General features: G+C 41.1%; 3 protein-coding genes across 6 annotated transcripts in view; 2 read left to right on the forward strand and 1 right to left on the reverse strand.

The window, feature by feature from the left end:
• Window positions 1-64,726: 64,726 nt before the first annotated feature.
• SGPP2 (sphingosine-1-phosphate phosphatase 2) lies at window positions 64,727-187,561 on the forward strand. Of its 2 annotated transcripts, XM_070619950.1 has the most exons (5): window positions 64,727-65,575; window positions 112,885-113,043; window positions 151,634-151,813; window positions 154,260-154,349; window positions 183,946-187,561. In XM_070619950.1, the coding sequence occupies exons 1-5, from the start codon at window positions 65,381-65,383 to the stop codon at window positions 184,495-184,497; spliced, it is 1,176 nt and encodes a 391-aa protein (XP_070476051.1). In that variant the 5' UTR covers window positions 64,727-65,380; the 3' UTR covers window positions 184,498-187,561. The 2 variants fall into 2 exon arrangements, with proteins under 2 accessions (XP_070476051.1, XP_070476052.1); XM_070619951.1 differs by lacking the exon at window positions 112,885-113,043 and having other exon boundaries at window positions 64,750-65,575.
• Window positions 187,562-195,896: 8,335 nt separating this feature from the next.
• Window positions 195,897-270,058, reverse strand: FARSB (phenylalanyl-tRNA synthetase subunit beta). 2 transcript variants are annotated; one of them, XM_008514379.2, is made up of 17 exons: window positions 269,687-270,058; window positions 263,111-263,166; window positions 260,047-260,201; window positions 258,237-258,306; window positions 257,527-257,642; window positions 254,812-254,962; window positions 253,716-253,824; window positions 252,491-252,561; window positions 250,739-250,800; window positions 249,334-249,385; window positions 246,071-246,132; window positions 245,583-245,790; window positions 245,003-245,083; window positions 240,386-240,478; window positions 236,664-236,781; window positions 224,587-224,742; window positions 195,897-196,177 (listed from the first exon to the last, which is right to left on the reverse strand). In XM_008514379.2, the coding sequence occupies exons 1-17, from the start codon at window positions 269,742-269,744 to the stop codon at window positions 196,026-196,028; spliced, it is 1,770 nt and encodes a 589-aa protein (XP_008512601.1). In that variant the 5' UTR covers window positions 269,745-270,058; the 3' UTR covers window positions 195,897-196,025. The 2 variants fall into 2 exon arrangements, with proteins under 2 accessions (XP_008512601.1, XP_070476050.1); XM_070619949.1 differs by lacking the exon at window positions 224,587-224,742 and having other exon boundaries at window positions 269,687-269,830.
• Window positions 270,059-287,104: 17,046 nt separating this feature from the next.
• Window positions 287,105-288,358, forward strand: part of MOGAT1 (monoacylglycerol O-acyltransferase 1) — a 21,008-nt gene continuing 19,754 nt past the window's right edge. Inside the window, exon 1 of one of the 2 annotated variants that reach the window (XM_008514378.2) lies at window positions 287,105-287,426. In XM_008514378.2, coding sequence (XP_008512600.1) covers window positions 287,333-287,426 — 94 coding nt within the window. In that variant the 5' untranslated portion in view covers window positions 287,105-287,332. The remainder of the gene's footprint in view (window positions 287,427-288,358) is intronic. The other variant, XR_543911.2, reaches the window with a different exon arrangement.

Raw genomic sequence — 288,358 nt, forward strand, 5'->3', positions numbered from 1 at the left:
TTATAAGGACCCTGTGATTACATTGGGCCCACCAGACAGTCCAGGATCCTCTCCTCATCTCAGGATCTGTAACTTAAACACATCTGCAGAGTCCTTTTTGCAGGTCCCCTGATGTGTGCCCTAACAACAGGCACGTGTTCTGAGAAAGGCATCGTTAGGCGATTTCATCGTTGTGCGAACATCATAGAGTGTACTTCCAAAAACCTAGATGGTAGAGCCTACTACACTCCTAGGCTATATGGTACTAATCTCATGGGACCACCGTCGTATATGCGGTCTGTCGTTGACCAAAACATCCTTATGTGACACGTGACTGTGTGTAAAGTAATAGGTTCTTGGGATAATTCATAGGTTCTTAAGATTAGGATGTGGACATCTTCAGGGGCCATTTTTCTCTTGATCATACGAGCTCTGCAGCCCCAAGAAGGCTGCTCTCAGTTGGTGACTGGTTGCAGCTGCCCCAGTTCCCACTTAGCTGCAAAAGGACAGAGGGGATCAGTATCTCCAATCCTTTACGGCCCACCAGTGGGCTGCGCTACACCAGTTGGGAAACTTTGCCATAAAATGTATAATAGTGGAAAAGCAGATTTCTGGTCACAGGAACTGCCAGCACCCACATTTATTTTTCTGAGAACTTTCTCCCGCAGCCAAAGTCTCCTTTGCTGCCTGGCAAGCTGAGGAGCCAACACCCCCAGGAGCAGCCCTGCCCCGGTGACTATGGGAGCAAGTGTGCACCCCAGCTCCCTCACCCCTCAGGTGAGTGAATTCTGGGGTGCCTGTTCTCTCCTTGCTCCCTGTTTCCCCAGCAGAATTCAGCTCCAAATGCTCACAGTGGTAGCTGCCTTGACAGGGCACCCTTTTGTGGTTGTCTTCCCTTCTTAGCTTTTGTTCCTACTCCCCTATTGGTGTTTCCTTGGGATTACCTTTTGTCTCAGGGCCTGCTTCTGGGGGAACCCAAGTTAAGATGTGGAAAAAAGCTTTGAAAGGAAGGGAGAGCAGAAGAAGAATGTTCAGACACATTTGCAGAAGCTTTTCTTGTTGAACCCCTCTTGAAGTAAAGACCGGAAGGGGAGATAGTAACCCATACATATATTTTAGGGGATTCCAGAGCATGAAGATTTGTATCTTGCTTACAGAGTGTATACTGGGGAGATTCCAAGCCCCACAGGCCCAGAGGACGGGGTAACAATGGAGGTAGGGCAGATCCATGCCGAGAGAAGCGGGCACAGCTCCTTCCACCACCCAGTCTCAAGTCTTCTCATGCTCCCAAGCGCTCCAGGAGAGCACGCAAAACTTCCTGAGCCCTGAGTGGGGAGCAGAAGTGTCTGAGGGAGCCCAGAGGGAGGCCATGGTTAGGAAAGGGAGGAGGAAGGGAAGCTGAGAGCGGAAGTCATGGCTGCACAGCGTGAGGTGAGACAAAGGTGGATGACAGGCACCCGAGCAGAGGCCAGCAAAGACCACTCGCTGCTCCCCACCACCCGCCTCTACCTTCCCTGAGCCCGGATGCCATCCAGAGTGAAAGGAAGCGGGAGAGGAAGAGGGCCACCATCCCGAACTGACTGAGCGGTTACCTCGAAAAAAGGTGAGTTTTAAGCTGGAAGAGAAGTGACTGAGTTGTTGGCAAAATTAACTTGGTTCTTTTGCTGTTATTCAAGAAAAATGGGGGAGGGGGCTTATAGATCAGGGGCGTAAAATACTGCACCTGCCATTAGAGAAGGTATTTTGTTTCACATTATTTGTTTAACTGTGGGCCACCATTGATGTGGCACCATGAAAATAGCCCTTGGGAACAATAGGTTAATTGGATAATGTGGAATAACAAACATGTTAAACCAAAACCAATGTAGTTTTCAATCTTCACACTAGAGTGCATGCACATGATTGCTTGTATGAGAGCACACTCACACACACTCACACACGCAGACACCATGTTCCCGCTGAGCTGCTAGGCTCTTTTATCGCTAAGGAAGTGGAAGGGTGAGTACGACTTTGGAAAAGAGAAGGGCTCATCCGGAGCTCAGGTAAAGCTGGCCCCAGCCAGGATGGGTATGCAGAAAGGAGGGAGCCTGGAGAGTAAGGAGCCAGACAGGTGTGTCCTGGCTCCCTCCTTTGGGCCAATAAACCCAGACAGGTCAGGGGGAGCCCCAGACTTGTTATTAGACGATCTGAAGGAATTGTTGCTGATCTTATTTGTTATAATAACAGCAGTGGGGTTATAAAAAAAGTTCTTATCTGCTATAAATATATAACAGGAGAGAGAATGTGATATCTTGAATTTGCTTTGATATATTCTGGCAAAAATAAATATATAGATAAATAAATACACTTAAAAAGTGGGGGGGATTACAATGTATGAAAATTGTCACAATGTATGAAAATTGTTGAAGCTGGATGATAGGAATTCAGGTGTTATACTACTTTCTTACTTTTGTGATATTTGAAAATAGTCATAGCAGTCATAAATTTTAGAGACAGACACAATTGGCATTGTTCTTATAAAAATTGCACTGCTGATGGTTACATTTTTAAATGTCTCACTAAGCACTTTAGGTTTGTTTTTTTTTAAAGATTGGCACCTGAGCTAACATCTGTGGCCAATTTTCTTTTTTTTCCCCCTTCTTCTCACCAGAGCCCTCACAGTACATAGTTGTGTATTCTAGTTGCAGGTCCTTCCGGTTGTGCTATGTGGGATGCCGCGTCAACATGGCCTGATGAGCAGTGCCGTGTCCGTGCCCAGGATTTGAACCAGTGACACCCTGGGCCACCGAAGTGGAGTGTCGAACTTAACCACTGGGCCGCAGGGCCAGCCCCCAGCACTTTAGTTTTGAGGGGTGGAGAAAATGATCTTGAATTCAGCTCTTCTGTTTGTTATTTTTTCTTTGCTCTTTTCTTCTTCTCAGCTTTAAGAAATCAAAGAAGGGCTAAGAGAGCCGGGGAACCCAGGCGTAACCGGTAGAAACAGGAGGAAAATCAAGCCTTTCAGAGCACACCGCCCAGTCCTAGGAGTCCTTCTCTCCTCTGTCCTTTCGCCCCAGGCCTTGCTCAGGTGTCAGAGCCCAGAGCCCTCCCCTTATCACTCCAGACATCTGTGAGTCATTGCTCCAAAACCCAGAATGAGTGGATCAAGGAGATGAAGAGGATATAAAGGAGATTATCAATTAATGCTACAGGAGCACAATGCAAAAACAGGACCTTCCTCTGCAGTGTGATTTAAATATAGTACCTGCTTCACTTCCATACTTGGTCTGTGAAACATTTTGTTACTCAGATCTTTTCAAATTTTCAAAGAGATGGAGGTCTTGGAGGCGGAGCCTCTCCTCACCTGGGAAAGTCTATGGGGCTAAAATTGCCATACCTTAACCTTCAGGAGCCATTCAAGAGATTCTGCCTTATGTACTTGAGCTGCAGGCTCAAGTCTAAGACAGCTTCTTCCCCTCCTATCATTTGGTACCCTTTGTATGGCAAAGGCAAGGTTAACTGGACACGCATGCAATGTGCTTTTCTCCAAAAGGTGATTAAATGCTATAAAAAATACTTAATTGGGTAGCAAATATGTTTTAAAGTTAGAAAAACTCTTTCTCTTTGAGCTGTGAATCTTCTCTTTGAGGGACTAAAGTAAGGTGCGGTACTTTCAATAAAAAGAAACGCAGCTTCTTGCGTGCCACAGATAGGAGGGAATGAACTGCAATCGTATTGCGTTTCTTACTATTGTTTGTTCTGATGCTTCTATCACAGCAATGAATCCCAAAACTCTAAAGGCTGCCGGATGTTGCAAAACATTAAAGGCACTTGAGTTCCCAATCTAACACCAGATTGTCTTGACCTCTGGGGAGAATAAAGGCCAAAGATGGTATGAACCTATACACACAATATTTAACCATACCTTGGACTGAAAGAAGAGGTATTGCAGATACTCGTGGACCATGGGCCATGAGGAGATGGCCCAGCCTCCGAGACCCTAGTCTCTTGGGTGCTTTGCAAAGATCTGAGTAACAAAAGGCTTCCCAGACCCTATATGGCCGACCAAGTCCTTGATGTGTTTAATCACCAATTGCAAAGTTTGAAAGGAGCAGGAATTTCAAATGAAAATATTTCAGACCCATTGCAAAATTCTCACTCTTTAGCTCTCTGTTTTATACACATATAGAGTCTATTTATAATCTCTTAAGTATTCTGGCTCCAAGAGGAATTTTTTAAAAGAACTTATACATTTGATGAGAACAAAGGTCAACAGAAAGAGAAGCATTAGAAGGTCTAGATGTAAATGACCTCAACTCACGTTTGAGTAGCTGCAGGACAGTCACTGTTCTTTGTGTGTGTGTGTGTGTGTGTGTGTGTGTGTGGTAAAAAATAACTAACATGAAATTTACCATCTTAACCATTTTTAAGGGTACGATTCAGTAGTGTTAAGTATAATTACATTGTTGCAAAACAGATTTCCAGAACATTTTCATCTTGCAAAACTGAAACCCTATACCCATTAAACAACTCCCCTTTCCCCCTGCCCGCATCCCCCGATAACCACCATTCTACTTTTGGTTCCTATGAATTTAACTACTCTAGATACCTCATAAGTGGAATCAGACAGTATTTGTCTTTTGGTGACTGGTCTATTTCACTTAGCATAGTGTCCTCGGGGTTCATCCATGTTGTAGCGTGTGTCAGGATTTCCTTGCTTTTAAGGTTGAATAATATTCCATTGTATGTATAGACCACATTTTGTATATTTACTTATCTGTCAATAACATTTGGGTTGCTTCCACATCTTGGCTATTGTGAATAGTGCTGCTATGAACCTGGGTGTGCAAAGATCTTTTCAAGACCCTACTTTCAATTCTTTTGGACATAAACTCAGAAGTGGGATTACTGGATCATATGGTAGTTCTATTTTTAATTTTTGAGGAAACTTTATCTGTGTTCTATAGTGGTTGCACCATTTTACAATCCCACCAGCAGTGGACAGGGGTTCCAGTTTCTCCACATCTTCACCAACACTTGTTATTTTCCATTTTTTGTTTTTTGTGGGGAGTGGTAGCCATCCTAATGGTTGTGAGGTGACACTTATTGCGATTTGACTTGCATTTCTCTGGCCATTAGCAACGTTGAGCATCTTTTCATATGCTTGTTAATCATTTGTATATCATCTTTGGAGAAATGCCTATTCAAGTCTTTTGCCTATTTTTTAATTGGGTTATTTGATTTTTCTTGTTGAGTTATAGGAGTTCTTTACGTATTCTGGATATTAACCCCTTTTCAGATATATGATTTGGTAAACATTTTCTCCTCTTCTGTAGACTGCCTTTTCCCTCAGTTGATTAAGTCCTTTGGGGAAGAGCAGACTCCATTGACCAAGGACCCCCCCCCCTCTTTTTTGGTGAGGAATATTGGCCCTGAACTAACATCTGTGCCAATCTTTCTCTATTTTGTATGTGGGATTCCACCACAGTGTGGCTTGATGAGCAGCGTGTAGGTCCGTGCCCAGGATTCGAACCTGAAACTCCAGGCTGCTGAAGTGGAGCACATGAACTTAGCTGCCATGCCACTGGGCCAGCCCTGATTATGTCCTTTGATCCACAAAAGTTTTTAGGTTTGATGTAGTCATGTTTGTCTATTTTGCTTTTGTTGCCTGTGCTTTTGATGTCATATCCAAGAAATCATTGCCAAGTCTGATGTCATGAAGCTTTCCTCGTCCTTTTTTTCTGGGAGTTTTATAGTTTTAGGTCTTATGTTTAGGGCTTTAATCCATTTTGATTTAATTTTTGCGTATGTTGCAAGATAAGGGTCCAACTTCATTCTCTTGTATGTGCATATCCAGTTTCCCCAGCACCATTTGTTGAAGAGACTGTCTTTTCCCCACTGAGTGGTCTTGGCACCCTTGTCAAAGATCATTTGACCATATATGTGAAGATTTATTTCTGGGCTCCCCATTCTATTCCATTGGTCTATTTGTCTATCTTTATGCCAGTACCACACTGTTTTGATTACTGTATCTTTATAATATGTTTTGACATCAGGGAGCATGAGTTTTCCAAATTTGTTCTTTTTTTTGAAAAGTGTTTTGGCTATTCAGGGTCCCTTAAGATTTCATATGAGTTTTAGGATGAATTTTTCTATTTTTTTCAAAAAATTCCCATTGGGATTTTGATAGGGATTGTATTGACAGTCACTGTTCTTTTTTATTTTTGAGGAAGATTAGCCTTGAGCTAACTACTGCCAATCCTCCTCTTTTTTTCTGAGAAAGACTGGCCCTGAGCTAACATCGTGCCCATCTTCCTCTACTTTTTTATACGTGGGATGCCTACCACAGCGTGGCTTGCCAAGTGGTGCCGTGTCTGCACCCAGGATCCAAACCGTCGAACCCCAGGCCACCAAAGCGGAACGTGCGCACCTAACTGCTGCACCACCGGGCGGGCCCCCGCAGTCACTGTTCTTTAATAAATGCAATGGAGCATCTCAAAAGAGTGGTAAAGGCTACTGAGGGAACAGGCAGAAGTTTGACAGCTAAAAGCTTGTATACTTTTTCTCAATCTCTTTGTAAAATAAAATTATCACAGCAGAAAATTATGCAAGTAAACACATATGTCTTAGTTTGTCTTTTTTCCAAATCTTTTCAGTTAGTTTAAATGGTTCCTAGGAAAAGGAATGAAAGAAACACTTGATTCTTTTGAATCAATTATTATTATTATTAATGATATTATTATGATATTGATATTATGATATGATATTATTAATGATAGTTATATCATAGTATCATATAATTTGCTTAGTTATTTTATTTTATTGAGGTCACATTGGTTTATAACATTATAATTTGTTTAGTTTTTATGTTACATAAAGAATTTACATTCCACGACCTAATTTTATTTTAGCCTAAAGCAGCATTTCCCAAAATTATGGTCCCTTGAATATTAGCTCCTCAAGAAAGATTTTTGTGACCAAATAATTGGGAAAGCATTGCAAACTACGTTTTACACCCTGCACTTGAAGATTCATTATTAAAAGCTCTGAGCAGTCTTTCTGCAAGTATGCAAAAAGATCAGTTCATTGTTGCATCAACCAGCATTTACCAAACTTTTACAGCCGCAAATATTTTCTTTTAGTAAACCTGTTAATGTCCCATGGATATAAGTTCTCAATAAAGGCACTCGGAGTAGAGAATTGAAACAAACGACTTTTAAACGCTGTGTTGTAAATGTTGAGATTGTTCCAAGTGGTGCAGGAAATAGAATGCAGAGGACAAGGGAGCACATGTGTCAATATAGGAATTGGTTTCTCCCTTAATGCCTGTAAGGGGCTAAAGCTGAGAGTGAGATTCGGCACTCGCGGAGACCCTGGTGTATTTAAAATAAAGAAACCAGGCAATTTCTTCCATATGCTATTTGCATCATCTGCATGAAACCATGTACCATCCTATTTGCAGCAATGCCCTTGCTGAAGAGAAACAAATGGATTCTGAGGTTATATTGAGCCAAGCCAGACCGGCTCTGTTAGACAAGATCTGCTTAATTGCCTCTTCACATAACAATGATTTTGTTGTATTTCCTACAGAGGGAAATGAAAGATAAATCACCTTTCATCTAGCATGGTTAATGATAATTGGTTGTTTATATGTTTTTCTCCCTGGCTGTGATATTTCCTCCTTCTTAGTTTCTTTTAAAGAACGGCTTCTTCCAAAACACTGAGTTCAAAAACCTTTAAATGATGTATTATTTATCTGTCTGGCCACACAGATTCCTTCAGAGTCATTACTGACTCATTCCTACAGAGTCATTAAACCCAGCGATGGCGCATTGTCTGACTTAATAATAAGCAGATTTGGTTTTAGGAGACTGAGGCAGCTGTAAAGGGCAGATCCATTAGGTTTGAACACATCCCCTACCAGCATGCAGGGCGAGGTGCTCCCTTCAAACCAGGGGCAAATCTATGGGCCTGAAGCTCACACAGTTTTGGAGGCCCTTTTTAAGAAAAAATAATTCAAATTATTAGATAAGAACCTAAATATGCATTTAGAATTATAATATAAACCACCACCATAACAACAAAGCATTTAAAGCTGACACACTCTGGACAGATCTCAAAATCTGGAAAATAACATTTTTTAATAATTAACTATCAGATACACCACACAACAAAATTATTGTCTGCATACATTTGATTGCCTATTCTTGCCACAATGATTTTGCTATACTTTCTACTGAGAGAATAGAAGGAGAAATGAGGCTTTCCTCTAGCATGGTGGATCAAATGATGTTTTTTATTATTGACAGTGTGGCAGGGTTTCTTTTGGCTTCACTACTTACTATGGGTATTGGCATGTCCATTTTTAGGATTGTTATCAATTTTAGGGAAACTTCTCTCAAGCATCTTTCATATAAGATGCTGTAAGATTTAAAGGCATTTCAGAGGTTTGTTTGTTGCCAGAACTAATCTTAAATACTTTTCTTTTTTTTTTTTTGAGCAAGATTAGCCCTGAGCTAACTACTGCCAATCCTCCTCTTTTTGCTGAGGAAGACTGGCCCTGAGCTAACATCCATGCCCATCTTCCTCTACTTTATATGTGGGATGCCTGCCACAGCATGGTGTGCCAAGTGGTGCCATGTCTGCACCCGGGATCCGAACCGGCGAACCCCGGGCCTCCGAGAAGCAGAACTTAACCGCTGCACCACCGGGCTGGCCTAAATACTTTTCGAACCGACAACACTCACTAACCAGCTTGTCTTCGGTGTCCTTAATGTGCCATAGTATGAGCATCATATCAGGCCCCACACTTTCATTTCATAAGATGGAATGTGCCAGTGTGGCAGGTAGTAGGACCATTCCTAAAAATTATTCTTGCACAGGAGCAGCCAGCAGTAACTAAACTATACATGGGAGAGGCTGGGAACCACATAAATAGCCCACTAAACCAGGCTATATGTAACTCCAACCACTTCCTTAGTCATGGTCCAAAAATGCCCATGGCTACTCCCATGCCACCCAGCACAAGGGAAAATATGACTGAGAAGAAGTTGGAGTGGAAAGAGACAGTGTTCTCAACCATTTGCAGTTAAAATATTGTACTCCTATAAATGTTCCAAGAACATACGGTCATGGAAGCACTTATAGGTTCAAGTGAGAGGCCCTGAAACTTAAGCTTCATTAGTTTTGCGGTAAATCCACTTCTAGTTTAAACTCAAATTTTCTTCTACTGGAGCTACTGTTGTTTTTTTAGGAAGTCTGTACGTTTGTTTCTTGAACTTAAGGACAAGCTCTGTAGAAAACACAATGCAAATACATAGGAGACACATACATGACTGTATGTATTCCAGCCGGCCGATTTACTAAATTTAATAGAACAATTATTTGACATTATGTGGATCAGTGGCTCTTAAATCTGGCAGTAGGTTAAAACTGTCTACATAGCTTTAAAAAAATTACACATTCCTTGGCCACAGACCCAGAAATTCTGATACTGTAGACCCAGAGTGAGGCTCAGGGTCTCCAATTTTCAAGTTCCCTTGTTGATTCTGATGTGCTGCCAAGTTTGAGAACCACTGATGTAGGCAAAATATTTGGATGAATGCCCATGGCAGCTCCACAGCGCAGAATAAAGGGGGAACTTAGAAAGAGAGACCTTGAGATCTGGGGTAAGCAAGAGCGGGGAGTTTCCCATCAGATCAACTGGACCACTTAGTAAGGAGGGTGTGAGAGGACTTATGTTACCCAGACTCTTTTGGTGCCAATAGAAAAACCCATTTCAAATTAGTTTAGGCATAGAAAGGAACTTGCAGGCTCCTGTGGCTGACATGCCCATTTCAGGCATGGCTGAAGGAGAACATTTTCCGAGAACAGAAAGTACCCCTTTCAGTAATTTCTGACAGAAGTCTTGGAGTGGTTTTATCACCCTGGCTGGGTCAAGTGTCCATTTCTGGTCCAATCCGTACATCCAGATTGGCTGAATTGCCAGACCTGGGCCACAGGACCACCTCAGGCACACAGGGATTGGGTCAGCCTCATTGACCATGTGGCCTGAGAAAGGGGTGGTTGTTCCCCTTAGGAAAAGCATGGTTGCAGGCAGCAGCTGATGAATGGGTGGTTGGCTCCATGGCCTCTGGAGCCACTTCCACCTGAGGGCAGACTTGCTTTGTCCTTGCTGAATTCTCTGACTTACTCAGCCTCTGGCATCATGCATGTCTGACACCCCACCCCTGACGACTGGGGCCACGGGGAGGGGTGCTATGGAACACGTCTGATGATTTGCAGCTTTCCTCCTACTGTTTGGGTGACTCCTGCAAGCAGTGTCATAACAGTCCAAAATCCAGTCGTGAATCAGATGAGGCTAAGCAGACAGGTAGAGTCAAGATCCGAAGTCAAAAAAGGCAGAGTCAACAGAAGTTGACAAGGGGACGTTTCCAAGCTCATGGAGCGGTGGATCCTAAAATAATTTTTGAGCAGAAGCAAGGATGGCTGAAACAACCTGCAAAGCCATGGCCAGCAGCCGCTGCGGGGCACAGCACAGCTAACCACATGCTCAAACGTATTTCTCCATAATGAGATAGATAGGTGCTTTTAAGTAGACACAGAGATGTGCCACGGAGATCCCCCTTCAAGGAAGGCTTCTTGCTCAGCTGTGGGGAAGGTGATCAGTACACAGTTATCAGTTGATGGCTCTCTCATGGTCTGCCTGGGCTGCAAAGAGCAGCTGGGGCTGAGATCATGCCTGTCCTGGGGCAGCCTGCATCTAGAGATGGAGTATAAAGGGCCAGCCATTCCAGTCCAATGAGGGGCAACTTTATTAGGCATTGCTTGCTCTAGAGCTCCCCACTGGTCCAGTTCTTCCCATACGCTTTCCCAGCTCTTTATCCCTAATAAACATCTTGCACTCCAAACTGTCTCAGCATCTACTTCTGGAAAACCCAGCCTGTGATAACTATCATTAGGTTACATTATAATTGGCCCCTTAGAAGTAAAAAGAAACATTAAACATGCAGACTATTTTTTAATTAGTAAAAACAACATAAGCCTTTCTGGATTCCTTTTCTTTTCCTTGAAAAATAAATTTGATATCAAATTTAAAAATCTAAACAATTTTATGCACACTAATCAAATATAACGTAGAGTGGTTGGTTCTAAGTTGATAGTTTTTACATAAAAATGTTTTCAAAGTGCAGATTTTCCCCCTCAATTCTTTTTATTAGCTTCTCTTGAGAATCGAAGTGGAACATTTTCTTCAATTTTGCCAAAATTTGAGGGACATGTGAATTCATAAGATGTTGTGCAGAGAAAAAGATCTTCTAGTTTAATTAAATATTAGGGTAGTAAAGAGTCATTGTCTTCATCATATGTTTTCAATCAAAACTTTAAAAATTAAAATAAAATTAAACCGAACACTGAAACTTTTTGAAACACAGTATAATTTTTCATTAACAAAGGCATATCGATATCTCCAAATCAGGATGATGATTTTGAACCTTAGTTTTATTTTATTACAGCTGTGGAGAGTAGCCAATTAGTGGAGGTCTGGAGTTTTTAGAGTCTCTGTTAAATTATTTTCTGTAAATGGAGTAAAATATCATAACTTAGATTTCTAAATTTTTGATACTTTTTAAATCCAAGCAATAAAGAATACAGTTAAAAAAAAACAGTTCAGGAAAACCTATAATGAGATAGGACAAGCCCCCACATCATTGCTCTTTACTTCCAGCCCGTCTCTCTAGAAGCAGCCATTGTTAATGATTCATGCTGTAAATTCTGTTAGTGGTACCTAATGCATCTCTAAATTATATACGTAGACTACCACTTCTTGATCTGTCAACTTTGGATATTAAATATGGATTTTCTGCTATTATGAGTGAGGATTTAGCTCCCTTATTGTCCCAAGTCGTATTTTCATATTGCTATTTTTAGTTTCTTTATAACTGTAAATAGTATACTAAAAACTACTTCGCATTCCATTGGCTTTCAAAAGTGTCTGTTGATTACTCATCTTTTATGATGGGGATATTAACACTGCTACCCTTTCTTGCACCTCTGTTCTCTCCCTTGCTTCCCAATCTCTGTTAGCTGTTCTTTAACCTTTATATCGTCAATGTTGATAAGTTTCCATTCTGTTTTGCAATCATGATTAGGTCTCCTGTGCTCTGTCTCTAGGTTGATCCTGTGTGTTGAAACAGAAAAGACAGTGTTTACTCTTTTATGAGTCATGACTCTGGTTTACCACGGAGCTGTGTAACGTGCTATAAACACACTCTTCTCTGGTTTCACTGTGATGAACCTTGAACCTCTCAAAGGGAAATGTTCTAGGCATCAAGGTCAAAAGTCTTCTCCTTTCTTACACTCGATCAGTTGTTCGAAACCACCCTCTAATTTAGCTACTATGTATTTGAATTGTGATTTTTTCATTGATTATTTCCTAGTTTCTGATTGCGTTTCTACTATTACTGCTGGTGAATGAAAAATTATATCCTTATTCACTGTATTCTGAATATCTTGTTTATTCTGTTGACTGGAATTTCTTCTTTTCCTTCTTCTCCTTCTCCTTCTTGGAGAGTGTCTCCTTGGAGTGCTGTGATTTTGCATTCTAATTCGGACTGATTTTTTTCAGAATAGCTGCTCAACTGTCACCTTGAAATTTGTTTCATTAGATTCCTGGTTAGTGACATGGTTTCTTGTACCCCATATCATCCTCCTTCTTGGCATTTGTTTTCAAGTAAATTCTTCAGAAATAGTTCAAAGTAAACTCTGTAAGTTCTTGCATGTCAAAAAAGGAAAATGACCATTTCCCATTCAAAATTGATAGCTTTGGCATGGCACTCGGCTCAAAATTATTTTTCCTCAGAAATTTGCTGCTGAGAAGGCTAATTCAGTTGAGTTTCATTTCTGTGGGTGACTTGTTGTTTCCTTCTGGAAGATTTGGAACATTCTTTTATTCTTCGTGCTCTGAAATTTCACAATGATATAGCTGAGTCTAGGTCTTTAAAAATGATTTTACTAAGAAATATTTAAAACATATGAAAGGGCATAAAGGATAATACAACATAAATAAAACACTGGATATAAGTCTTCTTCGTTTAGTCTCCTTGGCTCCTAAAGGCTCCTCATCAGAATTTTTTTAGTTGAATGGATTGGTCCTCTCTGTCTCTTTTTTTCCTCCTATGGTCTAATTCTTTGGGGTTTTGTTGTTGTTATTGTTATTGTCTCTTGGAGGAAATTCCTTGAATTTATCTTCCAACCATTGCATTGATTTAAAAATTATTACCGAATTTTCTTATTTCAAAGAGCTAATTTTCTTCTTTTTTTATTAATTGAGATGTAGTTGACATATAACATTGTATTAGTTTGAGGTGTAAAACATAATGATTTGCTATATGTATACATTGCAAAAAGATTACCGCAAGTTTAGTTAACATCCATCACCACACATAGTTACAAGTTTTTTTCTTGTGATGAAAAACTTTAAAATTTACTCTGTTAGCAACTTTCCAATGTACAAGATATTATTGTTAACTATAATCATCATGCTGTGTATTATATCCCCAGGACTTATTTATCTTATAACTGGAAGTTTCGTTCCTGTGTTCTGAGGGCCCCTTCATATATGCGTTTTTTATGAGTGCTACGTCTTATAGACTCTCTTAAGGTACTAATAGAGATTTTTGAAAGTTCTCCTATATTACCTGAATTATATCTATTTTCTCCAAGATCAGCTCTCCAGTCTAATGAGAGATGTGAGTATGTATGTGGAGCTTGTTGACTGAAAGGATGTGGTCTAGAAGATGGTTTTTCCCTGGGGACCCACCAAATGACAAAATGTGGAACACCTCTGCTTGTGGTCCTGGTTCTCAGCTGAGAGTTCATTCCGTTTCTTTCGAGGACAACCCTTGGGTTTTTCCGCTAGGGATAAATGCTAGGTGGCCTGTCTACTATGTATGGGGAGGGGAGGGATGGATAAGGAGTTTTGCTTTGTACTCAACTTTCAGTTTATCCCTATATTTCCAGCTCCTTCCCACCCCCTTCATACCTGTCTATCATAGCTGACTCCAGAACGCTGGAGCCTGGTTGAAAAGATTGGTTTCCTTCTCCACTGCAGCCACCTCCTGGAAGACTGTAGACTGCAGCCTCCTCAGCCATTTTTTTTTTTTTTTTGAAGAAGAAGAAGATTAGCCCTGAGCTAACATCTGCTGCCAATCCTCCTCTTTTTTTTTTTTTTTTTTTTTTTGCTGAGGAAGACTGGCCTGGAGCTAACATCCATGCCCATCTTCCTCTGACTCCTCAGCCATTTAAAAGAAAAATGATCAACTGCTCCCCACTGATGTCTTCCAGAAATTTGTTTAAATCTCTCATCTGCAAAAGTCACCATCTAAATAGCTTTGCTTTTGTTTCTGCACTATTATTTTAATAGGATTTCCAGAGAGAAGGCAGTCAAAAATGTGTGCTCAGCCTGTGGATGCCATCCTGAATCAAAGAAAGTAAGGATTTTCCATCTTGCCCTTGGTTTAAAAACTTATACAGATTCATTGTAGAAAATCTGGAAAGTTTATGATAGTTTTCTCCCAAAGGATCATAGAAGGATAAAATTCTATGTCCTTTAAATATAAAATAATCAAGATATCAAACCAGGTTGAATCCAGGTGCCCAAAGAGAAAAGAATAGTTCTCATTTATTGAATGCCTTTTTGTACCTGGTGCTTGATAGACTGAATACCCCTTATTGAGTACCCATTTTACAGATGAAGAAACTGAGGTTCAGTCAAGTGATTTACAAAAGGTCACACAGCAAGTCAGTGGCAATTCAGTTTCAAAACCTGGTTCCATCTGATTACTGCACTATGCATGTTGCCTCTGAGGGGGCAAAAGCTGGCTCAAAGTATGCATCATGCCAACAGAGGCAACTTTTGACCATAAAATAAAAACCTAAGTGTCTTTGTTTATGAAGATATTTTACATTAAATACGTTCATTTGGTTGTAGCCATAGTCCATTTGTACAAGAAGGGTGAGCAGGAAGTGATTTGTGAGGAGAAGGGACTCTTGACAGTTCTGTCTCCCAAGACCGAACTTTTCAAGGGAGCTGGTCTAATTGGCCCACAAATCCTGTGTTGTAAGTGGGCTGCTGTCTTCTATTTCACTTCTGCTCTTGAGAAGCTCTGCGCAACTCTGTCCTCAGCAAATGCACTATAATCAGATTGGCATTTCAGTTCCAGAGAAAAGAAATCATTAACTAAAATGTGCGTTAGTGAACACATCCAGTACATGCAGGAGTCTAGGATGGGAATGGTAGTAAATGGACAACTTATTAATCAATTATTGCTTCAAATCCAAACCATCCTGACAAATAATGTTAGTTACGTGATTTTCTTTTAAAAAGATGGAACTGCTTTTCTTACACTAACCTCATGTTTCCTTTCTTCGGTTTGCAGTTTTCAGAGACTGACATTTTCTGTGGGTTAATGAAATTGAATATTTATTACTATTCTCAAAACCTGATTTCATCACAATGAATCTTATAGATGCAGATGAAAAAAAATGAGGGCTGTAGGTCTCCAGATGGAAGCTCTTCAGAACAGACGCCATCATCTAGATGTGTGCTCTGGAGGAAGAGAATTAATCAAAACAAGGGATTACAGTGTAGTTCTTAATGGTTATGGCTGGTTGCTAATTTACAAGATAACTGACGTCCGTGGGGGAGTCAGAGCACAGTTAGGAAGAAGCAAGGAGCCTCTGCTCCATATAGTACAATTCCCAAGGGAGTGACGAACAAGGGCTGCATCCTGTCTTGTTATTTTAATTATTGTTTTAATTAATGGCTGGGAGTGAAATTGCTGTCTCTAGAATCCTTGATAAAGGCATGGCAGTAAGGAAATATAGCGACCTTACAAAGAGCTCAGAATACCAGTCTTACATTCCCAATTTTTTCTCCTCTGCAGCTAACCTAAGGAAAATTTTATCAGCTAATATTATTGTCCTCAATATATCTTTTTCATTAAGTGAATACATCTTTTTTTTTTCTAATAGATGGTCTTTTGGGGTTTTCTTGGGTGAGGAAGATTGGCCCTGAGCTAACATCTGTTGCCAATCTACCTCTTTTTTCTTCTTCTTCCCAAAGCCCCAGTACGTAGTTGTGCATCCCAGTTGTAGGTCATTTGAGGTCTTCTATGTGGAATGCTGCCACAGCACGGCCTGATGAGCAGTGTGTAGGTCCATGCCCAGGATCCAAACCAGCGAACTCCAGGTCAAAGAAGCAGAGCATGTGAACTTAACCACTATGCCACCGGGCCAGCCTCTGGGCCAATAAATCTTTAAGAAGTTTTCTCTTTTGGCACTTCATAGATTGAGAATTGGTATTTTGCCAATGCTATTCAAAGGAAGGAAGGAAAATTCCTGGCAAAATAGAATATTTTTGTTACAGTAGGGTTAGAAGGGAAAGACTTGAATGATGAATTCGCATGAATTCTACCCATATTCTGCCAATTTTTTTTAAAGAAAAATCAGGCATACATTTGCTAAAATGTCTGCCCTACACTCAAATATTAAAGCCACGTTTGCCTTTGACTTCTCTCTGAATAACTCTATAAGCTCGAAGTATGCTTGAAATTTATGCAAGGTCAGTAAAAGAATGTATAAGCCTGGGGAAGGTGAAGGAGGCAGATCCGTGACAGATGATATGAGCCAGTGAAATCATCATTATGAGAGAGAAGAAAACCTCAGCGATGTAAGATATCGTGATGATACGAGACGCTGCTCCTGAGCCTAGCAGAGCAGAAAAAAAAGGAACTAAACTGTGGTTTACCAGAACCAGCCAAGTGCCTCTGTGCCGAAGTCAGAACTCAGCTCACTCAAGAAACATGCAACGTGGAATTACGGATGAGGTAGTGCAGTTTCAGACCAACATTCGTACCCAAAGGGAAGTGGAGAATTGAGGCCATTATGTAGCTAGTGAAGACATATCTTTCTTTATTGGAGATTTAGAGGACTAGAAAGATGGTCTTTAGACTGGGATGGATAAAAGTTCCATATGGAGACAAGAGCATGCATTAAAGGACAGCAACTATGATCTCATGTAACAAGGCCAAGGGAGTGATATTTTATAGTAAAATAGAAATGGATATGCAGTGACACAGTAGTTCATTGGTGATAACAGCAGAGTAATGTACTCAAGAACATCAAAATAGGTAATAATCACAAACAGTCCACAGGAAGTACACATTTAAAATTATATATTGGATTTTTCTTTTTAAATTATGTGAATTTATGCAGTACGTTTTAAAGTAGTGGCTAATGATTTTTGAATGATACAGCAATTAGAGTTGGAATTTAAAAATGGTATTTTAAGCCTTGCAAGTCAGGAACAATTCCACAGATCACCTTCACAATGAAACAGGAAGATCCTAACTTCACCAATTGCCCTATTAACACTGTGGCTGCTCAGTATTGGGGCCGATATGAACATCTTGCAAAATGCAGAGTTCTGAATCCACTGCAAGTGTTAAAAAAAAATCTAAAGTGCTTAAAAGAAACTTAAAAGATGACAAACATCGTCTCTTCATTCTGCCAACTCTACCATATTTTCAAGTTCACTGCTAACTAGTCACAAGGTTTAACTGAGTGCTAAAACTTTAGCAAAACATTTATATTAAGGAAATTTATATAACACAGGGCATTTCACTGAGCAGTACAAAGTAGCCTATATGTAGGGCAGTGGCTGAGCACATGAACTGTAGTCAGAGAAAGCCTGCGGGAATCCTACTTCCACTGTGACATTGTGAAAATGACTTTGAAACCCTGTGTGCCTAAATTCTTCATTCACAGGTCTAATAATGGTACCTATTCGTTAGGTGTTGTAAAGATTAAATGAAATAATAAGTACTTAAGAAGAGCCTGACCTAGAAGATACAAGATTTTGTTTTGTTTTTTGTTTTGTTTTGTTACAATTTAATGGGCATTATTTCAATGTGACACTAATTTAGTAGATATAGTTGGGGAGAAAAAATACAAGGGACTTTAAATAGAACCTTCAAAATGTTACATAGTTAAACATTACGTAACAAGATATTACACAAAAATTACATAAAAATATTACATAAGATAGCGTCGTGATGAAATAGATGGCTCAATATACTTACCCATAGTCATCTTTGCAAATTTCTACCAGTGGATGTTGTGGGGAAATAAGTGATTTCGATAGATTGTTTATCTTCAGTGAACAAATAAATGTTGAGTCATGCTGAATTTATTCCTTTAATTAATTAATTAATTAATTTTTTTAAAGATTGGCACCTGGGCTAACAACTGTTGCCAATCTTTTTTTTTTTTTTCTGCTTTATCTCCCCAAACCCCACTGTACACAGTTGTATATCTTAGTTGCAGGTCCTTCTAGTTGTGGGATGTGGGATGCCGCCTCAACGTGCCTGACGAGCGGTGCCATGTCCGCGCCCAGGATCCCAACCCTGGGCCGCCGCAGTGGAGCACGCGAACTTAACCACTCGGCCACGGAGCCGGCCCCTATTCACTTATTGATTGATTCATTTACGCATATATTTATCCATGGATTCAACGATCACATTCTCTCCTTCTAGAATCTGAACTAAGAGACCCAGAGGAAAATTTTAATCTGTGGGAGGCTGAAAAGTCATCTAGATCAAGGCTGAGATGGCTAAATTGGGCCAAGGAGGAGATGAGGCAGCAGAAGCTGGGAGGAGAGGGCAGGAGAGAGTAAGAGCCACTGCAAATGAGAAGCAGATGGAGGTGCATGCTGATGGCAGAGATGGTGAGCAAGGCCTGACGGATGGGAACCAGGCCGTGGTTAGGACTGTTTCTCATCCTAGACTCATGCTCTGTGAGGACCCTTAGGTTCTGGGAGATTTCCCTGATGCCCTACATTATCCCCACCTGCCTCCCCATTTGACCCACCCTAGGTTGAATGGGTTTCTCCGCCTTAAAACCGAAAGCACTTGGCACCTAGTGGAGGCTGAAAAGAACGTGTCCTTTGAATCTGATGACTTTACTGGGTTCTCTTTTGACTCTGGTGAAAACTCTTTCTTGGAGGCTGGCCGGAGTCAAGACATCATACTAATATCAGCATCTCTTGTTCTGGTGAGTTAGAGGATCAAAAAATACATGAATAAGGGAACACTTTTGGGGGAGATACTGGTATGAGTCTTGATCCATCATTACCTCACCCATCTCTTTATTGCCAGAGTTTGCTGATTGGCAAACGGACATGGTGAGGATAGCACCAACATTCAAGTAGGTACAGGAGGGAGGAATCAGAAGTAGGAATATTCTTTACCGACATGTCATTATTTCTCCAAATAAAATGATCATTTAGAGACATGATATCTGTTTATGGTTTGGGGGACAAAGGCCCTGAGATGTCCAGTAAAATGGGTCCAATAAGATTGCATGAGACAAAGCCCTGTTTTTCCCCTGACTTTCTTTCGGTATTGAATTAGTTATATGGTAGTTACTTAGCCTCTCTGCTATGACGTACCATGGTGGAGTGTGCTGTGCTGGATTAACACAATCGTGCTTCCTTATTAACTATTAATGTGACTTTCCCAAAAGTCCTGGACACTGTAAACAGAAACTGCTCTAAGCTAACGCACAGGAATGTCAGCGCAGAGCTGCAGGATTAGTTATGGAGACCGAAATTCCCCGCTGCTAATGAAGCATAATATTTAAGAGTTGAAGCAAATTTTCTCTAAGGTTTCAGCATTGAGCTCTAGGAAATAAATATTTTGTACAGTTACAAGGTATGATTACCTATCCAAATATTACTTACTGCCTTACAATATTTAGCTCTTTGTTTATCTCTCAATAATAACTATTATTCATTAAATAATTATTACTATTATTAAGGGGTAAAGTACTATATGTAACAATAGCTCTTATAAGTAAAGTCATTATTTGTACATATCCTATAGAACTTTATTATATGATAATTCAAATCTTAACTCTCCAAATTTTGTATATACTATTCATTGTCTTACAATATATAACACTTTATCCCTATATAAGTCCTAGTATTTAGTAGGATTAATATTTTGTACTAGTAATACTTGCAATTAGTAATCACTTACTAAATAATAATTAGTATAACAAGTATAAACATGCTACATGTAATAATGCATAAATGAAGTCATTATTTATACGTATTATGTAGTACTTTATCATTATAAATAATAGTGTAGCACGGCATTCATTCCTTAATAATAAGATCTCTAAATTTACGTAAATAAAGCTCTAATACATTTATAAAAATAAAGTGCTATATAATAATAACAATTATTTCAGAATATTTGGAAAATACAAAAAATAGAAAAAAAAGATAAAAATCCCATATTACGCAGCTCCCAAAGATAAGCACTTGTTGACATTTTATTCTATTTCCTTTTGGTCTTTTTTCTATACAAAGTTGTATTATTGTTGCTGTCATTTTCCTGGGTTGTGATCATAAGCATATAAAATTTTGCATCCTGCTTTTAGAAGGTAATATTATATCCCTAGCATCTTCCAGGTTTTAATAAAATCTTCATAAATATCATTTTTAATCATAACACAATGTTTCATTGTATGGTGGTAGTACATTAACTTTATCGTTTCTAAGTGGAAATTCAAGTTCTTTTCAAATAATTTTAATGCTTATTCTTTGAATATTTTAGGGTAAGTTTGCACAAAATGTAGGAGTATCTTCCTATTATCTATATTTTACTTGTTTAAATCTGCTTCGTTGTTTTAAATAGTCACTCACCAGAAATCTTTTTAATTCACAGGAAATTTAGATCTTTACACTTAAGATGCAGTGGAAACTACTAAAAGATGCTAAAGAGTAACTACTCTGAGTCTTTCTAGCTCTGTTTTTACAGTTCAGAAATTCCTAGAGTCTCTGTGATCACGTTCTTGGGGACCCAGTCACTAGTGCTGATGGCATTTTGGTTTCTGGAGGCCATCCTCCTAGAACTGTCTGGACAAAGTGATTCAGTGCTAATATTTGGAATATTGTCCCTATTGGCATTTTGTTTAAACTTTATTAGATTTTTTAAATAACAAAAGTGGCAGGTTTTAACAAGTCAAACAATATGGAAACATTTCAGACAATTTAATAATCTGCCTCTACTCCTGCCCCCCGAGGATAAATCATGACAGTTTGCCGTGCAACCTTCTATATCTTTATGCTCTTGTTAAATACATATGGATATAAACACATAGGATGAGTTTGTTTTATTTTTAAAGGTAGCATTACACCAAGCACATTATTCTACAGTGTCCCTTTTCATTTAGTAATATATTATGGATATCTCCAGAACAATAATGTGCACCTAACATCCTTAATAATAGCTGCACAATTGTACATGATGTGGGTATGTCATAATTTATTCAACTGTTCTTTACGGTGAACATTCAGATTATTTAGAGGTGAATTTTTTTACATTATAATTAATTCCATGATAAAAATTCATAAACATATATTCTTATATACTGTTTTATTTCTTTGGCTATATTCTTCTAAGTAGGATCCTTAAAGCATATGGATATTTTAATTTTCAGTAGATATTTCCAGATTAATTTCATAAAAGATTGTAGCAATTGACATTCTCATCAGCTACATTTGAGATTACCAGTTTCAGCTCCACCCTCAACAATATTAGATTCTGTTGCTTTTAATAATTGACAATCTGAAATTGAAAAATTGTCTTACTTAACTTGAATTTTCATACTACTAATGGGGTTATGCATTTTTCAAATGTCTGCTAATGATCACCTTTTCTCATCTGTGAATTCTCTGTTCATATCTTTGTGCATCTTTTATTGGGTTGTTTGTCTTTTTCTTATGAATTACTATGAGCAATTTGTATATTAGGGGAAAGGACACTTGTCCTGTCACATGTGGTGCAATTATTTTGCTCCAATCTACCATTTGCTTTTCAACTTTGTTTATATCTTTTCCCACATAATTAAAAAAATAATTATGAAATTTTATTGTTTGGGGTGTACTTCAGGTGGGAAATAAATTATGCCAATACCATTTTTTCAAGTAATCATGCATTACCTGGAACTGATATGCCAACTTGTTACGTATCAAGCTACCATATATCTTTGGGTTTGTTCCTATCACTTCTATTTTATCACATTGCTCTATCAACATCTCTATTGTGGTAGATCATGGTAGTGTTCTATATTGGAGTAAAATAAATAATTAAAATAATCACATTAACTTGTTGACTGTGAACACAGTGTTCTTAAATTCTTTCAGTATTGCCCCACAGACACTAAAATGTAAATATGTTTTGGGCTAATGTATAAGGATACCATTTTATCACAGTAGCTTTGCAATAAATTTTAATATTTGGCAAGCCAAGATACCCATGCCCTGTACATGTGTGCATGTGCATCTACCGTGCACCCATACATATTTTCCTCTAAAATTATTGGATATTCTCAAATATTTACCCCTCCATATAAACTTTATATTCATTTTGCCTAATTTTGAAATGTTGGTATTACGATTGGATTTGCATTACATTGTTGTATCCATTTGGAAATAGTTGACATTTTTAATATTAAGACTTCCCACGCACGACCAGGAAACGTCTCTCTATTAGTTAAGCTTTGTTTTACACCCCTCAACAAAAATTATGGTTTTCCGAATATAGGTCCTGTGCTCATCTTGGGTTGTGGGTTTTTGTTGGTTTGCTTTTGGTTTGGCTAATAACAATAGAATTTTTTTTTTTCCATTTCTACTCCTAACTAGTTATTGCTATTATAAATAAAATTATTCTGGGTTTTTTTTGTACATTTACCTTCTACCTAATCATGTTACCAATGTGATTACAGCACTTTTGTTTAGTTTGTTTGGTTACAGCACTTTTGTTTAGTGGGCTGGTGCCGGTAAGAATCCTCTATCTCAGGTTATAGTTCTGGTTTCTGCTAAGATTATTGACTTGTTCAGGTTCTCTCCTCTTCTTAGTAGTATACAATTCATTTTTCATATAGGTTAAAATTTGCTGCCATACACTTACATATTTTTTATAATTTAATGACTTTATCTTATTTCTCATTCCTAAGGTTAAACAGTTTTTCTTAATCACTTTTACAAGGGGTTACATTTGTCCTTTTAATCAATCAGCTTTTGGTTTTCCAAAAACCTTCTTTCATTTCATTAATTTCATGGATTTTAAATTGATCCCCATCTCCTGCTTTCTTTTGATTAACCTTTATTATTTTGGGGATTTCTTATTTTAAATACTTAATTGAATTATTTTCAGTCTTTTAAACAGTTATAGGAACTTTAAACTTTTAGAAATCATAATTTTCGTTACAATGAACATTTTTAATATAGCTTTTTAAATATTTAGGATTATTCCCTTTGTGTTAATTCCCAGACATCAGATGAGTTAAAGAAGAAAATATTTGTAAGGACCTTTGTAACATTTTAGAAACTTTACATAGTTTCTAAAATCTCATCTTATGGAAGGCCGTATATAAGAGAGAGCTTGAAGAGTAGCACACTTAAAAAATAAATTGTTTCAACAAACACATAGATAACAGAGAACAAACTGGTGGCTACCGGAGGGGAAGGAGGTGGTGGGAGGGCAAAAAGGCTAAAGGGGCACATGTGTACAGTGATGGATGGCAACTAGACTTTTGGTGATGAACACAATATAGTCTATACAGAAGTTGAAATATAATGATGTATACCTGAAATTTACATAATGTTATAAACCAATGTTACCTCAATAAATAAATATGTAGATAAATAGTTTGGACAGATTTTGGTCCTCTCTTCTATTTGTTTTCTATATCTAGCAGAAAAAAATTGGTATTGTGTTTCCTTCTTAAGAAATGCTTCAAGTGTACTTAGGCTAGTGCCAAGGAATTTATTAACTTGTTCCAAAATCTACATTGAAACTTATAGATTGAAAAGGGATTAAGTGTATCCATGAGTGGAAATTTCCTTTTTTAATTAAACACACGGTAAAGAAGAGTAGATTGTAGGTATCATAATAGTATGACTCTGTAAATGAGGTTGAGTGAGAAAATTGTGGCTTCTATTTGAAACAAACAGACAAGATGACATTTGCTGTCAGTATTGGATTTTTGTATTTCATCACAGTTTTTGAGTTACTTTAATTAGTAAGTATTTAACAAAGCTCAGAAAATTTGCACTTCTCCATCGCATTCAGCTCTGCCCAGGTATCATTGGTTCACATATCAAAGGAAAACAGATGCGACACTGTGTGATAATATAACACCTATGATATAATTAATGAGTCTACCATGTATTTGTGCTCTACTGTCTCTATGTCTAGTCATGGGTCAAACCTGTAATGGCAGAAATATTTTCAGTAGCAGACTTATTTTCCATTTCTAAGAGAAAAAAAAACATGTCCAGGAAATTCTGTTTAAAATATGGCATACAATCTGAGATATTATTAGCCTCAAATATAAAAATATGATGAAGATGTCTCTTGGCTTTCCTCCTTCTGCCTCTTATTCAGAGGACCAGAGCCTCTGTAATCATAAACTCAGAGGAGTATGGCAGCTGAGTAAAGCCAGGAGCCATAAATGGTAACAACAATTGATTCAAAAAAATTGTAAAAATTAAACAATATTTGACTTTTCACTTTTTGAAGTAGACTCCACAAGAATGAGCTTAAGCATAGATAATGGAGAAGATCACCTTCGGGGTAAGGTTTTAGGGCACTAGAAAGAGCTGGATGCTTTATGAATCCTGCCCCAGTTACTGAAAAATGCCTAAAATTCCACTGTTAAGAGTTTTATTCCTTTAGCAGAGTTTCTTACCTTTTTAGGTTTTGGTACCATTTTGAGAAACCAAAGGAAGCAATGCTATGCATCCCAGGAAAAAGTACATAAACTTAGACCCACAATGTTTTACACCATTTGCAACAAAGGAAATTCATTTTTTACATTTATGCAGAATGTAAAAACACTCTTTATGCTTATGCTTAACTCTTATTTTTCAGGCGAAAATTAATAGCCATTTCCTGAAAAATATGCAAATTGCTGCAAACATATGCAAACGTGAAATTTTCCATACAAACAAATAAGATACGCTTTAATCTGCTTAAAAGTGAATTTCACAGCGAAGCTGCTGTCGTTTAGCATGAATGAGAGGATGAAATTGTGAAGTGCTATTTGATAAAATGCAAATGTCATCTTTGACATTCAAAGGATTCCATCTTTTGATTTGGCTGACAAGTGATGAAAACTCTTGTTCACAAGCATAGTTCACAAATGTAGTAATGGAATCAGAACTCCCATCGCACGCTTTGCGAGACAAGAGCAGGCTTGAGTCAAGGAACGCCAGATTTTTCCAACTCTTTTGGGTAAATCTATGTAGCATCCACTCTTTTGTGAGGTCATTTTTGGCAGAGTCTGCATGCTTGATGTCACCAAGTTAAGGGTCATGAACACACGCTTAATTTCAAGATCACTGGAGCAGAAATAACCATCAAAAGAATTCTGCAGGGTTCCAGGTGTCTACAGATTTTTGCCTACAGAAAAATTGGAAAAAAAAAATTACTCTCTACTTCAGCCCAAAGAAACATTTTTTCTAGCACTGAAAAGCTAATACAATTGCCTTCTCTCATCTCCTTTTCAAAAGCAGGAGTGTGGATAGCAGAGGGGCTCCATAGCTTTCCTAGTGGTGTGTAAGGCTTTGTATGGAAAGAATGACCTCATTGATTTGATCAAAAGTGTCCGCCAATAAGTCAAATCGTGAATAAACTCATCCATGTCCAATTGTCGTGAGTAAATGTTCCTTTACTCTCAACATTCCCTGTTCTTCCTCTGTACTTTTTTTCCCTGAAGTTCATTTAAGTGTTCAAGACCTGTCTTCTAGAAAGCCAGGACATTGCTGTCTCTAGGAAAAGTACATTATTTTCTACTGCCCTTTCTTGTTTAAAACAAACAAACCAAAGCCTTGAAAAAGTGATGATTTGAGGTCCTGAGTTGGATGATGCTGATGTCTTTCATGAAAATGGACCAGCAGATTTATTGCAGGAAGATTGGCAGCTTCCTTTGCCATCAAAGTATGCTTAGGTAGAGAGCCATAAAGCACATACATTCTTCTCCAAAACTGCAAGGGTAGATGTTCTGTCAAGAAGCACTGGGTGCCATTTCTACAGAGAATATTAAGATTGTTCTTCTAGTGGAAGTTTTAATTTGCAAATTCCATTGTAAAGTTATCAATGGTCTTTACATGTCCAAAAGGGGATTACAAACAGGGATCCTTTCGTGGTGTCAGTGCAACAAATGGGTGGAAAACCAAAAAGTGATTCCACTAGTAGGTCGTATTGAAGACAGAGTGATAATCCCTCTATAGTCTTTGTCAAGATATTAAAAGAAACAGCAGTAATTCTGGCGTGGGTGGTGTCGTTTCACTAAGGCACCACTTCAATTTTCTTCCTCGGCTTCAAGCCACAAGACTGCTTTCCATTTCGAGGGTCCATGGCTTCACAAGACCTCTGCAATTATGTGCGGGCAATTTTCTTTTCACTTGAGCGTGTGGTAAACAAGCTTGAAGAGAAAAGATTTTGTGCTGGAACAAATACAAATTTTGATAGAGTTTTAGTCCTTATTAAATTATCATCAATTTTCTCCAAAACGTATTTTGTTGCTTTTTTTTTTTAAGTAGAATCCAATAAACATTCACACATGGCATCTGTTATTCCTCACCAATTTTTCCCCCATGTATTGACTTTTTGAAGAGACTAGGAAAATCATCTTGCAGAATATCCTACACTGTGGATTTGTCTGATTATTTCAGGAGGCCTTATTTAACTTCTCTCCCTGGTATTTTCTGTACACTTGAAGTCAGGTTCAAAGATTGATAAGATTCAGGTTAAACCTTTTGTGTAAAAATAGGTGATGCTGTGAACTTACTGAATTACGTCGGGAGGCACTTAATGCCAGTTTGTCTGACAATTAGTGATATGATTAATTGGTTACCATGGCAGCAACCAGATATCTGTTTTGTTGGTTCATTTTTCCCCTTTCGATTAGCAATTAATCTGTAGGGTAATACTTTAGTAGCATAAAACATCCTATCAATTTTGAAAACAGCTTTATTGACATATAATTGCCGTATAATTAACTGCACATATTTCAAGTATAGAATTTGGTATATTTTGAAATGTGTACACAACTGTGAAATCATCAACGCAATAAAGGTAACGAATATACCCATTACCCTTCACGAAGGTTCCCCCTTCCCCATCCTCCCCTCCCCCAGTCATTAAGCCAACCACAGATCTGCTTTCTGTCAATACAGATTAATTTGCATTTTCTAGAATTTCATATAAATGGAATCCCACAGCATGTACTCTTTTTTGTCTGGCTTCTTTCACTCAGCATAATTATTCTGAGATACACCCACGTTGTGTGTGAATCAATAGTTCATTCCTTTTTTATTGTTGAATAGATTCCATTGTATGGATATTGCACTATTTCTTTATCCATTCACATGTTAATAGATATTTAGAATATTTTTCAGTTTTGGCTATTACAAATACAACTGTTATGAATACTCACGGACAAGGTTTTGTACAGACATGTGCTTTCGTATCTCTTGTATAAACACGTAGCTGAATTATATACCAGGTATATGATTAACTTTTTAAGAAACTCTCGAACTGTTGTTCAAAGTGGTTGTACCATTTTATATTCTCACCAGCAGTGATGAGAGTCCTCATTCCTCTGCATCCCTGTCAGCACCTGATGTGGTCAATCTTTTAAAATTTTTGCTGTTCCGATTGGTGCGTAGTTGTATCTCCTTATGGTTTTAATTTGCATTTCCCTAATTACTAATGATGTTGAGCATCTTTTCATGTACTTATGTGCCATCTGTATATCTTATTTTGTAAATCATCTGTTCATATATTTGCCCCTTTTTGTTTAAAATTATCTTTACTATTGAGTTTTGAGAGTTCTTTATATATTCTAGGTACAAGACCATTATCACATATGTGAATTGCAAATGTTTTCTGCCTGTCTGTGGCTTGTCTTTTAATTTTTTTAACAGCTTGTTGCAATAAGCTGAAGTTCTCAACTTTAATTATAATGCAATTTGTCAATTTTTTTGATTTTATCAATCATGCTTTTCTTTTTATATCACAGAAATATTTGCCTGATCCAATGTCATGAAGTTTTTCTCTTGTGTTCTTCTAAAAATTTTATAGTTTTAGGTTTTACCTTTTGATCTGTGCTCCATTTTGAGTTAATTTTTGCATATTGGGTGAGGTATGGCTCATAATTTATTTTTTTATGTGCCTATCACCTTGTTCTAGCGTCACTTATTGAAAAAATTATTCTTTCTCAACTCAATTGCCTTGGCATCTTTGTTGAAAATCATTTGACTTTATACATGTAGGCCTACTTCTGGACTTTTCATTGTGTTTATTGATCTATTTGTCTATCTTGATATCGATACTACGCTCCTGATTACTGCAGCTTATAATAAGTGCTGAAGTTAGGCAGTATAAGTCCTATAACTTGGTTCTTCTTTTGCAAAGCTGTTTTTGCTATTCTGAGTCCTTTGTTTTTTCATATGAATTTTAGAATCAACTTGTCAATTTCTATAAAAAAGCCTGCTGGGATTTTACTTGAGACAGCAATGAATCTATAGACTAATATTGGGAGAATTGCTATCTTAACAAAACTGTATCTTCTGATCCATGAACACAATGCATCTCTCCATTTATTTAGTTCTTCTTTTATTTCTCTCAGGAACATTTTATAGTTTCAATTATACAGGCCTTACACAGTTTTGTAGTATGTATCCCTAAGTATTTAATATTTTGATGCTATCATAAATGATAGTTTTTTAGTTTTAATTTTTGATTGTTTGTTTCTAGTATTTAAGAAAGTCGGCTGATTTTTGTATGTTGAACTAGCATTCTACAACCTTGCTTAACTCACTTATTAGTTCTAGTTGCTTTTTTGCAGATTATTTAGGATTTTCTATGCAAATAACTATGTTATCTGAGACTAAAGACAGTTTTATATCTTCCTTCCCAATCTGTACATCTTTTGTTGCTTTTTCTTGCCTTATTGCACTGGCCACAACTTCCAGTGCAGTATTGAATAGAAGCAGTGAGAAATTGTTCCTGGAAGGGAAGCATTCAGTCTTTTACTATTAAATATGATGCTTATTTTTCTTGGTTGCCCTTTATCAGGCTGAGAAGGTCCCCTTCTTGCTGGTTTTTCTTTTTTAGAAACATTGGTTGATTTCATAATACTAAGCTAACTTTGCTTTCCTGGGATAAACCCCACTTGGTCATGATGTACTATCCTTTTTATGTACTGTTGGATTCAATTTGCTAAACTTTTGTTTAGAATTTTTGCATATATGTTCATAAAGGATATTGGTCTGTAGTTTTCTTTTTTTATAAAGTCTTTGTCTGTTTTTGGCATCAGAGAAATGCTGGCTTCATGGAATGTGCTAGAAAGTATTCCCTCCTCTAATTTTTTAGAGGACTTTCTATAAAATTGGTCTTATTTCACCAATGAAGCTATCTGGGCCAAGAGTTTTCTTTGTTTGAAGGTTTTTTTAAAACTACAAATTCCGTTTCTTAAATATTAATCTTATTGAACTAAATTAAAAATTAAATATAAATCTTTGCTCTAGTTTCTTGAGCATATGCACCACAGTGATAATGAAGGTTTTAATGTCCTTTTCCTACCATCTGTGTCGTATGTGAGTCACCTTCAGTTGATTGGTTTTCCTCCTCATTATGGGTTGTATTTTTCTGCTTCATAGTGTTCACCTTTGGCATCCAATCAAATTGTTTCATATGTTTTGTCTGGTGTTTTAGTTGTGTCAAGTGGAAGGATATATCTTATCCACGTTACACCCTCCTTAACAAAAGCAGAAGTACCATTAACTTTTTACCCAATAGTTCTCATATCCACTCATGATTGCTGCATTAATCAATTATTACAATGGAATTTGGTGATTAAAAAAAAACTCTATCATTTTTTTCTTTATAGGTAGCATATCTATCTGTAAAGAAGAACTTTTCTCCATCAGCTGCAGATAAGCTTTCATTCCTTCTATAAGGGCAGAGTTACTATCTAGCTCTTTCTCTCTTTTCAGAATAAAGAGTTGTTATTAATAGTCATTCCAAGAGTGGCAAATGAGTTTCTTATTTTTTCCTCTCTCTCCTGTCTTTTTGTTTAATTTTGAGTGTCATTATGGATGGGGGATTTTTATGTATTTATTGTGTTACAATATTTTTATAGTCATTATTTCTTCTGATGTTCAAATTGTCCCAAATTTAGCCAATGGGAGTTCCTTCATTCTGGCTTCTGAGTCCTTTTGAAACATCCCCATTAGACTTTGGGCACTTTCCTCAAGCAAAAAGAGGAAGATTGGCAACAGATGTTAGCTCGGGGCCAATCTTCCTCACAAAAAAAAAAAGAGAGAGAGAGAGAAAGAACCCTTTAAAGACTTTTCAGAGACCTCCAAGAAGTGCATGGACTTGTCCTTAGGTTAGGATAGTTGTTCTTACCTGGCTGCACGCTGATGTCACCTGGGACGCTTTTGAAAAACGCTGATACCAAGGTCCTACCTCAGAACATATTGAATCAGAATGTTTGGAGGTATGTCCCAGCATCATTAACTTTGTTTGGTATTTTGTTTTGTTTAAATCTTCTCAGGTGATGTGAATGTGCTGCTAGGGTTGAGAACCGCTCTCTTAGTATCTTGATGCCTTTAAAAATGCAAACATCCATTAAGACTAGTCACACCCGAAGATGTGACTGCTTCTTTTTACATCTGCTTGATGCCAGGGAGAGGAGAAATAGCCAGGACACTTGGGTGTCTGGGCAATTGATGGAAAAAACAAAAGAAAAGAAAAAAGACAGGCAATGTATACAAAATGAACCACTTTTTTGCTTGGATCAAATCCAACGATCAAGACCTCTAAATTGTTTACTAAAGAAGCAATAAAGCTTATCTGAAAATATTTGTTTGAGCTGTTGGCAGACAAACAGACTTAATGCACCATTTGGATAATTCCAGCATTGATGTATCCTATCCACGTCACTGTTTCCCAAAGTTTGCCAACTGCCATGGCTGCTGTTTTGAAATAACGTGGAGCTAGAACTCAAGGCAGTTGCCGCATTGTCCTTTTATTCTGTTGCACAAAATAATTTTCCAAATCAATCATGTCACTAAGCATCTTTCTAGATTTAATGGCCTGAAATCTGAAACAGTGGAACTGCTAGTATTGCGAGAAGTGCTAGTGTAATGAGAAATGGCTTTCTCATTTAATTTGTCAAACTTCCAACGACTCATCTATTCTCTAAACAAAGTTGCAGCCAACACTCTATATTTCAGAATTCAATTATAATTGATTGAAAATATTTTCTTAAGATCCACTTGACTAAAGATGTCCTAGAAGGTTTTGTCCTTCCAACTTTTTAATACATAAATTTTCAAGCATGCAGAAAAGTTGAAAAAAATAGCACAATGAGCATCTGTATATCCCGCACTTAGATTTAACAATTAACAGCATTTTGTCACGTGTATTAGTTCGCTAGGGCCGCCATAACAAAGTACCACAGGCTGGGTGGTTGAAACAACAGAATTTATTTTCTCACAGTTCTGGAGGCTAGGAGTCCAAGATCAAGGTGTGGGTAGGGTTGGTTTCCTCTGAGGCCTCCCTCCTTGGCTTGTAGATGGCCACCTTCTCCCAATGTTTTCACACCATCTTCCCTCTGTTTGTGTCTGTGTCCTAATCTCTTGTTATAAGGATACTTGTCAGATTAGATTAGGGCCCACCCTAATAGCCTCGTTTTAACTTAATCACCTCTTTAAAGGTCCTGTCTACCAATACAATCACATTGAAAGGTACTGCGTGTTAGGACATAAACATATGAGTTTAGGGGGTGGTCATAATTCAACTTATAACACCATGTCTCCTTTCTTTCCTTCTTTGATCATATATTGTCATATAGATGTATTGATATGATGACCCACCTGCAAATATGTGACGGACATTGTGACAACTCACTCCTGAATATGTCACCTTACATCTCTTGAGAATAAGGATATTTTCCTATATAATCTTAATGTCATATTCACATTTAAGAAAATTTAAAATATTCTGCATATTTAATCCATATTTAGTTGTTCCCAATTGCCCAAAGAAATTTTTATGGCTGCTTTTGTTTTCCTGAATAATGAATCAATAAGGTTCGTACTTGAATTTGGCTATGTCTTTTTAGTCTTTTAAAATCTAGAATAGTCTTCCCTCTCTACCCATCATGTCTTTTTTTTTTCCTGATAACATTGACTTTTTGAAAACCCTAGACAGGTTATCTATAGATTTGACTAATTATTTCCTTATCATATCATTTAACTTGTTCTTCTCCATACTGTGTTTCTATAAATTTGAAGTTAAATGTTGTGGTTAGACTGCAAAACTGACAGTATTTTTCCTATTAAGTAGTGGAGTCTATTTCTCCTCCCCTTGAATCTGGGCACAGTCACGTGACTTGCCTTGGCCAGTGAGACATTAGCAAATGTGTACAGAGTTTGGACTGTGCTTGTGCGCTAGAGTTTGCCCATCTTTGCTGCTCTTGGGGGCCCTGTGACTGGGCCAGTCTGCTGGCTAAGGAGCACTGTGTGGCCACATCTCCATCCTCCATCGCCTTGGCTGATGTCAAGAGTGGAGCCATCCTCAACCGTCCAGCTGGTTCAGGCCAAAAGAATGATCTCTGTGATCCCCAGAATAACATGAAGTAATAAATGGTTACTGTTCTAAACCACTAAGTTTTGGGGTGATCCGTTCTGCAACCAAAGCAACTGATGCAGATATAGAGGCCTGACTAAATTCAAGTTAAATGTTTTGGCAGGAATACTTCCTAGATGATGCTCTGTACTTCCATCACAACGTCAGAAGGCTCTTAACATCAGTAGAAGGCTGACTTTTGAACCTAGTTAAATGTGGATTAAGAAGACAGATACCTACTTATGTCATGCCTCAAGTCAGCATCTCCCCTGAATTTTAGTATCAGGTCACCCTTCAGCCATCAGGGTTTATAGGACACTAATGGTGACGAGTGGTGGTACCCTCCCTCGTGTTCTGATTGACCAACACCCATGGGTAGCACCAGCATTTGTCTCAGGGAGGAAATTATCTCATCAGGTTATAGCCACTTACGGCACTGTCCTAAAGTAATGGTGATGGCTATATTTCTCAGGACTTTGCTTCACTTAGTTTTGGAGTTGTATAGGTACCCTTCTATATAGACAGAATCAAGATAATATCTTCCTTAAGTTGGCCAAATGGGTAACTATTCTATTCTTGCATGTTTAAAATAAGCAGGTAGTTATTTACCACAAGAATAAAAAGAGAGCTTCCACTCAGTGCCGCCAGAAAGGCAAAGAAATTATTTAATTATGACATTGTTTTGATCAGTAGCTGAAATTGAATAAAGAAAAGTTAAAGAGAGGGAAAGGAAGAAGAAGAAAAAAGAAAGTATTTTTATCAAACATCTACAATGTTCTGGGCCCCTTGTTGGAAACTGGAAACTGGGAAAATTGCTACAGTGGGGGGCCACGAGGATCCAACATTTGGGATTCTTATCAAACTCCAACCGTTGGTTTGTTGTTGAATAGAACCCACTCTGGATTCTTTATACAAGTATATATAGTAATACAAAAGAAGACTAGAAGGAATTTGTGATTATTTCTTCGGGTGATCTCTTTTGTTTCTCCTCAAATTATCTACATATGATTTCATGTGACTTTCATCTTCTCTTTGCTCTTTGTTGTGTTCTTTAGGGTTTTTTTTTTAAATTTTTTTTAAATTTTATTTTTTCCTTTTTCCCCCCAAAGCCCCCCAGTACATGGTTGTATATTTCAGTTGTGGGTCCTTCTAGTTGTGGCATGTGGGACCCTGCCTCAGTGTGGCCTGATGAGCGGTGCCATGTCTGCAACAGGATCAGAATGGGTGAAACCCTGGGCCGCGGAAGCAGAGTGCGCAAACTTAACCACTTGGCCCTGGGGCTGGCCCCTACGTTGGTTTGTTTGCTTTTTATATCCAGTACATACTACTTCTGTAATTAGAAACAAAATAGTGAATGAAGTTAATAAGAACATTTAGAAGTTGGAAAAAAAGTAGTGTCCTTATAAACCTTTTTCCATGTAATGTTTCAAAATTAGATTGAATTTTGTATTGTATTAAATAAATTTCCAAAAAGTACTCAAAGAGAGAGAATATCACAAACTCTCATGAATTCATCACAGGACTTCAGCAGCCATCATCAATTTGCCACACTAATTTCCCCTGTCGTTCCTCTTTTTCTTTCTCTTTCTCTCCCCTTCCTCTAAGTTTTCAAAGCAAATTCCAGACATCATGTTCTTTTAGCCCTAAATACTGTAGCATGAATCTCAAAAAAGGAAGAGCACGTTTTCTTACCTAATCACATTGCATAGTCACACATAATAAAACTAGCAATAATTCCTAACGCCATCTAATACCCAGACCATAATAAAATTTCCCCTATTTGATAAAAAAAATATCTTTTTAAGAATTGGTTTCTGCACATCAAGATCCAAACAAGGTCCACTCATTGTATTTGGCTGTTCATAATCTTATATCTCTCCTTACTCTTAACCTGGAACATTCTTTCCCCACTTCTATTTGTTTGTTCTGGGCCATTGACTTCTCAAGGAAACCTGGTCAAATGTCGTGCAGAATGACTCACATTGTGGATTTTGCTGGATACATATTTTTTTTAAAAAAGCATTACAGTTGTGATTCTATAATATTTACCTGTCTAAACATCTCCAAAACATTAAACCCCCTTCAACGGTAGCTATGAGCAAAAATCTATAACAAGATTGTTTGGAAAAAGATTGATTTAATGAACAGCAGTCTAAATGAATATAATACATTTCATTCTCTTTTCTGAATAAGTGTTGTTTGTAATGAAAAACAAATTAAATTTAAAGAGTATTTGGCTTTTTGAAGAACATTTGAAATAGTGCTTTAAGGAATGTAACTAAGAAAAATATTCTCCACTGTGTACCTTGTAAGTGAATATCATTGTGTGAATTGAAAACTGACTGTAGAGAAGTCAGCAAAGAATTAAAGTAGTCTTTGAAACTTGAGAATATGGGCGCTTTGACTCTATTTCCATTTATGTGATGAGGTTGGATTGCCAGAAAAAATACAAGATGCCTAGCTAAATTTAAACCTCAGATAAACCGAGAATAAGTTTTTCAGTGTAGATCTATCCCATGCAATATTTGGGACACACTTACACTAAGTATTATTTGTTGTTTATCTGAAATTCACATTTAGCTGAGCATCCTGTATTTTTATTTGCTAAATCTGGCAACGTGTAGACAAACTCTCTACTGTGGTAGGATGGGGATGACCCAAGGAGGAGCTATACTACTGAAGAAGCATGTCATATGAGGACACTGTCACCCTCTTGACCCTACGTCTGCAATGTGGGAACAGCCCCAAGTCTGTGGCGCTCTCCAGCTAGTTGCTCAGGAAGCCTGGTTTCCTATTTCTGCACATAAGCTCCCCACCCCAGCTGGACCAAGTCCTGACTCTTGTAATTGAATATGGGAAATGGCTGCAGTTTACACTGACAAAGAAACAGAATGTGATGCGGGCTCTTTTTTTTAAAAATGTATTTCTTTTGCATTCAATTCAAATACATACAGAATTTTTCAGTCTTGATATAGCTGGTCCTCCTAAGACCAGGAAATGATCAAAATGATCTTTTAATGATACATCTTGCCAGTTAAAACTTACAAGAACGTCCGTGTTCCTATTATTGTCTAAAAGACTACATCCTGTGCTTCTTAGGTTTAGAGCCAAACCTGAGGATAATGTGAGAATATTCCTACTCTGCCCTTTCTCTCTGAGAAACAGGAGTTACTAAGCCAGAATCACAAGAGATTTTGGAACGAAAATAGGGACCAGGATCCCACTGCAAGTTCCTCTTGCACCAGGGTTACAATAAGACTGAACATATTATAAAATATGAGACAGGAGACAAAGGTGAAAATAAGAGGAGTAGAAAAATTATGTTCAAAGATCCTGGCCTAAGAAGTCCCATCAGTGGGTTATAAATCTTAACTCTGAAATTCCCAGCAACAAGGCAGAGAAGAAATCTACTGGGTTACAGAAATTTTGTGGCTAGGCCAGCCATAGAAAGTCTCTTAATTCATGTAGAAGCAAATGATTTTACCAGCCCTTACTTCTGAAGGAAATTTGTCCTGGGGATCATACATGCTAAGGATTTATGAGAATGGTATAGTAGCAGCTATTTCTTCAAAGCAAAACAAAAACAAAACTCTTTTCCTCAGAAATTTCAGGACCTCTACTGCCTGTGGGTGTTGGAATCTTTTAATGGCCATTTGATACAGATTATGTCCTGTGTGCCCTTAAATATGCAAAGGTTTTGCATCAAGGTTCTTCCAAACATGCAATTCCTGGGGCAGGGTAAAATGCCTCATGGCTGTCTATACTCCATGTAGACTCCTTCTAGACTTTTCTCTTTCTTTGACCCCTCCTTATACAGACACATCTCAGTTTTGTCCTTGATCTCTTGTTTGACCCACTGATTCGGACGTAGACTTCCAGGTTTTTAATTTGGCAACCTTGGACTTCGCTTTCACTGCCCTCCTCCTCACATCCCCAGCCGTCAGCAGCACAAGAATGTGGCCCTTGCTCTGGCCTCCCAAGCTGTTGTGCCCTAGTTATATCTGGGAAAGGCTTTTAGGTCAACTGCATTCATAGCCTCAGTTTTTCCTGCCTCCCTGTAGCTGCGTCCTTTGGTAACGCCCTCCCATACTGCCTCTGGGCCCAGACAAGTGACTTCCTTTAGCCAAAGGGACAAGAGCTATTTTGACAAAGCAGAGGGTTGAAGAGTGTGTGCATGCTTCTGTTTGCCCTCTTGCCCAATTGGGCCCTCTTTCACAGACTTGGGCCACCACCTCAAGAACGTGCCTGAGCTGTATAATTCCAGAATAAATTCCTGCTGCAGGAATGTGAGTGACATGAGCAGGGGAACTGTCATCAGCGGAGGCCGTTCTAGACCAGACAGCCCTTGAGTCAACCAACCAGCTGACCACAGACACATGAGCAAGCCCAGCCCAGAGCAGCAGAGCCACCCAGCCAACCTACAGACTCAAGAAAAATAATAAATGGTTGCTGTTTTAAGCCATTAACTTTTGGAATTGTTTATTGCACAAGCAAGAGGTGACTGATATGATGGAGAAGATGAATCTCACACCTAAATTAATAGAGGACCATCCTATTTCTGCATAAAAGTGAGCTCCACAAACTTATAAGTTGGATGAAGGCATTTTATTTTTCCAGAAAATATAATTCTGAATCTTCTTATGTTTGAGTGAGTATTCCCTTAAGACTCCCCAGTTCTACCCCTTTAAGGATAAAAGTCAGTGATGACAGTCATTGACCTGGAAAATTCTAAGCAAAACTTTAATATGACTCCTCAGTCATCAGATATGAGTAAAATTACTTCAAGGCCAATGGAGTTGGCATTCGGGTCAGAAGATTCTGGTATCTCTTAAACAGTACAGATTGATACCATTATTTTGTGAACCATGAAATTGGTAGCTCCTCACTGATATTTTTGATCTAGCATTTAAAGCTGACTTCACTATTTCAATTCAAGCGTGAATACTTCCATGATTAGAAAAAGAGACACTGGAGGAAAAAAAAACCCACAGAAGAATAAATTTCACTCAGAAAAGAAGATTAAGTCAGTAAAAAGTGTGGAGATGAGAGCAAAGAGTCCTCGGGTTCCTTGGAAACCACACCTGGTAGCGAGGACAGAGGAGGCTTCAGAGCCAAGATCAGAGGACCACTCCAGCAAACATATGGCAGCGAATTAAATTATCTTTTAAATGAAAAAATAAAATATTCCTGGAGTCAATTAGAGCTGGACCAAGTCCTAACTCTTGTAATTGAATATGGGGAATGGCTGCAGTTTACATTGACGAAGAAACAGAACGTGATGCAGGCTCTTTTTTTAAAAAAATGAAGTTCTTTTGCATGTAATTCAAATGAAAACAGAATTTTTCAGTCTTGATATAGTAGGTCCTCCTAAGACCAGGAAATGATCAAAATGATCTTTTAATGATAAATTTTGCCAGTTAAAACTTACAAGAACATCCATTTTCCTATTATTGTCTGAAAGACCAAATCCTGTGCTTCACTGGTTTAGAGTTTGGAACTGAGTTATTTTCTAGCCCTCCAACGGTGAGGTGGGAAATTGTGTCAAGTCCCCTGATTACAGTGACAAATTGTTGATGTTGAAAAGACTGTGGCGGGTATTCATGGAAAGATTTGAGAGGCCTACGTACAGTCCTCATCTTCCCACCATAGAAGCACTGTTTCTTATTTTTCTTTCGATGGGCACATGTCTGAGGTAGAGGGATAAAATAGATAGAAACACTCAGTAGAGAACTTCAGATATCACCTCAGTTCTTCTCGGCCAACGTCACAGCCTGTTGGGGATAGACTCCATTTCTAGAAGTCCCTTTTGGTTTTGGGGTGTCCTTCTACCAAGGCTTCCTGTACCGGAACAGAGCACTGGGCAGCTGGGAGACATGACACAACTTTTGTCAACTTGGCCTGTTCCTAAGCAGAGCTCTGTTATACATAAACATGAGCCAGAATTCCTTTGTTGAAAATGATCTTCTGTTAAAGCCAGAACTGTCAACTGTAACCTTGATACCAAAGACTTTGCAATAGAAGCCACTGTGGGGCTGGGAGAGGGAGAGAGAACCCCAATTAGATACGGAAGGGGTGCAAAATGTCTGGACAATTTAGAGAGAAACAGAATAAAAGCAGAAGTAATCGAAAGTGAAACATTTACCAACATGATGTAATCCAAGTAAAACATCACTCACGTAAGCATGCTGGGAAGCATGCTTTCAAGGACCAGCAATCTGCCTTCCGATTCTAAGGAACCACTGCTCCTGGGTACCGAAATAACTTGTTTTTTATATTGTCGTTTGTTTCCACTGATTTTATTATCATTGGCTCAATTTTATAAAAGCAATAAGAAAGGAGGGAGAAGCAAATTACTGAGAGGACTTTGGAACGTGAAAGGTTGTATCAAGATGACATTTGAGGGGCTGGCCCCGTGGCCGAGTGGTTAAGTTCGCGCGCTCCGCTGCAGGCGGCCCAGTGTTTCGTTGGTTCGAATCCTGGGCGCGGACATGGCACTGCTCATCAGACCACGCTGAGGCAGCGTCCCGCATGCCACAACTAGAAGGACCCACAACGAAGAATATATAACTATGTACCGGGGGGCTTTGGGGAGAAAAAGGAAAAAATAAAATCTTTAAAAAAAAAAAAAAAAGATGACATTTGAAACACTGGCCCAAGTTTCCCTTTGAATTGCACAGTTAAGATCACAGAACAATGTGGGAAATGAGCCAGATTACACGGTACGTTAAAATAAACAGAGTTATTTCCTCACCCCCACAAAGTAGGCAATGCCACGGACCACTGCCTTTCCATGAGATGCAGAAATCCTTTCCATCTTTTGGAGAGGTTCTATTTTAGCCCGTAGAAAGTATATTTGGATTTTTAAATTTTATTTTCAGTATGTTTCTCTCCTTGGTTAACATATTTTGTATAGCATAGGGCCTAACCCTCTTCCCTTTTGGCTGGTAATATTGTGAGTTGGAGCAACATACTATTTCAGGTTTTTCAATGTTTATCAATGATTAGAGTGTTTTCCTGTATAAAAGAGTTAAGTGGCATATTCCAAAAGTTTCTTTGCAAGGATAATTAGTTTTATTTTTCTTATGATGAGAAGCAGCCTAGTGGCTCTTACCAGTCTGAATAATCAGGTTTCTTTATGTCCAATTGTATTATAAACATGAACCACTTCAAATTAATTGAGCGCCTTTTATTTAGGTTGGCTTTTGAGGTCCATGCTAATAACTAAAAGAAAGCCAACTGATGTAAGACCCGGATGCCAAAAATTGTATTTAAAATTAGAGTTTTCTTGCTTGCTTCTCTCTGACAGAACTTGCGGATGTCTCTTTCTGCAGAACATTTTTCAGCAGTCATTTTAAAGCTCCTTTAAAATCATTCAGCCTAAGGTCATCACTGAAAATGGACAGACCTCTCGTCAGTTCAGATGGTCCTACAGTCAGCTTCGCGGAGTTTAAGGGAGTATTCATTCCTACAAGCAAGGGTCACATCTTAACCGAGTAAACGAAAGATGGCAGGAGACCAGCGTTTCACTGAAACCTGAAAATTATGTGATCTAATAAATAAATGAATAGCTTTGTAATTGAAAATAACAGAATATTAATGAAATGGCTTTGTGTACTTTGGTAAACATATCTCACACATTGCACTATGGAGAAAAAATACAGGGATTTTCAAAACAAGATAAAGTATATTTTATTACTATATTATTGAAATTGAGAACTTTGATTTGCAGAGGTTATGATGCAGAATGCAATGTATCTAGAATGTAATATATCTATTCTAGTTAATGCTGAAAGTGTTTCTCTGCCTTCAAAGTTGTACTGATGTCTTGTTTTCGTTTTTTTAAACACTGTTACAACTTGGGTATTGCCCCCGTGTTCCGAAAAGCGACTCTACCCTCAGGGCTCACTGCTCTGCATTCAGTCACCCTTCCTTTTTCATGAAGGGTAACACATGTTTGCAGCTTAGTATCAGAAATCAGCCAATTTCCTGCCTGTAGAATTTGAGAAGTGTGACAGCCTTCTTTTCTTTTGTCCTCTCTCTCTGTCCCTTTCAGTCCATGTTGGTGTTGTTTCTGACGGTAGAAAACCTTCTCAACAACGTTCTGGGTCTCTTTTGTCTGTCACAGAGATTCCCTCTGTTAGACAAGAAATTCCTCCTCAGATCCTTCCTGGATAATCCCAAATCTATTCCTGGCTCTGCTGAGATGGCCAAGGGGTTCCCTGAGTCGTATGCCTGGTCTCTTCAAAGAGCCCTCTGTGTGATTGAATACACTGATCTTTTGGTCCTTCCCAGGCACTAGCAAAAGGTCACGTATTTTTCGCAAATTACTAATAAAGAAACTGAAACTTGGAGATGCTATTAACTAGCCTAAATCTCTCTCAATCCGCCATAGCCACACTGCGCTTCTTGCTATTCCTCTAATAACCGGGCCTCCTTCATCTCAAGGTCATTGCTGTTACCTTTGCCTAGAATGCTCTTCCTCCAGATGTCCATTGAACTGAAGAGTTTCCTGGGATAAACTTTTAGTGCTAAAACTTGGAAAGTCCAGGCAAAGCGGAGGAGTTGGTTACCCAGCTAGAATATATGCTCTCAAAGACAGGAGTCTTGTTTGCTTACTGGTGTTTCTACTGTGGCTAGAAGAGGGCCTGGCATATGGTAGATGTGCAGTAAATGTTTCTTGCATGAATAAATGAATACTATGCAGAGTCCATTCTGGCAATAGGAGGCAGAAGGGACAGCCATACAGTTTCCAGAGGCCACATCTGGTATCAGAGTGGTTAGTGTTGGAGGCATAAGATGCAGTGTCTAGAGTCTAGTGGTGAGGTGACGGTTCATTTTATGTGTCAGCTTGACTGGGTGAAGGGATGCCCAGATAGCTGGTAAAACATTATTTCTGGATGTGTCTGTGAGGGTGTTTCTGGAAGAGATTAATACTTGAATCACAAACGCGAAGAGTGGAGGAGCATGAGATAGAACAGAGCATCTGAGAGCTGTTGGTAATATCATATAGCTTAACGTATATAAAATTTGATTCCCAGAAATAGGGAACAGACAGAATGGGGGCAAAAAAAAAAAAAAATGTGTGAAGAGATAATGTCAAGAACATTCCAAAATGATGAACGATATCAATTTACAGATCCTAAATTCAACTAACCCAAATCAGGATAAATACAAAGAAATCCACACCTAGGTACATCATAATTTAACCAAAGATGAAGGCAAATTTTAAAGGCAGCCAGAGAAAAAGACACATTATATTCAATGGACACGTACAAATGATGGATGACATCACCAGAAACAGTGGAGGCCAGAAGACAATAAAATGACGTCTTTAAGGTGTTGAAAGGTAACTGCAAGGTTTTATCTTGACTGCCAAAATAGTGTTGTCATCCACAGACACTCAGTCTCACCAGTATCATCGCTAGGTGCTTAGAGCTGGAGATGGGATGAGCTCTCAGAAGCAGAGAAACTAATGGCTTCAATAATACTCACAATAATTTGGTGAGAGGAGAAAACTAATAAAGGAAAAGAAGAAGGCAAGTAGAGGTACGATGGATTGCAGTGTTTCCCAAAAAGAGCGCTACTGGCATGTGGGGCCAAGCAGTTCCCCACTGTGTGAAACCGTAGTGCACTGCAGGAGGTTTTGCATCCTTAGCTCCCAGGATAAATGCTGGATGGCTCTCCACAGGCATTCAATCATTGTAACCCCCAAAATGATGCCCATTGCTCCTCACACTTTCAAATGCCCCTGAAGGCACCATACCACTGGGTTTGGCAGGGTCTCCCATCCTCGGCAATATCGACCTTTTTGGTCTGTAGGATTCTTTGCTGTAGAGGGCTATCCTGTGCATTGCAGGATGTTTAGCAGTGTCCTTGGCCTTTAACTGGTCAAGGTCAGGAGCACCCCTCTCCCAGATGTAATAACCAAAAATATCTCCAGACATTGCCAAATGTCCCCTGGGGGCAAAACTCCCATCTTCCCCTTCTCCTTCCTGTTGAGAACCACTTAGGTATGAGATTGCCAAAAAGCGAATCTTAAAAAGAAGGAATGAAGCATGATATCAGAAACAAAAGAGAGGGAAAGAAGAATGTTTAGGGGGAAAAAGGAAAACACTTTCAATACAGCATGGATAGGAAGTTAGATTGCAAGTATTAAGGAGACAATGGGTTGAGTCAAAAAGGCAGCAATAAATGTGGACACTGATTTAAGAAATCAGACAATGAGGGACCGGCCGGTGGCGCAGCAGTTAAGTGTGCACATTCCGCTTTTGTGGCCTGGGGTTTGCTGGTTCAGATCCCGGGTGTAGTCATGGCACTGCTTGGCAAAAGCCACGCTGTGGTAGGCGTCCCACATATAAAGAAGAGGAAGATGTGCATGGGTGTCAGGTCAGGGCCAGTCTTCCTCAGCAAAAAGAGGAGGATTGGCAGCAGTTAGCTCAGAGCTAATCTTGCTCCAAAAAAAAAAAAGAAAAGAAAAGAAAAAGAAATTAGACAATGAAAGAAATTGGGAACATATTCAGAGAGGCAGCAGGGTCACAAAATGTCCTGTTTTGTCTTGTTTTCTCAAGAGAATGGAGAACTCTGAAACCTTAAGGACAGAAGGAAAGAAGTAGGTAGGAAAAGGGAGACTAAGGATGTTGCTGAAATGGAAGAGAACATAAAAACCAGCTTTACTCAGACCATATGAATGAAGTCGAAACTTGGTTAAGCAAGTAGGTAGATATTGTGAGGTAGGTCTTACAGAAAGCAATGTTTCCTCTGAAATTCATCCATTCTCTCGTAAACATAAAGTTCTTATCACTCCTCTGTTTAAGACTGAGACAAATTAAATCAATGGCTCAGAGCTTTACGGTAGTCCCCCTTTTTCCACGGTTTCACTTACCTGCCGTCAAACTCCGTCAGAAAATGTTAAATGGAAAATTCCAGAAATAAGAATTCATGAGTTTTTAACTGCATGCCATTCTGAGTAGCATGATGAAACCTCGAGTGGTCCGGAGTCACCCCACTCCATCCCTCCAGGGCTGTGAATCATCTCTTTGTCCAGCGGATCCACTCTGTATCTGCTACCCACCCGTTAGTTACTTAGTAGGTGTCTGGGTTATTAGATTGACAGTCGCGGTCTGGCAGTGCTTGTATTCAAGTCACCCTTATTTTACTTAACAATGGCCCCAGGGTGCAAGAGTAGTGATGTTGGCAATTTGGATATGCCAAAGAGCTGTAAAGTGCTTCCTTTAAGTGAAGAGGTAAAAGTTCTCAACTTTATAAGGAAAGAAAGAAAATCATACGCTGAGGTTGCTAAGATCTATGATAACTTATTACAACGTTGTTATCATTGTTCTATTTTATTACTAGTTATTGCCGTTGAGCTCTTACTGTGCCTAATTTATAGATTAAACTTTATTAGGTATGTGTGTATAGGAAAAAACTATATATAGGGTTCAGTATCGTCCGTGGTTTTAGGCATCCACTGGGGGTCTTGGAACATATCCCCCACAGATAAAGAGAGACTACTGTACTTTTGGGATTCTTTTTGGTGAGGAAGATTTGCCCTGAGCTAACACCATTGTCCATCTTACTCTTTTTTTCTTTTGCTTGAGGAAGATGGTCCCTGAGCTAACATCCGTGCCAATCTTCCTCAATTTTGTATGTGGGATGCCTCCACAGCATGGCTGATGAGTGGAGGAGGTCCACGCCTGGGATCCGAACCTGTGAACCCGGGCCACCAAAGCAGAGCTGGAAGAATTTAACGACTCGGCCTCAGCCCGGGTGGCCTCTATTGCACTTTGTTTTTAATCTACCTACGACCTCCTCCCCCAGACCTGGTAGTCTCTCAAGGGTGAAGCACTCCCTTCAATCCCACTCCAGTCGGAGAATCATTGATTAGCAGCAAAAGGCAAAATCAGTTCTCATTAACAGACGATGACTAATGTGATAAAGAAGAGGAGGAAGGGGGGGGAGGGAAAGGAGAAAGAGAAGGGAGAGGAGATGCTTAAGGAGAAGTTGAACACATTCCTTTAATTGCAATGTGGTGGTCTCAGCTTCCACCCTTAAGTAGCTAATGTATAGGAACCACCCCACTCTCGACAGATAACAAGAAATAAAGATGTAAATTGTCCAAATTGGGCCAGGGGAGCTAAATACTTACCTCGTTCCCTACACTGAAATAAACTCCAGGTGGATGGGTGTTAAACTTAAAATTGAAATAATAAAAGTATTGGGAGAAAATATGGGTGGGGTTTTTTAAAAAAAATAATATGGGCATTTAGAAGATTTTTTTAAAGTATATTGCAAAATCCAAATTAATTCTATGAAGGAAGAAGTGGCTAAACACTACTATATCAAAATTTTAAATTCTACATGGCAAAAATGACATCATCAAACTAAAAAGATAAATGACAACTGGAAAAAAGTTGCCATACATACCACAGACAAAAGAGCCATATTTGTGAGTACACAAAGAATCCATAAAGAAATGAGAAAAAATATATGGAAAAAAATGAGCAAAGGAAAGTGATTAGGTAGTTCATAGCAAAGGAGATACCATAGGGCAATAAACTTTTATAATTCTAAAGAAGGAAATTAAAGTAACAGGGTGCCTTTTTTGCCTACCAAACAGGCAAATATTGAAAATATTACTAATGCTCAACATCAGCAATCAGGTAGGAAATGAGTTTCATATCCTCTTAGAGAGGCTTGAAATCGGTGACCTCTCTCTGCAGAGTAGTTTTGGATTATCTCTCAAGACTGAAAACACTCAACCCTTTGACCCTGCAGATCCACTCCCAGGAGCTTCTCCAGGAGACACTAGGAGAAGCTCCACCCAAAGACGAACGCAGCTGAATGCTCACGGCAGCCTTGTTTCTGAGAGCAAGTGCTGGAAACAACCCTAAGAGTCCAGCAGCTGTGGGCTAGTTGTATAAATTACGGAATTTTTTTTTCCTATGTGCATGAATTACTAAGAGGAAAAACCTAGCTTTAAAAAATGGGTTATTACCTTTACAAATGAAAAAATTCAGGCGCTCAGGTGAATCAGCATCTGATGAAGCCAGCAGCTGCAGATTGGGATAGGCTGCAGGAACTGGAGGGTTTGCAAGCCCAGCTGCTGGGAGATTGGCCACCAGAACCCAAAGTGCAATTAATGTGAAATGATCTCTCTCTCTCTCTTTTTTTTTTTTTTTTTGCTGAGGAAGATTCACTCTGAGCTAACATCTGTTGCCGATCATCCTCTACTTTGTATATGGGTCATGCCACAGCGTGGCCTGACAAGTGGTGTAGGTCTGCGCCCAGAACCCAGGTACTGCTGAAGCAGAGCGTGCAAAACTTTAACCATTCGGCCACCGGGCCAGACCCTGAAATGGTCTCTTAAGGGTGTATGTGAACCAACAGCAAAACTGAGTCAATACTGATGCTGATTCCTCTCTTGGAGGCCAGGATTTGGCCTAGAGAGTAAGGCAGGACTTAGCCCAGCAGAGAGAAGCCAAATGATGCTGTTAGCAGGTGGCCGAGGTGGAAAATCAGTAAGACCTACACCACCCAAGGCTTATGCTTAGCTATTTTAATAAAGAGGTCTATTTTTACAAAACTATTTAAAAAGGCATCATGGGGTAGAAATGCATGCTAGCATTACTCTTATACTACATTGTTAGTAATCATAGGGGCTCAGATAGTCAGAACAAAATCCATCTGGTTGGGGCTGGCCTGGTGGCATAGCGGTTAAGTTCACACACTCTGCTTTGCTGGCTCAGGGTTCGGCAGTTCAGATCCTGGGCATGGACCTACACATTGTGCATCAAGCCACGCCGCGGCAGCGTCCCACATACAAAATAGAGGAAGATTGACACAGATGTTAGCTCAGAGCCAATCTTCCTCACCAAAAAAAAAAAATCCAGCTGGTTAATGGATGCTAGCGTGAAACTGGTTATTATGCTTACTGAATTAATGTCTCTAATATGAATAAGCTTAAGTGTCATATTCCATGTCATCAAATTATGGCTTGGAAAAAATTATTATTTCCATAAAAACATTTCACAAGAATTAAGTTGGTGAACCAAATGCTAAATATTTGAAAAAGATATATATGTATCCAAAGTACTTTAAAGTGGCTGGGGCACATTCAAATGGGTGGAGCATCTGAGAATCTTGTGTTGATTACATTAAAACGCAGTGTTACCATTCCCACAAAATAGAGACAGACTGTAACACCTCATTTGGAAAGTATTGCATATGTGTGTTTTCATCACTTTTGCATTTTAAATGAGAGCTACAGCTCTTGCCCAGATTTAGTTCAAGGTATTGATCAATACTTAGCTCAATAGTTCTTAGAAGTTTACTCTGAATATATTTTCTACCAATTAAAGCATTTTCTCCTTTTTAGAAGCACAAATCAATATATGCTTTCTTAGGGCCTGTTATTGCTGTTTTCTGTGATTCCCCTAATGTATCTATGGTAAGGAGTACATTATGGCCAGTACAGAAGCAGAGACTTTTCATTTTGCACTTAAAGCAATTCTCATTGTAAGCATTGTTTGCATGCCTATGTCCTTCTCTTTCCACCAACAGACACACACACACATGTGCATGCATGCACATACACACACAGTTTTGTAAACCTTGGGCCATGCCCTAATAGATGCTCATTAAATTTTTGTTGACTAGATGATGACAGGCCCTTCCCAACCATGGGAATCACCATCTGTTGCCTGCTCAATATCCATTCTTACCTCTGCCCCTCCCATGAAGAAAACCTTGATTTGTTCAGGCAATAGTAACCTTGTTCCTCTTGGCCAGTATAGCTCTAAGGCTGGCCATGTAATCCAGTTCTGGTCATTGAGATATAAGTGAGTCTTCTGAGTGAGGCTTGCAGAAAACAATTTTATTTCTCAATACAAAAGATCAGACACAGCTGGCAAAACCCTTAGCCCATCCCTTTCTTCCTGACTAGAAAGCAAGAGATGCCTGGAACCACAGCAGCCATCTTACAACCATGACACATGAGGACAAGAAGCCAACAAATTAAAAATGGAATTCAGAAAGATAGAAAAGATTTATGCCAACATCACTGAGTAGCCACACTAGCTCTGAGAGAAAAATTGCTTGTGCTACTCAATACTCAGTACTAATAGTTGAGTATTCCACTACTTGCAGTCAAAAACATTCCTTACTTGGGGCTGGCCCCGTGGCCGAGTGGTTAAGTTCGTGCGCTCCGCTGCAGGCGGCCCAGTGTTTCGTTGGTTCGAATCCTGGGCGCGGACATGACACTGCTCATCAAACCACGCTGAGGCAGCGTCCCACATGCCACAACTAGAAGGACCCACAACAAAGAATATACAACTATGTACCAGGGGGCTTTGGGGAGAAAAAGGAAAAAATAAAATCTTTAAAAAAAAAAAATTCCTTACTGATATCACCCTTAAATGTATATAATTAAAGGAAACACAACTACTTTGCAAAAGGGAAGAACATCTCTGGCTTTTCCTACTCTCTCATTCTGTATTTTCCATTACTTTTGCTGACTTGGCTGATTTTCTTTCCATAATGCCTTACCCAAGTCTCCTTCTGGATTAGTTTCCTATCACTGCGTAAAAACTTTTACAAACTTAGCAGTTCAAAACAACATTAATTTGTTATTTCACAGTTCCCGTGAATCAGGAGTCGGAGCACGGCTGCGCTGAGTTCTCTACTTAGGGTTTCACAAGGTTGAAATCAAGATGCTGGCTAGGTTGCATTCCTTTCTGGACTTCAGCATCCTCTTTCAAGCTCATTTGGTTGTAGCAGAATTCAGTTCCTTGTGGTTGTAGGACTGAGGTCCTCATTCCTTGTTGGTCATAACCTAGAGGTTACTTTCAACTTCCACGGCCACCCACATTCCTTGCCCCCTTCATCTTCAAGCCAGCAGTGGGGAAGTTCTTAAACACAAAATCCTTTCGGTGCCTCAAATCTCTGCCTTCCTCTGTGCCGCTCCTCTAGACCCTGATTTAAAGGATTCACAAGATTAGGTCAGGCCAACCAGGATAACCTCCTTATTTTAAGGTCAACTGATTTGCAACCTTAATTACATCTGCAAAAGCCCCTTGCAGGAGTACCTAGATTAGCATTTGATTGAATAATTGGGAGAAGGTATGTCTACATCAGAGGCTGAATCCTGGGGGTTATCTTGGAATTCTGTTTACCACACCTTCTTGAGGGCAGAGACTAGACTTCATACATATTTTTTAACTCCCTGTCTTTTCTACCACAAGGTCCTTGTGAAGTTTTTACGCTGCCATCAGAAGTTCTATTCATATTTGTATATTTCAGCTATTTCAGATTTATGTTGAAAGCTTCATAAGGCACATGTATGTTTATGGGCCACCTTTGTAGAGTGTTAGTCAATAATTTATCCCCAGTGGATCTGATTTAGCAAGTCCAAGGTGAAGCTAGGAATTTGCATTTTCAAATAGTACCATGAGAGGGTTACAAGGTGGGTGGTCCATGGACTCCTGGAGAGAAACAATAAGAGGCCATTCCTTCCAGGGCTGCTATGAGGCATTGATGACACAAAGTGTATAAATCACCTGGCACATTGTGGGAAATGCAATGAATGTTGGTCCTTTTGTTTCTCCAATATCTAGCACAATACCTGCCATATAGTATGAATTAAATAAATATGAGTTGAATGAAAAATTAAAGTGTATTTGCTAAGAATACTTTTGAATGCGAGACAGAAAATCTAACTAATCGTGGTTTTTAAAAACCAAGATTATTTTTTCCCCACAAACAAGCTGTTTGTAGGTACACTGTCGCTGACACTGGTTCAGTAGATTCAAGACAAAAAGCATGAGCACAGTTTCTGCCAGCCTCTCTGTTTTATCTTATTTTCATTCTATTTCCACAGCATCCAATGATTTTATTAACTCCATTTTATAGATGAGAAAACTAAGTCACAGAAAAATGAAGGAGATTCTTGCTCTAGGTAATACAGCTACTAAGATATCTAGACTCAAAATCTAGTGCTTTTTATACTGAATTATAGAAGCAATCTGGTGAATCCAGTCTTAGCATATTAAAACAAATGGTCCCTGTTACAAAGAACTATTTTGAGGATAGAAATTGGTGATATACATATAAACTCATTTGCTTTACTTGATTTTCAGATCTCACATTTCCATGAGCTTTTTCTTCCACTGCCATATTGATGATTTTTCATACGTTCTTCAAATGGGGGAACACTTGGTCTGACAACCAAGATAGAGGGGTTTATTATTACAACTGTGACCCAGGGCACTTTGTCACAGCCATTTTGCAAGGTGTTCTTAGCTTCATGCATTTGGTACCGTGCCAACCCATTTGTTATCTAAGAGCCAAACACTGATGTATATTTTTAGAAACAAGATAATGAGCTTCCTTAATTTGCAGAGGCCGATCTCTTTGCCAGTTATAGGACCCGTTAGTTGAGCAGCTGCCATATGAGCTCTGCTCCTATCACCAGACACGTTTTTCTTCCTTATGATCATTTTTAGAGGTGCTTTCCTCTCCTGAAGCAACACAGTTTTACCAAATAATCTACTTGAAGTAGATGAGTGACTTATATAATCTTCGTTAACCTAAGCTGGAACAATGAAGATTCTTCCTTCATTTATATTTTGAAATGAACATATTCAGATCCAACCATCTGGAAAAAAATGGATCCTGATTGACTTTAACGATAAGTGTCATTTGAACCAAGGACATCATTATTTGTATTAAAATAAAAATACCCCATTTATGTGACCAACATCCAGTATACTGGCTTCTTCACATAATGGAATTCTCTTTCTTTAAAGTATTTAATCAGTACATGGAGACCTACCCTAGCTGTTAAGATGATGTTTTTTAAACCAACACACGTAGTTTAATGAGTGTGCTAGGACTGAATAGTTATAAATTTTTTTAATAAATACTTAGCAAAATTTCATCAGTCTGACTTCATAACTAAATTTACTAATCATAAAACTCTTTGGACTATTGGCTGGAATAAAACCGTTGGTTATTTTAACTTCATCCACATCTAGCCTGCCGATGGCCTCCTTTGCAGATCTTGCTCGGGCCACTTTGTCGTCATATCTTCCCTCAATCTCTGACATAACTTTTCCCCTTCACATCACTCCCTGACTTCAACCCACACCGTTCTCTGTTTCTACTTTTCTTCATGCTATGCTTGCTGTCTTTTGTCTGTTGTATCTTCTTTGATCTCTATTTGCCAGAGTCTTTCCCACCATGTTTGAGTCTTCTCAAATCCTACCTTCTCTGTGATGCTCTCTTTGCTCTCACAGTTGTAATTCATTTCTACCTTCCTTCTTCCTCCATTGCCCAATCTTAGAACACAGTTTGGCTAATATAGTCATTATCATATCTACCTATATCCACCCACACACTATTCACGGAGGACAAAGACTATGTTGATTTCTCTTTTCAACTTTCTATCCTGAAAGCATTAAAACAGAGCTTTTCATTTAACTGGTGCCGAGCAATTCAGCATTGAATCAAATGCTGTTTTTTTTCTTTATCTGCTCTCACTAACAAGGATTCAGAATTCCGTCATATGGTTTTTGTAGACCTTGGAATTAAAATGGCCTTTGAACAACAACGTTAGGAGAAGGTGTTAACAGACCAGGAGCAGGATTACTAACTGTGCAGAGAGCCCCACATCCTGGAGGGAGGTGGAGGTAGACCTTCCAGACTGACATCCTTTCAGATGGGACTAGTTCAATCCTGCCTTCCTCACGCTGTACTAAAATTATCTATCAGTCCAGCACATAATATTGGTCTTCCCAATAATTCCGTAGGTGACTGCCGGGTAAGGGGATTAAATGGGACTCTCCCCAACAGCAGCTTAGTGGAAGAAAAGCTGTTCTTTGTCCTAAAGTACATGATTGTTCTTCACTGGTGAGGCCATTAGTGAGCTGATAATGCTAGTTAACAATGGATTAAAGTCATAGTTTATAGCAAGTGATTTAAGCTTTCCGAATCTGTGTTCTCATCTATCAAATGAGATGATGGGAACTTTTCCAAATTTTCAGTTGCTGTGATGATTAGAGGTCATGTTTGTAAAGTGCCAACTTACACCATCGGCTCTCCTGGTTCTTAGGCCTTCAGACTCAGACTGGAACCACACCACTGCCTCTCCTGGGTCTCCAGCTTGTCACTCACTCTGCAGATCTTGGGACTTGCCAGCCTCCATAATTGCATGAGCCGATTCCTTATAAGAAATCTAGGGTGATATCTATCTATATCAACTATATATATATTTGAACAACACCGGTCGTTCCTGTTGGTTCTGTTTCCTTGAAGAATCCTGACAATTATGCTACTCTGGGTTCCGAAGTGGAAAGAGATTAGAAGCCCATTACCCATTGGAAAGAATGGGGGAACATAGTTAGGAATCTACCACTGGCATTTGGGTAATCAGGAAATAAAGGAATCACAGGATCCTGCAGTGAGTCACAGGAAGTGGGTAATTTATAGCAAGATGCCCAGAAGCTGCTGGTCAAACCCATGGAAGCTTCCACACTAGGCTGCCTGTGATACAGGAGCAAAATGGCTTCTGCTTTGCTCTCATGGGAGGAATCTAAAGTGGAACTCTGCCAGTAAGAGTGAGTTTGGGGGGAAATGTGGTTTTTAGACCTCCAGCCCCTGAGACAAAGAGAGAGCTTAGAAGTACTGTAACAACAACAACAAAAAATCAGAGAAAAGAAATGAACCTGTAAGGTGAAATCCTATTGACTTGAAATAACAACAACAAAAATTATCCTCCTCCGCCCCCAGAATTTTGGCTGTGATGGCACTAGTAGGTGGCGTGGGGACTCCTGCCTGTTGACTCTCTGAAGAGTCCGTAATTCCAGGGACCCAGTACGTTGATGCAGTGGCAAAGCCACTTTTTCCTGGAAGTCCTTAAGATGTGAGTGTTTACTGTTGATAGGTCAGTGACATTGGAACAGACCAGCTATGCTATTCTCCTGATATTAACTACAAAAGTAAAGGTTAACCAAGTGTAGGAAAAGAAGTTAAAAATTTAAGCCAGGCTGGAGAGAAGATGTTGCATTCACTAAAAAAGGGGACAAATTCCTGGCTCTTATGAATTAAAAGCTTACTTGTGTGGAAGCGATCTACAAAACAACTGAAAGAATGTTCCAGCCTTGTTTCTGGTGTTCAACAAATCCACAGATACCACTGACTTCATTTATACAAATGGTATTTACCATGATTAGTGAAGTCAGTTCAGACTAGAATGTGCATTTATAAGGCTCCACGAGTTAACTAATACGCTGATATTTTAATGAGGTATAATATCAACAATAAAAAACACTGTAAATGCTGTAGTGTTTAAGACCCTCAAACTTAGAGGTAACATAGGCAGTTCCAAAATCAAAGCGTGTTTGATCGCCCTCTTTGCCTCCTGTCACCACTTCAGCTGATCTTCAAGAAAGCTGTTTTCTGCTGCACACCGACCACAAATATTAGCATTCCGCAGTTTTATGGTATTCAAACAAAGCTTTTTAGCTCACCTCAGAGTGACTTAGCCAAATAATATAGGTTAAGCTGTGTCAACAATGAGACAAATACAAAAAAACTGAGGGATCTGGAGAAAATTCTACAACAGTTAAAGTAGGAAAGAAAGAAGCATCTCATTAATTTCATGAAATGACTCTTCAAGAAAAGTAGGGTATGAAGTGATATTATCCCAATTATACAGATCGTTAAACTTGGGCTCAAAGAATTGCCAAAGAGCTAAGAGACCTAGATTTGAACCTGAGTGTGCCTGACTGAAATTCACACGACCAGATCATTCCAGCTCCAGCATTATTGGTAAAGAAAGAGCATTATTAGCTATAAAGAAGGCTATTAGCAATGAGAAAGCACCATGAGCGAAATTATAAATTAGCATTCTGTTAATTATTCTTCTGGAGAGGTAAGTATTTGTTATTTAAGCAAGACAACGTGTCCTTACGAAAATTGCCCGTGTGTAAACATACCCGAGAGAGAGCTGCTGCAGATGTCAAGATGGGTGAAATTAAAACACATTCAAGGAAATTCAAATACAAGATCATTTACTGACAGTCACTAACTATGGTAAGGAAGGCAAGAAGATTTTAGGGCCAAATTTATGACTAGATTTAATGATACAGGTGCCTGTCCTGTCTCTCCCACTGCATTCCTGATTCCTTTAGGTGAAGGACCGTGATTTCTTTTGGATCTAACATTGGGAGATGGAATTCCAATGGACAACATTGCTAACGAACAGCATTGACCTTCCTTGTTTTATTTTTTATTTTTAATATTATTTTTTTGCTGAGGAAGATTAGCCCTGAGATAACATCTGTTGCCAATCCTCCTCTTCTTGCCTGAGGAAGATTCACCCTGAGCTAACATCTGTGACAATTTTTCTCTATTTTATATGTGGGTCTCTGCCACAGCATGGCCGCCAACAAGTGGTACAGGTCTGCTCCCAGGAAGCAAACCGAGGCCACCAAAGCAGGGCAGGCCAAACTTAACCACTAGGCCACAGGGCCCACCCTTCCTTGTTTTAAATGCAGTGAATGTAAACCCAAATGCTTCAGGAGCCAAGATGGCAATGAAATGTGCGATGGAGGAAGGATGTAAAATGATACAGAATGAGGAGAACTGTAGAAAACCCTAGAAGGATGCCTCGCTCAGAGAGAGCAGCAGATATTCAGCTTGGGTAAGTGTTGCTACAATGAATCTTGGCCCAGTGATATCAGAGTATCCAGCTTTCTAAGAGAGGCTGAAAATGTAAATTTTACATAAAATCATCTGATTTTTAAAGGTTGGCAATTAATTCTGTTTTTAAGATCGTGGCATGGTGTCAGTTTCTGTGTGTCAGTAGCTCTGACTTTTGTCTGCAGACTGTGCTCAGGGAGCTTCTCCTCTGAAGGAATGCTGGTGGCTCAGCTGAAGCCATGGTGTAGCACTGGTTCTGAGAACCTACATCAGTAGGCCTGATTGTCAGGCCTTTTGTACAGAGTGGGTGCTGGTCCCATGTGCCCAGACCCGTTACAATTGGTCATCTACTCATTGTAGACAGCAGTCAGAGTTACAGATGCTTCAGTGGAAAGGACCTTTATTAACCTGCCCTCAACAACGAGGAACACTGAGACCTTGAGGGGTTCCAGCACTTGTCCAGCATCCTCCACACTGCATCTCTCACCGCCCACAGTCCTTCTCACCACCACACAATGACTTATCAGATCACCGAACTGGAAAATTAAAAGGCCCTAGGCCATGTGTTTTAAAAAAATTTTATCGTCTCTCAGGTGAGTTTGACAGAGGTATTGTTAATTTTGTGAAAAAGACCCATTTATAATAAATACCTTTGGATGATTGTCATCTCTTGGTATAACTACTCACAATAATCTCTTTTACATAAGCGCTTCTTAAAAACCTGTTTGTCTCACTAACCAAGGCTGACCAGTTAGAAGAGTTTTAAAAGAACAATAAATCTTTTTAAATTACAAAAGTAGTACATGTCTGTGAAAAGTTCAAACAATTTCCAAGTACATGGAGTAAAACCTGAAGTTCCCCTGGGCTCCTATCCCATGCCACGAGGTGGCTACTGTTAGCAAATGGGTATTTTTCTCCCAAATCTTATTCTATTCTTTTGCATGTTCACACACACACACACACAAATGTGTATTTTAATATCTTAAACGTAAATAGCAACATGCTGTACCTATTGCCCCATATTATTCTGGAACTTGCTTTGTTTATTAGGCAATGAGTGTTGCAGGTGAATATCTGTGAAGTTTCACAACCGACTTTTAGCTTCTAGATAATTCATGAATTTGAATATATTCATGAAGCATAACCAAAAATGCTTTGCTTAGATTTGGAAGCTTATTCAGAGGTAGCTGAGGTTTTAAAATTAAGCTGAGATGAGGTTTTAAATTTTTGATAACTAAAGGGGACAGCTCTACTCAGACCTATGTAACAAACGCAGTCTTGGACAGTGTTATGTTAATGGAATTTGTAAATTGAATCATATTATAAAAGTGTCCAGGAAACTGATGATTAGAAAGAATTCAGTGATGAGTGATATTAATAGGGAATATTCTTTAGGAATAAAAATGACCATCCCTAATATACCACTTGTGAACAGTCAAATACATTTTCTTTGTCTTAAATTGGGCCACTCTGTACATGAGCTTGACCAACACCAATGCAAGTCCGATGGAACTGGAATAAATCACTCCCTTTTCTCTATTAGATGTTTTATCAAAGCATAAGCCAAACAAAGAGAAGGACTGACTTTTAAAAGTTGGTTGGTATGAGAACTATCTTCCTTCCCCCAAGCTCTTTAATTAGGTACAGCATGTGAAACTCTAAAGTGTTCCTCACAAAGTGATCAAAACACATTGGAGAAAACTATTTTGTCTCATATGGTTTGATTCAACTGGATTCCAACCAAGAAGTTTTGACTGAAGTCAAACTCTTAACCAATATTCATGGTCGTTGGGGCATGCAAACTGGACCATTCCTTCAACAGTGGCTGCGGGGGAAATGTAAGACTCCTAGTCTTTCTTCTTATTGCTTCCCTTCTTTTTGCCCCCCTGTTTGTGGGAATATCACCTGTAACTGTTTTCTTTTAAAGCAAGGTTTTAAGCTAAAATTTTCCCCAGCCTGAAACAGGTTTTTTTGCCCCTAAGAAGAGAATTTATGTTTGATGACTTAACGAAAATGCCCAAATAGAAAATTGGTTTTCATTAGTTAGAGAGAAGAAAGGGGTTGCACTCTGAACAACACAAGATGAGTTCTACGCTTTACATTTCAAAATGTCAGTGAACTGGGTTGTCCATGGAGCTTAGGGCTTTGATCGATTTGTCAACTAATGATAGGTCTCTAATCTGCCATTGATCTTCCAGTACTTTACATAACATACATGCAAAGTATAAATTAGAGTTTTCAAAACACTGCCAGGAACTGAGTTCACATACAGGAGTTTGCAAATTCTGAAAGGGTTTGCTGGATCTCAGAATGCATTACCCATATAAAGTCACCAGATTGCCAGCAAAGCACAGTAAGCAATTTAATTCACCAAGAGGTGAGATATTATCAATAGATTTTCTGAGTTCCAGAATCTCTTAGGAAGGCGAGACTCTATAGCCCTTTCCAACGCCCCAAGGGGCTGAGGGGTTGATAGGAATTGGTGGTTCCCTTGGCAGCAAGAAGAAACCTCCACAGCAAGAGGTGGCTGGGGATTTGGTGACCCCGTGATGGTGACATAAAGTTGGGAAGCTTCTCAGGTTTGAGTTCTAGAGCCTCAGTTTCCATGTTCTGCCAGTGCCTGGTTGTCTGAGTTGGGCCTCTGCAGTAACAGACATGGGGAATTTGTTACTGAGGATTCAGGGGTAACTCAGGAACCTGAGGCAGGAAGAACCTCATAGTGACCGGAAGCAGGCACTGTAGAGCTGTCTCCAGGGTTGTTTGCTTGCCTTGCATGACTTATCTGTGTGTCTGCATTTATTTCTCCATTGCTAGCACATGGCAGAGGTGCCTGCCCCGGAGTGTAGTCTCCAGTTTTTAAATTCTTTTCTCCTTAGTTCAACAGATACTGTCTGAGGTCTATGAATCCAAATAATTCCCAAAGAGGAAGCATTCGATGAGCCCAAATTTGGTCAAGTGTCCAGCCCAGGGCCAATTAGCTCTGGCCAGGGGATGCGGTCCTATGCTCAAGCATGGCGCCAACCTCCTCTCCCATTCTTCCCAATCCCATGGGTAGACAGTGGGTGGCGGAGGAAGGAAATTCTCCCAGAAGAGCAGTGTGAGATGGCAGACCTCATAAAAATTATCTAAGACACTTTGTAATTAGTGCTTTGGGAAAAAGCACTTCAAATCTCTGAGCCTGTTTTCTCCTCCATAAATGGAGATAAAACCACTCGTCTTTCAGGGTTGTAGAATTTGCATGCAACTATTTGAAAACGAGTCATAAATTCTAAGAGCTTTAAAAACTGTAAGGTTTTACTCTTTGTCTAGAACAACATTCACCGAATAAGTATTTACTGAACACTTACTAAACAGTGGGAATACTTGTCAACGTAAAAGTAAAGAGTAAAGATAAATTCCAGGAATGGAATGTAATTTAGTAGCAGAGAGAATAAGTTTTGGAGCCGCATAGACCTGGCTTGAGTCCTCCTTCTGCCACTGCATTGAGTGGCTTTGGGCTCATTTGCTACGTTTGAGCCTCAGTTTTCTCCTCTGTGAAGGAGGAGTATGACTCCTTAGTACAGCCTACATGGACCTCCTTGATGGAGCCTCTGCCTACCTCTCCAAGTCAATTCCTGCCCTCAAACTTCTCCAGCAGGCTGGCTCCCCAGTGGTTCCTCCAACAGGCTCAACTTGGGTTTGCCTCCAGGCCTTCACAACTGCGGTTCCCTCTGTCTGAAATGCTCTTTCTCCCGATCTTGATGGGGCAGGCTCCTGCTTTTCTTCCAGGTCTCTGCACAAATATCCCTTTCTCAGAGGCAACCATCTTACCTAAATATGTCTTCCCCCTACCCACCCACCTTGCACCTCTCCATAGTTCTTATCACTCCTTGAAAGTACATATTCATTTGATTTCTTATTAGCTATCTCCCCTACTAAAATATAAGTTCTACGAGCCAATGGCTCTTCTTTTTTGAACTGATGCAACCCGAGTTCTGGAAGAGCGCCTGACACTAATAAATGTACATATTCTCTCATAGGGAGAACACCATGTGACAACAGAGGAAGAGATTGGGGTGATACCATCACAAGCCAAGGATCACCAAGGATTGCCAGCAACCACCAGAAACTGGGAGAGAGACCTCTGAGCCCCCAAGAAGGAAGGCACACTGACCATACCTTGACTTTGGACTTTTGGTGTTCAGAACTACGAGAGAATAAATTTCTGTTGTTTTAAGCCAGCTGGTTAATGGTAATTTGTTACAGCAGCCCTAGAAAGCTAATACAGTACTTGATCAATTGATGACGATTACTATTATTTCTATTAATAATTTAGCTCTTGCTGCAATAACCTGGTGGACAAGGCAGTCACTGTGTCACTGCCTCTATCGGGAGGATTCTCTACAGCTTTGAGAACAGACTCGCTCAGCTAGACTTGGGTTGGGCAGGTTTTCCAGAGCAGATTTGGTCCCTCTCCCAGCTCCTAAGGTAGTCCTGTGGCTTCCAAAGATGCTCCAGGACCAGAAACAGCAATGTCTGGCACCTCAGTGAACCGTGAACCAGAGCTTCCTGGCATATAGGGTGAGCATGCATTCAAGTCAAGAAAAGCCTTGTTTAGAAGCAACCCAAATGTTCACCAATAGATGACTGGTAAAATAAATTATAGCACAGAGAACGGAATACTGTGCACCTGTAAGAATATAATGAACAATACCTTCTTACACTGATATGAACAATCTCTAATTAAACCATAAGTGAGAAAAGCAAGATAGAGAACATTATGTAAAGAGTGCTATCAATTTGTATTTTAAAAAGCCAGCAAATTCGCATTTGTTTGCATACGCAACTAAGTAAAATTCCACTTGAAAAAGCTTTGTTTTAAAGAAAATCTGAATTATTGAAATCGTCTTGTAATGCATCCCCACATCCTTACAGCTTCTCCCTGCCTCTAGGTACTATTCATCCAATAGCCAACCTCCTGATTAATTTTCTGGAAGCCTTGCTTTCCTCACATCCTTTATTGGCTTTTCAATGACTTCTCATGACCTCAAACATATACCACAAACTTCATAACCTGGCATTCAGAGCCTGCTGCTGGGAAGACACAATTGATCTGTCCTACATTATTCCACTACTCAAATACAAGAACTCTCCACTGCAACCAAAAACGACTGCTCATTGACACCAGACACACCAGCCATTCCTATTTTGTTGAGGACTTTTGACAAGAATGAGTGTTGAATTTTGCCATATGACTTTTCTACATGTATCAAAAAGAGCATGTATTCATTTCCTCAGGCTGCCGTAACAAAGTACACAAACTGGGTGGCTTCAAATAATAGAAATTTGTTGTCTCTCACTTCTGGAGGCTAGAAGTCCGAAATAAAAGTCTCAGAGGACCATGCTCCTTCTGAAACCTGTTGGGGAATCCTTCTTTGCCTCTTAGTTTCTGGTAGTGTGCTGGCCACCTTTAGCATCTCTTGCACCTGCATAACTCCAATCTCTGCCTTTGTTGTCAAACCGGGTTCTCCCTGTATGTCTCTGCCTTCACATGGCGGTCTTCTTATACACACGCGCCATATTGGATTAGGGACCCATGCTGCTCCAGTACAACCTCATCTTAACTGACTACATCTGCAGTCACCCAATTTCCAAATAAGGTCACATTCTGAGATATTGGGTGGTAGGATTTCAACATATCTTTTTGGGGGGACACGATTCAACCCCTAACAGATTGTACGACTTTTCTCCTCAGCTCTATTAATACGATGGATACTACTGATGGATTTTCTATTATTTAACTACCCCTGCATGACTGGAATAAATTGCACTTAGCCACAATATATTGTTTTTTAAATGAACTGTTGCATTTTGACTGTTGATATTTTGTTTTTTTGGTCAGAGAGATCGTCCCTAAGCTAACATCCGTTGCCAATCTTCCTTCCTCTTTTTGCTAGAGGAAGATTGTCCCTGAGATAACGTCTATGCCAATCTTCCTCTATTTTGTATATGGGCCACTGCCACAGCATGGCTTAACGAGTGGTATGTAGGTCCTCACCCAGGATCTGAACCCGTGAACTCTGGGCCACAGAAGTGGAGCACATGAACTTAATGACTACGCCACTGGCCTGGCCCCTGATATTTTAAGATTTTCACTCCTATTCACAAGTGGCAACATTCTGTTCTTTTCCTTTTGGTACTCTTTCAGGTTTTGAGATCAATATCATAATTGCTTTATAAAAATTGTTTGAAAAATTCTTTCTTCTGGAATAGGTTAAGTAGCATTGAAGTTATTCATTCTTTGACATTTGGGTAGAATTTCCCTGTGAAACTATCCAGGCTTGATGCTTTTTATAGGGGAGAATTTTAACTCTTTTTCTAGTTCTTATGATAATTGGTCTGTTAGGCTTTCTTTACTGGGGTCAGTTTTAGTAAGTTGTATTTCCCTAAAAAATTATCTATTTTGTCTACATTTTCAGATTTGTTCACATAGGGGTATGTGAAGTACCGTGAGGACTTTAAAAATTTCCTCTGCTTTTGATGATTATTTTTCCCTTAGCATTTCTAATTTTGTGCTTTTGTGGTTTTTCCTTTCATTGTTTCTTTGTTAGGTGAGTTAACGGTTTCTCTATTTTATTGATTTTTTTCAAAGAACCAATTTTTGGATTTATTAGTTTTATTGTTTTTCTCTTTTCTAACAATAATTTCTGCTTTTGTTTGTCTTAAGCTGTCTGTAACTTTGGCAGATTTGTAGGTACTTCTGATCCCAGATTTGAGAATTATAGCTGTGGTTCATGTAGCTTTTCACTGGAAATTAGTCTTCTGATGCCGTGTGTCTTCCATTAAACCATTGTTTTCATATTATTACCCATTTTTTTCTGTGTGTGAGCATCGTATTTCTGCAACAGAAGGAAGCTCTTTGAGGCCAAAGTATATTTCATATTTCTTTGAGATGCTAAATTTTGATATTGTAGATGAAGTTAGAAAATTAATGTAACTGTGAAGAACCTTAGTAGGCAGCTTCTGAAAGGGCTCTGATGACACCTACAGCCTAGTATTCATGTTCTGGTCTCATCCTCTCCCCCTTGAGTATGGGCTGGACCTAGTGACTTGCTTCTAACAGGGAGAATATGACTTTCCAGAAGAAAGTATTGGGATGTTACCTCTAAGATCAGGTTATAAAAGATAGCTATTATGTCTTGCTCTGATTCTCTCTATGTCTCTGGTTCTTGTTTGTTTTGATGAAGGAAACTGCCATGTTGTGAGCTGTCCAATGGAGAGGCCCATGTGGCAAGGAAGGGAGGGCGGCCTCTGGCTAATAGCCCGCAAAGAATGGAAATCTACCAGCCACCACTCAAGTGGTCTTGGAAGCTGATCTACCTCCAGTGGAGCCTTGAGATGACTGCAACCTTGTGGGAAATCCAGAGCCAGAGGACTCAGGTAAGATGCACCTGGATTCCTGACCCACAGAAACTGCAAGACAACAGATGCTGTTGTTTTACACCACTATTTGTGGGATAATTTATGCAGCAAGAGATAATCAATACAGTGTCCAAACCCTGGATATCTGTCTTGATCCAGGAAACAGTGCCAAGTTGAAAACTAAATGGTTTAGTTATAATTTGGAAATGACCTGCGCTGTAGAGCGACAACTCTAGACCAGAATTTAAAATGCGATAATGCAATGAGTACCAAAGTTCCTCATTTAGAAGGTATTTTAACATCATTTTTTTTAATTCCTTCATTTTGATTCATTAAAGGTATGACAGTTTTCCCCTTGAATTTACTTAGTTTTAGTGCTTTCTTTAAAAAAAATTGCATCTGTACATGAGTATTTAGAATGTGCCAAATTAAAGACATATTGCCCACATAAAATTGGGCAGATCATGGGTTGAATTATAACATAGATTTATATTTTACGACATTTAAACCAACATTGGTTTATTTCCATACTTGGTGGAGACTGCTGATTGTCCACCAGAATGAGCCCTCCCTTCTTCCTCGGTAATATGCGTTTACGCTGGACACAGGCTGCCCTGCTAGAGGTGACATTTCCAAGCCTTTCTCGAGGCTGTGTGACTACAGTCTCACTGATGGATGTCAGAGAAAGCGATGTGTGAACTTCCGGCTCATTGAGAAAGAAATCACTGCTCAGGACACTCACTAGACTTCAGACGTGCCCATCACCCAGCTTCAACCATGCAGAAAGGGACAACGTCCTAGGGCTTGGTTCCAAGGGATGGTGGAGCAATAAGATGAAAAGAACCTGAGTCACTGTGTAGAGTCAGGGAGCAGAGCCTCCCATTAACCCAAACTGCCGGCCGGCCCGGTGGCGTAGAGGTTAAGTTCCTGTGCTCTGCTTCGGTGGCCCACGGTTCACAGGTTTGGATCCTGGGCACAGACCTAGCACCACTCGTCAAGCCACACTTTGGTGGCATCCCACATAAAATAGAGGAAGATGGGCACAGATGTTAGCTCAGGACCAATCTTCCTCACACACACACACACACACACACACACACACAAACCTCCAAACTTCTCACCTTGGAACTATTAAATGAAAGGGAAATAAATGGCTGTGTTCTTTAAGCCACTGGATTTTGGGGGTCTTTTTGTTACAGCAGCTTAACCTCTAATACATACATCACTGGTTCCTTTAAAATACGTCATTTAGCAATTGGCATGTATACACATTCGAGCAAAGTACAAATAACTGGATTACTACCCTGAAAAAAAAAATTTCTCCTAGGCATGACTAGTGTTAAACTGTCAAAAAACTACAGGTTTGCATCAAATTTGTGTGTTTATTTATTTACGTAACTTCAGGCGAACATTTAACATCTCCGTGAGACATTATGCTAGTCTTTGAGCCTCCCCCTTCCCAAAGACATTGATTTTTGTTAGATTGGTTGGGACATTTATGTTCAGAACAACAGCCTGTGCCTTAGGAGAAAGGATCTGGGGAAGCGCGTTGATTGCTGCCAGAAAGAACCAGCTTTTCGGTCTCACTCAGGATGTTCAGAGCCAAGCTCCGCTGAGGATGCCTTCCTAAATTGAACGGCTGCAGCCCAACACACACTGTTGTGGCTAAGTCACCAGGTGCCTCATAGAGTTTATTGAAAGCTTTTCCACTACAGCTTTACAGGAAGGACAAGAGAAAAAGATTATCGTTTTATCACAGAAACAAACTGAGGCACACGCTCACTTCACAAGTCACTGGAAGCTGGAGTCAGACCTGGTCCTCCAAGGAAACAAAGTACATTGTATAAACGTACAGTTCTTTGGGCTTATGACACATGTGTCATGTTTTGCTTTGCCTCTTTTTCCTAACTGGGAGAAAGGAAAATCGAAGCATCGAATTTGGGAGATACATTACCCGAGTGTCTTCGTGGGAGAACATATTTCTTTAACACATGAAAACATCAGGTCCTGAACTACAACAACTCTGGCTTTTGAGACTAAACCACAGGGTTTGGTCCCAGTGGCTGTAAATGACAGCAATGTTGGGGAGAGGAGCCTTCTGCTTCTGTGTGTGTGACACAGCTGGATTGTGACAGCCCCTCTGTGCTTCCTCTGTAAGTTAGCAGCAAATGGGATCGCTCAAGAGTTTCACTGTTCTCAGTCATTTCTTGTTCTCTAGACAGGACTGGGAAGGACAGCGGAAACTAACGCAGGAGGCGGACCAATCATCCTTGAAACCTACATCCCAAAGACTTCCCGGTCTAAAAGGAGAACTGGATCACAAGGTAGCGCCAGGTGTTCATTCATAGGCATTTGTGCATCCAAATACTTGGCAGGTTTTGCATGGGTGGCCAGGAAACGTGTGGCCTTCTGCTGCAAACTGCAGACAGAAGGATTGAATTACATTTTTGCTGCAGGCTGATCAGCTGGGCCTAATTTGCCTGTTGCCTCCCACTCCCTGTGAGGAAGTGCAGAGACCCTCACTCGGGATCTCAGCGCCCCTGGAAAGAGATTCAGGAGGGAGGAGGGAAAACGCAGGCCGACCTGCAGGATGTTCTCTTTTCTGCTCTCCTGCTGAGCTGGAGAGCAGGCTCAGGTGCGACAGATGTCAAACCCTCCTAGTCTTTCACCGTGTTCTCTTCGGGTCTAAAGGTCCCGAACGATCTTGTTCCGCCTTCCCAGTGCCATTGCGTAAAGAGAGGCAGAGCGGAAAAAAGAAGTAGGAGGGAGGTGCAAGCATCATCTTTCTCAATGCAGAAAACCGAGAAGGAATCGCGTTTCCTCCCCACAGGTCTAAAACTGTTGCCCAATCCCAAGGGCAGAAGCAGGGATGCGGAGGATGACTCAGGGTCCACTTTGAAACTCCTGGGCTCTTGAGCAAGGTCGAGGAAGTTCGGGCTTTTGGGGAGACGTTGCATCACGGAGTTTGGAAAGAACTTGGGAATCTTTCCTGGGGCGGGGGGGGGGGGGGGGGGTGGCGTCACTCTACTGGCAGAAAGCGGGCAAAGGCAGGAGTGGAGGTCTGGCTGCAGGGGGCTAGAGAGGAAATCCGACTTCACCCTGGGGTCAAGAGGGAAAGGAAGGGCAATACGGGATCAGCCCGCGCATGGCAGGATGGACTCAAGCAGGTCCACACCTGCTCGGCCGCTCCCCATTAGGTGGCACGCCTGCGCCAGCCTGGAAGGGGTGGGGGCGCGATGGTGCAGAGAGCGGCGCGGTGTAGACACCTGTACTCCTCACTCCAGTTCCGAGCGGGCCTGACGCCGGGACGGCCCCAGCCTGCGGGGAAGGCAAGGCGGGCTGACGTGCTGGGCGCAAGGCGGAGGCGGACACCTGGGCGCCCGCGCGTAGGGGCGGGCGCTAGGACCCGAGTGGCGCACCTGTTGGCTGGCGCCCCGGGCCCCGCCCGCCCTGCGCCCTTATTGCCCAGCCCGGCGAGGGTGACGGCGGGAGGGACAGTGTGAGCCCAGGGCACCCGCGTGGCGGCGGCGGCGCGCGACCTCGGGCGCACCATGGCCGAGCTGCTGCGGAGCCTGCAGGATTCCCAGCTCGTCGCCCGCTTCCAGCGCCGCTGCGGGCTCTTCCCCGCGCCGGATGAAGGCCCCTGTGAGGACGGCGCGGCGCCCGGGCTCGGGCATCTCCCGGAGGCCACCGGCAAGGGCCGCGGGGGGCCGGCCCATGGGCTGCGGAGAGTCACGGCCTCGCAGGTAACCGCGGGCCAGGTGTTCGCCGGGGTGGGGGGAGGGGCCGCCTCTCTGCAGCCTGCGGGCTAGCTGATCCAGACGACTCCGCGACGCGGGGACAGGCAGGCGGCTATCCTGCCCGGCCGAGAGGGCTCCATTCCCGGCGGCGACCCGGCTCCCGCCGCTGTGTGTGCAGGGGAGTGGGGCTAGGGAGTCCAGTCTCGAGGATGCCACCCTCTAACGCTGCCAGGTGGCCACTAGGTCTGTTCAGATTTCAAATCCACCCAGAGCGTCAAATGCGATTTATTTAGAGACTTCCTACCTTAATAAGTAGTTAAATTTATGTTCCTGTCCATTCTTCCAAATGTGTAAGAGTTACGTAACTGGGAAGAGGACCGGAGATGTCCTTGGCGTTTTCATGAGAGGCTTGCCTGGGGAGAAATTCTGAGAAGTCCCCCAGGATTCCTGAGTTTCCGCCCCCTCCCCCTTTCTCTGCCCCTCACTCTTGGGGTGTATGGCCAGGCTCAGCGTGCGCTTCACTGTCCTGCATCGCCAGCTCTAAGGACAGAACTTGGGGCTTAAAAATTGCTCCTGGAGAGATTGACCAACCCCACCCCCCACCGCCAGTGATGAAGTCCCAACAGCGCTTCGCTCCTTCCCTCCCCCCAGGATCTCGGGGTCCCTCCAGCCTCCAGCCTGGTGGGTCTTTTATTAACTGGCACCGGTGACTTTGAACAGATGCTGTCAGGAGGGAAGCTCACCATCCTCCGCTCTAGGCGTTCAGAGTGTGGTTACACAACCCACTGCGGCTTTGGGGAAGCCAGCGTGTGTGTTGGCGTCGCAGTGCTCAGGGACTCTAGGGGGCAGGGACCAGACAGGCTGCAGATGCTAACGTGCCAGGGCTGCTGTCTGCCAGGGTGGGCTCTCTGCAGCACTGAGATACTGGGAGCATCCACAGAAGCTGCCCTTTCTCTAGAGGAGGTGAAAACTGTGGCACATGAGGACAGAAGCAGTGTATTAACAATTCCAACTCCTTTTGTGGGGTGTGAGGAAAGCCACATTTTTTCCTTCCTAGAAGTTTTGGGGGCAGGAAGGTGGCATTTATTTATGTGTAGATTTCTAGGTGTAGTGACTGAGGAGCTGTGAAGCACCTGGCTTCCATGTGGAATGGAATATTGTGGGCATTGAATTATACAATTTATTTGAGAGGGTGGGGGTAGTTTGTATGTTCTTCTCCAGAGAAATCCATCTCTTTGATATTTCTTTTCTCCTTTTATTGTTCTCTCTCTATCCCACATGACATCCTAGTAACTTTTAGATGAGTTTGAGACACCCTTCCGCCCTTTTCCTCTTGCCTTATCTTAAAAATGGGGCGGAGTGAGGGGATAAGAACCAGTCATGTGCCTGGAGTGTGGCACAGCATTTCTTCTCTCCCCAAAGCGCCAGTACATAGTTGTATATCCTGTGTTCTTCTATGTGGGATGCCGCCATGGCATGGCCGGATGAGCACTGTGTAGGTCTGCGCCAGGATCTGAACTGGTGCATCCTGGGCCACCGAAGTGGAGCATGCAGACTAACCAGTAGGCCACAGGCCAGCCCCATGGTACAGCATTTTCTGTGCACACACACTGTGTACACCCACAGGTAAATGCACAGGCTGCTTTCTGTTGCCCTCTGCTCAAGCTTCTAGTCTGTTTCCCTCATCCAGGAAGCCAAAGAAGAGTGCATTTTTCCTCTAGTGCTTTTCAGACTTGTTTTAAACATTAGCCTTGCTAAGATAACTTTAAATTCTGGAAAAGGATCCTTTTGCCCTTGAGAAGCAAGATAAGCAGATTTCTTGCAGAAGTGTCTTCTTGCTTCTCGAAGAACCTGAGCATTCAGTGAGCCCCTTTCCATCCAACATACGACCTCACTCACTGTAGATCATGAAATAGTGAGAGCTAAAAATTTGCAATAAGAAACCACTGTGTTGGTGTGTGATGGGAAAAAACGCCATGAGAGCATTTGATAAATGAGAGGTTAATGAATGGTCTTAAAGGTGTGTTCGTCTCAAGTGACTTGGAAAGATTAATATTTTGCAAATACAGGTGGAGTCCCCAAAAGAAAATGATTGCATTCCTGCCCCGGATAATTAACAGGACTCCAAGGAAACAGTTGAGAAAATTTCTCTCCTGTGGCTGGACTTCCCTCGGCCTCTGGCCTTTGCCCTGCCTGATCCATATGGCCTTCTTTCTCTAAATAACCTGCTCCTCGTCATTCAGTTTCTCAGAGACACTTTCGCTCACCTTCCAGAATGGCTGCCCCTTTTATAGGTTCTCTTTGCTTCTGGAGTTTCTTTCTTGTGGCACTTATCACAGTGTGTAAATATGCCTTAGTGTGGAGATCTGATTACTGCTGCTCTCTTCCACTGGATGAGAAGCTCAAACAATGCAGCAAACTTGTCCAGTGTGCTCATTATTTTCTTCCCGCGGCCTGGAACCTGGGAGCTCAGTGAATTTTGTGAATAAATGAGTGCAGATGGCAATATAAAATCTCCCTTATGAAAGCGAGATAAGCAGATTTCTTGCAGAGAGCTGTGTTCTGGCTGCTGGAAGAGCCTGAGCGTTCAGTGAGCCAAATGGTTCCCCCTTCTCATCCAACGCACGACTTCACTCACTATAGATTGGCAAAAAGTGAGAGCTAAAAATTCAAGATAAAAAATTAAGATTTTTTTAAAATTGCGGAGTAAATATGAAAATCAGCTTCTTCCACATAGCGCAGACGTCAGGGAGCATTACGACGTTAAGACCCTTTAAACAACAGATAAGTTATTGTCTTCACTTGAGTAATTTTATATTGCAATAAGTTCATTTTTCCCACCTCCTACCTTTTCTCTATTTATTTTGATCCTTAAAACAGGACAAAGGTGGAAATAATTGAGTAAATGCTTCCTCTACATTCTCCTAACATCATACACTGCTAGCTTAAAGGTTAACTAAGTCTTTAGCAAACCAGGGCTGGGCTTGGCTTGCACAAGGCTGTCCTTTTACAAGTCAGACTGGACCTTAGAGATTTTCTAGTAGTCAGGAATTTCACAGATAGAAGGTCTGAGTCCTGAAGAGTTCAGTGCTTTGTTGAGGACTTCCCAGATATCCACGCAATCAGATCTTTTGGCTTTCAACTCTAAACTTCTTTCTACTGGCTACCTTCCAGGGAAAAATTCCAGGGCTTCACCCTATCTGTCTCGCTGAGAATGTATGAGGTGTTGGGGCTGGTTGCAAGCAGGGTGGAGATTGGGTGGAAGGAGGAGGTATTGCGTTGAGTTTGCAAGGATAATCATCGGAGGGCATTCTTGGCATTTACCAAGAGCAAGAGTCAGGGATCCTAGGACTGAGGTAGGAGGGCACAGTACTGGTCAGAACTGTGTTTATTTGTTTTGAGGTAAAGCCAGCCTTGGATATGATGGTGTTTTTGTTTCTATCATCTTTGCTTACTCAACTCAGTTGCATTGTTCAACTTTGCAATGCTTTCCCCCATTATTACATTAGACCGAGATAGTTGTGCTCTGCTCAGTAAATATTTTGATAACTATTTGCTCAGACATAGTTCTAAAGTTGGGTGGGGGAGAGGATCAAAGCTAGGTTATTTTTAGAAGTCTTTGCACTCTTTGTTTCTCTCTTGAAACATTTGGGGCCCTCCAGATCTGTCAGTCTACAAAACCGCACCCTTGACTTTATTGCTAAAGTGCAAAGAGCCGTCATAGGAAATGGGAGACGTGGATCTGGCTGTGCCTCAGGGTCATTGTGGACTTCTCTGGGCCGCAGTTGTCTCAACTGCAAAATGAGCAGAGTGGAATAGAACCACGAGTTTCCACCTGTGGCTGGACATTATAGTCATTAGAGGAGCTTTAAAAATGAAACAAACAAAACACCAGTGTCCAGGAGCCAGGTCAGAAGTGGGGCCCGGAGAAGCTGGCAAACGTCGGGGAAGTTCTGAATGCTCTTCTCCTGGGACTCACCCACCCTTCGTGTGTTTAGGACAAGGGTGGTGATGGCTGGAGACAGCAGTCTTGGCAGCTGTGATCTTTGGCTGGATTATGACTAACCTGACCAACAGTTTGGACTTCAAGTTTTGATTATCTTTATGTGGACGTGCAGGTTTGAAAAGGTAAAATTAGCCACTTTGAAAAGGTACATTTGATCATTTTTTTTCTAGTTACAGATATTGTTCAGATGAGACAACTTGAAAAAATACAAAGAAAAAGTTAAATCCATGCCCATTATACCGTTGCCCAAAGATAATCTCTCAGTAAATGTTCAATTTTTTTTTATTTTTAATGGCTGTGTATTACTCCGTAGCATGGATATACTATAATTTAGTTTGCCTGTTAATTGAGCTGTTAGATTATTTCCACTTTTTGCATTAAAAATAATGTCTTCGTACAAGTATCTTTCCATGTATCTTGATTGTCTTTTTTATTGAGGTGTAATTGAAATATAACATTGTATTAGTTTCAGGTACAACATAATGATTTGATATTTGTATATATTGTGAAATGAGTACCACAGTAAGTCTGGTTAACATTCATCACCACACATAGTTACAATTTTTTTCCTTGTGATGAGAACTTTTAAGACCTAGCAACTTTCAAATATATAATACAGTATTATTAACTATAGTTATCATGTTGTACATTACATCCTCAGGACTCATGTATTTTATAACTGGAAGTTTGTATCTTTTGACCACCTGCACCTATTTTGCCCACCTCACACCCCTTACCTCTAGCAACCACCGATCTGTTCTCTGTATCTATGAGTTCTTTTTTTTAATTCCACATATAGGTGAAATCATACAGCATTTTTCTTTCTCTATCTGACTTATATCACTTAGCATAATGCCCTCAGGGTCCATCCGTGTTGTCATGAGTGGAAGATTTCTTTCTTTTTTATGGCTGAATAATATTCTACTCTATATATGTAGCACATTTTCTTTATCCGTTCATCCCTCAGTGGACACTGAGGTGGCTTCCGTGTCTTGGCCATTGTAAATGATGCTGCAGTGAACACAGGGGTGCATGTATCTTTTCAAGTGAGTGTTTTCATTTTCTTCAGAAAAACACCCAGAAGTGGAATTGCATGATCATATGGTAGTTCTAGTTTTAATCTTTTGAGGAAGCTCTATGCTATTTTCCATGGTGGCTGCACTAATTTATATTACCACCAACTGTGCACAAGGGTTCCCTTTTCTCCACATCCTCTCCAACACTTGTTATTTCTTGTCTTTTTGATAATAGCCGTCCTAACAGGTGTGAGGTGATATCTTATTGTGATTTTGCTTTGCCTTTCCCTGATGATTAGTGATGCTGAGCACCTTTTCATGTATGTGTTGGCCTCTGTATGTTTTCTTTGGAAAAGTGTCTGTTTAGATCATTGCCCATTTTTTAGTCACATTTTTTTTTTTTTGCTATAGAGATGTGTGAATTCTTTATATATTTTGGATATTAGCCCTTTATCAAATATATGATTTGCAGATATTTGCTCTGATTTGGGAGCTTGCCTCTTCATGTTGTTGATGGTTTCCTTTGCTGTGCTGAAGCTTTTTAGTCTGATGTGGTCCCACTTGTTTATTTTTGCTTTTGTTGCTTTTGCTTTTGGTGTCAGATTCAAAAAATCATCACCAAGACTGATGTCAATCTTTGATTGTCTTCTTAATTTAAATTTCCAGACTCAGAATGGCTGGGTAGAAATATGCACGTATTATGGCTTTTAGTAAGTATTACCAAGTTGCTCCACAGAAAGGCTGTGCTAAGATCTATAACTGAGTTTAGGTTTCCCACACCCTCACCAATATTAGGTATTAACACTCTCTTTAATCTTTGGAGAAAACAGGCCATTTCTGCTTCTATCTCATCTTTGTTTCTGACCAACATCTTTTGATCAACTACTGTGTTTCTGGAACAGTCCTCAGCCTTAAAGATAAATAAGATTTAGTTCCTGCCCTGAGAAGACCACAAAGAAAATGGTGCAATGCAGAAAATACTAGAATAGAAGGATAAAGACGTGGCCAGGGAGACAGTAGGAGCAACTCTAGGGGAGTCCATGAAGTCTTGAGTAGCGGCTTGAAGAGCAGTAGGAGTCAAATAGGCAAAAATGTGAGAATCAGTGTTTGTTTTTTTTTTTTATGAGGAAGATTGCCACATGTATGTGGGATGCCGCCACATCATGGCTTGATGAGCAGTGTGTATGTCCCTGCCCGGGACCTGAACCCGTGAACCCCAGGCTGCCGAAGTGGAGCATGCAAACTTAACCACTAGCCACCAGGCTGGCCTGAGAACCTCTTTTCTTTACTTGGAAATCTCATGTGATAAAACATAAAGACCCACTGTGATTTTTGGTGAACAGGTGACAAGTTCAGCTTGGGTGGAGAAAGAGTCCCAACAGGAAATAGATGGCCCACTGAAAAAGGGTAATTGAAACCTTTAAAAATGGTTAAAATGGCAAATTTTATGTTATGTATATTTTACCTCAATTAAAAAAGAGAAAAGGAACATAGACTCTACTCCACTGTCAGGGAAGGGAAGCATGACTTCCCTCTCCTTAAGTGTGGGCTGCGCATAGTGACTTCCTTCTAAAGAATAGAATGGAAAGAGGGAGAAAAAAAGAGAGTAATTTTACAATATAAAGACCTGCCAGACGTTGCCTCAGCCAGGTGATCAAGTTCAACATCAACATGATAAGTCATGATACAGTATGTGTTCTTTATGCACATTGGAATTATTGACTCTTGGTGCATGTTGAAAATGCCACTTCACCTCTGTGGTCTTCTTCTCCCAAACCCATACTCTCAGTCTAATCATGGGAAAGACATCAGATGAATCCCATTTGAGGGACATTCTACAAAGTATCTGACCAATACTGTTATTGATGTCAAGTTCATCAGTAAGAAGGAAAGTCTGAGAAACTGTCGCAGCCAAGAGGAGCCTAAGGAGACATGACAACTAAATGTAATTGTGGTGTCCTGGGTGGGACCCTGGAACAGAAAAAAGGACATTAGGTATGCGCTTACTTAATAGTAATGCATCAGTATTGTAACAAATGTATCGTACTAATAATATAAGACGTTAATGATAGGGGAAACTGACTGCAGAGTGGATGGGAAGGATGTGGACTATATGGGAACTCTTTGTATTGTGTTCTACGTTTTCCTGTAAATTGAAAACTATTCTAAAAATAAAGTCTATGGAAAAATTTTTTGGAAGGGGGTAGGTAATTGGAGGCAGTTCAAAGATGGGCTTATTTTACAAAGGTGTAGGCAGGGTTGGAAAAAACCAACATGGCAGGATGAAGCATCTTGGAGCAGACAACTTCAGTGTAAAAAGCAAGAGAAGAGGAGAAGGTTCTGGTAACCCCAGACCCAATGAGAGCTTAGCTGTCAGAGGCCCCTGACAGGAGCTGAGGCCTTTAGTGGAGAAACATGGCCCCCTCTAGGCAGGAAGGAATAGGGGAAATGCCATCTCAGACTCATTCTTCACGTCCCCTCTCGTATCCTGCTAGTGCTTCCCTTTGGCCAAATTCAGTCAGAAGCCAGGGAGCTTGGGAACCTGGCTGATGCCATCCATAAAGGTCAACCCCCCTCCTGGAGAAAGGTGGAGAGTGGACCTGGAAGGACAAATGGAGAATATCCAGGGCAGCTTGCCTGATGAAAGTGGTGTGGTAATACTGGCTGAAGTTTTGGGCTAGAGCCAGAGTTTTAGGCTGATGCCTTAATGTGGCTTCCTGCAGAATTTGGACTTCATCCTAGGGATGGGGGGGATAGCAAATCAATTTCATCCCAGGTGCCAAATCAGAATTGGCAACTGGAACACTGTGATGAGAAAGGTTCTCAGGGTGTCACTGTGCTTAATGGGAAAGAGTGTGGGGCTGAATGACGATGCCTGTGTGGGGTACTGAGGGAGCCTGGTGGTGAAGCATTTAGAAATGGTGATGTTATACTCAAACAGCAGCAAATATGAAACTAACAGGAAATCAAGCCTTGATATCTGGCTTGGGTTCTTGATGATACTTTGAGTGTCTCTCTCACCTAGAAACAGCTTAGGAAGAAAGAGACCACAGATGGTTTCCGAAGACACAGGTTGCCATGTTTTGAATCACGGGACCCCATCATTATGGCTACAGGCTGATTGGATTAGGGGTCAGCCCTTGTGTCAAAGGCAGCCTTCTATAGGCTGTTCAGCATCTTATGAAATGGCCTAGTGTGAGAAATTCACTTACCTGGGATACTACGTATTGGACAGTAACTAACGAAGCCCATCAAGTTGCTCAGGGAATCTGAATGCAAGACCCAGACATAGGGACATGAATAGTAGAATGGTGATGAACTTTGAAGGGAAGGAGGATGCCATACACAGAAGCCTCGAGACAGAGAAATCAGTAGGAAAGCAGAAGCCCGTGGTGGAGAGGAGAGCAGAAAGTACACAGCACTGGTAAGTGCAGAAGGAAAAACTCCGAGTGGAGGAAGAAGCCAAATCTTGAGTGTGGTAGACGCCACTTCTGAGGAACTGTTGACTTTCAGGGTAGAATGGCTTAGGGGAGTGGGGCTCAGGAAAGAGGACTGGCTGCGTAGCTGCTGGCATTGTTTCCTTAATTCCTGAGGAATCGTGTGGCAAACTCCTGTAGCTGAAGTTTCACCGTGTGGGTCTCCCCTTGCAACCAAAATGTGTCGGTCCCTACTTTTTTTGAAGACTTGCACATAATTGCAATTAGATCACTAGTTCTGTCAGTTTTGTTTAGTTGCGAATGGTGATAGACTAGGGGTATGGCAGTAGATGGGGACAATGGGGAGCAGGGACCAGATCCCCCCTCCTCCATTGTGCATCCCCAGGGCCTTACATGTACCTGGATCACAGCAGGTACTTACTGCTCCCTGTTGAACGAAGCATGAAGGGTGTGTTAAAGTCAACCTTTTCTTTCTCGGCAGAAATGGGATCACCTGCTCTTTCCTCTCACAACTGGGGTCATTTCTATCCCTGACCAGTTTACCTGGCTGTGTCTTCTTTTAGCTGAATGTTTTTTTCAGTGTTGGCTCCTCCCTTTTTACCCAGGAAACTGATGAAGGGTTTTGATTAATAAGTAACTTTTTTTATTGGGTCGCTTTCTTCTGTGGACGCCATGAAGGGAATTTAGGTTTCGCTAACAGTTGGGTCATGGTGAGACACCTGCCATGATTAAGTGACTATTTTAGGGAGACTGTTGACAGCAAGCCTAGTCTAATTTTAGCTTTCTTGCCTTATAATTAAGATGTCAAAACTTTTAAATTTTAAAAAAGCACTTTCACTTCTGTCATTACAGTTTTTGTTAATGATTAAGTCCTCCGTCCTCCTGATAATAATTATGTCTTGAGCAGAAGCAGTCTTGCATTTTATTTGGCACACAATTTTCCTGGGAGAAAACACTATCCCGGTTTCCTGGCAACACGTTTCCAGCGCTCCTATCTGTGTTAGGGATCTATAAAAATGCTAAAAGTGGGGCCTTTATTATTCTACTTGCCTAGTGAGAGGCATTCTACATTTTAATAAAATGGGTTATTGGAAAATCCAGCAAAGACTGTGATTCACGTTTCTCTCCCCTCATTCTTGCTTCAAACATAGTATGGACCAATGAGCAAAGTGTTTTAAAAACAGAGAAAAAATCCTTAGGGGTGGGCCAGGGTGGATGGGAGGGGAAGATCTTGCAGGTGGGGCTTGGGAACCTTGGGAAGGGGTGTCATGGTTTCCTAGAGCTATTTCGAATATTACTTGCAGCCCCCCAGATGGTCACTGGCAGATTCATAACCCTTTATTTAATAAAACAAAACAAAATACCAGCTTCGTTCTCGCTTCTGTTAAGGCCGTTTATTTGGTAATCATGCCTGCAAGAGAAATGCCCCGTCTTCCACCTCAAGGTGTGTTTCGATTTTTCCAAGTGGCAAAAGCTTTGTTCCCATAGAATTTTATGGGAAACAGCCCATCAAAGCAGGGGCTCCTCTGGGTGGGAGGAAGAGGGGATGATGGTGAATAAGCCTCCTGGGGATAAACTGTTGGGAGCTGAGAGGCCAGGACTTCATTGATGGAGAAAGGGCTTAGGTGCACATTTTAGTACAGTTAAAAAAAAATCATCCTTTTTCGAAAGGTGACTTAAAAGGTGGCCATGAGATAGAACATCAAAGATGTTGTTGTCAGGGTAAGTGAAAGGAGGCTGTGTTAGAAGTCGGTTGTTTTTTTTTCCTCCTTTCTCAGTTTTTGATCTTTTGATGATTTTCAGCTAGGAAGATATCAAATATTTTTAAATTAGTTTTTATAATTTTCAAGTATTAAAGTAATAGATGTTTATGGTAGAAATAGAAGAAGACACCAAAAAGTATAAAGAAGAAAAACATCCCATCATAATTTTGCAACCTAGACAAAAACATTGTTTTAGAGTATTGCTGCCTTTTGTTCTGTGCAAATATAGAATATTTAAGTGATGAGCATGCTATATTCATATAATATTGGAATTAGCTTTTTTTGCTCACATCATAGGCATTGCCCCACATCTTTGAATATTCTTTAATTATATGATTTTGATAGTTCTGTTATCATTTATCGTGTGATTGTAACTTAATTTTTTAAACCATTTCCTAAAGTATGTATTTAGATTGTTTCAGTCTTTATCTTTGTACTTCAACTTGAATCTAAATATCGAATTATTTCCAGAGAACCACAAGAAAATCTTATTTCATAGCTCTTCATCCTTACTGCCAAATTACCTTGTGAAAATATATCTCAGTTGCTTCTCCATTGTCAGCATTTAGTATTATCTTCTTGTTGTTTGTTCTCTTTTGCTTTTTCTTTATGATAACTTTGGTTTAGCAAGTGCACAGATCTTAAACATACAACTTGATAAATTTAACTGTGTGTCAGCCTCTCTATAATTACTGCCCAGATGAAAGTATAGAACAATTCCAGAACCTCAGAAGTTTCCCTCAGTCTCCTGCCACGCAATACCACTCTTACTCCCAGGCAACCGTCATTCTCCCTCCAGCACCATAACTTAGTTTCGCCTATTAAACTTCACATAAATGGAATCACGTAGGATGTGTAGCAGTAGTGTTTTCATTTTTATGCCAAGTGGCATCCATCGCATGAATACAGCACGAGTTATTTATCCATTCTACTGTTTATGGACATTTGGGTTTTTATGAATAAAGCACAGCATCAAGAATTATCTTTAAATTTTTTCATTTTGAAATAATTTCAGACTTTTGAAAATTTGCAAAAATAGTACAAAAAAATTCCTATGTACTCCTGACCCATGTTCTCCTAATGTTAGCCTCATATGTAACTACAGTGCAATTACCAAGTAGATAGTATGTAATCTGTGGGCCTTTTTCAGTTTTCACGAATTGCTCTGCTAATGTCCTTTGGCTGTTCTGGGATTTAATGCAGGATCATAAACTGCATTTAGTTGATGCATCTCTTTAGTCCACCCTGGAAGTTCTTCAATCTTTCCTTGCCTTTTCTCACCTTGACTCTTGAAGAGTCCAGGCCATTTATTTTGTATAGTATCCCTTAATTCAGGTTTGTGTGATGTTTCCTCAAGATTACATTCAGGTTCTCTATTTCTGGCAGGAATACCACAGGCAAGATATTGTGTCCTCCTTAGTGCATCATATCAGGAGGCAAAAACTCTTGATTTATTCTATTACCAGCGATTTTAACTTTAAACACCTTTAAAAGTATTTACGTGGTTTCTTCCAAGGAAGTGTTTTTCCCTTTGTAATTAATAAGTATATTGTAGACTGGTATTCTGAAACATTAGAAATATCTTGTTTCTCTACATATTTTCATCCACTAATTTTATCATTCCTTAGTGGTGTTTTATCTTTTAAAAAGTAATCTGCCAATTTGATGGCAGAATGAAAGCATCTCATGATTTTAATTTTGTATTTCTTTCATCTCTATGAGGTTGAATATTATATAGCAGATACTCATATTACTCTTTTTGTTAATGTTCTGGTCATGTATTTTATTTCTTCCACTGTGGTTTTGGTGGGGGTGTTTTTCTTACTGAGTTTTCGTGATCTGTTTAGTTTTTCCCTTGTGCATCAGAATCTTCCATTGTCATCAGTTAACATGAGCTCACAACCAGTGTAGTTCTTTTTTTTTAAAGATTGTTTTTTTTATTTTTAATTTTTAATTTTTCCTTTTTCTCCCCAAAGCCCCTGGCACATAGTTGTATATGTTTAGTTGTGAGTCCTTCTAGTTGTGGCATGCAGGATGCCGTCTCAGCATGGCCTGATGAGCGGTGCCATGTCCGTGCCCAGGATCTGAACTGGCGAAACCCTGGGCCACCGAAGCGGAGCATGCGAACTTAACCACTCGGCCATGGGGCCAGCCCTTCAATCAATATGTTTCTTATCTTTCCTTGTAAAGAGACAATATTGGGAGTCTGAGGGAGAGATGGAGATAAGGAGGAAGTGGTAACTCCCTGCAGGGTATCTGTGGGTTCAGACAAGACATGCCTGGTTTCTTTGTCCTTTCGCCTGTTCCTTCCAGGTGGGGCCCATCGTTTGCATACTGTAAAACTTTTGTGATATTTCAGTAGTCTTGGGCAAGGATGAGGGTTCTGAAAGACTTAGGGAAATTATACATTCCCTGGCAACTCTGAGCGAGGAAAGCAATATTATGCTTCCAGGATGTTACCTCCACATTATGATGTTATGATAATGAAGCAGGAAAATGAATCTGTTGTGTTGTACATTGCAGAGCATGGCAGATGATTCTGGAGACGCCACCTGGGTCCTCCTAGCCTTGGGTCTCTTCTGGATGGTACCTGAGAAGCCTCAGGGCTGCCTTCTTGCCATGCTCAGTTACCACACACATGTCCTCAAATAGAAGGCAAGGGATCTCTATCCCCGATATTTATTCAATAGCGTATTTCTGAATAACCCTTACTTTTGGAGAGAAGGGACTAATATCCATTGATCACTTAATTTCGCCTCCCATCTGAGGCCACGTATCTAAACTCAACTGATGCCACGTGACGTATGTTATTATCCAAAAATTTGGGCCCTGAAGGAATTGTCTGAATTTTTCCAACATGTTGGGCTCTAAGTGACCTAACCCTGATTTTTTCATGGTTAGCCACGCCAGTAGCATTACAGGGATAGAAATGGGACTTCCCACACTCATCTTGAGTACTTCCTGGTGTAGACGGGTAGACTTGCATAGATTATGGTGCCCATGTGTTATAATAAGGCCCACAAACACAATGCCCTCACTTAGATTTAGAACGATTTATTTGGTAATCAATGCTTTTTCTCCTCGCGCCCCCGCCACCTGACCCCAGGCCCAGTTGACTCACCAGATAATAATCTATAATGGAAGAATGTTACTTTTGAAAATGAAGCTTATTTATTTAATCTTTAAAGGTTAGTACTGGGGCTGGCCCCATGGCCAAGTGGTCAAGTTTGTGAGCTCTGCTTTGGCAGCCCAGGGTTTCTCGGGTTTGAATCCTGGGCGTGGACATGGCACCACTCATCAGGCCAAGCTGAGGCAGCATCCCACATGCCACAACTAGAAGGACCCACAACTAAAATATGCAACTACGTGCTGGGGGGATTTGGAGAGAAAAAGAAAAAAAAAAAGAAGATTGGCAACAGTTGTTATAGCTCAGGTGCCAATCTTTAAAAAAAACTAAATTCCTGCCTTACACGCTTAAAAAAAAAAAAAGTACTAAACATGCATTTACCATGCAACCCACAATTGTGCTCCTGGGCATTTAGCCCCAGAAATATGAAAACTTACTCACACTAAAACCTGTACGTGATTTTTCACAGCAGCTTTATTTGTAATGGCCAAAAATGAAACAAGTGAAATGTCCCTCACTAGACAAACAGCTAAATAAACTGTGGTACATCCTTACTGTAAAATACTGCTCAGCATGAAATAAGTCAGAAGAAGAAAGTCAAATACTATATGATCTCACTCATAAATAGCAGGTAAAAACAACACAGAGACAGAGATTGGATTGGTTACCGGGGGAAGGAAGGAGGAACGAGGGTGAGAGGGGTGATTAGGCACAGGTGTGTGGCGATGGATTATAATTCGTCTTTGGGTGGTGAACGTGATGTAATCTACACAGGAATCAAAATATAACGACGTCCACCTGAAATTTATATAATGTTATAAACCAATGTTACAGAAAAAAAAAATACTGCTAGCAATAAAAAAGAATGAACTATTAATCTACCCAATAGCTTGGGTGGGTCTCAAGGGCACTGAGTGAAAAAGCCAATCTCTAAAGATCATACACCGCATAATTCCATTTATAGAACGTTCTTGAAATGACGAAATTATAAAGATGGAAAACAGATTAGCGGTTGCCAGGGGTTAGCGATGAGGGGATGGCTATAAAAGGGTCGTAACAAAGGAGATCTTTGTGTTGATGGGGTATTCTGTAACTTGATGGCGGTGGTAGTTACATGAGTCTACACGTGTGGTAAAATGGCATAGAACTGTAGACATGAGGTACCGACATCAGATTCCTGGCTTTGATATCATACTGTAATTATGTAGGATGTAACCACTGGGAGAAAGTGAGTGGAGAGCATCCAGGGCTTCTCTGTATTTTACCTATAATCTAACAGTTCTTTCAAAATGAAAAGGTTTTTAAAAAGTCAGTACTGCCTTGTACAAATTGGTCCTGCCATCCTTCGCACAGATTTTACTGCAGGCGCTCTTGGCACACGCTGCAGGAAACCCAAGAAACACGAAACAGCATGTCTGTTTCCAGAGCCCCCGGGCTTGGTTGTAAACCTGCTCACTGACCCTAGCTACCTGCCCGGGGAAAACACAGGGAAATGTTTCAGGGTCAAGAAAGCACGTTGTCCTTAACTTTATTTCAACTGACTTGTTTCATAGCTGCAGGTTTTTTACATTAAAACATTTTTTTGTTCTTTTCTGTTTTGTTAAGCCACTTTAAATTGGTGTTTTAATTAGGTCAAATTTGTACATGGAGTCGTCAGTCTTCCCTCGGTTGTCATTTTGTTTCTCAATCTACAAACATGCTCAAAATCTGAAACCACTTTCCTTACCCACCACAGAAATCTACTTTCAGCCCTCGCCTCCCTAGAGTCTGACATTCTTGCCTTTCTTGAACCATGAGCCATCTTAAAAGAGTCATCTGAGATCTGCACTCCGTTTCTACTTTTTCGCCTATGTTTTTTTTTTCTTGAGGAAGATTAGCCCTGAGCTAACATCTGCTGCCAATCCTCCTCTTTTTGCTGAGGAAGACTGGCCCTGAGCTAACATCCATGCCCATCTTCCTCTACTTTATATGTGGGACACCTGCCACAGCATGGCTTGACAAGCGGTGCCATGTCCGCACCCAGGATCTGAACTAGCGAACCCCGGGACACCGAAGTGGAACGTGCGCACTTAACCGCTGCGCCGCCGGGCCGGCCCCTCACCTATGTTTTTTTCCTGCTTCATGGCCTTAACTGGTAGAGTATAAACCAAAATGAAATAAAACCAGGAGAGAGTATTTACCATAAAATATAATTTTTGTGCTTTACTTTGCCCATGTGTATTGTCATTGAGAACAGCTGTGTACTTTTAAATTAAAAATTGTAAAAGAATTCTGTTCTGATATATATTTTAATGGCTGCTTCTTTAGGTTGCAAGGTCAACGATATCATCCCCAGTGGCAGACCCATTTTATCTGTTTGTTAGATCTGTGTTCTTCTCCCACAGGTAGTTTTCATCACCAGAAAGTGTTTGTCAGATATCTAATTATAAAAGGTTTTTCAACTATGTTCTGCCAAGGGAAAAACTTAATCACAATATCCAAAAATATCCAAAATCACTTTCATTCCACTCATGAAAGTAATTAAAATTCCCTGTATTTATAGACATGAAAGCACAACCATGATATATTGTTCAACCAAAGAAAGCAGATTAAAGAATTAAATTTAGGGGCTGGCCTGGTGGCATAGCGGTTAAATGCGTACGTTCTGCTTCGGTGGCCGGGGGTTCAATAGTTCAAATCCCCGGGTGTGGACATGGCACCGCTTGGCAAGCGCTGTGGCAGGCATCCCACATATAAAGTAGAGGAAGATGGGCACGGGTGTTAGCTCAGGGCCGGTCTTCCTCAGCAAAAAGAGGAGGATTGGCAGATATTAACACAGGGATAGTCTTCCTCAAAAAAAAAAAATTAATTGATTAAAAAAAAAACTCTAGAAAAAATGAAATTTATAATACGACTCAAATTTTAAAACTGTATAAGCATATATTTGAATATATATTTTGAAAGGATCTGTGGTTATGAGCCAAATGTTACCAATGGTTCTCTCTGGACAGTGGGTTGACAAGTTGTTTTTATTTTCTTGTTCATGCTTTTCTGTATTTTCTGTATTTTTTTTACAGTAAGTAGGTGGTAGTTTTATGTTTAGAGAAAATTGAACCATTTTCATTTTCTAAAAATATACTCCTGGGGCCAGGCATGTGGCTGAGCGTTTATGCACTTCACTTTAGTAGCCCGGGGTTCTCTGGTCTGGATCCTGGGTGCGGCCCGACGCACAGCTCATCAAGCCACGCTGTGATGGGATCCCACATGGAGGAACTAGAATGACTTGCAACTGGAATACACAAGTATGTACTGGGGCCTTGGGGAGAAGGGAAAAAAGAGGAAGATTAGCAACAGATGTTAGCTCAGGGCCAATCTTCCTCACACACACACACACAAAATACTCCTATAAAAAACAGAAATTCTCCCATAAAGATGTTTGGTACCTTTGAGGAATATTAAGTAGTTACTAAGATTACTAACAGCGTTCCATATTAGAATTTCTTAAAATAACCATTGACATGCCTGTAACAAAGTCCCAAATATCAGCTGTGTTGGTTATGATCCTTACCATGGGAAGTCCCCCGAACCTTCTTAAATGAAACAGAATGGCTCCCTCCTTGTCTCTGCATGAAGACCCCATGTGAGATTACAGTACACCCCTTCCTGCTCTGTCCAACCACGTGAAATGCCAAGAGCTTAAAATACATAATATTATTCTACACTAAACGGAATTTCGTAATGCAATGAAAGATTTTGGCCTTGAAAAAAATCTCTCCTTTTCTTGGCCAAAAGAGTACTATTAGAGAGCTCAGGAAAGTCTTAAGAAAAGCAGATGTTGAGTGTCACCACCTCCACCCTTCAGTAAATTTTTGGCAAGTATTTTTTGTTGTTCCTTTAAAAGTTGTTTTAGAAGATCTCCTGTTTTTTTTTTTTCCTTTGAGGACGATTAGCCCTGAGCTAACATCTGCTGCCAATCCTCTTCTTGTTGCTGAGGAAGGCTGGCCCTGAGCTAACATCCGTGCCCATCCTCCTGTACTTTATATGTGGGATGCCTGCCATAGCATGGCTTGTCAAGCGGTGCCATGTCCACACCCGGGATCTGAACCTGTGAACCCCAGACCACTGAAGCAGAACGTGTGCACTTAACCACTGCACCACCGGGCTGGCCTCAGAAGATCTCATTTTTTTTAAGTTAATTTTCATTTGAGTTGTGTGGGTTTTTTTTTTTGTTTTTTTTTTTTTTTTGCTGACGGAGATTAGCCCTGAGTTAACATCTGTGCCTGTCTTCCTCTACTTTATATGTGGGTCACTGCCACAGCATGACTGATGAGTGGTGTACATCTGAGCTCAGGATCTGAACCCGCAAACCCAGACCGCCAAAGTGGAGCATGGCGAACTTAACCCCTACGCCATGGGGCCGGCCCCTAGAAGATCTCTTTTTATTGTTGCAAGTCCCAACAATTTTGAGTGGTTTTAGTTCTTTAGTCACCTGCTGACAATTTCTTGGACGTGTTTGCACTGGGTCTTGTCTCCTCTTAATCTGATGACAGTGGTTAAAATCAAGGGATCTTAAAGTAGGACTCCATTCAGGGACCTCACAACTACCATTGGCAAGTGTTTGATCTGGTTCTTAATGGAATGATATAGAAACTTATCAATTTTTGTTTTAAAGTAAAACATTATTACTAATTTCAAAAACCAAAAGGATATTTTCTTTTTTAAAAAAATGAATATTCTAAGAATATAACTTTCCTTACTTTCCTAATGAAATGTCAAATAATTTGTAGATAATATTAATTTTAACATAATTTTAATTGGAGTTGTGGTAAATCTAAGGGTTAATTTGGGGATAATTGATATCTTTATGATACATCTACTGGTGTGTTGGAATGCTGTTGAATTTTGTGTATTGATCTGGCAAACTTGCCAGGCTTTTATTAATTCTACCAAATTGTCTTTCATTTCTTTGTGTTTGCTGTGAAAACAATGAAAACATAGATTTTATTTCTTCCTTTTCAATTCCTATACCTTTCGATTACTTTTTCTTCCTACCTGACTGCTCAGACAAGGGCCTCCAGTATTGTATTGAATAAAAGTGGTGAGAGCAAACATTCTTGATTTTAAGGGAATGATTTTAACATTTTACCATGGAGTATTAATATTTCATGTAGTTTTTCTCTCCCTTTTAGAGCTTATTTGCTAGAAGATATTCTCATGAATTATGGTTGAGTTGTATTGAGTTCTTTTTCTGTATTTAATAGACGGTCATCTATGTTTTATCTTCTCCTTGAATTTTACGAAAGGGTGAGTTAAAGGAGATTTTCTCTGTTAAGCCAACCTTCCATTTAGGGAATAAACTCCTTCTTTGTCATGATATAATCAATAGCAATATTTCCTGCTTATAGCAGATATAAAAATATTATCTAGTAGACTTTTTGTACTAGTGTATTTTAAAGATTTTATTTTTCCTTTTTCTCCCCAAAGCCCCTGGTCCATAGCTGTATGTTTTAGTTGTGGGTCCTTCTGGTTGTGCTATGTGGGACGCCGCCTCAGCATGGCCTGATGAGCGGTGCCATGGCTATGCCCAGGATCCGAACCAGCAAAACCGTGGGCTGCCACAGTGGAGCGTGCGAACTTAACCACTCAGCCAGGGGGCTGGCTCGTGGACTAGCATATATTAAAAGAAGCTCTCCCTGACTCCCCCCCCCCGCTCTTTTTGGCTTTGTTGGATGATGGTTTTCATAAGCACAGGAAAACACGGGACTACTTCATTGCTCAGTTCATCTTCGTGTGGCCGTGAATATTATATCAGTATCATAAAATTTGCGGTTATGTAAATATCCTTCAACATATAAAATATCTGCTTCCTAAGGTGTTAACTAAATGAGTTTCTCTTGGCTAAAGAATCTAAAATGTTTTTTAAAAAAAGTCTCTCTCTTTGCAGTGTGTTTCTGTGCTCATATTTGAACTCTGAAATGTCTAGCAGTTTATGAATCCACTATAATATAATGGACTAACATTGGAAAGATTTGACTCAGGGGCCCCTTCACTTCCTCCCTCCTCAGAGCAGGTGCTGGTTTACAGTGCTCAGTAGTCCAAGGATTCTGACCACAAGCACAGCAAGAATCAGCAGATCTGTTAGAGTGGGGCCTGTGCGAACAAACCCGGAAACACAGCGACCAAATAATGAATCACGGTATTGTGCCAAGGAATGCCTCAGAAGGAACTGGCACATTTGCATGCAGTGACCTTTATAAAACACCCACACTTAAAAAGAAAAATGACATTTTTTAGTAGTTTTCCCCTAAAAATTGTCACGATAGTAAAATTGAAAACATATCACCAGGACCATCCCCGGTGGCCTAGTGGTTAAGTTCAGCATCCTCCACTTCGGTGGCCTGAGGTCAGTTCCTGGGCGCAGACCTACATTGCTCATCTGTTCAGTGGCCATGCTATGGTGTCGGCTCACCTATAAAATAGGGAAGATTGGCAGCAGATGTTAGTTCAGGGCAAATCTTCCTCAGCAAAAAAAAAAATAAAAAGAAAGAAAAGAAAAAAATAGCACAGAATGAGGATTGTCTTAGGAAGTAGAAGTACTGCATCATGAGATGAAATATACCTGGCTTTGCTCTATGAATTGTTTTTTTAAATGTCACTTATGTTGTTACTGAAGGAAAAGATTTATGAGGGGTCAGCATGGAGAGAAGGAGCCCCGGGGATGTTCTTTCCTGTTGCTTCTTCTGCCATTTCTGCTTCCTGGTAGTTCCTTGGGAGATCTGTGTTAATACCAGCCGCAAGTATCACGATAGTTTGTTTTCCAGTTCTTAGAACTTTTTAGCCATTGGTTTTGGAGTTGTTGACTTAGGTGGTGTGCACCGTGGATGTTGGTTGTGGTGAGCCCTTCGTGGCTGCACACACCCCTGGCAGAAGGTCTGTGTGTTCGGTGCCTGTGCTGGGTTGCTGGGAGGCAGTGTAATGAACGGGCTGAGATCGGACTATGCTTCCTACGCTGCTTCCACACCTCGTCACATTGGGCCTATCACAGGACCTCCCTGCCTTGGTTTCCTTATCTGAGAAATAATCACACATGCTTCCTAGAGTTCTCAGATGTAAATAAGTCCATCAGTGGGAGTGCTGAACACAGTGTGCCTGGCCTCAAGGAAGCCCTCAGATGCTAACTATTTTCACCATCGTTTCTTCCTTCCCACCACCACCAATGTTGCTGCACCTGTTGCTACTTCTCGGAACACCCCTACTGTTATTTTTACCAACAGGTCTTTTCTGGAATGAATTTCCTCTCTTGTGGTGGGACATGGGTGGTGGGGGAGGGGGTGTTGGACCCTATGGGTAGCACAAATCTGTTTTCTACACCACTTCAGAATGGCTTCTACCCTAAAATCGGATCCAATTTTGTGCTTTAAATCACTACATTGAAGCACATTAAAATTTGTGTTCCTTCCTTTTGATAATTTGTGGCACACAATCATTTTCCATAAAAATACTTTCCCAGGGGCCTGCCCTGTAGCTGAGTGGTTAAGTTCATGGCCCAGGGTTCACCGGTTCGGATCCTGGGTACAGACCTATGCACAGCTCATCAAGCCATGCTGTGGCAGCATCCCACATAGAAGAATTAGAATGACCTACAACTAGGATATATAACTATGTACTGGGGCTTTGGGGAGAAAAGAAAAAAAGAGGGAAGATTGGCAACAGATGTTAGCTCAGGGCCAATCTTCCTCACCAAAAAAAAAAAAAAAAAGACCACCTTTCTCAGGTCCCACTTCCCCTCATGTGAACTTAGTGAGTTACGGAAAGTGTATTTTAGAGTTTTTCTTGCTCTGAGATAATACTATTAATGTTCAGCCAATATGTATGCACCTAATGATGTGTTAAGACACCAGATTACACTCTGTGTATCAGCAGTGGATATGTCTGCTGTCCCGTGCTCTTGAAGAGTTCTCAGTCTATCAGGGGAGAAGGTAAACAGCTGAACATAATGTGGGAGGGACAAGGACAAATTCTCAAAGATCATCAAGGTTCAATTGAACAAGGTCTTCCTCTCTCGGATTCCCTCATTCCCCGTAAGAAAACTCTAAGTGAACATTTTGAAAGAAGCTGCCTCTAAGATTTCTGATGGAACCATCGAGAGGATTTGAAACTTACCCAATATAGAATTAGGACAGCCGACATTCTCAGACTTTAGAAAACAGTAAATGTGGACATCGTATGGAAAAGAATCCTTGGAGATTTTTTTTTTTATTAGAGCATATGACACATAGATTTCATGCTTAAGCCTAGAGTATTGTGAGTTCAGAGAATTTTAAAAATGGAAAAAGAAATTGTGCGCATGAATAATGAGATAAAGCTTCCAGCATGTGGCTGTCAGGACGTCAATCTCTGGCTAAACTCCCCGACCCAGGAGAGCGTTAACTGTCCAGTGACCGGGAAAAGGAGGGCCATCTGTTCCCTTGACTATGTGTGGAATTGTGAGAATAAGGTCACCCCTATAGGGCCCCACATGGGTAACAGTCATCCCGTGCCGGGTCAAGATGCTGACAAACTGCCACTGCTGGGACCTGGCCTTGCCTGGGGTGGTGGCCCTCCTTTCACCTCAGAGCAGGGGTACCAGACAAGGGCCCGGTGGACCAAATGTTGGTTACGCATATGCTTTGTTCACACCTGGTTTTGCTAGTGAGAACTTTCTAGATTTTTCTACCTTCTGTTTTTAAGATAACGGGAGCTGTAGCAGCACCGGCTCACATTCCTGCACAACCGTAAGGGGTCGTTTTCAGTTGCAGCCTGCCTTCAGAGCAGGCTCCCTCGTCCCCACTACCTGCTCTTGTCTCACACCTGCGATTGCTTTTCTGACTTACGTCACTTGCTGGACCCATGGAGCCCTTTGAATTTGCCGCTCCTCATCTAGTAAATTCCAGGGAAAAGAATAACCAGGGTTCCCAGGGTAGAAACCTTCAGGACACCTTCAGAAATGGTAGGAGCACCTTCTCTTGGGTGCTGCCCTGGGGACCAGGATGTCCCGGTCTGGTGCTCCTTGGTGTGTGTAGGTGGTGATCCAGGGGAGACACCCAGACTCACTGTGGAGAGATTAGGCTGTAAAAAGCCACTGCTGTTGGTGGGGGTGTGTGTGGAAAAGGCTGATGACTACCGACTAGAAGGATCCTTGAACTTTGCCCTCTTTGAACCCTCCCAACACCAGGTTTCGATGGACCCACTGCCTGCCTCCTCCACACGCCAGCCCAGCAGCTTCATTCTTGGACTCGTCTTTTTTTTTTTAAATCTATGCTGGCCTAGCCTTGTTTGTTTATTTTTTTTTTTAAAGATTGCACCTGAGCTAACATCTGTTGCCAATCTTCTTTTTTTTTCCTTCTTCTCCCCAAAGCCCCCAGCACATAATTGTGTGTTCTAGTTGTAGATCCTTCTAGTTGTGAGATGTGGGACGTCGCCTCAGCGTGGGTTGATGAGCGGTGCCGTGTCCACGCCCAGCATGCGAACCAGCGAAACCCTGGGCCGCTGAGGTGGAGCACAGGAACTTAACCACTCGGCCACGGGGCCGGCCCCTGGACTAGTCTTAAGAGAAAGGATATGGCGGGTTTTGAAGAATGTAAGGGATTTGGATTGATGGAGGAGATAGAACATTCTAGAAGGAGGGAACCACGAAGGAAAGGACTGGTGGTGGGAATGCATGTGCCACGTGGGAGGAACATTTAGGAAAGCAGAGTGACAAAAGCCAAGGAAAAAAGTGAAAATAAAGTTGGTTCGTTGGCTGCTCAGTCTGTTCTTGAATGCCAGGCTGAGGACCGGGGGCGCTTAATCCTAGAGAACTGGTCATTGTTCATTTTAAACAAGGGAATGACGCGAAGAATGCAGCCGATGAGAAAGGTTCATCTGTGAGCTGAGTACACTACAGGTCGTAATGGTGAGAGGTAAGCAGTGGGGAAGCTGTTGGAGGCAATGACGGAAGTTTCCTCCTGGATTCAGGGAATCGCAGGAGAATGGAGCGAAAAGGGTGAGTCAGAGACACCCCAAAAGCAAACATACAAAAAAGTTTTTCCCTTATTCCATGAGCAGTATGTGTTTACTATAAAACCATAAATAATCAAAAGTTTAAAATGAAACAGTCAATCTCAGTATGCAGATCACCCAGAGATATTCGTTGTTGCTATTGTGGGGTGTAGCTCTCTGGACTAACCTTTTCTTTGCATATGGTATATACATCTTTAGCAAAAACATTGTTTTCCAACCTGATTTTCCAATTAACGTATCTTGAGCTTTGTCCCACATCAACAAATATCCGTTTACAGTATTTTAATGACTACATAATGTTCCATTTTCTTTCCATTATTTGTCCTGATTTATTTTTGCCAGTCGATTAAGATCATTCCCATTTTTTCTGCTAATGTAAACACTATAAGGAATATCTGTGTGCATATCCTTGTTGATTTTATTGAGACATGTTGAATAGATTGGCAGAATTTTGGGATAGATGTCTTCTTTTCCCCTCGTATCCAAAAATAACTCAGCATTTGATCCGGGAGAATTTGGAGCATGATGATTATATTGACATAAATGAGAAAATAAGGAAAAAGGAAGAATTATAGTTCTGAAGGAAGACACAGTAGATCAGTTAAGAAATTTTTGCTATAGGTAACAGTAAACTCTATTAATAGTTGCTTGAAAGTTTTATTTTTCTCATATAACAAGAGGTCTAGAGTTGGTGAGTGCTGATATTTGTTAAGCTGCTCCACAGTATCATCAAGGACTCATGCTGCCTGTCTTTCTGCTCCTCCATCCTTGTTGGCTTGTTGTCTCATGATGCTAAGATGGCTGCTGTTGCTCCTAGCATCATAGCTGTGTTCAATTTAGGAAGAAGGTGGAAGTAATGACAGCTGCCTCTATCCTTTTTACCAAGAAAATGAAAGCTTATCCAGCAGGATAGTAAGGAGCTTATCCAGGAGGTAAGGAGCTTACGTCCTTACTTCTCACTGCCTGACTCATATGGTCACTCTGAATTGCAAATGAGGCTGGGAAAGGAGGAAGTAGAATTGTCCAGGTTTACTTGCCCCATTGCTCGAGGTTCGGCCTGAGTTTGGGTTCTGCTAACAAGCCAAAAGGGGCTGGGTGGTCTCTAGCAAGCAGTTCATGATGTCTCTGTTGCTATGCTTTGAAAAACTGAATTTCTGGGAGACTCAGGAGGTATTACTCTGGGCAGCGAGGAGCCCTGGTATCCAGGCCAAGGCTGCGCAGTAGAAGAGAAGGTCAGAACGATCATTGCAGAAAGCACAGAGGGAATCGAGGTGGATAAATCAGACACAGCAGACAAAGTAAAATAACACGTTATTCAGTTTGGAGATGGAAACTCTATGAGCAGTGCAAAAAAGTAATTTTTATGACATTTTACTTAGGTGTTTCATTCAACCTTCCTAACGATGACTTAGTCCTTCGCCAAATGCTGAGTGCTTCCCATGAGCGAGCGAGGCACTGGAGATACTGTGGGAATAAAGCAGGCCAAGCCTCATCACTGTTGAGCTTACAGGCAGTGGAGGCTGCAGAGTACTAACCAGAGAAGCAAATGCTGTCAGGTAGAAATAAGCACAGCAAGGAGACATACAGCTGGACCGGGGCTGGAAAGTCGGGGAGAGATGTGCCTCCTGCATCCCCAGGGAGCCACTTCTGTCATCACCTCTACTGCTGAGGACACTGAGTTATCCGAAGTGACCAGGTGGCATTTGGCAGAACCTGGCCTCTGAGCCAGGTCGGGCTCCGGAGCACATGCTTGGGGGCAGTCATCCAGCTGGGAGTCGGGGAGCACTTAATGTATGAGTGGACACCGGGTCTCCTGAAGACTCTGTATATGACAAGAATTCAGTCTCGGAGGCATCACGCTCCTTTGAATTCTACCTTTGTTCTAAGGTGGAGCACAGCACCTGATTTTTGCCCTGACCTCTTGGTGTCAAAGCGAAATAACCAATAACCATTCTATAGATATGAGAGACAGGTGAGTCTTGCTTGAGGCAGAATGAGGATTAGAACCCAGGAAGGCCTTTTCCAGAAAGAAAGAAAGCGATCCAGAGAAGCGTAGCTTTCAGTACAGTCTTATATCTTTTTAGAACAAAGAACAGAAATTAAACACGCCCTGGATACATAGTCATCAAAGTTTCAGAGGTGTTCAGTTGCATATTTGCAGGTCAACATGACCCTGATGTGGGAAAAGGACTAATCTGGGTGTTACCAATAAGCGCAGGAGGGGAAGTATACCTTCTTTTTGTTGTTGTTGTGAGGAAGATTGGCCCTGACCTGGTATCTGTTGCTCTTCTTCTTTTTGCTGAGGAAGATTGTCCCTGAGCTAACATCTGTGCCAATCTTCTATTTTGTATGTGGGATGCCACCACAGCATGGCTTGATGAGCAGTGTGTAGGTCCGTGCCTGGGATCCAAACTCGTAAACGTTGGGCCACCAAAGTGGAAGACATGAATGGAACCACTACATCACCGGGCCAGCCCTGGAAGTATGCATTCTTATCTTAAGAGTGCATTCTTTACTTTAATGGTTAAGCAGCTGTACAATGTATGTTTGATAGGCCATAAGCCAGGCTTCTTTAGTTCAAGCCAAATCAGTTTTGAACCCGAATAGTTACCCCACATACCACAGTATGTGAAAATCTCTTGTTGCTCACATTGCAGAGCTAGCCTTAGAAAAGACCTTTTTTTTTTTTTACCACACAGAAACCTCACATTCACAAGTTTATAAATTGTGAACAGCCTGGTGGCATGGTGAGGAATCGTGTTCCCCGATGGCACATTTCTGAAGCACAGCGTGCTCAAAATTTTATCTTCCCGTTTGACATGCTTTTGCAGACGGCGCAATATGGAACTGGTCAGACTCCTAATTATGGCAGTGGTCCAGTGCCAGAATCCAATCATCCAGTTGACAAAGAACTTGGTACGGAGATCGGTGACCAGCTGTTCCCCATCTCCAGTGAGCAGAGAGTGAGAGGAAATGGGTTTAAGCTGCGTGAAGGATTTGGGTTATTTATGGCTGAATTTCCTGACAGCGAGGGTTGCTGAACATTAGGACCGGATTAAAGAGTGAGGCTGCAGAATTCCTGTCTGTGGAGATTTTGCAAACATATTCCTGTTTGTGCGATGACTACAGAGGCTGCCTTCCAACTGCGCTCTCTGTCTCGTCTCTCTCCCTTTCCACACATGTGGCGCTTGTAACCAAATGAACCTTCTGGAAGACTAAGGAGGAGGATGCTGGTCTGTAGAGAAAGGAAGAAGGCTCCTGGTTTGCACGTCTGGCTTTCTGACACTTTGATGGCAGACCCTGGCGTTCCGGGTGTAGTCACACGAATGCAAACTGCTTTAGTTGACCTTGGGTTGAAAAGCCCACCTGGGCCAGGTGAGAAACCAAGATGGTCAGGTTTAGCACTTGGATGTATGTAGAGAACACATGCCCCGTCCTGGAGAAGGTGGCCCCTTGCAAGAATCAGCTGATACTCATCACAAGGCCCGTGGGAACTCACACTGCTGCCAGACTTTGATTCTCAAAAGAAGTATGAAATCTAGGGAGTTTGGAAATTCTGGCAACTAATTTTTTTTTAAGGTATGCTTTTTTTTTTTGGTGAGAAAGATTGGCCCTGAGCTAGCATCTGTTGCTGAACTTCCTCTTTTCTCTTTTGCTCCCCAAAGCCCCAGTATGTAGTTCTATATCCTAGTTGTAAGTTATTCCAGTTCTATGTGAGACGCCACCACAGCATGGCTTGATGAGCAGTGTGTAGGTCTGCGTCCAGGATTCAAACCTGAAAACCCTGGGCCGCTGAAGCAGAGCACGTGAACTTAATCACTTGGCCATGGGGCCAACTCCCTCTGGCAACTAATTTTTAAAAGGCCAGTTACGTGTGGGCCAAACAGAGTGCATCTCTGTGGATCATAATTCAGAGTGCAGGTGCTCCTGTGACCTCTGCTCTGCCAAGTCATGTTGGCCCTGTCCTCAAGGAGGAGGGTGAGCATCTCTCCAAGTTCAAACACGGACTTGGGTAGCAGAATTCCTCTTTTAAAATGAGAACCTCTGTATCCATGGGTTGAACCATATGAAATTGCTATTTTGTAGATCAAGAATTATCAAATATTGTCAATTTCATATGCTCCCATCTAAGAGTACCATTCACCACTTCAGAAAAATGATATTAAATGCAAACCATGTTCTTTCCTGCCGCATCAAAAATTTTTGCCTCCTCTGAGACTAGAACAGCTTTCACTTATTGCTCCAGAGCCCCATCTTATTTCCTAGCAAACCATGCCTGGCAGATGGAGATGACCTCAACAGTCGCCTGGACAGCATCCGTGTCTTATTTGGACCAGGCAGCACAGAGAGCCTGCGCATCCCAGGACTAATGGCTTTGCCATGGTTGAAGATCTCTTAGCTACTGTCAAGGCATTTGTGGAAGCTTCTCAAAGAGATGATCCTTCTGTTTTCTCTTTCCATCTTCCATGTAGTTATAGGCAGCCATTTGCCACAAATATCATTAGGATGAAATCAACTGGGCCTAGCAGAGGATGAAATCATTGTTATCCACAGGCAGATGGATAGATCCCCACTCCAAAGCGGGGAGAGTTCAGTTTCAGCCAGCAGCCATGATGATTCAGATGGAAATCAGATTGCTTACTGATGGTGCCATTCTCTTAAGCAGAAGGTATCTAGGGGGAGACATGCGTGGCAGACTTTCTCATAGGAACCAGGAGGGAGGTCCCTCTGCTGTTACCATGTCTCCCCTGCCAGTCCCAGCCTGATTCCTGGGAGATAAAGGGTGGAGGGGGCCGATGTGCTAAGCCTCAATGGTGTAAGAGGAGAAAGACAGACATGAGAAGAACCTTACTCTTCTCTCTGGCCTTCCCAGGTGTCCTAGAACTCAAGCGCTGATGGAAGTATTTCTCCAGTCAGTTCTGAGAGCTCTCTTGATAAATAGGGTGACACTTTTTTTTTTTTAAGCATTTAAAGTTTACTCTGTATTGATTTATAAATATCAAGCTCTCTGCGTATTTCCTCAATAACACAGAAAATGTATTTTAACCAAACGCAGAATGCCTTCTTGTTCTCTTAATTAATTGGAATCCCACCCCTGTCATTTCTTCATTTTTAGTAAAAAGGAGGAAATGAATTTAAAAAAACATACTAAAGAGAAGAAAGAGAAAAAAAATCTGGAATCAGAGACTTAACAAAACCAACTCCTTGCTAAAAGAGCTTTCCAGAAGCAGTTTGCAGAGCACCTATAAAATCAGTCATCTGAGGGATGTTTTGAAGGAAGAAAAATGCCTGATGAAATGATAAGCACATTTTCTTCCCGTGACCTAGAAAAAAGTATAGTCTATTCCTCACCCCATCGAGGGCGAATCCTTTCAAAGTCATATTAATATTTAGGAAACATCTGTGACCACGTATGGCATTATCCAGCTGCCTCTTTGTCTAGTCTAATAAATGTGTAAAAAATTATTTTGGTGTGCCTAAACAGCCTGAACCCTCAGTTATCTGTGGCTGGCTTGGAAATTGCAGAACAGACCTCTGAGGGGCTGCCCCTCCTTCTCTTTTCTGGGAATAAAGAGCCCAGGGCTTGCTGTGCTTTCCCATTGATTGCAGTCTCTTAGCAGCTTTGTGCCTGCTTTTCCATTGATGGCATTACAAGGGCACTGAAAGGAAAAGAAGATAAATATCAAACTCTTTCAAGTGAATGAGAGGAAGGAAGAGAAGGAGAAGAATAATGATACATAGATTTAAAAATATATTCTCTGAGTTCAGTGAAAAATAGGTTCCCCGAGCCTGGTGGGAGGATCCATGGAAACTGATTGCCTCGTGGTGGTTGATCGGTGCCTCATGGGGTAGAACGGTCCTCATTCTCATCATCATCACCAGCTTACCTTCACTCGGTTCTTTCTGCATGCCAGGCACCGTTCTAAGTGTTTCACATGCATCGATGCATTTAATTTTCTCAGCTCTGTAAGGTGGGTATTTTTCTACCTTAGAGAGCCAGGGCCACCCAGCCAGGGGATGGCCAAGCAAGGATTGAACCCCGAGTTCTTAACCATAGTGCTGTCCTGCCTTTTTTGATTAGGGTGCCAGAGGCCATTTGTTTATTTCCGAGAGAGCGGGTGCATTTTGTGACCATTCTCTTTTAATACTACCCCTTAATTTTCCTCTGTAATGAGGAGATCCCTTTGGAACCTCCAGAAATGAGATCTTTTCTACTTCATGGCTTTTTTGCCAAAGCAGATCAGGAAGTTTTCTTTTTAACGTGCCAATAGTCAAAAGACAAAGAGAGAAGAACCTGGGGTTTTACCTTTCTAACAGAGATAAGGGAAACTGAACTCCAGGGAGCCTGCGGTGGGTGGTGTTCCTGTGGCTGATGTTCAGTGTTTTATGTCTTTCTCTCCGGTTAGACTCTGGAGGAAAGCAGCTAAGGTGGAGTGGGCTGCAGCTCTCTGCCCAGGTGGAAACCTTGATACCAGGAGAACTTGGGAGAGGAAGGAGTTCAGGGCTAACAGGGCTGTTTTGTGAGAAACTTTGCAGTGGCCTCTTCTGAGAGGTCCGCCCACCATGATACAGAGTAGATTTCCCTTCAGCGTGCACCGTGGAGGTTCCACAGGGACGGTGAGGAGTGGAGCCGGAGCACGTGCAGATTTGTTCCTGGATAGTGGAGCTTCTTAGACTTGACAACCAGGCCTTTTGCTTGACTAGCTGGAAACTCAGTCTGAGCCTTAGTGACCTACTGCAAAAATGCGGCGATTGGACTACACAGCAGAGCTTTTAAAAAATAGGTCGATTTGGGCCTCCCTCCAGACCTAGTAGATAAGACTCTAGGGGTGAGGCCCACAGCTCCCTGGGTCATCACGAATTTTTGGATGGTTCTAAGGCCCCTTCTATCCAGAGTGTGTGTTGATGGCAGCTCACTCTTCGTTTGTCTGTTCATTCAACAAGTGTTTCTCGGATGCTTGCTGTGTGGTGGACAGAACAACAGCCACTGTGCTGGGTGCCAGGGATCCCACAGGAAGGCGATGGTCAAGCTCCCTGCCTTGAAGGAGCATGCAGTGTGGTGTAGACAAGCAAACAGGTGCAAGAGGAGGCGATTCTCAGGTGGGATACAACCTATGAAGAAGATAGAACAGGGTGGTACAGTGGAGCCAGAGAAGGTGGCCAGAGAAAGCATCTCTGAGGGGAGACTCTGATGGGGTGGCATCTCAGAGATGAGAAGGAGCCAGCCAGGCACAGACAAGATCAGTACAAATGCCACGAGGCTGGAACACACTCAAAGAACAAGTATTAAAAGAAGGCCAGGGTGGCTGGAGCATAAAAAGGAAGTGGATGGAGAGGTAGGAAAATGAGTAGTGGTCAGATCTCAGGCCCTTGACCCTGCGCATGCATTTGGAATTTATTCCAAGTGTGTCGAAGAGCCATTGGAGGGTGGCAGTTGTTCGTTTTTAAAAATGAATGGGTTCTCTTTGATTTACTCCTTGACAAGGTGGATGTATGAAATTACTACTTGATATTTGACCAATTAAGCTTTATTTATTTATTTTTTGCAGGGGAAGATTCCCCCTAAGCGAACATCTGTTGCCAATCTTTCTCCCTTTTTTTATTCCTTTTTACCACCAAATCCCCAGTACGTAGCTGTGTATAGTTGTAAGTTCTTCTGGTTTTTCTGTGTGAGCTGCCACCACAGCATGGCTACTGACAGGCGAGTGGCGTCATTCTGCACCAGGGAACTGAACCCCAGCTGCTGGAGCAGAGCGCACTGAACTTTAACTGCTAGGCCATCAGGGCTGGCTCTTTATTTTTTCAATTGAGTATAATTCACATATCACAGAATTCACCCTTTTACACGTACAATTCAGTGGTTTTTAGTATATTCACAAAGATGTGCAACTGTGGAGCTGTGTAGATAATACGTCACCACTATCTATTTTTAGGATTTAAGAATAAATTGCTTTAAGTTGCAAAAATGTGGTGGTAGAAGAAATTGTAGGACCAACAACAGAGTGAGTAAAAGAAGGCCTGACGGAGACTACAGAGAAAACATGAAAACTTTCCCAATTCTGCACATCTAATAGAGCTTTCTGCAAGGACGGAAATGTTTTATCTGTGCTGTCCAAATTGGCAGCCATTAGTCATATGAGCTGTTGAGTCCTATGAAATGTGACCAGTACAAATGAATAACTGGATTTTTTTATCTAATTGGATCGAAATTGAAATAACCGCATGTGGCTACCATATTGGACAGCGCAGCTGTATGGCAACTTACAAATTCAGTCTTATCTGGGATCAGTGTCCCCATCTCCTCTACTTCACTAGTTTCCAAAACGATTGAAATTTTGAAGGATAATGCTGTACAAATTGCTGTATTTAAAGTTAATCCTCACTACAAAGAAAAAGCTGCTGAGTTCCCACAAGGAATCCAGATGATGGGGGGAAGGCATGAGGGATGGGGGAGTCTGTTCTGGAAATGTGTCTGAGTGAGAGTCCACCTGGTAGGCACCAGGCGTGGGTAACATCTGTACACTCACAGAAGGGCAAAGGAAAGTTGTGGGCTTGGGCTTGGCTTCACAGCTCACAAGGATTAAAAATAATCCCCAAAGCAGAATATTTTGAGAAGGCACGAAAGTAAGGTTGCTTCTCTTGCTCCAATTGTGGGTTGTCTGTGATGACAAGAACAAAATCGCCCCTTCTAGGATTCTGTCACCAAACTGTTAGTTAAGAAGAATCAAAGAGCCATGAAAGATTCTTTAAACTCTTGTGGTTAAACCCGTTAAGTTCCTTCCCCTCCCCAAAGTTCCATTTAAGCTATTTCTGTTATTAAAAAAAAAAAGTCTCCACCGGCTTGCATTTTTTTCTCAAGGATTTGCTTTTCTGTCCTTCAGAAGAAGAGCCCAGGAAGAACCTTAAACTTTATTAGTGAGGTAAAATATTCAGTGTCTTTTTTCATTGTTCTTCATCTCCTGTTCTTTTTTCCTTTTTTTAAAATTACCATGTTTTGTACATATGAGCCCCATACAAAGGCAAACACATTTGATTCTTCTTATCCTAAAACTTCCTGTATTATTTGGAGCAGAAATAAATCCTTGGTACTTATTATGTATGAAGTTATGAGAAGATGAGATGGCCTTAATGGATAATTAATATTTACCTAGAAAGTACAACATGCTGGGGAGAAGACCAAAAATACTCATTTAATTGTGCGACAAACTTAGAAGGAAAAAACGCCTTACACTTGTCAGGATGGCTATAATTACCAAGACAAAAAGTAACAAATGTTGGAGAGGATGTGGAGAAAAGGGAACCCTTGTTCACTGCTCGTGGGAATGCAAACTGGTGCAGCCACTGCAGAAAACAGTATGGAGATTTCTCAAAAAACTAAAAATAGAAATACCATACAATCCAGCTATCCCACCACTGGATATTTATCCAAAGAACATGAAATCAACAATTCCGAGATTTATGCACCCCCTATGTTCATTGCAGCATTATTCACAGCAGTCAAGACATGGAAGCAATCCAAGTGTCCATCCACTGATGATTGGATAAAGAAGATGTGATATATGAGTATATAGTGGAATACTACTCAGCCATAAAAAAGACAAAATCGTCCCGGTCACAACAATATGGATGGACCTTGAGGGTATTATGTTAAGCAAAATAAACTAGACAGAGAAAGAAAAACACCATGTGATTTCATCATAGGTGGAAAATAAACACATGGATAAAGAGAATAGATTAGTGGTTACCAGAGGGGAAGGGGGTTGGGGGGTGGCCAAAAGGAGTAAAGGGGCACATATGTATGGTGACGGATTAAAATTAGACTTGGTGGTGAGCACAATGCAGTCTGTACAGAAATGATATATTATGTACACCTGAAATTACACAACGTTATAAACCAGTATGACCTCAATAAAATAATTGACCAAAAAAAAAAAAAATCAGGCTGACCTCTAAAATCACAGGGTTTCAGGGCAAGTGCACAAATAGAGACAGAGATTCTCTAAGTCAAACTATTTCAGTTATTTATTAAGGTAACAAAGCATTAAATATAATATGTTTTGACCTCCTACCTTGACATATATCTTCATGTGACCTGGAAAGCTAGGCTCATGTTTGGAAATCTCAGATGCCCCAGAGTTCCACACTGGAGTGGAGCAGAGACAGGTAGCCAGCCTGGGACTACAGTCACCCGTCTGGGACTACGCAGTGTACTCCCCATGTCCCTGGGTTCTGTCTGTGTCCCCACCAAAGGCCAGCCCTCTGGTCTGGGGGAGTGCACACTGGTGCTGTCCCCCACATTAGGGAGGACAGACCTAGGGAAGAGACCCGTGCTGGCCCTGCGTGCAGGCTCAGGCATTTGGGCAGGGAATGCTGCGGTCCTACATGCCTGGAGAATGATCTAGAAGGCTGGGCGTCTTCCCTTGCCCTGTGAGGAAGGACACAACTGGAGGAGGGTCAGAGTGGGGTATCTAAATCACAGGGTCCAGGGCACGAACCCTGGGGGCTTGGGTCTCAGGGCAGCACTGAATCTTTTCTCTTTTAGGACCCAGTGTCTGTTTCAGTGCCTCTGTATTGAAAGAAACTAGCTCCCTATCACGCCCCTGAAATCTCATCAAGCTGGGGCAGTAGAACAGTCTCTTAGTGGCATTATCCTTCGAGATCTGGTTCTACAGGTGGCCTCTTTTGCAGTTAGAAAGCAGAAGGTGTTTTTTTTTTTTTTTAATGCTGAGGAAGAATCACCCTAAGCTAACATCTGTTGCCAATCTTCCTTGTTTTTTGCTTGAGGAAGATTAGCCCTGAGCTAACATTGGTGCCAATCTTCCTCTATTTTGTATGTGGGATGCCTCCACACCATGGCTGACAAGTGGTGTAGGTCCACGCCTGGGATCTGAATCCGTGAACCCAAGCCACCGAAGCAGAGTGCACCAACTTAACCACTACGCCATGGGGCCGGCCCGAGAAATCGAAGTTTTTAGTTAGGCATTTCCAAGGCTCTGGCGTGCTTTTGATAATATTTTAAAGCTTTATTGAGATATAATTCACATATGATGCAACTCACCTGTTTAGATGGTTTTTAGTATGTTCACAGAGTTGGGCAACCATCACCACAATCAATCTTAGAGCACTTTCATCACCCCAAAAAGAAACCTGCGCCCATTAGCAGTCTCTCTCTTTTCCCCTCACCTCAACCCCGCCCTGGGCAACCCCCAGTCTCTTCTCTGTCTCTGTGGATTTGCCTGTTCTTCACTGAGTGTTGTACTTTTCAAGCAATTTCCCCTTTTGTGTGTACATCGGACCAGAGAGAATAGTAAAACCCTAGTACACACAAACGTTTGATTTGCTTTCTCAACAGACGTCATTAGTGCTTCTCAAACTTGAATCTTCTCAAACTGTGCTTGCGAATCACCCGAGAAATCTAATGAGAATTCCCAGTGATTCTGTAGGTCTGGGGTGGGGCCTGAGAGTCTGATGTTCTAACAAGTGATGCCCGTGCTGCCGGTCTGGGGACCACACTTCAAAGGACAAGGACATAGATGACGCTGACGTCTTATCTTAACCAGAGCAGCCTCCATTTCAGACAGTGTGTCAAGGACTTGAAATTTAGAACTGGCTTAGTATGACAGGTTCCTGTCATAGCACAGAAAGCAGTATGCATGTGTGTGTGTGTGTGTGTGTGTGTGCACGTGTGTGAGAAGCAGTGGGCAAGGCTTCCCGTGCGTGGACCTCTGTCTACAATTCTGAAATTGGGGCTGTGAGGACTCCAAACGTCTTTTTCCCTCTTCTGGTCTTCAGATGCATCCTCTCCCTCATTCATCTTCATCCTTGTGTTGGCAACCAGAAGTACCGCAGGTAGTTTCACTTGTCCTGGTTCTCTTCCTTATTAAGGCTACAAACCACGTTTCGTGATGTCCCACTGGATGCATCCAGCTGTAATTTCAGGTGTGAAATGGGAGCACAGGGCTGCTCATCCCGGCTGGAGGGCAGGGGCAGGTTGTGTGTAAAACCCTCTGTGAGCACAGTAGAAGGATTCATGGTTTCATGGGTGTGTTGCAGCGCGTCTTCCTCCTCTCCTTGGACACATTTAAATCTGAAAAATATGGGAAATCACTGAGAAAGGACAAAAATGCAGACACAGTGCTGGCCATTTAGAGCACATCTCTGGTCATGTCACTTCCTCACTCAGACATTCTCACTGGCTCCCCATGACCCACATGTTAACCCAACCTCCTTATTACGGCCTCCAGGACTCCTCTCTCTGGCTCTGGCCCTCCTTTGTAGCCTTGCTACCTACACGTCCCCTTGTAAATACCTTACACTGTAGCTCTGCTGGACCACGTGCTGTTCCGGAACACCGTGCCTAGCTGCTTGCATTCCCTTACCTCAGCTGGAATGTCCCTCTTCCCTTTCTCTCTCTGTCACAGTTCCAGTCATCTTTCCAGGATGCTTTGCTTTCCGCCTCCTTTATGATGTCTTTTTTTTTTTTTGTGGAAGATTAGCCCTGAGCTAACATCCGCTGCCAGTCTCCCTCTTTTTGCTGAGGAAGACTGGCCCTGAGCTAACATCCATGCCCATCTTCCTCTACTTTATATGTGGGATGTCTGCCACGGCATGGCCTGACAAGTGGTGCACAGGTCTGCGCCCAGGATCTGAACTGGCAGACCCCAGGCCACTGACGCAGAACGTGCGAACTTAACTGCTGCACGACCAGGCCGGCCCCTGTTTGTTTGTTTTTTAAATCTTCTTATCTTCTTTCCCTCCTCTGTGCTCCACTATAATTGGACATTTCTAACATTTTCTTATTATTTGTGCTGTTAATAAAAACAATGCAAATACAACTACCATCTACATCCCATGTGTCTGATGTGCTGTGATGTCATTTACATAAGTGACTTCATTTCATCTTCCAAATGCCTCTGGAAGGGAGCTGGTGTTATTCCCACTGCACAGGTGAGGGTATACCCACCACACAGGTGAGGCTATACCCACTGCACAAGTGAGGTCACGCCCACCGCACAGGTGAGGTCACACCCACCACACAGCTGAGGATACACCCACCACACAGGTGAGGCTATACCCACCGCACAGGTGAGGTCATGCCCACTGCACAGGGGAGGATACACCCACTACACAGGATATACTCACCGCACAAGTGAGACTATACCCATTGTACTGGTGAGGACACGCCCACTGCACAGGTGAGAAAGTTCAAACTTCCCCAGGATTGCCTCAGCAGATCTGTCATTGGACCCAAGGCTAGACAACACCCAGACCCTATTAGGTTCCATTTATATCCATTTGTCTCGGCCAGAGCTGGCTGGAGCTGATGAAGGAAGGCTCTGGGTCATGGGTGACCTCCTAGGTCTTCCAAAGCCATGGAGGACCTGGGTTTCCCTGTTGTAAGCTGGATTATGGGACTGTCCCTCTGCCTCAGCACAGAGACTGTCACAGGTCATGCTTGTCCTCAGGTCATTCTGTATTTCTTCAGCAGAGTGCTTTGACCTGTGGCCCTTGGGTGGCCTTAAAGTGTAGACCTGAAGCTTTTGTAAAATCTGGCAAAGGGCCTTTAGGTCGTTGGGAAAACGAAGCAAGCCAACAAGACCGATGAATGCCAACAAGTGGTTGCAGGGACTGTTGTCAGCGTGGGTGCTTATTTGGCCAGGTTGAGGAAAGAGCCAGACAGAGATGAGGGCCATGGAATGGTGCCTCCAGGCGCCCTAGCAGAAGTGGGCAGGAACTCTGCTATGAGGCTCTTGAGTTAACATTTCTGCTCACGTTCACACAGAACAACCTGGCATGTGTTTGTTGCCTTGTCTGTGCTGGGATCCGCCATGAGCATGGGTGAGTGAGATGGTGGAGCACAGCGAAGGTGGAACTAAAAGATTAAACAGTCAAGCTTGACTGAAAGAAATCATGATCTAAGGTAATATTTAGGGACTTAGGGAAATGCTCACAATAAGTAATGCTTCAACATTTAAGATTCGGTGAAATCTCAATTTTGTTAAAATAGATGCCATCATGCATACTCACACATATGCATAGGAAAAAGTCCAGTGGAGATGTTCAAAGGGGTTGAGTCTGAGCAGGGGATGATGGGTATTTTTAACTTTGTTTTTATATAGTTTTTGAACTCCCAAATGTTCTTGAGTAAAATGTGTTAATCAGAAAATAACAAGTGGTAATCAGATAATCAGAAAAAAACAAGTGATATAAAAAAGCCCCAACGTTTAACTCAAAAAATTAAAAGTGAAAAAACAAAGTAACATTCACAGGGCACAAAGAAATCAGAGGGGGCCAGGGCCAGGCTAGGTGGGGAGGACCATTGTTCTTACGCAGCACGGCTTTCTCCTTAATGTTCTTTTATGTGTGGGCACACAATTTCAAAGGTCTTCCTAAGTTTATTTTTGTGACCAGTAGCTTTAGACTGGTTCAAAGATAGCCTTCCAGAGGGAACTATGGTTTGAAAACGACAGAAATTAATGGAACTTCCCAAGAATTTTTTTGTGTAGACAAGGTTTAGGAGGAGTGTGGAGGCAGGGAGACCCTCTTGGCAAAACATCCTCCCTCTTATATCTTGCCTCCTTGCTCTGTGCATCCCTGCCTTACCTGTGCTGCCCTCTGCCACACATCAACAGTGCCCCAGGGAGTGGGGGCGGCGCAAGAAAAGAAAATTGTGCCAAAGTACTATCATGACCATCTTGAATTCCTCAAGAACTTCAAATAGTGGAATAAGGAGAGGATAACTCGAAGATAGCTTTTTGCTTCATCCTTCTCCTCCATATACACACATACCTGCCCCCTCTAACGTGATAGTCTTGGATAAAGAAAACTCCAAGTTAAAAATTCTGTGCCCGTTTTGCCCAAATAAACAAGAAAGATGGAACCGGGAAAGCCTTTGGACAAAAATCTCTTTGACTTCGGAGGCAAACCAGTCAGACTTCAGTTTTGGTTTTTGTCTGACTTAAATGTTTGTTTTTAAACCTTTATATGTCCAGGATCACCAAGGAGAAAATCTTATGTGCCCGAATGGCTTTCTTGCATTTTTGTGGTGCCTTTTAAAGTTTTAGAAAATGTTTTCTGAAGGGAATTAGGAATGAGTGAATTCATGTTAGAACAGAGCTAGATCAACCCTTCCAAGTTCTGAATTGTGTGTGTGTTGGGGGGGGGAGTGGAATTCCTGGATTAAAACTAATGAACCCAAGTTTATAAGACTCCTTCTTGAACATCATATAGCTCTTCCAAATGTCATTTTGATAAGTTAATATAAATGAATCAGAAACATCTGTACTGAAAATCCCGCTGAACACACAAGGGCTTAACAATTAAATGGAAGAATGTTTCGTACAATGTGGTTCAGGTTTGAGCGGATCCAAAGTGTTTTGAAAAACAGTTAAGTTCTTAAGACATTTTGAGAATTTAAAGGGCAGCTGGTTCTCTCACCCCCTTAAAAATGGGAATGGTTATTTCTGTTCTTTGTGTGGACTCCCGTTGCTCTTATTGTCTATGGAGGAAATTCTTCTGGCAGAGGCCCGCATCTCTAGTCTGCAAACTGCTGCCCTACCCTCTCTCTATCCCCTTCTTAGATTTGCCTCCTAAGCAGATATTATGTGTTTCAGGCACAGAATTCTAAAAGTGATGACGAGGCCGTGTTTTGTCGAGTTGTAAGACCCGTTTCTGATTCAGGTGGAGCATTGATGTCACTGTGGATCACGGTCTTGCAATTTCGAGAATTTCACAATTTATGTTACTAGTTCTCGCTTGCCGATGGTGCCCAATATGAGAGCTGGCTCTTAAAGACAAGAAAAAGGAGATATCAGATGTTCAGAGGATGCAATGAAATTTGATGGCTTGTCAGGAGGAAAACAAAGCTCAAATTATGGAAAAGGCTAGAATTAAAACTCCACTATAAATAAAAGCCACCTTGCGTTCAGTCCCCTCAAGCCTCACTCTTATTTTTGGACACAGACTGAGGGATCCTGACAAATGCCAGCTAAGCAGACGAAAGTGATTAGTCTGCAGTTCTCTGTGAAGCTCTTTATTTGAACAAGTTGTCCTTCCATTTTATGGACTTTCAGTCTCGCCATCCTGAAATTTTAATCGCCGAGCACTGAGCAGACGTCAGTTAGATCATCCAACTAGTAATTCTATCTGGACTTGAAGATGAAAGAGGAAACCCTCCCGTGTTCTCGTTCCTTCTGTTTTCCCCTTCCAGGAACACTGTCAGTCTTTCTTGGGCTTCCTAAGTAGTCATCATTTAATTTTCTTTATGAGTTGGAAAATCTTGACTCCCTAAATTTAAAAAATAAAAAAGAGTAATTCGAAGTGATGGGAGCATATTAGTAAACAGATGTGAATTCAAGACAACATGTGTCTGCCTCACCATGGAAACAATGGGACTCCACCCCAATTTAAGATCGGCACTGCTAATTAGTGATATTTCTCCACAAAGTTTAAGAAATCAAAAAACAAAAGAATTAAATCAGGGCTGCTTCCCAGTGTTTCTGAGCCAAAATTTGTTTTAATCTTGCTGGAGTAGATCAAATCGTGCTCTTATTTGAAACCGTTCAGTGACTTCCTATTTCTCCCAACCTAAATTCCAAACCTTGGCCTGAGCCACCTTCTGTTGTTCACTTCATCTCCTATTTCTCTCTTTCCCACCCACCATGTTCCAGCACACAGACCTAGTTCCTGCTTCAGGGCCTTTTGCTAAGTGTTCCCTCTAACCCACAGACTCCTAAGGAACCAGCTCATCTCCCCACCCATGGCTCAGCTCAAATGGCTATTCCTTGGAGAGCATCCCCCAAAACACACATATCACTTCACATCACATTATCCTGCTTTAATTTCATCATTGCACTTACTGCTGAATGAAACAATCTTGCTTGTTTTCAACTTTCCATCACGAAGTGTTAGCAATGAATGAATGGTCTATATACATGTGGCCTGTGGTTAAAAAAAGATTTGCCATTTTCGATTTTTTTCCTTTTCCCCAAAAGAAAGCCCCAGTGTATGGTTCTATATCCTAGTTGTAAGTCCTTCTAGTTCTTCTACGTGAGCCGCTGCCACAGCATGGCAACTGACAGATGGGTGGTGTGCTTCCATGACTGGGAAACAAACCTGGGCCACCAGAGCAGTGAGAGCACCAAACCTTAACCAGCAGACCATCAGGGCTGGCTCTCCATTTTTTTTTTTTTAAATGTTCGGCATTGCTTGGTTTGTACTTGGTGTGTTAACATGCTAGCTTGTGTCTCAGAGTGGCTTGGAAGGAGTGTTTGTTTTACAAATATTCCATCTCTGCAGCATGTAACCCAGTCTTTCAGAGAGAGGTAGTGGGACCAAAACCTTGCAAATTATAGGTTCTATTGAAAGAGGTATCAAGTTCCTTAGATTGGCCATTCCCAATCACTAGGTTCCAGATTAGAAATTCTGGCTGAATACATGCGGAGTATGAGAATCAGAGAGCAAGGCAATGTAGAGTTTTAGTCCTGAATCAACAGCCTTTCAGGGTATCACCCTGATCCTTGAAGGTATTTTTCTGGAGAGGCCCCAGTCTCCATAAACGGCTATCAATCTGGAGAGCGTCAACTGATACCCCTCTTCTCCCACAATCCCAAACTCATAAAGATGTTGCCTACCTTTAAAAATGACCCTGGGCAAGCATGTGCCAACGTGGCAACCCTCGGGAGTTGATGAGAATGAGTATGCAGTTTGAATGTATATTATTGCAGACGCAAGTAAAAATGACAACAAATTTCCCAAGTTGGGTAAAAAAAAAAAAATAGGGGCCAGCCTGGTGGTACAATCGTTAAGTTCACACACTCTGCTTCAGCGGCCTGGGGTTCACAGGTTCGGATCCCAGGTGCGGACCTACACACCGCTCATCAAGCCATGCTGTGGTGGCATCCCACGTACAAAATAGAGGAAGATTGGTACAGATGGTAGCTCATCAACAATCTTCCTCCCCAAAAATAAATAAATAGTTGAGAACTTCCAAAAACCATTGATCTTAATGGGATACTCTCCTCTTAGTTTTTGTCTTTTCTAAAGAAAAAAAAGTAAATTGCTGCCTCCATTTTAGTAGAGAACATAAGGACAGATGCTCCTGCCAGCAGAGGTCATAGAACCTTGTTTCTAAGCTAGGATTCTGACAGATGTGCAAGATCCCTTTTTAGGGAAATGAGGTTTGTTTTTCTGTATCATGATGGTCTGAGAGGTTAGGAATATTTTTCAAACTTCATGACTCCTTAACTAATTTTGCATTTGTCACCAAGGAATTTCTGCAAACCCTTCTCGAATGAAGGCAAGGAGCCCAAGATGGCTTGTTTCATTATGTGTGGTCAGCTGGTGGTTTGATCCGGCTGCTATTTCAGTGGGGCATCTCTGATGCATGCCCTTCCCTTTCATACATTCTGTGGTCCAGGTGCTTGGCTGGGCTCAGTTCCCATCTTCAGACTGTGGTAGTATCTTCCATGGAATTCACTAACTTTTCCTTTCCGGAACATGTCACCACATCACCAGGTCTGTTTACCTGTTACTTTGATCACGTTATCTTACTCTTTTAAACTCCCATTGAGGCTTCCTCTAACACTGAGGATTAAATCTGAGAGCCTTACTTTTGTACTTAAAAACCCGTCACTGGGGTGTCCTTGATCCTTGCTACTCATTGAGTGGTCCTTGGGTTGGCATCATGGCAGCAAATGCATCACCTGGGAGCTCATTAGAATTTGCAGCCCGACCCCAGGTGAGCTGCGTCAAAATCTGCATTTTAACAAGAGCCAGGTGATAGATCCAGGTGATTCATATGCACATTGGAGTTGAGAAGCGCTTTCTGAGAAATCCTTGCTGCCGCCATCATCATCCATGGCCAACAGCTAGGTCTTATTGAGAAGTTTCTCTGCCAGGCTCTGAACTGAGTGACTGCATACACCATCAGCAGTATCTAATTTCATCTTTCCAGTGTCCCAATGTGGTATGTCCTGTTATTATTCCCATTTGCAGAAGGGGAAACTGAGGCCTAGGAGATCAAGTCATCGGTGTGAGATTGTTCAGGTAGCAAGTGGTGGAGCAGCCTAGATTCAGTCTAAGACACTTTGCCTCCAGAGTCCGTGTTCCTACCCACCGGGCTCTGTGGCCTTCCCTCATCTGCTGTCCAGGTCAGTCCACTCTGTAGCCATTTGTTTCTTTCTCATCAGTCTGTAAAACTTCTCTAAAGCAAAGCCTTTGTGAAGGGAATGCTGCTGTCTGGTGTGTTCTATAAAAGAGTTTGGGTCGTAAAATTATTTTTTGTGTGTATGAGGAAGACTGGCCCTGAGCTAACATCAGTGCCAATCTTCCTCTGTTTTATGTGGGATGTCACCATAGTGTGTCTTGATGAGCAGTGCTAGGTCTGCACCAGAATCCGAACCTGCAAACCCAGGGCTGATGAACTGGAGTGCACGAACTTAACCCTTACGCCACTGGGCCGCCCCATTAAAATTACTTTTAAGTAAGACTGTGCCTGTACCCTGTATAGATTTGATGACTCTCATCCCTAGAGAATGAACTCCTTCCACTGCTTCTAATTATGGTGGATGGCTCAGAGCTGTCCATATGGTCCTCCAGGATATGGACTCCTTTTGGCTCTGTTGTGATAGAAGAGTGTCTCAAACTTGACCTTTGGAAGAATACTTAATATTTACAGCTCTAATCTGAAAAACTGGACATAAGTGATATGACCTTCAAATGACATTGGGCCAGAGTTTATCAAATCCTTTAAAGACCTCAAGGTCGGAATACCTATAGCCTGTGTACTCAAGGCCAAAGCTTACTTATAGGGGGGTGGTATGTGATGTCCGGCAGAGACTAAGGTCAGTGGTTTTCACACTCATTACTGAATTGCTCTAAGGGGATGTTACAGAGAAGGATGGGGGGTGGGAGGTGGGAGTGTTCTGGCCTGAAATAGGGGTTTCCTGGGCCCCTCCTCACTTTCAACGAGTTAGTACAGACTTTCAATCTTATATCATTTTATATAATAGGCCCTGGGATGAAATTTTATTTAATGGGCCTTTCCCTACTTAGAAGTTTTTTTTATATATTGAAAAGCAGCTGAACTAATCCTACTCCATCCTTTGCAGTTGAGGCCATTGAGGTTCAGAAAGTTGAGTTGACTTCCCCAAGGTCGCGCATTGTTTTGGCTAAAAGCTCTTTCTTGTATTCCTGCTTTGAAAGCTCAAAAGTTGGGCTGGCTGCCAAGTCTGCTGGGCATTCGCTCCTCTGCCGTCTGGGTCAAGCTTTATTATAGCCAGTGGCGCTGACCTGGCCATATTTCCTTTGCATTTAGGACTCCTCGGTGTGTGTTTGGAAAACAAAACACTATTCAGGTATTCAGGGGCAGAGCTGAGTCAAGAAGTCATATATTCGCAGTGTTCTTTCTCTTCCATCATGCAGTTAGTCTGTGTGGCTTGCTCTTTTTCCTGATTTATTTATGCATTGAAGGCAGCCTTGCAGAAAACACGGAATACTCTAGTGTCGGCAAAATAGAGCAGCTCTTCTCAGACCCAAAGCTCAGTATCTGAAAACCACATTTTAGGAGGATGGGCATTTGAGGAACTTACGACCAAAAAGGGAAGCTGGCACTGGAAAACTGAGAACACTTTTTTTTTTTTAACTTTCAGGAAAATAAACCAATAAATAAAAGACACAAATGAGAATGTCAATGAAGTTTTGCAGTTAGTAATGATGGATATGGGGGTAATTTCCATCTTATCATCCCTTGTTTACTAGAAACTTCTTCATTTGGCTTTGCAACAGATGATAGACATGCTAAGAAGCACTTCATTTCTAAAAGCTTTCTACATACCTAGGTGTTCAATGCCTTCCTGATCTTTTGTCTAAAAATTTAGCTGCTAATCCCTGCCCCCTGAGTCTGTGCCCTAGAGACACGGCCCACAGTCTGGACTGTCTGCCCCTTGTGCGCGGCCAGGTCTACAGAAATGCCGAAGTAGCATTCTGGGACCTGGTTTCCTTTCCATCAGCCTCTCCCCTTCTTCTTCTCCCTGCCATTCACTTCACCTACCATTTCTACTTCTACTAACCCCTGTCTCTTTTCCCTCTAATTGTTCCCGATGGGACCAACACCTACCCTGGAATTGACGTTCTTATTTCCAAAGATATAGTAAAGTCATACACACTGAGATCTCCTATAGGAGAAACTCAGATTCTTGTTCTGAAAAGCCATCTACTTAACTGCTTTATTTAGGTATGTATAATTCCCAAGAAGTTTTGAGGCAAATATTGGCTCTCAAACTACTTCATTACATAGACAGAGATGTTATCTGAAAAATCCTTTGGGTATCCTTTTACATGCCGATATTGTGAGTTTCGCCTTTGCTTCTCCTGTCCCTGGGAAAATTTGGAGAACATTTAGCTCTCCCCCAAAAAGGAGAATTCCTGAGGGATTGTAAAAAGCATATTTAGAGATGTTAATTAGTAATCTGTAATACTAAAGCAGTTTGCCGTCACCCTTGACAGTCTTTTCAATTATCTACTTGGATAAAGATGTTGAAATTGGTCTCAGGTAAATGTCTAGGGTAGGGAAATGGTTCTTGCTGAGTATTTATAAAGTCATATAACACTTGAGTACCATGGAATGACACCAGGGTTTGACCCTTGTCAGAGTTTGGGAAAAGTTGTCCTTGTAAAGCTGCAAAGCAGAACAGATTACCAGGTGGGTGGGAGCTGTCAGGTTAAAAGAATTAATCTTTGTGTAAAAAGGAGCTCTTTATAGGGATGCCTCAAGGTCGAGCGTGTTGGATGTTAATTTACAAAACAGAACCTGCAGAGATTGTCACCTTAGGTAATGAGAGAGAGAGGAGTTTGTCACTTATTTATTCTTCACAGTCTCTTGTCCTTGTTTGTGAATCCAGCCATAATATTTTGGCAGAGGTGAAACTGTACCCTTCCTTATTTAATTCATTTTGTGCATTGTTGTCTTTCCTATTTAGGTTGGATCTATTGCCATTCTCTCTCATTTGAATTCCCCTGGAGGTAAAGTTCATCTTGAAGAGAAATGAACTTTCTTTAGTTACATCATGTGCTCACCCCTGACTAGTAACTTTCTCCAGGGTAGTACCATGCACTGCTTGGCTTGAGGCTGAATCTTGAGCTTCCCATGACTGGGTTAGACGAATCCAGATGCAGCTCTGGAGCCGAGGGCGGTGTCAACTACTTCTGAGTCACAGGGCTTTGTGGGGAAGGTAGAGACGCTAGAATAAAATCAAGGACCTCTTAGAGGGGAAAAGGAGAGGAATACATACGTGGGAGACAGTCAGCGGTGTCAAGTACAGACGTATTCTTGTAATTTCCAAGGTCATCTTTTTTTATTCCTTAAGTATAAAAGTACTCTTGGCCTTTTTCAAGGCCTCAAACATAATAATTCATTTATTCTTTTAAAAATTCATTCCCCCAAATTATACTCTTTGCCCCCCCCCCCACCCCCCCAAATAAGAGCTTCTGGAAGCCAGGTGTCATGTCTGGCTCATCTGAATATTCATGGCACCCAGCACAGCTTCTGGGTCATCATAGGCAGAGAATGAATATTTGCAGAATAAATACATGTAACTTATTCTCTGAGTAATTCCAGGATTCAAGGATTTCAGACTTTGCGTAAAAGAAAACAAAACAATCCAGACCTACCAGAGTGTTGACATAGTCATAGGGCCGCATCTTTTCCTCTCCATTTTTGGTGTTGGCATTTTACTTCGATTATTTTTTTTTATAAAGTTTATGACTACCATAAGTAGCATTAAAATTCTACTTTTTAGATTCATTTAACAGTGACAATGTTTTTGTTTTTTAACTTGTTACTAATTTACTGTAATTTAGGGTGTACCATATTTTTGAATAGATTGTCTGCTTATTGCTGTGTTAACCCCCTTAAGTCTTTTTTTCCCTGCTAACTACCAGGAGAAGAGGGAGGGAAAGGGTGATAGAAGATGGGAGTGGATTTTAGCAGGCATTTACTGTAAGTGTTTCTTACACCGTCTCTGTAGTGGCTTGACTTGAGTAGTCCCATTTAAAAGATAAACTAAAAAAGCTCATCAGCAAATGATTTTTCTAAAGTCTTAGTTATCTATTGCTACTGCAACAAATTACCACAAACTTAATGGCTTAAAACAACACAAATTTATTCTCTTATGGCTGTAGGGGTTGGAAGTCCAAAATGGTTCCTGTTTGGCTGAAATCAAGGTTTCAGCAAGGTTGCATTCCTTTTGGAGGCTCAAGAGGAGAATCCATTTTCTTACTTTTTCCAGTTTCTAGAGGCTGCCTGCATTCCTTGACTCATGGCTTCTTCCTCCATCTTCAAAGCCAGCTGCGTAGCATCTTCAAATTGTCCTCTGACTCTTGACCTTTCTGCTTCCTTCCGCCATTTTTAAGGATCTTTGTGACTACATTGAGTCACCCAGATACTCCAGGATAATCTCTCCATCTCGAAATCATTAATTACATCTACAAAGGCCCTTTTGCTGTGTAAGATGGCAGCATATTCACAGGTTCTAAGGATTAGAACATTGGATTAGGATATGAACATCTTTGGGGACATTATTCTGCCTAGCTCAGTCATAGATCCATGCCATCTCCTAACAGTTTACCTCCCTCGAGTCTTGAGACTTCTGTAGACACAGGAAAAAGATTTTGGCTTTTTTTGTCTGTCTGCTCCTGGTATTTCTGTTTTAGATGTTACTTATTTAAGTTTATGGAGAAGTAATGTCTTCTGTGATTGTGTGGATGAATTGTGGTTAATAGATGTTCAACAAGGATGTACACTAATAGTGATGACACCAGAATTATGTAACAGGAGAGGCACCAGCTTGGCAAGAGAGACCTATGAGTTTTAGATGGAGATTTTCAAAACTTGCCCTATGGTGGCATGTTCAACGAACTCACAGTATTCTAACTTTTCTCTTTTAGGCTCATGTACAGAAGTACATTGTAAAGAATTATTTCTACTATTACCTATTCAGATTTTCAGCCGCCTTGGGTCAAGAAGTGTTCTACATCACATTTCTTCCGTTCACTTACTGGAATGTTGATTCTTATGTATCCAGAAGACTGATCATCATATGGGTTGTAAGTATGATTGTTACTTATGAACCACTGCTATTTATACAACAACTGTCTGCTTTGGTATTCAAGTACTTTGCACATATGTTGTTTTGTTGATCACTTAGAGTTGAATTTTTTTTACCTGGTGTACTTTGGAAAAATAACAAGAAAAATTAAAAAGCTATGAAGACAGCTTGTTTTGTTTGCAAAACCAAACCAGCCTGTGGATTTCATGTACTTTGGTGCACACCTTCCTGTGGGTGCATAAAGCTAGAAGAGGGGAGAAGTGATATGCAGAAAAGAGAGGACCTTTCTGAGAACCCACGAAGGGGCGTAAAATGCATCTTCCCCAGAGGCCCGTTTTAGTAAAATTGGATCAAAAACAGAAACTAGAAGCTGTTGACTATAATTCCAAGTGGTATTAAGTGACCAGTCTGTATTCAGTGGAGGCATATATAAGGCAGGTCACCTTCCTTGAGGGAACTTCTAGTGTAGTGGGGGCAGCTGGCACGTGCACAAAAACCCAATGACGATTCCAGGTGACGAGGTAGAACACTTTCTCATGTTTCGCTTGAGACCCCATCATTTAACTTTGTTCAGGACCAAAGAAGTTCTAATTTTTTTTTAATTGGGGAAGATGTTGGATATTTGCGAGGCAGCAAGGCATGCTGCAAGTATATAGGCTGTGGGCTCAGATAGGCCTGGGTTCAAGTGCTCCTTGGCCACTGCACTCGTGTGTGTGCCCTTGTCCTAAGTCTTGCCTTCCTCAGCTGTAAAATGGTGTTAATAATGCACATCTCCCAGAATCATCGAGAAGATGGACGGAGTATGCACAGAGCTTGGGGCCTGGCAGGTGGGACGACTCTCCAAGTCGCTACTTGAGCATGATAATTAATGCATCCTGACTAGTCCATGAAGGCGAAGGAGTCTTAAAGATGAACCGGTTCAAAGGTCAAAGACTGTTTCCCTGGGAGAGTGAGCTTCAGGGACAAAGCTGCCAGCATGCTGTTTCTGTAACTTAAGGTTCTGCACTGAAAACAGGTTCAAAAGCGCTTGGTTGTGTGGAAAGGAGCTGGGGTCCTCATGTGGCTCTGCTCAGAGATGCTGTGTGAGGTTAAGCAAGTGACTGCATCACTCCTGGCTTTATTTTTCTCATGTATAGAACGAGTTAGAGTGGTCTTGCTCAGGAGCCATAAACTCGAATGTTCTCAAAGGCAGGCAAGAGAAGTAAAACGGTCAAGTCCTGGGCTGGGAGAGGTGGCGAGGGTGGGGGTGTCCATGAGGATCACAGTGTGGCCACCCAGGGGCACCAGGGAGCAGCTGCCCTCCGGCTCCACCTGTGACTGCCATGAGGCGAAATGGGCCGGAGTTGCCAGAAGGGATTTTCATGTGAAATCTCCCAGTTTTTAAATGTAGGCTTACATTTTTAAAACACTATGTGCCAACTGAACAAAGAATCCTTGAAGTCCAAATGTACGAGGCCTGTTTGAAGTCTCTAGCCTAAAGGACGGCTGAGTTCCCTAGGGTTATGATTATTTGGCCCTGAACTCTTCCTATTTTCTCCTTTGCTCTCTAAAGCTACAAGCCACTTTTTCCTTTCCCCGTCCCTGTCTCCCTGCGAGCCCTCTTCTGAACTCTAGCGTCTGTCTGAAAGTATGATCCAAGAATCTGTAAAAGCATATGCATCTTGCAAAAGGTGAATGTTAATGCAATTGTCCCTCTTCCTTTCTGAAGTCACCTTCCAGACCTGCAGAGCAGTGACATCCATAGGAGCCGTGGGGGTGTGTGGGGGGAGGGGGAACAGGGAGCATTCCTTCTGTTCTTAAGATTTGAAAATGCCTGAAAGACCCATAGTCCTTGAGTTTCTTCCCCTGCCATTTATTTTCTGAGATATAAAAAAAATTTCTAACTTTTGTTGGAAGTTGAGTTGGGGAGTTGAGTGGGGCAAATGATGTAAGGTGCTTTTAATAACCTGGGAGTATCTTATGAGGGGTACAGTCAACTCAAAGCTGATTATCGCCCCCACGGGGGTGGAAAATTTTCCTGAGGGGCAGGGAAGACCTTTAGACCTGATGGGAGGCCGTGGTTAGGGGATTCTCTGATTGTTATCATTGGTGGTTATTTTACGCTTTGGAGTCCTCATTTCGACATGCTCAAAGGATTTTCTGTTTGAGGTAGAATTACCAGCCTTTTGTCAGAGAGTGAGCAAATAAAATCTTTGCCTGAGAAAGGAGAGAGCAACCTTTGAGGATGCAGTTTGTCCTGAACTTTGGAAAATGGGTGCATGGCTGGGTCCACAAGGCCCCCATGCTGAGAGTTACATATTCTGTGTGGTCGGCTGTATCTGTAAGGCAGTGTGTGCATTCCTGGCAGTTCCTGGTGGAGAGAATGGAGGCCATTCCAAGGAGAGAGAGAGAGAGGGAAAGATTGACACATAGAAAGAGAGAGAGGGAAAGATTGAGAGAGAGAGAGATTGAGAGGTAGGAAGAGGGGTGCTCTGAGCTTGGCTGCCGAGGTAATAATGAGAGATGCTTGTTTAGGCTCCAGTGTTAAAGGCGGACGAAGGGAAGGGAAACTCCTGGTGGGGTTGGGGGTTGGGAGGGAGGGCGGGTGGAGGAGGGTGAGGTTCTTCTGGTCAACCAGCTTCCTGCTGAGGCAACCTCTCTCCTGTAAGGGATAGCTCTAAATTAGTGGCTGCCTCTTCAAGGGGCAAGGATTAAGAAATGTTAATTACATAAGGGGCGGAGCTTGAAGTCTTGTAACTTTAAACATCTTTTCTCACCCAAAATTCTTTGGAAGGCAACCGCATTCAGGAGTGCAAGCCTCTTGTCAAATTTTACATTAATTTGACAATTGTCGTTGGATGAAGTCCCCACAGGTTTTATTGCCTTTAAAAATCATTTGTTATGTTAGGGATAACTCATGCTGTCTGAAGCAGCTTAGCAGAATTTATGGTTATATGAACTGCTTTCTCGTCACAATCATAATTGTTGCTCCCCTCTATTGTACATCTTTTATTGCTTTGATTGGCATTTATGTTCATTATTTTATTTGATCTTTGTAACAATGGGTTAGTATTATTTTCATCATTTGATAGATGGACATAATAATACTTCAAATAATAGCCATATCATATGTTGAGCGCTTAGTATATATGCCATTCACTGTAATAGTGTTTTACATATTTCTACCTCGTTTCATCCTGCCAGCAATTCTGAAAAGTGATTCTTGCCAGCCCATTTCACAGATCAGGAAACTGACGTATAGAAAGCTTGAATAACTTGCCCAGGATCACATTGGATTAAGTGGCAAAATAGATTTGATCCTGTCCCCTAAAGCCTTCTGTGCTAGAGAGGGTCACCATTGTTGTTCCTTAGAGCACAGCTAAATGATATGAAGATCATTCACTGTCGATTTTTTTTTTTAAAGAGATGTTAAAGCTGAGGCTTTAAGCATTAAAGTGACCTGCCCAGTGTTCTCATCTATTGTTTATTTGCGATTGTTGTGTTTCAGGTTTGCCTGTATGGCATTTATTAACTCTATATCCTACTTATGTGTCTTTTATATACCTTTCTGGACAAGTTGAAGGTATTTTATCCCAGAAACTTTAGATAAGCTTTTGATCAATTAGCTGAAAGATATCAAGCAAGTCGTTGTTTCCCTTTTCTGTCGCTTAACAAGGTTTTTAGCCTATCCTTGGACTCAACAGAATCTTTGACCTTGGGACAGAAAAGGCGGTGAGTGGGTTATTTAATTAGATGCTCATAAAAGGCTTGTAGGTAGTCCTTCAGAAAGAACCCCAGTCCCACCGAGTCATTATCTGATCTCTTGACTTCCATTTTGGCCTGGTGACAGCGCCACCAAAAAATAAAATAAAAGCTTTAGAGATAGTGTTGCTGTGTCTTAAAAAGGTTAGAGGCAGTTTCATCGAAACTCCATGATGTTCAGCTTTGTAACATGAAGAAAAATCTCACTCACTCTTTGCTAAATAAAGTTATTCTCCATTTTGTTAAATAGCCATGCAAATATTGATACCACAGCTGATCCTTGGAGGGTTCATGTTTTCTCCGTTCTTATGATATTTTACTTATGTATGTCTCCTTTCATAGATGTTTCATAGCATTCAAGATGAGATGCAAGAAAAAATGAGAAGGTTGATGAAATAAAAATTAAGAGGAAAACAGATGGAATAGGAGAGGAAGGCCTAGTCGAAAATTAAAGGTAGCTTGCCGATTCAAAGTTGAGCCATGAATTTGCTTTTAAACTTTGTGTTGACCAAACCAAAATGAAATTAGATTATCCACTAGGAAATAACAGGCTTATTCCTAAGAGAGGAAACCTTTTCCTGACACATAGGGTTGACAGAATCGTTAAGGCCAGTGATATATATTGCTAAGTTATTTCTCTAGAACTCTTGTTTGCTTTGAATACCTCTATCACCTGTGCAAGAGTACTCGTTTAGACTGTTTCCCATAAACTTTGTGTGTTCTCATTTTCTAATCATTGCTAACTTAGCCAATGAAAAATGGTATCTCAGTTCATTTTCATTTCATATATTTTTAGTGAAGATCAAAACATTTTTCAGATTTTTATTAGCCGTTGTATTAAATCTTTTGTGAGTTGTCAGTCTGCCTTTTGAGTATTTTTCGAAAGGGCTTTAATTTTTTAATTGATTTTCACCAGTTGTTATAAAATGATATTGAACTATTGACTTTCCATGTCTCAGAGGGGATGTGTCTTTATACATAAGATTTGTAGAAGTTCACGTCTTTGAGAAATGGTGTCATCAATCATGACCTAAGGAAGTCTTTTGAAATTGAATTTCAGTGCTTTTTCTTTGCCTCTTCTTCTTCTTCTTCTTCTTTTTTTTTTTTTTGCTGAGGAAGATTTCACCCTGAGCTAACATCTGTACCAATCTCCCTCTATTTTGTATGTGGGTCACTACCACAGCATGGCCAGCAACGAGATGTGTAGGTCCACACCCAGGAACTGAATTTGGGCCACAGAAGTGGAGTTCGCTGAATTTAACCACTAAGCCAGAGGGCTGGACCCTGAATTTCAATGTTTTCATGCTGGGTATTCACTTTAGTTTGGCCATAGACCTCACCACTCCATCTTGTCTTACCCTTTGTGACCTCTCTAGCCCATTTAAGGCATTTGAATTTGGGACTCCAGTCTTTAGACACTTATTGTTTCTGGCCTGCTGTTTTCCTGGCCATAAAATAGCTTACTCAGGGGTGACCAGCCCTTAGAAAACCTTGTTCATGCTGCCTGAATTTCAATAAGGTTAAAGTTTGTCTTTGAGTTTTTTCTTGCCTTTTTTCCCATTTGTAAAAAAACTTCTAACCTAACATCAAAAGGTATATTTGCCACCATTCTAACCATATCTGGTTATTTTTAAGTAATTCTTATCATATCCCAAACTTTCTTACAGTTTGTCTGATTGTGTTGAAGGCCCTGGTTGCTTCTGAGGGTTCCCAGGCAAGGTTAACCTCTCTCCTAATAATTCATGGCTTTTGATGATTTTCCTGATTGGAAGCAAGGAGTGTATATGGGGAGAGAGAAAGGGACCATTTCCACCTCCTTCTGCAGATTTGAGGTTTGGTTCTGTCATACCTGAAAGGGATACCAGGCTGATGTTTATAGGTAGTGATTTGTTTTCCAGAAACAGAGACCCACTCAAACTAGCTCAGGAAAGGGAGGATTTTTTGTAAGGTAACCAGGACTCCCATACGAGCCAGGACCTCACAGGAGCTGATGTCAGGGAACAGTTTGGTTATTTGCTGCCAGTCAGCTGTGACTCCACGTTATCTGCTTCTTTACCACCTGTTGCCAACTGATAACTTGTCAACTGTCTTTGATTCAATTTTCAAGACAGTCTGACCCAGCTTATTGTGTAGCACAATTCCATCCATCTCGGGCCAGTGCATACATTGGCCGTACTTGGTCCAAACAGCTGTGTGGAGCGTGGGGATAGACAATTAATTGGGGTGCAGAGCCATGAGCCAGGCTGGACTATCAAGACTTGGACTGTAATCCTATCAGGGAAATCTTGCTCCAGGGACTTTGTGATTCTGGCCTGCAGTGTCCATAGCTTTAAACTGAAAGGACCCCACTGGAGGATCCTTGAAGGCGTATAATGTGGTCATGAGTCTTCTTTGTATATTTGCTATGTGGCACTTAAAAGAGGTCCATCCATGACATGGAGTGAGTAAGAAAAGAGCCAAAGTTGGGCGGTATAACATTAAAAAATAATAATAAATAGAAGGCATGTCGTTTGTTTTGCAGACTGGACTCTAAGTTGGCTTTATTTATTTTGTCTTCTGTTATGAATCCCCTCAACATTGGACAGTACATTGGAAATGCATATCAAATCCATGGCTAAATAATTGTTAGATTGCGTGCTGTTTTGTATTCAACACGATTAAAGGAACGCTTTAAAAGAAAATTCTTAATTGCTTGGCAAATATAAATTCCATTTTTTTTGTAGCGTCAAAGTCCTGGGGATAAAGGAGCCATAAGGGCCTTTTTGCAGGCCCATCTGTTCCTACTCTTCCAAGTCAAATAAACAGGCTGGAGAGCTCGACTAAAATAATGGATTTCACATCTCAGTTTCTTTTCTCTCTTTTTTTTTTTTATTCTTCTCCCCAAAGCTCCCCAGTAATAGATATATATTCTAGTTGTAGGTCCTTCTGGTTCTGCTATGTGGGACACCACCTCAGCCTGGCTTGCCGAGCAGTGCTAGGTCCGTCCCTAGGATCCAAACCAGCAAAACTCCAGGCTGCCGAAGTAGAGCACACGAACTTAACCACTCGGCCACGGGGCCAGCCCCTCTCACATTCTAATTGTTGAAAGCCAGCTAGGTGATACCTACAGTATAGAGCAGACCCCAAATTTACATTTAAACTATGCCTGTGCTCTTGAGGGTGTTGAACTGCTGTAGAATCTAGGGTATGATTTTATAAAACAGACCCCATAAATTGGTTGAGGCAAACTTTGTGATAACATGTCAAAATGGAGTCGTGTCTCTTTGGATGTGGGCAGGCTGCCATCTGGCTGTCTCACAGGGGAGCCTGGGAGACCCTGTGAGGGAGGAGAGGGAAGAAGCCTGCCCCATCCCTGTAATTCACAACCCTTAGACTAGGGTCAATTTTAGTGCCAAAAGATGACTTTAAATGTGATTATCTCCTAATCCTCTGTTTAAGCCACTACCACCATTCACTTCAAAAGATTGCCCTGCTTGTTAAATTGGTTCTTGCCTGAGATTAATGAGTCTTGAAAAGGACTCAACAATGGCCAGATTGTAACCCTCAGCTAACTTGCATTGAATGAAATAGAATCAGGCGTCAGGATTCTGCCCGGTTCCTCTGAAGTAGAATCTTGTAATTTAGCCCTAGTTAAATATTAAGTCAATGTCTCTAGGGGGGTGGTTGTGCAAGCTGTGTTGGTTTGGTTTTGAAACACAATAAGGAAATGTTTTGGTTTTAGTGTAGATTAAAAAAAAAAGAGCCTGAAAGCCGGGCTCGTGTGGTGAACAGATAGATCTGGATGTCTCCGGTTATGACCATCCTTACCTGAAAAATGGTCCTCCCTGCCCTGTCTCTGTCATGATGATCACTGGAGGATGTGCCCGCATTCTTCCCTAACTCTTCTGTCACTGCACCCCGCACTGCTGTGCCTACTCCCAACCCCCTAAGACTGCAATCCTGGTTTTGGGGTTTTGGTTTGTTTTGGTTTTGATTAAGCAGAACTGTAATCTTCCCAGATAGAGACCAGCACCCCCTCCCCGACCCCCTCCTCTTAGCATCACTTCCAGTGCTGCACCTAATTTATCTCATAGATGGGTGATTACTTTAAAGCTTAGCTAGGTAAGAAATTGTTTGAAACACCAGCGTCCTGGAGGCAGGGTATCTTTAAGGATGAGATTAGGTTGGGTCTGCTAAGATGATGTGAAAAACTAAACATTTCTTCAAAAGCAGGAACCTAGTTTAAGAGGCAAAGCATTTATTTGGGATCAAAGAATTGCAGTTCAGGGAGCACAAATTCAGGTAGAAATCCAAATAGTGTCCCAATTACAGGAGAGAGGCTCAGGGTTTTTATGGGGAAAAGGGAAGAAGATGAGGTGAGCTGTATTAAAGTTCATTGGTGCTGGACGAGGGAAGGCTAGGTTTGTACTTCATTGATTGGTTTGAGATTCAGTCATCAGGCAAAAGGCTAGACTTGTACTTCATTGGTTGTTAAGCAATTCCATCATCAACAAAGACCAATTTCATCAGTCCTTACAGACAGGATATTCTTGTCCTTACTGACTTCTCGGAATGCTGGTGGTTTGGTCCAGTTTGGAAGACAACACCAGAAGTGCAAGATGAGTCCTCTGAAATGGCTCCTCCAGCTCTATTTTAATATGGCTCCACTCGTGTCATCTTTCACATTTCCTACAGAGTTCTGAGATGAAGCTAGTCCTCTCCTCCCCCTTTGGTTTTATTGTAGCTTTTAATGTCTTATCAAGAAAAATAAATAGCATTTTCCAAGTCGTATCCAGACCCAAAACCAGGGAGCATCCTGGCAGGCAGAGCGTCAGGAGTTGTTTCTCTCTGAATTCAGCAGAGTCAGGCTGGGACTTAGGGCTGAGGCTGCTCCCTCACTGCCTGCAGGCGAGTCAGTCCTTATGAGAAGGAGCTAATCAAGAAACCGTGGCGGGGGGGGGGGGGGCACCTTTCTTTCAGATGAAACTTTCAAATAAAATCTTAACAGCTCTCCGTTTTTTTAACCAGTCAGTTCCATTTGCAAAGCTGCATTCTGGAATGGATATGGTCCTCATAGCGGCTGTTGACTGAGCCACCTCTGCCTGCCAGGTGCTTTATAGACAAGACCCCCATTTCACAGACGAGGAAACTGAAACCCAGAGGTTAAGTGACTTGCCCAAGAAGACACAACCAGTCGATAGAATAGGTGACATTCACACCCAGTTGTATCTGCAAACCCTATCCTTTCCACTGCATCATCTTACCTCAAACAGCTGAACTTTACTTTTTTTCCCCTCACTCCAATTATTCAGAAATGTGCTTGGCCTATTCTGTTGGAAAGACTCCATGTAGCATCACAGGCTCATTTGCAGGTGCCCTGTATGTACGGCAGCCCCATGTCACAGATTTCCAAGACATTCACCTTCCAATTCTCCGTGCTGGGGTGCCTATGAGTACCCCCGACTTGTCAGACTGTGTGTCCCAGGTTTTTTACACTTAACCGGAAGACCAGGGCATTGCCGGGACCTAGAAGGATGGAGCGGCTGCCTGCTAATCTTGTGGGCTTGTCATTCCCGGCCCACAGGGCCCACGCTCCACTTCCTTATCCTATTTTGCAAAGCAGCCAAGTGGAAAAGAAGGAGTGAGGATAAGAGTGGGCCCTTTGTCCCCATTAGGAGGTGGAGATTTGACCTGAAGGGGATTATCCTTGCCCGAGGAGAGAAAACCTCCTGGGGAAGGAGACCATTTTTCTTGTCAATGCACCTCATACTTTCCAGGCTTTTGGCCACTAGGTGCCTTCATCTTCCCTGCATTCCGTGCCCGGCCAGCCCTCCTGTGAGGGGCGAGGAGCCTTACATTCCTCAGAAGCTCTCCTGGTGCTTTTTGAGGGTTGAGAAGAGTCCCCAGTCCTGGGAAAGCGAAGGAAATGGTTTTATCACTTAAGTGCTCTACCCTTTATAGCTGGAGAGGCCATGCTTTATTTTGGCCTCTGGAATTTTCTAGAAGCTTGAGAGCTACTAGACAAACCCAGTCTTAGTAACATAATGGCTGTCATCTCTCCTCTTCCCTCTCCTTCCACCAGTGCAGCATGGGGCCTTCCCCAGGGGATCCTTTTGTAGCCTCTTCTCCCCTGCAGACAACATGGGAAGCCCTCTTTAGTCAGAGGCCCTGCCTCCAGAGACCAGCCTTGACCCATTTCTTTCCTCCCAGGCCCAGCTGCCACCAGACGCTAGTCAGGCCCTTTGGCTCTGGTGGCCTCAATGGGCTCACACATGGTGGCCAAGAGGCACTTTATTTGCCTCGGGGAAGTTGAGCCTCTGCCATCTGAGGGTTACTCCGGGAAACTGAGGCTTCCTGGCCAGACTCTGACTCCAGGGCCCCAGCCCTCCCTCTCTGGGCCTCCCAGCCATCCCAGCCATCTGCTGGTGTCCGAGGCCCACCCCAGCACTCTCCTTGCTGGGCTAAGGCCAACTCACATGCTCTTACCTCCTGCATGAGGTGGAGTGAAGGGTCTTAAGTAAATAATTTGCAAGGAGCCACAGTATAACTGCTTATGAATAAATAATATTCTAAAATTCATAAACGTAAGCCACATGTGGCTGTGCCGGCACAGTTCGACTGTTGCTCAGAAGAGCAGCGCCTCTGTGCCGGCCTTCAAGATAGTGGCCGTCAGTGATTGCGTCCTGACTGTGTGCTAGACACGGGCCTGTGGCCTTTCTAAATGTTACCGAGTGAAGAACAGGCACTCTTACTATACTCATTTTAAAGGTGAGGAAACAACGTGAGGAGGCCGGCCTAGCTGCTGGAGCCAGTCGGGAGCAGAGCCAGGATCTAACCTGTGACCATCTGGTTCCAGAATCCTGGCTTTGCACCTTTTCCCTTAATTTTGTTAAATGTTCTCCAGCTTTTCTGTGTTTTAAACATCCTCGATTGTATTTTTCATTTTACTAGTAGTGAATCACAATAAAACATTGAGAAAGTAGGAAGAAAAAGTTCCCTAAATCCTACTTCGTTTATTGATTTGAGGGTTATTCACCTTTTCCATCTATTTGTCTGTCTATCTAACTCGGCGAAGTTTGATCCCAGGATACAGTGTGTTTGCTACTTTATGGGAAATGGTCTGGTAAGAGATTTGATGTACCTTGGAGTGGATGATGAATCCATAAGAAAAACAAGGGAATGGGATTGGGGAAAACTCATGAATCTTAACATAACAGGAAAAACTGAATCAAAGAATGGTTTATTTACCTTAAGAATTAGGAGACTTGGATTTTGTTTTTTTTGAGGAAGACTGGACCTGAGCTAACAACTGCTACCAATCCTCCTCTTTTTGCTGAGGAAGACTGGCCCTGAGCTAACATCCATGCTCATCTTCTTCTACTTTATATGTGAGACACCTACCACAGCATGGCTTGCCAAGCGGTGCCATGTCCGCACCCGGGATCTGAACCGGCGAACCCCGGGCCGCCGAAGCGGAACATTCAAACTTAATTGCTGCACCACCAGGCCGGCCCCAGGAGACTTGGATTCTAATCCAAGTAGAAATTGCTCTGCCTCTATTTCTGTTCCATAGCTTGTGTTTTAGGAGTGAGAGTAAGAAGCCTTGGGGGGGGGGGGTGGCGTGGCCAGGCTGAGATGGGCTCACAGCTCGCTGGCTGTTACAGATGTACAGTCAATTATAGTCCAGAGTTTACTAATAACTAGCCAAATGGCATTTATCTCTGGGCCTCAGTTTGACCATGTATGAAACGTGGAGTTGAACAGAATGACTGCAGGGTCCCTCTCATTTTGAAAGTTTTATGGCTATAAAAATATTGATAGTGATGCATCTTTTAGGATATTCACTGTTTCTAATCAGATATTCTAGGTTATCAATGCATCTGGCCCTATAAGATTTCCCAAGGGTGACCACCACACACCTTAACTGGATTGGCTCCTGCCTGTTTTCTGGGGTCTCCCGTGATAGAGAGAGGGAAGAGTAGTTAGTGATTCTCTGTAAAAGGGGTCCTGCGGGAGATGATTGGACCCACCTGGGTCTGAGTCACTAGGAACCAGTGGGATTCAGGGTGGGTTCAGGGCTCTCCTAGTCCAGGCACTAAGCCATGATAAACATCAAGCACTCAAGTCTTGCTCTGAGCTTCCCTTTGTCTGTGTGTGTGTATGTGTGTGTGTGTGTACATATAAATTCATTGTTTGCATTGCATATACTCAGATTTAACTAGAAAAAGATGTTATGTTTTTGTTCCCTTTAAAATTAAATTTCTTCTGGCATTCACAGGCACTGAAATCAGAAGGGAAAAAAATGTTTTGTTCAGTTTGAAAATGTTTTTCTAAATACATAGCAATTTGACTCTAGGGGCTGGAAAAGGACATTCTGAAGGTTTTTTTTTTTTTCCCCAAAAACTCTAACTTGGAAATTAGCAAGTTGTGGGCCACAGTGAGCTTGCTTCTTTTAAACTGACTCTGGTAAACAAACAAAGACTAAATGAGTAAAATAAGAGAGTTGATTTCTCTTACGAGGCCATAACAGAAGGTGCGGGCAAAGGAGAAAATGAAAATCTGGATTGAATGCTAACACCGTGATGGCAGACCTTTATTAGGGCTGCCACCAGGAAGCGAGCCCTTCCCAGCCTGGCCGTGCTCCTACCAGAGCTTCTTAAGCCTAGGCTATGTGAAATAAATAGACGCTGAGCAATTTTCAGTGTTTGTCTGCATAACTGGGAAAAATATTTAGCAAGAAAGAGTGGACACAGGGAGATGGACTGAAAATCTCCATTTCTCTCTAGCCAATGTAGACCACAACTTGATTATTTAATTAGAATTTATTTTCCAAAAAGGATCAGGGCTCATTCACTTATTAAGCATTCCAGTCAGCCAAGTGTTCTTTGAGGCCTTGCCTGCTTGGGGGCTGCATTCAGAAATTTAAGCCTAAATTTGTACTGTAGAAAGCTTTTCAAATGTATAAGACTGGGTTTTATGCTTAAAATAAAAGTCTACTAATCTGCGAAGAATGTTTGACCCCTTCCCCCAGGGGGCGATCAAAAGGGTGTGTCTTTAACACTGAAGGGATTAAATCATTAAAAACCCTGTCAAGAGCCTGAATTTCAGAAAACCAGGTGCCTGTCTTTATTTAAAACATCTCAGCTTCCTATAAAAGGATGTTTAAGGCTGTGCTAATCCGTTATCTAGCTCTCTTAAGGAAGCTAATTTTGTGTAACCTTATAGTACATTCATGAGGAATGTATTTTAAGGAAAATTTATAAAAGGGATATAAAACTACTTAGAGCCCTTTTAGTGTGTCATCTTTAGGATGAAAACATAAAGAGCGATGTGTGGGATGGACCTTGGTTCAGAAAATATGCTTGGTAAGTGGAACAGGGGTTTTGTGATGGAAATTCTCCTAGAAGAGCCAAGGTGAGTGGACCCCCACATCAACATGTAGGCAATGTGAAATACTCTTTAGAGGTCCCCTGGACAGTTTTCACCCTCTGCTACCTGAAATTCTGAGATTATGTGCCCTTAAACACTAGGCGTTGGTACAAACGAGAAGTCAAGCATAGTAATCTTTAGGCATCTAAAACATTTTCTGAATCTTGTGTTCTTGCAGATACATCAAGCTTAGGTCTTCACTCTAGTTTTTCTTGGGGTGAGGGGAGGAGGATGGAAACTATGAATTCATTCGTTATTGCTACTGTGGGGGCCTGGAATTGGCCACCCCAAGATATGTCTCTTGACATATGATGATTATTTGGGGCTGGTTACTTTGCAGACAGGAAAGCAACTGAAAAGCAGAATTTACTTACCCTTTTTTAGGAGACATTTACATTTGTAAGGGAAATCAACATCTGTAAAGGTGCCTCCCTCTCTGTACCAGGAAGAAGAAAAGGGATGACCTTATCTCTAGAAACTCTTAATCAATGCCAAAGGCAAGGACTTACATCTGCATAATAATCTTATTCCTGGTTCTGGTAAACTCCTGTAACTGATTCCTCCCACCCCCAACATCCTCCTTTGTCTTTTAGCTGGATATGATATTTAAGTGAGGGCTTCAGTCATTTTGGTGAGTTGCTCAGCTTGCCTGAGCCTCTCCCATGTATGCATGTTATAAAGCTTTGTTTAATTTTCTCCTGCTATTCTGTCTCATGTGAATTTAATTCGTTCTCTGGCCAGACGAACCCAGAGAGGGCAGAGGAAATGTCTTCCTCCCCTACACTACCAACACCTATTCCTAAACAATGTGTAGGTGCACCACAGCTGAGTCTGAAAATAAAGGAAAAGACGATTAAAATGTGCTTTTATGAGGATGAGATTGTAGGTGAGTATAATTGGTCTCATGCCAGCTCTTCATTGCTACTGTGAAAACAGCTGGACATGAGCAAACTCTGTAGAAATAGGATCTGTACCATTTCTGTATTTAAAATATGGTGTCAGGTGCACTTAAATAGGAAGGAAGAAGAGAAGTTCCATGAGCCAGTCATTGTTTCTAAAAATAATGTTTAAAAAAAGAAGCATGCAAGTCTACAGATGGCATAGCACTTCCAAATGTATTCTTAATCTAACATCAATTTTGTAAGATATTAATACCTACATTTACATATGATGAAACTGAGCATGGATATTAATAACATCCAGATCTCATTCTCAGTCCAGTCCTCTTCTTCTGTGTAAGACCTAAAAGAAAGGATCTCTTTGGGACAAATGAGGAGTCTTTGGACCCAACAGGCTAGACCATAGGTGGTAGATGTCGAGAAAATATTCATGGATGGGAAAATGCACCCCTTATGAAAGTTCCAAGAAAAAGAATTGTATAATTAGTCACTATAAGATATATTGGGTAAATCCGAGTGGAATTTAAAGACATTTAAACATTCTGTAAAGATGACTGTTTCGGTTTTTTTCTTTTAATTTTAAAGGAAAGTTTGCACTTTTCTCTCAATGCCTAAAGTTCTGGCTTTGCGTAGTGTCAGTTTCTCAAAGTTCCTGGCAGCTTTTCTTCAGCTGGACCTTAACGAAGGAGTTGCTAACAGTTTGAGAGCCTGAAGGGGTTGCAGTTTGAGAGCCTGAAGGGGTTGTTAATGTCAGAGCTGATCTTAAAGTACTTTCACGAAGCTCTTTTTCAATCTACACTTTCTCCTGCAAATGAAAACCTGATTAGATAAAACACTCAATACACTCTTGGCTTAAAAATAAAAGAAAGGAAAGATAGTGACCCTTGTGACCTTTACCTGAGCCCTGTGCTCCTGGAAAACAGAAACCTGGAAGATAACCCTCCCACCCTTTTGTGTTCCAGGAAATGGCTTACTACAAGGAACCATCCTTCCTCTTACAACTTAGACAAGACTCACAGGTGCCCCCCTTGTTTCCTGTGACAGAGCCAGACGCTAACCCTCCAATTCCCATTCTTTGTCTCATAAATGATTAGCTGAACTCCATCCCCACTGGCTAATCTGGACAAAATACCTGCTCCCTTGACTTAACCATGTTTTAGTTGTCTCTCCATCCCTAGACCCCTGAAATTTGACCCACCCTCACCTCAGCCAGCAGACAGCCCCTTCTGAGGATAAACTGATCCTAGAGTAAAATGTGCTCTGATCTACTGTCCTATGCACCTCCCCATCGCCAGCGACCATCTTTCTAGCCTGGTTCATTCCTCCCTATAAAAGAAAAGGCCCTTTCTCCCTAATCTTTGAACACACACAGATCTCACCATCAGAGGGGTCTCCCTATTGCAATAGTACCATCCCCTCCACTTGCAATAATCCTTTCAAATAAAGCCTATGCTTACCTAGGTCCAGATTTGTTTTTCGTTTGACAAAGACAATAAAGATGCACAGAGAATTCAACCCTAGCATACCTCTGTGTGGCCACACTATAGTTCTCACTTTCCAGTATCATTTGTGGCCAGATTTACTGTGTGTTTATTCCCCTTCTGCAACATACAATCTTTTGTATTGCAGAATACCGCTCAGGAAGGCATTTGGAGTCCTCCTCTAAACAAAGCAACATATGAACAACAAAGAAAGTGAGAAGAAGGAGTGTTTGTTTAGGGTAGTTAAATTCAGCATTGTAGGGGAGGAAGACATTTCCTCTACCCTCTCTGGGTTCGTCTGGCCAGAGAACGAATTAAATTCACATGCGACAGAATAGCAGGAGAAAATTAAACAAAGCTTTATAACATGTATACATGGGAGAGGCTCAGGCAAGCTGAGCAACTCACCAAAATGGCTGAAGCCCCCACCTTAAATATCATATCCAGCTAAAGACAAAGGAGGATGTTGGGGGTGGGAGGAGTCAGTTACAGGAGGTTACTAGAAACAGGAATAAGATTATTATGCAGATGTAAGTCCTTGCCTTTGGCATTGATTAAGAGTTTCTAGAGATAAGGTCATCCCCTTTCTTCTTCCTGGTACAGAGAGGGAGGGACCTTTACAGATGGAGATCTCCTTTACAATGTAAATGTCTCTTAACAAAAGGCAAGCAAGTTCCACTCCTCAGAGCCTCCTTCCCCGTCCCAAATAATCCTCATGCCAAAGAGACATATCTTGGCGTGGCCAAGACCAGTCCCCCACAGCATCCACTCAGGACTAGCTGAGAAAACTAGGTGGAGATCTAAAGACTGCTGCTCCAACCAAAAGCGGTTTCCTAACTAGTTTTTTAGGCCCAAATCACACACGTCAGATACAGCTATACGCAAATGGAACTACAAAAACACCTTCCCCAACCAGTTATTATATTATTTCTTGTGTTTCTCCCACTCTATGTATTTGAAACTGGACTTTCCCAGCGTTAATGAGAACCATTGGGAATTTGGTATCTAGTACCTTCTCCTCAGTTGTGTCCAGATAGTCCATCACCTTGTTTTATTATCATAGTTCACAAAGAATATGGATTTTAAAGAGTGCTATATCATTTTAAAATAATATGTAGAAAATCTATTTTAATTCTATTAGGACACCAAGGCTATTAATTGACTCATCAAATATGTGTTTTGCTTTATGTGCCAATTAATTTAGGGACCTTAATTTAGCCAGTTATATGATCAAGCCTGTAATAATGAATCATACAGTATTTTTTTCACCCCTGTAGTATATCTTAGAAGTTATGTATCAGAAGTTACACAGTATTGAAGAAGTTGTGTAGTCTTTTACATTAGATTTTTAATTACCTCCTAGAGTATTGGCTATAAGCTATGAATCCTAAGACATTTACCAATATAAGTGACTTGTTTATTCTTATTCTCATGAGCTTGGTAGATCCAAAAAGCAGGACTTTTAAACCAAAACATCTAAATGATCTCGCTTAACATAGGGAGATGTGAAAGAGAAAAGCTACAAAATTAACACAAGCAACTTAAAACAGTTCACATCCGTTAGGTCTGCGCTTCTTAGACTGATACGTCTTCTACAGTGAGCAGAGTCCAGCTCTCCAGGGGGCCACGGTTTGTGCATCTATTCATTTAGTAAAGATTTTTATTCTCTCCTGGGCACTTGTAATTTTTTATTTCCAACATTTCTGGAAACATTCCCTCGGTTCAAGCCTGCATCATCTTTACTTTGTACTATTACATTAACCTTCTAATTAGTCTCCTTCCAGCTATTCTTATGACCGTCAAATTCCTCCTCCCCACAGCGTGTAGAGAGGCCAATCTCAAATGCAAGTATGACCAGGCGCCACTCTTTAAAACATACTAATATCCAAACTCCTTAAATTACCTAGAAGGCCTTTCGCAATCGGACTGCTGCCTAAATCTCTGCCTTTAGTCCTCTTCCTATCTGTTGTCTTCTCTGGAATCACAGAACCACTGATGACCCCCAGTCCCTGCGTTTCAGGCATAGCCGCACGCCACTTTATGGTTCCTTCCTAGTGTTGCCACAGGCTTACGTGATCTCTCACTTGCTCTGCCTGCTGTAAGTCTCAGCACAGGCGTTATCTCTAGAAAAGCTGCCCTGAGCCTTGTATCTGTGTTTCTTACCAGATGATTCTTTATTGTTCCTTGAATCTGGCACGTAACAGCAACTCAATACATAATTATTGAGTAAAATAAATAAAGACCCTTTCTACAAAGATGATTTAAGACAAATCCTCCTATGGGGACAGACATGTAAAGAAGTAATTACAGTTCAGGGTACTGAAGATACCCTGGAAAAATCTACAAAGTACTAAGGTAGCATCCTGGAGATCTTTTTAAAATGAAATCATTCCCCATCTGGAATGATTCCCCAGTGGCCCTGATGGAAAGTCAGGACCCAAATTTGGTCAAGATTCCATCAAGGTTTTTTCAGTATGAAAACAGTAATTCCATATGTTTCTGAACTACCAAAGAATCCTTGAACCAGAAACCAGATTGCATTTGCTTTTTAAGAAGAGCCTCAGATCTCTTTCTTACCTTGTAACTGGTGAGCAACAACTTTTAAATTTGTTTAGTCGTTCATTCATTTAACAAACGTCTGGCAAGAGCCTATTATGCAATACTATGCTACATGCTGGGGATTAAGCAAGGAATAGCAATGAACAAGACAGACTTGATCTAGCTCTCCTGGGATTTACTTGTGGGCAAAACAGACAGTAATAGGTAACTCAATAGAGTAATTAATGATTGTATGATTATTGTTTAAGGCATGATCAGGATGAGAGCAGAGACCTATGTTAAAGAAGGTGGTCAAGAAAGGGTGCTTCATGGTGCTTTCATTTAACTTAAGGCTGCAAGGATGAGAAGGAGGAAGCCAAGAAAGGGGCTGGGGGAGAAAGTTCCAGGCTGAGATGGATGGAAAAGGCAAAAATCCGGAACCGTGCCAGACACTGTTCCAGACTCTGGGTCTCGAACAAAGCAGAGCATCCACTTGTGGTGGGGATGGGGCTGATGAAATAAAAATATGTAGTTTAAATGCAGGCAGGGTAAAGTTCTATGAAGAAAAATAAAAGTAGAGTATAGAGAGTAGTGAGAGGCAGCTCACTGGGTAAGGTGATCAGGGAAGGCCTTTGCGAGGAGGTGGCATTTGGGCACTGGGCTGACTTATAATTAGTTTACTTATAACTCACATTTAAAATTGTTTATAGCAAATCTAGAATGTTTGAAATTTAGCAACAATCTTTCTGATTGATTCCTATGCTCATTTAGAAACCAGTCTTCCCCAAGAAGTCTAAATGGCCCAGCAAGCCAGTCTTCTAAGAAGATAGCTAGATTTTAAAAGTGTAAGGCCACCATTGAGTTGGTCTTTTCCAAGTTTAAAACAAAAGATTTGCTGTGATTCAAGCCCAGTAAGACATTTCATTCCATCATTGTAAAAATGCTTTCCTTGCGCACCGTCCTGTGGACCGTATAGTGGAATGTGGAAATTACAGAGGAAAGGACTCAGAGAGCACAGTTGTGCCTTTTGGCCTGAAGGCAGACACTGGCAGGCCCAAGTGAAGCCTCTTTCATTACAAAGGGTCATGGGGAGGTTACAGCCCAGTGACAGCCCTATTTGGGAGGTGCTCACTGTGTAATCAACAGCCCCTCCTAATAGGGTTAGAGTTAATCTCTCACTGGCCGGCTAGAACATCAATGGCGCCCTGCTCTCCTCCTCCATTTCGCCTGTGCGCGTCCACCCTCCTTCCTTTGCTCCCTGCAGTGAACAGGCGTCAGGCAGGGGGCCCTCTGGGACTCTTGTCCCTTCCTGCTCAAAGACTGGCTCCTCAGGAGGAAAGTCGCCTAACTCCAGGGGAGGAGAACCAGTTCTTCTCTGTCTGGGAGGAGCCTTGTCATGAAGGCATCCTGCCAAAGGTGAGGAAGCAGCAGCAAAGATGGGAGGATAAGGGAAAAAAGACAGTCTCTCGGAGGAAAGACATTATTGCAGCCAAAATCCAAAGGAAACTTGATTTTCAGAGATGACGGTCTGGAGAATATTTACGTGTCTACAAACCCTTGTGAAATGCAGTGTAATCTTAGTTTTTAGAATATTTTTGTTTTAGGAGGTGGTGAGTTCTGGTTTTGGGTTGAGCTCTGAAAGTTGGTGTCATTAATGTTTACCCCAAACAGACACCCCCATAGGGCTTATTGGCCCAGATGTCTCTTGGCAGAGAGCCTGAAGAATCAGGATGCCAGTGCCCTGGACTAGAACTGAGAATGTTAAATTCTCACTGTGGGCCTGACAAGGAGTCTGTCTGAACCCTTTGGTTGGTAGACAGGTGTTACCAGCAGGTGGAATTAAACCCGGGGTCAAGGAATGGTTTATTTAGTCTGGCTGAGAGGTTTCATTCCTGAGGTGTGACAGGCTTCACCTGAACTTCAGGGCTTAAGTACTCTCTTACATACAGAAGAGACTGTCACAGGTATAGAAATTTCCCAGGAGAGAGGTGAAATCTCAGACCAGGACTGGTTACTTTCACAAGTGAGATGTGAAGGTACTGGTGATGGGGGAGGGGAGCAGTGCAGTAATGACGGTGTGGACCCTAACTTTCCCGGGAATATCTCCGTTTTCAGTTTGGAAGGGAAAGAAGTGATAACCAGGAGGGGAGGCGGGCAGTGAGGAGTAAGTGGGGGTACTGATAAGCCTACAGCTGACTGAGGGCGTAGTGGAGATGGTAGCCTCAAGTCTGTAGACTGATTTGGGCACACAGAGTTGGTAGCCACCCCTGTTTATGGTCGTCATGGTGACAGTTGTTCGAAATGAGTAGGAAATTGGCTTTGCCCAGTGTTGCTAGCGCAGCCCGCAGCATCAATCTGAGAATGGAAATAGATGTTGTGTAAAGAAATAGAAGAGTCCATTTGGCTGTACCCCTGATTAGTTGAGTAGATACATATCCAGGGCGCCCTCATCGAAAACTGACATCATCTGAGTTGTCCTAAGTGAATTTTCTTCCCTACATCCTGTGATTATGGCTCCCATAATTTTATTAGCCCTCATATTGAGTTTTTATTCGTATGCATTTCCTTAGCTCTCCATTTCCTTCCCAGCCTTTTAACTGGTAATTTAGTTTGCTCATGGATCACAGCATGACAGAGCACCTCATCAGGAAATAGAGCTTCCCTCACATACGTGCAATTGTCTAGGAAACGTAGCCAGTGGTATCAGCATTTAGAGACAAAGAACACTCAGACTTGAGGGTTTGGGGATGTCATCAACTATTCCTATCACCAGTTAATTCAGTGTTGACTTTCTTGCCAAGTAAGAGAAGTGGGAAGATTTGAGCATGTGTGATGGGAAACAAATCCAGACAAACAGAAGGTCTCTAGCTCTTGAACTTTCTCAGCCAAGGACCATTAGGACAAGTGCTTCTTTAACATTGCTTCCAGGATTAGAAATGGTTTTAATCCTTTGGGGTTGCAGCAGGAGTCATGTGAGCCTGCACATAAATCCAGATTTCTTTTGCCGTGCAGTTCTCTGCTCATGCAAAAGGCAAGCCACCAAGACGCGGTTGACGGTGATTCAGAACTTGGGTGGAGGAGGTTATGTGGCTTGACTCCTTGGAGTCTTTAATCCTTCCAGAAGTAAATCTTTTTTATTTCTTTTGAGTGACCACCACTCAAATCTCTTCTAAATTCTATAAGGACGTAGACTGATAAACTTACTGAGGCGAGCTCTAGCTTCAAAGGTTCTTAAACCTCAAAAGCCAGCTTTTTACAGGAGAGCGACATGCAATGACTTAACTCTGACCAACTGTGTAAGGGCTGAAAAACTAGGTGTTCAATGTTGGTGATCTTTAGCCTGGAATCAGGCTCGCGGTCTGTCAGGTCAGGACCGTGGCTGCCCCAGCCTCACCACATCCAGAGACTTTCTCACACAAAGATGCTGCCATAGGAGATAGGTGAGGGCGGTGAGGTCACGTTTTCTTGTCTCAAGGTAATTCAAGACTAGGCACTCTCTGAGGCTAGATATGTTTAAGGATATACTGAGCTTGAATCCCATTTTAATGATATCTATGCTTTTTCCAACTGAATTTTTTTTTTCCAGAAAATTATGAGACACATTACAAAAACCCAAATGGTTTAGTCTACAGAGCTGTTTTTGTTTTGTTAAGGGTTTGGGTTTTGGTGATGGTCAGGTGGGAAGGGACAGGTAAAAACATTTGTTTTATGACCAGCATTTTTAAGACGAGTGCTTTCTTAGTCTTTACGGTGAAACAGAAGTTTGCCTGGGTGCCACTAGAATGACCCGGGCTTTAAGAAACGTCTAGGAAGATGTCCCTTATGCCACCTCATAAGTTTTCCTGTTTGCCAGATGCACTCATAGAACACAAGTGATAGAATTGTGGGAACATTTCTGAAATATGGATGAATTAGAGAAATTGGCCTGGATGAACTGGGAGAGTTGCTCAATTAAATTTTAAAAAGCGCCAGGAATTGGAGTAGTACGTGAAAATGTCTTGGGAAAATGTACAGATCATAAATTGGTAATTTAAATTTAACCTACTAGCATCCCCGTCTTGTTACAGCTAAGCAAGTGACTTGCCAGGGTTCTTTGAAGGTAGAAAATAGTGCTTTCCTGAATTACTGCCAGAGCAGGTCCCATGTCTGCTTTGTTACATGCACCAAATATAGGCTGCTGTATTTTTACAACATCTAAATGGCTCCCCAGCTGTTGTATAAATAAGCAAGTGAGGATTTAGATAAAGACCACAGCAGCTCATTATTAATACACTCCTGAAAAGCTCTAGCTTGCTGTTGCTAAAGATAAGAGTGTTGGGGAAAATGATAGCTCATTTTAGAGGCTGATATTAGAAATGGTTAGTATTAGAAATGGTACAGCTACTGAGACAATGTTTACTGTGTGTAAATTCTGTCTTTTGAGACTTCTTCAATTATAGAGTTGAATTGCCTTTTAAAAATATGTATGGGCAGCCGGCCGGGTGGCATAGCAGTTAAGTGCACACGTTCAGCTTTGGTGGCCCAGGGTTTGCCGGCCCGGATCCTGGGTGTGGACATGGCACCGATTGACAAACATGTTGTGGTAGGCGTCCCACACATAAACTAGAGGAAGATGGGCACACATGTTAGCTCAGGGCCAGTCTTCCTCAGCAAAAAGAGGACGATTGGCGGCAGATGTTAGCTCAGGGCCAGTCTTCCTCAGCAAAAAGAGGACGATTGGCGGCAGATGTTAGCTCAGGGCTAATCTTCCTGAAAAAATAAAAATAAATAAGTAAATAAATAAAAATATGTAGAGAAGGAAATAAAAAGTTGAAGTAGTCCATGTCTTACTCTGAAGATTGTTTTTAAATGCTATATAACTGATTTATTTCTAGTTGAAGAAAAGATACCCATTCAGAGGACATCACTTAGAACATCTCTGTCCTAATCACCTGCTCTGGAACATTCTGCTTTGGGGAGGCCTAGGGAAATATCAAAACTTTATGATCCTGGTAAAAAGATCTCTTTTCAGACTATATAACCCATTAAGAAAATAACCAAAAAATAGACAAAAAAGGGTGAGAAACAAGAGCATTGTTATAAAGTATAATAAGGAATGATCAGGAATTCCTTCTCTTATAGCAAAAGCTATATATTGAAATGATTGTGAATCATGAATTTTATTAAATATATTATGAAATATTTCAAGAGTTTTAGGTCTGAAAAAATTCAGAGAGGAGAAAGCAGGTCATTTTAAGTGTTAAAAGCATAGGTTTATATTGGTTCACTTACCTTCGATATTCAAGTCTACCTTCCACAGAGATGTGGGGCCAACTGTTGTAGGGCTGTTCCCATTGCCAGATGTCAGCGGTCTCAAGTCCCTGGTAATAATTGCTTTGGATCAATGTGTAAATTACAGACCATCAGGGCTTCTTTTAGTGACTGTAATGTGTGGGATTATAATGTCAGTGATCATAATGTCTGTTTTATGTGTCCCCATAGGTTTTATTTCCTCCTCTGCACCCCTACTAGACACAGAGTGGATTTCATTGATGGAGACAAATGGTTCATGACGAGGGAAGACGCTTAAGTCCTCATTTCTTCACCAGTCCAGACTGAGACCTGTATAGAAAGGATGGAAGATTCTCAGTGTATTGGGGGTAGACTTGGGGCAAGGATTCCTCAGTGGCTGAGGGCCTCTCTTCCTCTCATGCTTTTACCAATGTCGGTAGTCCAGGACTCTTATTCCTTACAGGCCATGTGGACCGTAAGATCCCCCCCATGCAGTTGCTCTGGCCATATTCGTGGTCATGCCAAGAAATATGCTTGGTGCAGTGGTCATTAAGGGAAATACCCTAGCATCAAAATTGGGATAGTGGTTGTCACAAAGGCAACCAGTTGGTCTTGCATGTAGCCCAGGATGCTCTTGCAGAGCCCTCAACATCTGCTTCATCACCTTCCTGATGTCATCGTATTTGGCACCTTTCTCCAGATGGCAAATCAAATCCACAACAAATCAAATCCTTGAAAAGCCCTTCTTCACCCCAGAGGTGTGGACTTGGAAGGCCAAGTCAGTGAGCTTCCCATTCAGGTCAGGGATGACCTTGCGCAGAGCCTTGGCAGGATGAGGGACACAGGAATAATGACCAATGACATTATACTACAGCTTGCCAGAGGGGCCATCATGATCCTCATCCATGATCACCCTGGATCTATCATAATCTCTGAGCAGTGATGGCATAGACCATGGTCTTATGTTCCTCTACTTTGCTAAAGTCATCATGGATAACCTTGGCCAGGAGTGCCAAGTAACTTGGTCTGTGGTTGGCATTGCTGACAATCTTGAGAGAGTTTTCATTGTCACAGTTGTTTCCCTTTCCCAGCATCATGACATCAGCAAAGGGGGTCTGGATGATAATCCTTTGACTCTGCCTTTCAAATAAGCACCAGCCTTGTCTATGGTGGTGAAGATTGCAGTGGGCTCTATGAGGTATTCAGCACCACATTTGGTGCTGGTGCGGTCTTGCTCTTGGAAAATGGAGACGGAATTCCCATTGACTGTAAGCTTTCTATTCTCAGACTTGAGGGTGCATTGAACTTGCTATGAGTAGAATTTCTTAACGTTTGGTCCATGTTATCAAGGTCAAGGATGGAATCACTGGAGGTCACGGTATCCACTTTGGAAGCAGCCTGGTGACTAGGCACCCAATAAGGCAAATCCACTTAATCTAACTTTTACCATAGTGACAGGGATGTGGCTGGCACTTCATAAAAAGCTGAGGCCTCTGTTGAGTGAGGAGGAGCTGAGAGCACAGCATGGGTTTTAACATGAAAACGAAAGTAATGCATTTTAGGCCAAACCCAGGTAGCAAATATGGATAGCAAGGGTTACTAATTGTCCAAATCCATTTGGTTCCTGTGTTTCGGATAGCAAGTAGCATGAGTTTTGATAGCAAGAAATTTGTCCAAATGTTTATTTAAATCTATTCAGCTCCAGATTTCAGAAAACAAGAATTTGAATAGTGAGAGATACATATATATTTACTGCTTGCTTACATGCATGTATTCATTCGTTCAGGACCTAGGCCTGTTGCAGGAACTGGGAGATAAAACAACCATAGTCTTACTAGAGGCAATCATCTGAAGACGAGTGGAGATAGATAACTGCATAAGTATAAAAGTACAACTGTGTTCCCCAAAGTGCCTAGTATGTGAGATGAGCTTTTTGTTTTTTTACTTTAAATATGTTCGTATTAGTTATAACATATGTTACAAAATATAGCTAATAGTCCGTGACTTCACATGTGTTTCACTAAAAGCCAATTGGAAGACCAATATTAAAGAAATGATAACATGGGTGGTTTATGGATGTGACAGAATCTGGAAGATAGTGCGTGAACCATTGTAGTTTGAGAAATGCTTATGAGAACTGAGCAGAGTGATCTGGGAACACAGAGGAGACTTCCAAGCCAGGTTGGTAGGAGAGCCACAGAAAGTGTCCCGTTGGAGGTCCAGATATGTTCCAGTTAAAACCATGCTGACTTGATCTTGAAAATAAAGAGTTAGTCGTTTAGGCTGCTTTTGTCCCTTAAAGACCAAGGATGATGCTTGGCTGATTGGTGAAGGTGATTGGTGTAGAATTCAGCCAGTCAGGCTGTTGGCTCAAATTGCTTGGGGTGATTTCTTGGGGCAATTTTTCTGAATTTGTTGGGGTTTTTAACCTGTGAAAAAATCCTGTTGCAGGTTTTACTGTTTTTTTTTTAACTTTAATTTTAATTAATTTATTTTTTGAGGAAGATTAGCACTGAGCTAACATCTGCTGCCAATCCTCCTCTTTTTGCCAAGGAAGACTGGCCCTGAGCTAACATTCATGGCCATATTCCTCTATTTTACATGGGATGCATGCCACAATGTGGCTTGGCACGCAACGTGTGTATCCACACCCAGGATCCGAACTGGTGAACCCCAGGCCACCAAAGCGGAACCAGCGAACTTAACAGCTGCGCCACCGGGCCAGCCCCGGCTTTTACTGTTTTTGATGCAGGTAAAAATAGTAAGAGTCTTAGATTAATAGTTAATCAGCCAAGACTGAAGACACTCAGCTTGAAAATTCTAAGACTACATTTAATTGAAGTTTGTACTTAAATGCTTTTTTTTTTTTTTCTGTTGCCTAGGCTGTCTGGTTTAAACACAAAGATTTGTGGCAGCATACTTGGAGATGGAAATAGTTTGTGGTTTAATCAGATGAGAAGGTTGAACATGGCATGTGCCTAACATCTATTGCCTTTTCACTTTCAGGGGTCTATAAAAATAAAGTTTTTGATCTTTTTTTTTTCTTTTTGAGGAAGATCAGCCCTGAGCTAACTATTGCCACTCCTCCTCTTTTTGCTGAGGAAGACTGGCCCTGAGCTAACATCTGTGCCCATCTTCCTCAGCTTTGTATGTGGGACGCCTACCACAGCATGGCTTTTGCCAAGCTGTGCCATGTCTGCACCCGGGATCTGAACCGGCAAACCCTGGGCCGCCGAGAAGTTCAATGTGCGCCCTTAACCACTGCACCACCGGGCCAGCCCCATGATCTTTCAATATTATTTTGCAGTTTATTTTTGCTCTGGTCAGCAGGACTGACAATTAACATACTTAGAAATGTGAGCGAGCAGTCTAATGAAAAGGAGTTTCCTTAGTAATGGTTACATTGTTTTCCGAAGCAAATTTCATTTGTGTTTGCATGAAAAATTCAAACAGCACATGAGGTACCCACCTGAGACCTCAGTTCTAACCCCCAGTGGATCTGCCATCCATAATTTCCCATGTACCTACATTCACTTTTTTAAATACATTTTTAAAAATGCAAATAGGATCAAAATCTTGCAGTCTCTTGCTTTTTTCATTCAACAAAGTATCTCATAATTCTTTTTTTAACAGTTGCATAATTTATGTAACCAGTGTCCTATCCTGAACATTTAGTGTTGTTTCCAGGTTTTTGTGGTTGGTTAGTTGTTTAAAGGAGGGTGGGCTTATGCATGATTTTAGCTTTTGTATGTGCTCTACATTTCCTTGAACTGAAGACACCTGTTCCCTCAATGGGCGCCATTTTGGATGTGATGTCTCTTCCATGGGGAGCAAAGGACCTGATCTCAGGTTTCTGCTGGACTGTTCATTGGTAGGATGGTATAGATAAGAATTTGGCAATGTTCTCAGCACATGTGACATCTTACTCTCTTAGCCCCAGGGGCAATCAGATGGCCTCTATGAGCTCCACCTGGATCTATTGAGTTAGGATCATAGAATGTGGGTTCTTTAAGGGTAGATCTCTGTTCTTGTGTATTATTTGTCAGATGCTGGATGGTGGAGTGTGGAGAAAAGATCATAGGATTTGAAATCAGAAAACAGAATTGAAATAAGTCCAGCTCCTCTACAGTGATTGCACTATCTTTGGCAAGATAGCCTCTGTAAGCTTCAATTTCCTTATCTGTAAAGTAGGAATGCTATGAACACTAAAACAAATAATGTCTAAGGGGCCAGCCCAGCGGTGTAGCAGTTAAAGTTTGTGCATTCCACTTCCACGGCCCAGGGTTTGCCAGTTCGGATCCCAGGCACGGACCTACACACTGCTTATGAAGCCGTTCTGTGGCAGGCATCCCACATATAAAACAGAGGAAGACGGACACAGATGTTAGCTCAGGGCTAATCTTCCTCAAAAATAAACAAACAAACAAACAAACAATGTCTATGAAAATACACTCTGAAAAATCACTGCACAAAAATTAGTTATAATTTAACCCAACTCCTTCTTTATAATGAAAAGGAGGCCCAGTTGGTTTGAAGTAACTTTCCTGAAGACATGCATGCACATATGACTTAATTACTGATCTTGGTACCTGTGGAGTTTGGCTTCAGAAATTTGTGAAGCAGATCTGAGCTTGAAAAACATGGAGCATTAGAAAGAGCAAGAAAATCTTCTAACTTAGTTATTTTATTTTTCTCACCTGCTGTTTGTGCTTTCGTTATCGTATCTCCATTTTTCTCAGGAGATGTCAAGACTAGTTTTCTGAGAGTCTTCTGTGATTTATGGTGTTTGCACTGTAATTTCTTTGTTTTGGTGCTTCGGGCGTGGACTGAAATTTTATTAGATTGAAATTACAATTACTGCTGGCAGTGATTCACCAGCACTCCTACCCCACACACAAACACACACAAACCACATGACACACCGTAGAAGCACTCTGAGTTTTTCAACGTAAATAAAAACAATGCCTCAAGTATGAGAGGACGTTCACCAATTGAAAACAACTTTTCCCATTGGATGGTAAGCAGTAGTCTCTAGAATGTTCCCGAATAACCATAACAAAGAAGTGCTTTTAATTCACTCCCTGAAGCCAAATAGAGACCACAGAGCACTGTGTATTCCAGGAAGAAAAAAAAACACTGAATGCTGAGTAAACAGAAATCCAGGCTAGTGCAGTCACTTTTTGCTAAAAATTTTGATCCGAAAAGCCTCCACAGCTAAAAATTGCTCTTAAAATGAACCCCGTACTCATGGTTTTGAGTAAGTGGGTTTTCAGCAGCTTTCTCTGTGGCGTGTGTGGTCACCTCCTCAGTGCCCTGTAGAAGTGGGGTTTAGGGGCAGAGTTGGGCAGGACTTTTGAAGAAAAGAATATTAATTGTCCCTATAGTTGTTTCTATTGAATCAATATTTGAAGGTGTTGTCGATAACATTTTGGAGCAAGGACACAAGGAAGACATATTTCAGGACCTGTCTTGGTTTCTGCTTTCTTTTTTTAATTGTGATACAATTCACATATCATAATATTCATTCTTTTAAAGACAATGCAAGGATTTTCAGTATATTCACAAAGTTGTGCAACCATCACCACTATCTAACTCCAGAACATTTTCGTTTCTCCAAAAAGGAACCATATATCCATTAGCTCTCACTCTCCATTCCCCTGCCTCCATCCCTAGGCAACCACTGGTCTTCTTTCTGTCTCTATGGATTTGCCTATTTTGAACATTTCATGTCAATGGAATCATCCAGTATTTGTCCTTTTCGTGTCTGACTTCTTTCACTTAGCATGCTGTTTTCAAGGTGCATCCCTGTTGTAGCATGTATCAGTACTTCATTGCCTTTTATGGTAAAATCATATTCCATTGCAAGGATATACCACATTTTGTTTATGCATTCATCAGTTGAAGGATGTTTGAGTTGTTCAAACTTTTTGACCCTTGTGAAGGATAGTGCTAAAAGCATTCATGTACAAGTTTCTGTGAGGACATGTATTTTCAGTTCTCTTGAGTATATACCTGGGAGTGGAATGGTGGAGTGTCTGGTCTCCCTTTAGCCAAATCGTCATGTTAGTAACCTGAGAATAAGGGGAATGAGCTGAATTTGGACGGATTAAGAAACAGGATGAATATATACTGGGAGAGAAGCTGTGGTCTTTGGGTTACATCTCATTGTTCTGTGTCTCCAACAGCTTAAGAATGATATAACTATGGGGCCGGCCCTGTGGCCAAGTGATTAAGCTCACGCGCTCCACTTCGACAGCCCAGGGTTTCGCCAGTTCGGATCCTGGGCGTGGGCATGGCACCATTCATCAAAGCCATGCTGAGGTGGCGTCCCACATGCCACAACTAGAAGGACCCACAACTAAAGAAAATATACAACTATGTACCAGGGGTTTTCGGGAGAAAAAGGAAAAATAAAATCTTTAAAAAAAAAAAAGAGAATGATATAACTAATTCCTGACTTTTTAAAAATAAATCCACTGATAGACTATAAGTCCTAGTGATTCACAGCGTTTCTGCCCCCTGAGAGCTGAGGGCTATCATATATTCCTGTTGCTTAATTGCTTATGCTATGATTTCTCCATGGTGGAGGGAGCTGTGGGTGTAGTCAGGAGAAAGATGTTAGAGTTTATCTGAATTTGTATGTGTATGGAGGAGAGGGGTGTAATTTGAGAAGAGACTCATGGCGCCCCCTCCATCCTGCAGAGGATTTAGCTTTTATATTATAATATAACAGTGGAGCCCTCCACACCATGGGGATGGGGGTGCTTTAGGCGGAAAACGACAAGTGGTAGGAGCCAGCAATCTCAGCGTATAAAAAAAAAATGTATGGCTTTGTTTTTAAAATCTTGTGGCTGCTTTACTAGCGATAATGTTATTGCAGAGCTCTTCTGTTTTCTAAACTGTTTAGGTTTTATTTATACTACTGTGAAGAGTAAAGTTCTGTTAATTAGAGATGTGTTAAACATGGTAAAGTTGCTGTTTTAGATTGTAACAACTAAAAAGGGCTACCACACTAAGAGAAAATGTGCTGTCTTCTCTGCTGGCCCCCAGTGAGCCCAGCCATCAAGAAAAGACCCCAAGTTGCAAGTTCCTCCACACTGGAAGGACACGATTCGTATTGACAGAATTGGTTCACTAGAAAAGCCTTTTGTCGGCCTGGGATCAACTGTAGACTATCCAGAGAAGCGGATTTTCTTTCCACCTGTATATTTCCTTTAGCCTGCAATCAGGGAAAAAATAAGAAAATAGGCTAGTTTCTCGTCATGAAAGCTAGTGGGCCCCAGCACCACAAAGGAGACCCAACCAGGTTGTTTAGGTGTTAATGATCTATAATTGCTTCCTGCCTTGCCTCCTCAGGGATTTTTGCTTTTACATATAGGCCTTTGGGGCCTCAGCCCAAAGTAGCATGATGGATGATGGAACTTAATTTGGTCCCTTTAGGTAGGAGGGCCCTTCAACAGTACACAGCAAAGTCCTCCATTTAGGACAAGTCATATGAAGTTAATCATTATACTCTTTGTAACTAAATGGAGAAATAGTTCTCTTCTGCCATAGTACTCTTTTCAGTAGACTTTATTATTTAGAGCAGTTTTAGGTTCACAGCAAAACTGAGCAAAAAATACAGAGAAATCCCATATACCCCTGCCCCTATACATGCACAGCCTCCCCCATTATCAACATCCCCCACCAGAGTGGTACATTTGTTACAATCGATATTGCTACATGGATATATGATAATCACCCAAAGTCCATAGTTTATATTACGGTTCATTCCTGGTGTTATAAATTCTGTGCATTTGGACAAATGTATAATGACCTGTACCTACTATTACAGTATCATAAAGAGTTGTTTCACTGCCTTAAAAATCCTCTCTGTTCCACTTATTCATCCCTCCCTCTCCCAAACCTCTGGCAACCACTGATCTTTTTACTTCTCATAGTTTTGCCTTTTCCAGAATGTCATATAGATAGAATCAAATAGCGTGTAGCATTTTTCAGATTGGCTTCTTTCACTTTGTAATATGCATTTAAGGTTCCTCCCTGTTGGGGCCAGCCTGGTAGTGTAGTGGTTAAGTTTGGCGCACTCTGCTTCACCAGATTCAGATCCCAGGCATGGACCTACACCACTCATCAAGCCATGCTGTGGTGGCAACCCACAAACAAAATTGTGGAAGATTGGCACAGATTTTAGTTCAGGGCCAGTCTTCCTCACCAAAACAAACAAATGCAAGATTTCTCCATGTCTTTTCATGGCTTGAAAGCTCATTTCTTTTAGTTCTGAATAACATTCCATTGTCTGGATGTACCATAGTTCATTTATCCATTCACTCATTGTAGGACATCTTGATTGCTTCCAAGTTTTGGCAAATATGAATAAAGCTGCTATAAACATCTGTGTGCAGGTTTTTTGGGTGGATATAATTTCTCAACTCATTTGGGTAAATACTAAGAAGCAAGATTGCTAAATCTTTTAATAAGAGTATGTTTAGTTTAGTAAGAAACTGTCCAACTGTCTTCCAAAGTGGCTGTACCATTTTGCATTCCCACCAGCAATGAATGAGAGATCTTGTTGCGCCACATTCTCACCAGCATTTAGTGTTGTCAGTGTTTTGGTTTTTGACCTTTCTAATAGATGTGTAATTATATCTTATTGTTTTAATTTGCAGTTCCCTAACGACATGCGATGTTGAGCATCCATAGTAATGTGTTTAATGTCTTAGACCTGTTGATTCTGCCAGATCCAGCACCTCCTTTTTCTTTTTTTAGCAAGATGATGCTGTTTTATTGGACTGATAAAATGCAAAGAAGGTTTGCATACTTTTTGCTAATTTTTTGATTCATATGCTTCTTGAGAGCAAAGATCTTGTCTGTCTTGTTCTCCATGGTATTCCCCAAACCAGCACAGAGTCTGGTTATTCACTCGCTGTATATTTGCTGAATATAGTGGGTTGAATGGTGGCCTCCAAAAAGGCATGTCTACATCCTAGTCCCTGAGACCTGTGAACACTACCTTTTTTGGAAAAAGGATTCTTGCAGGTGTTATTAAGTTAAGGATCTTGAGATGAGGAAATCATCCTGGATTATCCTAGTGGGCCTTAAACCTAATGACAAGTATCCTCCTAAGAGAAAGGCAGAGAGAGAGTGAAGACAGAACAGGAAGAGACAGAGGAAAGAGGAAGAGGCACTGGGACCACAGAGGTAGAGATTGGAGGGATGTTGACCACATTCAAGGAGAGTCAGAAACCAGAAGAGGCAAAGAAAGTACTCTGCCCCAGAACCTCCAGGAGTGTGGCCCTGCTGACACCTTGATTTCACACTTCTGGCCTCCAAGCCCTAGGCAACCACTAGTCTATTTTCTATCTTCATAGATTTGCCCATTCTGGATATTTCATGTAAATGGAATCATACAATATGTGATCTTTTGTACCTGACTTCCCATAATTAGCATAATAGCACCTTCTTTTGTATTCTAAATATATTGTAATACCCCTTTTATTTTCCTTAAATGAAATTCATAGGTAATATGACCTACTTACACACATAGTTAAAAAAAATATATGCCTTGTACACTCTTTGTCATCAGTATCAAAAGGATCTTTTCAGACACCATGACTTCTCAGACAAGGGAAACAATAGAAAGAATAAACAAATGGGACTTCGTCAGACTAAAGAGCTTCTTCAAGGCAAGAGAAAACAGGATTGAAACAAAAGAACAGCCCTCTAATTGGGAAAAAAATATTTACAAGTTATATATCCAACAAAGGGTTAATCTCCATAATACATAAAGAACTCACACAGCTCAACAACAAAAAATCAAACAACCCGATCAAAAAATGGGCAGGGGACGTGAACAGACATTTCTCCAAAGAAGATATACAGATGGCCAATAGACACGTGAAAAGATGCTCATCATCACTAATCATCAGGGAAATGCAAATCAAAACTATACTAAGATATCACCTTACACCCGTTAGAATGGCAAAAATAACCAAAACAAAAAGTAACAAATGTTGGAGAAGTTGTGGAGAAAAAGGAACCCTCATACACTGCTGGTGGGAATGCAATCTGGTGCAGCCACTTTGGAAAACAGTATGGAGATTTCTCAAAAAATTAAAAATAGAAATACCATATGACCCAGCCATCCCACTACTGGGTATCTATCCGAAGAACTTGAAATCAGCAATTCCAAAAGTCCCATGCACCCTTATGTTCATTGCAGCATTATTTACAATAGCTAAGACGTGGAAGCAACCTAAGTGCCCATCAACTGATGATTGGATAAAGAAGAGATGGTATAGATATAGTATATATATACACAATGGAATATTACTCAGCCATAAAAAAGGATAAAATCATCCCATTCACAACAATGTGGATAGACCTTGAGGGTATTGTGTTAAATGAAATAAGCCAAATAGAGAAAGACGAACTCTGTATGACTCCACTCATAGGTGGAAGTTAAACAAGTAGACAAAGAGAACTGATTGATGGTTACCAGGGAAAGGGGAGGTGGGGGGTGGGCACAAAGGGTGAAGTAGTGACCTGTAATATGACTGACAGTAAGTACAACTGAAATTTCACAAGGTATTAAACTATCATAATCTTAATAAAAAGTAAATATGTATATGTATATATATATATATATATATCTGCCTTATAATAAAAGGTAACTTTTAAAATAAGTAAATGCTGGGGCATGTACACCCTAGAACGTTTCATAGGATAGTAGGATCCTTGAACCTATAAACAACATCACCGTGAGTGTGCCAGCTACAGTGGCTCATACACAGGTGTGCTGTATTGGAGTCTCAGGTACAATAAGTGGCATTTCTATTGGTTACTCAATTTCCCTAAATAGTGAACAATTCTTGGTAATGTTCCAAATAAACCAAAATTCAATCTTCCCTCAGTTTACACAGTAGTTATGTTTTCGGAAACTTCGATGTTTGTTCAAACCTTGCAAGAAAATATGTAGTGTTTGCTTGTAAAAGAGAGTTAGGCTCTCCATTCAGAGGATTACAAATAAGCTTTTCACCTGCATGAATGTCTGGCAGAACACTCAGCAGTCACGTTAGACACAAAGAACAATTTTCATAGAGTGGCACAATCTCATGCATTGAATGGCATATAGCATCCCTGCTCTAAATGGCAGTGGTGCCTGCAGTCATTGAACCAACCAAGAATGTCCCCTAGGAGACCACACATCCCTTTTGAGGATCCATGGTTTAGGTCTTCTCGACTTAAAAAGCACTTCCATGTACAAGATCACCTCTTGGTCCGTAGTCCATCCATTTCTTTTTTCTCTTTTATTTAAGTAATTTCTCACTATTTGCCATCCTCCCTACACTTATAAACCTGTTCAACATTCTTCCATCTTAAAAACAAAAACATTTTTTAAATCTGTCTTCTGCCCTACTTCTGTTGACCTTGATCACACCTTTCTCGCCTGGATTTTGCCATATTCTCTTAGCTGATTTCCTTCCCTCTAGTCTTGAAGTCTTCACCCCCACACCGCCCACAGCATCAGAGGGATTTACCAGACATAGAGATCAGAGCTGGTCATGCCTCTTTCCAGAACCTCCAAGCGGGCTGAAGATTCAGATGCTCTCCAATGTGGTGTCTTGTTGCCAGGCCCACCCCATAGAACTGCTCCTCACTTTTCAGAAAAACTTTTGAAATGTTAAAATGTTGAAACCTAATGCCCAACGTTATGGTATGAGGAGGTGGGGCCTTTGGGAGGTGCTTTGGTCATGAGGGTGGAGCCCTCATGAATGGGATTAGTGCCCTTCTAAAAGATACCCCAGAGAGAGCTCTCTCACTCCTTTTGCAATGTGAGGACACAGCTGAGAAGATGACCATCTGTGAACCAGGAAGCAGGACATCACCAGATGCCAAATCTACTGGTGCCTTGATCTTGGACTTCCCATCCTCCAGAACTGTGAGAAATAAATTTCTGTTGTTCATAAGCCACTCAGTCTGTGGTTGGTTGTTATAAGGGCCCAGGCTGACTAAGACAAGTGCTTTTCAAGGTATGATTGACGTACAATGAATGGCACATATTTAACAGCAAACTGTGCAATTCATCCATTTAAAGCATACAATTCCATAACTTTTAGTGTAGTCCCAAAGTTTGCACATATGTAAAATGTACAATTTGGCACATTTTGACCTATGTACATACCCGTGAAGTCATCACCATAATTAAGATAGGGATCCATTCACCACTGCCCATTAGTAATTTCTTTCCCCACTCCTTGCCAGGCCCTGATCTGATTTCTGTCCTATAAAGACACTTATATTTTCAAGAATTTTATATAGACAAAATCATATGTACTGTTGTTTTGTTTGATTTTGGTCTGGCTTCTTCGTTCAGCATAATTATCTTGAGATTCAGCCGTGTTGTAGCATGTGGCAACAGTTCATTTTTGTTTTTCTTGCTGAGAAGTATCCAGTTGTGTGATTATACCACAATTCTATTCACCTGTTGATGGAAATTGGGTTGTTTCTAGTTTGGAATATTACAAAGAAGTCACCCTAAACATTCATGCACAAATCTTTGTGTGACTTATGCTTTCATTTTTCAGGGCTGAATACCTAGGAGTTGCGTAGCTGGATCCTATGGAAAGTATGTGTTAACTTTTTAAGAGACTGCCAAACTGTTTTCCAAAGTGGTTGTACCATTTCGCTTCTCGTGCAGTGGTGTAGGAAAATTCTAGGTGCTCCCCATCATACTCCTGGTTTGCTCCGTCCTTTCATCTTAGCCATTCTAATAGATGCTTGGCGGTGCACCTCACAGTTTAAACGCTAGTGTTCCTAACCTCCTAGGACATGCCATTACGTACCACCCAGTATGACGTCTCCAAGCCTTTGCTCAGGCTGCCCTCGCAGCTTGAATGCCTCTCTACCCATCCCTCATCCTAGTTAAACCATCTTCCTTTAAGGCTTAGCCCCGGCACTCCTGGCCTTCCATGTTGAACCAAAGTCTCTCTCTCTCTATGTATATTTTTTCTATGATTGTTTTTTCAAAGCATGTTTGCGTTATGATGAGATCCTCTGTCTGTGTGACTTTTCCCCGCTCAAGGACAGGGACCTGATACAGGACTTGGCACATATAGGTTTGCAGTAATGAGTGTAGTGGCAGAGACAGGATTCAGCACCCTATCTGTGACGTGAAAAATAGAGCTCTGTTTTGTCTTGTTTAAAGAGAGGTATCAGTGCGGTAATTGTTATTTGACATTTATTAATCAGAAACGATGTGTAGCTGTGGTAATATTTTTAAATGAAATGAATAGTTGTCCTCATTCTTAAAAACATCCTTCAAACGTGGAAGGGGAAATATAAATGAAGTCAAAGGAACTCAGGAACTTCAAGGAAATTAAATTTTGTCTGGATCAGAGCCTCGCAGTCCATCTTTACTTTATGATTTTAATGTTTCCTGCCTGAGCATTTTGAGTATTTTTGAGCAAACTAGAATTAATCATTATGCCTGTAATATTTTGATTATATTGGTGAGTGGGGCAGGGGCGGGGTTGAGAAAGATAACGCAAGTAGTTTCTGAGAAATTCTTGGTAATCAATAATATCCACTAGTTTTCTGGCTCTCCAAATAGTAGTTGGTCCCATGTGGTTTATCCAGGTTCACAGGAGGGAGGGAGAAACACAAGAGTGAACCAGTTCCCAGGACGGTAGTTCCTGGTTAGAAGAGGATGCTCAAAAGGGTGACTCTCCAGGTCAGGTTAGGAATCGCAGCTATGGAGTGTGCCGTGGTTGTCCCTGAGCCTTAAAGCCTAGGGATTTGGCCTGCTGTGCTCAGGCTTTGGCTGAGTTTTTAACCCAGAGCAAAGTGGTAGCGACGCACAAAAACATACGCAGCGCCTTCTAGGGCTACTAAGTATGCAGGAATAATGCTCAGAATTAACCAGCAACTAAATGAGTTAAGGGAAAGCACCAGAGTGTGGGAAACCCTAAAGCAATCTGTCTGACTCATCAAAATTATTTGGAAATAGCCCTTCATAGTGGGTTTTGTTCCAAAGCAAGGTAACTCCATCCATCACAAGCTAAATAAAGCCCTAGAAAGATCGATATGATCATGTAAGACGAGAAGGTTTATGATTACAGCTCGTGACAAAGTGACCTGTGCAAGAGTACAATGTACCGCAGAGCTTCTCAAATTCTCTTGTGCACACAAGCCGCCTGGGGGTCTTGCAAAAATGGGGGTTCTAATTCAGTAGATTCAGGCTGGGGCCTGAGAATGTGCATGTTAAAACAGTGCCCAAGTGGTGCCGATGCTGCCTGTCCTCACACCACACTTTGAATTGCCAATGCAGAGGCTTATGTAAACAGGTGGCTCTTCCTTCTTTTATAACAGATCGTGAAATTGTCCTGTAAAGGTCTCTGCCGAAATAAACAGGTCTATTACTCAGTCTTATTCCTCTCCGGAGGGTGTGAAAATCGAATTCTGATTTCTGTCTTCTGCTTTAAGAAAAAATGAACGGGGAGGGATTTCTTCATGAATGGCATCAGGAAAAAAGTCATTTGAAAAAACTCCAGATTGAATCGTCTTTATTTTAGGGTTGAAAATACCATACCATTTATTTTACTGATGCTCCTGATTATTGAATGAAGTTAAATGAAATCCAGTATGTTGCCTATGTACATCAGGAGGAACAGTAGCACTCAAAATTTCTTTAACCAGAAGTTCCATAAGAACAGCCATTGTTCTGGTTAAAACTTGAAAACAAGGGCAGTCTGATTTGAATATTCGATCATCTTTAGCCCAGGACCATCCTGTTTATGGAGGCACTGTCCTGTGGTAGTTTAAGGCACAGCTTTTGAGGCTAAACTCCCTGGATTCAAATGCAGTGCGTCTGGCCACTTACTGACTGTGTACAATGGTTTACTCATCTGTAAAATGGGTCTAAACTCTACAGGTGTTACTGGATTAAGTGAGTTAAAATTGTAAAGCTCTTAGAACGTACTTGGCACACATACGAGATATATATAAATGTTTGCTAAATATATGAATAAAATATGCATTAATCTCATGTCTTAGTTGCTCTGTGGAATCCAGAAGGCCTGTTTCTGTCTTAGCAATTAAATATCATCCTACAAGTCTTTCCCCCTAGGGAGCTGAGTCAGAGAGAAAGGTGGTGTCAGCCAAAGAACAGGGAAACCCAAAATAAATTCATGAAATCTAGAAATTCGTTCATTTTACATATTGGTTAGACTCACCCCATCCTTTGGTTTTGCAGTTGGTGATGTATGTTGGCCAGGTGGCCAAGGACATCTTGAAGTGGCCGCGGCCCTTCTCCCCTCCTGTTGTAAGACTCGAGAAGAGACTGATTGCTGAGTATGGAATGCCATCTACCCACGCCATGGCGGCCACCGCCATCCCCTTCACCATCCTCATCTCCACTGTGGACAGATACCAGGTGAGTGGCTTAATTCCGCTTCCTCGCGTGTAAGGCTCTCCATACAACCAGACAACAAAGAGAGGTTTTGCTTCAGAATTTTCTTTTTTAAGGGACTTTGAGGTTTATGAAATAAAGACTAGGGGGAACTAAAACCTATTGTGTTGTCGGTGACCATTTCTTCACAAATAAAGTGACCATATAATTGAGCATCCAAATCAGGTTTGGCCTGAGAAAGGAGATGCCATTAATGACACCAGCACAACAAGCATAACATGGACTGTCCTGGGAACCAGGCTGTGTCATCTCCTGGCTCAGAAAGCATTTTCACCCTGAACTGCCTGACTAGACGGCACTTGAATTGGTGTTCTCACCCTGTGTCTGCAACAGACTCAAGGAGTTTATGATCCTAGTAAATGATCCCCCAGGGCTGAGATGATTCCAGCAAATCCTTCTGCTAGACTCCATAGCACCCAGAGCAGAAAAGAGTCTGGGCACTAAAGTAGCCCCTATGGATGCCCCTGGTTGGAACCATTAGAAATAAGGGCTCCATGTTTTCTAGAAAACTGTCTAAATGACAGGAGATTAATAAATATTGAAAATAGAAAACCTTCACTTAATGAATATCAGCTTAGATGCCAATTATAGTCAGACCTTTTAAAAGTTATATTGTTACTACAATGAAGTTTTGTTTCTCCTATCTGAGAAGTCCTGTTCTAATTTTGTGTTTAATTTCACAAATTTTACCTTGTACCCATTGGAAAATTTAGGTTTCCTTAAATGTAGCAGTTTGGTATGTAAATGACAGTGTTGTTTCGCCCTGCTCTTTTTCCCCAGAAGCTCAGGGACCTTCTGTACCCAGATGGTACAGAAATAGAGGAGTCAGGCTGAGACAGTTGGAAGGAGACAAGAGGAGTGTTGGGTCCTGGCTTTACCTCTGCTGTCCTCTACCAGGTCACCTGGGGTCAGACATTCCTAGGTGGGCAAGGGACAGGTATAAGGAATAAATCCAGCTAGGCATAATCTTTTGTCAGAACTTATTTAAATGTCCTGCCAGGATCAAAAAGTCCTGTGCTCCCCAGTACTGTCTGAGTGACTTTAATGCAGACTTCTGAGCTTTGTCATACCCAGTGTCATCTGCCTCAGAAGGATGTATGGGCCCAGCATCATAAGGCCTGAGTCGTTATGGATTTCTTTCCTATTTAATTTTTAATGATAAATATACTTAGCTATTTAGATTATTGCTCATAAATAGCTCTAACTATGGGTTTATTTATATTCATCTGTGTTCAGGCTAATGCCCAAACTCTTTAACTTCTGAATGTATTGACTCATTAATTGTTCAATTAAACACTTTTTTCAATTAAAATTGAGACCCCCCTCCCCCCCATTAATGATAAACTTCAAGGAAAGATGCACAACCATGTGTTTTTGTACTCACATGTTACATGAACACACTGGACCGGGACTCGGAAGGTGTGGCTTCTGGTTCTGACTCTGTCACTTGCTGGCTGTGTGACCTTGGGCAAGTCCTTCCACGTCTCTGAGCCCCAGCTCCTATTGTGAGGATCAATTGGGATGATTGACAGGAAAGCATCTCTGTGCCGAGTTCAATACTAATGTAACTTATTACTGAGGTTGAGTGTTTCCTCATTTGCAGAATGGAGCTCATAATAGAACCTCCTTCATAGGGTTGTGTGAAGATTAAATGAGAGAGTGACTGTAAAGTACTTTGAATGATATAGACAGTTCTCCGTCATCTTTAGTCTTATCACCATGGAAGACCACAGACATTAGTCCTTGAAGCACGTGGGTTGCATCTCTACATCTAGTTCATAAGCAGAATATTTGTGTGTTCCTTATATGACTCGATTAGCCAGAGTTCTCCAGTTGCTTTTATTACCCACCAGCAAATGTTGAGGTTTAGTGAAATCTGGACTTTTACCCTGATATCCGTACATAAAGATGCCCAGTCTTAGCTTGGGCCCATCATCCCTGGGCTTCCTCAGGTAGGCAGTTGTTGCTAAGCTGTGTCACTGTGGCACGTGAGGAGAAATAGCTGGGTGCACTTCCAGATTATAGCACTGTCCGTCCACCTCGCCGCTCGCTCAATATTGTATCCTTCGTAAGTTTCAATCTAAGACTAGGTAGAAATAAAAAATTATTTACTCCAGTAAAACTATCAGAACAATGGTTGCGGTCACAGTCTTAAAGTCAAGCTCTCGCTTGTCTTATTTGCATGTCAAGGTGCTGTGAAACTTCCTCCCAGAACTGTATTCCTATCTTCCCCTTCTCTTTCCTCAGTTTCCCATTTTTCAAATGGTTTTAGGTCATCAGATGCTGGTCTAGGGAATCCGAGATTGAGACTAGCAGTTATGGGATCAGTACTCCTATTCCCTCCTACGGCATCAAATTGCATACGTCTGAGCATGGTCTAATTTCCTTGTGTTCTTTTCTCCCCCCGCAGTATCCCTTTGTTTGGGGACTAATCGTGGCTGTGGTGTTTTCCACCTTGGTGTGTCTCAGCAGACTCTACACCGGGATGCACACGGTCCTGGTAAGCCTTCCTGGGCAGGTCTTGGGGTGATTGCCTGAATAGTGTTATAGCCAGTGTGTCAGTGTGTTCTTCACGCTATATTTTTTATAAAGCTTCTTGCATATGTAATTATATTTCCCATCAGGCCAATGAGTTAAGTAATTATTATTTTATGGCACATGCATAATGATAGTAATGAATCATTAAGATAATATCAAGGAGTCTGAGCTGGGCTAGACGCATGTGACTTTGAAGATGGGCAAGGATGGTGACGGTCATTTATTTTCATGTTGGTTTACTGAGGATGCAGCAAGCAGTGGAGGAAAACACCTAGGGTCAAGGATGTGAGTGCGTGCACTCACTTGCCCACTTAGGCCCTCACAGAGATGGGCCTGAAATTCAGGGGTCTCAGCTGCCCTTGCAGGGTAAGGGTCCCGTCATGTCAGAAGAGTCCGGAATCATGGGCTCTCTTCCGTCCATACTGTTCTAGGCTGGGGGGCATGATGAGCGCAGAGACACACCTGCATTTAAAGGTCCGTCTACCCTTTTACCATATTAGGTATTTTTTCCAGGGCTGCCATGGTTAGCACAGAATTAAATTATCTCAGAATTCTGTGTCCTTGAAGTTTCAGAGCACAAGGCTGGCCATGGTATACCATAGGACACTATTTATTGTCATAATTGGTGCAAGAAAGATTTCTCTAAAAAGGAATAGGCCCTTGCCAATTGTGTTCCTCTCCAGATGAAGCTCAAAAGTGGCATTAGCAGAGGGTCCCTGGGGGAAAGGCCACCCTTCACTGGCCCTCTTGTTTCTCTTCCTACTGCCTGGTGTTGGATATTGTGGGAAAGGTGGCAGGAAGCGGGTGGCAGGGCAGACGCAGTGGAGGTGAACAGATTGAGGGGGAGAGTTTGTCAAAATGGTCAGAGGCACAGGAGTGGGAGGAAGTAAACCCCAAAAAAGGGGGCTTGTGTCTGCACAAGACTCAGAGGGCAGCATCATGCTTTCCTCTTAAAAAGGCAAACCGTAACTCAAAGGAGAGCAGAGAGGTACTGAGGGCAACCTGCTGGAGTCAGGGCCAGGCCTAGGGTGAGGCAAGTGAGGCATGAAATTGAAGGGGCACCCAACAACTCAGGAATCAAGATAAAGGATTTTGATGCCAGAGTTCAAAGAGGCAAAGTTAATGCAGAAATTTTCCGTGATGAACGAAATATCTGAATTTTAAATGAAGGCCAGCTGTGCCTCTGCATTTGCATGACCTGCCTCTGCCCCACCCTCCTCCTGGCCCTGACTCCTAGATCTTGAAAATGCTACAGGAGCAATTAGGAGCCAGGCTTATCGTCCTACCTACCAAGGTCCCTGCTGTCCCTGTCCCATCATACAGTGTGTCTGGTGGCTTCTAAGAGAAAAGAGGAAAAGGAGAGGTGGACATTCTCAATTTTCTGTGCCATTCCTTGGCATTATAAAGAGCTTCTCTCTGAATACGTCCACAGACTTAAATAAGGAATCAAGCAGATCTTTCTCGGGTGTTTTGGTCTTTCTTGTATCTGGGGCTGCTTTTTAATTTCCATTGGTTTTGATAAAAGTGATCTTGGGAACTCAGATTGAACTTAAAACCAAAGTAAACACGAGAATGTGGAGCTGCAGACAGGAAGAGAGGGCACAGAAAACCCACCTCAGGAAAAAGACAGCTACTTTTCTTTCTTTTCTCTTTAAAGTGGGTGATGGAGACGGGGAAGTGGGTAGTTGTGGGGAAGATCCTTCAGGCCTGTCATTCAGAGGCAAGGAGTGGGCATAGCCACTCTTCTTGGAGCATCTGTCCAAGAAGAAACTGGAACAGGGGCCGTGGCAGCTATTCCTCCCACCCCCATCCTGTCCCACCATCACTGCCCAGGGCTGCTTCTACACGTGTAATTTCATTTTGTAAAGCTCTTAGACCCTGACTCAGGACCAGGTCCAAGTCAGGCTCCAGGGCCGGAGTTACAGCCCAGGTACGATGGTACATAATTTCTAGTAGCAAAAGGGAACAGTTGGTTTTAATAGTAGGATAGAGTTAAGTTATGGATTGGCAGTCTCCTTTGTTCAGCAGCAACTTAATAAGCTCCTGCAGGGTGCTAGGCTTGGAGCTGGATCCAAGCCTGAGATACTGAGATAAACAAAACCTACCTCACCCTCCTGGGTCTCTGAGTTTATCGATGGATATGGATGTGTAGGCTGCTGATTGCTGGATATGATGAGGACTATACTTAGCCTGGAATAGCTGGGTTGGGCCAACTAAGGTGACGTGCCTCTCCCCTGGGCCCCTCCCAACCCGGGGACTTCCCTAATGTACTAACCTTGTCAACCTTGGCTGCTTATGCAAATCCCATGGAAAGCTTTTAAAAAAGATCTCTGGGGATATTGCAACACCCATATTCATAGCAGCAGCATTATTCACAATAGCCAAAAAGTGGAAGCAATCGAGTATCCATCAGTGGATGAAGGGGTAAACCACATGTGATACATGCATTGGGTGGAATATTATTCAGCCTTAAAAAAGGAAAGAAATTCTGACACATGCCACAACATGGATGAACCTTGAAGACATCAAGCTGAGTGAAATAAACTCATCACAAAAGGACAAATATTGTATGATTCCACTTATATGAAGTCCTTAGAGTGGTCGAATTCATAGAGGCAGAAAGTAGAATGGTGGTCGCCGGGGGCTAAGGGGAGGTGGAATGGGAAGTGATTGTTTAATGGGTACAGAGTTTTAGTTTGGGATGGTTAAAAAGTCCTGGAGATGGATGGTGGTGATGGTTGCACGACATTGTGAATATACTTAATACCACTGAACTGTCCAGTTTAAAATAGTTATGATGGTAAATTTTATGTTATGTGTTTTTTACCACAATAATATATATATATATAAACACCAATGTGTGAGACCCATATATATATATATATATATGTATATATGTATGTATAAATATTGGTGTTTTTTTTAGAGCTCCTCAGTTGATTTTAATGTACAGTCAGGGTTGAGAGCCATTAATTAGACTAATTATCCCTTAGAGCTGGGCATTGGCATGGGCCTGAACAAAACTAAAGTTGGAAGGTGGAAGGAAGGTGGAGACAGATGCTGTGCAGGCACCCACTGTGTCTACATCATGAGCTGCACAAATTGCACGCAGCTGGTATGCTCATAACATGTGAGTCATCCTGGTGGCTGTCTGCTTTCTGTAAATGGTTCTCTGTGCATGAAGAGGAAGAGCAATTCATGAGAGCAGTAATTTGCTTATCTTGCCCATTAAGAAATCACTCCTTGTCAGCGGTGAATGGTTTGCTGTGACGTCAAGGCTTCCGGGACAGGCTCCAGCTGACTCCTGGGCAGGCCCAAGTGAAGCAAGGGGAGGCACTGAACCTCATGTGGTGTCACTGTCCTGCCAAACCAGCTCTGGTCCCACCTCAGAGAAGGGCGTCTCTATCAACCACGATGCCCTAACTCCTCCCTTCCCACACCCCGTCAGCTAGGTAGTCACCAAGCTGAATTAAGTCTGACTCGTAAAGATGTCTCAGAGCTGTTCTCACACCACTGCCGGGATACTATTTCCAAATCTGAGTATGCTGTTTCATGCTCGGAGGAGAAGTTTCTGCATCTCCTGGTGGATGTGAATGACGACACAGCCACACAGCGAGCGGCAGCCACCTGGGGACCCTGGGGGAACCGACCTTTGAGAGAAGTCAGCACTCTTTATGGGAAAACACGAAAATAAAACACAGGGGCCCTGATAACATTCTTGAGCTGCTGATTGTACCACAGCTGGGGCCACCATACGTCTAGGCTCAGTGTTCAAGCTGAGTTTTACTGAAGTCTTACACTTCCTGTAACAAAAAGCATCCTAACTGATGATTTACAGGAACAATTTTTTGGTGTATGATTTCATGTTCTCTTGAAGAGTAAATCAGTTGCAGCCAGCCGAAGGAGGGGAAAAAAGAAGAAAAGATCAAATGTCTTGGAAAGACTGGGACAGCTCATGTAATCCAACATGGATGAGGTCAAGCAACTAAGCGTTAGGAAGGGCCAGAGTGAGGGTGGCACTGAGAGTGTCTTCCTCTCCCCTTAGAGTGCCACTGTTCACAGAATCCAGCTCCAGACGACTCCTCTCTCAGATCAAAACTTGAACTTCCAGAGATGAAACTTTGGTTGGACTAGGTGCTGCCATTGGACCAGTGAGCCTTGGCAGGGGGACAGGGTCACAGAAAAGAAACAGGATCCCTGAAGCCACCCTGTGGGCTGCAAATGCAATGCCCAGGAACAAGGACTAGGAAGATGACCCAATAAGTTCACCACCATTGAGAATGACCAAACTGAAGCACTTACCATCTGTGTGTGTCAGGACTCCTTGAATGCAAATAACAGACACCAACTCAAACTCACTTGAGCTTAAGGGGAAATTTATTGGTTTTTATAACCACAGGGTGGAAAGGACAGAGGTGCAGGTGGTCATTGGGAGAGTGGGACCCCAGGTGTATACCTTCATTGGAAGTCTCCCCATCTTTCCCAAGCTTGTCTCTGTATGGTGGATCCATGGCCTTAGGCTGCCTTCTCTCTGAGACTGGACTCAGGGAGCTCTGGGCTTAATTTCTTTCTGTGTCTCTCCTGAAAGGATTCCAGTGGGGAGAATTTCAAGAAAGGTCTCTAATGGGCCTGTGCTGGATCATGAGCCCATTGCTGCGCCAAATACTGTCCAAGGGGTGCTGAGGACTGTGTTTGGAGCAGCTGGGTCAGGAGCCAGCCTGTGTGAGGAGGGGCTGTGATTGGCAGCAAGGGTTAGTGTGAGGATTAGGATTAGGATTGGCATATGAGAGGGGCAATGCCCGAAAATAAAATGGGTCAGTTACCAGAAGAGGAGAGCAGACCAAACCCCGGTGATATCCTTTCTACACTGACATCATTGCATTTTTCCTGCTCTTTCAAAGACACAACACCTGGACATTATATTTGTGTTTGTGGGGAAAGGAAGATGAGAGCAAGTCTAAGAAGGCTGATCATACTGTGTGATACAAGAAATTAATCAACTTATACAGAGTTGATTTTTAAGTCTTTTGACTAATAAAGCAATCATCCTTAATTTTACTATTAATAGTAAATTTGTAGCAATAAACAGTAAAAGTAACAGTAAAATTTTACTATTGATAGTAAAATTAGCCAGAATTTTTGTTGTTGTTAGATTAGTAAATGGTTGACCCATTATTTTGAACTTGAATTAAGCGAAATGCTGCTCTATTTTATTGTCCCTAAATTGTTTGGCCTGTAGATAATTAGATAGATATTAGATTTTATTTGTTTATTTATTTATTTATTTTTATACCTTTTTTTGGTGAGAAAGATTGGCCCTGAGCTAACATCTGTTGCCAATCTTCCTCTTTTTGCTTGAGGAAGATTGTCGCTGTGCTAACATCGATGTCTATCTTCCATCATTTTGTATGTGGGATCCCATCTCAGCGTGGCTTAATGAGTGATCCATAGATCCATGTGGAGGATCTGAGCCCATGAACCCGTGAACCCCGGACTGCTGAAGCAGAACACACAAAGTTAACTGCTATGTCACGATGCTGGCCTCACTCATTTATTTTTTTTCCTAAGTATTGCTTTAGTTTTGGTTGGAGTTGGAGAATGTTGAAAAGGCTTCTCAAATATTAAATTGTCTGTGGACCATACAAAACTGTATTCTGGCTTTGGACTAGAGCATTTGTGGTATGTTTTCTCAAGTTCTTTGAAACCACTTAAAAAAAAAACTTGCTTCCAACTGCCTGATTTAATATGGAGAAGACAGCTAATTGTGATATAAACTGCACCCTTCCAAGCCTTGCTTTCTGTGTACCCCGTGGGATGGTTAGCTGCTGAAATAAAAAGGGGATTTGATTGTGTTTCTGAGCATCAGTCACCATCTTAATGTGCTCACTGTTTTCTCTTTACCTTGGAGAGAAGTATTTTTACCCCTTTTATAAAAATTGAGAATTGTTTCTGGTTTTAAAAGTAGTAAGTACTCATAGTAAAATGTTCATCCTCTCTTGCTTTTAAAGTTGTGTTTCTTTTTTAAGCAAAATACATCGTTATTAGTTAACCACCATAGGCGTGCAGACAGCCATTTGTTAGGGTTCCGTGAAGGGAAACTGAAGGCATTTTGTGCTCCTGTTTTAGTTGAATCAAAATTAGGGCTTAACACAATTTCCAGCAAGAACTGCTTGTGGTATGTATTCCTAACAACAAACACAGGCAAATTAATTTTTTATCTCCTATCTCAACACTGTCCAAAAAGCCACAATTGGGGCGTAATAGGGCAGTTGTAGTCATAATGTTGACAGTGCATCTTACCGGATTGTGTCTTGATCTGATTGTTTTTCTTAAACACTATCAGAATAATTCTCAAGAAATAAGTAAGCCTTATACTTATTAAATTCAGTTTTTTAAAAATGAAACTTACCTCTAATTTCAATCTCATTAATGTACACTATTGGGGCTTAAGTGTATGATTCAATCCTTAACTGTGTGATGTATACAGGAAATAACTCATGAGAGCTGCTGGAAGATTAAGTCTTATTACCAAAAAGATAAAAAACAAAAACCAGATGGGGCACATCTTTTCCGAAAGTGTCGGATGAATAGGCTACTGGAAATGTCCTAAATCTAGGAGGGGAGCTAGAGTGAGCCTTGCCTGCAACCACAGAAGATGCACAAAGTTGGTCAAAGCATCAGAATTATGCAGAGGTCAGAGGTTCCTCCAAAACAATGAGCCACAATCTAAAGGGCTGAAGTAACCACAGCCCGGCACTGGGCCAGTTTGCCTCAGACGGGAAGCCACTTATATTCTCCCCACTGCAATAGAAACTGGTTGGCCTCTAACATTCTGTGACCTGGGGCCTCAGAAGATGCTCCATTGTAGCGTTTTGTCAGACCTGAGGGAGCGTGATAATTAACTGGCAATCAGCCTCACTGAGCAGGGAAGACCAAAACTCTCTGAGGCTCTTCGCTAGGCAGCCAAGCCAAATGGGCTAGGCCTGCAGTTGCAGAGATGGTCCATTGGGTCTGAGTTGGACAGGCAAGGTGGCTGTGGAGAAGCAGGTAGTTTACCTTAGTGAGAAAGACACAAAAATGCCACTTGTATCCCAGATCGCCGTAGAGAGAGCTCGGGTAAATGCTTAGAGTCTAGATTGTATTGAGAATGCATCCACCTTGCCCAAATAAATACAAAACAACCACATTCAAGGAAAGGTACAAATTTGAGCTCTAGCACAACTGGGTGTTGTATTTGTGTTCTAGGCGAGTCCCAGTTACTGGTAAAATAAGAATAAGGGATTGAGTAAACCTTCCATAGAAGCCAGTCTCCATATGGTTCTTTTTTTTATTAGATACGTGCTTTTTTTTTTTTTTTTTAAGATTTTATTTTTGCTTTTTCTCCCAAAGCCCCCCTGGTACATAGTTGTGTATTTTTTCAGTTGTGGGTCCTCCTAGTTGTGGCATGTGGGATGCCGCCTCAGCATGGCTGGATGAGGGGTGTCATGTCCACGCCCAGGATTCAAACTGGTGAAACCCTGGGCCTCGGGAGCAGAGCGCGCAAACTTAAACACTCGGCCACGGGGCCGGCCCCAGATACATGCTTTTTGGATTATATAGTGTGTTATAGTTTCCTGGAAGGGTAAAGTTTTTCTATAAGCTTATAATCACACGCCTCTCTTAATGGAAAAAGCACTATCTTCAAAATTTGTCGTGAAATCAACTTTTGTAAAATGAATCAGACTTTCCATTTATTTCCATGATTTTTTAACATGATTCTTTGGCTCCTTAGGAAAATACATACAGAAATTTCTGCCATAAGCCTCACCATTGCTATGCCATTCTGAGAATTATTGGCATGCATTTGTGCTTTATTTTCATTGCAACTCTCTAAGTTATTAGCAGCTTGTCCTACTAATAGATGAAATGATTGGCTGTGATTCCCCAGCAACTACTGAAACCTGCGAATAAAGCCTTATTTCTAAATCAAATCCAATCATCAGAAAAAAATTCAATCTAGTTCAATAAAAGACTCACCTTCTTCAGAAGGCAGATGTGCCCCTTAGAAAAGAAGAGTCCTACATATTTAATACCAGTAGTTCAATGCCATGAAGGCAGAAGCAAATCCAATGTGCCAGGGGCCAGGCGGCTTTGTCTGCCTTGGCCAGGAAGCCCCCTATATTCTTCATGGTGTCTGCAAAACCATTTGGAAAAATTAGAAAGAAAATATAGGTGAATATTTACGTAAGCTTAAAATAGAAAAAGACCTTTCTAGGCATAGTGTTAAATGTATAATCTACAAAAGATTAAAAGAGTTGACTACATATATATTTTTTAAAAACTTCTATATATAAAAGGAATTGAAAGTCACTGTTAAAAACATAAATTTAATATGTGATAGACAAAGGATTAATATAACATAATGAGTCAAATACCCAACATACCCATAGGCAAGAACAGGCAATTCCCAAAAGAAGAAATAAAAATGTCTAGCAAATATAAGGAAACAATTCCACAGGTATTTACAGAGATGTAATAAAAGAAGTATGAATAAAAGTGAGATGTGGGGGCCAGCCCAGAGCCATAGTGGTTAAGTTTGAGCGCTCCTCTTCAGGGCTTCAGGGTTCACGGGATTGGATCCTGGGCACAGACCTACACACCTCTCATCAAGCCATGCTGAGACAGGTCCCACATACAAAATAGAGGAAAATTGGCATAGATGTTAGCTCAGTGACAGTCTTCCTCAAGCAAAAAGAGGAAGATTGGCAACAGATTTTAGCCCAGAGCCAATCTTCCTCACCAAAAGAAAAAAAAGTGAGATGTCATTTTAAAACTTTTCCCTGTAAAGTTGGTAAAAAAATAAAATAAAAAGATACCAATCAATGTTGATAAAGGGTTGAGTAATGGGATATTCTTATAAGGGGAAGTTTTGATGTAATATGTATCAAAAGGAGTAAAATACGTGATGCATACTTTTTCACCTAGGAATTCTTTCTAGGAACTTATCTTAAAGAATACTTGAACAAATCCATACAGGCATTTAAATAAGGTTGTAGTGTTATTTAAAATAGTGCAACACGGAAAACAATTTAACATGCAACAATAAGGAATTGCCCCACTAAATTAGTTGTTTATCAAGATATGGATCAGTAGTTAGCTACTTAACGTTATACAATTAAATATTTATTGATATAGCATTTTTATTCATAATTTGTAAAAACTGGAAATAACCCCGATGCCCTTCAATCAGTGAATGGATAAACAAACCTTGGAACGTCTATACAACGGACTATACTCAGCAATAATGGGAGCAAACTGTTGTCACATGCAACATCTTGGATGCTTCTCATATGTGTTATGCTAAGTGAAAGAAGCCAGCCTTAAAGGCAAATATTGTAGGATCAATTTATAAGACACCTGGGAAAGGCAAAACCATAATGATGGAGAGAAGATGAGTGGTTCCAGAGTTGGGGGTGACTTGTCTGTGAAGGAGCAGCAGGAGAGAGATTTTGTGATGATGCCATCATTCTGTATCCTCATGATTGTGGTTGTTACTCGAGTCTGTGCATTTGTCAAAACTCGTAGAACTGTAAACCAAAACAGTGAACTTTAGTGTATGTAAATTTAAAATTAAATTATATTCCTAAATATGAGAGAAAGGCAGAGAGAGGGAGGGAGGGAGGGGGAGGAATAAAGGCTAAAGAGACTCCAATTAAAATTTTCGTGACACAGAAATCTGTTACGATATATCCTTGAGTGAAAAAAAGCAGGGTACTCCTCTCTCTTGCATTTTGCAGAATGTTCCATGAAAGAGCCATCCCGTGAGATTCTTAGGTGAGAATGAAAGGATTCCTTAAGCACTTTGTCACAAATCTGCTGCCCCTCCTCAACCCAATATGCAGTGGTATATCAAGATTCTTAAACATTTGGAATCAAAGAAACCGGTTAACTTTGCTCACCAAGGCTCTATCCCATTTAAAACAGGCAAGGGAATTCTGTTTTTTTAAATTCAATTTATTTAAACTGAAAAAAACAATTCACCTATTTCTCCCATACCTCACCTCCTGCCTCTGGCAACCACCAGTCTGTTCTCTGTATCTATGAGCTTAGTTTTATATATATATAAATTTTTTAGATTCCACATATAAGAGATCTCATACAGTATTTGTCTTTCTCTTCCTGGCTTATTTCACTTAGCGTAATGCCCCTGAGGTCCATCCACGTTGTCTTAAATGACAAGATTTCATTTTTTTTTTTTTTGATGAGGAAGATGGGCCCTGAGCTAACATCTGTTGCCAATCTTCCTCTTTCTGCTTGGGCAAGATTGTCGCTGAGCTAACAGCTGTGCCAATCTTCCTCTATTTTGTGTGGGATGCTGCCACAGCGTGGCTTGATAAGTGGTGCTACGTCCATGCCCGGGATCGGGATCGGGATCAGAATCAGAACCTGCAAACCCCGGGCCGAGCATGCAAACTTGACCCCTACAACACCATCCAGCCCCAAGATTTCATTCTTTTTTTTATGGCTGAGAAATATTCGTGTGTGTGTGTACCAGTTTCTCTATTCATTCATCCGTCTGTGGACACAGGTTTTTTCCATATCTTAGGTCATTTCCAAGTCAAGGAAATTCCAAGTACTTACTTCAAAATGCAGTATAAGTATCCCATACCACCTCCTTATTATTCCTATGGAAATTTCTGAATTTCAAATTGATTTCTTTATGCTGCTTTGTGTATTTCTGGCCCGCCTCCTCCCGGACATCTATTGACAGATGCTTGGTAAATGCCAATTCAATAATAGAATTTTATTTTAAAAAACAAGGCTCTATATTGGAGCAGAAAATAGAAACCACTCCAGGTATTTTAAGCAAAAAGTGGAATTTAATACTGAGAATGTGGTGCTTACAAAATGTTAGAAGGGCTTGATGAGCAGAGAGAGACCATTGCTATTGCTGCCACCCAGAGGTCAAAGAGCTGTTGGTGACATTGCCATCACCACCCTCACGATCTCCACCTCTCGGCACTCACCAACTGAACTGGCCTGAGTCTAGCCACTGTGACAGCCTTAGGTGCTTCTAGAAAACTAAGAGCTGGTGCCTAGATACTGGAATCTTGCTATTGATTTTGCTGGATCACAGAAACAGCAGGAGGAAGGTGACTTCCACTTCCCTTCCACCTTCCAAATTCTGCAAGAGTGCATCTAACTGGTGGAGCCTGGTTTCCAAAGGAACCAAGGGAGTGTAGTCTTTATCTTTCCCACATCTCAAGTTCAGCGGGTGGTAGGACTAGACACAGGCTGCCAGATGACCAGCCATCACACTTGCCAAAACACACTTCCATTTCCCGTGCGTCCCTTTTCCCATCATTGGCTAGTTTCTTCTAAGTGTATTATGGGAAACTCTGCTTGGGATAATTTCCAGAGGTGGGCGTCCTAGGGAAAACTGTAAGTACATTTGACCAACAGAAAAGACAAGAATGTGAATTTTCTGACATTTGTTTCTTTTAATGTTAAGTACAAATACTTCTATTTCAGTAGATAAAAGGATGATTAAGAGATTTTCATTCAAAGTCCCTTAGGTCATCTTGCATTTTAAGATCTTGCATCTTGCAGTATCACTTTATTAGCAGCAAGTGTAGGCTGCGATATAGGCATATGGTTGGGTATATTCATGTCTGTTCATTCCATTAGGTGTGAGTCTCTTGAGGCTAAGAATCTTATTTTCTCCACAGTCCCCAGGAAAGTTCCTGACAGTAAGTGCACAGTAAATGTCAGGTGGATTGCTATGGTATCATCTGTTATCTGTTCATAAATCTATTTTTTCTCTTTTATTTCTTCGTACTTTATTGAGTCAGATTTGACAAGATTCATCTATTAGTCTGAATATTGCATTTACCAAAGGAGACCAGGCCAGATCATACATCGAATACTTTTTTTCAACATTATTGGGTTTTGCATGTAAGAATAAACTTTAATGTGTGAAAAATTTTATAGAAGATGTCACGGAACAGCAAATACCATGCAAGTATGGATGCTCCATTTTGAGCTTCTAGAACTCCCGGAGTTGAATGTGACAGGGGTCTTGATGTGGAAGGGACCGTGGAGCAGTGGTCAGCAGCCTGAAGGCTTGGCATTCTTTGAAGGACCAGTTCTTTGGAGAGGAGGAAGGCTCCTGGCAAGAGTATCTGCAGACGTACTGCTTCTTGCTTCACACATTTCATTTAGTAAATGGAGGATGATCTAGCCAGGCATAGAGAAGGAAGTTCCATAGTTCCTAATAGACTTGAGAGTTTCATACACTGAGACCGTGGTACCTGGTTCTTGGATATAGGCGTGTAAGTAGTGCCTAGAGGAGAAGGAGAGATAAGTAAGCACACCCAAGTAATCACCACCCAGATTATTGTAAATATAGAGTGACCAGTACCTCTGAAGTCCCCTCATGCTCCCTACTCTGCATCTCCCCCAAGGTACCCACTGCCCAGATCTCTGACACCCTACTATAGTTGAACTTCTCATAAATGGGATTATACAGTATCCATTCTTCTGCAGTGGACTTCTTTTACCTACTATTTTGTTTGTGATATTCACCGATGTTGTTGTAAGTAGCTTTAGTTCATTAATTTTTATTCTTGTGTAGTATTAAATTATGTGACTATATCACATTTTATTTATCCCTTCTATTACTGATGGATGTGGGGTTTTTTCCAGTTTGACACTATTACAAATGGTGCTGCTCTGAACTTTCTTTTACGTGCCTTTTAGAGCACAGAGGTACAATTTACTGTTGCGTATGGAAGCAGAAGTTAAATTCCTGGGTCCTAAGATGTGTACAGCTTTAGGATATACTGTTGTGTTTTCTGAAGAGTTCTACCAATTTGATCTCCCAGCAGTAAAGTGTGAGATTTCCAACTCTTGACATCCTTGTCAGCACTTGCTGAAGTCAGTCATTTTCATTTTAGCTGATGTGTAGCAGTAGCCCACTGTGCTTTGATTTTTTCTCTGATGAGTACCTTCAGCCCCGTTTCATATTCTTTCATTTCACCTATGAGTTGCTTACAAGTGTATTACTTAAATTTCCAAATATTTGGGAACTTTCTAATTATCGTTTTGAAATTTATTTCTAGCCTCATTTCCCTGTAGTCAGAGACGATACTCTCTATGATTTCCTTTTCTTGAAATTTGTTAGGATTTGCTTTCTTTCCCAGCGTATGGTTAATTTTTCTAAATGTTCCATGTATTTTGTGTAATTATTGCCTACACTGTTTTATATGTCAGGTCATTTTTTTAATTGTGCTTTTCAATCTTCTATATCCTTACTGATTTTATTTCTAACTCATTCTCTGAGTTACTGACAGAGGTATGTAAAAGTCTCTTGCTACGATTCTGGTTTTGTCTGTTTCTCCTTTTAGTTCTGTCAGGTTTTTCTTCACATATTTTGACATATTTTGAAGCATGTGTTATTTGGTATATAGAGTTTTAAAATTTGGTACATGCAGTTTTCAAATTGTCATCTCCCTGCCCTTTTATCATTATGAAATGTCCTTCTTCGTCTCTGGTCATGTTTCTAAAGCCCGCTTTGTCTAATATGAATATAGCAACACTAACTTTCTTTTGCTTAGCATTTGCAAAGCATTTTTCTACCCTTTTACTTTCAACTTCTCTGTATCCACAGATCTGCATTGTGTTTCTTGTGAGCAATATATAGTTGGATTTTTGTTTTTTAATTTAGTTTGACAATTTTGCCTTTTAATTGGTATATTTAGTCTACTATGAGATCATGTAATCTGACGTATTTGGGTTTAAATCTATCATATTGCTCTTTATCATTTCCCTACCTGTTCCTCTTCCTCTCTTTTTTGCCTTCTTTTATACTAATCGAGTATTTTAACTCTCCCATTTTCCCCTCTTCTGTTAGCTTGGTATAAAGTCTTTGCTCTTCTTTTGGTGGTTTCCCAAGAGATTGCAACATGTATCCTTTGATTTATGAGAATCATGCCAATTAGTACTTTGACCACTTCCTTGCAAGAGTGAGTTTTTAAGTGAAATTTAATTCTACATATATTTTCAAGGCCACGAGAACTGATTTGTATTGTTTTATAATTAATGCACGTTTAGGTCTATCCATATGTTTATCCTTTCCATTGCGTCTCATTCCTTCCTGCGGTTCTGTTGTTCTGTCTGGCATCTCATTCCTTCTGCCTAAATCACTGCATTTAGTATTTCTGTTAGCATAGTTCTGCTGGTAATAAACTCCCCATTTTTGTGAGGGGGTTTTTGAAATGTTTTTATTTCACTTTCATTTTTGAAGGATATTTTTGCTGGGTATAGAATTCTTTGTGTCATTTCCTCCCATGGCCCTTAACCAGATGCCCGCCATGTCCACCTGCCCACGGTGTGCACTAAGTCAGTGTAGCCACTGGGGCAGCTTGGCAGTGAGTTTCTAGATCTCACACCTACCAAGCAAGCATGACTATTTTAAAAGTATGGATAATCCATCAGTGTAAGGTTTTTGAAGGGCATTTTGTAGAATGTCTTAAGGTCTACAGTATACATTCCTAGCCTTCTAGGCTCCTAGCCCGTTTCTAGGAGTTCACCCTAAAGCATATGATTGCATTAATGAACATGCTGGAGAGTAGTATAGAAAGGTTACTAAAAGCATGGATTCTGAAGTCAGACTGCTTGGTTTTAAACCTCAGTTTAGTCTCTTACCAACTATATAACCTTGGTCAGGTTAGTTAACCTCTCTATGCTCTTCTGTAAGACTAGGGTAATAATAGTGCATCCTTCACGGAGTTGCTGTTAACTACCGTCTGAGGTCGTTCATACATGTAGAGTATTCATAATGGTGCTTAGCAGGTACAAGTGCTCTATAAATGCCCATCAATCAGATCTAGTTAAGTAAAGCACAATATTCCCATAGTGCGGAATGTCATACAGTCATTAAAATAATGTAGTTCTCTAATCAGGAAAAGATGTGTCTGACATTTTGTCAATGAAAAAAAGCAGATTACAAAACCACTTGTACAGTATGGTGCCATTGGTTGTAAGATTTATGTGTATGTTGAAGGGAGAGGTTATGGGCAAAGGGCCCTGAAATGCCTTTTTTAATGGTGAGCCTGACTTGTTGACAAAAACAATAAAGCTATTTTTGTTTAATAGACAGAGACTGTATCTTATTCTTGCTCCATCCTAGTTTATTTCTTGGTATGTAATGACCAATTGAAAATAAAAGCACATAATAGCTATTGAATGAATGAATAAATAATTACGTGAGCTCTATTGTTATTACATAAGGATTTCCTAGAAGAGAAGGACAATTTTAGACTCCACTGTGATGGAAGATGATTTATTCCACCAGGTACTTGCATTTCTTACGATTTCTTTCCCTGTGCTATCTTTTTCTTAACAACACTTAATGTGGATTTTGGCAATAAAACAAATACACGAGTTTCAAGGAGCTTATGTCTTTTGTCCTTTTATTGCTTGGGAATCCATTTAAAAAATCACAAACCATTGATTTGCAAAATTCCTCTTAGTCATTATAAACCTACATCCCAAACCCAATTGAAAAAGGGAACCAAGCTCTCAACAGAATCAATATCCACCCAGCCCTTCTCTGTCGTGTTGTTTCAGAATGAGAAATTCACCTTAAAGGGTTCAGAGAGTTGAGCAGGGCCAAGTTGCCTGTGGAGAGAAATAGCAGTATCTAGCTAGCCACAAAAGGGCAAATGAGCTATTTATCCATCACAGCCATAAAACTGCCTGAGAATTGGTCTCATTACCCAAGTCTGTCCTGTTGATCATTTGGTGGACACTAGCTGGGGCACAGCAGGCAGGTAGAGAGGAGTGAAGTAGCTGGCTGGGCTCTTATGCTCTGAAAATCAGCTAAAGGTCTAGACCTTAATATTCATCTCAAAACACTACTGAGGGCTGTGTTTGTGTATGTCAGTGGGAACGTTCCTCAAAGCATGCTCACTTGGGAAAGGAAATAAACACTTCATGTATCGTGTTTTTAAATGCATACAGGGCTTCCTGAAAGTGTGGTAATTTATTTGGTTATTTTAAGCCCCTGAAACCTCCATAAAGTTATTTGATGTGCTTAGGTCTATGGCAGTCTTGTTTCCACACCATAGCCCTGAGCTCTCATCGCATTTGTGAAAACAGAAGGTCACCCAGGTGCCACAATCTTGTACCTCATTGTATCTTGGATCTCATTTCTCCATTTTAATTACGTTACATGGCTTGACCTTCTCACTTGACACACACTTAATGACAAAGAAGTGACAATCTCTGTAGTTGAGATTGTCCAGCCTCATCAAAAACATTGCATGGCCACATTTGACATCACTAGAAGAGTCTGCAAAACAAGACGGGTTTTTTAAAATCTCCAGTTCCTAGTGTGATACAAGGGCTGCAAAGTGTCCCCTCGGAGAGTTCTGTTTTTGCACAAGTTGCCCAGGACTCAAGAGTTCAAGCCAACATTCCAGAGGGTCAGTGACAAAGCACTGGGACAGATTTACTTGTCCTCTAAATGCGAGCACCCGGGTCACCAGGTCTACAAATAATCATCTGATCTTTCTTTTGTGTCCCTTTGCGTACAAGTATTTCTACATTGGACTATCACTTTAAGACTTTCAAAAGTTATGATAGCACTTTCAATGTGGTACTAATATAATTCAGAAGCTTTTGTTCTTTTATGCATATTTCAAAAAAAACATGCTGGAAGTTCTGACGTGCTACATTCAACACGAGGAGCCCACGTTGGCCTCTGCAATTTAGCAGATTTAGGGGAGATGGTCTTTGCCCTTCACAGTGTCGTCCCCTGACCAGCAGGCTCAGCGTCACCTGGGAGCTTGTTAGAAATGCAGAGTCTCAGGCCCCACCCAGACCTACTGAATCAGAACCTACCTTTTAACAAACTCCTCAGCAGATTCTAATGCAAGATACAGTTTGAAAAGCACTGAAACAGTCTACAAACACATGCCAGCAAATATGGGGACAACGTCAACTGAATTTCAACCTGCACGGGCCTGTTCAACAATTATATCACATTGAACATGACTTTCTTCTGTTCTCTTGTTGCTCAGGGGCCCCTCTGCCCCCCCCAGATTTGAGGAACATCTTTAAATGTTTGACAATGTCTTTTGTGTCTTCTGGCAGATTGCCCTTCTCTATACTTGTCATTCTTGCAAGCTGCTTAGCAGTTGTCAAAGATGATGTTAGAACCTGCCTGGGAGCTTGTCTGATCTAATGTCATAATCCTGTTGACCTGCCAAGCCCTGTGACTCGTTATAGTTAGAGCTGTTCATATTAATGTGAATTATGAGGTCGGGGGGGGAATTTTGTCTGTTTTGTAAAGATCTGCAGTTTGGACTTGTGAGATTCCATGAAGCCAGGACAAGCAAGTGATTATTTCCTAAATTATGCTGTATATGGAATAAAGTTTGGAAATATATAGTATGCTTAAATATCCTTCTAGTTAATATTGAAATTATAAAAAGTGTGCAATAATATCTTATATCATCACATTAAGAAACATCATATCTGCCTTATTTACTTTTTTAGCAAACAAATGCCATTTAAAGAGAATATACAAAGGAAAACAAGATAAAAATTACAATTGTTATATGAAATATGCATATTCAATCATCCAAGATAATTAGTTATGCAAATAAACATTGAAATAATTATCGATTTGCTAGAGTATAATTTTTAAATGGTAAAATGATAACTCTGATCCAAATATACAATGAATAGATGTCAAAGATTTTATTCAACTCACTAATTAATGAAAGAACCAGTAAAATGTAAAAAAGAACTAAATATTTACAGGCAATTTAATAAAGAAAGATTACATTAAGATTGCCGTGTTGTATACAAAACTGGTTACTGTCTTACAGGGCAATAAACTGTGATCTTTGGGGTTATCATTTCCACTGAACGGAAATTATTTGCATCTCTCCCAAACAAAAATCTACCAGCTAGCCTGTCACTTCATGAACTCGAGATCTTTGATCCACAGCGAACAGTGAGTCAGGGAAGTACTTTCCCTTTTATGATCCTTGGATGGCCTTAGCCCCCACATGACATTGAAATGTGTTTGCCTGACATCCAAGTTTTATATAATTTTTCTTAACACACTTACAGAAAACCACTTTCTATAAAAATATCAACATAATTTCTAATTAAAGTTTCAAGATGCTCACTTTCCAAGTGGGTATTTATTCTAAAATTGTAGAAGGTGGAAGCTGGCATACTTTTTTCTGTCTCATATAGTCCATTACTCTTGAGTTTCAGGGAGTTTTCAAAAGTCTGTGTCATAGCCTTCTCTTTATAATCATTCATTTCCACGCCTCGTGATCCTTCATCCTAGATCTGTGCTCAGACATCCGAGGTGACTCAGAGAGCAGTCGTGACACAGAAGGGAGGGGCATCAGTGACAGAGAGCCCCCTCAAACAGCCATGAATATTAGAAGATTCTACTGTTTACGTTCACACCACATAGCAGGGTAGATCTGCTTCCTACTTTTGATTGCCCCTGTGGCCACTGGTGTGTTTCGATAGGAAATTAATATTTTTGAACTTACGCATTCACTCTTTCTTCCCTATACACATGCTAATTACATAGCATGTAGGTTTCTCTCTGTAATCATATTCATATTCATGAACAATGTTGCCTCCGTTTTGCCTTTTGGCTTCTATTGAAGCTCATGAGCATTATTCTCAGAAATTGAATTCATTGTGAGCTGGCATGGGAAAGAATAAGTATTCTGAGTGTATTAACTCGGAAACATTGATCTATAACTGAAAATTATTTTCTAGAATAATTGTAGAGTTTGGGGTTTTTTGTTTAGTTTGTTTTAATGTCAGGGTCTGCTTGCATTCAGAGCATTCACTGCATCTACAAAGCAGTGGGTCTTGGCTTTTACTCTGCTCCTGGCTTCAGCTCGCTCTGTGAAGGCAGCCAAGGGCAGAGAAGGCCCTTCACATTCTCAGCGGGGGACCTGGCAGAGGGGAAGATGCCAGAATCATAGAGTTCTCGGCATAAATAGTTCCAAGATCTGAATGCATTCTTTCCTAACAATTGAATGAATGGGTTTGTTCTCTCCCCTTCTTTCTAGTTAGCTAACCTTGTGTTGTGTTGGCCTGCTCAATAGCATTCTTCAGCGAAGATGTTTGAAGATCGAATGTAAATTGGTTGCAGTAAACTGCATATGGGAATGTGACGCAGGGTCAGAATTCACGGATGCCGAGAGTTCTCAGGGTGAGGGACTGCTGTTGAAATATCTAGAGATGTTTACCAAGAGGGAGGGTGTTTCTCTTTGGTTAAGAATAAAAACACTATTTTATGTGTTTATGTAAACATTCACTAAAATTTGTTCTGGCGTGGCATAGCTTTATTAGCATTCTTTTCTAAACATTTTAGATTGCCTGTCTTTATTATTCTTTTCTGATATGAGATAGAATAAAGCTCACGCTTTTATCTGAATACTGAATTTTATAACTGAAATGAGAATAGGTACAAAAATCAAAAGGATTTAGATCTTTCTCCATTTTAACTTTGGAAAGTCTTAGTTTCATGTAATGATTTTTTTCCAAATAATTTGAAAGGCCTCATTTAAACCTTGGATGGGAAATTGCATTAAAGGTTGATTATATTTCAAACAATTTACTCTTAGGGTAGTGCTGGCAATACATCTTATGTGCCTTTATTTTAAATGTTACTTACATCATGGAGGAGTGGTGTATTGATTATCATCTAGGTTCGTGGGGGCGTTTCATTTTTTGGCATGATATGAAAATTTATAAGCAGCAGTTAGTTATTTCTATCTTCATCTATTTTGAAACATTCTTATTTTAACATTACTGATTACACATTGTCTGAGCCTTCTTTGCCTAGATTACAGTTTTAGTATAATGAAACAATAGAGATTGACTATAGAAAATTTAGAAAAACAGTGCAAAGCATCATCATCTGTAATATCCAAACAGAAAAATATACTCTTAATATTTTAGTTGATTTCCTTCTGATATCTTATCCATACATGTAAGCATATATTTATATAAAATCAGGATCATCCTTTTTGCAACGTTTGTATTCTGCTTGATCTTGTTATAGTTACTTTGAAACCATAGAAAATAAGGTTTCAGAAATGTAGCTTTTCAAATGGAAAATATCCATGCTATGTTATTAAATAAGAAAGCAGTATGTGTTGGGATTTTTTGCAAAATTTGAGCTTTTTATATTACCAAGACTTTATTGCTTAAAGGACTTTAAATAAGGTGAAAGAAGATTTTTTTTCCCCCTTAAATTAAAAGAAGAACAAGAGAAAAAAGGAGTGAAGAGATGGAGGAAGAAAAGAAAGAGTGAGGGGTTCTGAGAACAATCTATTCTCTGTATCTATGAGTTTGGTTTTTTGGTTTTTTTTTTTTAAGATTCCACATATAAGAGAGATCATATGTTATTTGTCTTTCCCCGGCTGACTTATTTCACTTAGTGTAATGCCCTCGAGGTCCATCTATGTTGTGCCCAAATAGCAAGATTTCATTCTTTTTTATGGCTGAGTAATGTTCCAGTCTGTGTGTGTGTATGTATGTATACACATCACAATTTCTTTATCCATTCATTTCTCAATGAACACTTAGGTTGTTTGCATATCTTAGCTATTATAAATAGTGCTGCAGTGAACATGGGGTCTATGTATCTTTTCAGAGTAATGTTTTTATTTTCTTCAGATAAATACCCAACAGTGGAATAGCTGGATCATACCGTAGTTCTATTTTTAATTTTTCGAGGAACCTCCATACTGTTTTCCATAGTGGTTGAACCCACTTACATACCCACCAACAGTGCACAAGAACTTCCTTTTCTCCACATCCTTGCCAACACTTGTTTTTTCTTGTCTTTTTGATAAGATCCATTCTAACATGTGTGAGGTGATATCGTGGCGGTTTTGATTTACATTTCCCTGATGAGTAATAATGTTGAGTACCCTCTCATGTACCTGTCGGCCATCTGTATATCTTCTTGGAAAGAATATCTCTTCAGATCTTCTGCCCATTTTTTAACTGGATTGTTTGGTTTTTTGCTATTGAGTTGTATCAATTCTTTATATATTTGGGATATTTTCCACTTATCAGATATATGATTTGCAATTATTTTCTTCCATTCAGTAGAATGCCTTTTTATTTTTAAGTTTCCACCACAAGTTTTGTTTTTGTTTTTGTTTTAGTGAGGAGATTGGCCCTGAGCTAACACCTGTTGCCAATCCCCCTCCTGTTTTTGTTTTTCCTCCCCGAAGCCTCAGTACCTAGTTGTGTATTCTAGTTGTAGGTCATTCTGGTTCTGCTGTGTGGGATGCCGCCATACTATGGCCTGATGAGTGGTGCTAGGTCTGCGCCCAGGATCCGAACCAGTGAAACTGGGCCGCCAGAGTGGAGCGACAGCCACAGGCCGGCCCCAGTAGCTTGCCTTTTCATGTTGTTGATGGTTTCCTTTGCTGTGCTGAAGCTTTTTAGTTGGATGTAGCCCCACTTGTTTATTTTTGCTTTTGTTGCTTTTGCTTTTGGTGTCAGATTCAAAAAATCATCACCAAGACCAATGTCAAGGAACTTACTGCCTACGTTTTCTTCTAGGAGTTTTATGGTTTCAGGTCTTATGTTGAAGTCTTTGGTTCATTTTGAGTTAACTTTTGTGTGTGCTATAAGCTCGTGGTCCAGTTTCATTCTTTTGCAGTATGTATTTTTATCTCATTTTTGGTGTAAACAATGTTATAACATGCTTGATTTCTGTCTTTCCAGATTCTTTCTTATTATGATGCCTGCTCCATTCTTTAGGCTGTTTTTGCTTGTTTCTGTTTTCTGATTGTTTTATAGTGAAGCATGTGCTACTTTTTAGATTTAATGGTATGGGATGAAATAACCCAATAAGAATTATCCCTCTGCGTAATCCTTTGTGAGCAGCTTTGTTACTTTCTCTGCTTGTTTTCCTAAAATAAATTCCTAGGAGTGGAGTTACTGGGTCTAAGTGGTGAATATTTTGTATATTTTGCATACTTTGTAGTCCAATTATATTCTTTTATGGAAAGGAGTTTTAAATCTGTTTTTTGCAAAGCAAAGAATGTTTATTCTTCCATTTTTGCCCTCGTGTATTTTCCTTATCATGCTTTTTGCATTATCATTTTCTACCTCCCTTCCATATAGTTCATATCTGCCTATAAACCACACACTCTCTTCCTCTCTTTTCTTCTCTCTGCTCCCAGCCCCCAAACCTGCCTGTTCGGGACAGAATTATCCCAGTGCTGGTTAGTGGCCCCCACCTCTGCCTCTGTACTCTGCTCACCGTCCTCTGCCCCACAGCTGGCCTTCGTCATTCTAGAGAACTCTGAGCTGTTTTCCCTCTGGTCCCACATACTGTGCCAAACACATGACTGTGCACTTCCAAAGAAATCACCTCATTTCGAATCTGCCAAAATCGAAACAGCAGCTCCAATTCCAGGATGGAGATTTTGTGAGCTTTTATAGTTTCTGTGAATTTAGTGGCTTGTAAAAAAATGTTCGTGAATTTTCAAGCACTACAGTCCTTATTTTTAGAAGCTGTTTACAATAATTTTATTATTAGAAATTTAAAGCCCCAAATTAGCAAGCTCATTAGTGATGGTTCAAGTATTTTCCTCACACAAATACCTAAATGTCTTTATGACAATATCACCTTTTACAGCTGAAAATCCAACCGTGTGTCTAGAAGGAAAAAACCCTACACCCGCAGCCATGTTAGATAAAATTCGTTTGCCTCAAATACGAGGGCTGTGGACCAAAATAGTCTAGTTTCTTGGTGCATTGAAGATGAACAGAATTAGTTTATAAAGAGTATTCCCACCAAATGTCTGGGAATTTGGTAACTGCAATTATAAAGGAAGACAGAGAAGGAAGGCAAATGTTCTCTTATCTATTGAAACAATGGGTGTTAAATATTATGGATATTCAGGATAAGAGAAAGGCGTTGGGAATTTTCTCCCAATCACTATAACTGAGTATCTGCTATATGTTAGGCACTGTGCAAGGAGCCTTGAGGAATAATGCAAAGATGCAAGATAACTTGTTCTTCTGATCAGAGGCTTATAATCAATTTGGGAAAAGCATGGGACCACGGAGCTGCAGCCAAGGCCACATAAGGGAGGGGCTTTCTGAGTGATATTAAGCAAGTGCCTTCACATTCCGTTCAGGGGAAGGTTATTGCCATCTGTGGTGATACACAAAGATATTTTGGAAAGGAAGTAGCTTTTGAGCTGAGCCTTTGAGGAACTGATAAGATCGTCATAGATAGAGATGGTTCAAGTGTGTCATGCATAAAAGGAATGCAAACCTATGATGCTAAAATTGTCCTAGGCATGGTTGGGAAAAGCAAGGAGACTCATTTGAATCGGAAAGCAGTGAGAGAAAACCCTGGAATGATGTAATTAAATCCCTACCATGCCGGACTCTGATGCTCAATCTATGGGCCAGTATTTCTCAGAGGTTTATTTTTTTTATTAATAGTTTGTTCTTTTATTTCTTATTTAAGTCTTTTTAAATCTAATTTTTATTTTATCAAAGCATATATAGTTTTTATTATGTTTTTATTGAGGTCACGTTGGTTTAAAACATTGTGTACATTTCAGGTGTACATGATCATATTTACACTTCTGTGTAGATTGCATCGTGTGCACCACCAAAAGTCTAGTTGTCATCTGTCGCTGTACACCTGTGCCCCTGAGCCCCTTTCCCCCTCCTCCCATAACCCCTTCCCCTCTGGTAACCACCCGTCTGTTCTCCATATCTATGTGTGTGTGTTTTTTTTGATTTAAAGTCCCTATGCCAGCGTTACATTGGGGTGTTAACGTGCAGACTCCTGGGCCTCACTTCGGGTCAAAATTGAAGGGCAGACCCTGAAATCTGCATTTTAATAGTCTTTCTAAGTGATTCCAATGCACGCTAAAATTGGAGAACGTTTGCTATTGAAACAGCCAGGAGGTCAGTGAGTGCTTTGGGACGGGAGAATGGCAGGCAGGGGAAGACACGAAGGTTTGAACTCTGGTGGTAAAGTAGGCATTCGGAGGTGGCAGCGGGAGCGGGATCTTGTGAATGAAGGAGGAGTCTGTGGAATATAGTGACTGGTGGTCATGCATGGTCAGAGGAAGGGACAGTCAGATAGCGCCATCAGGACTCAGAGCTTCTTTGACCATAGGGTGCCACCAACAGAAAGGTGTGTAAATACGTGAATTTCCCTGAGCACCTGCAGAATCCCTCTGAACCTCTAGCCCTCTGCAAAACTGTTTTACCCCACCTCAAACAGAAATGCCCACACAAAATATTTCTGGAGCTTTCAAAGGGAATCTCACTTGTGGTCATGAACCACTCTGAGCCCCTTAGTGCCACCTGACCCCATGGTGTCAGGGTGGCTTCCTGGGTCCCTTGCTCTCTCTGCCCAGGCTGTGACCTTGGACTCCTTGGTCTTGCCCACTGCCCTCCAGGCCCAGCAGCTTCCAGATATTGGCAGTAATTGCCCCTTCCCCAGCTGGTCTGCGAGAGGCTGTTGTTGCTCTGAGTACGACGGTCCCTGCCGGGTGCCAGCACCGCCCCCCCCCCCCCAACCCCAATGATCTGCATGTCACCAGCATCTCTGCAGCTGCCTCACCAGGCAAAGCAGGTCTGCGCCCATGACTCTGATTCAAGGGCGATAGCGAACAATACAGATGCCCTGGCTTTGTTCTGCCAGGTGGTATCATAAAATGCCACACCTGGGGCCTAGAGGTACGAGGAAGAATGGATTCTTCCCTTTGAAGAGGACTCTGCCAAAGGGGTCTCAAAGCACTCTTCTCTGGCTCTGCGTTTTATAGATTTAAGCAAAATGACTCTTTCATCCTCTCTGATGTCCTTAGGGCTCAGACACTAAGTCTAGTGGGGCTCCCAGGAGACAGTCTGAGTGGCAGAATCTTCTCTCCCGTCTTAACAGAGGAAAGGCCCTTTGCAGTGTGGAGCTCATTGTGCCTGACTCTCATCCTTCCCTCAAAATGCATGCTCCTTTAAAACACACAGACAAGATGCCCTCAGTCCTCAGCAGTTGGTGTTTCGGCAGGCCATCCCCTGCCCCCCCAGTCCCCAAATATGCCCAGTGCCCTGTAGAGGACACAGTTGGGCTCGCCTGGGATCTCCACGTCATAGGGAGAGTGAAAGGCAGATCCTGTTTGGAGAAGGAGAGACTGAATTTTATTTCACTTAAATTTTGTAAGGACGCAGTACATTTAGATGATATAAAATTCAAAAGGTATGCAAGGGTATCCTGCAAAAGTGTCCTGCCCAGCTCTGTCCCCCGCCATGCAAGGGAACCTGTTTGTGTATTCAAGTAAAAATGTATCTATAGATTCTCCTACCTTTTTAGATGGAAGTGGTAGCATACGATACAGTGTTCTGCATCACACTTTTTTTTTTTTGAGGAAGATTAGCCCTGGCCTAACATCTGCTGCCAATCCTCCTCTTTTTGCTGAGGAAGACTGGCCCTGAGCTAACATTCGTGCCCATCTTCCTCTACTTTATATGTGAGATGCCTACCACAGTATGACTGGCCAAGCAGTGCCATGTCCACACCTTGGATCTGAACCGGCGAACCCTGGGCCACCGAAGTGGAACATGAGAACTTAACCGCTGCGCCACTGGGCCAGCCCATGCATCACGCTTTTTAAAATGCCATGTCATAGCCCCCTCATCCTTTGTATGGCTGCAGCATATCCCATTGTGTGACTGTACCATGGTTAGATTTAACGCATCCCTGTAGGGGGACCTTGGTGGTTTTCCAGTCTCTTGCTATTACAAACAATACCACAATAGACATCTTGGAAATACCTCACTTCAGACATGGGCACGTGTCTCTCTGTGGTCCTGTCCCAGAGTGAGATTGGTGGTCAGAGGTTAAATGAACATGTAATTTTGCCAAGTTTCTCCCCATAAGGGTTGTGCCATTTTGCATTCATTTGATTAATGGACATGAGTCCCTTTTTCCCCCTACTGTTTCATCACCAGATTGTTGTCAGACTTCTGGATTTTTGTCAACCCTGATAGGTGAGGGGTACAGTTTGTGTTGGGGGGAAAGGGGGTGGGAGGGGGAATGTTGGGAACCCCTCAGTGTCCAGAGCACTGCTTTACACACAGCAGCAGACGCTCAACAGTGTCATTTAGTACAAACAGAAGAGCCCACCAGTATTTTTATGTTTATTTGAAAGGTAATTTTAATTGTATTTTTTAAGTTAACAAACAATAAAATTGAATTTTGGGTGTATAGTCTATGGACTTTAACACATGTCTAGATTTGAGTAACCAGCACCACAATACAGAACAGTTTCATCACCCCAAAAAGCTCCCTCTTGATGTCCCCTTGTAGCCACACCCTCCCCCATCCTTAGCCCCTAGCAACCACTGATCTGTTCTCCATCACTATAGTTATATCTTTTGTAGGATGCCGTATAAATAGAACCATACAGTATGTAACCCTTGGAGACTGGCTTTTTCCGTTCAGCATAATTTCCTGGAGATTTCTTCCAAGCTGTTGCATGCGTCCACAGCATGTTGCTTTTTATTGCTGAGGAGTATTCCATTGTACAATTGTAGCCCAGTTTGTTTCCCCATCACCCACTGATGACATCAGGGTTGTTTCCAATATTTAGTGATTATTAATAGAACTGCTCTAACATTCATATACTGGTTTTTATGTGAACATAAGTTTTAATTTCTCCTCAGCATAATTTAATTTCCACTTCTTATTATGACTAAGCTTAGGTATATTTTCATATATTTCAGAGGCATTCATATTTCCTTTTCTGTAAACTCATTTCCTGTACTTATTTTTCATTTTGGTTGTTGGTGATTTTTATTTTAGACAAGTCGGTTTGGAGGGCTGACAGGACATCTGGATGAAAATGTCTAGCATTCAGTTAAAAAGTGCAGGACTGAAGTTTGAGAGAGACACCAGAAAACATAGATTTGAGAGGTATGCGGATAGAGAATGGAGAGATAAAGCATGAACCTACAAAAACCCTTCAAGGGAGAAGACACGTAAGGTTTGAAAACAGAATCTGTGGAAATGTCCACGTTTGAGATGTGGAAAGAGGAGGAAGCGCTAAAGAAGGAAGCCAAGGAAGAGACTTCTTAGAGGTCAGAGAAGAGCCAAGATGGTGCAGGCTAACATTAATAAGAGCTGAATAGTAAAGGTTGGCCAAATAAAGGGTGTAAATCCTCAGGGCACAGAGTCCAGAAGAAGAAAGAGCATCTGTTTCCAGTGATTCTAAGCAAAAGCCCTACAATTCATTCCAATTGGACTGGCTTAGGTCACGTGACCACCCCTGCACCAATCACTGTGACTAGGGGATACAATGCATTGATTGACCTACCTAGGTCATGTGCTCCAACTCCATAATTTCCCAGAACCTCATAGATCCCCAAGAGGATATATGAGGCTGTTGGGTCAAAGACAGATGGTGAAGAAACAGCCAACGAATGTCTGGCAAGTAGCCTTTGAGAATGATGTATCATCTAATACTAGTTTAGAGAGCAGGTGTATATCAAGTTGAGGAAGTGGAGGCAACAGGTGTAGAAAGTTCATTCCAAGAGTTTGGCTCAATTTTGGTAACCAAGAAGCTTAAATGAAGGATTGCTTCTTATTCTCGAAAAAAGGCAACATCAGTGCATATTCATAGGCACAGGAGAAGGAACCATAGGGAGGAAGACCATGGAGATTATGATGCCTGAGGGGATAACTGAAAAGGACGGTGGTGGAAGTAAGAGCAGGCAAAGCCCAGGGTGCCACGCGGAGGACATGCAGCGGCACAAGGCTTCCTCTGAGGGGGCAGGTTGTCCTCCCCATCCACTCTTGCTCCTCTCCTATGCATTCTCCTCACTGCAGTCAGTATGATCCTGCAAAAGTGAAAATCTAGTCCTGTTGGTGTCCAATGAGAGCTACTTCGGTGGCTTCACATTGCTCCCAGGATGTAGTCCTCATGAAGTGGACTGGACTTTAGGGCCCTGTAGGAAGCGGCTCCTGCCTATGTTTGCTCTCTCTTCTTCAGCCTCAGAGGACCATGACGGTCCACACTCACTTCTTTCCCTCTTGACTAACAGTAAACATCTGTCTCTCCACTAGACCGTAAGCTCCGCATAGGCATGGACAGTATTTGTTCAGCTCACACTGGATCCTCCAGCTCTGTGTCTGGCATACAGCAGGCACTCATATGTGGATATTGGAAGAATGAATGGATACTCACTAATCTGTGAAATTTGCTATAGCCTCAGTGATTATCTCTAAGGTCCCATTATTTACTCAATCAGATGACATTTTATTAGAAACTAAGCAAGAGAAATAATGAATGAAGTTATGAGAAAAAAAGAAAAACCAAGACTTTAGAATTCTATTTTATGTATATATGAAAAAAGGGTGGAAGGCAACATGATGCCAAAATATAGACAGGGTTGACTCTAGGTAGTGGAAATAAGGATCAATTTTTTTTCTTATACTGAAAAGTGTTTTCCAGATTTCCTACAATGCATTTGTATTACTGTTTGGTGTTTTCCAGATTTTCCAATGCATTGAGGAAAATGTTTTCAGTTTGTCAATTGTAAACTTTCAAAATAATCCATGTGAAACTTTGTAATAAAACCACAGCAAGCTCTTCACTCCGACTTAGATGTTTTCGCCTATTAATTACATTAAGGCTTCACCTCTTGATAGATTTTGCAATGAGAACAGTAAGGGGAGAAGAAAATGGATGACATTAAGGAGTTAAAGATATTTTAAACAAACATTTAAGGAAGGAAGAAAAGGATGGAGGAAGAGAGAAAAAAATAGGGAAGAAAGGAGGGAGGAAGAGAGGAAGAAAGAAAAGGGAGGAACAGAGGAAGGAAGAAAGAAAACACAATTTAAAATGTTCAAAAGAAGGATTAATTAAACCAAGCGCGGTACATCCACTCAATGAAATTGTGTGCACACTGTTTGAAATTCTGTGTCTGAAGACGGATTGGTAGTGTCAAGCCTGGTGTCTTGGAGCTTTGGCACCACCACATCCAAAATGTCTTCTCAAACCACCCCAAATAAACGTCTCCTGTAAGTAATGCTGGCATGCTTGCTGTGTGAATGTGGCTCCTCCAGGAGCTATCTTACTCCTCCAGCCAGCCGCAGCCCCCAACCCCGCCCCCGCCAAGAAAGGATGACGCCACCTCTGGGAAGATGATGACAATACTTGTGATAGAATGTTAAATCAAAAAGAATAGTAGATCAAAGCAACAATGTGATTACAGCTATGCTTTAAGGAAGCAAATGTAGAATTTATTCCAAAAGACAGAAAAACTGGAAGAAAATACTTAATGTGGATAGTATGATTGTTGTTTGTATTTTTTCTATGTTCAAGTTTTTACAACTGTACATTTTTTAAACATGTATTATGAAGCAATGTAAAAACTATTTTAAATATCAAATCAAGCATATTTGACTCAAAATTACACATGTATACTGGGAAGCACTGGTTGGCTTACATAATTCTTTTCTCTCCTTCCCGCAGGATGTGCTGGGTGGCATTCTGATCACCATGATCCTCATTGTCCTCACCTACCCTGCCTGGACCCTTATCGACCACCTGAACTCCGCCAGCCCCCTCTTCCCTGTGTGTGTCATAGTGGTACCCTTCTTCTTGTGTTACAATTACCCCGTGTCTGAATACTATAGCCCAACCAGAGCAGACACCACCACCATTCTGGCTGCTGGGGCTGGGATGATCATAGGATTCTGGATCAACCATTTTTTCCAGCTCGTGTCGGAGCCCATTGAATCTTTCCCTGTGATTCAGAACATCCCACCGCTCACCACCGACATGTTAGTTTTGGGTCTGACCAAATTTACTGTGGGAATTGTGTTGATCTTCCTGGTTCGTCAACTCGTACAAAATCTCTCGCTGCAAGTGTTATACTCATGGTTCAAGGTGGTCACCAGGAACAAGGAGGCCAGGCGAAGACTGGAGATCGAAGTACCTTACAAGTTTGTCACCTACACGTCTGTTGGCATCTGTGCTACAACGTTTGTGCCAATGCTACACAGGTTTTTGGGATTACTCTGAGCCTCAGACAGTTGGAAATTAGCCCACTGGACATGAGAACCAAGACATAGGAAAGTTGTTGGGTGGGCAAGTCTTGATGACAAATTTTTCTTTAAAAAGGAAAAACTTCTTAACTCACCTGTCTGTTTTGCTGATATCTGATAAATGCTACTGCTGTATGAAAGGAAAAATTTTCTCACATGGACCGTTTGTCTGTAAGGGTCTTGCTGCAGTTGAAGCCAGGCTAAAACCCACAGTCAAGTTCTTTAAGGGTTCCCCACCCTGTCTGATACATGGACTTTGGGGCTCGTCATGGGCTGGCAGGAACTGTGGCTTGGCTTAGGAATGGCCACAAGGCCCACTGGATCCTGGAGGGCCGACAGAGATAGGAAGGACCTAGGAGACTAGAGGTTGAACATTTCCTTCCACTTATGCCTGTGCCCAGCACTGAGTCTCACTTCCGAAATTGGAACTTTGATGCAGGAGAAAGGGTGGCAGCACGTAACACCACATTCCTTGGACAGGATGACTTTGTCATAATGATCAAATGAGACTGTGCCTGCTTGGGTGGGCAGAGCACTGGAAAGCTTACTGTGAAGCAGTGTAGGCCATGGCAAAGCTGCAAGGTCATGGGGAAGAGTCTGCTTTCCTTGTGAGTCCCAGTCTCTGCTGGCGGGCGTATTGAAACAGGGATCGCTCTTCCTTGTTGCGCATTTCCCAGGGTCCAGGTACCATTACTACACTCTTCCAATCCATGAAACTGACTGGCTGCTCCCACCTCACCAGGCCGCTGGGCGTTAGTCTTCATGAAAAGCAGGTACCTCTGGGCTTCTCTGAGTGTCCTGCTCTCTCCTGCTGCTTCAGAGTGAGTTGGGACAAGTCCTCTGCCCCATCTTCAGCTTTTCTATGCTTCCTTCCAAACTGGAGAGGCACTGTCGTCTGCCTGAGAAAGTGAGTCAATGGAAGAACGAATGAACTTGATCCTTGCTGGGTCCTGACAAGGAGGGGAGGGGCCTCCTGGACATTTGCTGATCCTGACGACGCCCCCCTGACAAGGCTCCTCCATTTCTCAGTTACTTTCTGAAAACCTATTTTCTCATCTACTACACAGAATCAGGGGCTCCCCTTCTGTCTCCCCACCTATGATCTCTTGGCAATTTTAAGGATAATTAATGCAAGAATAATGTCAGCCTCTCTTAGGAAAACAAGCTAACCAAACACGGCACCCTTTGGACCTCAGGCCTGTCCTCAATAGACTTAGGGAGGTGATCACTGTGCAAACCCCAGAAGGTTCCCTCACAGGGCTCCTCTTCAGTTCTTAAGAATAAGGAACAAGTATGAACAATTTCTTAAAAGTTAGTGTAAACACATGGTTAACAAATGATCTCTTGCGGCAGAGTGCCTGAACCACTACAGCCAGTGTGTAATCCTCATGCATCACCACCTTGCACGCACACATTTCGAAAGGAAATTAGCCTGACTGAAGGTTGGGCTGTTACCTCTGCATCAGTGTGAACACTGAGAACCCCCATTTGTCCTGTTTTTGAACATGTGCCCTGGCCTTCTTGGTGGGATCACCTTTGGTATTTGACTTAGTGCTCCAGTTTCCTGAGAAGAATCATTTTTAGTAAAACATCCTGTTTTTCCTTCAAATTCTTCTCACATTTTGCATATTTAGAAGGCAGGGATCAAAATGACCTGCTATTTGACTATTTTAACATCAAACTCTGGCTGGTATTTGTGGCACCATGATGGGGGGGACGCGGGCAGAGCCCCAGCTTGTGGGCACTTCCGCTCTAGGCTGGCCCCTCCAAGGCCGTGCATGAGGATTTCCCTGTGGCTCGTCCCCCGGCTGCCAAACCAGAGATCACAGCCTGGCTAATATTTACAAAAAATGATTTTCATTGATTTTTATGAATCCAACCAACAAACGGATCAGCCTTTTCCACTTGTGTCTTTTGAAAAAGAGGGATCGTAATGTTCACAGGTGTTGGCAATTCATTCATGTGTGTGTATGTACAATTTTTACTGCTGTCGCCTGTTGTTTGAAGTCCCAACCATAGGAAGTCAGTCGGCTGTATTGGTGTATTTAAAGTTGTATCTACACCATTTGGATTGAGGATGAATATATTAGCTATAGCACATTAATGAATGACCCAAGGATTTGTCACGGTTCATCACTTTTTAAAGTATCTTATTTCAGTAACTGGAGAATAGAAAGTATATATTGGTGAGGCCTCGAATCAGGCAGAAACTCACTGAAAAGGTCCTTACCTGATTCACACTCTTGCCTTGCCAGCTCTCTTCATTCGTTTCTCCCACAGCACTTCACTCTATGAAACCCTCACCCCGCTCAGTCACGCTTGCTCACGCATACACCATACATGTTCCTTCAAAGTGTATGCCTTCCCTCTCCTTTTAGACACTGGGATTTCTCTCTGGCGGAAGACTGCCCCCTGCTGGTGTAGCCCCAGCCTTGGTCCAAAGCCTCTCGATCAGGAGTCTTAGAGATTAGGAATTTAAAAGTCAAGCTCGCCTTGATGTATCTAACATAAGCCTAGGATCTGTGATCTGGCCAACCCTACATTTGGCAACTGTGACGCCAAAGCCCTCAGGATTATTGGCCCCTCCAGGAGCCAGGTAGAATGGCATGCCCTTTTCCGGACTTCTCATCCTGCCGCCTACCCACCAGCACTCTGGGCCAGGGCATCCATCCTATAACCATCATTCCAAACAGCTGTCATTTCATGCCAGTTTTGCTCAGACCTGCACCATAACAGAATATGCAGAAGAATAAAAACGCAGACGAAGAGACTCTGAACTAAAACCCTTCAATGGCGGTGGCTGAAACCACTCCACAACATGCCTGTCAGTCGCACTGTAACATGGGATTTTCTCGCCCAAATGGGCACCTCATGCTTCCTGAGTATAATCAAAGCATGTGGTGTTTCAGGGCCATATGCTCCCGGTTTCTATTTTGGAAGCTTTCAGCTGTTTTGCTTATGTACTGTATGTAAATTTATTCTTTTTAAAATAAAATCATTTTTGTTTGATTATGACTTCCTATTAAATGCTTTAAAAGCCAGTTGTCTCCTTCCTTGGACATTTTTTTTTCCCTAGATCTTTCTTGCAGGGTTCACCGGATCTGAGTTGAAAAGAGGTGGCAAAAATAAACGGCCGGCTGTGTCATTCTCTATCGCTGTCATATTCAGCCACGTGCCAATGTTGGTGAGTGTCAGCAGCCACAGGTGTGATTAACAGGCAGGAAGTGGTGTGTGTGATTGCATGCTTCAATACCCTCCTTTAGCTCCTCGATACGAAAGAGCATCCTCTTACCATATTCAGAGATAGATGTCACTGTGTGATGAAAGGTGAGTTGTAGGTGTTGCTAGTTAAGGTAACTAAGATTTTCACAGATGAGTACACTGTGTGCTGAACCAAATGAACACGACCCTGTTTGATATTCACATCATTGCAATGATACATTCTGCCTTTAAGTGTCCCAAATTTGCTATTTGAAATGGTATGGAAAGATGACACTTTTATTTGCAAGGCCAAGGACTGAATCCCCAATATGCTGGGCACCATGGGCATGGGGAAGCTGGATGAGGTCCAGTCTGCCCCATGGAGTTCGCTCAGGAGAGAGGAGACACAGGCTCAGAGAATTACAATTCAAGACCCAAAGTGTTAAGGCTGTAGGGAGAAGGTAACCCTGCCATGGGAATTGAGAGGAGAGGGCGTTAATTCTAGCTTAGGGGCTGCAGCAACTCAAGGAAGGCTCGTGGGAGAAGTCATGCGTGAGCCAGGCTTAAAGAAGTGACGGGTTTGCCCAGGGGTGTGATGGGAAGCAGGTACAAGATGATGCTCCGTGGCGAGGGCACAGCTTGCCAGAGACACTTCTCCAAACACCTCCAGCTCTTACAAGGAGAATCCAGACCAAACCCGTGTTGGTGACTGTGTGTAGGAATAACGGTGGCAGGGGTGGAACAAAGGATGAGGAAGGGGCTTTGATGTTGCAGAACCAAGTCACAGGAGCAGAAAGGAAGCGTGAGAAGCCTCTTAGTCCATTACCTCATCCATGTGGGACCATTCCAGAGGAGGTGACAGCTAGAGGCCATTTCATAGTCTCCTTTCATCATTCCTCATTTGAATATTTAACAGTCTGCAGCAGACACTTTCCCCTTCTGCCATCCTTGAACTCTTACATGCAGCTCCATTCCCATATCCTCCTGTTCAGCTCTCAGCAGAGGTGACGGCAGCTGGGGACTCAGTCCGTGTCCTTGGTGCCCATGCCTCCCTCCCTCTTTGCTCAGTTCCCTGAATTAGTCTTGTGAGGCTGTAACACCTAGATCATAACATGAGGGAAGCCATCTTAGGGAAAAGAAGCAATATTGTGACCCTGACTCGCTGGTCTCTGTGGATACATTCTAGCCTGCATGTAGCCTACATACTCAACCACATCTCGCTTTTACAAAATGCATGACCTGCTGGTTCTATGACTCTTGCTTACATATATCTCCCAGCTGTGATAAGGCAACTTTGTTCTCCGAGTTCCCCAGGAACACGACGACCTCCAGAAAGAATTCTGCATTGGTACCCATCACAAATGACAGAAGAAAGAGATAATGTGGCACCTTGAAGTTTGTCACACCGGATGGTCGACATCCCTAATGCCCCTCCCTCCCTGCCCATTTCACCCACATAACGCCCTCAAGATTCTGTATGACTTTAAGATGGTTCTTCAGGACACTGCTATCTTCCAATGATGCTAGCTAATTGTATAAATTTTCCTTTCTCAACCACAGGCTCGTTTGCAAATTGATTGGCACCAGATTGCAGCAAGCAGAACGAGACCCTTTTTGCTCGGCTGCAAGACTTCGTTTTTAAAATATTTTACCACGATCCTGGCTCTCGGAGGAACCCGTAAATACTCCATGTCTCTAATGATTACGAATGAAGGCCTGGCTCTCTAGTAAGAGGCTCACCAGGACCAAGTGGAATAGATGTTTAGAGAATAGATGTTTTCCTAAAAGCTGCCTGTGTTTTGATTTTTTTTTAACTTGAATTTTAAGTGCACTGAGGGGTTTACTGTTTAAAAATCCTATGGCAACCCTTCATTACTGTGGATGTAAGGTCTCTAACGGATTGCTTTGGATACACCATGCATCCATTGTTTTGTTAAAGTGGGGCACACCTGTGGTCCAGACTTGAGAGTATTTATAGGATGCATATTAAGAAGCATGAGAATTGAATGTGGACCATGAATAGAATGTTAAATTCTTAAAACTGTAGCCACATGAGACAAGGGAGCTATACAAAGCCAAAGATCCTTTTTCCTTTTCCACGCCTGTCTATATGGCATGTAAAAACAAACAAGAAAAGCCAGGATGTAGCTAGCAGTTCCGGCTGTAACGCTTCCTTAGCGCACACTCCACACAGCTGCTGGCCTCACTGCTGCTTGCTATGACGTCAGGGTCCCCTTGGTTGGAGCACAAGCCAGGTTCTTTCCCAAGGGAGGTGTTCAAAGAATGTCACGTACAAAGCCAGTCTCGAATTGTTGGGGGTGTGCAGGGTGACCATGGCTGCTGCCTTCATACCTTTTACATGTATCCGTGAGTCTAAACAGGAGTGAGGCCTCCCGGGCTTCCAGTCTGACTTGTCTCTCAGTCTCATGGGAACCAGATGGGTGGCGCTGTGAGAGGGGCAAATTATGCACAGGGCACACTAAACCCAGACCATTTTAGCCATCTTAATTAGGTACTGTTAAAAATATTTGGCTGGAAAGTTATTTTTGTTGTGGGGAAAACCACCACAGCTTAATGTGAATTTTTCATGCAGTCCGTCAGTTCTGCTGCTACTAAATAGGCATTAGTATTATTTTGATCAGTGTATCCCTTTCTCTTTTATCTCACACGTCATAGTTTTCATCTCTAGAAATTCAAAACATACATCTTCCATATCTCTACTTGTTCAATCCTTCCTATGGCTCCTTGAACATATGGAATATAGTTATGATAATGTCTCTGTCTATTAATTTTATCATCTATGTCATTTTGGGGTCGGTTTTTGATCCCTTTTTTCCTTCCTCATTATGGGTTGTATTTCCCAGCTTCTTTGCTCACCTGGTAAATTTTTATTGGATGCCAGAGACTGTGAATTTTACGTTGTTGGGTGCTGGATATTTTTGTGTTGCTATAAATATTCTGGAGCTTTGTTCTGGGATGCAGTTCATTCCTTGGAAATGGTTTGGTTCTTCTGGTCTTGTTGTCAAGCTTTATTAGGCGGAAGCCAGAGTAACATTTTAGTCTAGGGTCGGTTTTCCCCTTGAGGCAAAATCCTCCGGCGTACTCTCCCCACCACCTGGTGACTTAGGAGGTTTTCTGGCTCTGGCCTGCCCTGTGCGAGCTCCAGGGGTTGTTCATTCAATTCTTCGTGGATGCTTACAGGTAGTCTCCCCTTTAAGAACTGAACACTCAAGGGCAAATCTCTCCATGTGGCTCTTTCATCTTCCTGCCAACTCTGGCTGCCTTGGTCTCTGTGGACTCCCAGCTCCGCCTCCTCAACTCCTGCAGACCCCTGCACTCCGCCTGGGTCCCTTTCCCTGCTCCACAGCCTGGGATCTCTCCGGGCAGTAAGCCGGGCAGTCCAAGGGCTCACTTACTGTCTCTCAGGAATCGCTGGCCTTCATTGCCTGATGTCCAATGTCTTGAAAACCATTGTTTGACATGGTTCATCTGGATTTGTAGTGAAATACGCAAAGTAGGAAAATAAATGTTCCTTGGGAAGCAAGAAGTAAAGAAAACTTGTATGGATCGGCTAGAAAGGAGGATGCTGAAGTATCTCAAAGATCAGAGGGAAGTTCTTCAGAGGCTCGCTGAGCTGTGATTGTTGTCCGGCTTGCATCCTTTTCAGCTGGCTTCTCGCCAGCCCTCAGCAGGTGCTTATTTTAGGGGCAGGTCTACTTTCATTCCTCATGACAAACACTCGTGACCTGTGGAATGTAGGAAATTTCTTTTGCTACCGGATTTGGGATCAAACAGGCACATTTCCTCAGCCTCTTCACTTTTCTGTCGTAAAGAGAGAACCAGTTTGCTTCGCGTGTCTGACAAGTCTTGTAATTTGAATGCTGTAGCAGTTACCTCTCGCAAGTGCCTCTGAACACTGGGGGGCTTTTTCAGTGTTTTCTAACGCAGAATCATGTCGTGTTCCTGATTTCCTTAGAGAGAGACTATCAAGGCCAAGCCTTATGGACAAGGAGTGAAGAACTTGAGTGTAGGCTTTGAGCATATTCTCACCACACTGCATTGCTCCCATGAGGGAGGAAAAGCCTACAGGGCTTTAGCCAAACATAATTCAATTAAAGCCTTTGCTGGAGACATTTGTTCAACCGACAGTCTAGCTACAGTGTTTACAGCCATCATTCCTGTTTACTAAAGTCCGGGGAGACTGGAATACCTGCAAAGACAGCAGGTGGTATTGGAAACCACAGTCGCTGTGGGTCTGCTTGGCCCTTCCTGCTGCCCGGCTTGTTTGTGAAGCATTGGCTGTTGGCTCCTCTACTTTACTTTAGTCAAGGAGGCCGATTTCCCCACACTGACACTGGTCAGGGGCCTTAGGGAGCTGCTCACAGATTGTCACAGAGGTGTCCTGCTGTCCTGAATTTTACTGCGTATGTCAACCTTTTTTTTAATAATATAAAGTTTTTCAAGTTCCTTATAAAAGCCACAACTTGGAAGAGACTGGATGTGTCAAATGCGTTCATTTAGAGGGCATATTTTGCTGATGGCAGTTGTGTCCCTTTAAGGCCACTTGTCTGCTTTTGGATAAAATGGACAAAAGAGCCAAGTCAATACCCACGCATTGGGGTTAGTGATGTTTACACAAAACACCGTGCACAAACAGAGGCTAAGACTGAGACACAAGATGGCGAGCAACGCTCTTTTACCAACCTGATGAACCCATCATCGCTGAGGCCAGGAGTAGCAGTCAGGCTGGCTGCTTCCTACTTAGGCTACTCCTGTTAAAAGGTAAGAATGGTCATTTAACATCCCCTACATCTAGGAATCTAACCTGCTGGGATAAGATGCTGCTCAGAACAAAAGTCACATCTAAGAAATGTCTTAAGTAACCCCACACATCTCTCAATGTGTCTATCAAACGTCAAATGTGGGTGTTTATTCAGTCTTGCAACCAGTTGGACTGGTTTTTTGTGGTCCCTAAACCACGGCTATTTTAGGGGGAGGCATATGGAAGTCCACTGGAGCACTGTTTGTAACTGCAGAGTTGAAAACAACAGAATGTTCACAAATAGAGGAATAGGTGAACAAATTATGGACATCCATGCACTAGAATATTGTATCATTTACAAGAAGGTCTATAGCTACCTGACTGGAAAAACAGGTCATATTAAGTGAAAGGTATGAGATATACCATGTAAAACCAGTAAGTAGAGCATGACCCAACCACTGAGCACGTGTGCGTGGCTGACTGTCCAAACTGAGGAAAATGCCAGAAACAACACAAGAAAGATGTTGACAGTGGAGTTACTTTAGGGCATCGTGGGAGGAAGGGTAGATTAGCTTGGGAAAACCTTACTTTGTATTATTTTTTAAAATAGTTGACTTAAGATTTTTAACTTTTTGGGTTTTTCAGTATTTTTTATATTTAAAAAAAAAACCTTGCAAAAAACCTCAACATTTTACGTAAGTAGGTAAATGACACAAAACTGAGTGATCCCATGACTCCAAGTCACTCATTAGGTGTCTCAAACCCACTTATTAGCCATGCGACTTTTGGCCACATCATTAGTCTCTCTGAAGGCTGACTGTTCTCATCTTATAAATCAAGGAGAATTCCTATTCTGACTACCTCCTACGACTGTTAAACGAAAAACCAAAAATGCTGACACAGGATCACATGTGAAAATATAAACTGAAGAGCAAGGCGGGAACGTCAGGCTGTGGTAGAAGTTAGTTATCTGTAAGCTAGAACAAGAATCAACTATATCTAATTAATTTCCCCTTTAATACTAGGGCTCCCAGTTTTTACTAAGAAGGTATGTGTCTTCTCCAGCAGAGGCTTTTGGCAGTGCCCACAGACTGCCCTAGCTCCAGTTCAAATGTTTCAGCCAAGCATAAGATGATCTGGCTGTGGAGCCTCAATTCGCAAGCTGAAGGTTCATTTCTTCTAATGTACCTGATATTGTGTTTCTTCCTACTGTTTCCTGCTTCAGAGGGCAGAAACATCCACATGATGGATGCAGTTGGTCTTTCCTCTTTCACGCTGGGATATACAATTAGGTATCAGTGGGTTTTTCATTACAAGTAGTTTCTGACCATCCAAAAAATATCCAGGTGGCTGGCTGCTAACGGAACAAATGGCTCCACTCACTTCAACAATGGCTACCATATATCGAACCAGTTTAATCATAGTGCAACTAGGGGTGAATAGCTCATTAATGGTAGTGGACCATTAAGCCATCTTGAGCAGACATGCCATTTCTAAATTTCATGCTTTTATCCTATGCACCCATCTGCTGGTGATAGATGAAATTATTAAATTACTACACGTTGCATTTTTTTCTCCCACCTTTACTGAGGTATAAACTACATCTTGACTACCACCTACGTTAAGGTATGGAATATTTCCATCACCCCAGTTTCCTCTTAACCTTTTGTAGTCAATTCCCTTCCATGAGCTCCAGCCAATCTGCCTTTGACTTTTCCAGAATTTCATATAAAGGAATTAGATGTAGTCTTTTGTGTTTTCTTTCATTTAGCATAATACTTTGAGATTCAGTCATGTTGGTTTGAGTATCATCAGTTCATTCCTTTTTATAGCTGAGAAGTATTCCATAGTATGATATACTGTGATTTGTTGTAGGTACTATGAGTAAGACTGCTATGAATATTTGCATAAAAATCTTTGCACGGCCATATGGGTAGACCTCGGAGTAGAATGGCTAGATGGTAGGCGTATGTTTCATACTTTGAGAAATTGCCACACTGCTTCCCACAGTTGCTATATAATTTTACATTCCCACCAGTAGTGCGTGAAAGTCCAAGTTGCTCCAGTCTCACCAACACTTGCTATCATCAGTCTTTTCAGTTTTAGACATTTTAATTTGTATTGTGGTTTTATTTGCATTTCCCTGATGACTAATGATGTTGAGCATCTCTTCATGTGCTTATTTCTTTATCTTCTTTGGGGAAATACCTGTTCAAATCTTTTGTCCATTTTTTAAAAACTGGGTTGTCTTCTGGAGTTGTAAGAAATCTTTATGTATGCTGTATGCAAACCTTTTGACATGCATTATTTCTTATGAGCATATCTCACTTTATTTTTTAAATGTTGTAAGGATCTGCCTACAACAGAATTGGGAAGGAATACATGGAAGTCCGTGTATTCACAAATCTTGCTAAGCGGGACACTGCTGCCCTTATACACGGTAGTAATATGGTTGTTTTTTTCTCAGTAGCAGGCTTAGCAAAGGTTCCAGGAACATAATTCTTGTCTCACTATCTTTGTTAGCTGTTTCTACTGGGACTTACTTTAAAGTTTTACATTTTATTATGTTTCATATCATCTCAATAGTAATTGAGAACTTTTCTTAAACATTAGACCCAGCTCTTTTCAATAGATGGTACCTACCGGGGAAGTCTAGACTGGAGTATGAAAGTAAAGTAGAAGGCAAGATAATGCAGATTGTGAGACACTTAGCTTCAGAGGAGAGATCTAATACCTCCTGTAAAACAAGACAAACTAGCAGCTCAATGAAGTATTTAAAACCATGGTTTTTCTTACATTACTTACAGTAAAATGTATGCCCTAGGGGAAAAATAAGTTTTCGTTGTTTCCTAATGTTCATACTAACAACAGCAGTAAGAACAGATCCATTCTAGCTTTTCTAGCAGAACAGGTCTATGTTGCACGTACTGTCTCAGAGAATCACAAATAGCGTAAACCACACCTACGCACCCTCAAATATTTTGAATACCTGTGTTGTGGATTTTTCTTTCCCTTTAAGATAACTGACTTCAAAGGCTGTAACTCCTGGACCATCACTGATTCTTAAAGGTTTTCTAAAAATACTGTTATTTTATGTTTCCCAATGATGAACACACGTCAATGTAGAAAATAAAAACTAAAACCCCTTTGCTGTTTCACACTCGTGCACCCTGTGCTCTCATCAACTATCTCGTTTCATCAGTAAGGCGGAGAATGCAGGAGTCCTCGGTGCTGGTGTGATGCTCTGACGTCTGAGGAGCATCTCCGGTTTCCAGAATGGAGCCCGCACTCTGCTGTGCACTTCTCTGGCACCCCACTGGGCTTGTACCTACAGTGACGCTTCACACAGACAGCACATTCGTGTAGTGCACCGACTAGCCTAATGCAGGGAAAGAGCAGTGTCTACCCACAGAGCCAGACAGTGTTTCTCCTTTATTAAACATTAAAGCACAAATGGATGTTCCCTGCTGGGGACGACTAAAGGACACCAGGGGAGGAGAAAGCCACACCCAGGGAGAGAGCCACAAGGCAGAGCCCCATCTTCACAGAAAGGGCTCAATGTTGATTTCCAGGGAGGAGCAGGGCATGGTGAGCTCAAATTTGGTGATAACATCAGGATGAAGGACCCCGAGCTTCCCAATGCTTTGACCCCTGGCAAAGACCTCAGCACATCGCCCGGGGAAGAAAGCAGGGCCTGAAAAACAGAGGGAGAAAATCAATGTTTCTCTTGCAAAAATGTCAATAGGCATTTAACACTAAAAGCTCACGAGTCTATTTTAGAATAACATTCTTCTTTAAACCACTGGTTATAAAATGAGAGTGCTTCCTCACACTTTCTAGTTTTAAAAAGAAGGATTTGATATTACACCAAGAAACTTGCGCAAGGAAAAGTTTAGGGGCAGATATGAAAATAAGGGCCATGTGTTTTTATCACAGGGGTCCAGGCAGGAAGGATGAAGAAAGGAGGCTGAAGGAGCACAGTCATGAGAGGTCTTAGGGCAATTCGTCTGGACGTAGAACTGGTCCTAAAAAGGACAAAAGGAAAAAACGAAAAGTAAAACTGATGACCTTGCATGGAAAAAAACCTGTTTTGAAACAGGTTTTTCCATAGTAATACTTGCTGGATAAAAAGTCTGCCCTGAATTCATTTACTATTCAAAACCTCACTCCTGGCTGCCTTATTACATAGAGACACAAGCTGCAGTCATCAGCAGGCTTGTCACCAGAACTCGACGCACGTTCCTGTTGGAAAAGGAGCTTTCCAAGCAGTTCTGGAGAATCTGCTGTCAAACCACAGCAAAGGCCACCCCCCACACAGGTCCAGTTTGGTTCCTGACTCATTGCAAGACAGACAGAGTTCTCTCTTCCTTTGTGTACCAGCACACAGATAGGGCTTACCAAACCAGCAACAGCTCTTGAGGTTCAAACAGCTAAAAACAAACAAGCCACAACCCACAGGCCCACTCCACATTCACTAAATCACCCGTGCCACAGGAGTTCATCAACACTCCGCACCCGCCTGAAGTTAAAATGCTGACTCATTTCTCTCCCCACCAACTTGAAAAGGGGTCAGGCCACAGCTCCTGGCTCATTCAACCGAGGCCTGGACTGGCACGAGCTATAAAGACCCAGAGAGCTGGGCCGCAAGCTTACAGCCCGCCATTTCGGAGTGAGTGCATTATTTACGAAAGAGTAAACTGCTGAGTCTCGACTAATGGCTCCAAGGTCGACATAATGAAGAAACACAGACTGGGCGGGGCAGAGGGAACATGCCACTGTCTAGTTAGTATCAGCTATACCATTGAGACAGACAATCACATACATTTCTCCATCAGCACAGAAGGTTGTTTGTGTATCTTCCTGAAAAACATTTTTACTTCTCATTCTTAAATAATCCCAAAGCAACCTGATTGAAATATAAGGTGGCCTGTTTTTCACATCCCCACAAACTGAACAATTCTGCTTCACTATCTCTTAAAGCAAGAATTTCAATACCCTGCATTTGAAGTGCTATGTGCACTAGTCTACACTTGGGGAGAGGGGTGGGGAGGGGTTCAAAATAATACAGAAACCAAACTGGATTGATCAGGTAGAGCTTTAGTGAGAGACAGATATCACTAAATCTGATAAAGATGGCATATTTCAATTCTATCAGAACGAACACCTAACTCTGAAGACACCCCTTCCCCCTCCAAATAAAAGAAACCTTCAGATGACAAATTTGTACAAAGCGCGGATGGAGAGCGGTACAAGCGAGAATCACGGACCCGGAAGGATGCTGGGAAGTCACGTGTGCCGCCACATCTCCCGGCACCCCTCATTCAGACTCTGAGTACCCTACACTATCTGAAAAGGACGCCAGCCTATTTTCAAAAGCCATTCAGAAAGGAAATTTTCCAGACCTTCCCTGATGACCTTGCTAAGTTTAAAAATCCTCACTGTACTGAAATCCTTCCTTTTATCTATCTTCAAATTCCAATTTCATTGGATTCGTTTTAACTGAAGCATAAAACCAGACTACTTCAGAATCTAAGCCAGATGTGCTAGTTCTGACAATATTAACAAAATAAAGCCTAAGAGATAAGAACTTTGAATTTTTACTTCATAAAACAACTTTCTGAATCAGCACTTTTTAGCAACATTCAGTCATGTTCCTCTTCAGTCAGCAAGCTGTACCTCTCTCCAGAAGTTTGGCCCAAACATCGCTTTACCTCATTAACCAGCTAGGTACTCACTCAAATATATCACTAAATACAACTTTCCCTCTTTGCAAAGAAAAGCAGTGGGAACTGAAATTCATAGTATGCATTATTTAAAACAGATCCAAGTCTGAGTATTCTAAAGGATAAGAATATCACCAGCTCTCAGCCCGGCACGTGGACCCGTCCGAGTCACGGCAGCATCCTGCACTGCTCCTGGGTCAGAAGGCCTTCAGTGCGGAGGAGCTGCCTCCAAATGGAGTGGCACCAAAGCGTCCTCTGCCTCGCATCCAACTAAACCCTCCCCTTCCCACCAACGAAAACATTAATCCCAACAATAGGATTGCTGTATAGACTCCACGTTACTGAAAACTGCACACTTTAACCCTGTGATGACAATTTCAACTTTTCTTGCCATTTTTCATTTCTAACAAGGTCCGATTATAAAATAAACAGTTAGGGTTTTCCTACTGACTCCCCTGTTCAGTTAGAGCAAGGCTGATGTTCCATTCTTCACATATACAAATTGAGAGACGTGCAAAAGGGCCTTCAGGTTTATAAGGGGTACAGAGAGAACCTAAAAAAAGGTACCACTTGACTGATGTTGCATGGAAACTAGAAATACTCAAAGAAAATCTAAAATTACTAAAACACAAGCATTTTCCTCGTGCTTTTTAAAAACCTTTCTGATTCAAACCAAACTTTGCAGGCAGAAGTGAATCTCTTCAAAGAAGGGAAGACGAGAGAATAACTGCTTCACTAACAAAACAAAGGGAACACACCCATAACGCAGCCCTTAAGCCTGAGTTCAAAGATGAGAGCATCTCCGGCAGCATCGGAAGGAGGGGAGTTCAGCTGGGTAACTCAGCAGATCAATGCGATCACGATGCTCCAGCCAGGGCTGATGCAACTGAAATCACAGTCTTTCCAGAAGTAAAAGAAGTCACATCTGAGTGGAACCTAAATATGAGTCTAGGCTTGTGAAAAATCAGACCTGGATGGTGGTCAGAGGCTACTTTTCTATCATCAACAAAAAGCAAAAACATATTTCTGGCGGAAGAGCAGCCTGCTGTGTCTAGAGATGTCAAGTTACCAATTCAAGGAAAATCATGTTGTCTTGTGAATGGGAATTCTAAAGTTTAAATTCTACAGAATACATTTGCTTGCTCTTATTCATGTGTTTTAAGTCCAGAGCTCCGGGTTCACTGGTGTGCCAAGGAGCATAAACTTTCAACTTGTGCCCAAAATGCTCCCCAGCAAAAAGTCTCTCAGTGCACCTTTCCACCTAGTCCCTCACTCCGGTTACACTCTCAGCTTTGCTGGTATCCATTATGGTAAAACAGCTTCCAACCTAAAACACATTTGGGGAGAATAGAGTCCTCTGTTGAACTACATCTGGAAGCCTAGACAAAAGAAACATCAGTTCAGCACAAATAAGAATTTAATTTCCAAAACGTAGTGGGGTGTAAGTCCCTTAATTAAAGCTTTTGTAGCATCTTCTCAAGGTCTGTAATTGTCTCTCTGTGCTCAAACGGCAGGACCACTTTGAGGACCTCAGGGGTCATTCTTGGGCCGGTAATCCAGCACAGCACCCAGTCTTTAGCACATTTTCTGGCTAATTGACCTTCAAAGAGTTTGTGAGCTCCCTCGCTCGCTCGTTGCCAAACACCTTTCACAGTTTCTTTTTGCCCCCGTCTTTCTTTCAGAGTAATATTACAGGCCCAAAGTTTGGATAAGCTTTACACATGGAGTCATTCCTATAATTTCCAGAAGCATCGGAAGAAGCAGCTTAAGGCAGTAACTGAGCAGACCCTTCATCTGAAAGCGCCACCGTGTTATCAAGCATGAGGCTCTTAATTCCCTCATTGTGAACCCCCGCCATCGGTTATATTCACCTAATTCATTCGGTGCTTTATTTAGCCCATCTCTAAAAATCATCTACTCATACAATTTTATTTTTCCCTTTCTTCACATTACTAAATACATGCTTTGGAGTTCAAACCCAGATACTGTAACTATTTGCAATCTGGTACTTTACCACCCAAATTTTCTACCATAAAAAGGTAAGACCAAAATAAAAAGGAAGGCAGGGAACACTGGAAAAGGAATGTCCATATATCACAGCAAATAACAGAAACTATCATCATGAGCTTACGTACAAATAACCATACATACATAGGTCTCCAAATTCAAGGACAAAATACAAAATGCAGAATTATACACATATAGTAAGCCATTAGGGCCAACTGAGTATTTCAAATCTGTTCTAAATGACTGGTTATATAATGTGGGGCAGAGGGTAGGAATAATCATTCTAGGACTGGCACCTACCTTTTCCTTCCCTAAGTGCCTGATTCTAAATACAATTAGATATATAGAAAATCATCTATTCCGTGGTCCAACAACCCATCCTAGGAAGTAACACAAAGGAAAACACAAATCCCCAGTGTTCCATTCTGGAGTGAAACTGACAAGAGTGGATGACAGGCAGAGTGGAATGCGGCTGAAACCATAATTTTCTATGTACAACTTTCTCCTGGTTTCCCACCAGTTTTCTGAGAATGTAGTAACCATAACTAACTCTGCTGCCAGCACATCAACCTCACTTTCCTTTTCTAAATAATGTTAATCTAAAGGAAGAGAAAAGACAGGGCCTATTTTTAAAAACTGAACACACACACCACACATGTGAGCATGGTATCATTCTTAAGGGTAATTGTTCTCAAAGTTTTAGAAGCAGGAGTTATTTGACGGCACCCATGGAATTATCCAAAGAGGGGGAAACCCGGGGGTGGGAAAGGCACAATGTAGGTAAGACATGAACTCACAAAAAGAAAGAAAAAGGTTTAGGAACATGAGGAGGAAAACTCGGCATAACTCCAGAGAGATAAACACATGTTTTCAGAGCTCAGTACACCCTAGGGTGGGAGAAAGTATCTCTGCAAAGATCATTTAATTTGTAAGTGGAGACTGAATAATTGCTGACTGGTAATATAAAACAGCCATTTTCCCCCAGATGTACACAGTCCTTCCCCTTACATCTGAAGTGAAATATTTATATTTATGGCACCTCAAGTCTTTCAAGAGCGGGGACCTAATCCCTTGAGTTTAATGACTATCTTTCATCCCTTTCTGAAGATCAAAAGAAAGAAAACCCCTTACACAACTTTACAGTGCTAATCCCAACACACCTGCAGACGTCGTTAACTCTTCCAGCGAAGGCAACTGGCTGCGAGAGGTACTGGGGCCGGCTCCAGAGCTGGGAGAGGAGCCTGAGCCACAGCAACGGCGGAGGTCGTGGGGCCTGGCAAGTCTGTACTGCGAAGACCCACTGGATCCTGCAGAACTTTATTCCTCAAAGTAACAGCAAAGCCCAGACTGTCTGGTCTTCTAACCAATGGAGAAATGTTTTCAATAAAGAGCCTTTTTAAAATAAATCACCATAATCACCTTATAACTAAATATTTAGAATCCTAACTCCAAAATTTCCCAGTTTTACTCTGTATAGAGAAATTTGTAATTTATTTCCATGGCTAGGACTTTTTAACATTTCTTAAGATCTATTTTAAAGTCTAATCTTAACTATGTGTCTCTCATACAAACATATTTCAGAAGCTAAGGTGGTCAGGAATGTCAGAAGAACTTAAATGTGATCTAACTGCAATTTTAAATCAGTCTCAAATTAACTTGTGTAAAACCAAAAAACTCTTAACTCTAGATTAAAAAGTGCCCTCACTGTCTATTGGTTTGTTTTGAAAATTCCTATTCTAAAATAATGCCATCATCCTACATTTGTCTGACACAAATCATTTTCCCCCAAATTTTCACATTTCTTAAATATTCAGAGGACAGATTTAGAGTAACTTCAAAAACAAAGGTATGGATCATCCTGCCTTCCTGGGCCAATAAAATAGTTATTTCCTGGTCTTTCACCTAATAAAAACCTTTAAGGGGATAATTTTCTCAAACCAAACATTAGCAACTTATTACTTCCTCTGCAATTATAGTGAAATAATAACAACAACAGATTATTGTAGGGCTAATGAAGAATGGAAATGTTGAGTATGTGAGATTATTTATAGAATTGCCTATAATTTCACAGTTAACTTATTCAATTGAGACCTTTGGCCAACGTGGAGTAAACATAACTTCACACAAGTAATTATGATACATGTACTTTAGTTTCAGAATGAGATTTCAGCTGACAAGTAGGGCGTGTAGGAGAAAAAGAAAAGAAGAATGAGATTGTTAAAACATAGTATTCCACTCGTCTCCTTCCATCCCCGGTAAAGGCCGTGCCTCAGTTCCAGTGCAGCCCTGGCCAAGGCCCCAGGAGAGGCAGGGTCCAGATGGAGAAAGTGAAGCACAAGGAGATTAGGGGACTTGCCCCAGGCAGGCGACAGTGTAGGCCAGAGAGCCCGCAGAGGGTGAGGACGTGCTGACACAGCACCTCCTGTGTGGCCCAGGGCACAGAAGGCCCACGGGAGAATGCTGTCACACTCTTGGTCAAGCTGTCCATTTCATGTTTGCAAACTTCTTCTGGTTTAAAATTAAATAAATAAACACAATTTAAGAGAGAGGAAAAAAAGACGGACTGGCAGTCTCTAACCTTAGGACATCCCCAGGTATGCGCCACAATATTATTAACAACATAATACTGACAAAACCAAGAGCCTTCCAGAGAAAAGAGAACTATATTTTTAAAAATTCCATATAAGGGGGCCGGTCCCGTGGCCGAGTGGTTAAGTCTGTGCGCTCTGCTGCAGGAGGCCCAGTGTTTCGTTGGTTTGAATCCTGGGCGCGGACATGGCCCAGCTCATCGAGTCTTGCTGAGGCGGCGTCCCACATGCCACAACTAGAAGGACCCACAACTATGAATATACAACTATGTACCGGGGGGCTTTGGAGAGAAAAAGGAAAAAAATAAAATCTTTAAAAAAAAAAAATCCCATATAACACAGGCACTCTTAAAGAATAAATTCCAGATTCTCGACACAGGCTAGAATGTGAGCAGATAAATAAGCACCACAGTGACACCAGCTAAAAAGGCGAAGAGAAAGAGCTGACATGTCACAACCTGTGGCGGACACTGCTTCTGAAGCATCGACGCTCCTGCAGCATCTTAAAACTGGAAATGACTGTGGAAGCGATCTTGTCATCCCTCTATGTTAGACTTGAGAAAACGGACACCAAAGAGGTTAAGAAAATGATGTAGCCAGGTGACAGCAGAGCTGAGAGAACCCCGGCCTATGACTCTACCCAATGCCACCTTTCTGAGGAGCAGACCTAAAATCCACCCTGAGCTTCTCTGGAGGGTGAGTCCCCATTCCAAAATACTCTCCAAATTCTTCCATCTGCCTCTCCCAACAATTCTGTGACACAGACAGGAGACACACTATCCTTCTCACTTTACAGATGAAGAAACTGGTGTGAAGGGATTAAGTCCTGAGTCATGTGGGCAATAGAAAGACTTGAAGCAACACCCAGTAATATTTTTACTATACCACAGCTGGTTTAACAAAATGTACTCTTTCCTATCGTTTTAATTAGCGTCTATACCATCCTGGAATTTGCTTTTGCAACTGAGTTGATATTCACATGTCTAAAGACATTTTTATCACACCCCATTGTATTTATATGTCATAGTTCGCCAAATTGTTCTTAAGTATTTTATGTTGGAGTTGTTTCCAATTATTCACTATTATAAACAGGGCTTCTATAACATATATATTACTTTGTGCTCTTTCTTGGTTTCTTTCCCTTTGTCAAAAGTAATACCACATAAGCAAAACAATATGAATGATTGTATAGCTCATTATCTATCAAAACGTTAAACAATGGACTTCTAGCAATGGTACTAGCAGCAAACCACAAACTCAGTATTATACTGATCTCATCTCATACAACACAGATTAAAACACGTTCCCTTGCATGGTACCAACTACTACCTTTTTTTTTGATTTCCACTGGTGGAAAAAAGTGCCCAAAGCAGTCTCGGAAAATAATTCCACAAGGAAATCTTTGTTCAGAGAACACAATTCATAAACAAGCTAGGAGCCTTTAGGAATTAAGAGAAGGACCAGAAACTCTTCTCTTCTGGAAGGTGAGTGCCAAAGTACAGTGGCGGAGAGAACAACATCGATAAAATATTTAACAGCTGCTGATGAGTATGAGACATCAAAACAGGTCTCAAAGTACAGACAACAGGAAGTTCTGGAGGCATTTACAGAAGGCATTTTATCTCATACTTTTGCTCAAGGGTTTACTCTTTTTGGGCCTCTGCATCACTAAGAAGAAATAATATCCTAACTACAGTCGTGTGGTTTATGTTTAAAGTAAGGCAAGTAAACAATTCCTGCCTGCTTTTGCTCACATACTGGGCATTGTTGCTGTTCCCCGTGTTTCTCCTTTCACTTCTTCCTAAACACATTCTTTCCACCTAAGGAAGGCCACCTGTGCTCGTCAGCATGCTGTGGTTTCAGACAGGGGGTGGGGTTTTCTGTTCCACTGAATTTGCCCCATCTTTTTTGTTAATACCTGAAATTTTCATAAAGGGACAAAATTTTTCTCCTTTCACAGTTTGACAGAAGGCTAAAAATGAAAGCATCTCTTAAATTCACACTGATATGCATCAACTGAAACTGAAGTCAGATCCTTTCCTGAAAAGAAAAATTTCTGAAAAGGGCAGAAGGGGAAAAATGAGAGTACTGGGTCCTGGATGAGGAGAAGCGGGACAAAGCACAGCTGAGACACATAAAGGCTGCTAGATGGGGAGAGCTAGGGGCTCTGAAGACAAGCCACACATTTGCTCTATTTGGCCCGGAATAACCCTCAGCAGGAAGATTCATTCCTAACCCACAACCCACCTGAGCCGGCAGATGCACAGGTGTTTCCAGGAGGGGGACAGGCTGCCCAAGTCACTCAAATGACTGTTAGCATTTACTTCTCAAACAGGTCAAGGTTAGGCCACAGCTATTCAACACCAATGTAAAGCAAAATAACTCATCAAGATCAAAACCACAACTAGGATCTTAATGAAGTTCAACTGCCCACCTATCATTCATATAAAAATACTGAGAATACTTTAAATGAATGTCAATCTGTGGGAGTCGTGCAATGATGCAATACAAAGAAGACTAATTTAAGCCAAAAGGCAGAAAGGAGTCTGTGAGTGAAACATAACACAGGGAGAGGAGGAGAATGATGCTGGCAGATGAAAGAAACTGGGGAAGACAGATACCTAATGGGCACTAGATTCAGTTCCAGCTTCCCCACTGCCCCCAAATCCACAGTAAAACATGCGTTTCTAATTTTAAGCAAAGCAGATTATGGATTAATTTATTTTTTAAAATCAGAGCAAGCACTAGTTATCATAGGTTTCTAGAGTCTTGCTTATTAAAAAGAAATAATGGGAAAATGTTGATCAAAATGTGATTTTTAACACCCTTCTAATTTCCTGGATAAACCATACGGACGGTAAGCTATTAGCTACTGAGCAGTGGGAGTGACTGCATCAACCCATACCTGTGGTTCAGTTAAGCACGGAGGGGGGCAAAACAGACTGTGAAAAAGGTGTTGGAACCCAATGGAATGACTTCATTATTCTAAGGGGATAAATGATAGAAGCAAAATTAGAAGGAAAAAAAAAAGCCCCCAAATACATCGCTCTACAAAAGCCCTGGGATGGGAAATCTGGTTATTTAGTTGCAAAGTGCTCTGGAAGGATGATGAATGGCACCATTTGCTCCAGCTCCAGTGTAAATGGCATCATGTGCAGAATCCTTACTTTGATACACAATGTATTCTTGAAACTGTTATAAAACATCCAACGTAGAAGTGGACTATCAGCTAAATATTTTATAAACTCCCTAGTCATGGCATGAATGTTTCCTTTCGGCATCTCTGTGCATCTTATACACACCACAGGATGAAGTCTCACCTCAGTCTCTGTATGACTTTATTTATTCTCATGCTGGGAAGGACTGCTAATGGAGTGAGAGGGGCTGGGCTGACGAAGGAGACTATCGTGCCAATCTTGATGTGTACTTGCAAACTTTTTGAAATAGTTCTCAAAAAAAAGAGTTGAACAATAGAGGTCGTCTTCTCTTAAAAAACAGTCTACAGCAAGCTGCATCTTTGTAACTCTATGGATCTGTGAATTTTGCTGAGACCATTTTTTTATTCCAATTCTCACCTAGTTTCAAATATTCCATGTTTTCTCCTGAACTTGTTCAATCTGACTGAAGGACTTTCAAAAATCATTTCATCTTTTAAGGATATCCAAGATTATAAGATTTTAGATATCTTCTATTCCTTCATGGATTTCATAAAGCATTTACCATAAAGCATTTACTATAAGTTTAGGAAGTTAAATAGTACCAGTGAGGGAAAAAAAAAAGAGTCATAGCAATAATTGGAAACCAGTGTGTATCAAAAAATCTGCAAAGCATGTGGAAAAAGATAAAACTGGATCTATTCCTCATATGTTCGCAGGATAAATAACAGGTAAGAAATTTAAATGTAAAGTAATGGAACATTTAAGCACTAGAGGAACCACAGGGAATTTCTCTTTAATCATAGAGTGGGAGAAACTTCCCTAACTATGATCCAAAGTCCAGAAACAATAAAGAAAAAGACTAATAAATTTTACTATATAATTTTTTTAAAATCTACATGTTAAAAAACATCATAACAAGATAATTAAAAAACTTACAAAAAATAACTGGATATATATCACAAAGGATTAATATCCCTAATACATAAAAAGTTTCTAAAAATAGAGAAGAAAAAGACTGACGAACCTAAAGAAAAAATAAGCAAGACTTATGAACAGACAGTTCACAGAAAAGGACATAAAAATGCCCTGTAAACATGAAAATACGTTTGCTTGCTCATAATTAAGGGAGATCCAACTAAAACTACAGCAGACACCATTTCCCACCTGAAACACTGGCAACAACAGAGAAGTCGAACAAGCTAGTCTGTGGACGAGGTTCTGGGAAGAAGGTCCTGTCATCTGTTGTCGGTGGCTTTGTACAATGTTAGACCCACAAGACCTAGGGAATTTTGTTTAGCAGTATCAGCGGAAATATGCATTTGCCCTTTGTCCCATTAATCCCACACTTCTAGAAATCTGTCCCAAAGAAACACTGGCAAAAAAACCAAACAACATATGCACAAGGCTATTTGCTGTAGCATCATTTGTAACAGCAAAAGACTGGAAATAGCCCAAATGCCCATCAATAAGGATTTAATTGAATAAACTGTGTACCCCACACAGTGGAGTCCTCTGTGGACGTCAAAAGAGAAGAGGGAGAGCTCCACACGCTGCTGCAGGGTGACCTCCAGTCTCGACTGTTAAGTAAAAAAAGCAAGGTACAGAACAGTATGTAAAGTATCAACTCCCTGGTGGAGAAGAATATAAACGCACACACACTTATATTTAAAAACAAACTATAGAAGGATAACTGAAAACTAAGAAAAATCATAAACTATCGAGGCAGGGAGGGAATAGTGTAAGGGAACAGAGGTGGAAGCTGTAATTCTCTAAATGTACTTTATTTTGTAGGATATATCCTAAGTATAAAAAGAACTGAAGATAAAGCTTCAAGGGTTTTAATAATCAGTTAGTAATAATACTGATGTTATTATTTTGAAACTTAGATAAAGGGAGCAAGAAAATAGGTAACAATGTAAATTCATTAGGAACCAAGATTTTCTTTTGTCTTTTTTTTTTTTTAAGATTGGCACCTGAGCTAACAACTGTTGCCAATCTTCTTTATTTTCTTTTCTGCTGTTTCTCCCCAAATTCCCCCAGTATATAGCTGTATATCTTAGTTGTGGGTCCTTCTAGTTGTGGCATGTGGGATGCTGCCTCAACATGGCCTAATGAGCAGTGCCATGTCCACACCCAGGATCCGAACTGGTGAAACCCTGGGCTGCCAAAGCAGAGTGTGCGAACTTAACCACTTGGCCACAGGGCCGGCCCCTTTTTTTCTTTTTAATTTTTTTTTGGTGAGGAAGATTGGCCCTGAGCTAACATTTGTTGCCAATCTTCTTCTTTTTACTTGAAGAAAATTGTTGCTGAGCTAACATCTGTGCCAATCTTCCTCTATTTGTACGTGGGACACCGCAACAGCATGGCTTGACAAGCTATGTGTAGGTCTGTGCCCAGGATCCAAACCCACAAACTTGGGGCCACTGAAGTGGAGCACATGAACTTAACCACTACACCACCAGGCCAGCCCCAGGAATCAAGATTTTCAATGTAAAGAAAAAGAGCTATAAATATAAAGCTAAATATATTAAGTAAAAATCCTCTAATCCTGAATATAAATTGGAAATATCCATATGAACTCAATGTTTTTTCTTAAAAAGAAAAAAAATGGTTCCCCCCAGCTCTGCATACTAAAAAGCCCTAGAAACCACGACTCGCTCAGTAGCAATGAGCAACCTTAGCACCTAGATTGTGATCTCAATTTGATTTTCCTCTAAAAGGAACCAGAGCCACTTGGAGATATGGCTGATTTCAGGTCAGAGGCAGAAGCTATATAAGATGAGCCTAGAAATGTATTTCTTCCACCATCACCCACTTCCAAAAAAGCCCTACTATATACAACCCTTTCCTCTCCTTCATTTTAACAAGAATCTCCCTACCAACAAAGGCTTCTCGAGACTTAAAATAAAAGGTCTTTTGCCCTTCTCTTCCAGAACAATTCAGCCCTGAAAGGGGTAAGAAAGGCAGAAATCTCCACCGTTGGGGTCCTGGGGTGTCAGAGCCTAAGGGGGTGGGAGAGCATCCACAGGTGAGGGGACAGCTCTGACAGGGCAGTCATGGGGCAGTCAGAGTCTGAGAGTGACAGCAGGGCAGATATGCAGGGGAGAAGATGGAGTTTAGTTACAACGACGGCAATGATCAAGTAAGTGAATAACTTAGGAATAATGGGAGCTAGGTTTCTCACTGTTGGAGAAGAGAGGTACAAATATGGAATTGGAGAAAACTGGGATGAACCCTGAAGTGTTGGCTTGGAATGGAGGTATTGTTGTGGACTTAGTCTTCAAAATACAGACAGATAGAGAAACAGGTGGTGGGTGGGTGTGGGGGTGTGTGTGGGGGTGTGTGTGTGTTACAAATAGCAACTCTCACCCCTCAAAAGCAATAAACACAACTAGCATCCTAAATCTTGGCTTTTAGACACTATTCCCCACTAAAAGAAATCAGGATGGAGAAACGGGGCAATGGGAAGATAAGCCTGGAATATCTTCTTGTGCCCAAGGCAAGGGAGTGTTAATAATAATAAAGAATAATAAGAACATGTTAAAAGGACACAGAAGCCAGCTTGAAGGGAGTCCCACTGGCCAAACTGGGGACAATGTGAGCATGAGAATAAATAACGAATTAAAATACTTTGAATAAGGGGCCAGTCCAGTGGCATAGTGGTTAAGTTCACACGCTCCACTTCAGCAGCCCAGGGTTCACAGGTTCGGATCCTGGGTGCGGACCTATACACAACTCATCAAGCCATGCTGTGGCGACATGCCACATAGAAAAAATAGAGGAAGACTGACACCAGATGTTACCACAGGGCCAGTCTTCCTCACCAAAAAAAATACTTTGAATAAAACAGGAAATGATGAGTCCATACTAATATCAATCAATAAATACTCATTAGGAAAGGAACATTTACATAATTTCAAAGTTCTTCCCCACAAAATGTTTATTAATTATAATGGAGAAAGGAATATCTTTACAGTAAAGAAGCCCAGTAGATACCACTTTAATCTAGTGATTAAAGTGAACTATCAGTTAGGAGGCACATGGAAATTGTGTGCCACTTGATAGGATGCACTAAGACAGCATTTCTTCTCTAACAATCCTCCACAGATGCCTAATCTGAATCTAATAGTAAGGAAACATCAGACAACCCAAAACTGAGTGACGCACTACAAAATAACTGGCCTGTCACCTTCAAAGGTGTCAATGTCATAAAAATCAAGGAAAGATTATTCTAGAACTCTCCAGAAGGAGACTACTGAGACATGACAGATAAAGGCAACAAGTGATTCTCTGATATAAAGAATAACTGATAAAACTTGCATTAGGTATAAGGATTAGATGGGGGTTAAGATTAATATGAATGATAGTTTCCTGGTTTTGATGATCATATCGTGGTTAGGTAGGACAATGTCCTTGTTTGTAGGAAACACCAAATTATTCAGGCATAATGGGACGATTGGCAATTTACACTCAAACAGTTCAGGAAAAAGTTCTTTGTACTGCACTTGCATTTTTTTAACAAGCTTGTGACTGTTTCAAAATTTTAAAAAATTAACAAAATGGGGTTTAAGTTATAAGTTTCTTCCACTCAATTCTCAAAAAGAAAAGGCTAAAAATTATTGCCCTAGTCCTACACCTTGAAAGAAAAGGAAATACTAAACGTGAGTACGTCACAGGGAAAAAGGACATTTTGCAGACAGGTAAATTCAATAAACTTATTTGCTTAAACACATCTACTTCAAAGGAAATGAGAGCAGTTATCTGTTTTAAATTACTCCCAATTATTCTCTTAAGAACTGATTCTTTTTAAGGCCACTCCAATGGATAAGGGAAGTTGTTTCCTTCCCTAAGATCTATCCATCTATCTATCTAAACACATGCAAACATATATTTTTTTCTCTATCACTATATTTCTCACTACTTCTGGAAATGCAACACCCTACATTTATTTCATTTTGTTAATCTTACCCTGACAAAGTATTAGATATCATACATTATTTTAAATGACTAATTGTGTTGAAGAATTTTAAGAACATAAAGGACAGACTAAAAAATAAAAAAAATCACTGTCATATCATATTAACTTATATCATTAACTCTTCTTCAAATTACCAAAGAGAACTTAAGAAATATGAGCTGAATCATCAATGTTTTATCAGATTTTCCCTCTTAAGTCAGTGTTAATGACAAATAATTACTCCTAATTTTCCAGGAACCAGAAGTATAAGATGCTGTTAAGTACCTGGTGCTCCCCAGCAAGAGGAACTAGAGACCACCCAAACTCTGAAATCTGAGTGCTGATGGACGGGCAGCTGGACAGAGAGCAGCCACTCAGCCCACTCAAAACGCACCACTCCGTGATACGCTGACTCGGCAGTGCTAGAATCGCAGATGCTCAACCGTGATGCCTAAAAGCAACGCAAGTGAAAGCTGGAGAGAGACGAGTGAGCTCTAATGTAACCATCGTCACTACAGCATCCATCACCTTCCTGATTCTCTCTAAGGGTGGGTTTCAAACTTTTTTTTTTTTGAACAGAGGAACTTTTGTTCAAATCTTACTTGGAAGCATACATACAAATAGGTTTTTGTTTGTTTGTTTTATGGGAGCCCAGAAGACATTTTAAAAGCCAGACCTCTAAAACGTATTCCCTGGGAGTGGCCAATGTCTTCATCAGCTGTAAAAATGCAAACTGGAAACAAATGCCAGTGGTTAGCAACAGTACCCTTAAAGGCAACAAGATACAAGTGTATCCATGAAGCCAACACACGCGAAGGTGGCTGGAAAAAAACCACTGCGTATTGGACATGAGAGCAAGCCGTCTAAACTGTGTTCAAAGGTCAAAAGCAAAGGGATACAACAGTTCAGAGAAAGAGAAAGAGAAAATACATGAGAATGATTTTCCTAAGAGTTAATTTGAAAATAACTTAGAAGTTAGTTTAAAACTTGATTCACTGCCTTAGAGCTGGGTAGCATTCTAATACTGCAAAGGAATTCAGGCAGGAAGAAATGAAACTATAACTTAGAAGTTAGGACTGGTTTCATCTTTGAGAAAGAAAACCCCAAAAATTAATGGCTTAAACAAGACAGTTTCTCTCTCCCTCACGTCAGAGTAAGTGCTCCAGGGAAAGGCGGCCTTTACTCTGAGCGGCCACGTGCACAGCACTGCTCCGTTTACCAGCACTGCCTAGGGATCTATTCCATGTCCCTCCGTCCATCCATCCTTTTAGCCCTCTGGATTACGGCTGGACTGGCCAGTGGGAGGGCTGGTGTCTGGTCCGGCAGAGCACATCGTCCTCCAGGAGCCGACAGGACAGCCGTTCCTCACCAACGTGCCCACACCAGGGGGCTGCCCGAGTTGGACCAAAGTGTAAAACTGCTACCACCTACGGAAAGCAAAACCGTCTCACATATGGAAGATCAAACTGAGCAGTGCAAATCATACCAAAATCCTCTGACCTTTCAGGATCTGAGACCTTGAAACCAGCTACACATGAACTTTTGCCTCTCTTTGCATTTGGGCCATGGCCTTTTCTATAGAATAGTGGCAGCCAAGGTCTAGTTTGGAAGCAGAAAAAAAAGAGTAGGTAGTAAATGAAGATAGCTTTCTCTCTCTTCTTTTGTCCAGCACACAGAGTTGAACTTAACTCCAAAGTACGCATAAAGTTACAGCACGCGTTCTCAACAGTAAACTGGCTCTCGGGGGCGAGGAGGCACGTATGAAAAATCTTACAGGTTACAATGGTTTGTAGCCCCGCAGAGCTGAACTCTACTTGACAAGATCTTACTGCTTAGGACTCAGTTCCTCTCACTGGGCTGTCTGGGGCATCACGGGAGCAGCACGGAAACGGAAAACAGCAAATGTATGCAATATACAAGATCAGCGCTACACCACCAGGGCAATCGATGGCTGCGATCCTGTGACTGGGAGACTTTCTAGCAATGGCGAAGTCATGTTGAGAGGTGACCTGCACGTGCCCCAGGGCTGCCTTGTGGGTGTTGTTTATGTTTGATCCTGAGAGCTTCTGTGTGTGGCTCAGGCTTTGAGAATTAAATAAAAACACTCCCTAATTCAAACACTTACTCAACACATCGTTAATTACATCAAGCGCTGAAAAGAAAACACCGACAATATGGGACTACCAGGCAGTTAAAAGTTATTTTCTGTTATCGAGGAAAAGCTAAATTCAATAAAAATGATTTTTAAGAAATTAAATTAATTTTTCAATTATTTTACTTTTGCAGGAAAAAAGTTTTGAATAATTTTTAAAATTTTTGGTTACAGTCATTATTTAATTGCTAACTTGCATACAGAATTTGATACACAATTTATATAAGTAAATAAATAACATTAAAAGTTATTCAGCAGATATAAAGTTAAATGTTAATAGTTTTTATTTAACTTTTAACTTAAAATTTTTTAGTTATTCTCAACCCTGAATTGAGTTTTAAAAAGGTTTATAGCCATTCTTTTTATGTATAAAGCACAGCTATACATACAGTACATAATAAATATGTAGTATATCTGAGGTGGTAAAACTTCATGAAGGGACAATTAGGAGAAAAAAGTCTACAAAAGTTGCTTAGAGGGGAGATAAAAAGAAGGTTGAGAAACACTGTATTACAACAATAGCTATCACCTGGGAAACTGCACTGACCGAGTCATTTGAGTAGGAATGGAGGCATGGAGCACTCTGCTCAGTACCAAAATGTCAAGTAAGTACCAGAACATACCAAAAAAAGACAGTGATGTGAACATGAGTGGAGAGAACGCTGTCTTGTACATATAGAGAGAGGCAACGAAATAAACACGCTCAAGAACAATACAGGCTGCGTGAACGTGCTGGAACTTTCCTAAACACTGCCGCCCCTGTCACAGCGCTGCTTTGACAGCATGGTGGTGACTGCTGATGTATTTAAAACAGTTTTCAGTCTTTTAATCCCTTCAAAGAAAGCAACAAAAATTGTAGTATTTGAAAGCTTGCCTCTAACACAAAAAAGTAGACAAGCAGAGGAATAAAGACTGTTTTTTCTAGAGTAATAAGGTTAGGAAGGTTAAAAACTTCCAAATATTTTTTCTTTTAAACTTGATGCCTTTAACAGAATAATGCCTTTGTTGAAGATAACTAAATGTAGACACACCATCCAGCCCACCTTTATTCTAATCCAGAATGTTTTGTGTAAATCAAAGCATAAAGGGAACACCCTTACTTCAACAAGATGTTCAACATATATTCTTCTCATATATTTCCAAGCTCATATTACACTAAAAAGCAGTTTGAAGACCAGAGAAACATCATAATTTCACCCGTATTTTTTAGCATCTGAAATCTTTCACAGGTGTCCTGTAAGAGGAAAAAGGTCATGACCTACAGGTCAAGTCAAGGATCATTAGGTGTTACTGTAACAGAAGGTAGCTAAACTACCACTATGGGTACATATGGTACAGGATTAAATGTGCATATTATTTACAAGATTATTTTTCATTTCACAAAATGAATTCTGAGCAGCATGACAACTGGAATTGCCAAAACTAAAAGTTCTAAAACTTGTGTCTCTCTCTCAGGGATCTTGTCTCAAGTTAAACTGAAGTTTTCTGTAGAACTGTAAATGAAACTGAAATGAGTAAATTAAAGGGGAAAAAATCTACGCTCAAGTCAAGGCAGCCAATCACACACAAAGCCACTACCTTCTACAAGAAATTATTTTTGCCCAGGAACCACATAACTGTTCTAAACACAAAAATGTTGAGAATTTTCTGTGCCCAGAAGTGGTTTTTGAAAAAGATAAATGCATTTTAACATACATAATTTAGTTTGCAACAAACCACAAAAACAAAGGGGAAGAAGCCTGAAGAAAAGCATATACATATGCTGTAATAATCTGATCAAATCCTACTAAAATATTCTGAGTCGAACCCTTTGGAAACTCTCAGAATGCTCCACAGTCTGCTAAAAAGTTAAAGGTTCTTTTTTCCTTTTTTCCTACTCAACAGCTGATTTTCTTCTATCAGCAACTCAACATTCTATCTCACCTTATGGTCTTCATTGCAAGGGTGCCCGGCAAATGAACACTATGGAAGATTAAGCCACATGGCTTCTCACTCTGGCTACAGCCAGGGGCCCGAGCAGTGCTTCTGCAGACTCCACATGCTGCAGAGGGCTGCTGCCGCACAAGAAGAAATGTGACACGCCTATGTCAACAGAATTCCTTGGATCAGTGTGATGATCAATCAAGTGAGTTTCCAGATTTCTCTTACAATGGACAGGCCCAAGTTGCTCAAAGGGGAATCAAGCTCCGTTCCATTCATCTAACTCGACACAAAGCAGTGCAAAAGGAAGGCGGTGGTGTCCATTAGAAAGGACAGAGAAGTCAGGCATAACTGCCAATGACCTGACATTAGCAGGAATCTCTGATGAGCAGACTGAGCTCAATTATAACTGCGAAGCCACCAGGGACTTTTAATTATTGAAAGGTAAACCATATGCCAGAGTAACAGAAGACAAGTGAGTAATCAAGAATGGCAGGAAACGGTAGTTCTTAATCTGTTTTCACTCTACTTTTTGAAACTCTGAAGACCTTTTTTTTTTAGCAGAAAAAGCTATATGCAAAATAACAATAAATCTGAGGAAATGATGTAGCTAAACACACCCCAGCAACCAAATTCCTGTGTTTACAGATTTACTTAGGAATATGGATATATATATTATATATGTGAAATTCAAATATATATAGGAAATTTCAGATGAAGAACTAAGACCAGCTTTGATATTGACTTATTTTGACAAGCCACTTTAAGTTTTGATTTCTTTAACCATAAAAAAAAGGATAATCGTATTTGTCATTAGATAATCAAAACAGACTTAGAAATCCCTATGAGAAATGAGGAACTATTATTTATAATGACACTAATTCTTTTTGGCTTGATGGCTCTTATAGAAAGCATCCTGAGGAAAAAGATGTGGCCAATGCTGGTGATGGGGCAGTGAAAGTAAATACTCTTTTTCAAAGAAAGCCAGTTAGATATATAGCAATATGTACTGATCCAAACCACCCATATGTATAAAGAAGTTGTACAAAAGCTTCTCAAATTCATAAATCTAGCACATTTTATAGATGTAAAAACTTTAAAACATTACAATATTCTATTATGAGAGCCAAAGTAAATTCAAAAGAAAACACAAGACTGACTATGTCCTCACACTAAATCAAAAACCATAGTAACAGAGCAAAATGGCGGGGTGAGCTGACCCAGGACTCTCTCCCCTCCAAAGTACAACAAAGGATTAAAAAAAAAAAAAAAACCACCTGAATTTCAGCTAATGAACCTAATGCCAGGACTCAGAGACCTACAGTATCAAAAGACAGAAGACGGAGCCCCTACTGCCCGCCTCGCAGCAGCTGGAACCGGGTAAGAGAGAACATCGCTCCATCCCCTAGAAACTGGGATTGCCGTGCGGGTCCGGGAACGAGCGGTGGAGGGGCCGCACGACCAGGGGATCGTCTAGGACTCCTGCCGCTGGTACAGTGGAAACCGGCTGATGGGGGAAAGCTTCTGTGCGCGGGGACCCCATAAACGCAGGGCAGGAGATCAGAAAACAGAACTGATCGAATCAAGATCGGTGCTCCAGAGAAACCACCCCCACCCCCGCCCCGGCAAAGTGCACTGGGTGCCGCCATCTTGCCCAAAGGCAGAGAGCTCAGAACACGTGGCTCTCGACCCCCATCTAGTGGCGACAGCCGGTAACTGCAACCGAATTCTATCACCGTGAGAAAAAACCACTCCTCTACCATCCAGCAATTTATAAAAGCCCCAGACCAGAAGGAAAACAATAAAAACACAGAATTAAGTCCTGAGGACTTGGAATTAGGTAAACTAAATGAAAATGAGTTCAGAGCAGCTATAATCAAAAAACTCAATGAGGTAGAGAGAAAGATAGAGAAACAAGCCGAGTTCTGGAGTTACTTCACAAAAGAGATTGAAATTATAAAGAAGAATCAAACAGGATTACTAGAGATGAAAAACACAATGGACCAGATAAAACAGAATACAGATTCCCTGAATGCCCGGGTAGACTCCATAGAAGAGCAAATTAGCATAATCAAAGATAGACAGGCTGAATGGCTCCAGACAGAGGAAGAAAGAGAACTAAGGATTAAAAGGAATGAGGAAAGTATCAGAGAGATAGCAGATTCAATGAGGAGAAAGAATTTAAGGATCATAGGAATTCCCGAGAACACAGAAAAGGAAAATGGAGCAGAAAGTGTGCTTAATGAAATTATAGAAGAGAACTTCCCAAATCTAGGGATTGAGGGAGAAATGTGTGTAGAGGAAGCTTTCAGATCTCCTAGATTTGTCAATGTAAAAAGACCTACTGCAAGGCATATAGTAGTAAAATTGGCAAAAAGGAATGACAAAGAAAGAATACTCAGGGCTACACGAAATAAGAGAATTACCTACAAGGGAGCCCCTATCAGACTTTTAGGGGATTTCTCTGCAGAAACCTTACAAGCTAGGAGAGAATGGAATGACATATTCAAAGCTTTAAAAGATAAAAATCTTCAGCCAAGAATACTCTATCCAGCAAGAATATCCTTCAGATATGAGGGAGAAATTAAATCTTTTCCAGACAAACAAAAGCTAACGGACTTTGTAACCAAAAGTCCTCCACTACAAGAAATCCTCAAGAAGGCTCTCATACCTGAAAAAAGAAAAAAGGGAGAAAGGGGTCACAAACCACAGAGTAGGGAGACAGATAAATAGAAACAGAATGGGATAGCAAATATTCAACTATAGCATTAGGATAAAGGTAAGGAAACTACCAAAGCAAAGACGATCTTATCACTCTAACTACAAACTCATAACACAAGTTGGAACAAGTGAAAATAATAATTTAGGAGGGGAAGAGCAAAGGGACTAAATTAGCCTAGGCCAAATAAGTAAGAGACCACCAGAGAACAGACTATATTATACACGAGATTCTAAATGCAAACTTCAGGGTAGACACTAAACTAAACAACAGAACAGAAACACAAAACATAAATAAGCAAAAATCTAAGAAACCCAGCATAAGAAATTGCAGTATCAAATGGGTAGGATAAAGCACACAGGAAGAGAAAAGCAGGAAAGCCAGATAATGAGCAACAGATTGACAGCTTTAAGTCCACATGCATCAATAATCACTCTCAATGTAAACGGATTGAACTCTCCAATAAAAAGACACAGAGTGGCAAAATGGATTAAAGAACAAGATCCAACAATTTGTTGCCTCCAGGAAACACACCTCAGCCCCAAGGACAAACACAGGCTCAGAGTGAAGGGGTGGAGGACCATACTTCAAGCTAATAGCAAGGAAAAAAAAGCAGGTGTTGCAATTTATATCAGACAAAGTGGATTTCAAAATAAGACAGGTAAAGAGAGACACACAGGGACAATATATAATGATCAAAGGGACACTTCATGAAGAAGAAATAACGCTTATAAATATCTATGCACCCAACATAGGAGCACCAAGGTTCATAAAGCAACTATTAACAGACCTAAAGGAAGATGTTAAAAACAATACAATAATAGTAGGGGACCTCAACACCCCACTCACATCAATGGACAGCTCATCCAGACAGAAAATCAACAAAGAAATAGTGGAGCTAAACAAAAAACTAAAACAATTGGACTTAACAGACATATATAGATCACTTCACCCTAAAAAAGCAGAATACACATTCTTCTCAAGTGCACATGGAACATTCTCAAGGATAGACCATATGTTGGGAAACAAGGCAAGCCTCTACAAATTTAAAAAAATTGAAATAATCTCTGATCATAATGCTATAAGGCTAGAAATTAATTACAAGAAAAAAGTTGAGAAAGGCACAAAGATGTGGAGACTAAACAACACACTACTGAACAAGCAATGGATCATTGAAGAAATTAAAGAAGAAATCAAAAAATACCTGGAAACTAATGAAAATGATAACACGCCATACCAACTCATATGGGATACAGCAAAAGCTGTATTAAGAGGAAAATTCATCGCAATACAGGCACATCTTAACAAACAAGAAAAATCCAAATAAGCAATCTTAAACTACACCTAACTGAACTAGAGAAAGAAGAACAAATAAAGCCCAAAGTCAGCAGAAGGAGAGAAATAATAAAAATCAGAGCAGAAATAAATACTATTGAAACGAAAAAGGCAGTAGAAAGGATCAATGAAACAAAGAGCTGGTTCTTTGAGAAGATAAATAAAATTGACAAACCCCTAGCCAGACTTACAAAGAAAAAAAGAGAGAAAGCTCAAATAAACAAAATCAGAAATGAACGAGGAGAAATAACAACAGACTCTGCAGAAATACAATGGATTATAAGAGAATACTACGAAAAACTCTATGCTAACAGAATGGATAACCTAGAGGAAATGGATAAATTCTTGGACTCTTACAATCTCCCAAAGCTCACTCAAGAAGAAGCAGACAATCTGAACAGACCAATCACAAGGAAAGAGATTGAAACAGCAATCAAAAACATCCCAAAGAATAAAACCCCAGGACCAGATGGCTTCCCTGGGGAATTCTACCAAACTTTCAGAGAGGGTTTAACACCTATCCTTTTCAAGCTATTCCAAAAAATTAGGGAGGATGGAACACTTCCTAACACATTCTATGAGGCCAACATCACGCTGATACCAAAGCCAGACAAGGATGCCACGAAAATAGAGAACTACAGGCCAACATCACTGACGAACATACATGCAAAAACTCTAAACAAAATTTTGGCCACCAGAATTCAGCAATTCATCAAAAGGATCATACATCATGATCAAGTGGGATTCATACCAGGGACACAGGGATGGTTCAACATCCGCAAATCAATCAACGTGATACACCACATCAACAAACTGAGGAATAAAAACCACATGATCATCTCAATAGATGCAGAGAAAGCATTTGACAAGATCTAACAGCCATTTATGATAAAAACTCTGAACAAAATGGGCATAGAAGGGAACTACCTCAACATAATAAAGGCCATATATGACAAGCCCACAGCCAACATCATACTCAATGGGCAAAAACTGAGTGCCATCCCCCTGAAAACAGGAATGAGACAAGGATGCCCTCTATCACCATTCTTATTTAACATAGTACTGGAGGTCCTGGCCAGAGCAATCAGGCAAGATAAAGGAATAAAAGGAATCCGAATAGGGAGGGAAGAAGTGAAACTCTCAGTGTTTGCAGATGACATGATCTTATTTATAGAAAACCCCAAAGAATCCATTGGAAAACTCTTAGAAGTAATCAACAACTACAGCAAAGTTGCAGGGTATAAAATCAATGTGCATAAATCAGTAGCATTTCTATATTCTAACAACGAACTAACAGAAAAAGAACTCAAGAACACAATACCATTCACAATCGCAACAAAAAGAATAAAATACCTCGGGGTAAATTTAACTAAGGAAGTGAAGGACCTATATAATGAAAATTACAAGGCCTTTCTGAGAGAAGTGGATGACAGATGACATAAGGAGATGGAAAGACATTCCATGTACATGGATTGGAAGAATAAACATAGTTAAAATGTCCGTTCTAACTAAAGCAATTTACAGATTCAACGCTATCCCAATCAGAATCCCAATGACATTCTTTACAGAATTAGAACAAAGAATCCTAAAATTCATATGGGGCAACAAAAGACCCCGAATTGCTCAAGCAATCCTGAGAAAAAAGAACAAAATGGGAGGCATTACAATCCCTGACTTCAAAACTTACTACAAAGCTACAGTAATCAAAACAGCATGGTACTGGTACAAAAACAGGTGCACAGATCAATGGAACAGAATTGAAAGCCCAGAAATAAAACCACACATCTATGGACAACTTATCTTCAACAAAGGAGCAGAGTGCATACAATGGAGAAAAGAAAGTCTTTTCAACAAATGGTGCTGGGAAAACTGGAAAGCCATATGTAAAAGAATGAAAATTGACCATTCTTTTTCACCATTCACCAAAATAAATTCAAAATGGATCAAAGACCTAAAGGTGAGACCTGAAACCATAAGGCTTCTAGAAGAAAACGTAGGCAGTACACTCTTTGACATCAGTATTAAAAGGACCTTTTCGGACACCATGTCTTCTTGGAGAAGGGAGACAATAGAAAGAATAAACAAATGGGACTTCATCAGACTAAAGAGCTTCTTCAAGGCAAATGAAAACAGGATTGAAACAAAAAAACAACCTACTAACTGGGAAAAAATATTTGCAAGTCATATATCTGACAAAGGCTTAATATCCATAATATATAAAGAACTCTCACAACTCAACAACAAAAAATCAACCCGATCAAAAAATGGGCTGGAGACATGAACAGACATTTCTCCAAAGAAGATATACTGATGGCCAATAGGCAGATGAAAAGATGCTCATCATCGCTGATCATCAGGGAAATGCAAATCAAAACTACACTAAGATATCACCTCACACCCATTAGAATGACAAAAATATCTAAATCTAATAGTAACAAATGTTGGAGAGGTTGTGGAGAGAATGGAACCCTCATACACTGCTGGTGGGAATGCAAACTAGTGCAGCCACTATGGAAAACAGTATGGAGATTCCTCAAAAAATTAAAAATAGAACTACCATATGATCCAGCCATTCCACTACTGGGTATCTATCCAAAGAGCTTGAAGTCAGCAATTCCAAAAGTCCTATGCACCCCAATGTTCACTGCAGCATTATTTACAATAGCCAAGACATGGAAGCAACCTAAGTGCCCATCAACACACGAATGGATAAAGAAGTTGTGGTATATATATACAATGGAATATTACTCAGCTGCAAAACAGAACAAAATCATCCCATTTGCAACAACATGGATGACCTTGAGGGAATTATGTTAAGTGAAATAAGCCAGTTAGAGAAGGATAATCTCTGTATGACTCCACTTATATGAGGAATTTAAAAATGTGGACAAAGAGAACAGATTAGTGGCTACCAGGGTAAAGGTGGGGTCGGGGGTGGGCACAAAGGGTGAAGTGGCGCACCTACAACACGAATGACAAACATTAATGTACAACTGAAATCACACAAGATTGTAACCTATCATTAACTCAATAGAAAAAGAAAAAAACCATAGTAATAACCTGGCCCAAAAAACGGAACATAAAGATCTACAACCACATCAAAAATGAGTACAGTTTATGAATGTATTTTCTAATTTAAAAAAAAATACAATCCAAACCAAAACAACAGACATCTACATATTAGGGAAATTAGGTACTAAGTATTATATTGTTTTGTGCTAAAACATACAGGATTCAAATTATATGTTTAGAATGATAAAAACCTGACTTTTAAAAAGGCGATCAAAACCTATCTGCTGTCTCATAAAAGGTTCCAAGTGGCACATATCATGAACTTTTCCAAATGCTGAATGCTGAGCTTCCACCTTCACAGAGTTTTTTCAGTCTTCTCCTTGATATAGCCATGGCTAACATTAAATTTAAAGTCCTTATTCTCACTGCTCTAGAATACACTATCATAACTTTCAACCATTCTCTGCACCTCTATTCTCCATGCCACCCAACCTATATGCTGTTCCAGATTAAATCCCCTAAAGTACAGATCACTTACCTGCTTAAAAAAAAATGGAAGAAGCAGGTATTTTTAATCCCTATATTTTATCCCTAATCAGCTAAAAGCCCTTATTCTAGCATTCAGGACTCTAGTTCCACGCTTCTTCCTCACCCTATAGTCAAACCAAGTTGCACTAGGCGATGTTTCCCATCCTTTTTGGCTTTGCTCATGTGATGTGCCTTGCTTCCTGTCTCCACCTATTCCTTCCTTCAAAGGCCCAGAAACTCACTAACCCTTTTCCAAACGCCCTCAAGAAGTTGCACTGTCTCCCTTTCTGGAACTCTCAAGGCACTCGTCTTAGCAGCTTGGTGAGAGTGGGTATGTCCTGGGCTTTCCCCCTGCAGGTTCCTGGACAGCTGGGCCTGTGTCCTACTTATCCTTGTCTTCTTGAAGCCTGCCTCATGACTAGGAACTCAAGATTCTTCTGAGAAATAAATGTCTAAGGGACTTATTCAGGCAGGAGAGTCATAATATGAAGACGTTAGTTTATGGTTTATAGAAACATCATTAATATAAAAGTTCCATACAAAAAAGTATTATATCCTTAACAAATTATGCTCCAATTTACCATTTCAGCTCTTTGCAACCTTTCAAGTAAGAAAAACAATTAGACCTAATATACGTGGCATGATCTGTTTCAGGGAACTGAGTTTTATCCAGTTAATCTGTTTGAGAAGTCAGATTGCTGCGAAAAGACTTTGCATAAAAGGTGAAGAGACGTGTCACATCAGCTTCAGGCTGCCATTAACTTGGGCGACCAGGCCTGAAAGCAGAGCTGCAGAGGAGGGAGCTGGTGACGAGTAAGTAAAGGCACTGTGAAGGCAGGCAACTTGGCGTGTGGGAAGAGCCCTGGGAGGCAGGAGCCCTGGCTTCTACAGGGGTGACCCAGCCCAACTCACTTAACTGGCCCAGCCTCGGTTCCTTCACTTGTCAAACCAGGAAATTCCAAAGTCCCGTTCTAATACTGTACAAGTCCCTAAGCATAACGAATGTCTTCACTGGAGTATTTCTAACGAGAGACGTGGCAGAAAACAATCCCTGCATGCAAGATTTCATCTCTCAGTGTAATTTAAAAAAAGAAGCCCCGTAAATCTTCAACCTAAAAAGGCCCATATATTTCAGGCTTACTGCATTTTCAAAGAAGTCTCCAAATAAAAACAAAAACAAACAACAACCAAAACAATCTCTGAGGACCAAGAAAAATAAATCTAAGGGAAAAACAAAATATGTTCCCACCAAACCTCACAGCACTACAAATAACTGCTAAATAACACTTCAAAGAAATGTTCTGTTAGAAATTTAAGATGCCAAATATAGTTATAAACAATTGTCAGGTAAATGTAGCGGCAAGTGGTAAAATACTTCTCTCAAGATGTTTCTGGATCTCTTGCCTAACAAAAACTCCGATCAAGCTACAGGGATACGAGAAGAAAGCTCCAGGATTCCTCAGACAACGAGAAACTAGCCCAGCAGCAGTATGTATCCGCCGTCCGGCCAGCCTACCTCAAACTCGCCAACAGAGAGGTACTGCACTTGGGCCTTTAGACAGGAGGGTCCTCGCCCTTCCTCAGTCAACTCTGTGACTCAACTGACATATGTGAAGTCTTTCGGAATAACTTTTGAGGTTCTTTTTTTTCTTTTGCCTTAAAGGCTTCAGACAGGCAGCTTCTGAGTGCAAATCACCAGTTCAGGTTCTCTCCGCTTCCAGCCTTGCACTTCTGGGTTCCCCACGGCGCTGGTGGCTTGACAGTGCCAATAACTAGGGGTTACCAACGCTCAGCTGGAACAAAAGTATACCATGCAGCACTCTGAGAGCTCTGAGAAGCATTTTCTTAAAATGCTGGAGGGAAAAGAAGTGTTTTCTAAAAAACACTAACAATTAATTGAAATGAAGCTCTATCTCCTGCCTCCCCCCAAAAATGTCATCAAAAATAGGGCTTGGCCTCTTCACTACATTGTCAGCATCTCTGGATTTGGCTGATCCGTCTCACCTTCTGATGCCTTGATCACATATCCTCCCTTCTTCTCACCGGGAGGCACGTCAAGCAGCTGCATAATTCTGTCCAGTAGCCCATGGATTATCTCAAACCCAGGATTCTTGTTGTAATAAACAGCACAGAGATGCCTGTAATTTCTTGCACCTACATCTGAAAAGATAAAAAAACTGGTCACAAGGCCACACTGACCATTACTTAAGAAACTGATTTACCCCAACACAAACTTGGGCAAAGTCAACAAAAAAGAAAACTGATGAGTAAACATATAGAAAAGCACTCAACCTCAGAAATGCAAGATAAGGTAAGATGTTTCTCAACCATCAAATTCCCCGAGGGGTTCTTCTCTGGAGGAGGTATGGAAAACCCTCAACGCTGGCCCAGGGACAATCAAACTTGCTTGAGGCATGAATTGCTAAAACTCTGTGTGAACAATTTAGCAACATATACCAGAACCTTAAAACTTCATATTCTTTTATTCATAACACTATCCCAAGGAAATAATCCTAAATGCAAAATAGGCTTCATGTAAAAAGACATTATTCCTACATAAAGCATTATTTCCAACAGTGAAAACCAGAAACAACCTAAACTACAAGATGGCTACATACAGTACCATCACTCATCAGAATACTATGTGGCTAAAAAGCATCTTTATGAAGATTTATCATAATAGAGCTATTGTTTAATGAATATACATAGCTTGGAAGACTGTGAAGCAAAGAAGGGAATGACCATCACAAAAGTTAGGACAGTGATTACTCTAGGTAACGGGAAGGTGAAATGATGGGCAAGGCCTTGTACAAGAAGCTTCCGACACTGGCAATATTCCATTTCTTATTTTGGGTGGTTACTCAGTGTTTGCTTTATAATCTTCTTAAACTGTATATGTTATATACACTCTTCACAATTAAAACATGAAAAAAATGGAATATATGAGGATCACAACTATGTAAATATAACCATAAGCCAAAAAACTCCAGGCACAGGAAAACGACTGAAAAGAAATATACCTAAATGTTCACAGAGCTTATGTTTGGGCAGGGATCATCTTTTTCCAAGTTTTATCTTATTTTGCAATTTTTCCTTGATTAGTGTACATTATCCTACTTTGAAAATCATGACAAACTTATAAAACGCAGTTTATAAAATTTTCGTTTTTTTTTTTTCGGTGAGGAAGATTAGCCCTGAGCTAACATCTGTGCCAATCTCCCTCGACTTTATATGTGGGTCACCACCACACCATGGCCAATGAATGGTGAAGGTCCATGCCCAGGATCCGAACCCATGAAGCATGCCGAACTTAACCACTACACCACAGGGTCAACACCCAAAATGTAGTATTTTAAAAAAGAATTGCAACAATCCAAATGAACCATGATGGATAACTAGATAAATAAACTGTGGTTCAACCATACAATGGAATACTACTCAGCAATAAAAAGAAACAAATCGTTGATAGACTTGACAACTTAGATGAATCTCAAGAGCATTATGCTGCATGAAAGAAGTCAGTCTCAAAAAGCTAAATATAATATGAGTCCTTTATATGACATTCCAGAAAATGCAAAACTACAGCAACAGAGAAGTGATGGTGGTTACCTTGGGTTAGATGTGGAGAAAAAAAGTGACTGCAATGGGACAACATGAAGCATTTTTGGGGTGATAAAACTGTTTTGTATCTTGTAGTGATGGTTATAAAAACCTAAACTTGTATTAAAATTCATTAAAAAAAGAGAGAGAAGTGCATAGCATACAAAGGTAGACTCAAATTCACTGGTGATCATTTAACTTTATAATAGGTATATACACTTGTGGCCCTTCAATAAATACTGCAGGAGACCACTGCTCTAACAGAACCACTGAATGAATTCTGGCTTCATTTTGCTTTTGAAATTAGGAAAAAAGGGGCCGGCCCCGTGGCCGAGTGGTTAAGTTCACGCGCTCCGCTGCAGGCAGCCCAGTGTTTCGTTGGTTCGAATCCTGGGCTCGGACTTGTCACTGCTCATCAAACCACGCTGAGGCAGCATCCCACATGCCACAACTAGAAGGACCCACAACTAAAATATATAACTATGTACCCAGGGGCTTTGGGGAGAAAAAGGAAAAAAAATAAAATAAAATAAATTAGGAAAAGAGAAAGAAAAAACAAATGTCTAACTGGAGGAACAAACTGAAAATAAAAAGCTGCTTCATATAAACACACATTGAGCAAAAGTTCTTCCAGATTTATTCCCATACATTATAGCTACTAGCCATAATTGACACAAAACATAAGAGTATCTTTTACCTTCCAGGTATCCAAATAAAACATGGGTCTTTTAAGATGATGTCTTCTACCACTGAAGTAATATAAAAGTGAGCACATGAACAAGGGAAAAGGAAAAGGGAAACTAACATTAACTGATTACTGTGTACAAGGTACTTACTACCTACCTATCAATCTGTCTATAATCTTATTTTCAAGACAACCATGTAAGGTAGGTTTTATTATCCCTAGAAAATAGAATAGGGGAAATAAGATGGAGAAACAAAAGCTCAGATTTTGCCCAAAGTCAAACTAACTGGCTGGAGGTAACTGTAATTAATTACATAGCTAATAAGTTACAAAACCTGGATTTGACCAGGATTGTCTGACTCTAAAATCCATGTTCTTTCCGCTATACAATGGAAATCTCTAAATCTCTAAAGGATTTAGACGAAATCTCTAAATCTCTAGAGGATTTAGATGAAAACAAACAATCCAAGTATAAAGACAAACTTATGTATGGATATATTCCTACTTAATATAGTCAAAGATGTGCATACTTGAAATGTTCTTAATATGATAAACAGATGTTTTTACTTTTCAAAAGTTTTCATGATATTTAAGAATTCTAGTTCAGTAACTGGAATAAATTATTTTTAGAAGTCAGTCAACTAAAGTTTCTAGCCATCAATAGTATTGTAACTCGTGGAAAGTGTACTCTGAGTTAAACATGTGACTGAACACACATGGAGAAATAACTGTTCTTGCCATGTAACATGTTAGTACATACTACGTTCAAGGTTCTCCACTCTAGGTATCCCGAGATGGGAGAGGTCAAAGCCAGCACAGGGCTTGCACAGACTAAACCCTCAGCAATTCTTTTCTGGCTAAGTGAATCAGGCCCAGAAAGAGAGGTAAGTACACACAAATAACTATTAAACAAGGCCAGGACCAGACAGTGGGCCACGTTCTAAGTCAGCACAAGAGCCAGCTGATATAGGAAAGTGAGTAGTGTACTGCAGTCTCTCCACCATTTCCATTTGCAAAGATAAAGAAATTTGGTATCTAAAAGCTATAATTGAAGGTATAAGAATATAGGTTAATATTAAAACCAGGCAGGAGTAAAACCTCACTAAACCAACCACGCACATAAACTAAAACGAGGGGGCTGATTCCTCTGTAGGAATGAACGAATGAACACTCTCTTTCCCTCTCTCCTTCCCCCTCTCTCCTTGAAGGGAAAAAAATGAAATGAAATAGAACTAAATTATCCCTTTCATATCACTGACTTGCTCCTGGGTATCTTTGCCATGTGGTACCCATTTGTTGGTGTCACATGCTTCTACTTTAACACACAGACACACACTGAAACTACTTTGTAGTCCATTTTTGCTGAGAGAGAATAGCCCAACAGTAATGCCACCATCCAGAGTTTAGCAACGTAAACTGGAAGCTTTATTTTGGTAAACTCTGCCTTGGAATACTTCTTTCCTGATCTCCAAATTATGTAAAACTTATCCTTCTGATAAGAGTTGCAACATCTGGTTTAAAGATTTAGAATTTTAAAACAAATTAATGATTTTGATGATCAGAATAATGAAACTACAATAAAAAATACAGGACTTTAAAAAAATTATACTCCAAGAAAGGTTTCAGGATGTTTACAGCACACACACAATAATGAGCCATATATTTTTAGATTCAATTTTGCACTATTTCTAGGAAAGACCACTAACTTTTAGGGCTTGGTACTAAACCTACCATAAGAATTAGATTAAACTCATTATTTAGGTGCCCCTCCCAATTCCCACCACTGACTGGCTGGTTTTTCACATTTCCCAAGTGCTACCACTCCCTCTAGACTATCTTGATAAGACATTCCCTCTACTGTAGCTGAATGAATTAAAAGAGAAAATAACCACATACTCAGTTCCACTCATTCCTCCTCGGAGAAACTGCTGGGTATGGTGAAATTCCCATTTCCTAGTATTTTGCACTGAGGGACCATATTACATCACAGGAAGTTCACTGACTGCACATCACAAAATAAGAACTATTCAAATTCCATGCCAAAACTAGGGTTTGTTGGAAATGCCTCAGTTCTTTATAATTCACTTAACAGACCTCTTGTGTCATGCCATCAAACAATTCTGCTTTTTAAATGGGCCTGCCAAGTATGTCAGCCTAAATTACCAATGTATTTCCCAGACTTCAAAGCACCGCCTGGAGAGGCTGATCTAAACCACCAAAGGAGGGCTGGCTGGCCGCCATTCTGTATGCTGAGAGGACGTGCCAAGTGATTTTTTTTTTTAAAAGAAAAAAGAATGGTACATGATGTCCCTTAGTAGATGACTACTGCATACAACTCAAATTTTTAGAACAGGCTCCTGCCTATTTCATCAAAGTACCAACGATTAAAAGCAATGAGAGGTGTTATGTTATCATACATACTGCAGACTGGAAAAGGGCAGAGTCTCCAAGGGAACTTTCCCACCCCTATTCTCACATTCACCTAGATGCCCAAATAAAGACACGAGGAGAAAGCCCACCGGGAACCAAGAAGACTCCCAGAGTGATCAGTGTCTGGCACTGAGCTTGAGGTTAACAGTCTGGCCAAAGCTCAGGAAACGAAAGAAAAAGCACCTTGATTTTAGTCTATTCCATCCAACAAATTTATGTACTATTGGTACCCAAGAGACCGCAGCTTCTACTGAAAATTTTACATATCTCCTGAAGAATTTTAGTATAGGTCTAAATGCTTCCCAAAGGCTACAAGAATCCTGTGAAGACATACTCCTTAAAAATTTATATCTAATGTGGGAAAACAGGAACCTTTATACACCCTTGGTAGGACTGCAAATTTGTAAAAAGTCCTTTTCAGAAGAGAATGTGACAAGATAGCAAACATTTAATGTGCATACCTATGGACTGATCGATTCCATTTCTAAAAATACATATTTGTATAATGGTAGAAATATTCACAGTGACAGGCATATTTTAGCAAAAATCTGGTAATCTAAATATTCATCATAACCATCTGAGTGCATCCATACAATGGAATATTATGCAGCTGTTAAAAAAATGAGGTGGACAGTGCGTGCTCATAGGAAAAAGCAAAGTGTGGACTAGAACAGGTAAAGCATAATCCCACTTGTGTAAACACTGAACAGTATTGATCTGTGTCCACGGCTATATGTAGAAATGTAAAACATATGGTTGCATACGAATAGAAAATGTCTGGCAAGGAATTCTAAGAGCAAGATTAGGGAGAAGTTGAATGCATATATTTTTTATATGAAAAGAATAGAATTAACTCTTAAAAATATATACTCATGAAAGTTCTTAAAGATATTACAAATATATTTTCATTTTTAAAAACAAACAGAAAACTTAAGAACAATTTTCTGTACAACACTTCTATTAATTATAGCACTGAAGTACAAATTTTTCTTTTTTAAATAATGCTGAAAGCAAAGAAACAAATGTGAGGAAAAATTTATGACCTCAATGCATGAAGGAAAAAGCTATATCCTTGTGGGTTGGCTTTTATTTAGTTAACATAAACCTGGAATGGATTTTTATCTATTAAAAAAATAAAATATGCAATGCATGACAGAGCACATTATACTCACGTTAGCCGATCTTAACTATGTGGAACCGAACGTACTAAAATAACTTTCTATATTATAAATGATGTTATTTACACAGTTAAGATGCCATCACATATGCGAATGATGCTACTTCAAATACTGTTAATGTCAATGTTCCTTACATCCATATTTTTTGAATTATTAATTGGAAATTCTACATGCCAAAAATATGAAGTAGTAAAATTAGATTAATCCAGACTGATGACATAAGCTCTCTTCAGAAAACCACATTCCACATGTGGACACTAGATAATCTTCTGTTATTTGACAGCGGCAGAATTAATGGACAATTTCTCAGAGCTGAAGTATTTCACAAGCTCATAATGAAAATGCTTTTATTGAGCTCTTTATCAAGCAAAGAGTTATATAAAAAACTGCAAAGATCTGGCCCCTATATTTTAGTAGGTTACAATATAAGACAGATACACGAACAGTACAAACCAACAGCAAATTGAAAGAACAAACCGAATCATAAAAGAACAGTGAATCAGTTATGCTCCATGCGGCCATGGTGGTTTAGGGAGAGAAACGAACAAGAATCCTAAATATATATTACAATTAAGGTTAAAAAAATACTCTGGATTTCCACATCTAAAGTAGGCTGGGTAAGAAGATCATTCTCTGATTTAGAAAAGCCTCAGGGAGAATGTGAAATTTTAGAAACTCTTTTAACAGTGATTCGGGGGACAGAGGAAATGCAGCTTCTCCCAGGCCTGCAGCAAGGCTTCGGAGAAAGCAGAAATGGTCTGAGTGAGAAGCGAAGGCTGGAGGTTAGGTATGCTTACTTACACAGGTGAGGTAACCGGAGCCCTCTGAGTGGTCAAGGGCCTTCAACCTATTCCATCAACTATAATAATACATATATTTTTTTTGATGAGGAAGATTGGCCCTGGGCTAACATCTGTTGCCAAGCTTCCTCTTTTTATTTCTTCTCCCCAAAGCCCCAGTACATAGTTGCAGATTCTAGTTGTAAGTCATTCTAGTTCTGCTGTGTGGAATGCTGCCAGAGCATGGCTTGATGAGCAGTGTGTAGATCCACACCCAGGATCCAAACTGGCAAACCCGGGGCCGCCGAAGTACAGCGTGTGAACTTAACCACTCGGCCACAGGGTCAGCCCGCATAATAATTATTAAAACTCCAAATTCTTTAAATGCAATAGTTGAAACTAAAGTGCATGGCAGTTCTTCATAAATACACGTCAAACTGACAATCGGACGATTGTATCACGCTAAATCTAAGTCACTCTAAATACTTCACAAACTTAGCCTTCTTTCTTAGTCTATCATTCCTTTTAAACTTAGACTCAACCAGTGATGCGTTTTCTACTGCCATTTCTGTGAGCTTCTAGGCATACTGGCAGCCTCAGAGACCACTGTGGCATAACCTGTGATGGCAGAATTCAATCTGCATTTAGTACAAAGCCAGAAGGTTGGAATTCACAAAATATAGTTGCTTTTCTAGGCATGAAGGTTAGCAATTCACAATTGCTCCTCTGAAGTAATTTTTTGCTCTTTTGTTTATAGTTTAGTTATTCTCGACTTGGAACAGAAAAAACAAAAGTATCAACAACTGAAACCAACCAGTAACTGACCGCGCAGCCTGATGTGATAGCTTCAGGGCTGCCTCTACTAACTTCCTGCTACAACGCTGAAAATCTACCCCACAGCAGAGTCTGCATTTAACTTCTCGTTCCAAAGACAGATGCCACTCTGCCCAGGAAAAGGGATAAATCAACTTAGCCTCCTGAGTCATGACTAATTTTTAAATCATGCAGCAACTTCGGATCTTACAACTCAATGAATGCAGTGGTTAGTTCAGCCTCAAAGAACTGGAATGTGTCAGACTCAGAGTTGAGAAGTGTGCCTGACTGAATTGCTAAATGGGCAGCCTGACAGCCTCGCAACATGGACGGTCAGTCCAAAAGTCCACATTAGCATAAGAAACTGTCCAGGGAGGTCAAGCGCGAAAACAGGGGCTAGTAGTCTGTCTTTACTCTTACAGGAATGCACGTCGGTCAAAAGCTGTGGGACACATATTGAAATCCAGTAGAGATTCCTTTTGCATTTCCATTTTGGAAGATGTGCTTGCCTACACAAAAGTGATATGAGGCTGAGTGTTGGGTTTCTCCTCAATGTTACAGAATAACTTAGTGGCAGTTGTCACTCCCTTCTCTGTGCTATCAGGGCACCTTGCACATTCCCTTGGAGCACTCTGTAGAATCTGTTCATTGGTCTGTCTCTCTCAAGACTGGCAACTCCTTCTCTTATATTCTAAGCAGTGCCTGGCAAAGAAAAGGAACTCAAGAATACTTTTCTACCAGTGCAATGAATGGGACTGTGTTGCCCACTCTTGCCATGCATCTCCACCCCTTTTGAACCAGTAGTATGGGTACTGTCCTCACTAATGAAAATTGGGACATTTTCATATTAACTGGAAAACTCTATCATTTCGTTTTGGATGGTCTAGAGTTCTTCTCTTCAAAACAGTTTGATTATTTAGGAGGAAAAGGCTAATGAAAATCCAACAGAGAAATGGTTACTGGTTTGAGAGACAGTAAAAACATATGTGCTCAATTAATTGAAAAGAAGTGGGTGAGGAATCACCCAAAAAACAACATTCCTATTTTCTTAAGTAAATCCCCACATTAGCACAATTTGGTTTTGTTATTCTAAAAAAACAGTGCACAACAGAAGAAAAACCAATTAAGTCAAAGGTTAGGATAAAAATGAGCCCCAAGTGCTTTAGCAAAGCCACATTAACCCTTTAACAGCCAGCAAAGGTTTTCAAGTCATTCTAGTGGAAAATTCCCAGAGACCAGGATGGTATCTGGCCTTAGGGATTGCTGTACCCAAAAAGCAAGAGCAAACACCAACAGTGCTTATTGTGTGGCTGGAACTTTTCAAAGTACAATTTCAGGGGCCAGCCTGGTGGTGTAGCAGTTAAGTTCCCATGTTCTGCTTCAACGGCCCAGGGTTCACTGGTTCAGATCCCAGGTGTGGACCTACACACCGCTCATCAAACCATGCTATGGAGGTCTCCCACACACAAAATAGAGGAAGACTGGCACAGATGTTAGCTCAGGGCCATTTCCTCAAGCAAAAAAGAGGAAGATTGGGGGGCTGGCCCCGTGGCCGAGTGGTTAAGTTCACGTGCTCCGCTGCAGGCGGCCCAGTGTTTCGTCGGTTCGAATCCTGGGCGCAGACATGGCACTGCTCGTCAGACCACGCTGAGGCAGCGTCCCACATGCCACAACTAGAGGAACCCACAACGAAGAATACACAACTATGTACTGGGGGGCTTTGGGGAGAAAAAGGAAAAAATAAAATCTTTAAAAAAAAAAAAAAAAGAGGAAGATTGGCAATAGATGTAGCTCAGGGCCAATGTCCCTCCCCCCCCCAAAAAAAACTAAAAACAAAAAAAGAGAGAAAACAAAATAAAATTTCATTTAATCCTTATGACAAATCTAATGAAATAAGTGTTATCATCATTCTCATTGTACAGATGAGGAAACTGAAGCACAGAGAGATTAAACAAATTGTTCAAAGTTAAGCAGCTGGCAAGTGGCAGAACCACGAGCGAAAGCCCGGCTCTCTGGCTGCAGTGTCTCTACAGCGCCACGTCTCCTGTAGAGTCCTCCAAGTACACCAGATGACAGGTAGGGAGTCCACACGTACACAGTTAGAACAATCCATCCGAAAGCTGCTTTTGTTATGAAATGAAATCCAGGCCTACCTAAACAGGAAACACTCCAAGGAAATTAAAGCAAATCTATGTTCTCAAGATGGTGGACTTCCTGAGCACTTTTACCTCCTCTCACTCCTCCAATCCCATTGATATGACAGAAAATTTTAAAGAAAAAGAATAAACCATAATGGTGCAAGACAAAAGCCCAAAGCAGTATCAGATGGAAATGGATCAATGGAGAAATACAGAATAGTCACAACCAAAAACAGGTATAAAAGGGGTCTGCCAGGGAGATGAGAACTCTCCTTCCTGATGCAACAAAGTGCATCAGGAACACAAATCTTTGAGTTAAAGGCATACAGACTGGGTTTCTGGGGTTATCACCAGGAGGATTTGTCACACAATGGCCTACAGCACCAATGCTTAAGAAGAGCTCTTTCTCAATAGGGGTTATCGCCAAGCACAGGCCGTGGGGCAGAGTGAAGTCTAGGCCTGGGCCTTCCACCTTCCTACAAACAGAAGAAAAGAAAAACAGCAAAGGCACCCCCACCCCCTCAGATTGCAAAAAAGAGCCCCATGCCGACTGGGAAAGCTTCCCTGTGGCAACTGGGGGGACTCCAGCTTGCTCCTGAGCCCCACCCTGCAGACCCTGAGCCACCTGGTGTGAGCATGCCCAGCCCTGCAGAGCCCTGGAGGGAGCCCCTGCAAACAGGGAAGACGCCTACTCCTGAAACTGTATTACAAAAGTTTTGAGGAAACCTAGTGTAATTAACCTAATCCTATATTTATAAATTTGAATGAATCACCAAGGATCAAAACATAAAACTTAAAGAACTAAGATGAAAGAAAACAAGTCAAAGTTAACAGAAAAATTTGACATTGGAATTATAACAAATTTTCAATTACCTGTGCCAGTGGATGATTTGAGGTACAAGAACCTTCAAAACTATTTGCAGATGGCACTAAAAATGTTTTCTGATTTTTGTTACAGCAAATTTACCACCCAAGAAAAATTCTACAAAGACTGACATGAAAATAAACTTTAATTCTCTAAGGATATGTGCACTTGAGACCAAAATTCTGGTCCTAGCTCTAAGTTCAATATTTTAGGCAGGCTTGGGCAAATGACCATTTTTCTGTCTTAATTTTCCTATATATTAAACGAGGACAATATTTTGTCCCATCTGCCTCATAGAGATGTTTTAACAATCAAAAGAGAAAAATTTTCCTCTTTAAAAAATTCTTTTGAAAAGTAAAAAGCCCCATACAAATGTAAGGTGATGCTATTAACTGAAGACAGGCTGCACACTGGCGAGCAGATGGAACCCAGCCTTGGCTGAAGAGTTTGCCGTGGACAGTCCATGTACAGACAAGCAAGGCGCTCACACCTCTATGGTATCCACTTCCTAAGACAGGCCGATCTACTGCCAACAGTTCTTGACCACTCTTGGTAGTTAGAATGAGACGATAGCATCCTCCTCAGGAGAAATGGAGGAAAAGGCCTCCGCTTTTGTCAACTGATCCAAAAGAACACTCTGAATCTGTGGCGTCTAGAGTAAGGCTCACTGAGCAAATACCTCTGGGACTTCAACTGTTACATCCAGGGAACCAAAGAAACACTGCCAGCAGTGTAGTTATTCGAGGGCACCGCTCACCAAGAGATGGCCACACATGCAGCTCCAAACAGTCAGTCAGACTGGTGTTAAGTCTGAAGACATGGGAAGTCTCAATGAGACAGACTTCCTTGGCGGTCAGGTTTAAGTACTTACTAAATATATTTATTAAATAACCACTGTGCTCCAAATATTGGGCCAAGCACCTTGCTGTACTGACACATCCAGACCATACTCAGAAGAAATAAAAACTGGTAAAACACACTTATAATCGTTGGTACAACAGTGACTGAATAGTCCCTGCTAAACTAGAATGACAAGATATCAATAACATTACAATGATATGCATGTAAATCATGTGATATAAAAAAAATATTTCATAGTGCTTTTCAAGTTGAGGTTTTAATAGGGCTCTTCATAAATATTATTAAATTCTTTTAAAATTTGCTTTCTATTGAAAAAAATAAGAAAGATAATCAAATATCTAGACCTTGCTTGGACTGATTCAAATAAATCAATCATAAGAATTAGATTTATGAAACAATTGGGAAAATTTAAATACTACCCGGATATTTGATGGTAATAAGATTGGTAATAGTGCTATTAAAAAAAAAAGCAGTAGGACTTATCTTTTAGAAATACCTACGAAAGTGTCTGATGAAATGATATGATGTCTAGGACTCACATTAAAATAAGGTGGGGAAGTGGGTTGGCATACATATAGATGAAAGAAGCCTGGCCACGTGTTGATAACTAATGAAGCTGGGTCCTGGATTCACAGGGATAATTATACTACATTCTCTACTTTTATATACAGTTGAAATTTTCGCAATAAAAACATGCTTTAAGTATACGAATAAAAATGACTTCACTCTTACCTCTGCTGGAATCTTTCACTACAATGTCAGAGATTTCAAACAGTTTCAGAGGAAGGGGCATCTTCCGATTCGCTGCGATGGTCTTCAGGAGGCCAGGAAGAAGGGTAGTGCGTGCCACCTACAGGAGAAGACGTGAAACTGCACTGACCAGACAGGAACCAGACAGACAGACTGGGTTGAAGACAAAGTGGAAAGACTCCATGGCCTCACAGGAAGACACTTCTGAAAAATGTGAGGCCTAAATACCCAAGTCATTTTCAATTTTTAATTCCAGGACACTAAAAGAACTGGAAATATTCAAGCTCCCAAACTTACAAAATGATAAATCATAAATTTGATTAAAAGAATAAGTGAAAAACTATAATTTAAATATAATTGCTCCTACCGAGGATTGGTTATTTTATTACCATTTTTTTAAATTATAGTTAGCCTTCAAGATTTAAAATATAGAAATTTTCATATCCTGCTTCATTTCACAAAGTAACTGAAGTAGATTAAAAGAAATACAAATATTTGTAGGTATTTGATGTAGTCTACACAGAAATTGAAATATGACATACATCTGAAATTTATATATTATAAACCAATGTTGCCTCAATAAAAAAAGAGAAAAAAAAGAAACAAATATTTAAATCAATTAAATATGAATTGACCAAATTTTTAAAAACCAGGACAAGGCAAAATGTAAATGCAATTAAAATATCAGGACAATGAGGAAAACAGAATACAAATCTGTAGGCACTAAAAAAAACCATGCAGGGCTGGCCTGGTGGCATAGTGGTTAAGTTCACACACTCCACTTCTGCAGCCCAGGGTTCACCAGTTCAGAGCCCAGGCGTGGACCTACACACCGCTCATCAAGCCATGCTACGGCAGCATCCCACAAACAAAATAGAGGAAGACTGGCACAGATGTTAGCTCAGGGCCAATCTTCCTCACAAAAAAAAAAAAAAAAGCAGCTGCTATGTGCAGGCTGACAGCGTAGTTTTCAGCTTGTACCAAAACTAACAGGAAAACATATATAGTTATTTCATTCTTACTATTCATAAGAAATACAAATACCAGTCCTAGTTCTTAAAAAAAAAAAAAAAGGTAAAACTTCTCTGCTTTTGTCTGTGAAATAAATTTCTCATTCTAAGCTACAGGAGATACGTTAGCTTCCAACACATCATGTTACCGGAAGGGTTTCATGAGCAGTGGTATGACATCATCGTTACGAGTCTGGGCTCTGCAGTCAGACTCTAACACCGTTATCTTTTGCCCAGACCACTGCATGAGCTTCTTAAGCTGGCTTCTCTGCTTCCCCTCCCGCCGCCTTATGGTCCATTATTCTCCGCACAGGAAGACACTTTAAGATCTACATCAGATCATGGAGCCCCCTGCTCAAAATCTCCACCAGGTTTCTATCACATTTCGAATCGCACCCATGCCCTACAGGGGGCCCTCTGTGCACCTGGCGCTGGCCCCTGGCAACCTCAGTGCCTGCTGCTCCCCCTGCTTACTGCGCTCCAGTCACACGCCGCAAGCAGGTTTCCATCTCAGGCCCCCACACGTGCTCTTTCCTCAGCCTCAGACACGCTTCCTCCAGACTCGCATGCGGCCGTCTCACTTCCCTCAAGTCTCTGCTCACAGGTCTTCCCCAGAGAGCCCGGCCCTGCCCACCCTAGCTAAAACTGGCAGCTCCTCCTAAGTCCTGCACAAGTAGCAGCCAGTCCCTACCCCGTGTCGAGAAGAAGAGATCATCCCTGTCACATTCACTTTACCCGCAAGCTGCTATTAGCCTTGGACTTGGTGCTTTCTGAAATATCGTTCACTTTCCCAACTGGAGAGAAAGTGCCCAGACTATTCATAGAAACAAAGCTACAATGTTAAAAGAAAGAAGCTTAACTTATTGGAATAAGTAGTCTAAACAAGCTACCTTTGTGAATAATTTTTCTTAGTTTTTTTAATAGATAAGCTTTATCTGCTTATTCAAAATACCTATGGCAACACACACACACACACACACACACACAAAATCAAACCTGAATCTAATCAACCTTCTCAATCTAACTACCAATTTATTTGAAATACAGGAGACCAAGGGAATGTATTCAGCAGTATCCTCAATGTGACAACTCTACAAGACAAATGGCCCAGTTCCTTCAACAAACAAGTGAAAGGAAGAGAGAGAGACAGAAACACAGAGATATGGATGGATGGAGGAACAACCTGGAGATTAAGCACATCAATCAACTTTAATGAACGAACCTCATTTGAATCCCAAATCAAACAATTAAAAAAAATTGAGACAACTGGGAAAATATGAACAATGAAAATTCTTCCCAAAGTTAAGAATTATGTAGAAGAAAGAGTGGGCTTAGACAATAAATCGAGTTACAAGTCCATAAACAACTTTACATTTAATTTAACCATAAATACATAATAAACCTAGAACCACATTAATAATAGTAGGACATATGTGTTGGTGAAGCAGGAGTGAAATGTACAATCTACCAAGTCTAGAAGACAGACTTTCATCTCTAATGTATTTACACAGAAATATTGATTCTTAAATGTGCTAAGCCACAGCTATTTATAGTCACATTTACTGTGTTTTTCTTCCCACTTATACAAAATAGATATTTTTATATTTTCAGATAATATCTACTGAATCATCAGATAATTCAGATAAAAATCTAGAAAATATTTTCAGACACTTTACAATAGCAGTAGCTTTCCTAAAACATTTCCTTCCAATCCTAAGATTCCCCTTGATTCTAGAAGACATGATTTTCTCTAAAGCCTGGGTTAAAAAAAGCCAATAGAGAGGGCCGGCCCAGTTGTGTAATGGTTGAGTTTGTGTGCTCCACTTCAGCAGCCCAGGGTTCACAGGTTTGGATCCTGGGGGCAGACCTACACACTGCTCATCAAGCCATGCTGTGGCAGTGACCCACATACAAACTAGAGGAAGACTGGCACAGATGTTAGCTCAGGGACAGTCTTCCTCAGGCAAGAAGAGGAAGTTTGGCAACAGATGTTAGCTCAGGGCCAATCTTACTCTCAAAAACAAAACAAAACAAAAACCATATAGAATTGTATATGCAAGAAAAACAGAACAAGAGCTATTAGTATGAAAGAGATGACATGACTGAAGTCATTAATAAGCAAAGATATTATAACCATGAAATGCTCTTTTTTTATAGTTAAATATCCTAATCTATAATATAAATCATTTAACATTTACTATTAAGGTAATATCATTCTCATTTAAATATGCCTAAACTCTACACAAAACTGCCAATAAACTAGACAATTATAATGAAAGACACAGGCAGCATAGTCAAGAACTGATGTAATGACTAATTTTGAGGTGAATGACTTAACGGATGTACTGGGAACAGGTGTTGATTCATTTGTTATTAATGAGTGGAAAAGAGATGAAATCTGAGAATAGTATTTAAAAAATCAATTATGAAACGGAAACTTCAGATAAGAAAGAATGGGCTAGATAGCAGAAAGCAAGAATCACCTATAAAGTTAAATCAAGAAAAGATTATAAGTTTTAAGGATTTTTGTCAGCAAAGTATGTAAGAACCAACTATAAACTTATCCAAGAAGAGATTTTTTTAAAAAGCTCTAAGATTTTGCCATCTGAGGTATTACTAACTAGAGAGACTTTTCATAATTCATGTACTGCGTCTCAGTTTTTATCCAAACTCTTATCTACTTAAAATTCTTACCTGAAACTCAGCTGTTTTAGGATTACTTATATGGACTGCCTTCGTTGCAGAAATGTCCACACCGAGTTTATCAGCAATATCTTCTTGGGAACACTAAGAAGTACACACAAAATAGATCAGCATGGAGAAGCAATGACTAAAGTTAATATAAAAAGTCAACTTAGGATCTCCTTGCGATGCAGACTCTATATATAAATCAGTAAGTTAATAAGCTAAGAATAAACATATTAATTAATTCAGGCCCACAGCAGATGCCATTTAACATTAATAGCTCTCTTACGACATGTTCTAGCCATGATACAGAGCTACAGTCCATCTTTCACATGGAGATGGTGGTGTGTCTGTACTCGGGCCCTCCCTAAGAGCCTGCCACTGACATCACCAGTGTAAACTCCTACCCTGCCCTACCCACACCTGAACCTTATGCTTTTCCCTACCTTTACCTGAAATACCTCCGCACCCTTCTTGCGGCCCTCCCCCAAGGCTCTCCTTAAATGACATCTCTTCCACCTCTTTCATAAACATATCCCTAGTGACTCCAGTCAGAAATTCTCTCTCGGGGTGGGCCCAGCGGCATAATGGTTAAGTTTGTGTGCTTTGCTTCAGCGGCCCAGGATTCCCTGGATCGGATCCTGAGCGCAGACCTACACACCAGTCATCAAGCCATGCTGAGGCAGCATCCCACACAGAAGAACTAGAAGGACATGCAACTAGGATATACAACTATGTACTGGGGCTTTGGGGAGAAAAGAAAAAAAAAGAAGGAAATTCTCTCTCCCTCCTTGGTGTTCCTATGGCTTTCCATTTTGACTACCGTCGTAATCCCTGCTGAATCCCGACTGACTTGCATAGGACGGTAGGACTGAGAACAGAATTCAAGTGGCCTGAACTCTGCCCAACATTCTTCCTACCACATCATTTAACGCCTGTGCGTATGCCCACCAAAAAGAGAAAGATGCGTGTCACACACAAAAACCACGACAGGCAGAAGCTATGAAAATAAAACTCCCGTCTACAAGACATATCAAGTCTAACAAGAAATGAAACAATAAGATAATGCAAGTAAAGTACCCAGCACAAACTAGGCGCTCAAAAAATATTAACAATGACAATGACCAATAAATCGTTACTAAGAATAAACAATGATCACGTATACTAATGCTAATTTTGTGCAAGAGTTTAAAACTTAACATGAAAACTGACATCCCATCAGATTACTCAACTGTTTTCCCATGTTAGGTGATACGCTCATTGCACTGTTCTACAAAATGGTCAAGGCCTAGTTGGTCTGTATTTCACTTAGGAAAAAAGCATGCATTTAGATTTGTCTTATGCCAATGCCAGTTCATTTTTTGAGGAAGATTAGCCCTAAGCTAACTACTGCCAATCTCTTTTTTTTTTTTCACTGAGGAAGACTCGCCCTGAGCTAACATCCATGCCCATCTTCCTCTACTTTAAATGTGGGATGCCTACCACAGCATGGCATTTTGCCAAGCAGTGCCATGTCCGCACCCAGGATCCAAACTGGTGAAGCCCATGCCACTGAGAAGTGGAACATGTGCACTTAACCTCTGTGCCACCGGGCTGGCCTCCCAATGCCAGTTCTAACGATTCCTGCCACGCTTTCTTTTTTTTTTTTAAAGATTTTATTTTTCTCCCCAAAGCTCCCCGGTAAATAGTTGTATATTTCGTTGTGGGTCCTTCTAGTTGTGGCATGTGGGATGCTGCCTCAGCGTGGTCTGATGAGCAGTGCCATGTCCACGCCCAGGATTCGAACCAACGAAACACTGGGCTGCCTGCAGTGGAGTGCGCGAACTTAACCACTCGGCCACGGGGCCAGCCCCCCTGCCACGCTTTCTTGAGAAGGATCCTGAAGCCAAATCAAGGCACAGGAGAAAAAAGCTGCTGCTCTGCATGGCTGCAGAGGTGGTCAGTGGAGGCAGGTGTGCTGGGAATAACTATTTTTTCTCCACAGTTGGAGGAGTTTTTGTAACAAGATTCAGATATAATGTGATCAGTTAATTAGGACATGCAATTTACATGATGCAATCTACTCTCAAACAGAACTAGTACTGTCTGTATAAAAGAAAAAGGCTCCACGGACACATGGCAATGCGGCGAGGTATCTGAGTGAGCTTGCACTTCATTATGATGATGGACGATAAGGTACAGAGATGAGCAGCAGTTTAAATCAAGGTATCCTGAAGTGGCAGTAGCTAGTATACAGGAAGGAATGTTTCTAAAGTGGGAATATTTATGTTTATTTTAAAGTATTAGAAAAACTATAACAAGTAAATGAAGCCCCAAATTTTTACAGACATTATTCTTAGAATAAGGCTAACGTAGATATTTAGTTTTAAAAGTGGGCTAATTTAAAAGAAAATATTACAGGGGCTGGCCCCGTGGCTGAGTGGTTAAGTTCGCGCGCTCTGCTGCAGGCGGCCCAGTGTTTCGTTGGTTCGAATCCTGGCGCGGACATGGCACTGCTCGTCAGACCACGCTGAGGCAGCGTCCCACATGCCACAACTAGAGGAACCCACAACGAAGAATACACAACTATGTACCGGGGGGGCTTTGGGGAGAAGAAGGAAAAAATAAAATCTTTAAAAAAAAAAAAAAAAAAAAGAAAATATTACAGCTAGTATGCAGACGCAGCAAATATCCTAACGATGAGATGTGAACTACTGATACTTGGGAAGTCAAGGGCTGGGTTTTAGGGAAAGCAGTGCTGTTATTCTTGTGCAAAATGAGATACAAGGCGCAGTGATGCTGAAATTTGCTCATAAAGTACGTAACTTTATAAATAGTATTAATGTTGAGATTCCTACAGGAAAACTATTACTACAAATCTGAAACTCTAGCACGTCATTCCTTTTCCCCACGGTGATAAACAATGTATTAAAGGGACCTAGGACAGCTGACCAGACTGATGGGCAGTTCAGTCGCAGGCCTTGGGTGCAGACAGGCCTGGAGGGGAATCCCTGGCCCACAGCCCAGTGGCTGTGTGGAGTGGGGAAAGTTACCTAAATTAACCGCTGAATAGACAGGAACACATACTTCACAGGGCTGCACTGAGAGATGGATTCACGTATATAAAGCCCCTGACACAGGATAACTCTCCCTGCAGAGCAGTTCTGAGGCAGGAGGCAGAGTACGTGCTCCCCCGAGATGTGTGGGGCTACACAGTCACAAAATCAAAATGCTCTGCTCATCTAAAAGGGCAGGGAAAAACACATGCCAAAGTTTTAACAGCAGTTAGTTCTGGGGAGGAAAATAGGGTTTGAAGTTGGGGGGGAATTCTTATGGTTTACTCTACACGGTTCTATAAAGTTCCATCCTTTAAAATCTACCCTGTACCACTTAATATAATTTTAAAAAATGAAATACATGTCTCAGTACTACCTTTTGTATTTCATTTTACATGAAATCATTGATGCTCATGATTGTGGATGTGGATGTGCGTGTGGGTATATATATGAATGATATGGTGCTACCAACCTAGCGTACACAGGATGAGACAACAGAGAGCACTGCTCCTCAAGTCAAAAGGCCAGGATTCTGGTGGCAGTTCTCCTGCTATCTGTGTAAACTTTGCTAGGTACTTATCCTCTCTCAGCCTCAGGTACAACTGGTACATTGGTACTCATTGGTACTCAGCAGGTACTCACTGGTACAATGCCTAGTATACAAGAGATGCTCCATCAATGTTGAATATATGATCTCTAAGTCAGAAAAATGAAGGGGTTCAACTAGATCTGTAAGGTCCCTTCCGACGGTGACATCCTATGAATTACAAGTGCTCGATCCAGTGACGTGAGAACGGCTGCATCTGCTTACCGAGTCTCCATGTACTGGCAGTAACTCCCCTACCGCCTTCCGTAAAAACTCTGCAAGACTGAGAATTTTAGGGCGACTTGAATTGGAAGGAGAAAAAGGAGGAGATTTTTTGCTTGTTTTTGTTTGTTTTGTTTTGTGTTTTGCCCTACACGATTAAGCTGCAACTTACTTGAATATTCAAGAACTACACTGCAGGCACCACAGAAATGCTCGGCAAGAGAGAAAAGGGAGCTACAAATCGCATACACATTTTATTCTTTGCAAATGGTCAATCCGGTGGGGGAGGGGGATTTCCTTCTGATTCTGTAATAAAATTCATTTCCTGATTTAGGCCTTTTATGTCAGCTTTTCAACTCAAAGCAAATGTTTGTGAACATGTTCAAAGACAAAGAAATAAGTTTAATGTGGAACAGTCCACAAGCCCTTAACCAGGGCGGCATCTAGTGGGCACAGCCACAACCAAATCAAGACTAAAAATTCTAACATAATAAATTTGGTTTTGAAATCCATTGTGATCTCTCAATCCTTACATGAAAACTATAAAACACATTTTCATCTGTCATTTAAGACACTATTTTTGTCCTTCATATTTCTGTGTGACTGAAAAAAGAAATCTTCAACCTTTCTTCACCAGAAATTGTACAATCTCAAGTAACAAAGTTATTCTTCCAGAACCCGGAAATTTTAGCAGTCTAGATTTTATAAATTCCTGTAAAAAATCAGTAATTCAGAGATTCAAAGTAAATAATCAGCTGAGTAGAAAAAGCAAGTAAGACATACCAGAGCAAAGGTAAGTGCCTCAGTGAATCCAGCGGCTGCCATGTCATGTCTTAGCAGTTCTGTGAGCTTATTAAGAGGAAACTGAAAAAAACAAAAAAATTACTTTATTTCACCTCAATAAAATTTCCTGTTTTTTTAAAAAAAGAGATTTATACAGAACGTCATTAGAAGGAAACCACCCTTCCGTCCTTACTATTAGTGCTAGTACCATTTCCCCACCCCCCCACCCCTACTTCACAACCCCAATACTCCGACACAAATGTACAAACGCCCCCCTTCACCTCCGCCACACAGCTTCTGCCTTCAGGCCCAGGTTGAGAAAATGAATCTCCCAGGTAGATACTCAACAAGGCTCCAAATTCAAAACTTGTCTTTCTTCAAAGAACTAATCATCACAGGTTTTCACTTACTCTAATCAGCTAGACATCTGTTTTGTATCCTCTCCATAGCAAATGCCTCTCATAGCAGAGCATGTCCAAATACTGCTTAATTCCTATGTTCTGTTTTTCTCGAAGCCTTCCTGGCATTCAGTAATCAGTTTCTAACAATAAGGAGTGTTTATTTAAGGGTGCAGTCTTACTTGATTAGCTATGGTGTATGTTTTCGGGAGAGTCATCTGAATGTTGTTATATCCATAAGCAATAGCTGCATCTTCTACAATATCACACGCATGGATAATGTCAGCTCTGGTCGGAGGGATTTCAATCTCAATCTGATTCCCATCGCCTATGACTTCTGACTTTAAACACATCCTGGTCAGAAGCTTGGCAAGATTTTCTGGAGTTTCTCTGAAATAGGAATGTACAAACCATAAACTTCACTGGATTATTTAAAACATGTTTTCATTTTATTTTAGAGTATGCTACTACCTGAAATAGTAATGTTTCTTTTTGAATTCTATTAGACACCAGACATCCTAACTGAAGTTCTGTCATCAATTCTCTTAGTCTGAGGGGTATCAAAACCCTCCCCAAGCATTCTCTTAGGAAAAGTTAAATAGTCTTGTGTGCACTTCATTCTTGAATTCTCTCCAACAGTAAATAAATAAGAGAAGTTTTCAGAGCATACCTGATTCCAACTTTTTTGTTAATTAGGTCAGCCCTCACCATCTCCTTTCGGTAAGCCAGTTCCTTCAAGAAAGAGAGTTTGAGCAGCTTAAATCATCCCCCATCACATACAGTGTTACCTCTTTCTAACTCAATTCATTGTTGTTGCAGTTTCATTACCGTACCAAGAAACTGTCATCAGAGCCAGACAGTGAAAATAAACTTGGTGTTTCAAAACATTATTATGGAGGAATAAATTTGCTATATTATATTCATATATGAACATTCTACTTTCTAGACAAACGGAATTGCTTGGAAATAATATAAAATGCCAAACCTTTTTCTCTTTTCGATGGTCAGTCACCATTCTCTTTAGTCCAACACTGGTGTGTTACATCATTTCTAAAATGCTTATAAACCCTGAAGACTTTCAGTCTCACCTCAGGCAAGCAGGTGTTTATGACCAAGGAAGAATAAGTCAAGTGTCACAATATACTAGCCACCATGCTAAGTCTAGGAGTGTTATGACGACATTCCTTTCTTATCATTTTTCCAGTTGGGGAAATGCAACCACACCCCAAGTCCTAGCTATCTGTCTGCTCCTAGAGACAGTAGTGCTGGGAGCATCTCATGAATTGGTATTCACTCCTTCTCAAACGGTACATAACTCTACAATGTTAGGCAGGAAGACACACACACATAAAATCCAGGCTTTTCAGTACCTTTGGGAAGATATCTATGAGTATTTCTTATCACCAAATTACTCTCAAAAGTATAACCGGCACTAGCATAAAGGCCATAAACCTGTTTGGACTCAAGTAAGGACAAGGGGCCAGAGCCGTGCTATGCAAAAGGCAGTTCTCAGAGCAGAAGCATCGTCAGCACCTGAGTGCTTGTTAGAAATGCAGACTCTCAGGCCTTTAGAGCCAGTGGCAGCTACACGAGACTTGCTGAATCTGAATGTCATCAAGATCCCCAGGTGATGCGAATGCACATTAGAGTTTGAGAAGCACTGGACTACATCCTAATGCTTGCAAAAGTAATGACAAACCTCTAGTGAACAGCTGATATGAGCTAAACAGTACAAGACACATTTTTAAAAGAATCTTAACTTAACCCTCACAACACCTGCTATTAAGATTCTCATTTTACAGACAAGAATCTGAGTTTTAGATTAATAACTAGTCCCAGATCACAATGGTAAGCTGCTGAGCTCTGGTGTTACTGTATTCCCATTGCTGACAAACCCCTTGTCAGATAATAAGCAATTGGTATACAGTTAATGAATAAATGCCTGCATGTGTGAAGTAACAAATGAACTAATGAATTAATGAATTAATAAACAAGTTCAAGCAGCCTAATTCCAAAGCTCACACAATTAACCATCAGGCTCTCTGACCACCTGCCACTTATTATCTCCTCTGGTTCCCTTACTCCAATCTCTATTCTTTTATATGAAATAACAGAAGACTAGGAAAGAACTTTCAGTGTTTGAAAAAATATGCCATTTCACGTGAGGAAGAATCAACTTTCCCCAGAGGCAAAGGATCCTTCTCTTCTGGGAGGATATCTGAGAAGAGCTGTTCTAATCTAACCTTGGAAGAAAATAAATGAACAAATGATGAAACGCCAATGTAATACTCCTTTTCAGAAGGCCCACTGTTTCAAATTTACGAAAGCTCTTAATAATACAAAAGTAAATGATTTCAAGGAATTATCTACATGAGGGGAAAAGTCAAGCAAATTTTAAGATATGTTTCTTTTTCTCCCCAAATGTACATATTTCACTTTTATTAAGACCTGAGAATTCTTCCTATTAGAAAGAAAAAAGTTTCCTCCAATCAGACATTATTTTAAAACAGACTAAAAAGCTATCTCTGGCTAATCCCAACTATTATTGTGGTAAATTGTATAAATGGCCTTAAATTCTTCCTCTCTGCATCCATGGTCTTGGAATGCACTGCAGGTCCTCCTGTCAGGAAATAGAGTCTATTTCTCCCCCCAAAATGACCGGCTTTGGCCAAGAAGACACGCGTAAAAGTACTTGAACACCGGACGTGCTCTCTTGCTGCTGGGAATCCTGCAACCACCAGGTAAAGAAGCCCAAGCTGGCCTGTTGGATGATGAGAGACACTGAACCCCACAGCCAGGCAGACATGTAAGTGAGGCCATCCCAGGTCATCCAGCTTCTGGCCACCAACCAGCTGACTATATATGAGGAAGCCCAGCAGAGATTAGCCAAGCCAGCCCAGATGGGAAGAATTACCCAGGTGACCAATAGAATCATGAGACAAACAAATGGTTGTTTTAAGTCACTAAGTCTTGGAGCAGTTTGTTACATAACAAATGCTAACTGATAATAGCCACTAAAATCAATTAAAAAAAACTGACAGTGCCCATAATTTCAGCCATGCTTTATATAGTTATACATTTATTTTGAATTATAAGTAATACTCTGGAATAAAATATGATCCTAAATGCTAATGTTTTTAAGGAGGGGAAGGTTTTGATCCTGGCAGGTTTTAACTACTTTAAAAGCTATTTAAATAGAAACTATTCCAGGCTCTGATTCACTTCATAAACGACAAAGAAATTGTGAAAAATCCAAAGAAAAAGAGCTCAACAAAGATCTGAATCAGAACCACAGCTAAATGACTGGGGATACTGTCATGTGTTCAAAGGGCCATCTTTATAGCTATAAAAGCCATGTGGGGGGAAAAAGCCCAGTCAATTAAAAATAATGCTGGTTTAGATTTTTGCCAAGATCCTATGTCTTCATGATCATTGTGCTTATTACTAAATTAGTCCTGTTAATACATTTGGAGTTATTTATTAGTTACAGTGATGACCTTTAGCAACTGTTAATTCAAATGTGAACAGACTAATTAGGTCTGGAGGGCTGAGTAATCTTAAAAGGGGTAAGACTATAAATTACCCAGCTAACTAGTTACTAAGAATAAATCACAGGAATTATGGCCATATAATGCTGTGGTATAATGTAGTGTGTTGGGAGCTGAAGTCGGACTGTCTGGGCTTAAATTCCAGTGCCACCACTTAATAGTAACAGGTAATTTATTCAACATCTCAAGGTCTCCGTGTCTTCCTCTGATGATAACAGCAACCACACTCACAGTGTCAGTGTAAGGATTAAATCCATGTAATGCACAGAGTATAGTGCCTGGCATGTGCATAGCTGGATGGATGGATGGTGAGACGACAAGCACTCTATAGCCATCATCATTACTGTCGTCATCATCATCTTAAAGTCACTTCTTAAATACTTACTGGAAAGGTATATGATTTCCCATTAGGAAAAACTACCTCAGCTGCTTCAACCCTGGAAAAAAAAAAAAAAGCCAGCAATAAATACTTAAGAAAAAAAAAAGGCCATAAATTTCAGAAATGTGTGAGGTTAACAAATATTTCTCTTGGTCTACAACTGTAGCCTCAACACATTCAATCTATTCCCATTCCAACACGGCTGCTTGGACTAACCCTCCTCTACAGAACACTACTCCATTATTCCATTTCCTACGGCCCCTCATCTCCTCAGGCAGCGCCCACTTGATGAGCTTACTTCTCAGTACTAGAAAGCATGCATCCGCTGTGGACTCCTTGCCAATATTGATACATGCATTCCAGGCTTTACCAGGGTGGTGTGTTACACAATGAAAGCTGATTGTCACAACCAATAAATGCAAATCAATTAAAAAAAAAAAGGGGGCTGGCCCCGTGGCCAAGTGGTTAAATTCATGCTCCAATGCAGGCGGCCCAGTGTTTCCTTGGTTCGAATCCTGGGTGCGGACGTGGCACTGCTCATCAAACCACACTGAGGCGGCGTCCCACATGCCACAACTAGAAAGACCCACAACAAAGAATATACAACTATGTACTGGGGGACTTTGAGGAGAAAAAGGAAAAAAATTAAAAAGAAAAAAAAAAAAAGACTCATACTATCCATACAATTTCAGTCATGCTTTCTACAGTTATACATTTATTTTGAATTATAATTAATACTCTAAAATAAACAATAATGCTGGTACTACACACTAAAGGTCATATGGTTTAAGTAATTTTTTTTAATTAAAAAGTAAGCTTTGGGGGCCGGCCCCATGGCCTAGTGTTTAAGTTGAGTGCACTCTACTTCAGCAGCCCACATTCAGTTCCCAGGTGTGGACCTACAGCACTTGTTAGCTGCCATGCTGCAGCAGCCTTTACAAAATAGAGGAAGACTGGCACAGATGTTAGATCACGCCAAATCTTCCTCAGGAAAAAAAAAAGCTTTGGAAAAAATACAGTAGTTCTTTGATATATATGGGCTATATGCTTTACTCTTACATACGCTTCTCTACCTTTGTTGAGCTGTTTAGCTGTTCCTTTTACTGTCCCTCCATGTTTTCAAATCCAATGATTCTTAAACACAGCTTAAATTTCATTCCCTCCATGAGGCCTGCCTAGATTGCCTCAGTCAGCAGTAATTTGCCCTTACAAACAGCCAGAACATCACCAAAACTTTTTAAACTAGGTATCACTTTTTATTTTATACATTATTTACGCATATGTCTTAGCTCCCCAAAAAGATATATTCGAGTTACAGGAACCACATTTTTCATCTTTATGTTTAGCACAACGCCATAGTGCTCTGCCTTGAGAAAAACAGGCCATCAACAAAGGTGCCCAATCAACTTACGTAAATTGATTCTCACAATATTCACTGAACATGGTGACAATAATATCAAGAACTATTTTTGCCTGCAAAGGAAGAAAACCAAATATTATGGTAAACTATAAATATATTCTCTCTTCACTCAAATGGAAATGAATTAATATTTAATATAATTTAGTCCCCAAACATATAAAAATACATTCTAAAAAAGGAAGTGGAATAAAAACTTATGACTAAAGTAGGCCTGTCCTTATCTTCAGGTGTTCTGCATTGACGCGGTTCTCTGAGAGTTACAACCAGGACTGAGACGAATCATTTACTTCCCTGATCCCTCCCGTGGGTTCACCAGGTTTCGAGAGAGACAAGCAGCTGACTACAGGAGTAAACTGGTCAATCTCCTAAGTCTCAGCAGCCAGACGCCCGCCTCCTGGCTCAACCACTCGCCAGCTGTCTGACTCTGGGCAGTTACTGACCGTCTTTCTACCTTAGTTTCCTCACCTGTCAGATGGAAACAATGAAAAGTTCCTACCTCATTTGGTTACTATGAGGATTAAATATGTGTGTGTGTGTATATAGTATACAGTATACATAACGCAAAGAGTAATGTCTGGCACATAGGGAGACCCACAAAGATTTGTCAAATTATTTTAATTAAAAAAAAATATGCTTAGGAAAAAATACAGTAAGTTATTTGTATATATGCTTTGCTTTTATATATACTTCACTCTTTGTATATAAGCTTCAGGAAAGATATTCAAGGTCTGTTAACGTACAAATTTAAAAAAATGTTTTAAATAGTAAAAGCTATATTATTTTACTCTGACACTGTTTCTGAAGGCAAATACAGTACATAAAAGTTGTAAATGAAATGCCTTACAACGGTCTCCAATCCTGTAAGATGCAGTGAACGCCAGTTATCTGCCCTGCTTCTATACTCTAGCCTCCTCCTCCATTCAAGTTTACCTTTTTTAATTTGCTTAACTGCCACCTCACTCTACGCCTTACTCAACAGGCGTGAAGAAATTGCATGCCATAGAGAAAAGCTTTCATGGCAATCCGATCTAATATATACAGTGACTAAACGTGCGCAAACTACCATTCTACATATTCTAGATATCATTGTGTGCATAAACCCTTTATCAATTTGCTAAATAAAACTCCTCTATAGCCAGTTCATCTTAAAAAAATTTTTACCAAGTACACAAAGGTACTTTACACAGCATTTAAATTAAGCCAACTAAGATAAACAATTTATACAGACCTCATTACAATACTTATCCCATCCTGTTTTAAAGTTATGCATATGGCTAATTCTCCCATTAGACTACAAGTTCCCTGAAGTCAAGAAAAAGTAACTCATTATTAAATTCATGGCACTAGAAAGGCAGCAAGTGCTCATTAAACGTTTGTCAATTGAATGAAAGCACCATAACCAAAGTACAGAATATCTATCTTTCTTTGGTGAGGAAGATTAGCCCTGAGCTAAGATCTGTGCCAGTCTTCCTCTATTTTGTATGTGGGATGCCTCCACAGCATGGCTGACGAGTGGACTAGGTCCACGCCAGGGATCCAGACCCAGCCACCGAAGCAGAGCATGCGGAACTTGAACCACTCAGCCATGGGACTGGCCCCAAAATAGCTATATCTTTATAAATTTCTAAAATTTGTTCCCACCTACGAAATAAACATATTTTAAAGTTTATTTATTTAGTCTTGGCTCAGAAGTAAAATCTATCCTGTGTGATAGTACAAAAAGAGAACAAAAGTTCTATTTACCTTAGTAAAGTCAGTTCCCGTGCATTCAATAAATACATTTCTAGTATTTAGTGTTATTTTGGAATGATTTCCTGCAACGAACACACAATAACAACAAAATAATCAGTTTCAGAAATAGAGGTGCACTAAAAAGCTCAACAAAACACACTACATTTTAATTTAGAATCCAATATAAACTGACACCTCAGAGGTAAGGATATAGATGACTTTTATTTTAAGCCCCCATTGCAAGCAGGGGAATAAAGATAAAATAACAAGTCTTTACTGAGTGCATTCACTGTGTCAGGTGCTATGTCAAGCACTTAAGAGAGGTTGTCTCAGCTCATCTCCACCACAACCCTGTGATGGAGTGGCAGGCAAGACAACAAAGATTCAGAGATTAAGCTCACTGACCATGATCAGGAGCTATTAAGCAGCAAGGCTAAGATTCAGGTCTGGGTCTGGCTAACTCTGAAGTCCAGGTTCTTACCCACTGTAACTACAGTCATGCATCGCTTAACGATAGGGATGCACTGAGGAATGCATTGTTAGGCAATTTTGTTGTTGTGCAAACATCATAGAGCGTACTTACACAAACCTACATAGTATAGCCTACTACACACCTAGGCTACATGGTACTGATCTTATGAGAGCATCATGGTATATGTGGTCCATCATTAAACACAATGTCATTATGTGGCACATAACTCTACTGGAGTCCAAGATCTCCAGGAGGAAAAGACTCTCCTTCCCATTGTGAATCAACTAAACCCCCTTCTTGCCTCGAGAAAGGCAAACTATCTGTGGCTTTGACGTCATTAAATTTTGTAAATACTTTCAAGTTGAATCATCAAAAAAGCCTTCAGAAAGGAGTTAACAGTAAAATTCCGCTTAAAAGTTTTAATTTAACTATAAAACACCAGGCAAGACAGAATTTGACTAAGTTTAATCAAGTGAATTACCTGCTAAAACCAAAATATCAATACCTTTTGGAGGAATATAACAGAATCCAGAGACTGGTACTAGGAAATATTTATGAACTTATAAATATTTATATGTTATAAAAAATCAATAAAATTGAATACATGAATTGAAAAGAACTATTAGCATAAAATCTAAAAAAGACCTGAGATTCTCAGATGAAGAGTTATTTGATTTGATTCAGTCAAGTCTATTGAGAATTCTACAGAAACGCCAAAGAATAGGAGAAAACAGCAAAAATCTAGATGCTTAAGAAATAACTCACCATTGATGATGGGAGGCATTGAAAGGACGACACCATTGCTATCGTAGATAACTGGGTACAAGGGTTTATTTTCAATGATATGTAAATAATGTTTAAGGTGGTTGTCAGTCTGAAAAACAATTAAGTCAAATAAAATTAGTTTTTTATTTCTATCATGGTAATTGGTTTATATATCTACCTAGTATATAATATGAGAAGAGTCAGAAAAACAATAAAACGGCCCTTTGCAGTTTTACACAAAGTTCTAAATCTGTAAGATTTTCTAATATAAATTACTATCTCAGGCCAGCCCCAGTGGTCTAGTGGTTGAGTTCAGCATGCTCTGCTTCAAGGCCCAGATTTGGTTCCTGGGCGCGGACGTACACCACTCTGTTATGGGCCATGCTGTGCTGGTGGCCCACATACTAAAAATAGAGGAAGGTTGGCATGGATGTTAGCTCAGAAAAAAAAAAAAAAAAATTAATATCTCAACATCCTTATACAGCCTCATCTCCTACTGGGAGTCATTTTTCAAGAATGAAAATAGATTTGCACTGGTAACCCTGAATAATCACAAACAAAACAAAAACCATCACAAAACTATTTATATAAATAGGAAAAAAATCACTGGTAAATCAAGCCAAGGATAAGAGCTGCTTTTTCTGAATGATAATACTTCTATTTGTTAAGTGCAATTTAAAGTGACTAGTGAATTCATTTTCACTGATGAAATCTAAACTGCTAATAGTGGGAGGTAGACACTTTGTAATACAGTTTCCCACCAAAAAACTAGCTAAGTCTTACTGTTCCTTATACTTGAATGAGTTTTAATTACGCCCAAATAAGAATATTACAATTTGACATGGTCTACTTCAGTGGTTCGCCATGCTAGCTATACATTAAAACCATCCAAGAGGTTAAAAAAGTAATAAACAAAACAAAACTCCACCCAGGCCGCACTCTAGATCAAATGAATCAGTAGCTCCTGGTTGGAGCCCAGACACTGACTGCTATTTTTTTCAAAAGAACTCATTACATTTCCCTAATTCTAAGACTTGACTTTGAAGGAATGCCATGATTTATGCAGAGCCACTGCATAACCTAAAAGAACACTTGCCTTGTATATGTTCATCAGCTCACAGGCTGTATACTCCTTGGTCTTACTCAGAGGCTTGAATTTGATATCTGAAGGTCGCTTCGCAGTAAAAGTAAAGGGGCCGGACAAACTGTCCAAATCATGGGCACCAATTGCAACCAAAGCCCTTTTCCTAAATGTTGAGAGAGAGGAAAAGAGGGAGAGAGACGGAAAAAGAGATTTGCATATTCCAAAGCAGAAATTCAAAAGAATGTAGACAATACGTTTTAAAAATTTTTAAACTCTTTCCTAAAATAGCCTGTTGCTATACGGCAACTTTAGAGAAGTATAAGAAATTCTCACAACCATTAAAAGTAATGAAAAATTATAAAGCTACTTAAAACACATTTACTTCAGTAGCTGAAGTAAATCCCTTCCACTGTGCTTTCCCAAGTACTAGGACATTTTCAAAGTCAACGTTCCCTTTACCTTCTTTTAACCTATTTCTTCTTAGCGTCCATAAATAAACATAACTGTTTTATTAAATTAGAATAAACTACCAAACTGCTGTGATTTTTGGCTTTTCTCTATCTTCCTAAATTTGTCACATAGCTGTATTACTTTAATAATGGAAAAAAATTACTTTTAAGAACTGTGAATTACATTTAACGTTTAATGTATAAGGAAAGTTCAAAGTTTCTTTTGTTCTATAGTTTATCTGCAAAGGACTTAAAAGTAATTTTGGAACTTATAGCAAGTTACAAACTAGGAGGGAAAGAAATCGAAGTCGGGACCTAAAACAGAGCCAGGAATGATGTTAAGAGTAAATGAGAATCTGAAGGCCTACCGCCTTACCATGGAGGGTCACAAATTTGGCACTAAGCTTTCTAACAGACAACTCAAAAAGAGAAACTTGGTCAGAATTTATGGTGTTCTTAAGATTTCTTAAAATTAGGTTTAGATGTGTGTGCATATATATTTGAGTATTTATGCATAACCACATATAAATACCAAGGAGATAAAATGCATCAAGTAATCAAGGATTTTATTAAAGTCCATATTACATGAGCCATGAAACAGTTTTTAAAATTTGTAAGAAGCAAATCTCGGTCAACTTCCAAGACTGCAAAAGTACTATGCTTATTAACATACTTAATACATACGGTTGAACTGAACTGTTGACAAGCAAAAAGGAAGTGCTACTTTACTGAATGAGTTATAGGCTTATGGGCTTATGGAGGATAATAACCCCAGAACTACCATGATTGAAATATACATGGTTCAGTAAGTTCAGATAAATTAACAACTGACAAATCCATAGGTAAGAAAGTCTATGTTTTCTTAGATATTACTACGGGTCCCTTAATCCTAAAATAAAATAGTACTTCATAATGTCACTAAATCTCAACTTCAAACCAATCACAAAAAAGTCAATTCCAAATGAATCAAAGAGTTACACATTTTGAAAAACAAAAGACAAACATACACACACACACACGAAACCATAAAAAGAAAGATATTCAAAGAAAATATGGGAAAGCAACGCTGAAAAACTGGATTAGGATACCCCTTCTTAAGTAAGACACAAAACATAAAAGTCATATAGGAAGACTGATAAGTCCAACTCATAGGTTCAGATCCTGGGCACGGACTTACACCACTTGCCAGCCCTGCTGTGGTGGCAACCCACATATAAAGTAGAGGAAAACTGGCACAGACGTTAGCTCAGGGCAAATCTTTCTCACCAAAAGAAAACAAAAAAAAGAATTGGGAATAACTGTTATTTGGAATCTGAAAAAAAAGTTTCTTTTACCACATGAGCAAAGACTTTTAAGGAAAAAGAGACCTCATGAGCTTAACTACTATTTTTAAACATTTTTCACCCCAGAAAAAAACATCCAGGGTCCTCCTTCAACCCTGTCCCTAGCCCACCCCTTACATACAAGCGTCTTCTAGTCTCCACAGTTTACCAAACTGATTACTAAAAAATAAAATTTTTTTCTATTTTTATTCACAACATATATAACCATTAATCATACCTTTCGAACAGCATGAGATAACTTATGTTGGTAAATTTCAGGACCAACACAAAAAACTTAATATGCTAGCTAAAGCCTGATGTTTCTTATCATCAGTAAAACATAATTCCATTAGGAGTTGTGAAATACTGAAATTAGTTCAAGGACTCCCACTGTTACCTTCCTTAGGAACTATACAGGTTTGAAGATCACTGCACTAAAGGGAGCTGTGGGGGAAACGATGTGTAGTAATATCAAAGATAAAATAAGAAAATCGGTCACTTAAAAGTCTCAAGTTTCATCTGTCAATTTGTAATTATACTCACTCAAAAAGTGAGATCAAGCCAAATTTTTTTATTCCGTTTTTTAAATGATAGGTCATACTTCAAATTACCATGGTTTGATATTTGGTAGTACAATCTACTACTAATGCTTTGAACCAGAAAACAACTAACAAAATCATTGGGACTAGATATTTCTTCACTATACAGTATTCAAAACATATCTCCCATTTCTCCATGCGTACACCATTTACAAGCAGTAACAAACAGCTACCTGATAAAGCAAATTTAAACTCCTATTACTCTCACATATTATTAATTTAGAAATCCTTTGAAAAACATCTGCAGAGGAAGGAGAAAGGAAAGAGGGAGGCAAGGTAGAAGTGGAGAGAGAAAGGAGAGGAGGAGAGGGCAAGGGAGAAGGGAAGGCAAGGAGGAAAGACGCTGCAAGCACAAACCTGCAAATGTTCTGATGTAACTTCTCCTGAAGTTCAATGAAGCTGTCGTAGCGATCTTTAGTAAACTTTATATTTCGGAGAACTGCTGCCACAGCATAAGGGCGTATTTTAGCTGTCTGAAATTCATTATACCATTAGAGATGGCAAATACTAAGGCTTTTCCATGTAATAACATCTTGTAATAGAAAATTAGCTGCACTCTTGACACAGTCACATATTTTCATTCATTCATTCAATCAACAAGTAATAAAATATAGTGGTGACAAGAAAAAGTCATCGTCCTCATGGAATTTACATTTCAGTAAGATTTCTGAAAATTTACTAAATAACTGAGAAAAAATTAATCTTCAAGTAGTTTGCTCACAGTTGGTATTTTTACCAAAAGAACCTCCCTCCAAAAGTGACTCTTACTAAATTTTATTACCATACCATAATTTAAACTATTTTAACTCAAATGTATTTTAAATAAACATTTGGATGTTATTTTCCAAAACTGTTCATGGAAAACAGATGCCTTGTTTCATTTCTTGGTAAAAACAAATAGACAATTTTTAAGAGCTAAAGGCTAAATATACATCCATTTTAGCAAATCATCCAAGAAAAGTACATTTGGCAGAAGGGTCAGGTTTGTTCCTTTTTCCTCCCTACCTTATAGATATACACACAAAAGAGATTTTTTTAAAAAGGAAAATAAGAATGTATCCTTTTACCTCTTCTGTGATGATCAATTTCTGGATTTCTCCATTAGGCATTACCCGTTTATACAGTGGAGCCTTTATCCTAAAATAATATTAAAACAAACTTGCTCATTATTAACCAAAACATTTGATAAACTAACATATCCTATGTAAACTATACATCATATATAATAATTAATATATCCTATACTGTGTATAGAACGTATACGAAATGAACAGAACTAGGACAATGGGTAGAAGTTACAGCAAATCAAATTTTGGCTGAATATTAAAAAAAACAAAACAAACTTTCTAACCTTCAAAGTTGTCCAAAAACGGTAGAGGATGCCTCATGGTCATGAGCTTCCTATCACTGGAGTCTCAGCTAGAAAACCATTAACTAAGCAACCGTATAGGGGGCACTTAAACACCAGCTGAGGGACTGGATTAGATAACCTTTAAATTTTATTCCAACCATTAGATTCTGAGCTTCTAAAAAAAAGGTTTACTAAAAATACAGTCAACTGGGCAATTTGTTAAACCACAGATTCTGATTCAACAGGTCTTGGGTAAAGGCCAAGATTCTGCATTTCTAACTGGCTGGCTCCCAGGTGATGGAAACACTGCTGGTCCATGAACCACACTTTGACTAGCAAAGGTTTTAAGTCACTTTCTTAATTCTGTCTGATCATAACAATCATACAAGCGCCTGTTAAAAATAGTAATTCTAAGGGCCGGCTCTGTGGCCAAGTGGTCAAGTTTGAGCACTCTGCTTCAGCAGCCGAGGGTTTCGCCAGTTTGGAACCTGGGCGCGGACATGGCACCACTCATCAGGCCACACTGAGGCAGCATCCCACATGCCACAACTAGAAGGACCCACAACTAAAAATATACAACTATGTACCAGGAAGCTTTGGGGAGAAAAAGGAAAAAATAAAATCTTAAAAAAATAATAAAATAAAGAAAAAAAGAAAAAAAAGAAATTCTAATCAGGTAGGTTTGGGAAACACAATCTAAGGGATTATTATCCCTGACCCTAAAATATAAGCACCTGATTGTCATGCAGGGAACCAAGTGGGTCAACTCCCAAATTTTAACCACATTAACCAAACACCTCATCATCTCCCTTTCACCACTACCCATCACTCATCACAATTTCAGAGTCTAGCCCACTAGCCAGAGACTCTTATTCTTTTGCAACTGACCACGTAATGTCTAAGTAATCAAAACCTAAAATAATTATTTTTGATAGCTGTTATTGTTGTGCCTCTTGTTCATTTCAATACATTCATTACTTTTTATAATTATTACATGAAGAGTTGGAAAGGGACTTAAAATTCTTCTTCATTACAGATTAAGAGGCTGAAACGAGAGAGGCCAATAAACTTGCCCAAGATCGTACAGCCATCATACGATCTTCAGTTTTCCAGTTAGGAAGCTCCACTCTCAAGCCTCCTTAGAATTCTTAAGAGAATGGCATATAAAGTTTTACCACTTCCACTTTTCCTCCCAACCTTTAACAAATCCAGTGAAGCTTTTATTCCAACTGGATTATGGAGGGAACTTACAGGAACTTTTAAGGAAACTGTTAAGAAGCCATAAAATCATTAACCACTCCAATTTTAAAATATGCTCCCCAAACGAAAGGCTATGACTCAATATTCAGGCCAATTTTCCAACGGCTACAATCTACATGAATGTCACCTGCCCATTGTCCCTCTGTGCAGACCTAAGCTGTGTACCTGTACAACAAGTATTTTTCTAGAAACTAAAAGGGCTGCTGATAATGACAGGCAAAGAAAAACTCAACTTAGCAAAATATTTAATGAATATATTCCCTTACCTTTCTTTGAAGACTTGAAGTCCTCGAACCAATCCTTCCAGACACAGGAGATCATATCTATTGGCAGGGACGTCAATTTTGTAAAGAACAACATCAGAGGCTCCCTCCGCCTTTTTATCACCTTGTTCCTTACTTATAATTTCCTTCTCAGAAGTCTAAAACAAGCCCGAAAAATAAAATAAAACTAAATAAACATAAATTCTTTTAAAAAAGCTGTTCTGAGTCCTATAAAGCAGTAACTACATTATACATGTTTTTCTGTAACAAAACACGGGTTTATTATGTCTGTAACAAAAATAACATGAAAATATTAAATGTTATAATCACAACCAACAAATACTCCATCTTTTGCTGTATTGAGACATCTAGCAACCTCAGTCATTCCAGAACAGCACAAATCCATCTAAAGTAAGGACTGGCAAACTAGGGCCCATTGGCCAAATCATGCCTGCCACCTACTTTTGTAAATAAAGTTTTATTGGAACACAGCCAGGCCCATTCGTTTACATGTTATCTATTACTACTTACAAACTGCAGCAGCTGAGTTGCAACAGAGACTACACAGCCTACAAAGCTTACTACCTGGCCCTTTACAGAAAGTCTGCCCATCCCTAAAAGATCCAAAAGAAAATGAAAACATCACCAAGAATACAAGGCAACAACAAAATGTCAATGAGTTAAAGCAAAGATGATTCACCAAATAAAACAAAACTTCTTATAAGACAAGACCTCTAAAAGCTAAATCCTGTGGGTACCCAAGTCTAGAAGCAGCTTGAGAATGAAAGTAAGCATATAAAAACAAACAATAAGATTTGAAGGATCATCAGAAGCTATGGTGTAAATGAGAAGAGATTTAGGGACAACAGGAGGCAATCTAGTGACAGTAAAGGTACAGAGCAGCAAGAACGAAGGCTACCAAGAGGGAGAAGAGAGAAGAAACACCAATAGAATAATAATTTTTAACGAGGTGGCAAAAAGCTTAGAATATCCAAATCATTACATTATAGTAGAGAATAACAACAGATTTTCTTAACGATAACCATTGCCCAGAACTTATATTCTATTTCTTATGTTTATTACAGCAGGGAACTGTAAATATGTTTAAGAAATTTTCAATCAAAATGCTCAAAAGTTATATCCCAATTGTTAATGTTACCCTTCAATTATGTGGAAACTCCACTTAATCAGAACTTCCACTATTTCCACCACCAACGACCTGCTAAAATGACTGGTGGATTCCTATCAAAATATGTAATGATACTTGTTTTACATGATGCCCTCCCACTGCCACAATATAAGCTGTTCAAAGTATTGCCCATATACGGAATTATAGTCTACACTTGCACAGCATGCGGAGGAACTCACTTTTGGTCATTAAGCACTATGCGCCCAGGTCACACTTGAGGAACCACAGAGGTCCATACAACGCTGGGACTGTGCAAGGCTGTGCGGGCTCCAAGAAACACCTACGCTGGGCACCTCAAACTTAGGAGGCATATTTTTAAAATTACAGAAAATGAAAAAAGAAAAAAAAAGAAGGAGAAGAGCAGAAAGGGGAGGAGGAGGGGGAGGAAGCAGGAGGGGAGAAAAGAGATGGGGGTGCGAGAGGGACATGAGAAGAGGCAGGAGGAGGAGGAAAAATTAAAATTTAAATAGCGTTCAATCAAAGGAGTCAATAAAATTGGTATTTTTTCATGAAGAAAGATGACCTGCCTTACAGAAGATGCTAGATTTCAGGAGGAATCCATATAAACAGGAGATAATACATAACCAGAGAAATGAAGGCATCTGAATAAACAATGGCCCAATTCCTTTGCAAAAAAGACACAGCAGCTTAAATCTTTCATTTTCAGTATATCAATTCATGTGAAAGACCATATGCAAAGATTGGGGTTGTCAGTCCTAACAAAAATCTTATGGAAATCAAAGACCACAGAAATTTCAGAACCAAGAGGAATCTATAGGGATCATATAATCCAAACCCCTTATTTCACACATGGAAAGGAAGTCCAGAGAGACTAATATACGAGGCCCAGAGAGACAAAGAAATCCCTGGTTACACAGCTAGTAAATGCTGGAGCTCCAACTATTACTCAAATTTTCTGATATCCAGTCCAATGCTCTTAGGTATCACACAGCCTCAAACATAATTTTGAGAACTAATAAAATTATTAATAGCAACTCAATATAAACTACAGAAATCTCAGCCAACTTCTCAAGTATACAGATGTTCATTAATATAAAAAATATCTTTCTGTAACATTAGTAAAGCAGTGGCAAGAAAAACAAGGCAAGACAATGTGCATTTTTTTGTCAGCCTGAAGATATTTTAACCTTATAGCATTATAAAACGCTGATTAAATCAAGAAGATAAAAGACTTAGGAAAAATAACACTAATTACCAGAGAAATAATAAATTATCTTTTTAGTTATAAGTACAGTGTCTTTAATGCACAATCATTAGTAATATATTTTGTAAGTAAAGCTATTTTTAAATATTTTAATAATTATACAAAAGACTTCAATAAGACAATGCATCAATCATTTTTATAAGCAATTCTTCAAAAAATAGGAGATCCTGTTACAAGACCAATGTACACAGAAATGGAAGAACGAATTCATGCTGGTTAAACAGACGGAGGAAGTGAAGGAGGGGCAGCCAGCAGCCAAGGAGACCCAGCAACTCTGGGTGAAGCAACGTTTCCACTGCTTCCCAGGTCCCTTTCCATGGCTAACTGGCAAAAAGGCAGCCCACTGGCATTCTGGGGTTACCTGAGATGGTCTATCCATCTCCACAGCACCAGCCTGACAACCTGAGGTGACTGCATGCAGACTAAGGCATGAAGCCTTTTCGAGATTTTAAGCAAAGCACGCTCTTAATCTCAAAGCAAAGATGCTCTTAAAACCAGAGCTTAGTTCCTTAACACAGAGAACACAGAAATCACCTGGCCCACAACCGTAAGGGAACACAGATAGCCATAAGGTAACAAAGATAAAATATAGTAAAACTCTGAAAAAGGAGCCTATATACAGAATATCTGAAAAATAAATATCCAATACATACAATTTCATCAAGTTCCAGACCAAATTCAAAACATAGTTCATCAAATTCTTCGTCAGCTAGGAAAAAAAGAAGAGAGTATTAATTTTAATCCATTCAGCATAAATGAAAATAGTATATAAACTGCACTTTCTTACAGAATCTGTCTTTATTTTATTTTTTGGTGAGGAAGATTGGCCCTGAGCTAACATCTGTTGCCAATCTTCCTCTTTCAGAGAGGGGAACCTGTGAACCTAGGGCCACTGAAGCAGAGCGTGTGAACTTAACCACTATGCCAGTGGGCCGGCCCCTAGCCTGTCTTTAAATATGCAAAGATGCTGTGATGAAAAGAACAATTCCAACTTTAGAGTAACCCTGAGGAATAATACTTCCTAGGTTAACTACAAGACATACCTCCAAGTAAAAAAATGACAGTTCCACTGTCCCTGAACAGTGCTATTGAGAGATTTTGAGAAACAGGCTATTCAAAGCACACCTCAAAGGCACCTTGGAATTACAAGTCAAACAAATTTAATGTTAATTATATGTTTAGTACAGCTAGCATTTTGAAAATGAGTCAAACTTATGATAAAGTTATATTTTTAATATAAGTATGTTCTATAATACATTAGTGCCTATTTTATAATCAATATACACAGTACATTTGTCTATTTTATGACCTCAAACATAATTTTGCTATTCATATGATTATAGATGTTGTGGTTTTACATGTATTATATATGCTTAGTCTGGTCCATAACTTCTTTGAAACAAGAATGTAAATCTTCAAAGCATTTAATATTGACCCCGTTTCTGCAATAATCTGCATTATAGCATGGTTTCCAGGGACACAGAGCAAAAACTCTGGCCTAGGCATTTGCTGTATTTCTGTATAAAATCTGATTTATTATCATAATAAAATGGTTAGGTTTTAAAAAAATAATAAAACATAAAATAAAATAAAATTCTCTGAGGTGGCCTGACAGCTGGCTTTGGGACGAGGCCAACTGGAGTTTGAATTCTGACTACCCCACTACTAGTTCTGAGAGCTTAGCATCTTATGTAAACTTTCTGGTTCCTATGCCTCGTCCATAAAGTGGATCAAAATGCCTCACCCATAAAGTAGCATTTTATAGCCATTTATTTCTAGCACGCAATTGTTGGAAATATTTCAGTGAGCTCCTGCAGACAATGGGCCCAGCACACTGCCCTGAAACCCAGGAGGTCTGCAGCAATTAATGGTTCTCTTCCTTATTTTCAATTTAGATTCTACTTTGGTTTGCTGCTTGATACAGCATTTTCAGGGTTTTCTAGTTACCAAAAATTGAAGACAAACCATCATTACCAGTATACTCTAGTGAAAAGCTGGTCTTAAGATTCCCGATCCTGACACTGAACTTCAATTTAACAAATATTTACTGAGCACCTACTATATGCCAGGCACTGTACTAGGTGCCAGGGCTACAAAGATAAATAAAACGCAACTCCCACCTTAACTACTTCCTACTCTAGCAAAGAAACAAGAGGTGTAAATAGAGTTATGTTAGGTGCAAGGTACATGGGTGGCACAAAAGGAAGTAACCAACCCCACTTAGGATCAGCTAAGGATTCACAGAAAAGATGAGTTCATTAGGCAGGACTGAGAAGAGTGAGACAACAGCACGGCAAATCTGGAAAGCTCAATATGGATGAAGCATAAGGTCCCCGTCAGGAAGAGACAAGACACACCAAGTAGAAAGAAGTCAACTCGACATGCACGGGATTTGCTCTCCCACCTGCCTGCAGGCAACGGGGAGTTACACGGGATTTTCAGCTGGGCAAAGGCATGACTAGATCTGCATTTTAAAGAATGGTGGCAGGGTGGTGGATGGACTGGAGCAGGGAGTCCACTGTTACAGTACGATGGGAGAAACCCAGTGGGGACTTGATTAAAGCAGCAGCAGGATGAGGAAGAAGGAAGAATGTGAGAAATGTTAGAGAGGCAGAAACTGTAAGGTTCAATGACTAAATGGGAGGTGGGAATAGAGAGTGGGAAAGAGGAGTCTAGGAAGACTCCTAGGTCTCTGGTGTGGGTGAACAAGTCGGGGGGAGGTATCATTACCTAGGGCAGGGAATAGAGGCCTCCAATGATCCCTGCTTCCAGGTGTTGAGACCTTCGTGTGAACTGTGTGAAGCAACCACATGAGTGAGCTTGGGAGCATATTCTCCAGCCCAGCCAAGCCTTAAGAGGACGGCAGGCCCAGCTGACAGCTTGACTGCCACCCAGTGAGACACCCAGAGCCAGAAGCACCCAGCTAAGCCACTCCCATCTCTCAAAAACTGTCTGAAATAATAAAAGCTCATTGTTTTACACTCCTAAGAACTGGGGTAATCTGTTACGTAGGAAGAGATAACTAAGAGACTTTAGTCTCTAGAAGTGGAGTGCTGGCGTAACAAAAACCTAACACATGAAGGTGGCTTTGGAATCAGGAAGGTGGGCTTTGAGGAAACTGTAAACAGAAACCTGAAGTGCCTCAAAAAAGCTGTTAAAAGAAGCCTCACAGTCTTTGATAAGGGTGTAGGTGAGGACATGGAGGAAAGTGAGGTAGCGTTATTGGAAACTGGAAGGAGAATCCTTTCTGCGCAGACGCAGAAAGTTCAGCAATGCTGCTGCCTCCAGTGACGTGGACAGTAGAAAACGTACTGGGTGATGTAGTGAAAATTTCCAACCAGTGCTGAAAGTGCTGCCTGGCTTTTTTCTTGTCGCTCATCACATGAGAGAAGAGAGAAACTAAAGGAAAGGCTGCTAAACAAAAAGAAGCCAGGACTTGATGGTTTTAAAAATTCTCAGCCTCTCGAGATGTAAAACAAGGCTAAAATTAAGAAACGACTTCTGAGCAAAGAGCAAACCCAGAGCATTACCAGGAAAACATGGTCCAAAGATGAAATCAAGGGTAAAATCTTCAGACTCAGAAAGATCAAAGGTACTATTCACTCAGACAAAAGGAGCTATAAAGAAATTAAGGGTGTGCCTCACAAATCCATTCCATCACACACTAGAGCTTAATGAAGGGCACTGTAGCAGAAGCTCAAGGTACAGAGCAGCTTGTTTCAGAGACGTGTGGGTGGTGACTTGCCTAATGAAATGGAAACAGTAAAATTCACCAAAGACCCACAGTTTTTTGGGTTTTTTTAAAGATTTTATTTTTTTCCTTTTTCTCCCCAAAGCCCCCTGGTACATAGTTGTATACTCTTAGTTGTGGGTCCTTCTAGTTGTGGCATGTGGGACGCCGCCTCAGTGCGGCTCAATGAGCAGTGCCATGTCCCCGCCCAGGATTCAAACAGATGAAACAGTGGGCCGCCTGCAGCAGAGTGCACGAACTTAACCACTCGGCCACGGGGCCTGCCCCCGACCCACAAAGTTCTTAAAAGAAATACATATGCAGAAAAATTGCCAACTTGAGTTGAAAAGGAGACAGAATAAAATGAAACGAAGCCTGTGAACCTCCAAAGTCTATTGGCAGGAAGTAGACAGAACTAATCAGCTGTAAAGCACCTGCTTTCTTTCACCAAAAAAAAGGGGGGGGTCCACTCAGAGGGTGGAACCAAGAGCCTAGAGGGTAGGGCTGAGAGCCACGGAGAATGACTGCAGGCCTTCAGACCTAATCAAGAATATCTAACATTTGCCAGCTCAATTTCAGAATTGTCATGGACCAACAACTCCTTTGTGTCTCCCATTTTCCCCCCTTTTGAAGCGTAATGCCTATAGTAGTTACGCTATGCCTGTCCCACCATTGTATGTTAGGTGCATGTGGGGCAGACAACCTGTCTCTTTAGTCTCTCAGGCCAAGGGTAACTGTACTCAACAGCTGTACTTAAGGAACTACACCTGAGGGCCCCATCCACACCTGGACCTCATTTAGATGAGATTCCGGGCTATGAGCTGCCGCTGTAATGGGATGACACTCCCGGGGGCCCTGGGAGGGGGTGAGTATATTTTGCATGTGGGAGGAACATGAATCTTTGGAGGCCAGAGGGCAGTCTGTGGCAGTCAGCCTCCAAGAGGGCCTCCTATACCTGCCTCCTGGTGATGTGGATCAAGGCTGCCCCAGGGAGAGAAGCTTAAGGCGTCCTGGCCTACGTGCCGATCTATATGACACAATTCATATCTAAAGTTATACAACCACACAATAACCAGACCCCACCTGCACTGATACCATTTTAATGACTTTTTACATCACCTTTCCTTTGTCTAGTAAAAATAAGTCATGTACCCATGCCTTATAAATTTAGCCCTAACCCTCAACACATTGCAGCTCTTCACTGCCCATGGGTCCTGTCCCCATGCTGTTCTCTGAATAAAAGGAGCACTACTATCAGACCTTGCAAGTCCAAGAAATCTTTCTTCCGACGACTCAGATCGCCAAGCCCGCGTCACTGGTATTCACACCCTGCAGAGTCCCCTCCCACAGTGTGCCAGGATTGGTCTGTAGGACTCAGAATAGGGCAAAGGATGGTATATCACTTCTGAGATGTTATTAAAAACTGCAGCTCTCCTGACTACCTGCTCTATTGAACCTCTTGGTCTACTAATTTTTCGGGGTTTGTATGACATACACAGGTGGCTCCGACAGTACCGCTAGCAATTATGCCAAGGCAGAACAGGACCAGAAGTGAAGAATAGAGACAATAAATCAGTTCATAAGAAAATGAGTGGCAAGAGGAAAACATCTGAACGGAAAGGTGAAAAGAAGGTGGACCAAGGAGACAAAACTGCCCCAGAGGAGCAAACTGACCAAAGTAACAAAAGCAGCCTGAGAAATATCCTTGATAAGCAAAGAGATGGTGAAGGGGAGGACAGTGACAGGTAGACACAACGGAATTTAGGACAAAAAGCAACCCTTGGAAGGACTGAAAAAAAGAAGGAATGGGGACAGAAAACAGCAAAGAGACATTATCCGAAAACAAGAAAAAAAGAGAGACTGAAAAAGGGAAAAAAAGGAAAAAAAAAAAAAAGAGTAGGAAACAAGATGGATTCACACTACTTGGAAACCAGATCCTTCGCAAAACATGCTTTTCCAACTCTGACCTCAACCCAACTGAACAGTCAAAAGGTTGCAAGAAAGAACAGAAGAAATATAAACTAACGATGAGTATTATTTCTGACCTGTCTGAAGCACATCTCAGTAACATCGATCTTTCTGACTGCCATTTCAAAGAGTCAGTAGCTGACAGGTATTTGTGGAAAATCAAGCTTACCTGATCTCTTTCAGTAAGAAAAAAAGGGGAGAAAGGCAGCTAGAGAATATATTCAAACATCAGATGACAGTAAATAGGTTATAAATCTCAACATTTTTTAAAACCTAGATTATTTCTTACTTTGCCAGAATTGGATACTTGGGTGGGAACTGATCATGTCTTGAACAAATATTTGCCACACACAATCTTGTGCAACTCAGGTCTATTGTACACCGTTAGCGAGAATATGGTTTAGAAGAATGAATAAGAAATATAAATAAGCATATTATACAATAAAAAGTGTAAGGAGAGCAGAGTTCAGAGGGCAAGGGTATTACCTCTATTTTCAGGGACCTACGGCTGAACTTGATGGAGAATAACGCTTCAATAATACATAGTATCCAAAAGTGCACCTTTAGAAACGTTTTTAAAAGCTAACTTTATTTTCACAGGAATATCTCATTCAAGAAAGCAGTACCTGTTAAACCAACTAGAGCTTTGTTATCATCTTGAGCTCTAAAGCCAACAACAGCTCTCACCAATTAGTTGCTACAGCCTTTATACAAACTGATAACTACGGGGCGGGGGAGATGTTTCAACTGCTACATCTATATGGTAACTGACAGCTGCACTTAATATTTCCCCCTTACTTTTAATAGTAGTGTTTTTAGAACTGAAGAAGAGATGAAACGTGGCATGAAGACTAAGCCTGCCGGGTAAAGACTCCTTCTCGTCACTGAGGTCTCAGCTCAAATGTTACCGCCCTATCTGATACTGTCCTTGCACAATATCTTTGCTTCCTTGAGAGTATTTAACATCATCCGAAATCATTTTAGTAATGGGCTGGTTAACTATCGTCTGCCCCCCTCCTCAGAACGTGAACGTGGGCCTTCTGTATCCCGTGCACCGCTGTATTCCCAAAGCGCTTAGAACAGCCTAGCACATAACAGGCGCTCGGCAAACACTAATAAAATAAAATCAAGATAGGATGCTGCCCCTCCTCCGCTCACAAGGGGACTTCCCATAGCGCTCTTCTTATTGCACTCAGCCAGCTACACTCGGCGTGCAACCCGGGGCTTCATTCCTCTCTCTCCCCTGGCACCAGGGGCGCAGTAGGAGCTCGATGTGAGACCGCTGACAGAATCACGCGGCGAGCCGGACACACGCAGGTGATGCAAGGGCAGCCGCGGCGATACCGGCTCCGAGAGGTTAGTTACATCAGCTCAGCCAGGCCGCCTCGGCCGTCAGCCCTCCCTAGCCTGACCCCGACCGCCCAAGGCCAAAACCTGCCAGGCAGCATGAACGCTGCCACGATGCCTTTTTGGAAGGGGTCCCAGCCTCCGAGAAAAGGCACAGAGCCCAAGGTCTGGGGCCGGCACTCACTGTAGGTCCGGCCGAGGGCTTTGAAGAGCAGATCGCGCTTCACGCTGACAGTCGGCATGGCGAGTCGGACGCACTGCGCCTGCGCGGCGAGCCAGCCCGGGTTCAGCGACCGAAGGATGTAGGACCCGGCCCGACTCGTGCGAGCTGTCTTAAATATCGCCAGTCGGCTTCCAACAGCTTCTCCCCTCGTATTTCATCTGAAGGCAAATAAGTTGCCACTATTAACCTCAGTAAAATCTATCTTGCTTGGGTTAATAATCTACAGGCTGAGAAAGGAGACAGAATTGGATAGAATGGGCTAGCATTTGATGGGCAGTAGAATAAACAGACCGCGAAGGCCCTCACGCCTCAAACGCACTACGAGCGGAGAAAGCCAAATTAGGTGGGCGGGGCCAAAGGAGCGCGCAGAGGGGGCGGGGCCTCGAGGTGGAGACTCGTTCTCTGGAGGCGAAGAGAATGAAAGTGGGCGGGGTCTGAGGCGGCCCGGAGAGGATGTGCGGATCCAAGTAGGGGGAGCGAGAGAAACTGTTAGACCTGTTTCTATTTCGTTCTTTAATCTCATACTCTTCTAAGTGTTATACCTGCGCATTGTTTGAACCTTACGCAGCCCTATAAAGGAGGCATCGTTAGAGATCTCTTCACTGTTTACTCAGTGCTCTCTAGTGGCAGGTGCTCTGCTCAATCGTCTGCCACCGTTAGCAGGAGCATTCCTCCTTATAACAACCCTGAGTGTAACAGGGCGAATATCGGCGCCCAGAGACATCAGGCCCTAATCCCCGGAACCTGAAAATGTTACGTTGGGTGGAAACAGTCTTTGCAGATTAAGTTAAGGATTTCAAGATGGAGACATTATCCTGGATTATCAGGACGGGCCCTAAGTGCAATCACGTGTGTCCTTATAAGAGGGAGACAGAGGGAGGTTTGACAGAGAAACAGATGAGAGGCAATGTAACCACGGAGGTAGAGACTGGAGTGATGCAGCCACAAACCAAGGAATGCCAGCAGCTACCAGAAACTGAAGAGTAAAGGAAAGATTCTCCCCTTGCCCTCTGGAGCAACCCTATAATGTGTACAGACACTTTGGTTTTGGCCTAGTGGAATTGATTTTGGACTTCTGACCTCCAGGACTGGGAGAGAATAAATTTGTTTGGTTTTTTTTAAAGATTTTATTTTTTCCTTTTTCTCCCCAAAGCCCCCCGGTACACAGTTGTATATTCTTAGTTGTGGGTCCTTCTAGTTGTGGCATGTGGGACGCCTTCTCAGCATGGCTCGATGAGTGGTGCCATGTCCATGCCCAGGACTGGAACCGACGAACCACTGGGCCGCCTGCAGTGGAGCGTGCGAAGTTAACCACTCGGCCACGGGGCCAGCCCCAGAACAAATTTGTTTTAAGCCACCAAGTTTGTGGTAATTTGTTACAGCAGCCATGGGGAATAAATACACTAGTGTAGGTGCTACTGTTACTCCCACTTTACAGATGATGAAACTGAGGCACACACTATGAGTCACTCAACTCTCAAGGCAGAATTTGCCCTCAGCCTTTCTACTGCACAGTGAGTGAGGGCCTCCAAGGCCATTCAGGTGAGGGAGCAGTACCTGGGTCAAATTTAGACCTCTGCAGCTACAATCAAGTAGTTTTTCACTACATTAGCTTCCCTCCATGGCTGCAGGCAGTCCCTTCCCAGTGCCCAACATAACAGATTGGCAGGGGCCATATCAACGGCAAACCTCTCAAATGCCAAAGAACATTCTCTTCCCCCACATTGATACTCAATGCTCAATTAATGAATAAAGGACTTCTTGAATTATTGCATGATGACCTGCTCTCCTCTGGGCACTCCAAAGTGTTCCGAACCTCTTTCCCCATCTATAAAGTAGGGATAGTAATACACACCTTAGAGAATAATTGTAAGGATTAGTGTTCTACCACATGCCCAGCTGGGTGAGCAGTGTGGGGTTGGTTGCTGAGAGACCAAAGAAATGACCCAGTGACGGCAAACAATACATATGGGTTTATTGGGGTGTTACTTACAGGGAAGATCCAGTAGTGGCTGGCTGGACAGAAATGGACACCACTCCTGCCCCCTGAGAGAAAACTGACTTATGTAGGCAGTGGAACAAAGGCTGCATGCTCGCCAAGGGGATTGTCCCTGTATGACCCGCATTCCAAGGACTAGAGCTCCCACCCAGAGCACCTCCATGTCCCCTCAGACCTCGAGGGTTTTTGTGCTAACTATCCCACAAGGAAGCACCTGGGTTGGCCAAGCCCAGGACTGTTATCACCGTAAGTGCCAGCATGTAGCCCAGACAAGCAGCCTCAAGGACACATGGTTTTAAAGGGGCATGCCAGCTAGTCCCCCTACACTCCAACCCCCAATGTGTCCGAATGGCCCTTGCAATCTCATTGTGTCAGTGTTCCGTGTTTTTCTCTAGTCAGACATAGAGAGGAGCACTGTAGCCTGAGACGACAACAGTAATAGAGAGCACAACGTGAAGTAGAAGAAGTAATAAAAAGGAAAGGACACCAAAGAAAACATGTCATCAGGTGGAGGGGAGTAGAAATGGGAAAGTGGGCAACACTCCTCCACTCTCGCAGGGCTCTCCAGTCACAGGCATTGGCAGCTTGGAGACACCATAGTAACCTCGTGCTTGAAGAGAGAAGCAGCTCGCTGCATACCCAGCAGGTGGAGCGGTTTTGTATGCCAGCAATGTGTGTGTCCATGCAGTGAAAAGGTTGGCAGGCATTGTCCTAAAGACGAAAAGTAAGATGTTTAGAGGGAACTACAACAGGGAAGTCATGACCGTCAGACAAGACACACCAGAGGGAAAAGATGAAAGTGCCTTGGGGAATTGGAGGCGTCGCTGTGATACCCTGTTTTAAGCCTGTCTCCCAAGGGGTTAAGAGACTGTACCAGTGGGGCCCCACCTGCCAGTCCCAGGGCCAAGAGACCATGTGGGTCCCAGTAAGGAGTTTTGTGGCGGAAACGAAAGCAAGTTGTTCTGAGTACCCATCTGTGGTTGTAGCGTGTTTCTTTGATTAGCCCTTGTCTGCAGATGTCCTGTCATATCAGGTCTTTGTGTCGACCTCTGATGTGCACTGGGTCAGGTGTGCCTCTCATGTTCATTCAGTTGACGTATTGTAGTTGTCAGGCATCTTGTCCAGTGGGCTAGTGTCCTGTCTTCTGTCCTCAATTTTTGTTTCAGCAGGCCATTCATATATTCCGTCAGCCCCATGGCCATGGGGTTGTATGGTAGGTGAAAATGCCAGTGTCTGTCCATTTGATCAGCCCACATCTGTACCTGGTGGCCAGTAAAATGCATGCCCTTGGGAACACTGTCTGTAGCACAGAGGTGTTTTAGGCCTCTTCTGGTGGTGTTTTGTGTGGCCCTAAGCTGGGGTATGCCTGTAGCAGCCCTGTAGCTGTGTCCACACAAGTAAGGACATACTGGCAGCCATCAGAAAGAGGCAAGGGCCCGATGTAGTCCACCTGTGAGTGTCGGGTGGGCTGCTTGCTTCTGGCAATTTGGCCTGTGTCCTGGGGAATGGCCCAGGGTTTCTGTAAGGAAGGAGAGGGCACACCTGACAGACTTGTATCACATTAGCATAGTGCAGAGGGAGGCCCCAGGCCTTGGCAATAGCCCACAGGGTCCTTTATCCTTTGTGTTTCGTCTTTTTCTGTAACTACTCTGTCACTTTTTGGGTTAGCACTTTTTTCAGGAGACAAATCCGAGTTAACTCATTTGTTTGTTGGTTCCCTGGTGGCATTGTCACCTGATGTGTAGACACATGGTACACTGTTAATGTCATTCCCTGGACCCACTGCCATCCTTCTTGGTGTCAGTGGGCCACAAGGGAGCTGGAGGCTTCTTGAAAATCTGAAGACTCAGAGGTTAGCATGGCATCATCCATATAATGAAACAAGGCAACATCAGGGGGTTTTGTCCGCCGGATGGTGTTATAGAAACATTGCCGCAGGGCGGGGTGAGAAGTGATGGCAGTTGTTTTGCTTATTTCCACTCCTGACAGCAAAATGTTTTTTGTTTCTGTAGACCAACCCATTCTTTTTACATGTGGCCTCCAGTCCCCCAAGATCCAAGCCCTCTGCATGGTGCTGCAGGCATGGGTCAAGCTTCTTTGGTCCTTCTTCTAGTTGAGGGGGCTAGGGTGTTCCCAGGCTGTCACTGGGGTCACTGTGAAAGCCAGCAGAACAGCTTTTGGTTGCTTCTATTCCCCCCACCCCACCCGAGGGGTGTTTGTGGCTGCCCTGGGCTGAGGTAGTTGCCATGCAGACTGCTCTTTCCTCTTTTTTTTTTGCTGAGGAAGATTTGCCCTGAGCTAACATCCGTCACCAATCTTCCTCTATTTTGTATGTGGGTCACTGCCACAGCATGGCTGACAAATGATGTAGGTCCGTGCCTTGGATCCAAACTCACAAACCTGGGCGACGAAAGTGGAACCCACTGAACTTCACCACTACACCACAGGGCTGGCCCCTAGACTGCTCTTTTTCTGTACTTTGCTCAGGCTCAGTCGTGCCGCTGCCAGAGGGGAGGGAGTGGCAGGGAGTCCTGGCCCCACTCTGCTTCACCTTTGTGCTGGTGCCTAGGTGGCTGGACCATGTACTTAGTGTGCTTTTTCTGTCCCCTACAGGCACTTTTGGCCTATGGCCAGATGTGCTCCTGGCCCGCCTTCACTTTTACTCATGGATTGGAGCCAGTGGCTCTTTTTGTGACTGTCTTATTTTGTTATTGAAATTCGTTTATTTTAATTTTAGTCAACTTGACCATACATAAAACTTTCAGAGTTTTATTTTTACAAACCTTTTGTCACTTGTTTTTAAAATTTAGAATTGGTTTTCTATCTTTTTTTCCCAGGACGTTAGGACAAATTTATTTTTTTTTAACAAAACACAAAAATGTTTTTATTTTTTCTACCTTTTTCATTGAAAACATACATTTTACTTTTTTATATACAGGCTTTTTTCATGGAAAATTTCTCAGTATGGACAATACATGTTTATAATAAACTCAAGCATCTTTTACTTTCTTTGAGATAAGAAACCAAAGGCAGACAAATCTGTGTTTATTAATTTTTAATACTTTATGTTGTTTGGAAAATGACCTAGACACTCCACAGATTTCTATCATTTATTTAAATTAGTAAATTTTTTTTTTTAGATTGGCACCTGAGCTAACAACTGTTGCCAAGCTTCTTTCTTCTTCTTTGTTTTTTTCCCTGATTTTTCTCCCCAAATCCCCCCAGTACATAGTTGTATACTTTAGTTGTGGGTCCTTCTAGTTGTGGCATGTGGGACGCCACCTCAGTGTGGCCTAATGAGCGGTGCCATGTCCTCACCCAGGATCTGAAATGGCAAAACCCTGGGCCGCCGAAGTGGAGCATGAGAACTTAACCACTCGGCCATGGGGCCAGCCCCAAATTTAGTAAAATTTTAAAGTTTCAAGTGACCAAAAAGATTTTGGGAGCTGTCTTTTAAGTGTTTATACCATCCAATGTAATTAGTGTACCTGAAAACTCGTACTCATTTTTATCTAACTCATTTGTTCCCAACAATTATGTTTAGATTATTCACAAAAACTTTATGTGACATTAAACCAATCAGCCATCATCTTGGGTTGTTTTAAGTACATACACCATAACCCATAATTATTGTTAAAGAGTTCCCCCCCGAAATGTTTATCCTTTTTGTATCTATATAGTTTCCTTGTTCCCCAATCCCACCAGTTCTGCAGCAGTATAATACCTCATGGCAGAATGCCTCTGTCCAACAGGCAGAGGCAGGTCCATGGGATCTACCCCCATGGGCTGGGGCTGGTCAGTCCTCTGCCCTCCCATCAGATTCCTGTAGGCGTGTTGACAGAGCCTGGGGAGTTTTGGCTTGAAGCAGAGGCTCTTTCCTTTTTAGTTTTAATTTTTTTGTCACTGCTTCACCTTCGCCTTAGCTTTCATTTTGATTTCTGTTGTTAAGTGAACAGCTGCAAGGCGGGGCCATCCCACCACAGCAGCTGCCTCCTGGGCTTCTGATTTCTTTCTCTCATCATTTCATCATTTCACATGCCCAGGACTTGCCCTGCCTTCATTGCAAGTCATCCTTCCGGGGGGGGGGGGGGGGCAGAGGCTACCCCATGGCTGTAGCAACAGCTTGGACTTCTCTTATGCCCAGGACTTTCCCATAGGCCCTTTGGCACTTTTGGGGTGTTCCCATACTCATGCAGTGGGTCCCCTCCATCAAGGATGGTGGCGACCAGCCCCCACAGAGAGGATACCAGCCAACCCAGGATTACCCCATGGATTTTCCCTTCTCGTTGCCCATAGTTTTGGTGCTCATGGGGTTTTTCTTGGTCTCCTGGCTGGCTCACCAAGTGTTCCACCAAGCACCCAGCTGTGTGAGCAGTGCGGGATAGTTTACTGAGAGACTGAGGAAAAGACCCAGAGACGGAGAACAAGACATATGGGTTTATTGGGAGTTACTTACAGGGAAGGTCCCGTGGTGGTAGGCTGGACAGAAATGGACGCCACTACCGCCCCCTGAGAGAAGCTTGTTTAAGTAGGCAGAGGTACAAAAGCTGCATGCTTGCCCAGGGGAATTGTCCCTGTATGACCTGCATTACAAGGACCAGAGCCCTCGCCTATGAGGGTCTTTATGCTAACTGTCTCACGAGAAAGCAGCTGGGTTGGCCAAGCCCAGGATTGTTTTCATCATGAGTGCTGGCCTCTAGCCCAGACAAGGAGCCACCGGGACTCATGGTTTTAAAGGGGCATCCTGGCTAATGCCCCTACAAGTGGAAATAACACTCATAAATGAGTAGTATAGTTTTTATGTTGTAGGTCCTGGACATTGTGCAGTTGTCATTATTGTTATCTATCCTCTCAGTCAGTTTCCCACTATTCTTAGACTATCCAGGGGTATCTCTTCCTATCTCCCATATGCCCAACTCATCTGTCCTGCTTTTCATCCTTGCACACGCAGAGGTACCCTATGCCTTCTCTATGACTAGCTAAGCTATTAGAAGATTCTAATAGAAAGGGGAAAACTAGGCCACAACTGCTCATCACAAATGGTATTGGCCGACTTCTAGGAAAGATACTTGGAAAATACTGAGATACTATATCACAAAATCTAGGTGGGGACTTCTCTCATCTAATTTTAGGGCCAGCCGGAGAGCAGGAATGAGATGGCAGCATTTCCTAGAAAGGAAAGATGGGTTGGCTAATAAATATGAAAAAAATTCTCCACGCCTTAAAAATTAGGGAGATACAAATTAAAATTATAATGAAATACGTTTTCATGCTCACCAGATTGGTAAGAATGTCAAAGTCTGACAAGACCAGATGTTGGCAAGAATGCAGGAGTATAAGTTAGTACAACCACTTTGGAAAATATGGCGTTACCTAGAAAAGCAGAGCCTGGGCACACCTTACTGCTAACCAGTTATACTCCCAGGAATATTCTCCAGAGAAACTAGTACCCTCGTACACCAGAAGACTGAATGTTCATGAATGTACATGGTTACATTGAATGTTCATGGTTACATGCATGTACATGGTTACGTTGTTTATTATAACAAAAAGCTGGAAACAACCCAATGTCCATCAGTGCTAGAATGAGTAAACAGTTATGATAAATTCATACAATGAAACACCATACAGCTGTGAAAATGAACTCCAGCTGCATGTAGAAACTTGGATAAATCTTAAAAACATAATATTAAGGGGAAAAAAAGTAAATCACCAAAGTATATATACAGCATGGTGCCATTTATATAAAAATGAAAAACAGGCTAACCTAAAGATAATATTGTTTAGGCGTACATAAATACATGGTAAAACTAAAGGAAAAGGAATGATAAGCACAAACCATAAGACTGGTTAGTTCTGAGTGGGATGGAAGGAATGTGGCCTGGGGAGTTGGGATACCCAAAGAGTTTCAGAAATATTGGTAATGTTCTATTTTACCTGGTGTACCTTCATGGACGTATTTTAAGAAATTAAAGATGAAAGTAGGAAACAATAGACGAAAGTGGAACTCTTTTTGAGGAGTAAGTGAGACCTAAATGCTTGGTGGCCTACAGCTAAGTAGAGACACAGTACGAATTTGATTTTGCCATTTGATTTTAAGTTATTCTTTCACAAAGAGCTTTTTACAAAAGTTTTAGTCTAACGTATAATTCTTTTCCTTTATAGATTCTGGGATTTAGGTTATGTTTTAAAAAGTCTTTCACCATCCCAAGATTCTTTTTTTTAAAGTCACATATACTTCTTAGAAGACTTAAGTGGACTCTTTTTTTTCCATTTAAATCTCAGATCTTCCTGAAATTTGTTTTGGTTTTAGAGCAGATGGATAAATCAGCCTTATTTTGTTTTCAAACAGTGATCCAGCTAACCCAACACAATTTATTAAATAAGCTTCTTTTTCCTCACCAATTTGAAATACCTCCTTTCGCATATGTTAAATTTCCATACGTATTTGGGTCTACTGCTGAACTATTCCATTGCCAGCACCAAACTATTTTAATTATTGTAGCTTTATAATACATTGCAATATTTGGAAGAGTTAGTGTACCTTCAATGCTTTCTCTTTCAAAAATTTCCTGACTATTCCCTCATGTTAATTTTCCTAGATGAAATTTAGAATTTTGCCACAGTCTGAAAAACCTTCTTTTGATATTTTGTTAGGAATAAAATGTAATTTATGGGTTAATTTGGGGCTCTTTCTATCCAAGAACCATAGCTTCCATGCAAGTTTTTGAACATACCAGACACTGACCCACCTTAGAACCTTTGAACCAGCAGTTCCTCTTCTAGAATGTTCTTGCTCCCAGTCTCCTGCAAGGCTAACCCCCTCAGCTCCTACAAGTCTTCTCAGAAAGACCTATCCCTGACTATACTATTTTTGAAGAAGAAGAAGATTAGCCCTGAGCTAACTACTGCCAATCCTCCTCTTTTTGCTGAGGAAGACTGGTCCTGAGCTAACACCCATGCCCATCTTCCTCTACTTTATATGTGGACGCCTACCACAGTATGGCTTTTGCCAAACGGTGCCGTATCGACACCTGGGATCCAAACCGGCGAACCCTGGGCTGCCAAGAAGCGGAACATGCAAACTTAACCACTGCGCCACCAGGCCGGCCCCATGACTATACTATTTATTATGGTTATGGGATATCAGTGTCTCTCCCTGAAAAAAAACGTAAGTTCCATAGGGCAGAGATTTTTGTGTTTTGCACACTAATATATGCCAAGAGCCTCAAACTGACACAGAGCAGACCTTCAACAAATATTTGAAGTTTTCTTTTAATGATAGGAATACTTGGTATATTTTCTTTTCTCCTTTAAATAGATACTTCAATAGAAAAAAAAATGGGCAAAGGAAATGAACAACCAATTCATTAAATACAAACAGAGAGAACAGATAAAAAATGAGGAGAGGAAAAGAAATGCAAATTAAAACAACAATGAAAGCAGGGACATTTTCTCCAGGGAGACTGGCAGAGATGAAAGAAATAAATGATACCACCTCGTGCAGGCAGCTTTTGGATGCTGGCACTCTTAGACATACCTCTCAGGAAGATAAATAGCAGTTTGACTGTATGAATCAAAATTCTAAATATGTATTCTCTTCGATCCTGAAATCTCACTCTTGGAATTATTCAAAGAAAATAATCAAGGTAGGATTCTTCTGTCTGCAATACAGAAAATTTGGAAACAACCAAAATGTCCAACTATAGGGGGATTGATAAAATCAAGTCTAATACTTCTGTGCAATAGAATACTATGCAGACATTAGAAATGTATTGGAGAACTACATTTTTTAAGATGGAAAAAAAGTCCACATGTATTACATGAAAACAAGTTACTAAGCAATCTACTTAAAATGATTGATTTTTGTTTGTTTTTTAAAAAATTCATGTACTTATGTAAGTGTGAACAAAAATAAAACAGCTGGTATGATATACACCAAAGTGTTCACAGGGGTTATCTTTGGGTGTGAAATTATTTTCTTCATTGTACTTTTATATTTTACAGAATTGTAATTATCAGGGATTACTTCTATTATGAGAAGAAAACCAATGATATTCAAATCTCCTTCTAACATTGGTGGACCATACAGCTCTTTCCTCACCCCGTAGGGTTAGATCCTGCATAGATCTATACAATCATGATCATTTTGTGCCTATAAAACATGTAACATACATGGAGAAAGTTTCCAAAATGATTGTGCCACTTTCCTGTCGTGCTTGTGGGTTGGTCAGTAATTGGGAAATCCTTCCTCCTTAGGTCCTAAAATTGCAGTCCTGTGTCTGATGACATTTCCCTCTAGGGCAGAAGGTAAAGCGGGATGCTGATGGTGGGCGTAGTGCTTTCCTCTCCAAAAATAAACACTGTCCACCCCCAGCCTCAGTTTCCTCATCCATAAAATGGAGATAGGACCTCATGGGATGGTTCTGAGGGTAACGTACTTGGAAACAATTTGCAACCTGCAAAGTGCTGTTCTAATATTAGATATTTATGCTCAAGTTAACAACCGAAGTGATCTGAGACTATAAATTCTCTCTGGTAGTAAACTTAGTAAAACTTGGGCTGCTGTCTCCAGGAGGGTGAGGTAGGGCTCTAAGGTCAAGTAATAGAGGATATAATTTGCTGTAACTGGCCTTGTTTTAATTGCAGTATATCCCAAACTGGTTCTGTTCTGGGCAAAATCTTACATGCCTTCCCTATAAATGTCCTGGGGCACTCCAATTCCTTTGTAGATTACCCTGAAACTTTTAGGACGTGACCAAAGTCCATCCATCTTCTTGAGTTTCTATTGGTGGACCTATCTGGAACCAAGAAGGTCTGTTAGACCCACCAAGAATCAGGTTGATTAGCACTGTCTTCCTAATTGTCAAACCAATGGTCCTTTTTAACTGTATTTTCAAAAAGAAGCTTGTTAGACACTTTATATTGTTGACCATTCCTTCACTCTTAAAATTCTTCTTTCTTAGTTTTCCTGACTCCAGACTCCTTTATTTAGCTCTCTGGATTCTTCTACTATCACTATGTGAGAGGCGATACTAACTGAGACCTTGGACCAGTTGCTGAATATTGATAAGTCTCGGTTCCTTATGAAATGAAGATAATAATAATACCTCCCTCATAGGTATACCATAGGATGGTTGTGCAAATTCTAAGAGAATTAGTTCATGTTGGAGTTTGGCACATTGTAAACACTTGTTATTAACTCTTGCTATTAAGTATTAACTCTCTCGCAACCTCATCTACCTCCTCCACCACCTTTCCCTACCTTCAGTGTGGGGTACCCTCCAGAGCTATATCTTTGGTGATCTTCTCCCTGAACAATCTCAGGTTCCACCACCACCTAAACATAGATGGCTCTCATTCTAATCTCCAGCCTATATCTCTCTTCTGTGCATATTTCTTACCAGCTTCTGAACATCTGCACCGTGATGCCCAAAAGGCTGGCATCTCATACTCAAAAATCGAACTTTCTCCTTACCCCTAAACTTGCTCTTCCCATGTACTCCCTATCCTTTTCAATGTCACCATCACCCACCAAGTTGTCCAGGCCAGAAATTCTGAAGTCAACTTACCTCCTCCTCCTTTATTCTCTCTTCTAACTGGTTATGATTGAGGAAACTTGGGATAATCTACCCAGCATACCTTTTTTCTCCCAGCACAGGGTAAACTTGAGAGTCACCAAGTTGGGAAATGGGACCCTGTATCCTATGCCAATGAATTGGTCCAGGAGTAAACACCTGATCCAAGCTGGGTTTTGGACTTGGGCCCACAGGGAATTTGATGTCCATTTTATTTAATGGTGGAAGCTGTAAGGTGCAAGTCTGGAGCCATTGGTGGCCATGTTTCCCACCACACAGAGAAAACTAATCTGTAGTGAGATGGAATGATACTGACACCAAGAGAAAATATAGTGGAAAGAGAGACTAGATGCATTTAAATTCCTGGTTGTTCTTAAGACCCAGGTGTCTCCCCCCCTTCCTGAAACTTGGTTGTTCAACTGAATGAAGTTCAGATGACTTAAAGGTTAGAGTGTGAAAGATGGACGGTTACAGCTGAGACTTGAGAGGCAAGGAGATGCCCTGTAATGCAGGGTCCAAAACTACATGAAAGAGTTTACCTTGAGACTTCATCTTAAGAGCAATCAGAGGAAATTCAAAGATTGTAAGCAGAGAAATGATATGATTAACTTGGTATTTTGGAAAGATCACTTTGGCACATTCTGGAAAAGGGATTAAGGGTGGTAGTTCAGGAGGCAAAACTCAAGGCGGGAAGATGAGTTAGGAGGCTGCAATAAGCCAGGGGAGAGGTAATAGCAGCCAGGATTGGAGAAATAGAACATGTTGGGGAAAAAAGTAGTAATAATAGACCAGAGGAATCAACAGGGCATATACCAAGTAGCCATAAACAATCAGAAAGATACAAACATGAGTGCAAGCCCATCCACTGGATTGGACCCTCTTGGAAGCTGGAAGTAAGAGATGGAGCCATGCCTCCAAGGACACTGCTGTTGGAGTTGCTGGCTGCCTCTTGATGAGCCTGCCCTGGACCCAGGTTGGTTGCAGTAGGCCTTCCTCGTCTGTTTCTCTTCATTCCTCCTCCTCCCTGGCTTGGGTTGCTGGGACCCCAAGTAGGTTTCAAGGCCAAGTGCAAACAAAAGTAGGGGTGAGGGAAGAGAAAGAATATTTAACATACTAGTGATTACCAAAATAATTTCTAATCACTCATAGTGTTATAATAATTTAAATGAGCAGGAATGGAAGTATCTATTTCGGAGAGCAAACATCAATATACTAACATTACCTAATGGAAAGATAACCATTGAACCTATATCATGGAGCTTTCAAAGGAGAATGAGAAAGGAAGGAAAGCAGGACGGGTGTATAGGGTCTGAGACCTTGTATGTGCCCACAGCAACAAGAAACAAGGAGGAAAGGAAACCTTGGACCATAATTGTGGTGTCTATAGGTCTCACTCTCTCAGGCGAGATCCCTGCAACTTGGCCCAGAGCAAGGATATTTGAACTCTGTCATACTGATAAAATAGTTAATTTAGAAGACAGCAAGAAAACAGAGGGCCCAGAACAAATTTCTTGAACTTTTAGTTCAAAAGAGCTTTGAAAATAGCACTTCTTGAAGGACATTCCATTGAAACTACCCTAATGGTGGCCTTCTATGTGAATTTAACCAAAGCTGATCACTCTCAATGAATTATGGTAATGCTGTTGACTTGGGTTCCATGTTGGTGTGGGCATGGGTGTGTGTGAATGAGAAAGGACACTTATCTTTATGATTAATGCACCTTATGAAAACCTTTGTGGTTTTCGCCTTAGTGACTTTTGCCCCAAACTGACCCTGCTAAGGACTCTCAATCCAGAAAGAATACTATTTCCTTTTTAACTTAACAACAGGAACATTTTAACTTAAGTTACTATAAAATGTTGTGTTACAGAAAAACATCGTCATCTTCTTGCTAGTAGAAGAAAGCTACGTTAAAACACACAGGAAAAACCCTAAAACGAGGAAGTGATTTCTAATCACTCATTTCCAAGAGTGGGCTGTTGTAATCTCTGAGGCAATCTGAACTGTCACCTTCTTATTCCTTAACTAGGGTCGAGAAGTAGAAAAAGGAACCACCCTCAGTTGGTGGAATCTCAGATCTTCAAGCAGGATAATGTTATTTCATGTCACTATGCCCTCCTTAGGATTTGCCACAGCAGAGGTGCTGGATACATTTTTGTCGAATTATTGAAAACTTATGTTTTATTCACTCATATATACCCAATGCCGTGCACATAGTACGTGACTGGTAAATATTGATTGAATGGATAATTAACCCCAACTCAAATATGACAAATCTAGTCCTCTGCATTCTTCTGCCCTCTGCTCAGTGATTTATTCCTGTTTCAACAACAGTTCCTTCTTCTTTGTATTAAGAGACAATTTATTGTGGCAGTTATTTGCTCAAGCTCTAGGAACAGAAAAACTTGTTTTCAAAAAACCGGAAACCTGGTCCTACTACTTACTAGATGAACAGTTAGTTTGATCTCTAGTCTCACTGTCTTTATTGTTGAAAGCAATAATGGCCCCTACCCTGGAGAGTCATTGTGAAGTTTAAATCAGACATGGCAAGTAAACTACTCAGCAGAGAACCCGGAAGGCGATAAGAATTCAGTAATGTTGATACACCATATATGGTTTTTTACCTGCAACCCCATTCAAACTTTGTATTTCTCCAAATATTAGGCTGCCCACAAAAAAACAAAAAGGAAAAGAAAAGAGCAAAATAAGCAGTGGTTTCCAACCTGGGTTTTGCTAAATCCTCAGAGGTTCTGTGTGTATTGTTTGATGTTGATTTCATTTTGCTAAAAATACGGTCACCTTGGGAACGAGGAAGATGCTGAGAAGGTGGGAATCAGGTTCCCCAGTCCTTTCCAACAAGAGCAGTTCCACTTAGATTTCTTTTATAAATTGGAGTTCTTCGAAGATTAAAAATAAATTCCATGCTAAAATAAAAGTCTGAAACCATTATACCATACCACATTGCTTCTCCTCCTCTGTTTTAGTGTAAGAAATTTATTTAGTTTTCGATCCAAGTCTACTCCTTGCCACTAACTGGCTGGGTTATCTCTGTCAAATCTATTAAGTTCTCCACTCTCAGCTCTCTATTCCATGAAATGTCTAGTTTGGAAAGACAATGTCTCAGCTTCATGTTTTCCTGTTAGTTTTAGTTCTAGGGATCAGCAAAACAGAGGAGTTGTTTTGAATAACTTGATGAATTAAAACTTTCTCACCATTTAAGTCCAATAATCATTTAACTCCAATAACCTGGCGCACAATGTGCACACAAATAAACGTGTTGAATGTCAAACAAATGAGTGAACGGTTAATTAAAATGGTGATGGGTTGTTGCATCGACTGAGCCCTGCTAAGGGCGTGCTTTGCTTCAATGGGCTGTGGTGGGATAGGACACTGCTTTTCTACCAGCTGAAGACTCCAGGAAAGTGACAAAAGCATTATTAAGTACAGTAAATTCCAAGTGATTAGAAGTAGGAGTTCTGGGTGTCTTGTTCTTCTTATTCACCAATAGATTGTGAATCCAATTAATCAATCCGTCCTACTATTCACATCTCCCATGCATATCTCAAATCCATCTCTCTATTCTCCTTTGCTACCACAGTAGACCAAGCCACCATCCTGTACTCTCACCCTCCCTACCACAGCAGACCAAGCTGCCATCCTCTACTCTCACCCTCCAGTAGCCTCTTTAGGGTCTCTCTGCTTCCACTCTTACTACCTCCAATCTGTTGTAAATAGGTGCTCATTATTCTCTGTCACTGGAACCTGTGTTTCTTTCTGGGCACTGTCACACACTTGGTTGTATACATATGTGGTTATTTTCCCTTTCTCCCACTAGACTGTAAGCCCCATGAGGACAGAGACTTTTCTCATTCACTACTGGAGCCCATCCCCACTCCCCACCTAGTGCCTAGCACACAGAAACCTTTCCATAAATAGTCAGTAAATGAATGTATGTGACTTCTCACAGGCTCAGAGACCACGTCTTAATTCACTTTTGTGTCATCAGCACCAAGGACAATGCCTGATGCAAAGCAGATGTCGATAAATCTGTGTTCCATGTTAGATTCAACTGATGAAAGGATGACTCTCCTCTCTAGGTTTTAGACAAAACTGTATTTGAGTCTTCTCTATTCTGCCAGCTGTGTGACTTTCAGCCTGGACTTCCTTAACCATAAAACTGGAACTAATTTTATTTGACGGGTTTGCTGTAGGATGCCTCAGGCTTGTGAAGGGTATTGCAAAATATCTTACATGGTGTATATTCAGTGTTCCCACCTAGAACTGAGGCAAAGTTCAGGGAAGAAATCTAAAAGGGAAGATGAAACTGACTCCTCAACTAGGGAAAAAAAACCCCAAATTTTTGCATAGAAAAAGTCACAAATAACTCCCTAAACTACCCAGTCTCAGGATTCATTTTTATCCAACTTTCTATTAAAACATTGAAGGAAATAGGGGCACGGTAGGTGGTAGGGAGTCCACTCTGTTGTTTTTCCCTATTTCAAATCCTTCCAGCAATGACTTGACAGCCACATGCCACTTAGAGTTGTTCAACTCTACAGCAAGGAATATTTATAGGGAAAATATAATGGGTGCTCACAAGGATTAGGCACTATTTAGAATCCATCCATCTATTTAACACATCATAATTGAAACCCTTCAGTGGCAAGTCTTAGGGTAAAGACTTGAACCCTACACAAATTGAACCCTTAACTTGAACCCCTAAATGGCCTGCAAGGATCTGGCCCTTGGCCATTATTATTATTATTATTTTTTTTTTTTTGAGGGAGATTAGGCCTGACCTAACATCTGCTGCCAATCCTCCTCCTTTTGCTGAGGAAGACTAGCCCTGAGCTAACATTAGTGCCCATCTTCCTCTGCTGTATGTGTGGGATGCCTACCACAGCATGGCTTGCCAAGGAGTGCACAGGTGCACATCCAGGATCCAAACCGGCCAACCCTGGGCCACTGAAGCAGAACGTGCATACTTAACCACTGGGCCACCAGGCTGGCCCCTTGGCCACCATTTTCACCTCCTCTCACCCCAATCTCCTCCTTGTTCTGACCTGCCAGGATACTGGTCTTATTTGAGTTTCAGCCACAGGACCTTTGTATATGTGCTTCCTTTTGCCTGGGTGACTCCCTCAGTTAACCAGATTCATTGTTATAGCTCAGGTCAAGGGCTCTTCTTCCGAGACTTCCTTGACCCTACAGTTTAAGTCCTAGAACCTTCTCCCAGTCATTCATAGTAAGGTTTCACTTTGCAATTATACACACAACCGTGTGCTTATTTTGCTTATGTCTGTCTCCCCCGCCCCATCATTTATACTCTCTGAGAGCAGAATCCATGAAGGACTTGATCACTGACCGTATTCCCTGTGCCCAGGCTGGGTTTCCGGCACGTGGCAGGTACTCAATAAACGTCTGTTGAATGAATGAATAAATGAAAGGTTCCCGGGACACGTGTAGGGATGTGAGGACACAAGAGTGAGGAGGTCAATCTCCCCCGCCCCAGATTTTGGGGGTGGTGTGGCGGGCACAGACCAACGAGCCGATGAGTACCCTGCTCCCAGAGAAGCTGAGTCCCGCGCCTCCCTCCAGGCGATTCCTGGGACTAACCCTTCCCCAGCTGCAGAGAGTTCGGAAGAAGGGGTGGGTTTAAGGGCGGATGCTGAAGCCGAGCGCACGCACGATGATCGATCCGCTAAAGAAGGGTCAGATCCCAGTGGAGACCCCAGGTCCTGGGCAGGGCGGCAGGAGCCCACGCTGCTGAGCCACCAGCTGACCCCTCTCGCTGTCCCTTGTGCCCAACGCGGCGCGCTCTCGCCAGCGAACGCGCCCCAGGCGCTCGGGACCAGGCGCGCGTGATTGGCAGCCCCAACCTCCGCCCGGGCGGGCCCTCCCACCCAAGGCGTACTTCAGTCCCCGCCCACTCCCGGGCCGCCACCTCCTCCTGGTCCCCGTAGCCGGCGTTGCGGCGCAGCGAGGTTCCAGGCGGCCCCAGGTCGGCGCGATCCTCGCCCGAACGGAGACATGAAGATCGAATTCGCGCCGCTCAACATCCCGCTGGCGCGGCGGCTGCAGACGGCGGCGGTGCTGCAGTGGGTGCTCACCTTCCTGCTGCTCGGTAAGGACCTCGCGCGCCCCTGGCTGAGCAAGATCCAGGCAGAACAGCACGGGGCAGGGGGCTCCTTCTCCCTGCTCCCGGATAGTCCTTGTCCAAGGACGCGCTTAGAGCCTCCAGCCCTTCTTCCCTTGTAAGCCAGAGCTGGCAGGTCCAAGAGAGCGTTCTTGGCACTCTCCTCTTTGGCTGCTCTCCCTACATGAACCTCGTAGCCAACGACAATTTGCCAACTTTATTTTCCCCTGTGCTATTTTTTTTTAATTGAGGTGTACCCTCCCTACAATAAAAGGCACAGATTGTAAGTTTTGGCAAATGTAACCACCACCCCATCGAGCTGGAGAACTTTGCACTTTATCCCCCTCAAAATGTGGGAAACTCGTTTCTTGAATTGGCAACTCATAAATGGAAAAACAATTCCCAAGCATTTAAAAGCTGATTCCTTCCTCTCCCCACCCTCATGACACGCAGCTGTTAGCTTTTCCAGGTTGAAGGTCTTGCAGAGCCAGAAAGGTACCTTGCAGCACAGAAGACTGCACCAAACGTTGGGTTGAGTGGCCTCTGTCTAAATAATTCGAACCAAGGGTGTGTTCTGGCGGGTTCCCAAATTAAGACCGTGGAGAAACGTACCTGAGGCGGTCACTAGGTGGGCCTGGGGGCTTGCCTGAGCGCTTTTTTTTTCTTCTGGATGTTTGTTCTGCTCTTGGAGTAAATGGAGGATGGTATGAGAGGAGAGAGAAATTAGTGGGAACTTAAACTCCTCTGAAGGCTAAAATCATCTGTGTGCTGTAAGATCATGGGTTGTGCACTGATGAGGCTGCAATAATAATAACAGTAATAAACTCATTGCACTTTAGACGTTGGCACTTTTGAAATGGTTTTACTTTTTCTTTTAAGGTATGCTTTTTTTTGCTTTTTTGGTGAGGAAGATTGGTAGT

This window comes from Equus przewalskii, chromosome 5 (assembly GCF_037783145.1).
Source record: "Equus przewalskii isolate Varuska chromosome 5, EquPr2, whole genome shotgun sequence".
Lineage (NCBI taxonomy): Eukaryota > Metazoa > Chordata > Mammalia > Perissodactyla > Equidae > Equus > Equus przewalskii.

Coding starts and splice junctions, on each gene's coding strand:
- SGPP2 (XM_070619950.1), top strand. CDS start 65,381: ATGGCCGAGCTGCTGCGGAGCCTGCAGGATTCCCAGCTCGTCGCCCGC. Junction 65,576..112,884: donor GGAGAGTCACGGCCTCGCAG/GTAACCGCGGGC, acceptor TTTCTCTTTTAG/GCTCATGTACAGAAGTACAT. Junction 113,044..151,633: donor GACTGATCATCATATGGGTT/GTAAGTATGATT, acceptor TTGGTTTTGCAG/TTGGTGATGTATGTTGGCCA.
- FARSB (XM_008514379.2), bottom strand. CDS start 269,744: ATGCCGACTGTCAGCGTGAAGCGCGATCTGCTCTTCAAAGCCCTCGGC. Junction 260,202..263,110: donor GTCTGGAACTTGATGAAATT/GTATGTATTGGA, acceptor GGCTTGTTTTAG/ACTTCTGAGAAGGAAATTAT. Junction 196,178..224,586: donor TGTGATCAAGGCATCAGAAG/GTGAGACGGATC, acceptor TCTGTTTTTCAG/GCCCTGCTTTCTTCCCCGGG.